The sequence below is a fragment of the Syngnathus acus genome, chromosome 3 (assembly GCF_901709675.1).
Source record: "Syngnathus acus chromosome 3, fSynAcu1.2, whole genome shotgun sequence".
Lineage (NCBI taxonomy): Eukaryota > Metazoa > Chordata > Actinopteri > Syngnathiformes > Syngnathidae > Syngnathus > Syngnathus acus.
Window position 1 is genome coordinate 16,908,090 of NC_051089.1, and position 253,882 is coordinate 17,161,971.

Sequence of the window (253,882 nt, forward strand, 5' to 3'; positions counted from 1 at the left end):
ACAGAACAGAAGGAACGCGTCATTCAACCCGCCCCAGCATCACTAAAAGCCATAATTTGGGTGCTACATTAATGGTTCAGAAATCTTCAAAATATATCAATGGTATTTAAAATGATACAGTATTGAATTGTTATTGAATAGTTTACATTGTTAAGATTATTTTACTTAAGGCAGTGCCTGATGTTCTTTCTTCCTTTTGGAAGGTGAAGTTTGACTTTGTGCAATTAAGGATATTGAGGTTATTTGACTGCTGGGATAGGTTCCAGCGCGGTATAGAAAATGAATGGATGAGCAAAATGCACTTTGTTCTTTATTCTTCCACACAGCTATGATTGTTACTTAATTTGTATTTACAGAACCTGAAAGACTTGTTTAAAAATAGTCTGTTCCATGCATTTTATTTTCATCATTTCACTGGCATAATTCTGACAAAAAATAAAAGACCATTGAAATGCAACAATAATTTCAGAATCGAAAATCGTTTTTGAATCATATCGTGACCCTGAAAGTCGGAATCGAATAAATTCGCCAGACACTTAGAGATTCGCACCCTAACAGATTGTTAAACTGTCAAAACAATTGCCATGGCAGTCACAATGGGAATGAGAAATCTAATTGGCTGTAGTGAAACGCGGTGAATGTATCACAACCTGATAGCACATCGTAGGAGGTATCAAAACTCGGAGGGAGGCATTCTGTGGTGAGAAGTGAAGCATGTTATGCCTGGCATCTCATGATCCTATTAAGTTGTGTCCCATTTTGCCACGGGTCTCACACCAAGCCAGGGTTTATAACAGCCGTTGCGTCGTGTTCAATCACATGTGTGACGATTAACGGGCCTGCGCATTGTGTTTTCTTACGATCTGCGAGAGAGCACTATTCTGGCAATGCTGCTCCGTGGGCTGTGGATAGCAGAAGGATGGAGATAGTACACGAGAAGAAAACCTAATATAACATTTATTGTTATTGAGCTGCAGTGTATGACAAACCCCCACCCGCCCCTTACCACGGCAATATAGAAAAAAATATATAAAAACTCAAAATGTACATCCCTCATATTTGTTTCAGGGCTACAACTTACTACCTTGCAGACCGCAGGTATGACATGTTACCAGCAATTCTCAGTGCAGATCTCTGCTCTCTGTTGGGAGGAGTCGACAGGTTGGTGAAGTTTTTTTTTAATTGATTTTGATTTACAGTGAAGCCCCATTTTTGTTGTTGGATTACATTTCAAGAGACCGAGAGAGGGGGACTGTGTGAGATACAGTCTTATATATTCAGACTTTCCTCAATACTTTGAACACCAACAAAACCAATTACCGTAATTTTCGGACTATAAGTCGCGGTTTTTTTCATAGTTTGGGTGGGGGGGGCGACTTATACTCAGGAGCGACTTATATACATATATATGTTTTTTTCACTTTTTTGGGCATTTTATGGCTGGTGCGACTTATACTCCGGTGCGACTTATAGTCCGAAAATTACGGTAGTTAAAAATGTGCATTTTAGCCAGGGTTCACTGCACAAATTTGAAGTATAATGTATATAATACATGCTTCTACAATCTTACAATCTAGGTATGCAATGAGCGTGCTGTGGGAGCTGGACGCGCACACCCTCGCCGTCAACAAAGTGTGGTACGGTCGCACCGTCATCCGCTCTTCCTACCAGCTCCACTATGAGCTCGCGCAGGCCCTTCTCAATGGCGAACAGGACGAGGTCCCGGAGCTGACCCAACTTATCTCCTCGGAGAAGGACGCCAAATTAGCTCAGCTCAAGCAGGCTCTGGAGATGCTCACCCATGTGGCACGACATCTTCGGGCGCAGCGAGATCAAGGCGGTGCGTTGGAACTGGAGGGTGTCGAGGTATGATTTTTGAATGTGAAGCACTTAGGAGCAAAGTTTTCACTACTATTTACTTGAAAACAGCAGTACACATAAATAGTCACTCCACAAGCACATAGAGAACTTCCTTGTCTTATTACTTTCTCATGTCAATGTTTTGGTCCTAGGTACGCGCACAGCTAGACAATGAAAAAAACATCACAGCTCTGGTCCCACGCCAACCCCTAGAGATCCATGAGACAGTGGCCGAGTGCATGATCTACGCCAACCACTGGGTGGCGCGCATGATCCAGGAGGTCTTTCCTCATCAGGCTCTACTTCGCCAACACCCGCCACCACGACAGGAGTTCTTCAGCCAACTGGTGGAAAGCGCCAAGTCCAAGGGTTTCACCATCGATACCAGGTTTGTCAAACAATTTCTCATATACGATAGTGTTTCTTTTCATCTGTCAGTTGTGAGTGTTATGATGAGAATATTCGCAAATTTTGAATTTCCATGACGTCAACGTCCAGAGCTATTTATTGTAGCTCTTTGATATTTCCCTCCTATTCTGTGAAGGTCCAATAAGGCTTTAGCTGACTCTCTGGACAAGGCTGTGGATCCACAGGACTCACTGCTAAACAGGCTGCTCAGAATGATGGCCACCCAAGCCATGTCTCAGGCAATGTATTTCTCGACTGGTGCCATTCCGCAAGACCAGTACTACCATTATGGTATGCAAAACAATACACTACAGGACTGTCTCAGAAAATTAGAATATTGTGATAAAGTTCTTTATTTTCTGTAATGCAAAAAATTACAGATTTGAGATAGGATATTTGAGTTTTCTTAAGCTTTAAGCCATAATCAGCAATATTAAAATAATAAAAGGCTTGCAATATTTCAGTTGATTTGTAATGAATCCAGAATGTATGACATTTTTGTTTTTTTAATTGCATTACAGAAAATAAAGAACTTTATCACAATATTGAAATTTTCTGAGACAGTCCTGTATATTTGAAGTAACCATTGGCTTTTGAAATGCAATGACACATTAAGTTAGTCATTCTAACACACTGCCTGTGACGAAATAACACTTTTCAGGTTTGGCTCTGGATCGCTACACACATTTCACATCACCCATTCGTCGCTATGCCGACATTGTGGTGCACCGCCTTCTGGCAGCAGCCATTGAGGTGGAGAGTGGGCGGAGTCCTGCTAAAGCGCTAGCAAGTAGCAAGGAACTAGACGAGTTGGCTCATCATATCAACAAGAAAAATAGGGTCAGTTATTTTTTGTTTTGCTTCTATGATTGGTATTTACCCCATGAGATAGTACTTAAATCTATTTAGTTGTATACCTCTGGGAACTGACTGCCATGTGACATTTGCAGGCAGCCCAACAGGTGCAGAAGGTCTCCACTGAGTTATTTCAGTGTCTGTATTTCAAAGAGAGGGACCCTCACAAGGATCAGTGCTGTGTGGCCAATGCTGTCATTTACGCCATCCGAGACAATGGCGTGTTGGCGTTTGTGCCACTGTAAGTTTTCAACTTGGTTGTTTTGTTGTCACATTTACCAAGCAGAACAGTTTGGCTCAAATCGCTAATGTACTGTTTGATACAGCTACTGGGTTGGCCGTACCATACAATATGTAAGAAATTAAGTTTGCCTGGCACAATGTATTCATCACTTTAAGAAAACATTTCTAATCATTCTTACTGATTTCTGTAGTCCAACATTAGAAAAAATTCTGATGCTATGCTGCTCAGTATCATGGCCCCTGGTTAAACAGTAAAATATTTTAATTATTCAGTTAATCCTTGCAAAACACTTTAAAAACCCTAAATACCGTACATAAAAGTTATTGTTTACTTTTTTTGTTTACATCCTAAATGCTTTGCTGTAGGTATGGCATGAAGGGGCCCGCGTACCTGAAAAACCGAGAAGGTCAGGTGCTCTCCGCGGGACAGGATGGCCACTGCGAGTGGCAGAGCGGTTCTGTGCGCCGTTATTCTGACTGCATCACAACCACGTCGTCCATTGGAACCACCACCTTCACACTATTCTGCCACATCACTGTAAGTCTCCAAAAAGCTTGGATATTTTGAGGCACAACCCAGTTTTACTGTACCGCATTGGTGATTTTCAATAGATGAACATGCTTCGCTGCTTTAGTCACTCAATTTGGATGGTAAAACTAATAAGTTATTTTCCAAGTAGACAGGTTTAAAGTGCACTTGTCAAGTAGTGCATTTGTTTGTTGAAAATGTAATTCCTCAGAATTGTCTTTTGTGTACAATTCACATTATGAAAAAATGTTTGCATCCCTAACACAACATGTTCAAAACCACAGCAATTTCCTCCTATCAGTTACACAACAGAGGTTGACTATTCTACCTTCTTCCCGAGCTTTTTTTTCAGTGGAATAAGTGAGATGTGATGTAATCCAACTTGAGTTTTCTTTTTCCTTCAGGTTCGTATTTCTGTACAGTCATCGCGTTGTCACGCTGACAGTGTCAACCTTGAAGTTGTCAGCAACAGGCCGCACCGGAGTGTGACACTCCACCAGACAGAGTCACATAGCCGGAGCCAGCTGGTTCAGGAAGTGGTGCGCTTAGCCGAAGAGGCGTCCCAGCAGGCTCAGGGGAAGGCGACACGGCTGTCCAAACTATCCAAAGAGGAGCAAGAGTTTTGCCAAAGCAAAAGCCCAAACCTCTACTTACTCTTGGAGGAGATTCGAGAGCTTTCACTGATGGACCCAGCAATGTGTAACCACAGCCTCAAGATAGTAATGGGCTCTAAATAAATACACTGTTTTCAGACTTTTTTTTTTTTTTTTTTTAAAGCTACAAAAAAAAAAAAACGTTTTTTCTTTTAAATATATCTCTACTTTTAGGTATAGTATGTACATGTCAGTGACCAAACCTCTTTTGCTCGGTCGGACATGTCCACTTTTTAACACCCTGTCCAGGAGGGTTCTATAAATTGATGAGAATATCCTTCTTTAATTAGTAGTTTACACGTGCATTTATATGACTCAAGTTTTGCGCGATAAATGAGAGGCATAGTTTTTTTCCCTATTATTTAATGTGGGTTGAGGTGCTCCATTACCGAGATGTGTCAAACTGGTGGGAATGAAACACGAGTCGAATAAGCAAGCAATTCGACATCACATTCCATTCATTCCAGGGCTGTGGACTCGGTTCGGACTCGGGGACTCGGACTCGGTCATTTTTGCAATGCACCCCCCTGGTCTTTGAATGCACCCCGCTTCAATGGCAGAACGCGGATGAATTTAAAGACATCAAATGAGAATAATCCTTTATAAAAATTAAAATTGACTGACGCAAACGTGAGTTCTTCATGTTTTTATTGAAAACAACATAGTGCTGACGCCGTACGACGGGTTTTTCGCTTTCCAAATAAGGGGTCGTCACTAATTATTTGTGTTTAGATAAATGTCTGAGCTATAATGGTGTAATTAATGATTAAAACTTGAAAGTATCTGTTTATTGTATTCGTTTATATGTTTAATAAAGACAAAGCCATCACAAAACTGTTGTAATTATTTAGATTTTGATCTAAATTAGCCTTGAATAAAGACTAAGCAGTCACATGAATTAACAGAAAAAATGGACAGCCGGACTCGGACTCATGGTCAAGAGGCCGGACTCGGACTCGGTGCAAAAATCCGACCGAGTCCACAGCCCTAATTCATTCGTCTGTGTTTTACTGTTATTGTTGAGTGGACAGAGAGGTGCGTTACGATCACCGGTTAAACAGGCCAAAACTGCAGTTGGTTTGCCCCTGACTATGTCAGAGTTGAGGACAGCGGTGACACACGAACATGTTTCAATGTCTATTAAAGGTGCTGGTCGGAGATCTCGAAAGCTTATATGGAGACATAAACACCAAAAAATCTGCAAAGTTAATCTGCAACATTGACTGAGTTCCTTAGTTGTAAGTTGACCACATGATGGAGAAGAATGTATGTCATCTCGAGGCCAGGCCAAGTGTCCTCTTTTTTTGGAAAATACAAATGTGGTCACCCTATACATATGTGATACATTGACCAGGTTTCGTAGTACAATATGTATTATATACAGATAAATTAACCATTGAAGTGTTTTTATTAATAAGGTAAGAGAATGTACAATAATGAAAATATTTACTACTTAATGTGTGTTATTTTAGTGTGGAAACAAGTATTGTACACCTAACCTCAGCTCAAATATGTCAATTAGGTAATTTTCTTTAGGGTACAAGTAGTATGCAGCATAATGCTTGCTACTCAGCTATTAGCTAAGGGATTCTCACCCTAAATGAACCAAGGCACATATTTTAAGTGTGAAAAATCTCATGACACTACCAAATAAAAAAGTCACAAAAAGTGTGTACACATGTCAATTATATACTTTCTAACATCCAATAGATTGTTTATTCTTTTTGTCTCTAAGTCGCTGGCATAGCTGGATAGGCAAAGATGCATTATTTGTTGTACTTTTTTTTTTTTTTTAACAGTTTAGTGATCATTTCCTGTGGCTCTCTTTAAGAGCTCCTACAACACACTGGTTGAGATCAGAGCTAAACAAACTTGAAGTTGGTCATTTGAAATTGCTAACCAGTGGCACTATGTGCAATATTGCTTCAACTAATTTATTAATTTCATTCAGTTACACTCTTCTGAATATAGAAACTGGATATTTGCTTTTATTGTTATCTTTAAAGTAATTACAACAGATTTACATAATGAAACATCACTTTTAATTACAACATGTATGGTCTGTCTGCATAGATTGAAAGTGTCATGAGTGTTATACAAAAAATCTATATCTATCTATCTATATATATAGATATATACATATATGCTAAATTGAGTAAAGTACTGAGCATTATTCAGCATTTATCTGCATCCTCACTACTGTTGCTGGCTGGAGGGGTGGGCTCTGTCACAATGTTCTTGCACAAAGAGAATGACTCTGAGGCCTTGATTGACAGCTGAGGGGGGCTGCTTCTGCCTGGCTCATCCTCCTTACAATCTTGTCCTTGGGAATAGTTGACAGCATGTTCTGCGGTGTTCACCGAGGGCTCGTCTGCTTGCAATGATGAGTCAAGTGGTTGAGAGTCTGGAGGATCACATATAAACATCATGACACATTATTCACATTTGTTTAATCTGTAGTCTCATTTTACAGTGGATATAATAAGTCTACACAATCCTGTTCAAATGCCAGAATTTTCAGATATGAAAACAATTTTACAACTTAGAATTTTGACCTAAAACTGGAAGAGTTCTAACACTTACCATATGTAGGCTAGGCTTACCGTATTTTCCGCACCATAAGGCGCACTTAAAAGCATTTCATTTTCTCAAAAAACGAAGGTGTGCCTTTCAATAAGGTGCGCCTTTTGTGTGGACCAAATTCCAAAATCTTTAAAGTTGTTTTGTGTGACTTCCGTAATATACAGGTGTAATGTGTAGACCCGATGAACCAATCAGAGGACATTACGTTTTACGTAGATCGGGGCAGTAAACCAATAAGGCCTGTACGTAACACGTAGAGTACATATGTACCTCTGCCGCCATTGATAAATAAATACTCTCGTTTTTGCAAATCTGTAATGTTTTGTGTGGCTCCTACCACACAGATAGGTAATATACAGGCGTAATATGTAGACCCGATGAACCAATCAGAGCATATTATGTTTTACGTAGCTCGGGGCTGTAAACCAATCAGAGGACTGTACGTAACATGTAGAGTACATACCACCGCCGCTATTGATAAATTAATACTATCGTTTGTGCAAAGAAAACAGCATTAGATTAAAGTTAAAGATTAAAGTTAAAGATTAAAGTCCCAATGATCGTCACACACACACCTGGGTGTGGTGAAATTTGTCCTCTGCATTTAACCCATCCCCGTGTGATTTTAATCCATCCCCTGGGGGAGAGGGGAGCAGTGAGCAGCAGCGGTGCCGCGCTCGGGAATCAGTTGGTGATCTAACCCCCCAATTCCAACCCTTAATGCTGAGTGCCAAGCAGGGAGGCAATGGGTCCCATTTTTATAGTCTTTGGTATGACCCGGCCGGGGCTTGAACCCACAACCTTCCAGTCTCAGGGCGGACACTCTACCACTAGGCCACTGAGCTGGTTAGGACCATCAAAAATGGCATAGACAACGAGACATGCTTACGAAGCACAATTAGAGCTTTCTGGAAAGCCAGGATCATTGCAGAAGAGATATGTGACAACGACGAGAAGAAACTTAGCATGTTTAATGGTGAACTTGCCCAACTGTTTAATTTGGATACAGAAGATGAGAACTTGGACGATTTGCGTATGAATATCAATTAATAATAATGTGAGTACAGAAGAGTACATGGTTAAACAGTAGAATAAAGTACAACCGAACTCACTGTCTTGCTCTCGTGACGTTTTTTTTGTTTACCGTGAGTCATGGCATGCATACGCCCTACAATGCGGTGCGCCCTATGTTTGGATTAAATACAAAATAGACCCCACAATTGAGTTTGCGCCTTTTAACCCGAAACGCCTTATAGTGCGGAAAATACGGTTGTTATTTTTTTTATCTTTGCTTGATTTGTTTTGGGATCAATGTACAACACATATTTACCCATTAGCTGCTGCTGGCGAGCCATCTTCCTCTCCAGGGCCCGCTGTCTGTTTAGCTCCATGCGTTGGCGCTGATCTTCTGTGAGAGAGGGGGCAGGCGGACCAGCAGGCGCTGGGGTAGAGTGGATTGGCCCCTGCGGATCGCTGGGGAACCTCTGACTGCTAAATGGATCGGAATCTTCCAAGATGTCGTGTTCAAGAGGAGCATCATCTTCACCTGAAAACAGAAAAATGCTATCTGAAACCAAGACTGTTTCACACAGGGGGAATCCTTAAAAGCGCTTACCGGTAAAATCTTCGTGTGTCAGTGGCATGTCCAACCGTATCCTTTTGAGACATGTCTGCCACAGAACCAACATATCAGCCAACTACAAATGCTGCAAGTGTAGGAAACAAGATGGTTCAAGCATTCCTCCGCCTGTCCTACCTGCACCTCCTTCTTGGCGCCCAGCTTCTCCACTCTGTCCATGAAATCTTCAAACTGAAGTTTGGGGTACAACCTGTGAGCCCAGTTCTCCATCTTCTGCATCAGCAGTCGCACATCCTCCGCCTGGATAGAGGAATACCACATGCATCATGAAGCTCACAACCTTTCTGTTCAGAGCTGCTATGTCTAGTCTTACCTCATGGCCTTTTCCTTTAAAATGGACATTGTCAAAAAGTGTTCGCAGAGCTGGAAGTCCTTTTTCAGATATCAGCCTGATGAGAAAACATTTAACACTGAATCCTTTGTGACCAGCAGTATGTCATAATTATGTATATAGGTAGGAATATATCGAGCCAGAAGAAAAAAGTCCTACAAAAAACTCTCTTTTTTTTTAAAAAAGCATTTATTATAAAAAGATAACTTCATCCATCCATCAATTTTTTTTTATACTGCTTGTCTCCACAGGGGTCGCGGGCGTGCTGGAGCCTATCCCAGCAGTCATTGGGCAGTAGGCGGGCGACACCCTGAATCGGTTGCCAGCCAATCGCTGGGCACACAGAGACGAACAACCATCCGCACTTGAACTCACGGGCAATTTGGAGTGCTCAATCGGCCTACCAAGCATGTTTTTGGGTTGTGGGAGAAGCCCGGAGTGCCCGGAGAAAACAATGAGGGCACGGGGAGAACATGCAAACTCCACACAGGGAGGGTCGGAGGTGGAATCGAACCCACACCCTCCTTACTGCGAGGCGGACGTGCTCACCACTGTCACACCGTGCCGAAAACGTATCATTTGAAAGACTAAAGTATTTGGCAACTTTAGTGGTCTTTCATAAATGTAATTAGTAAACTAGTAGTAAACTACCAGAGAACGTAATTATTGCATTACTTTTCCGAAGATCCTTAAAATGTGTCAAAGAACAACTGGGCAGTTGCATAGGCGTACCGGTCTATTCATTTATTTTAACTTGATAGTTAGTGGGCCTCACACCACAAACCACTGGAAATACTGTAGATCAAGCTCCAAACACGGTGCCCCCAAGGACCACATAGGTAGTCCGTGGGCTAGTTCTAAAAATATCTCACTAGTGATGGGACATTGTGATTTCTTAGAATTGTTAAAAAAAAAGTCATTTGAAAAGGCAAATGCTGCTTCTTGATATATCTTTTCAAATTAATATTTGCTCCTGACCTTGTTAAATCACTGTTGAAGATCACTGTGGGGAATCTTTAACATGATCTGCATTGGGGCCGTGCAAGGGGGGTATGGCCACAGACTTATCACAGCCATTGGCACACGCTATACTTCAAAGTTTTTTCAAGTACATGCGGGGAAACAACAACCTCTGGGAGTCCAGCTTGGGCTGTGGTCTCCTAACTACTCTCCTTTTGGCCGCAGGAACCTCAGCAAGCTTGGACAGCTCGGCAGCTTCCTCATCTGCGACAGCAACACAGAAATTGAGGATTTATCACTCAGGCAAGGGTGCATCTATTCTTTGTATAATTGTCACAAATTGGATACACATGAAAGGCAGCTTGCGTGTTACTTCTCACCATTCCCAAAAGCGTCTCCTGGCTGGCCCGGGGACAGAGGCGGAGGGAGGGGAGAGAAAGTCTCGAAGCTATCGTTTCCAAGTGTTTTCACCATGATGTCTACCCCCTGTAGAAAATGTTAAATGTGTGTGAGCTACATTTTTTTTTCTAGTCAAAGTAATATTTTCCACCCCCTCCCCCACAAAAAACTTATTGTAAATGGCACTCTCTTTAAGATTACACATACAACAAAGTGAGCAGTTCTCATGGCTCTTCAAGCTAGGATGTTAGCATTAAAAACTAAATAACTGAAAAATAAATTAATAAAATCAGAAAATTAAAATGAAATTGCTTTAAAAAAATACAGAAAATCTTACATTGATAAATCTGAGAAAAACTAGAATTACAGTAAAGCAAAAACAGCCTTTTGTTTTCATCTTTATTTTTTTACATGGATTTTAGTATTGCTGTGTACCTCTCTGTACAGAAAGGTCAGACAGTCATTTGAGAATTCTTGTTTATTTTACAACACAATACTTTAGCAATGTTTTATGTTGTACTTGACAAATACTCAATTTTTAATTTTTTTGTAAAAACCTAAAACTAATAAAAACAGGCATTCCACCTCTAAATAACGATCGAAACTGAGTTTTAAAACAAAAGTCAAAACAAATGAAAAATTGACATGAAAAATTCCATGCTATTCGAAGCTCACTCCAAGTGTAACAATAACAGACAAGTGTTTATTAATTAATGATACAGTATCCATGTTATGTGTTTGTGTTGTACAGTATACTGTATGGGTGGAAGAGTTGGGGTGGGCAATAAGAATGGTACAGTATCCATGTTATGTGTTTGTGGATTTGGGGGTGGGCGATAAGAGTGGAAATGATGCATATACAGTGTTATCTGTATGTATTTCAGTGTGTGTCACACACACACCACACACACACACACACACGTATATGTATAGTATATTTAAAAAATGCTGAATCCTGTTAAGTTACTGGTGCGGTTTGTAACATTTCAGAAAATAAGATAAAATTTAGACTGTTTTTTCCAACATAAAAGCAGATGTCTACAGCAAGGAGAGAATATTTACTGTTGAGAGGCTGAAAATGTTTACTATTTTAAGTCCAACGGTGACTCATTGACTGATCAAAATCGTTCATTAATTTGAAAAATGATTAATCGATTCATTTTGACACCTCTACTGCGTACCGTTCTTTCTAGCACTAGTTCCACACTTAGAGAATGACTGGATATAAAGCTTGGTACTTGGTCACATGTAAAATACATGCGTGCATTGTACAAATCCAAGATAGAAGAACACAAAACACTAGCATCACAAATATAGTAGTTACAATACAAAACAATACATTAACCAAGCTCTCACGGAAGCCACACTACGAAAACATGACTATCATTTTGAGTTGTACTTTTTTTTTTTTAATCACAGCTGTTCCAGATATCTTGCTGATAGGAGGTTTGCAAGCTGTTGTTGGTTTGGCAGATCAGGCTGGTAATCCCTGCATGTGTGGTTCTGCAGATGCTACAGAATTCTCCAATGCCCTTGGACAGTATGTGGGATTCAGACCAGTCCGTGGTTGAACCACGAGACTTAGGTTACTTCCCGTGCATCGGGTCAATCAAACAAGGCTGACTGGTCCTCTGGAATGCGGATCTGTAGGATCTCATTCAAGTATGGAGCAGGATCATGGCACACCATATTAAAAATGAGATCGAAGAGTTTCTCAACATAATCTGAAAAGCAGAAAAGTTAAACAGATTTGAAAGTGTATTAACCCAGTAGTGTCACAGGTCTGCAGATTTCTCACTCATTGTTTGAATTATTGACAAGAATTGTATAAAAAGACAATTTGTCTTCAAGGCTACTTGAACACAATCATTAATATTTTTTTATTTTATTTTTATGGTAGCAGTTCGATGTTTTTTAAGGAGTGACCCACACACCAAATGTAAACAGCTTCAACTTGGGTAAGGTTGGCTCTGTTTTACCTGATTCAGGTGTGCATTGACCTTCCTTAAAAGCTGAAGTTGCTTGGGGGCAACCAGCCTTTTCATTGAAGTGCAATGCTGCCAAATAGAGTCTTAGAAAGACAACAAAAACATCATTAGCCAAGATGAAAATTGTGATCACAATTGTCTTTGTAGCTATAAATACCGTGTTTACAAGTCGATAAATACCGGAGTACAAGTTGCACCAGCCATAAAATACATAAAGTAGGAAAATACATATGTCGCACTGGAGTATAAGTCGCATTTTGGGGGATATTTATTTGATAAAATCCAACAGCAAGAATAGACATGTCATCTTGAAAGGCAATTTAAAATAAAAATAGAAGAGGCAACAACAGGCTGAATAATTGTACGGTATGGTAACGTTACCTGACACAAACAACGAACTGAGAACGTGCATCCTCTGTGTCACTTTTAAACAACTCCGCTAACTCCAGAGGGAGAAGATGCGGCGCTTCCTCTTCTACGTTGCTTACGTCAGACTCATCAACACAATTATCAACACAGACCTTGAGCACCCTCTTGCGGTTGAGTGTAAAAATAATATGTGAAATGATATAATAATGTGTTAATAATTTCACACATAAGTTGCTCCAGAGTATAAGTTACACCCCCGGCCAAACTATGACAAAAACTAACCCCGGAAAATACAGCACATCTGCGTATACTGTATACTATATGTGCAAGTGAATCTCAATTTACAAGGTTGTAGAAAATGATTCATTTCAATGTTTAAATTTGAGTGGAATTCAAAATGTTTTTCAGAAGACTATACGCTAACCAATTTCTGTTATAAAAATCATTTTGAATGTTTATTTTGTAATCTTAAACTATCTTGACATAGTGAAATTGGGGATTTCAAATGTATTTTCAAAATAATAATAGAAACTAAACAGTTTACTCTGTCAGTGGTTCTTAACCTTGTTGGAGGTACCGAACACCACCAGTTTCATATGCGCATTCAACGAACCCCTCTTTAGAAAAAAGTAAATAAATGTTTTTTTTTTCAAATTCAAGACGTAGATGTTTTTTACTGGTGCACAAAATGAGCCGTGCATGATCACCTTGTTCAAAGAACAAAACCAACACAATGCATGAACTCACAACAAATTACACACCTGCGAATCAGTGTGACTTCTGCTGTTGCCTTTGCGAGATCAGTTCAGATATACGTCATCACGAATTTACACGATAAATCAGGTGTGTTTCGCCCTCCGCAGTGGAGGCTCTACCGAACCCCTGAGCCCGACTCACCGAACCCCTAGGGTTTGATCGAACCCAGGTTAAGAACCACTGCTCTAGACTGCCCTGCCTGCGCTCCAGGCAAGTTGTACTAACACTCAAAAATCTCTTTGCAGTCCACACTTATGCAAAACTAAATGTATAACCTTCAACAGAACCCTCCCACAAACAGAAACATAGATTTTTTTCCCCCCTCTTTATGGCTCTGCTGTTCAATTGGCCACATACTACAAACTGAGGAATCTGGCGTGACAGTTCGCTTGCCTTTGAGAGAAACAGTCTCTTCTCTTGGAAGTTAAAAGCAGATTAGGCTCTCTCCCAAAATAAATCCTCACTAACACATTCTGCTAAATTGCACATAAAACCATCCTTCCATTCCTAGATTACAAAGATGTACTATACACAGTAGATCAGCTTCAAAACCTTTCTCCAAAAACTAGACACCATGCAGTATACCACAACGCCATTTGCTTTTGCAAGGTTCACAACACTCAGCACCATTAACTGTACTTCCTGGTTAACGGGTAATCTTTTCACTCAAAACACATTCATTTGTTTAAGTTTAGCTATAAGACACTCAAGAAACCATCATCCTGCATCTCCAATCTCTGCTCGCCATGCATACCACGACCCACACTGTCCATTCCAGCAGTTTTAATAACCCCTTCCCTCCAAAAATCCACACGACGTTTGGTTAATTGTCTTCAATTTCTTTGCCACTAAAGACTGGAACACTTAGTAAAATATTAAATAAAACTCATTCCTTCCAAAATGCGTTAAAAGTTTAATGAGGGATACTGTGCATGATCCTGTTTTTAGCTTTGATGAAACCTTTATTAAGCATGTGATTTATTATTCAAATACGTAACCTACTTGTATTTGCTTTACTTTTGTTACTCAGATGTCTGCAGCCAGGTTGGCATTGCAAATGAGAATCAGTTTTTAACTGCCTTATTTGCATAAATAAAAGTAAAAAAAAAAAAAAAAGACAGCACTAGTGTTTGTTCACTACTTTATAGTGATGTCTCACAGCATTTTAAAACTGCAATACAAAATGGCAAACTCACAAATCACTCAAGGAGTGATTGCAAACACAGCCAAAGTCTTTATCCATTACCTTTTTAAATTTGAAGAAAGATGAACCTGTAGTATACATGGCAGCTGAAAGCTGGAGGTTTCCCACTGGTGTGTCTCCAATTATTGGTTGACTGTTCCATTGTCAGTATTGAAAGGAATGTGCCTCTGCTTCTTGTCTTCACATCAGTAACCCGCCGACACACAGGCCTAACCACAAATAGCTTCAGTAGGCAACTTTCATGGACAATATACCGTATTTTTCGGACTTTAAGTCGTGTTTTCTTTTCATAGTTTGGGGGGGGGGGGGGGGTCGACTTATACTGAGGAGCGACTTATGTGAATTCTTTCACAAATTTTCAAAATTAAAAAAAAAAAAAAAAGTGAAACCGCGATAAACGAACCGCGATGTGGCAAGGGATTACTGTAATTTGAATTTAAAGTGACGCCAGCGGCGCGGCGGTTGTTTATATAAACGACAAAGATTCGATCACGGGATGACGAAGAGCCCCACGTACTACCGGCATTATTAGCAGCTTTGTTTGTGACACGGAGGACAAAGAGTTTGAAGAATTTAATGATTTGGAGTGACACAGAAGGTTTGAAAAACTATCATGGCTTTTACGCACGCCCGGTCCTACTCTACAGAGCTCTCTTTCACCTCCGTGGATGGAAGTCGGGGGCCGGCGCTCGGCCGGGTGGCTGGGGCTCAGACATGGCTTTTACGCACGCCCGGTCCTATTCTATGGAGCTCTCTTCCACCTCCGTGGCTGGAAGTGCCACCTTTGGGGATGGAAGTCCACGCCGTCACACGCCTGGAAGTCGACGGCGGTGCTTGGGGCCGTGTGGCGGTGAACTATATATGTGATAGTTATGTGATATATTTTATTTCGTGTAGCAACTTGTATCTGTTTTTATCGTTACAGTTCAGTAGTTGTTGGCTCGTTGAACTCTTGTTTTGTTAAATAAAGAGCCGTTTACCAAACCCACGTCTTTCCTTGTACTTTGTTAACGCTACAATATAGTTATATACTAGATCTGTGGAATAACGACAAGGCTGACGTCAGGGCGCACGCGCGGCGTTGTTGACAAAGAACGAGGAATTTGATCGATGGATTTAATGATTTGGAGTGACACAGGTGGTTTGATAATATTATTAATAGTTATTTGATATATAATTTATATATCGTTATATGGGCCTGTGGAATATTTTGAAGTGCAAGCGCCGTCAGCGTCAACATTGTCAACATTGTCAACACAAAGGACGATCGATGGATTTAATGAATTGGAGTGACACAGATGGTTTTATAAACGTGTTATTCATGTAATAGTTATTTGAATAACTCTGAATGTTAAGTCAGGCCTGTTCTCAGCTCTTAGTTTGTGTTTATGTCACGTTAGCATACCTATCGTTTAGCCTGTTGTTGCTCGTTCATGTCTGTTCTTGGTGTTGGATTTTGTCGAATAAATTTCCCCCAAAATGCGACTTATACTCCGGAGCGACTTATATGTTTTTTTTCACGTTATTGTGCATTTTATGGCTAATGCGACCTATATTCCGGAGTGACTTTTAGTCCGAAAAATACGGTATGCTGCCATCTTATTAACAGGACCAGAAGATACAAGCCTATGAAAACGACAAAGTTTTGAAATGGGGGAAAAAAATAAAAAATAAAAAAAGAGTAACTGCTAGAGCTTGAATCAAGAAACAAAATAATGGCGTTATAGTAAACCCACGTTGCATTTGCTGACCCAAAACTATGCCAGGGTCCTCATTGGTGGGATCCAGTGGGTCTTTAATGTCCATAGAAGAGCTGCCCTCTGATACGTTCCCCGCATCTTCCTCCAGTTTTCAGTGAGGTAGTTTACATGGACTAGTGGAATCAAAAGTTGAGCTTCTAGCACCTACTTCTATGCAGGACGGTGATTCAAGTGAGCCGTTGAAGGGTGCCTAAAAAAAGGGAAGACTAGATTAATTCATTCTAATGGTTCAAAGAGCTTACTTTCGTCCTCGACATTAAAGAATTATTTTATTTTGTAACGGCGTGCGGATATGTGTTCGTGGGAATTTCGACCCGTCTGTGGCTGTGCGGGTGAGTGGCTGAAAGAGGGTAGAGGTGAAGGATTTCTTACCCCTGAGACTGAGATTGGGTCAGTTACCAATGTGGACATTTTGCTCATCTAGGCTATATCATATGGTGCAAAGTGAAGTTCTGATTTTGTCAATACACATATTCCACAGGTTTATTACACCTTCTGTGTTTGAGACCAGCTCGGAATTGTTATTCCTGTCACTAATATATCACTGGCATGGATTAACAAAGATACATTTGTAATCATTACTTTTCCTCATTAAGTAATTTCCTGCGGCAGCGCTGATGAGCTCTCACAGCACATTAAATATTCAATATTTGTGTATATGCTCTTTTTATGTATGCCTTCATGCATTTTGAGAAGGAATCATTTGAGGGATGGCAGACCACAACTTGATGGCTTGTTGGCAACTTGGCAGTTTACGCTGCCTCTGTGGTCAGGATTATCTTTGTAGTAATGCAGGTGATTATTGTGATTGTGTGCTTCCATTAGTCTGGCCAAATTCACAAAAAGAGTAAATTGTAGATAGTAGACATAAACAATCAGCACACAAACATCATGTCAACAAACCTGTACTTTTGAAGTTCCGTTGGAGTGTTTGCATAGACAGCTGCGTGCCAACTCTGCGTGTGACCGTCCCTCTAGCAGGCCACATGATGTACCACAGCCGCCAGTGCAGACTTGGTAGTCTACACAATGACAGTAACTATTTTTGAATCGTTTTTCCATGTCAATATGGCTCTAATTATCAGTCTCCAGAACTCTGTCACACAAAGCATTTTATTGATTTGTTCCAATCTTGTCAACCAAAAATGACTAGTATTAGGTATGCACAATAAATATCGACCCTATGATTATCAGATAGTAGGAATCACGTCATCCTACCTACAAATTCAATAACAAAAATATAGCTACATTTTTTTTAACCCACAAAAGATGAGATTTGTCCTACGTATTGTTAGGTTATACAAATCATGTGTTCCATTAAACTGAACTCTCCTCCATTGAGTCTATATAACATTAAACCTATTTACTCAATTTAATTATATAAAGTACCACAAGATTGATGAAATTACACTCACACATTACAAACTACTGTACTTGCATTAACAGGTTTGTAAATAATATTGTACCGTTGACAAATGAATCCTTATGTCCAGTCTTAGCTAAGGTAAACGTCTGAAGTAGAGAAACATTTGTTTAAATACTTACAGTTCCCTCATCTGTGTCTTTGCCACGGACAGTTGGTATTGATCCATCATTTATGAACGGTCTCATCGCCAGTACAACTTTACACTGATCGAGGTTGCCAAAGCAGTCAAACGCAAAGTGGTGGGCACAGACAAGATTTTTGCTGACAGAAGGCCGGATGTTTCCATTGTAAATAAAATGAATCCACTTTTTCCTGAAGTCCTCTTTGGCTGGGAGGCACTGATGTGTGACGATCTAAGCATCCAACAACGTGGCGAGTCTGTTTAGCTTTTTACTTCGAAATAATAGCAATTCTATGTAGTCAGTCACTCGCCTGCGAGGGAAAATGGTGGATCTTCACCAAGGTTTATGCCAAGTCATGGGTGGAGAAACTTGGTATGAGGGTGGTTTTATTTAAATAAGACCAACTGTTACACACTGCAGGGCCAAAAACCGGAACATTAAGCAACACTTGCTTAATGATACTTTTGCTGACAAAAGCATCTAATAAAAAGGCAATGTAATTTGCATCTGTTTTCCAATGTTAAAAAACAAAAAACAAATAAAATCACACAATGATGACTGCAGTCTGGGTTGACACCAGGCCATCAAGGCAGTGTTTTACTGATACAGCATTCACTGTGAGACGTAATTTCAAGTCATTGACTCACTAAAGACAGTCGAATAGCTATTTTATTTTTTGTTTGAATATTGTTCAAAGAATACTGCGAATGACCTTGAGTTAAATGTTTAATACTGTATTTATTTGTAATGGACAATTGGCAGGTTTCTAGGTTTGGAATTGTAGACAAGTTATGGAACTCTTCAAAATCAAAATACAATGGGGAAAAAAGATAATCGTGATCCTCCCACATGGTGGTCTCCAGATGTGCGTGACATCACGGGAAAATTATCAATGAGCACATGTTTTGTCCCCTAGTTGCTCTTTGCAATGCAGAGAAACGTGATAACAAATGTTATATTCTTGCTTTCTTTTGTAATACATGACGGACATAATAGCATTTTCAGTTGAATTTAATTATGGGAATGTGGGTCATTCCATCTGTTTTAAAAGAAGTACGTAGCTACAAAGTAAATATAATAGTAAGATATCAAATTAAATTGTAGCACTTGTGAAGTGACGAGAGATGAAATTGAAATAGAGATAACTTTGATAACAATGTTCGAACAGTACAATATTACTTGATTCTAAAGAAAAAAATGACTAAATGAACAAAAAATAAAACAAAAACCCTTTCATAACGGATGCGCAGTCGTAGCTGGACGATGATTTGACGCCACTTCCGCCCCAGCATTATGGCGGGAACCAACCCGGAATACGAAGCAAAAGACTGAAACTATTTTGCTGTTTATATGACACTATGACTTCCATCTGTCAGTTTGTCCTACTCTACTGTTCAAACTTACTTTGTTATCGCAATACGACTCTTGAGAGTAAACACGCTAAATTTGTCAAATACCGTTACGTTCGAATTAAACGCATGTTGAGGAAACCAAATATCGCGTTTCGGCATGCATTCACTGAAACTAAAAGCATTCGTCATAATATACATTTACATCACTCATATTCACAGCGCAAATTAGGTCAAGATATTCCTTACCAATCAGCTCGTCCACTGAATTCAGCGAGTAACGCAAAGGAACACACGGACAATTCAGGTAACGACTTCCGGTACGAACACATTTTTCATAGATATGTATGGAAGCGGAATCGTACGTAGACATCACCGCCATATTGGATGTGGAAAAAGCGGCACGAATGTTGACATGCATCGTTCATTTGCTGATTTGGAAATGTAGTTTCACAGTCAAAGTCCCCCGCCCCTTTATGCCATTAATTTACGAATATAATTTGCTGACTTTGTGTTAATAGGATTTTTTTTGCACACGTGATTATCATTATACTGTAAATTTGTAACTTAACTGTACATATATATTAAACCCAAGAAGCTTTAGCAAACATGATGCTGATTTGACCACATGTGCATTGCACGTGTGACTTTGGTGCTCCACAATAAAAGGCCCCTTTTAAAATGTGCAATTTATTATTTAGTGGGGTCTGTGTGCAACTTCAGCTTGATATGCCACACCTCTGAGGTGAATGGGTTTTTTTTTTTAAGCAAAGAAAAATAGCTTACTAGCATACATTTAGGCCCGAGACAATTTTGTTAATATTTGAGTAAAAGTAGATCTTGGAGTTCTGCTCATGAATGAAGCAAAAACAGAAGTACTGTTTTGTTCAGCACGCGTATTCGTTATAGGCTTTGTATAAGTGATGGCAGTTGTTTCAGTTCATGACAAATAAAAACAATCAAACTAGAGTGTCATCAAATTATATTAATTATATGATATCATATCACAACACACCACCCCACACCACATCAAGCACATTTCATCATATCATCACATTATGTGTTTTAATTGACTGTTTTCACTATCTTTGTAGTTGTATCATTATTTTTAATCCATCTCTCTTTATTTGTGATATTCATTGAACAAGTTGTTTAGTTTGCTTAACTTGTGTGACCATATAACCAAAATGTTTCAAAATTGATTTGGCACAATAATTCACAGGGGTCAACTTTTATTTCCCATGGTTTGAAATTTGACCAAGGGGGGAAATCAAAGTCAAATAGCAAACTGTAATCCATTCTTCCAAAGTATGACAAGTAGAGGCTATTCTGATATTCTGCTTACAGTCTGAAGCGTTTATTTAAAATATCATGAAACACCATTTCAATAAATTCTATTGACTTTGTACGTGTAAATGAATCTGTCACTCTCATATTGACCTGATTAATTTGTAGCTGACCACTGAGGTATGATTAGGTGTCTTTTTATCTCACAAGCGTCTTTGCAGCAAGAACATGAGGAAGACTGCACTGAGGAGGATGCATAGTGTACACACAGTGGGAACCACAATCTCTGTCACCATCTCCATGTGGCCTATCAGTGGATCTGAAACACATAGGAGAGGGACTGAAACATCTGTGAAATTTGTGCGAGTTGATGTAATCCTCTTCATTATTATCTTAATTAAAAAAGATTGGATGAGATGAACAACTACGATTTTTATTTAATTGAACCAGCAACCCCACGACCCCCGTGGGGACTAAGCGGTTCAGAAAATGGATGGATGGATGAACTGTTGCTCATTGTATTTCACCAAACAATATTACCTGCACGTGTGGTTATATCAGGTGGACTTCACACTAGAAATATCTCTTTAGTAATGTGGCAATACAGCAAATTTCAAACATAGTAATGAATATAATTTTCTTCAATACCTCTGTCAGAGAGTCAATCAAAACTGAACATGATCTTTTTTGATAACACTCAATTGCATAACAGGTGCAGATGTACCTTAAGTATCTGTAATCTTTTGACTCACTGATTAGAAAGCGTTGCTCATGATATTGAATGAGAAGGTACAGTATGTCGAAACATTTGACTGGTACTGCGCATTTAAAGTACTGTAAAAGTTCAAGGCCCATTCGTTGTCTACGTCTTATATTTTGGTTTATAAAATGTAAGATTTTGTATTGCATGTACTAGTATTTTATATGTTTAAAGACAAAGTAATTCAACAGGAATAAATATAGATATTTATCAAATGCTTTTTGAATATCATTATGACTCTATGGAAGAGGATTAGGGCCAGTGAAAAATTCCGACTTTAATGTCAGAAAGCGAGAAAGTGAGGATTCTACATTAAAGTCACAATTCTCACTTTAAAGTCAGAATTCTGAGATTAAAGTCACAATTCTCACTTTCTGAGAATAAAATCAGGATCCCACTTACCTTTTTTTCTTCATTGGCCCTAATCCTCTTGATTCCTATCCATGTTTCATGTTAATATTGAAATATAATATGATATTTTATATAGAGTGGTGAGCAAATCAAATAATTCTGCTGCGAGAATCGAGTGGATCTGCGATTTCAACACTTGTACCTAAACTTCATCATGAACTGGCCAAGTCTTTTGCTTTCCTGAATGTGCCTAACCTCCCTGGGATTTTCTTCTAGCTGGGGGGGCAAAGCAAAGAAAATCCCCATAAAATAGTGAAGAAACAAGCTTGTGTTTGGTTCCATTTGGCTTATCAGTCCCTGCTGTAAAAGTGCTGTATTGTGCTTACCTGCTGCCAGCAGCTGGTTACTAGAAGAACACGTCTCTATTGCTTTCCTCTTCCAACCCTCCACCTGTATGAACCACAAAATCTCACTTAATGCTGCATGATCTCCAGCGGAAATGTGCTTAAGTGTGCTATTGCAGTTTACCTCTCTCTGATTGGGAAAGCCATTAGAGCTGATGATGCGTTTATAGTAATGGACTGAAGCCTTTGGGTACCGTGGTTTGTTTTTGTTCCTGAAGTCGACATAGTAGAGGCCAAATCTTTCGGAGTAGCCTTCATTCCACTCAAAGTTATCCAGGAGGGACCAGGCAGTGTAGCCCTTGACATTTACCCCATCCTTGACAGCTATAATACAAATCAGTAGAAAACGTTGACAGAAATATTGTGTAACTTTAAATCGCTTCGGTATAGTGGACTCACCTTTGAGCATCTCATTGATGTAATCTTTGTAGTATTGCATCCTCCAGTCATCACAGAGGTCAGTGCACAGTGTCTTCTCTGATACGCCGTTTTCTGTCACATAGATCATTGGGTTCCTGTACTGAGTCTATAGGAAATATTTTCAAATATGGCAAACATTAATCAACCCTTTTGTATTCATGTAACTGTATGAAGCATGTGTCCTTAACATGGCTTTAATATTTCACTTTTCGTTTTCTGGGTAATGTTTTTGTCTAATGATACAGTGGCTTACTTTATTCAGTGTCATCGTAAAGACTGTTCAAATTTGAGTTGCTTAAAATGCCGTACATTCATTAAAGCATCTACAATGCAGTTCAATGCAAATTTTGTGTACCTTGACAAAGTTCAACAAGCGTCTGAAGCCCCAGGGCACAGAATAGAGCCATTCAGAGCCAGGGTCAGGCCACTGTGGGTCAACCAACTCCGCCAGGTCTCGATCTGCAAAGTAGCTGTCTCCAATGCTCGATGGATAACTTTTTTGGGTGACATAACGAGTTGTGAAGTGGCCGAGGCCCAGGAAGTCACAGGTACCCTTGATGTAACTCTTTTCCTGTGCTGAGAATACCGGCAGCCGCGAAGCTCCAAGGCCCTGTTGGCCACTCTTCCTGCCTAATGGTGGGAAGATATATAGAGTTAGTTCCAATAGTATTTGGACAGGGACAGAAAGCTTTTTATGTTTGCTTGTTTTTTTACTCTTTACCCCACCACAGTGATTGAATAAAAGGAATTAAATAATAGACTCTCAAATACAAACCCTAATACCAATGAAATTGAGACATTGTGTAAACAGAATACAATGATTTGGTCAACCTATTTTCAACTGAATACTACAAATATGTAGGGAACTATTTTGGTAGACTAGCATATTTGGGGCCATTTTGCGCCCATATGTCTTGCGGGTTGTGTTGCACGGGTTATATCTATCCATCCATCCATCCATCCATCCATCCATCCATCCATCCATCCATCCATCCATCCATCTATCCATCTATCCATCTATCCATCTATCTATCCATCCATCCATCCATCTATTCATCCATCCATCCATCCATCCATCCATCCATCCATCCATCCATCCATCCATCCATCCATCCATCCATCCATCCATCCATCTATCTATCTATCTATCTATCTATCTATCTATCTATCTATCTATCTATCTATCTATCTATCTATCTATCTAAGAAAGAAAGTAAATAATGTCTGTCGCTGACCAAACACTTAACCTAATTGTATAAAGGTCAAATAAATACTTAAAATATTATTATTATTATTATTATTATTATTATTATTATTATTATTATTATTATTGTTATTATTATTAGTAGTAGTAGTAGTAGTATTAGTATTATTATTATTATTATCAGTAAATAGATTGTAATATGTGATTAAGACATACCAATGTATTCTTTCATAATCTGAGGGTAGTCTCCATTGAAGATGGGTGTGGCAAACCATCCCAGGTAGAATTGGATGTATCGCTCTGCCGCTTCAATGTCTTTCTGGTTGCTGGTGTCTACTGGTTCACCCCAGTCAGCTGTCAGCGAGATGCCAACTAAACCTGAATGCACACGGGTTTTTTTTGGTTTCATCATATTGTCAGGTGGAATCCATCTACCTCCCAAACCATCACTTTCCAGCAAACCAGAAAGGAGGTGTTTTGCTGAGCCATTAACATTGCATTGTCAAAGAGAGGAAGCCATTTTCAATGCTTTAATTATCAGTAATTTATAAATGAACACACCCACGAAGTAAGTATTTAGTATCACTTTATGAAAAAAGACATTGACCATGCATTGTTTATGCCCTGCAGTGACAATGATCTGACCATCATGAATCATCTGTTTTCCTTTCCTTCATACCTTTCTGTTTCCTCCTCCATCCCTTGTCGTATGTGTGCCAAACCTTAGCATGTGCCTGTGGTAAAACAAATAGAAATGATGTTCAGATCCCGTGTGCAACAATTAAGTCATACACCCTAAAAACCGCTGGGTTTAAAAGTGAACCGAACCAGGAGGTTGGGACAATTTCACCCAACTTTGGAGTTGTTTTACAAAAAAAAAGGCATTTCAATAGCCACTATTTGCAGGCCAGCCTGGTCCCTATCCCCTGCAAATAGGGTCAACTGGACTGCCTCCTTCTTATCAGAGTGCATCCTGGTGAGTCCAGAAACAGCCATATTGATTACAAAATTAATCCATCAAAATAAGGAATAAAATATGGTCCCGGCCAAAGGCAGGGACCTTGGCGGTCCGATCCCCGGCTGCAAAAGCTGGCTCTTGGTACATGGAATGTCACCTCTCTGGCTGGAAAGGAGCCCGAGCTGGTGTGCGAGGCAGAAAAGTTCCGACTAGACATAGTCGGACTTGCCTCCACACACATTTTGGGTTCCGGTACAAGCCCTCTCGAGAGGGGCTGGACTCTCTTCCACTCTGGAGTTGCCCACGGTGAGAGGCGTCGAGCAGGTGTGGGTATACTTATTGCTCCCCGGCTGGGCACCTGCACATTGGGGTTCACCCCGGTGAACGAGAGGGTAGCCTCCCTCCGCCTTCGGGTGGGGGGGACGGGTCCTGACTGTTGTTTGCGTCTCTGCACCAAACGGCAGCTCAGAGTACCCACCCTTTTTGGAGTCCTTGGAAGAAATGCTGGAGAGCGCTCCTTCTGGGGACTCCATCATTCTACTGGGTGACTTCAATGCTCACGTGGGCAATGACAGTGAGACCTGGAAGGGCGTGATTGGGAGGAACGCCCCCCCCCCAATCTGAACCCGAGCAGACTACTGTGCTTGACACGGATTGTCAATAATGAACACCATGTTCAAACATAAGTGTGTCCATGTGTGCGCTTGGCACCAGGACACCCTAGGCCGCAATTCGATGATCGACTTTATAGTTGTTTCATCGGATTTGCGGCCGCATGTTTTGGACACTCGGGTGAAGAGAGGGGCGGACCTGTCAACTGATTACCATCTGGTGGTGGGTTGGCTCCGATGTTGGGGAAAGATGCCGGTCCGACCTGGCAGGCCCAAACGTATTGTGAGGGTCTGCTGGGAACGCCTGGCAGAATCCCCTGTCAGGAAGAGCTTCAACTCCCCCCTCCGGCAGAGCTTTTCACACGTTCCGGAGGAGGCGGGGGACATTGAGTCCGAGTGGACCATGTTCCGTGCCTCTATTGTTGAGGCAGCCGACCGGAGCTGTGACCGTAAGGTGGTTGGTGCCTGTCGTGGCGACAATCCCCGAACCCGCTGGTGGGCACCCGCGGTAAGGGATGCCGTCAAGCTGAAGAAGGAGTCCTATCGGGCCGTTTTGGCCTGCGGGACTCCGAAGGCAGCTGACAGGTACCGGATGGCCAAGCGGAACGTGGCTTCGGCGGTTGCTGAGGCAAAAACCCGGGCGTGGGAGGAGTTTGGCGAGGCCATGGAGAACAACTTCCGGACGGCTTCGAGGAAATTCTGGTCCACTATCCGGCGTCTCAGGAGGGGGAAGCATTGCACCGTCAACACTGTTTACAGTGGAGATGGCATGCTGCTGACCTCGACTCGGGACGTCGTGAGTCAGTGGGGAGAGTACTTCGAAGAGCTCTTCAATTCCACCGACCAGCTCTACACCCTCGGCAGGATCCTCGAGGGGGCATGGGAGTTCGCTCAACCAGTCCACATGTGTTTTGTGGACTTGGAGAAGGTGTTCGACCGTGTCCCTTGGGAAGTTCTGTGGAGGGTGCTTCAGGAGTACGGGGTGCCGAGCCAACTGATAAGGGCGGTTCAGTCCCTGTATTACCGATGCCAGAGTTTGGTCCGCATTTCCGGCAGTAAGTCGGATTCATTCCCAGTGAGGGTTGGACTCCGCCAGGCTGCCCTTTGTCACCGATTCTGTTCATAACTTTTATGGACAGAATTTCTAGGCGCAGCCGAGGCGTTGAGGGTGTCCGGTTTGGGGACCTCAGCATTGCGTCTCTGCTTTTTGTAGACGACGTGGTGCTGTTGGCTTCTTCAAGCCGTGATCTCCAGCTTTCACTGGGGCGGTTCGCAGCCGAGTGTGAAGCGGTCAGGATGAGGGTTAGCACCTCCAAATCCGAGGCCATGGTCCTCGGTCGGAAAAGGGTGGAATGCCCTCTCCGGATCGGGGATGAGATCCTGCCCCAAGTGGAGGAGTTCAAGTATCTTGGGGTCTTGTTCACGAGTGAGGGCAGGATGGAGCGCGAGATCGACAGGCGGATCGGTGCAGCGTCAGCGGTAATGCGGACTCTGTACCGGTCCGTCGTGGTGAAGAGAGAGCTGAGCCAAAAGGCAAAGCTCTCAATTTACCGGTCGATCTACGCTCCTACTCTCACCTATGGGTCGTGACCGAAAGAACGAGATCCCGGATACAAGTGGCCGAAATGAGTTTCCTCCGCAGGGTGTCCGGGCTCTCCCTTAGAGATAAGGTGAGAAGCTCGGTAATCCGGGAGGGACTCAGAGTAGAGCCGCTGCTCCTCCACGTTGAGAGGAGCCAGATGAGGTGGCTTGGGCATCTCATCAGGATGCCTCATGGACGCCTCCCTGGGGAGGTGTTCTGGGCATGTCCCACCGGTAGGACACCTCGCGGACGACCCAGGACGCGCTGGAGAGACTATGTCTCTCGGCTGGCCTGGGAACGCCTTGGCCTTCCCCCGGGATGAGCTGGATGAAGTGGCTGGGGAGAGGGAAGTCTGGGAGTCCCTCCTAAAGCTGCTGCCCCTGCGCCCCGACCCCGGATAAGCGGAAGAGGATGGATGGATGGATGGATGGATGGATGGATGGATGGATGGATGGATGGATGGATGGATGAATCCATCAAAATAATTTGACAATTAATCGATTAATTTGAATTGAAATTTATTTTTATTTCCATCCCTCTGTTCAAAAACAACGCATTATTTCAAATTATAGACATAAAATGAATGATTCAATATGTTAGGGTTTGCAGAATATCTTCATCGTATGATTATGTTGGAATGTAACCTGTAATAATTTACCTAGCCTGTCCTGTCTTACCAAAAGTAGTAGACCAAAGTGCTAAGCTCTTTTCACCTGATTGACTAGCTGCAGAGGAAGCAATCAGAGTTGCTTTGTTTCCACAAAGTCGTAAAAGGCCCCCTGCTATGCTTTGATCAGCAGGGGAGCGTCTTCACCCCATCCTGGGTCCTCACACCCCCACTTTCAACCCCACTGTGTTTCTTCTCAATAAATATGCACCCGATGAGGCCTGACGTCAGACTTCATTCGACCATCGCTGTAAGCACAGCGACGAGTGAACTCTCCGCCTGCAGGTGTCTGAAACGACTAACTTGTCTCCAGTGTGGTTCTTGCAAAATAAGTTAGAGTGAACACTACCCTAACATTTTGGTGCCGAAACCCGGGACCCTCATACCCGCCATCTGGCTGACGGAGGACGACGCGCTGTACACCGTCGACGGGCCAGCGTCCATTAGGAGGACCTGGTAAAGAAAGACCTGGGAAGGAAATCCTTCGCTGGGCCAGCGTCTTAGGTCTGCCTTCGTCTGACAGAGGTGGATTGACGGGACCCGGCAGTGCAACGAACCAGGGGACAAGTAAGTTAACGCCCTAAAGTTGTGTGATTGTGTTGTTGTGAAACGCGTAAAAAGGTAGAGGTGCACGGAATATAGCTTGGGTTCGAGTCCCAGGGGAAGTAACAGACTAAGAAAAGCAGAGCTTCTTTTTCGTTCATCGAAGAAGTGCGTAGATTCTTCTTTGTCTGTTCTTCCAAGCTGAGGGATCTGGCTTGGGTTAGAGTCCCAGTGGAAGGAACGTGCTAAGAAACACGGAGCTTCTTTTTTGTTAATCAAAGAAGGGTGTAGATATTTCTTTGTACGTTTCTCCGGCCAAAGAACAGCTTGGGTTCAAGTCCCAGTGGAAGGAACGGGCTAAGAAAGAACAGAGTTTCTTTTTCCTAATTGAAGAAGGGCGTAGATTCTTTTTTCTGTCCGTTCCTCCAAGCTGTGTTGGAGGGTTTTACACCCATCCTGGATAGGCCTAAAAATAAAAAGCGCTGGTGTTTGTGTGGTTGAGAGTGCGACTGGTAGGATAAATTGACCGCAAAGAGAATTTGGCGGAAGGTCAATTTAAACCTGCATTGAGGATCCTCAAAGAAAATAAAAATAAAAAAAATTGTATAAACCTAAAATACCAAATTAAGATGGGAAACAAAACCGGTAAATCCCTAGCTCTTGAAGGAGATGAGAAGTACATGGCGAGTAAATTTCTTAATTGTATGCAATACATGCCAAAGTGGAAGAAAAAGTATGGAGTAGAAGGGAAGTTGAAAGTTGAAGTGTGGAAGATAGTGGTTGATGTTTTGGAGGAGAGTGTGACTAGGAAGTCAAAGGGACTGAAAAAGAAAAGTAAAGAGAAAGAATTGATTTGTGCTAGAATGTGGTTGAATGCTTCACAAGAGAAAAGAGAACAAATTCAGGAGACAAAACCTGGAAAGATAAAAAGTGATGAGACCGCCATTCAATTAAGATTTGAAAAAGAATTCTGGGTGCACAGTGGCACCCCATTCGATGATGCGGCTGAGAGTGCTTATCAGCAACGTCTTAAAAACGCGCTCATCACTGTTTCCCCCCCCGACTTCGGCAACTGGGTGAGGAAACATTTGGTGGAAGTAGATATTGCAAGTGTGACAACAACTACGCAATGGGCCAAAAGTTCTGATGTATTTCATCTAGGCGATGATGATGATGTTGACCTAGATGAAGATACAACAGTCTTCTTTCATGGGTCCCAGCAGGCCAGAGGAAGAGGTAGAGGCCAACAAGGTCGCAGGCCGCAATATAATTCAAAACCCCCATCAGATTCTGACAACTGTTGGGACTGTGGGAGACGGGGACACTTCGCAAGAGAGTGTCGTCAGGCAAAACGACACCTATCAAAGGGTGGAGGAAGGGGCAGAGGAAAAGCCAAATTGTCAGCGTGACTAGATTCCTCCCCTGTGATCTCTTGTGCTCCTACAGAGGAGAAATAACAGATGTCCATATGAAAGCAAGACATGTCATTGTCAGATTATTAGAACGTTTTTAGATTGTTAGAGCTCCTGTCCATGCAAGGAGTATGACAATGCTGTTGTATGCCCAATGACAAATGACCAGAGATCAAATTGTGTATGTACACTAAAGTTAAAATTTGCAAATCTAGTGGTAAATGAATGCAACTGGCTTCTAGAAGATAAATAAAACTTAGAATGTGCTGTCCTCGTGTGCGTGGGAGGGACCAGCTCATGATCGACCACAGGAAATGGCCAGCCTGTGACGAATCATTGGTGCTGGGATCTACCTTACGCGCGCGAGAGCTGTGCATGCGTGTTAAAATTATGAAAATTGGCTAAACTTTTAGTGCACAGAAATTTGCTAGACTGTGGTCTATCCAATTTGCACCGCAGAACAGAAACGCTTTTGAAAGATAAAAATGAGAGGAAAAGAGAGAAATCTGTTTGCGAGCAGAAACTGATCCACACTAGTGCATGTTAAGTAAGAAACGACAGAACATGCTTTCAGGAATTGGAAGAATCAAAATTGTGAAGGAAAACTTCTGATTGATTTGCCAGCAGTTTTTTTGCGTGTTGAGTTTTTTTTGGATTGGTGGATTGTTCTATCAAGAACCTTGAGATGGAAACGGTATGTGAATGTTGTGTGGTGAGCTTGGATGTATTGGGACCGATGTGATAGAAAGTCTCCTTCTTGGAGACTGCGTGTGAGATGCAAATGAGCATTGATGACTGATTGCCTGAATGAAGGGAAAATACAGGTTGAATGGTTGGCGTTGTTGGACACTTCTATCCAAAATTAGTAGAGCGACTTTGAAGAAAGAGTGATTTTGAGTACGTTAAATGCTAAGGAAGAAATAAATATATAAAGGGAACAATCAAAGTGGGTATGCAATTGTGAAATTGCCATACCAGATCGCTGAAGCAGAGGAGCTTCCATACAGCAGGTCGGCGCAGGCTGCTGAGCTAATTGCACTAACAAGAGCTTGTGAATTGGCGGAAGATAAGGAAGTCACTGTATACACAGACAGTCAGTATGCGTTTTCTACTCTGTTCTATTTTGCAAAACAATGGGAGCGCAGGGGGTTGACAACATCAACTGGTAAGCCAGTTACCCACGCCTCCTTGTTGAAAGACTTGTTGCAGGCCATTCATTTACCTGCTAAACTGGCTGTGTGTAAATGTGCTGCTCACACCACAGGCACAGACGAAGCCTCGAATGGAAACAGACTAGCGGACAGAATTGCTAAAGAAGCGGCAGCAGGGAAACATGGCCATGAATTTTTTTTAATAGATTCAGAGGACACGCAACTCATAGATAAGACTATACTGACAGATATGCAGGGCAATGCTCCAATGGTGGAAAAACGAATGTGGACGACAAAAGGAGCAATAGCGGACACAGATAATATCCTCCGCGTCGATGACAAACCTGTTTTGCCTAAGTCACTCTTTAAAGCAGCGGCAATTGCGACGCATGGGCCTTGCCATGTGTCGACAGGGGGGATGAGGTCCATCATACATCAACAATTCACTACCTTTGGTTTGGATGTTTACTTAAAAAATTTTTGTAAAGCATGTCCCGTTTGTGTGAAACATAATCCACAAGGAAACATGAGACCTAAGAGAGGCTCATTTCCAAAACCGTCTTACCCATTTCAAATCATGCACATGGATTTTATTGAGCTCACACAAAGTGGACCTCACAAATACTGCCTAGTGATGATTGATGCATTTTCCAAATGGGTGGAAATAGTTCCGTCTAAACGTGCGGATGCCTTAACAGTGGCAAAAGCCATTTGCAAAGCCATCATACCGACTCATGGCATCCCCCAAACCATTTACAGTGACAATGGTCCACAGATGAAGAACAGTCTTTGGCAGACTGCATGATTAGAACGCTCAGACTGACAGAGGTGTCAAATGCAAATTTACTGCCGCCTGATCTTTCATCCTCACAGGTCGACAACCCCATCAAGCCAGGAGACTGGGTCTACATCAAAGTCATCAAAAGAAAGAACTGGGCCAGCCCACGGTGGGAGGGACCATTCCAAGTCCTGCTGACTACCCCCACCGCAGTAAAGATAGCTGAACGGCCCAGCTGGATTCACCTCAGCCACTGCAAGTTGCAGAGAGTGCTGGACCCCTAATTCGGAGTGGTGGGGAAGGCTAACTTCAAAGGAGTCCTATCGTTTAGGGTGGGACGTCTCAATGTTGGTGAAGAAAACAACGATCCCCACTCCGCTAGGCGAGGGGATGTCCCGGTGTCTCTGCCATCCTAGTAGCAACGGGGCTCCATATGCCAGATGGATCCTCTGCTGCGTTGTGGTTGGAGCGTGCTATGGTCTATGGACTCAACTGAACAGACCAAGTGACAATGTTGACCGTGGAAAACGATGGTCACACGATGAGAACTTTGAGGACTGGTCATGGGACCCCAGAAACCCATACGAAACCAACACTTGGTACCGCTACGTCAAATTCACTGTGAGATCGCACACACAGGAGGGCTGCTATGTGTGTTCCAAACTCCCGCCGTCCTCCACACAAGTTCACTTGGAGGCCAGAGCAATGAATGTCACTGAAGCGAAATGCATGGCATCCATGGGAGGAGTTGGATATCAACACCGTGCTGTCACAGTCAGTGATGCCGACCCGTCCCGCCCTGGACTTGCGGAAGGTACCTGTGATCAGCTTTTCTGGACAAATCTCAATGTGACTGTTAAAGGACGGACACTGCCGCAGGTGGCCTTCACAGACCGGCCACCTGGAGTGAACTATACGTGTTACATCCAAGGAAGTGAGACCCACAAATGCATTGACAGAGACTGCTCTCCAGGAGGGAACTGGATGGGAGCTTTGGACATCGCCACTGAGTGTCAAGATAAGAGAGCCATTTCAGGTGGTGAGGGCTCTCCGACCAACATGGCTGCACCATCAAACGGAACATACTTCATACAGAACGGCTGGTGGCTTTGTGGTCACAAGGTTTATCCGATGCTGCCCGCCAACTGGACAGGAGTGTGTGCACCAGTGTGGGTGACAGACCACACCTACAGGATTCAACATCGTCAGCTGACGACAGCACACAACTCTTCTGGACGTCGCCGCAGGGCGATTACAACCTTTGACCCCCATGACCCTGTCTGGGGTGCAAATGTTCCGGACGACCATAAAATATGGCCTGTCGGAAACAAAGTTGTTCATGCGCTTTTTCCTTGGATCGGAGTTGGAAAACAATCTCTCTTCATCGAGACACTGAACTATCGTTTTCAATCCTTTGTGAACCTCTCACTGCAAGTCGATGATGGACAAAATAGAGAGATCCAGGCTATTAGACTAATGGTCTTGCAAAACAGGATGGTTCTGGACTTGTTGACGGCAGCACAAGGTGGTGTGTGCCACATCATTGGGACTTCCTGTTGCACATACATTCCAGGAGATAACGACACGCACATCAAGGAAGCCATGAACTCACTGAGGAATTTACAGCAGGCCATGTCGGAGGATAACATCCCACATCAATGGGATTTCTTTTCATGGCTATTCTCTGGCGCGTGGTGGCAGTTGCTGTTGAAACTTGTGACTCCTGTGCTTGCTGTGCTGGTATTGTTGTGCTTGTTTACGACCTGTGTTATCCCGTGTTTGAAGTCTGCTGTGACAAGGTTTGTGTCTTCTACCGTGGCACAAGTGCATATACAACTTCTTAGAGATGACGGATGTGATGACTGTGATGTGCTGCGAGACGTGGATTGCGTAGATGCTGTTTAGCTCAGCATTCTTTTACAGAAACTTGATGATTTGACCATCGAAAATGCCTTGCAAGTGATGGGTACAATGATGTACTGTTTCTGTGTTTTTCTTTTTCTTTTTTTATTGATAACATTCTGGTCGCCTAAGGCAGAGGGGCCGTGTAACTCTTTTCCTGCATTTAATCTGGCCGCAGGTTTTTCAGTTGCACACAAAATTTGGACTGGAGCATTGAGGGAAATGCCTCGTCTTCACTGGAAATTATTGCTGTCATTGTATTTTCTTTCTTATGTTTGATTGATCGGGTTTGACATACTCATATGATAAAACAGGGGGGATATGTTAGGGTTTGCAGAATATCTTCATCGTATGATTATGTTGGAATGTAACCTGTAATAATTTACCTAGCCTGTCCTGTCTTACCAAAAGTAGTAGACCAAAGTGCTAAGCTCTTTTCACCTGATTGACTAGCTGCAGAGGAAGCAATCAGAGTTGCTTTGTTTCCACAAAGTCGTAAAAGGCCCCCTGCTATGCTTTGATCAGCAGGGGAGCGTCTTCACCCCATCCTGGGTCCTCACACCCCCACTTTCAACCCCACTGTGTTTCTTCTCAATAAATATGCACCCGATGAGGCCTGACGTCAGACTTCATTCGACCATCGCTGTAAGCACAGCGACGAGTGAACTCTCCGCCTGCAGGTGTCTGAAACGACTAACTTGTCTCCAGTGTGGTTCTTGCAAAATAAGTTAGAGTGAACACTACCCTAACACAGTTACTGCTTTGGGCTGTAACATGTTGACGAAGTTCCACAAATAATGATCAGCCAAAACTGTATCTCCAAAATAAAAGCAGAGGTTTGCAAATGTCTCAACACAAATAAAATAAATGCGCTGTTAGAGGTGACTAGATAACGTTTCGAATATTTACTGTCAGAAGGCGGAAATTCATTCAACATGTGTCTCCAAATGTGTCTCGTTCAAATACACCAATATCATGATTATACCACCCGCACTGCAAACTAGACACTCTTTTAGCCCGTCTAAAATTGAGTCTACTTTTTGTAACCAACCAAATTTGCAGATTGAGGCAGAAATGCCCAGTGAGGCATAGCACATCTACCCATTTTACAAACACTGAACTAGACCACCGTATGTGCATGAAAATGACAATGTGCCCGTTTCTACGGGTCTGAGGTGAGGTAACTCTGTTTGCTAGTACCCCCAGATGGGCACGACACAAATGAAAGGTTACACCCATTTTTACACCAAGTTTGCCAGGTTACCAAATTAAGTCATTGTGATTACCTTGATAATATGATGTGCAGCTCTATAAGCGCCAGTTCCTTTCATCTTCAAACCTGGTGCATGTTCCCCTGTTTCATATCCTTCTACAGCAATCGACTAGAAACACAAGCGCTTCACAACAATTCAATTTTCACGACAGTGAAGGAAGTATAAAATCTGTGACTTTACATACCCAGGGATTGTTGAATGTGATCCAATACCTCACGCGGCTGCCGAACCTTTCAAAGCATAAATTGGCAAAGTCATTGAAGTAGTTGACCATGCTGACGTTCTGCCAGCCACCATATTTCTCCTGTAACACCTGGGAGGTCGGACGATAAAACCATTTTTTTTTTTTTTTTGAGGTTGTAATCCATTTGACCAAAATTAAAAAATCAAATTCAATAATTTTGTGTTCACCTGTGGTAAATCCCAGTGATATAAAGTAACAACTGGAATGATCTTATTTTCCAGCAACATGTTGATCAGGTCATTGTAATATTTAATTCCTTTTTCATTGATGTATTCACCTAAAACAGATTAAGTGTATCACATGAATTAAGATACTTACATATATTCCAAACAAAAACAATCATTTGCAATACTATGTACATTATTTTGATTGCCCGTTCAACACACAAATTGTTGGTTTATCCATCTACACCTTAATTATTTTCCAAAAAAACAAATATGACTACGTACTGTGTAGCTAATCTCATTCGTGGAATAATTTCTGTATGTTTTGCAAATCCCTCCGGCCAAATTAATGTGTGCATTACCTTTGAGTCCGCTTGGTAAAATTCTTGGCCAGGAGATGGAGAAACGATAATGATTGAGCTTCATCTCTTTCATTAGGTTAATGTCATCCTTAAAAGCAAACAGAACACAATATTCACATGTCATCAATATTCACATTGTTGCTCTGTTCCATCCCCTTAAATAAAAGAAGACGTGGTGTCCAAACTCCTAATCACAGCCAATCTCTCTTCGTAAAAATAATTAATTTTAAGACACAATAACTGTTTTCCACTACTCTTTGCTTAGTTTCTATTCATTTATTTATTCATTTGTTAGATAGGCGTCAAATGCTGATCTCTAAAATAATTTAAAAAAATACTCCATTATACAAATTTAGATTAAAAAGTAATGTTCTGTACTTGAGTATGGGTTTTAATAAGGAATGATTTAAGGGCTCCAAAGTGTGTCAAACTGTGGCGATTTGTCTCTGACCACAAACTTTTTTGCATGCTCCCCTTTTTGGAGATGAAATTATTTTCAGATTTTCTCGCTATTTAGAAGGATATAGATGCTTCATTGTTCCTTGTATGACACGGCATTGTTCCGACATTTACAATCAGCACAAAGAAGGAACAAAATTGTACTGCTATAGACGTACGTAAACATAAGGTGAGTTACAGTGTAACTCTGGGTTTTCTCACCTTAAATTTGTAAAAACCATTACACGAGGAATCTCCTGTTTGATTTTGGAATATTTTTCCCTTTTTATGGGAAAAAGCATCCCAGATGCTCATTCCTTTGCCATCAACATTCCAGGCTCCCTCGGTCTGATAAGCAGAACTGCCAGCCCCCCAGGTGAAACCTGAAGAGAAAATCAATGTCACTCGAATTACTCTTTTGCATCATTTTTCATCAAAGGGAATAATTGTCAATGTATTGTGCTGTTTTATTGTATTGTTGTAGCTTGCAGTGGTGCTTCCAATATTTTTGTTTGTTGTATTTAGCCAACTCCACAGGATTTGGCCACTTTTATTTACGCCTCGAATGAAAGATTGAGTAATAGTGACTGGAATTATTGTTGCACATACATGCTATAAAGTTAATGCAGATTTGATATGATGCAACCTCAAACTTAGATTGCAAAGGTGGGGCTGAAAAATTAAATGTTTTTGTGTTGTTTGTGAACAATTGAAATACCACTAAACAACACAATAAATAAATACAATTTACTGCAGTACAGTTTGGTCGCTCTTTTTGGACTCTTACCTGTCGGAAAGGTCCCAAAATAGAAAGATGTTTTTTCAGTTTTTGTCCAGTCAAAGTCCTCCCCTGCCGACATACACAGCATCATGGCAAACGCATGGTACAACCTGACGAAACACCACCGCATTGTGATGGTTGGATCGGAGCCTTCTGTCTTTGATCACACCTATAGTAGAGAACAATCACATTAACACACTGCGCGTGACCCTAAAAAGGCTCAAATGGGGACATGAAAATTAAACTCACAAGTCTCAGATGATGTCCAGGTGTTGAATAAGCATTTTATCAAACCCTAAACCTTGGAATCATAATTTAGAGAAGATTCTTGGCTTTGAGTCAAGATTCATTTGAGCCAACTGTAAGACAAAACCCGATGAGAGACAGAAAATATGACAGCTTGTCCAACACTGCCAAGACAAGAGACATATCTTGTGGCTGTAGCTGGAAAATGTCCAAATCTAGCTGAAAATGGAAGCTAGGTAAGGTTCCCTGTGAGTCCACCTGCTATTGGCTATCGTATATCTCTCCCTACACCGAGCTGGTACGCCTACATTCACAAGCACATATACGTGTCTGACCTGCTGCTGGTCTCGCATTGGACACTGCTGGAAAGTGCTCCAAAGCAAAGGAAACGTCTTCTGGGCTGGTTGAATGGGTACCACTGTCACTGGCGAGCAGTGACAAAGCACGGGAAGCATCCAGGACATTTACTGCTTTCATCAGCTCACATACAGCAAGTCCACAAGCACACACGCGCACACACACACACACGAACACACACTTCCATTTAAAATCAATGAAGTGTGAACATTTGCTGTGGCCAACATATCTTTTGGGGGCAAGTAGATTTTGCCACTGCAAGCAAAGTTAATGCATGTCTTGATTCTTGATTTAACTGCAAAACAGATCAGGGTCATTGCCATCTTAAAGTTTAGTGTTGATTCCAACTGTGAAAGAATAGTAGAAAAAAAGCAGAATGCATCTTTTTAGTACACTTCACTTTTATTAAGTAAATAAATAAATAAATAAATAAATAAATAAATGAATGAATGAATGAATGAATGAATGAATGAATGAATCTACCTTCTAGGGTTTTTTGTTTTTGCCTAATCAAATTCGACGGGTTCTGACGTCATGTTTTGAATGTTTCTTTAAACAATAAAAAAACCCTGGGGATTGCTGATGGTGTAGTGCATAGGTGTCAAACTCAAGGCCCGGGGACCAGATGCTGCCCGCCACATCATTTCATGTGGCCCGCGAAGACAAATTGCGCAACGACTTCATGTGTCAATACTAAAATTATAAATTGTTTTCACTTTTAAAAAATTGCTGGGAATTATCAGTACCATTCATCTTTTTAAAATATTTAAAAAAAAGTTTTTACTGCTTTTACTCTTACTGTAGATAAGTAAAGGCTTTGACAGTCATGGCCTTCTGCAGGAAACTATGACTACGATGCGGCCCGTGACAAAAATGAGTTTGACTCCCCTGGTGTAGTGGTACACTCGCCTGTCACCATGAGTTCGATTCCCGCATTGACGGCGTGTGTGTGTGTGTGTGTGTGTGTGTGTGTGTGTGTGTGTGTGTGTGTGTGTGTGTGTGTGTGTGTGTGTGTGTGTGTGTGTGCGTGTGCGTGTGACAAAAACATGAAAACAAAGCAATAAAAAAAAAAAAGCCACACGATCTTCCTTTATGGATGCATCCATGTCAATTTTTAATTCACCCTTCATTTTACCGTCTATTTTCCACCCGTAGATTTGCGGACGAAGGATGAGAAGTTTTTCAAAAAGGACGGATTGTTTGTCTGCTGGGGGTGGAGGGAGTGCCTTCAGTTTGCTTCAAGCAAACAAGACGAGGAGCACTTCAAAAAAGTTTACATATTGCCATTCAATCTGGTGACCGACGGTGGTTGCATTCGCAGTAAAATGCTATCTTGGGTGACGCTTGATCAGTTGGAAACTTCAATCCTCACAATATTCTCTCTACAGTAATACATTACCGGGAAAACACGTCCTCCTGATTGATTGGCTCACTTGGGCCGAGCTGAGATTATATAGGGTATACGATTAAATGAGATAAAATATTTCCTTGAATCTTGGTGTGCTTTGAATGAACGCCATGTTGAAATCAACGATCTTTGTGTCTGGGGAATCTGGACAACCTGGCAAATTAAAAGAGAGGGGATAAAAAAGGTAAAGACCCAATGATTGTCACACACACATCTGGGTGGTGAAATTTGTCTCTGCATTTAAGAGCATACTAATAGTTAAAAATGATTTGAAACTTCAGTAATAGCTAACATCTTGAAAGGTAAAGGTTTGTTTTTCTAGATGGCTAAGATCGCTAGCCACATAGTAACTACAGGCCTCAAGATCAAAATATCGAGACTGAGAAAAAAAAATTTTTTTTTTTTTAATTGTATCATGAATTGAAGAGTCAGTGTTAAACCACTGTCCTGTGCCTCCACAGTCTGTGTTTGAAAAACCACCACATCATATGACTGAAAAAATCAAATGTTCTTACTTCTGGGTGGGCCCAGGATGATGGGTTCGTTGAAGTTCAGACATGCCGCCTGCTGCTTAAACTCTTCAAGCTCATCACTCGTCAAACTTGGTCTCTTGGCTGGTAAACACAAGCAAAGGTTCTGCAGTCATCATGAACTTTCACCACTTTTCGTACATGTTACTAAATAGATTTCCTCCACGAGGTGTACTTTTGACAGCTTTAAACAGGGCAATAAGTATATTTTCATAGATTAAGCGAGATAAACATGCATGTCGGCCATATTTGTGGAATGTATCGTTGACCATTTTGCTGTGTAAATGTGAAAATGCCACAGTAGAATCAAGGTATGCAAATTAGGCAGGGTTCACTAATAGATAAGATAGGTAAGATAGCCACCGGTGGCTTCACCTTTCCCAACTAAGTGACATTGTTGTCTTATGACACCAAAATAAATACATATAAGACTAACCCCTAAGACTCATGTATGAAACAATGAAAAACGAAGGACAGTTTACTTATACAGTCATTTTGTTGGTTTTGTAAACGTAAAAAGTAGTTTTGTTTCGTTTTCCTTATTTTGAAAACATTCTCACTTTTATTTCATCAACAGAAAAGCTGTCCAACTTTAGTTTTAGTTACTACTTTGTTAGTTTTCATTATGACCTTGCCTGTGGATGACAGCAAAGGCAGCGGAACCTGGAGGGAACAAACCTGCACCCCAACATTTCAACTTGCCTTGACTCTGCAGTTTTGCTCCTATTTGTTTGCACAGCCCTTATTTATTGCCGTTGGTGGTGCCAGTTGTCCAGCCGCCTCTGGTCGGCTGTTAAAAACTACTCTACTAACCCCGCATGTTGTGAGACAGCTTTCGGCCGCATCGGTCAGTGTGTGTCAGGCCTAGGTGAACAGTCCATCAAGAGATGTTGTAAGTCTTACTCAGAATCTGCAAGAAACGGTATGTGTGTTCTCCAATGGTAGTGTTGGAGAGAAATAGGATGCAGTCAGGGCAGCTGGTCTTCAAGAGAACCTCTGTAGCAGAGAGGGGATGCTCTGTTGCAAACACACAAAGGAAACAACATTCATTTGGCCTTTTTTGTTAGCGCAAAGTCCAAAAAATGACTGATGTGAATGTTTACCGCTCACCCATGTGGACAGTGTTGTTGACCAAGGTCAACTTGGAAGTGATACTGTAGCAATATGTGTCGGTCCTTTACAAAAACACAACAGAACGGATTGACATTTGATGTAGGTCATTCAAGATGTGAACCCAAACACCAGTTGTATAATTATTGTACATTCTGAAGACTTGAAAGGCATAGAAGTGGTCACTCTGATTGGATGGGTAGACTCTCCCCCACAACTTTCTCACAAAAATCTTCCCCAGGTCATGCGTTCCTTTAATGTCACTACTTTCCGCCCCAAACGTCCACGTGCCAAAGAACTGTAGCACACAGCAGAAGCATTAGCTGCATGCAATTTATCATATGCATTGACTCAACCAGGGAAGCGTATTACCTGTTCACGACTTTGGATTTGAACCTGCTGGGTCAACGTGTCACAGTCAGTCAGAGGAGCCGAGAGGCCCGCGAGCAGAAGCACGGCGGTGAGAATTATCAACAACATCGCGCCTGAATCAACACGTTGATTTGCGTGGTGATCTTGCAGCTGCTCTATTCAGAATGATCACTCCACCTGCTTAAATCTCAGTCGAGTGCGTATCAACGTATCAAAGTTCAGCCACTTATTTACACACATTTTGTCATTTGTTTTGAGAAGAGGGCAAAGTTTAGCCTTAATTCTTCACTTCTTAACCATTCAGGCGTTGGGATTTAGTATAATAGTGTATGAAATTGAGATTGTCCACCTTCACTTTTTGTTTTTCATTACGAGCAATTTAAGGTGGCCAAGGGTAGGCAAGTATAACACGTGGTTTGCTAATAAACAATATACAATCCAGCCCACTCACTCAAAGAGTCCTGTAATATTCATTGCATTGATTTAGAAGATGTTTCAAACAAAAATGTGTTGAATGGTTGTAATTCTGTGATACCTAGTAAAATTTTAAATTGAGCCTGAATTCTAATTTTATTACATGACATTAACAGTTTCTACATTAGAGGCACAAATATTACTATTGTGACAAAACCAGAAAGCAAGTACCAGAAAGCAAAGTACAGTGGAGCCTCGGTTTTCGAACGTCCCGGTTCTCGAACAAATCGGCATTCGAACAAAAAATTCGAGATTTTTTTGCTTCGGATGTCGGACGAAATTCGGTTGTCGAACCTCGCGAGGTGAGCCGAGAGGACCCGCATGCCAACTGACTCTGTGGATTGCATCAACTCTAATCATACCTCCAAAGGAAGCAAGTGGGAGCAGTAAAGCCATCCTAAAACACAAAGATGCTCCATAAGCAATGCGACACTGAGCGCCCGGCGCGCTGCGGTTGCGCGATCGGACCAAATTAAGCTCCCTGCGCACTGAGGTCCACTTAAATTTTGGAAAGTACATTAGGACTTTAAAAACATTTTCTAAATTTCAGCGACGGCTCTGTCACAATAATGCGACCAGCGAGGTGCGGTTGCGCGGTCGGCGACGCGCTACGGTTGCGTGTACGGCGGTGCACTGCAGTTGCTCGATTGGACAAAAATGCGCAAATGAAAAAATGCTTAAAAAAGGCGTTTTTTGGGGGGGGGCTTGTAACGGATTAATTTTTGTTCCATTATTTGTAATGGGAAAATATGATTCGGAATTCGAACAATTCACTTCTCGAACAGCCTTCTGGAACGGATTGTGTTCGAAGACCGAGGCTCCACTGTACAGTCGAACCTCGGTTTTCGAACGTCCCGGTTATCGAACAAATCGGAATTCGAACAAAAAAATCGAGATTTTTTTTTCTTCGGTTGTCAAACAAAATTCGGAAGTCGAACATCGCGAGATGAGCCAGGAGGACCCGAGGAAACCCGACCGCGCGGCCTGGATGCCGACTGACTCCGTTGTTATTGTATTTTCGTTACTTTGAGGATTGTATTAACCCCTAATCATGCCTCCAAAGAAAGCAAGTGGGAGCAGTAAAGCCATCCTAAAACACAAAGACGCTCCATAAGCAATGCGACAGTGAGCGCCCAGCGTGCTGCTGTTGCGCGATCGGACTAAATTAAGCTTCCTGCGCACTGAGGTCCACTTAAATTTTGGAAAGTACATCTGGACTTTAAAAATATTTTCTAAATTTCAGCGACAATAATGCGATCAGCTCGGAACAGTTGCGCGGTCGACGACGCGCTACGGTTGCCCGTTCGGCGGTGCGCTGCAGTTGCGCGATCGGACAAAAATGAAAAAATGCTTAAAAAAGTCTTGGAACGGATTATATATGTTTCCATTATTTGTATTGGGAAAAATAGATTCAGAATTCGACCGATTCGCTTCTCGAACCGCCTTCTGGAACGGATTGTGGTCGAAAACCGAGGCTTGACTGTAATACATTTCTATAGGTAAGAGCACCTCTTGGGGTCATGGCCTTTTAGTGAACACAGTGGCCACTGGCCACACAAAGCCTGAATACAGTCATTCTCACGGGTTGCATTGTTTACATGCACTTCTACAAAATGCTGAATTGTTCAAAGCTAAAACAGCTAGCACGACAGTTTTCTGTGCACACGTGAACATGTCAGAATGTCAGATGCTTCTCTCACCTTGTTGCATTTGCAATTCTATGACCTGATGTGTTCATGTCGACAGAGAAGACTATTGGCCTTGTGTGTTTTAGCATATCTATAGCCCTGACGACTGTTAAGAGAACCACTGTGAGGTTTCTGGTAGCCGTCAGCTCAACCCAACCTAACATGCTCTATTTAAGGAGCGTTCTTGTGGCCTCACTGAGCTGACATGAACATCTTTACCAAAGTCCCAGGATTAGTTCAACCAACCAGGTATGTTGACAGTGATGTGCGACACAGGCAAGCGCTCTGTACAGGTCAGTATACTTTAAGTGGATAGGCTCTTGGATCTGTTATCCACCACTGCTGAATCTCAATGACAACTCCGACACAAGGTTTTCCCCAAGTCATCTAAAGATGGCTGAGGAGATGTACCCATGGTGTGCCTATAATTTCATTGCTTGAAGCAGACTTTTTTTTCTTACTCAATTTAGTATGATTTATGCTAAAACTGAATGAGATTGATGATATTCTTGGATTAGACAATCATTCATTACTGATGAAAGAATGTCTATATCGACAGCAAGCTGGGGTCTGTGCTCCAACGTGCCTTCTACGGGTCCAGTGGGAGGGTAAGTCGCTGGATATCTTTAGTGCTTGGTCAAATTACAAAACTTGTTCTGGCAGACCCTTTCTACTGTAGGTGCTTTCAACTGCTAAGTTAACAGAAATTTGGTGTTTAATTTGGTGTTCCTTAGGTGTGCCTGATCCAGTCATGACAGCCAGCTCAACTATTGTCTTTATTTTCTTCTTAGGTGACCCTATATGAGCAACGTAACTTTGCAGGCAGACATCTGGACCTGACTTCTGACTGTGCAAGGCTCAGTGACAAGAACTTCCCAGAGAGATGCAACTCTGTGCAGGTGGAGAGCGGAGCGTAAGTGCACACTGCAATGTACAGGTGAAAAGAGGACACTGCAGTACTCCATTGCGTGGCTGCCCCAGTTAATAGAAATCGGTGCCAGTTTTACCTCCTCTCATTAAAATTCTAATCGGTTAAAAAAAAAAGACAATATGCCACCATAATATCAGTCGAACGGCACTTTTCAGTTAGTATGTAATAAATTAGTACGAAGTAGTAAAAAAATTGAACTTGAAAGTAGAAAATATTTTTATGAACATCAAACAATTATGTAATCTCTTCATCACTCCAGACTTCACATATTTCTTACTCATATTTCTATGAACATCAAACAATTATGTAATCTCTTCATCACTCCAGACTTCACATATTTCTTACAATTAGAGTACAGTATACCTAAGTTGTCTCATTTGGTTATTGTAGTCTGTAAAGAATAATTCATAATGCATGAATATAGACATAGTACACCAACCTTTTTGAGTGAGAGCAACTTCTTGGCTACTGATTTGTTGGGTTGCTAATTTGATAAACACTTCTGAAATACTGGTAACTCACTGGTGAGTGATTTTTAGAACAGCGTAGTGGACTACTTATGTGGTCCTCGTGGGCTACCTGGTGTGGAGCCAGGAATTTTTTTTTGGGTGGGCCATGGGGTGGCCAAGGAAATCTCAAGGGCAAAACCCTTTTTTTTTTTTTTTTTTACGAAACCCTCTAATCCTTCAGAAAATCCCTAGGGGCACAGGTAGAAATGTGGAAAAAATTCCTGTAAACAAATCAGAAAAAGACAGTTTTCTGGCCTGGTAGTTTGGGGTTCCAAGCATATTTCCTAGGGGGGCACTGCCCCCATGCCCACCCCTCCCAGCTCTGCCAGTGTCCCGTGAGCACCACATTGGTGACCCAGGCACACACCTGATTAAGGCGGAAGGACTTCTGACCGCTAATAAAGGGCCTTTGTAGCACTGACAAGATAAAGAGGGTGCTTTATTTCTGTTCTTTAACTTGTAAATGCAAGAATTTATCCAAAAATAATAAAAATATATTGTGCACCAAACTAAAATTAGGTTTCGATAGATAGAATCAAAATTGTTTCATTAATTAATGTTTGCAAGCATTATAGTCCATCATTCCATTCATTTTCTATAATACTTGTCCAGGACCATGATGGAGTCCATCTCAGCTGACAAACGTTCAGTGTTCACCTATCAATTCCATATCATACACAAGCATTCACACTTACATCTACAGCTTTTGTCAATCAATCTTACAATGGTGCCATTACCCCTGATTTACCCCTGAATGATCGTTGACCACCCTTTTCGGATTTTCATTTTGAAATGTATTTTTCATCATCCATCCACCCATTCATTTCATGACCATTTATAGTCAGAGCCACAGGGAATTGGAGCCTAGACTTTGGAAGAAATGTGTCCAATTAATGTCATATTAAAAGTATTTTTTTTGGTCAGCTAAATTGACCAATGGTTAGATTATTAGAATTGCCATCGGAGACACAGCCCTGGTTCGGACAAAACCCCAATTTGCAGTTAGTAACATGAACAGGTAAGCTTGGAGGACACAGTTGATTTACAGTGTGATAAGAGGTGACTCACTTGAATATTGGGATGGGCTGAAGACTTTGACTCTTTTAGCAACATAAGCTCAGTTTTGAGAATTGATAGTGATAATGCAGCTCATCATCTCTCTTCACTCACTCCAGATGGATCGGCTATGAACATGACAACTTCCGAGGTCGCCAGTACCTGTGGGACATGTCTGACCGTGGAGAGTACAACTGCTATGACAAGTGGTGTGCACAGGCGGATCACATCTCCTCCGTGCGAGCTGTCAAGCAGGTGCACATATACAAACACTGTGGCAGGTGTCGGCAAAAGATGTCATGTTGCAGGTTTCGTGAAGAATCTGTTCTTGTGGACTGACACCACAGTCAATGAGACTGATATTTATCATGGAAAAATCAGTCCACTAAATAACATGCATTTGGATAATGTTGCTTTGTAGGACAACAACCCTGCAAAAGCTCAGCTGTTTGAGCGTGCCGGGTTCTCCGGTAAGAAGATGGAGATCCAGGATGACATTCCTAACCTGATGAGCCGCTACAGCCTCAACAGAGTAGCCTCCATACGTGTGCTCGGAGGAGCGTAAGTAAAACCATTTTTCCTCAGCTCTACTTTTTTTTTTTAACCAGATGTACTATGAGAAAAATGCAATGTTTTTGAACGACACAAATTTTGTACCTCCTTATGCAATTCTAACAAACTGGCAATGGTTCTTGGGTGGTGAGGGAGGATTCCTGATGTCTACTTTTGACTTTGGTGTTGTATTGGGAGCTTAGTTTGAAATCTGTCATGGCTGGTAGCCTAAGCAAACCAGACAGTGAACATAGCATAGATATTTATGATAGAATAACCTTGACCTAATTTGGTCTTGGCACTACTTTTCACCAGGACCGCTTTCTCTTCTTTAAGTAGTTTTAGCGTTGGAGGTGCTATGAAGCAATATCTGCTATCTGGTGGTGAATATTTTTCTTACACCTTAAAATCCATGTTTTTATCTTCTTAACTTATTTATCTTCCACCTGCAGCTTAAAACATATCTGATGCAACAGGACAATGACCCAAAGGACTTGGGTATATCAACCAAGTACTTTAAACAAAATTGACTTTCACCTTAAAAATATAGATGTTGCAACAGGACAATGACCCAAAGGACTTGGGTATATCAACCAAGTACTTGAAAGAAAATATGCTTTCAGGAGTTTCCCACAATTCTGAACACAACCTGATAGAGATGCTGTGACAAGGCCTCAAGAGTAGCAATTTGCACAAGACATTGCATGCCTTTTCACAATACTGTATGACAACCCGCGACAAAATGTCAACTTTGGTTTCAAGGGGTTGTTCTGTCACATGAATTAGATTTTATTTTGCCTTCTGTGTGTCTGTACTGTAGGTGGGTTGTGTATCAGGAGCCAAACTACAGAGGGACTCATTACATCCTGGAGAAACGAGACTTCAACAACTTCTCAGATTGGGGCAGCCAGAGCAACACTGTGGGCTCAATGAGAAGAGTCCGCTTCAATTAATTCAGATTATCTACAGACTGTCTCGTTCATTTCGACCGAACTATATTTACCAGAATCACTTTAATAAACTGATTATATTTTTCAAATCACTTCATTCAAAAAAAGTGCAGAAAATGTCAATGAAACAGTCAGTTTACAACAGCATGCAGTGAAAACAACTCTACCAGACATTAGCTCAAGAACAAACAAAGAATTCAAAATTAGTTGTTGAAATCAAACTGAAAGTTGATTTCAATTTATAATCTGTAACTTTTTAAGACCTCCAGAAAAAAATTTATATTCAGCTTTTCACAATGTGGACAAACAAGGCATTTAGGACAAATAAAATCCAAACATTCACTATGTCGCTGAGCTTTGTTGTGAGACTTTCCCCAAACAAAAAAATTGTATTGACCTGACATTCTGAAAAGAATAATCTTAAGGGAGTTTGTTTCAAGCAATAAGCATAAGCATACCAGGACAGACTAGAAATTTCCCCAACAGGGAAAAGATTTTAAGCAATAAAGTTTCAGCTTATTAATAACCAATTTTGGAATAAAACATACACAAGAAATTCTCAGCCTAGAACCAGTAATCTAAAATCAAGTGCAGAAGTGGAAGATTGGAAAAAAAAAAAATGCTGAGTTTAAGGAGCAGTGAGAGCAGCTGCCATGTTGCTGATTAGTGATGACTTGAGCTGCGGAATGAGGCTGATCTTCATCAACTTGCTGCTTGAATACTTGTTCCTGACAGCCTGTAAAGAGAGAAGCACTTTGTAAACTGTGCTTCTTCTGTTGATGTCATTGTGCTCACCAGCCACTCACTCACCTTGAACTTAGTTTTGCCGCCATTTACCTTCACAACATTTTTGGCCATGTGCTGCATGATGGGCTTCAGGTGGGCCTCGTCATACGTCGAGTAGTGTTCTTGTGTGGGTGACTGACAAGAAGACAAAAATACTTTTGACAAACAATTCCATTCAAATCAAGTGAGCCTGTATACCTACACGACTCAGGCCCTCTACTCTTATGAGCAATATTGCAGAGTCCCATGAGGCTCACCCAAGGCAGTCCATTCAGCAGCAGCTGAGAGAGGCACAGAGCCGCAGCAGCAATCTCAGATGGGCGATAATGCACCATTTCGTAATCAATGAGGGTCAGCTCCATCAGATATTTGGCCAGCATGTGCCTTTCCGTGTCACACTGGGTGGTGACGAGTGCCCAAGGACGCATCAAAGCATGTGGACACTTCTTAGTTAGCTGTTCTTAATGCAGTTTGGACAAGACAATTAAGCAAAGTAGTAAATTCAAATCTCACATTAGCCAGTTTTGAAGCTCTCCTGAGGAAGTGTAATGGAAGAGGACGACCGAGTTGAAAGTTAAGAGTCTTCAGAACCAGTTGCTCCATCTCCAAAATCTGAGCATTGGTGAACGCGCTGTCCGTGATGTAGGCAAAGTCTCCCACGATCGGAGGAGACAACTCCTCATACTTTGAGGCAACCAGCATTGCAGTCACACCGACAAGTTGCAGCTTTTGACGAGAAACTGGCTGGACCTGCGGCGCAGCAGGATGTCCCGTTAGATTAGGTGGAAAAAGTGACTAAAAGCTCAATAACACATCTATAATAAATTCTTGTACGGCCCGACCAATCTGTATTTTTTTAGGCCGATGCTTGACAGAAGAGAAATACTAATTAATCTAATTAATTAAAAGACAAAATGCATATAATATTTGTTTTTTCTGAGTGCACTTCAGTGGGGGGCAGTTATATGTGGAGTTTTGCTATTCACCTGTCAACCGTAAATATATATAAAAAAATAACTTTCCTTTTTTGTTCATAGTATGTATTACATGGGGCAATGTAATTAATTAAGTCAAAATCCTTGTTATATGTGCATTTGTGTTAACCAGGAGTTGAATGTATGTTGACTTCGGGCAGTAGGCGGGGGACACCCTGAACTGGTTGACAAACAACCATTCGCCCTCTCACTTACAGACAATTTGGAATGCTCAGACAAATAATGGAAAAAGTATAGTATTTCTTTAACAAAAGTCCATATAAGTTCATGAATCCAATAAAATTGAGATGGTTCCTACCTGGAGAAACCGGTCAAGGACGGCAACAGAGAGATACAAGGTTTCTTGCAGCAGATTGAATGTGGAATGAACCTGGACCATCCAGTCGATGAGAAGCGCTCGCATGCGGGCATTGATTTCATAACCCTGCATGTAATTGCCACGTATGGGCTGCTCTACCTATGCAAAGAAGCAACGAGACACAGAGTTCCATTGTGTAATAAGGCACGTGAGTGAAGCAAGATTACCTCCAATTGGTGCAGATATTTGTAGATGTCCTTCACAAATCCCGAGCACAGCAGGGGCATGTCATCATATTCCTCATCTACATCCTTGACTGAGAGCTGTGCGTTGGCGAAAACCTGGCACAGTCGCACCTCCTCGTTCTCCTTCATGGACCTATCAGCTGATGCCTCTGACAGCAGAGAAAATGGACTTGCTGCTTCTTGGCCTTTGACCAAAGGCAGCTGCTGGACCAGTTTAACAGCTTTGCCTTGTTCCCTCCTCTGGAAAACACATTGCTATCGTTAAGGTAGCTTTTCTCATTCCTTTGAATTGTGTGACATCATTCAAGTAGTGTTGTATAGCAGCTATATTTTAAGGACCAGTGTCAGACAGTGAGTATTATCACCACTGATGACAAAGCATGGAAATCTCATATGTAGAAGGGTGTTATGAATATTTTGCAACCCAGAAGGACGAAAAGTTGCATATGTGCAGTAGCTCCTTTTCAATACGAGAGCTACAAACTTAATCGCCGCTCTCATATGGTATTTAGATTTTTTATTGGTAGGCCTGTCACAATAAAACCAAAAACATCCAGATGATATATTCACCTGGAAACTGTCATGATAAATGATAGTATCATTTGTTTGTTTGTTTTCTTAAATGTCCGATTGGAGTGGGGACCCGAAATCACAATCAGACAAGTAAAATATGAATGAAAGAAGCCTAAGGTGGATGCTCAATTTTATTGCCTACACGGTAAAAAGGTTTTACTTCATGACACTTAACATTGTAATGGAACATTGATTTTAGGGTCAGATTCCAACAATTCCAAGCCACTGCCTGTATTAAAACGCGTGTGAAGCATCAGAAACTGACTATAGTGTCAGCTTGCCACCAAAAAGAGGGTGCTAATAGACTGTGAAAAGGTCATGATTAACAGGTCAGTAATTCGCTTTGTGAGCTGGTAAAAAAATATTTTGGTAATTTAAACCGATGTAGGCCGTACAAATGAATGTACTGAAAGCAGTAACATTGTGAGAGTGTAATACATGTTACCTTTGTGACAAGTGATGCGCCCAGCACAGTTGATAATCTCTCCTAGAGCACACCCAGACGTCCGTGCCATCTCGAATTTACTTTTGACGAGATTCTAGTTGACTGAAAGTGCCTGAAAAACAGAAAATACAAATAAAGCAAACGCAGCCACATGTTGCTTTACTGATCCGTGTCTTAGGAACATGATTGTTACAACACAGACATCAGTGGCACCCCCCCAAATAATGTTTTTTTTTTTTTAAATCGAAGGAGCTCTATTTAAAGAACAATTACAACATTGCAACTTTGATTTGTCCTGTGCAAGTATATATTATAATTAATCGAGCTTTTCATGCAAGACATCCTTTGCTAGTATTTGCTCATTTGTAGTAGGTTTACTACAGTATGCTCCATACGAACCACAATTCCGATGTCTTACTGTGAACAAATGTCTCCGTTATTGTATATAGAAATGACGCTCGAGAGAGACTTCCTTCGAACCTTTCTTTCCTCAACTCGCACCAGAAGACCACTTACGTCATACGTCCAACACGCCATCTGATTGGCTAAGACATCAACATAAACTTTTCTAATAGGTTAGATTAACCCTTATACTTCCCCCTTATAAGTAAGAAACGTCATTATTTCACTTCAAAGCTTTCGAAACTTTTTTTTAAGCGTAACAAGATAAGATTCGATTTTGTTGATTATGGCGACATCATATGGACAAAAGCGGTAGTGTTCTGCCAGAAGACGACCACATTTCCCATAAGTGCCAGAGCGCAGTGTCGTGAAATCTTTAGCCCTCGGTCACCTGCAGTAGGACTGGATTATTTTAATGTTTACATAAGTGGCTGTGTGAAGGATGCATGCAATAGCACGGAGGTGATGAATATAATTGTGTTTAAACAATATTGTATTTCCATCCATCCATCCATCCATCCATCCATCCATCCATCCATCCATCCATCCATCCATCCATCCATCCATCTTCTTCCGCTTATCCGGGTTCGGGTCGCGGGGGAAGCAGCTTTAGGAGGGACTCGCAGACTTCTCTCTCCCCAGCCACTTCGTCGAGTTCATCCCGGGGGATCCCAAGGCGTTCCCAGGCCAGCTGAGAGACATAGTCTCTTCAGCGCATCCTGGGTCGTCCACGGGGTCTCCTGCCGGTAGGACATGCCCGGAACACCTCCCCAGGGAAGCGTCCAGGAGGTATCCTGGTGAGATGCCCGAGCCACCTCATCTGGCTCCTCTCAATGTGGAGGAGCAGTGGCTCTACTCCGAGTCTTGCCTGATTGAGAGCTTTGCCTTTTGGCTCAGCTCTCTCTTCACCACGACGGACCGGTACAGAGTCCGCATTACAGCCGACGCTGCACCGATCCACCTGTCGATCTCACACTCCATCCTGACCTCACTCGTGAACAAGACCCCAAGATACTTGAACTCCTCCACTTGGGGTAGGATCCCCGATACAAAGAGGACATTCTACCCTTTTCCGACTGAGGACCATGGACTCAGATTTGGAGGTGCTGATCCTCATCCCGACCGCTTCACACTCGGCTGCGAACCGCTCCAGTGAGAGCTGGAGATCACGGCTTGAAGAAGCCAACAGCACCACGTTGTATGCAAAAAGCAGAGATGCAATGCTGAGGTCCCCAAACAGGACACTCTCAACACCTCGGCTGCGCCTAGAAATTCTGTCCATAAAAGTTATGAACAGAATTGGTGACAAAGGGCAGCCTTGGCGGAGTCCAACCCTCACTGGGAATGAATCCGACTTACTGCCAGAAAAGCGGACCAAGCTCTGGCATCGATGATACAGGGACTGAACCGCCCTTATCACTTGGTTCGGCATCCCGTACTCCCGAAGCACCCTCCACAGAATTTCCCAAGGGACACTGTCGAACGCCTTCTCCAAGTCCACAAAACACATGTGGACTGGTTGAGCTAATCCCATGCACCCTCGATGATCCTGCCGAGGGTATAGAGCTAGTCCACTGTTCCACGGCCAGGACGAAAACCGCACTGCTCCTCCTGAATCCGAGATTTGACCTCCCGATGGACCCTCCTCTCCAGCACCCCTGAATAGACCTTACCAGGGAGGCTGAGGAGTGTGATTCCTCTGTAGTTGGAACACAGCCTCCGGTCCCCCTTCTTGAAGAGGGGAACCACCACCCCAGTCTGCCAATCCAGCAGCATCGTCCCCAATGTCCATGCAATGCTGTAGAGGCATGTCAGCCATGACAGCCCCACAACATCCAGAGCCTTTAAAAACTCCGGGCGGATCTCATGCACCCCTGGGGCCTTGCACCCGAGGAGTTTTTTAACTACCTCATTGACTTCGACCCCAGAGATTGGAGAGTCCACCTCAGAGTCTCCAGGCCCTGCTTCCACAATGGAAGGCATGTCGGTGGAATTGAGGAGGTCTTCGAAGTATTCTGGCCACCGACTCGCGACGTCCCGAGTCAAGGTCAGCAGCACGCCATCTCCACTGTAAACAGTGTTGACAGTGCACTGCTTCCCCCGCTTGAGACGTCGGATGGTGGACCAGAATTTCCTCGAAGCCGTCCGGAAGTCATTCTCCATGGCCTCGCCAAACTCCTCCCACGCCCGGGTTTTTGCCTCAGCAACCGCCGAAGCCACGTTCCCCTTGGTCATCCCGTACCTGTCGGCTGCCTCTGGAGTCCCACAGGCCAAAATGGCCCGATAGGACTCCTTCTTCAGCTTGACGTCATCCCTTACCACCTGTGTCCACCAGCGGGTTCGGGGGTTGCCGCCACGACAGGCACCGACCACCTTACGGCCACAGCTCTGGTCGGCTGCCTCAACAATGGAGGCACGGAACATGGTCCACTCGAACTCAATGACCCCCGCCTCCACCGGGACATGGGAAAAGCTCTGCCGGAGGTGGGAGTTGAAGCTCTTCCTGACAGGGGATTTTGCCAGACATTCCCAGCAGACCCTCACAGTACATTTGGGTCTGCTAGGTCGAACCGGCATCTTTTCCCACTATCGGAGCCAACCCACCACCAGGCGGTGATCAGTTGACAGCTCCGCACCTCTCTTCACCCGAGTGTCCAAAACATGTAGCCGCAAATCCGATGACACGACTACAAAGTCGATCATCGAACTGCGGCCTAGGGTGTCCTGGTGCCAAGTGCACACAAGGACACCCTTATGTTTGAACATGGTGTTCAGTATTGACAATCCGTGTCGAGCACAGAAGTGTGTAGTAGGGTCACCCATGGCAAAAGGGTCCTAGGTGAGGGGCCAGATAAAGCACGGCTCACAAAAACCCCTAATGATGAGAAACAAGATTGGATTTGGTTTTCCCTCGCCCGGACGCGGATCACCGGGGCCCCCCTCAATCCGTATTTGAGACTCACAATGGCTTGATCCTTCAAAAATCTCTTCAGAAAAATTTTACAGTGAACTCAATCTTAAAAATATAATATATTTATAAAATTTTAATATTTTTATTTTTTAATCCATTATAGAATATATTAGACTCATCTTTAAGATGGGAGCTTAAGATCAGGGGATGCTTTGAGAATAATTGTCAATTTGTTTTGTATGTGTGAAGCCCTTTGAGACAGCTTGTGATTTAGGGCTATATAAATAAACTTGACTTGACTTAATTGTTAGATCAGGGACTAGTTGTTTTTGAAACCATAGCATATGATAGCATCCAGGTTAGTGCTGCCCGACTGAGCTTTGATCATAAAGTAATGAAGCCTGGAACCGAATGCTTGTTTGCTCATTGTTTCCTATTGTTAATCAGCCTCCAAACTTCTTTCAAGTGTTACTCTTTATTGTGGCGTTCAGACTGTCTACACGTCGATCGTTGCACATAGAAGTTGACGCATCGTCAATTACGTTTCACATGGAATATGTGTGCCTTCTTTCACCGGTCTCCTCATGAGAGACTGGAGCCTTAATTCAGTGCTTTAAACCGCTCGGCCACACTACCTAGAATCCTCAACTTCAATTTAAGATGCAGATGCCAAGTGCCTGCTGCGGCCCTGAAACAAGATTTGCAAGCGTTTGTGTCTCACTTGGTTCAGGACTCTCAATATTTAACAATCAAATCAGGGAGAGCGCGGACGCAGTTCCCCACTCTCAAAAATTACGCAGTCGAGATTCCCGCATTTGGAGAATTCGCAGGGGTCAATGTGACCGTCAGTGCAATGGGCACATTTCACCCTGGGTGAACCACCTTCGTGATCACAGTGTCACTCCTGCCAGGTTAGGCACACGACCACTTATTTTACATCCTCTCTGTTACATGACGGTGCCATTTGTAAACAAGCGAATGATGTGATTGATGGTACTAGTGGATTAAAAATGTGTGTGTGTGTGTGTGTGTGTGTTTGTGTGCGTGTGTGTGCGTGCGTGCGCGTATGTACTACTCACTGGGCATAAGAGGTCACAGGTGCAACGGTGGAGCATGCAACCGCCGAATAAGCTAATGCGACAAGCCTCTGGTGATGGTCGCAACCTGGGTTTGACTCACTGGAACTCGTGAGCAGTAGAGCAGATGTTTGTCAGCCAAATGTCCGTCTGGCTGACCTGAACGCCTTGTTTTCTTCTCCCAAGCCCGCCATGAAAAATTGAGCAGTGCTCATGAGTCAAAGAGCATCCGAATGGTCCTAGCTGCGTTTTATTGAATTTGCATTTCAATTGACCAACATAGGAAGGTGCACCAGTCCCTGATATACTGAATTACGGGGCTGATGCACAGAGTGGGCAGAGCAAGCACTGAATCCCATCTCCCTGTTCCAAAAAGCAATTTAATATGAAGTCCCTCAAAGGGGACATATCAGATATTAAACTGATAAGAACAGATACTACACTTGATCTTAGCCAAAAGGCCAAGAAGTGATGGAGTATCCGAGTGACGGACTCGCTTACAGGCTTCCCTGCCTACCCATTCTCACCGACAGGTACAGTACGGCACAGAGTGCTACTCTTCTGGGCATTGGTATATCGGCAAAATTTGTCTGCTCACTTATTTGTTCACTCTTCTTCACCCGCAGTCATGCATATAGTTCACGAGGCATATACGTATATACCTCATTTCAGCAGTCTCTATCCAAATACACAGTGTAGGTACCTATTAAATGGGTTGTCCAGATGAACATGAAAGGCAAAGATTGATATTTTGCAAAGCACTTTCCAAGGTCATCATACCTAACAACTACACTGACCTTAGTTAGACCAGAAGAATAGAGCGGGCCTGATGCCAAAGGGGCAGTGGTGGGTTTTGACCTGACACCTCAGGAGAGACTAGAGCAGGGGTGGCCAACCAGTCAGAGACTAAGAGCCACATTTTTTTACTGTGTACCGCAAAGAGACCCCCCCCCTCCCCGAATGGGTTTGCCCCTCCTCCTTTGCGGGATTTCACCTCATGCGCATGCGCGTTTGACGGAAATACCATATTGAACTCAAGCGAAGCGAACACGCAGCGTTTGACGAAAATATCATATTGAACTCAAGCGAAGCGAACACGCACAAATACAAACAAATAACCCCACAAATGTTGATATGAACGTAAAGGAGCCGCATGAAACCCGGCAAGGAGCCGCATGCGGCTCGCGAGCCGAACGTAAAGGAGCCGCATGAAACCCGGCAAAGAGCCGCATGCGGCTCGCGAGTCGCGGGTTGGCCACCCCTGGACTAGAGCCTTAACCCAGCATTTTAGACCGCTCTGCCATACTACCGATCACCTACGTTTTCTACATTGAATTTAGTTGACAATTAGAATAGATATTGCCACGTGCAACGAAATTTAAAAGTGCCAACCGATCAGTGCATCTGCTAAAATAAAACAATAAAAAAATACAAGCTAAAAGTCTTTACAAACTAAAAACCACACAAAAAAATATACACAAACAAGTGACATGTAACTGCACACCCCCATAGTTGTGTTAAAAAATGATTCTATTTAAAGCGGGAAATTGGAGGATAAATTGTTTCTCCACCAGCATCCAGGTTAGTGCTGCCCTACTGAGCTTTGTTCATAATGTAATGAAGCCTGAACACAACTGAGGCGAAACAATATGAGTGACAATCAGAATCCAGTTGCGAGATGGAACCGAATGCTCGTTTGCCGATTAGAGGACATCATGAATGACTAGGGCTGAGCAGCAGAGTGGCGCAGCGGGAGCATGCTGGGCCCATAACCCAGAGGTCGATGGATCGAAACCATCCTCTGCTATTTGGAACTTGTGGTGTTTGGAAAGCATTTATCTGCGAAAATAAAAGAATAAAAAAATACAAGCTAAAAGTCTTTACAAACTAAAACCCACACAGAAGAACATACACAAACGAGTGCCATGTAATTGCACACCCCCATAGTTTTGTTAAAAAATAATTTTATTTAAAGCGTGAAATTGGAGGATAAATTGTTTGTCCACCAGCATCCAGGTTAGTGCTGCCCTACTGAGCTTTGTTCATAATGTAATGAAGCCTGAACACAACTGAGGCGAAACAATATGAGTGACAGTCAGAATCCAGTTGCGAATTGGAACCAAATGCTCGTTTGCCGATTAGAGGACATCATGAATGACTAGTGCTGAGCAGCAGAGTGGCGCAGCGGAAGCGTGCTGGGCCCATAACCCAGAGGTCGATGGATCGAAACCATCCTCTGCTATTTGAAACTTGTGGCGTTTGGAAAGCTTTTATCTGCTAAAATAAAACGATACAAAAATACAAGCTAAAAGCTTTACAAACTAAAAACCACACTAAAGAACATACACAAACAAGTGACATGTAATTGCGCACCCCCATAGTTTTGTTAAAAAATAATTCTATTTAAAGCTTGAAATTGGAGGATAAATTGTTTGTCCACCAGCATCCAGGTTAGTGCTGCCCTACTGAGCTTTGTTCTTAATGTAATGAAGCCTGAACACAACTGAGGCGAAACAATATGAGTGACAATCAGAATCCAGTTGCGAATTGGAACCAAATGCTCGTTTGCCGATTAGAGGACATCATGAATGACTAGTGCTGAGCAGCAGAGTGGCGCAGCGGAAGCGTGCTGGGCCCATAACCCAGAGGTCGATGGATCGAAACCATCCTCTGCTATTTGGAACTTGTGGTGTTTGGAAAGCTTTTATCTGCGAAAATTAAAGAATAAAAAAATACAAGCTAAAAGTCTTTACAAACTAAAACCCACACAGAAGAACATACACAAACGAGTGACATGTAATTGCACACCCCCATAGTTTTGTTAAAAAATAATTTTATTTAAAGCGTGAAATTGGAGGATAAATTGTTTGTCCACCAGCATCCAGGTTAGTGCTGCCCTACTGAGCTTTGTTCATAATGTAATGAAGCCTGAACACAACTGAGGCGAAACAATATGAGTGACAATCAGAATCCAGTTGCGAATTGGAACCAAATGCTCGTTTGCCGATTAGAGGACATCATGAATGACTAGTGCTGAGCAGCAGAGTGGCGCAGCGGAAGCGTGCTGGGCCCATAACCCAGAGGTCGATGGATCGAAACCATCCTCTGCTATTTGAAACTTGTGGCGTTTGGAAAGCTTTTATCGGCTAAAATAAAACAATACAAAAATACAAGCTAAAAGCTTTACAAACTAAAAACCACACTAAAGAACATACACAAACAAGTGACATGTAATTGCACACCCCCATAGTTTTGTTAAAAAATAATTCTATTTAAAGCTTGAAATTGGAGGATAGATTGTTTGTCCACCAGCATCCAGGTTAGTGCTGCCCTACTGAGCTTTGTTCTTAATGTAATGAAGCCTGAACACAACTGAGGCGAAACAACATGAGTGACAATCAGAATCGTTGCGAATTGGAACCAAATGCTCGTTTGCCGATTAGAGGACATCATGAATGACCCGTTCTATCCAGCAGAGTGGCGCAGCGGAAGCGTGCTGGGCCCATAACCCAGAGGTCGATGGATCGAAACCATCCTCTGCTATTTGGAACTTAGTGGCGTTTGCAAAGCTTTGGACCTTCTTTTAAGTCATGATTTTGAGAAGAAATGCTGCGCGGATAATATTTTCCACACGTTGGCTGTGAGGTTGACCCATCCTCAATGCATACAGATTGCGAGGCATGTATGTGCCTTCTTTCACCATTCTCAGTCCAAATACACAATGTCGTTACCTATTACAGTGATCCCTCGCTACTTCGCATTTCGTTTATCGCGGCTTCACTACATCGCGGAGTTTTTTTCCAAGTTAAAAAATAATTTAAAAGTCAAAATAAAACTTCTAAATTGAGGAAACGTGTTTAACCTTTAGGACAATGTAGTATTGCTCCAAATGTTCGTTTACATTCCTTTAGAAGTCCGTTTTCACGTGTTAACACGATCGCGAATTAGCATCTTACCGCTAACTCGTTAGTCGGTTGGTGACCGCACTTAGCGAATTTCACTTATCGCGGGTGGTTTTTGGAACCAATTATCCGCGATAAACAAGGGATTACTGTAAATGGGTACTCAAGGTTAGAATGAAAGGCAAAGATTGATATTTCGCAAAGACCTTTTCAGAGTCCTGATACTTTACGCAGCTGCACTGACAGGAGTTGGGCAAGAAGAAAACACCTGAATTGATGCACAAGTGGCAGTGGTGGGATTTGAACCCACGCCTCAGGAGAGACTGGAGCCTAAATCCAGCGCCTTAGACCGCTCGGCCACACTACCGACCTTCTGGAGTTTCTACATTTGTTGATGATTCTATTAAGACGTGAAATTGGAGGATTACCTAGTTGGTTTCTTCACCAGCATCCAGGTTAGTGCTGCCCGACGGAGCTTTGTTCATAATGTAATGAAGCCTGTACACAAGAGATGCGAAACAATATGAGTGACTATAGTATAGTGACTATTCCTCCAAACACCCAGGCAGCAATCCGGCACTCCAGAGCCGATCATGCTGCTCAAACAGGAACTAACCGATACCACGCCTGGACTACTCTGGACTTAAGCAGGTCCGCGTCTGCCAGTAGCTCGTGCCGCCCCTCCCTCCCCCCCAAAAAATAAAATAGATGAAAATAAATGGCGAGTTCAATCCTCAAGCCTGGTGATCATGGCCAAGAGTCCTTGAGCAAGACACTGAAATATGTATTTCTCCCAGTAGGGCCTGGCAGCACCATTCATGGCAGGATCAATTTACTTTTTCTGTCTTCTTCGGCTGTTTTCACCAAGTGTAACAAATTTGAACAGGTCCCCCCCTCCCCAAGCAGCCCAATAAATCAACCCGCAAGAATAAGTACCACGTTCCCATTTTAAAACGGTGAACCCTAGACATCAACTGACTTTTTCTGTGTCTTCCTGGGGGTGTTTTCACCAAGTGTAGCAAATTTGAATAGGTTCCCCCTTACCCCAAGCAAAGTTACAAGGGGCTACAAATTCTAACAGCCAGCCCTATTAGCATAAGTCAACCCGTGAGATGAAGTACCACCTCCCATTTTCACATTCCTAGCCACCAACTGTTTCTAGCCAACGGTGATTCCTATTGACTCTCGCCTCTTTCACAGCGTGGCTCGGTTACAGAGTGATGGACTTCAACCTTGAAGGTGCCTGGTCCAATCCTCAAGCTCAGTGATCACGTCAAAGTGTCCTTGAGCAAGACACTGAGCTTAATTTTGTCAGTTACTTTTCTGCCTTCCTTTATGCTTGCTCTGCTTATAGGCTGCAATTTATCATTCGGTCTGAACTCGACATGCATGAGAAATAATTTTAAGATTATAAGATTGTGTTTTGCAACAAGACTGTTACAAGTTCAGTACAAGTTCCTACTAATTTCGCTTCGGTTAACGTTGGCCCATAATTAGCTAACAGAATGTTCATACCTGAACCTCATTTCATAGACGATCATTGTAAGCTGTAAGCTCTAACCAGGCTTTATCTCAATCTCCTGCCACGTATCCACTCCTCCATTTTGTTTGTGTCAGCAGATTCAGCAGCATCTGTGATTCGCACTTCGTTTTGTTGTCACAAACAAGGTAGGACAACCAAATGCAACACGGGCTCTTTATTTGGGGAAAGTTGAAAGAAAACAAGGAGGGCTGGAATGCCAGCAGAGAGGACTATGAGGCAAGCTGACGAGCCAGTCAGCGAGCTCGTGTCGTGCGTCATCGAAGCATAAGGGCATAGCAAGCTTTTTAAAGTTATTTAAAAAGTATTTAAATATACAATAAAGTGTTTAAAAGTATAATAAAGTTTTTAAAAATAAAATTATAAAAGTCTTGTGCGGATGCCCTCGCGCTGGGCTGCAGGGGTGCGTCAGCCAGTCAGCATGGCAAGAGCGGAGCCGTGACACGTTACCAGTTAAAAATGTTTAAATATTTAAGAATACAATAAAATGTTTAAAAATAAAATTATAAAAGTCTTGTGCGGATGCCCTCGCGCTGGGCCGCGGGGTCGCATCAGCCGGCCAACACGACGAGAGCAGAGCGGAGCCGTGACACGTTTACACTTTAAAATGTTTTAAAAAGTGTTTAAAATACAATAAAGTATTTAAAAGTACAATGCAGATCAACCGGCCAGCATGCAAGTGCAGACACGTTTACACTTCATAAAAGGTTCATAAAAGTCTGTGTGGATATTGTAATAATATATTTACTCTTATTCATTTTATTTATTTAAATCAATAAGAAAGTTTCTGAAAGTCAGTTTGATGTTTTCAAAAGGGTTTAGAAATAAAAAGAAGTGTTTAAGAAAACAATAAAGTGTATAAAACCACAATAAAGGTTCATAAAAGTCTTTTGTGGCTATTGTAACAATATATTTTCTCTACATCGCGGATTTCCACATATCGCGAATGGTCTTGGAACCAATTATCCGTGATAAACAGGATTACTGTATTTTGTACATTATATTTACATTAATGAGGATGATGCAGGATCCTGGAGGGTGCATGGGAGTCAACATGTGTTTTGTGGACTTGGGGAAGGCGTTCAACCGTGTCCCTCGGGGAGTTCTGTGGAGGGTGCTCCGGGTGTACGAGGTACCAAACGCACTGATAAGGGCGATTCGGTCCCTGTACCACTGATGCCAGAGTTTGGTCCGCATTTCCGGCAGTAAGTCGGATTCGTTTCCAAGGCTGCCCTTTGTTACAGATTCTGTTCATAACTTGTATGGACAGAATTTCTAGGCGCAGCCGAGGCGGTAAGGGGTCCGGATTGGCGGCCTCAGGATCACATCTCTGCTTTTTGCTTTTTGTCTCTGACTCTGACAATCTTATGTCTATTTGTGACTCATGTAATTCTAAATGTGTCCCAAAACATGTCGAGGAATTTCAAATTAATCAAATCAATTGGTGACCTTAACCTACATGCTGTGGGCACCCTACTGTCGTGACATATTAAAAAGTCTTCATAACGTCATTCCATAGTCGGTGTATTACAAATATGATATCCCAGGCTTGCCTTTAGATAAAATTCTGAGCAATAATTAATTTGCAGCAAAGCCTTTGAATTCATGAAATCAACTTGGCTGTGATCAAAACAAATTGACACAACTTTTAGTCAAACTTCCAGTTTATTCGCTTTTGCTGTATTCGAATAAAACGTTATCTTGGTCAAACCTCTGCTTCTTATTCAAATGTTCAGTTCAACTCTTATTACTGTCTTCAAATCATTGTACAAGTCAAATTCAGTTTTCTTTTGTTTCTCCCTTTTCATGGTTATGGCACTGTAGTAATAATGTAAATTATGTGTCTGGCAGTGAACCTTGGTTGTAATCGGGACGGGACCAGGGATAAGCAGAATTGCTTCCCTTTTCGACAAGTCATGTAAAACATAAGGTGAAATGAAGATGTAAATATTTTATCGTTTACGTACTTGCTGAAATAAACAAATCAAATCAAAATTCTTCATATGCCCATCTACTATAATATTCAATAAATTACATTGAAATACATTAAATTTTGAGTGATTTGCAGTGGCACACAATATAAATGTGACTGTTAGCTTCTTCAGATTTCTGAAACTGAATGGATCTGAAAATAGATTTAAGAACGCCGAGGATAACGGGTTAATAACTGAATATAGCATGTGATTGGTCCACAGTAAAGATTTGGGAGAAGGCTACAAATGCCTCCATCCCCATTTAACAGCTGGGTTCACTTATGAGCAGAGTTGATTATTTTCCAGTGTTTGTCAAAAATTCTTCAGAGCCGATCATCTCAAGCATTTACACTGTTTTCTGGATTCTCATAAATATTTGGCTTTTAAGCAGTGACGTGCAGTGAAGGTCAGATTTTCACAATTCTGAGCCAAACAGAGTGCCAGTATTTTAGTAGCGTGACTTTAAAAATCTTATCTTGTATATTTAACTTGATGTTTGAAGATCTTTCAAATGGTATTGGTAATTAACCAATCAATTGATTGTTATTTGTAATTAATTTATTATTGGTAATGGTAAGATTTTTTTTATAGATAAAAAAAAAAAAAAAAAAAAAACGTTTTGACTATGAAACTATAGACATTATCGGTTTGAAAAAACACTAAACAGACCATTGAACTGAACTTTCTGAAAATAATTTTATTTAGTTTATTTTTGCCTCCCCTGACTGCACGCCCATGCTCAAAAGATACTCTTTATGTATCTTTTGTTGATTTTCATAAAGCTTGCGCAGTTTCTTTTCTTGTCCTTTGCTGAGTTCCTTCCCTTCAGCATCATGCGTGGGAAAACCCTGCGGACAGATGAAGAATTGACATGACGAGACCTGTACATAGTATGTGAGAATTAATTGGTTCATATGGCTCATAAAAAGGTCAGGAACATCAACTTTTCCATTCTAACAACTGGAGATTGGCTATTTATATGTGCTGACTCACCAGCCTCACATATTATTGGTAAAATTGTCAGACATGGGCAAGATATTCCTTGCTTTTCATTGCAGGGTTCACAGGCACACTGGATTATAGATAATGCTTGCATTTTGCTGATATTTCTTTTTTTTTTTTTCCAGGTGACAGTTGTAATTTGAAAACCTGTGTAACATGTTACCATTTCATCAAATTTGGAATATTTGTCTGTGTCTGCAAGGAACATCTCAAATGGAGGAATCTTCATTTTAGCAAGCTTAGCCATCTGAAACACAAAAGCCATGAACAAACAAATCAGGAAACATTATAGTTTGATTAATCGTAACGTATATTTTCACGAGCCGAAGAGGTCAAAACAAACCTCTTGTTCTTCTTTCTTCCTGGCAGCCTCCTCTTTTTTCCTCTGCTTCTCTTCCTCCATCTATGAACAAAATAGTTCACATTTAAGTATTGTATTCACATACTGTATATTCAAAATTGGAATGGAAGAAATGACTGGCTAATCTGAGTTCCCTGCTCTTTCTTTTGTGTTAAAGTTATACTACTTTACTTACTTACATTATTATGAAGTGACACATATCAAATTTGAGAAAACCCTGTCACTGGCAAAGAAACCTTTGTTCTCACTCACACTGCAATGTAGTACATGGTACCACTGCCTCTCTTTACCTTGATCTTTTCATTGCGTTCCTTCAACAAAATCTCCTTGTCCACCAGTTTCACCACAGTTGGCAGTCCTGCAACCAAGTCACACTGCATAACTACATCATGAATAAAGCCTCTTAATAATACTGAATTTGGCCTTAGCTGTGGTGTTTACGAAAATAAAAACTTTTGTGGGTAATAGTTTGACAAGCAAATATTCACAGCGCTCCTCCTACTTTGCTTCTCTAAAGACAGGAGTGCCGAACCGGTCGAGAGCACTTGACCCGTGGTCACCAGTCAGCTAGCAATCAGAGTAGTTGAGTTGTTTGTATTTTTTTGTCTAGTCTTATTTCAAGCTTGTTTGTTTGATCTGCAATGCGGCGATGGCATTGGCAAAAACAGGGAAACTTGAGGACCAGAGCGGCATTTTAAAACTCATCATCATCATCGGTTTAAAGTCCGCTTCCGTTTAAAGTGGCACGATCACTCTTATACGTTGTTCAACATGGTATGCATGTTTTTATGCATGCGGGCATGTGCGTACGTGTGGGTATGCAAGTGCGCGTGCATGTGCATGCTTACGCGTGTACACGTGTATGTGTGCATACATGTGCGTTAATGAGTCAATTACGGGAGACTGACTGCATGAAAAGTGGACCTTTGGTCAAAAAAGGTTGGTCACCCCTCAGGATTTTCCTTCTCCTTTTGCTCACAATTCATCTGTGCTATTTCATCCATCCCTCCTCCATTAAGACGAGAGAGAGCAAGAGCAAGAGCGAGAGAAGAGAGACGAAGAGAGAGAGAAAGAGAGAGAGCGATATAGATATTACTACAGCGCATACAGTATTGTACTGTCAATTCATATCCACACACTAATGGCACACAATACTTACTTACAATTATACAAAACAGGATGTTATGTTACCTTCATGATCTTCGAGTCGGACACCCAGCTCCGGTAATGTAACATCACGGACATCGTCACAAAGCACCAGCAACTCCATGACTGGTAGAAAAAAATATATAAAACCAAATACTTACACTGCTAGTGGGAAAAAAAACAAATTACTTTTGCTTACTGTTTTTTTGCGCAACACTTGAAATGTTACAAGTCAAATCAAAGCAGAGCAGAAATCTACAGGTCTTACCATTCTGCTGTCTGGCAATTGTTCGTACTTGCTCTCGGAAAGTAGACAGAACTGAAAGGTAAGGCATCACTGTGCTCTCCAGCTAAAAAAGACAACATAAAAACTATTAATATTTATATTAAAACAGCCACATGAAAGACTGTATTTGTTGTCTTAACACATTTTATATTTATAATTTTATATATAAATTCTACTTATGCTATCGCAAAATAAGTGGTGTCCAGCAAATATTAGAAATGACTGGTGATAGAAAAATGGCTCTGTCTTACGTCAACGCTCTGTTCTTGTCCTCCAACTGGGAAACCAATGGGCTCTGAACCTTCAATTGCACCAAATATCTAGAAGACATCAATAACTTTTTTTATGAGAAGCTCTGACATGAATACACAGACCAAATAAAGCTTTCACATTGTTATAATTTGAAAGTAGTTAATCAGGATGCATCAGAGGGCTTTTTTGTTTTTCTTTTCTCACCTTGAGCATTTTGGTGAGATACACGGCAATACTTTCCATCAGCATGCGGTTGGGTCTCAGCTTAGCACCTTTCTTGCTGGCGATGTAGCTGTTGCTCTGATTAACCAGCTGCCTCATCTCCTCCATGGCTGTGCGGGTGTCAATGTTGTCACACAGAGCCACGTGGATGGCCGCCTTCTTGTCGTAAAAACTAGAGGACACAGATGATACACCTACCTATTAGGCATTACACTGAAAGACTTGAGGAAATAACTTCTGACATACTTTGTTACTAATAATACATGTTACTAATGATGTAATCAAAAACAGTACAGTTATCATTTTTAGTCCCAAAACAATTATAAGGCCTAAGATGTACTTTTATTGTAACCAAAACAGAGGGTTCTGGAGGGGTTCTGCTGTGCATGAGGGGATACCAAGAGGGGCCGGGCTGGCTGTGCATTTGGGATTAAATACACAAGTGATGCTTTTACACTGGTGGGGAGAGTGAGGTGGTGGCCAGTAAATTTATAAGGGTGGCCGTGGCCATCCCCTTGTGGCGCCATTGAAGCAATTGTTGCTCCTTGGTGCTGGATGAAGACAAGTCTGTCCTGAGTAAAGCTTCTCCAAAACAGGACAGATAGTATTCAATAAACTACCCAAAGCAGAGGTACTTTTTTTTCACAGTTTTTCTGATTGCTAGTCGTAACAATACAAAAGTTACCTGGAGTGTTTTTTTTTTTTTCCAGGCTTTTTTGTTTTACATGTTTTAATTTCTATTTTGTTGTGTTTTGGTGTTGATTCAATTAAAATTAGTTAAGCTGAAAAATGTAAAAAGCTTAGCCTATTGAAATTATTAGTTTTTTTTGGCCTTTAAATTTTGTGTAGCTCTATGCAGAGAAAATACATAAAATTGATTAAAAATTACATTACAGCTGAGCCTTTTGTTTTGTATTTAACAATTTTGCTTTTACTTCATAAATCCTAAATTGTAGAAGGGTGGAGCAGACAACAACAGAACCACATTTTTGTCCGTTTATTTGTAACTTTTTATTATGACGACTGACCAGAGAAGATATCAACTCCAATATGCGACGCCGCATTTCTTTTCCTCTTACCTTTTGTTAAGTGCCACCTCTGCTACATCCCACTTTTCAAACTGCCCTGTGATGTCAGTAGGTGCACGCAGAATGTCCTTCACATTCAAGAAAAACTCCTGTTCACAAAAGGAAAGAAAAGAACACAACATATTAATTATGAAATTTTTTAGGATAAACAGATTTTTTTTGAGAGAGAGATTTATTTGGCCAGTATCACATACATTCAGGAACTTCTCATACTGGACAACTAACTCCATAGTGTTGGGGGAGTAATCCAAGGTATCTTTCCACGAATGCATCAAGAAAGCAAGACGGAGCTGGCGGGCTGCAATAACAAACAGGAACACAGACTTATTATTTCAAATGTGAAAAGAAAAAGACAAATTACGTGTTAAAACAGACATTTGATGTGTGGATTTGCTCACTTTTAAAAAAGGAACGCTTCACAGGAGCTTTACTATCAAATACTACTTTATAAAATTGACATCTTTGAGCTGCACAAATTTATTTCCCTTTTGATCTAATAATGACCTGTTCTGGCATCATCTTCTTCTCTTGGGAATTGATGTATAGTTTGTGTTGCCAATCTTTTGGCCATTGACTGGCACACAGAAAGGCAGCTTTGACGTTTGATCAATGAGCATACAGTACGTAATTAGGAATTTCAATTCTAAATGAAAAGGTTGGCTGCGTTAATGTAACTTTTAAAAATTCTACTAGGGTCAAATTAGGATCTTAAAATCTGGTTTCAATTGACATCATGTACTATTTTATTCACGTTCATTTATACAGCTACAAAATACCCCAGTTTTTGTGTTGTTTTTATCATTCATGAGGAGCGTTACCATAGTGACCATATTAAAGGGTTGTTGTTTTCCTGGTGATGGGTTGCCAATCCGCCAAAGTTATAGACTTTTATGAATCGGTCTGTGGTGGAAATAAGTTGGGGACGACAGCTGTACAGTACATCTTGGCTTCAAGTGTCCTCACAAATTATGTCTGCCTCTAACAAATCCAAGCATATAAAAGTTTTATCTTGCATGACATTGGTGTTTACACAAAGTTTCTGGTCCATAAATACAAATTGGCCATTTCCTTTACTGTGTAAAACCAGGAACAAATCAAGTGTGATTGGTGTTGTCAACCCCTTTCACTCAAATTCATTGAGCACAACATTTTATTTTTCATGCTCAGGCAGTCAGTTAAGAGTATAAGGGAAAAAAAGATAACTAAAAAACCTGTATTTTTTGCCAAGGCTTCCTTAATGGTAATAAAATTCTTCAAAGATTTGGACATCTTGCATCCTGCAATTGTCAGGTGACCAGTGTGTAAGAAGTAACGGACCCAATGATCGTTCTCAAAGAAAGCCTACGAAGAACAAAGCACAAAACATAGTTGGTCTCGGTAATGATCAGAAGCTGCCAATGTTTCACATAACATTAATGATAAAAAATCTTTTGTTACTTTTGTACCTCAGACTGAGCCAGCTCATTGTCATGATGGGGGAATCTGAGATCAAACCCACCACCATGAATATCCATCGACTCCCCCAAGATGGAGCCGGCCATGGCCGAGCACTCAATATGCCAGCCAGGCCTTCCCTATTAACACATTAAAAAAAAATCAAATGTTTTTCAAACTTTTAGCAATTGTACATAAAGGTCTCTTAAACGGAAAGCAAAAGGAAACTCATCTTACTTTTCCCCAAGGAGAGTCCCATGAAGGCTCTCCGGCTTAGATGCCTCCACAAGGCAAAATCATTGGGTGATTTTTTCTCACTTAACTGGTCGGCAGAAATGCTGAGGTCACCTAAAAATTTTTTTTTTTAAAATACACGCGACAAACAATTATAGAGTCTATGGGTGGTACTTTTAAGTTTGAAGTAGGCATTTTAGGATTGAACATGGTGCCCCAAAAATATATAAACAAGCTAGCATCATGGTTATCATTCCAAACATGGTATCCATGTACCTTCTCCCTCTTGTAAAGCCTTCTGATCTCCAACTGCCTCTGGCACAAGTTTGGCATACGAGTGTTTTGGACAGGCATCAAACTTTGCAGTGTTAAAGTAAACAGAGCTATTCGATTCATACCTGAAAACAACATTTTACTCATTAGCATTTATACTGAATGATAAATATTGTGTTACACTCTACTTTACCCATAGCCATTTGTGACAATCTTCTTCACAAACTCCACAATTTCTGGTACATATTCACTGACACGGGTAAGGACATCAGGAGGAAGAACCTAGAAAACAAAGATAATCTTGGGACAAGTGCAGTCTTCACTCACAGATTTAAATGAGCTTCTTTAAATTTTTGAAAATATTTTGGAGATGTTTTATTTTGCTCCCTATCATCTTTGTGAATGTGATGCAGTCTAAAATTTGGGTGCATCCGAGTTTAGCGCTGGTGCAACCAAGAAAAAAACATTAGGTGCATCAGTGCAACCTGTGCTAAAAGTTCATCTGGAGCCCTATTCATCACAGCAGATATAGTAACTTTTGTGACAAGCCTAAATACAATGATAATCATATTAAGCCAAATACAGAGTACAAAACTCAGATGTTGCCATTTTTTTAGCTTACCAATATCTATTTTATTTTTAAAGCAGCACATTGATTCAATACCACCATTTCTCTTTGGTAACCAACAAGACAGATGTTCATTGAGCAGTTTATGACACTGTTGTTACCTTTCGTATTAAACTGCACCGTGTTACTTACATTCAAGGCGTCCATGTCTTTATGGTACTCTCCCTCCCAAAATGTAGGCAGAATTGCAAAGATTGAGTTGTCTGTGACTTCACTTCCAAACTGACCGTCCAGCCAGTCAGACAGCATGTCCTTGGAATTTGCCAGCAGTGCCTAGAAGAAAGACAACATTTTATAATAGAACTGTATTTTAATGTTAAACAAATTGCTAGAATACTGAAAATATATATTAAAAGATAAAGCCAAAATGTAAACAGTTATTTGTCCAAATACTAAATATAAAATAAAACAAAGTTGTTGCCTTGTGAAGGAAATACATTTGTGGTTGTAATTAAGGTTAAGTCTTACCTGGGCCAGAGGTTGCACGATGTCATCTGCAGCTTTACTCTCCAATGCTGCCTGCAGAGGCTGCAGAGCACTGGTGATGGCAGCATCAAGCCTTTCAAGCATCTGTTTTTTATCTGCGTCAGTAGTTGAGGCCAAGCGAGCCTTAAAGGGCTGAGGATAACAAGTAAGCAAGTTCAAATCACAGATCCACTGATAACCTATTGTAAAATTTCCATAGTTAAAATCTGATGGTACTTGTTTGGACACACAAACTTAGGGCTGACAATGACATCAAAGTTTATTTTTGTAACTTCTCACCACTCGGGCAGTCATCACATCCTTCAGTATTTGAGCAGCTTGTGGTTGCTTCTCCTTGTACTGGTCCATTAGGTAGTTCTGACGTGCCCTTTTAATTATCTGACAGACAAATGGTTACAAATCAGTTTCTCGATCGACTGCTTAAAACATGAAGTATAATAAGCATCACAGTGCCTTAATTTCCCTCAGTGGAAAAATAAAATCTCTTTTAAAATGGTAAAAAACACTCATCAGGGCTCTGTGGTCATCTCAAGGTCTGTTCACCAAGTGTTGGTTAATATTCTTTAAGTTAGCATTACAAAGTTGAGGACTCTATGAGTCATGAACAAGAAGAATATCCTCTGTGTAAGAATAGCAACAGAAAGTTTTGACCATCTGACTGGTGAGTCAACTTATATATTTTAAACCAGTACTACTATCAGTACGCAAGTCAGTGGAGGTTCTAGCATGAATGTGCGAGACACCCCTTTGGTCACACGTGCAGTTTTCTTTACGATTCCGAGGTGCGCGTTTCCTACTTATGAGTCAGAGGCCAGATGTTCTTCAAACACGAGTGACCTCAGGTAGGTTTTTATCAACGCATAAGTACTCTGCTTGAGCAAGTTAAAAGATTCCACAAGGGGGCACAATTTAGTGTCCCTCCTTGTTTGCCATTCTCTGAATGTGAGCAGCATAATACCCAACTTTGAGCATACTTGTTTGACTATTGCATTTACAAATGGCTACTTTATAGCTTGTACATACTTTGTCATCGATGTCTGTGATGTTCATGCAGTAAAAAACATCATACTTGAAGTAGTCCTTCAGTACTCTTCGCAGAATATCAAAAGAGATGTATGATCTGAAAAGACATCCGGAATGAGAACTTATTTGTACTTTAGTGTGGTGGCGACAGGTGGAATGCTTTTCACTGTGTCCCGTTTACCTGGCATGTCCCATGTGGGAGGCATCGTACACTGTTGGACCACAGCTGTACCATGTGACCTTGTTTCCATTCTGAGGAACAAAGCGTTCCTGAAATAGTTCACAGAAAGCAAGTTAATAGCTGCAGATTACATGTTTTGTTGAAAACACTTCCTGGACCCTTATTTTTGCGGGCCATTAGAGCTGCACGTGTCAATAGACATGTCAAATAGAAATCTATAACGCATTGGTATTTACAAGCCTATGTGACCTATGTGAAAATGTCACTCAAAACATTAACTGTAAAGTATTTTCAAGATGGCAACATGTAGTAATTCCATTTCTTCACTCATAAACAACAAACAAATTGAAAATCCAATATGTTGCGTTCAAATGGTAATGATCCATTTTCTTTGTTCTTTCTACATGTATGACAATGAGAACTACGTAAAAAAAGCAGGCCTTTTATAGAAGACATTTTACGAACCGCACTAATGTGCACGGTCAGTCTGTCTTGATGTTTGCATTTAATTTAAGCATTTATTTAACTGAGGTTCATTGAGCTTCAATTTTGGGAAGTTTTTTTCAACACCAAAAACAATGATACATTTTATTTAATAAATATCTTCACTACCTTTGCTCTGGTGAGACTATTATAGAGTCGGAGTTGGGGAACATCTGTTCCAGCTGGTGGAGACCACTGAGGCTGTACCCTCTTTCCTTTCCCTGAAATCAGATTGTCAAATGTATTAAACAGGGCCAAAACATACTTCATTTGGCGAACGTCAATACATTCCATGCAACCATTGGACCTTCTACAAACAAGGATACTAGATGAATTGGGTCCACATTTAGTTATAAGGCAATCCATGAAAGCACAAGTCCCACCCCTCTATTGGACCACAATATCCAAGTGTCCATGCATTACAAGATACAATTTGGTAGGTCACTAATTTTTTTTCCACAAATGCAACTTCACATTTTGATCGCTCGCTCTCGGGTATGCATATTTGTAACATGATCCATCCAATTTGGAAGGTCACTAATTCTTTTTCCACAAATGTGACTTCACATTTTGATCACTTGCTCTTGTGTATGCATATTTGTAACATGATTCATAACATCCATCACATGACTGCTCATAATCTCTCCTAGTGACTGATAATGACTAGTACTCAAAGCAGTTGGTCCTGCTGTCACACTGGCCTGCGCAGCAACAAAACGGCAAAACTAACAGCAAGTGTTAGCGCTAGTGTTTATATTGGGGCGACTAACCACTTTCCCTGCCTGAGGATGTCAATGTCCTAGCTGGTTCCACAGACAAGTCTAGCCTGCTGAGGTCTTCAACTGTCTACTCACTGCTGCTGTCTGGGCTCAGGTCTTGCTGGAGGCATGTTATGTGTCTGTACCAACGCAGAGCGTGGACATGTTGTGGGTCTGGGGGCCTGTGGAGAAGCTTAAATGCCTGCTGGTCAGCCTGAGAAGGGCTGAAACCAGCCAGGTAGCTGCGAGTTGTTAGGTAGTCATTCAGTGCTGCTGCCAGTGCAGCATCCTCTTTTATTTGGAGCAAGAAGCCATACTCAAAGGCTGCAAAATAGAAAGAAAGCAAATAGTTGCAGATAAGACTAGGCTGCACCAGCCTGAAACAATCAGTAACAGGTTTCCCCCCGGGCAGCTGCGATTAGTTTCACCAGTGAAAGGACAGAGCAAGGAAGGAAATTAGCAAAAAGCTCATGAAACATTTGCAGCAACTCACACTCCAGTTTGTCATCTATTGTATTTTGATTTCGTCTTTGATAATGCCGTGCATGACTGTTGCCAAGTGTCATTTTCTCCTCGTTTTAGTGCATAAATGACAGAATGTACCACTGAATGTGATGCACCTTTCATCTTACAGAAATGAAAAGTTTAAAAAAGAAACAAAGAAAAGCAATGCTTTCTGAGCTATCAGAGCAATCGCAATATTCTGATTTGGCTATAAACTCTTGATGTAAAAAGTCCAAGTTCTAATGTTTTTGTGATATACAAAATGAGACCAAGATCTTGGTCATGCATTGAAAGAAACATCATCCATCCATCCATCCATTTTCTGAACCGCTTAGTCCCCACGGGGGTCGTGGGTGTGCTGGAGCCTATCCCAGCCGTCATCGGGCAGTAGGCGGGGGACACCCTGAACCGGTTGCCAGCCAATCGCAGGGCACACAGAGACAAACAACCATTTGCACTCGCACTCACACCTAGGGACAATTTGGAGTCTTCAATCGGCCTATCAAGCATGTTTTAGGGACGTGGGAGGAAACCGGAGTGCCCGGAGAAAACCCACACGGGCCCGGGGAGAACATGCAAACTCCACACAGGGAGGGCTGGAGGTGGAATCGAACCCGCACCCTCCTAACTGTGAGGCGGACGTGCTACCCAGCGCGCCACCGAGCCGCCTAGAAACATCATTATCCACAAAAATTAGGTCATAGTTATGAATATGATCAATCTTAAACCATGGGTGTATTAATCCATCAACAGATAAAAACAAATGAAAGATGACCAATTATTTGGATCCTTTGGGGGGAAAAAGCACGGGAAATTTCTGCTCTATTTTGTAAACTAAAAGTGAAACCGAACGTTTTCCTTTAAGCATCCTCCAATGACTAAGAATGAAAATGAAGCAAAGTCAAAACGAAACCGAAAAGATCCTACTGACGACGTGGGGGGGGGTCTCCTAAACCCCCGTACAGAAAATACTGTTACATTTTAATCAATTCGTGCGCACGACCATAACCATAACTCATTTTAAATTCAACTTGAAGATTTAAATCGAATTGTAGTAGTCTAACTACAAGACATAGTATATTGGAAAACGGGTGACAGCTTAATAAAAAAATGAAAAAGCCTTTGTGCAGTATTTCCTGTACACTATGGTTTCATAAATGAAAATATTACATCAGACACAAAGTTTTGAAAAAAAAATACACACACACACCAGGTATCTGAAATTTTATCCATGTGGTCAGAACATGTCAAGGTTCAAAATTGCAATGTAGTGGTATTTCTAAGTTAATTAATTTCGTGTTACATTGTTTAAACACCCGATTAGTTACAGATACGCTTCCAAAGTTTATGAATCTATACTTGCAAATTGTCTATTTCATCACATAAAATGAGAAACCTTCAGAATAATAATTATGATGATGATAATAATAACAATAAAAATCATTGTGCACATTATTCCAAAGTACCAAATGGCCAGTTTTTTCCAGCGAGCGCAGCAACGACTGTCACGCAGCTAAGCATGCCCACATTTTACAATCAGAAAGCTAGGTTACGTGTTATATAAGTGACAGTTCAACGACATTTTAAAACCAGACTACAAGAAGATAAATTAGGAAAAATTACCTTGTTCTCCTGTGATCGACATTTCTACGGCGCGAAGCTACTGGGTGCTGATGCAACAATAGTGTGCGAGGCAGGACTCAGGAAGAAACGGGGCTTTTAAATACTCATGGTCGGAACCAATGCACTCCAAGTCACTTGAAAGGCGGAAATAAAAAATATGTAGGACCACTACTCCGGAAGTTTGTCCTGCAAGCGGAAACGCCTGTGTTTACAATATTCTCAGCTATATTCTATATGCAATATTCTAAAAATAATGGCGTGTAGAACACCAATTAAATGTAGAGTGTAGATTTTCAGTTTGCGCTACAAAATGTCTCTCTTCAAGGGGCACATTGATAAATTGACTCGGGTTTACGAGCGTTATACAGAGTATGTTAGAAGGAACCCAACTGCAACGGCACAGGTGGAGAGCACAGTTCGGACTATTTCTTACCTAATCGCAGGTGAGTGACTTCCCAGAATATTTAAGGCGCTTAAAACGGTCATGAGAAAAACAATTAGTAATAATAATACGGCGGTTCACATGAAGAAACCATCATTAAACACTGATTCTTTTTTGCAGGAAGATTTGCAGATTCCCATGAACTATCTGAACTTGGTAAGAAAAAAAAAAAAGTCTATGCACAGTCGCTTACTGATTTAACAGAAAGATACATCTCTGTGACATTTGGCTATGTTTCGTAATGCTCCATAAATTGATTACTAGTTAGCCAAGTTAGTTACTAGGGAACTAGAATACATTTTATTTATTACACATCCCAATGCTGTAATAAGTGTGTTGTACTTGCCGAAATAAGCAAACAAACAAACAAACAAACAAACTCAGATCAAATCCCAACAAGAAATCTAGAAAGGACTAAAACATATGGTACAACAAACAAATCACCGTTCTAATACAAACACTCGAATTTGATTTCTGTACAGACAGAATGAGTGCTTCCATTTACAGTAGCTATGGTGTGAATGTGAGTGTGATTTTTTTCCTGTCATTATAATAAGTACCATGCGATGGAATGGAGATCAATCCAGGTTGTACTCTGTCTTTTGCCCCAAGCTGGGACAGATGCCAGATGCCTGAACTGGATAACTAGTGTACAAAAAAGTTGGACGGATGGATTAACATGATTCCACTACACATAAATCCCCTCAATATGTATTTAGTATGCCCCGGCTATTGAATCGATTGCAACTGGAGTGTTCTTTTTGTCTTTTGTGGATTTACATTTAACAATTTTCACAGTCTTGGACTGAAAACTGAAAGTCCAAATAAAGTTTTAAACTTTTACTGGGGTCACAGATGGCTTTTTTTTTTTTTTTTTAAAGTGAATAAGTTAGTAAATGAAAAGAGTTTCTGAACCACACCTACATCAATGACCTTCAAATAGAATTACCATCCTGAATGAGACAGAATGAAACTGAAAGCATGTCAAAAGGAAACTGAAAGAATCAAGACTGATGCAACATATGGAAAGGGGATTATATAAACAGTTTCTTTAAAATCACCTTAAACTATGAATCGGGAAAGTGTTAACGGTTGCCCAAAATACACAATTCAGAATCTGCACTTCACCCAACATGTTTCTGGAATGTGGAAGGAGACTCCTGTGCGTTGTGATAAGAATTTTATTTGTTGAGTGACCAAACTTCTTAAATCATCATTGAAATGAATAGAAATTGCATTGGAACACAAATTACGAAAAAGCATAAAGGGTGTTGATTTTTTTTTTTTTTATTGTCTCTTTTAATGTCGAATAGTGGACTTTTCACACAAGAGAATTATTTAAGAATTAGTAAAGTAATATATGTAAAAGTGCTGCACCAAAGCTGCTATATTATTCAGACTGAATCGCACATTCCCATATTGCAAGTGGAATTTTATTTAATTCATGAATAGAATTTCATTTTATATAAGAGGTCATGCTTAGAATTTCTTTTAGGTTTTAATACATGCATACCTGCAGAATAGAATTCTATTATTTTTTGTAATTGAAATCATGTTCAGTATGTGTCCAGAATCAGCAAAATGGGCCGTGTTGTTACTGTGCAACAGAGATACTATAAAAGTATAAATCATCTCGAAGGAAACCCAACAGTTTCCTGTCTTCAACCAATATGACTAAACATGAAAGTGAAACCTAGTCAGAAGGAAACAGAAAGAAAATAGTACATGATGCAATGGATGCTAGGAATGTCAAATTCTCTTTGACTTCATTACAAGTTTTTACGGCAACACATATTTATAAAGAATCTCTTTCAATTAGCAAATTAAAATACAAATATTCTGCTGTGTTGTGTCATAGCATCATCCCACAGTAGGAATAGAATAGAGTGTTAGTCATCTAAAATGTTGTATATGCTTGGAAAGAAACATAAAAATGGGTTCTTCTTTTTAACTGTAGATATACTGAGGAAGATGTCCTTATTTCCCCCAACTCACAATTTGCCACAATAGGGTTAGGATTGAAATGTGCAAAAGTTTATGGGATTCATTGTGTGACTTTGTGTGTTTTTCAGTGTATTCTGCTTCCAATCTCCTGGTGCTTTTCAATGACAGCATTCTGCGCAGAGGCCTGAAATGTGCCTTAACTGTGGTGAGCACTCTTAAAGGGATGGTCCAGTTTTTTCACCTTGTAAACTCAATTGAGATATTCTTTGATCAGGAAAAGGAAAACAGTTGTACAGCGAGTTGTTTGTTTGTTGGTTATGTATTTAATTGAAATCTCTAAGGGTTCATTTGACTCACATTTCTCTTGAAGTCCACCTACTGTACTTCCTCTGCTGCCTATCTGAAAAGAAGGTGCTTTAAGCGGACACACTTGGCTGAATGGTCGGCCTCCAGTGGTTCCAATCTTTTCAAATCCAACGTTTACATTTCGACAGGCCGAATTCTGATGGTTGTTCAAGCGCCATCAAAGATGAATTTTGTTTGGAGAGACTGTCTTTAGATCCCAAAACATCCGCTGGGACGATACCCGGGAGTGTTTGACTCGCGAAAACAGGATCAATTATTCTACTTTTCATAATCCTTACACAAATCAAGTGGATTATGTGCACATGTAGAAAAAAATCTGTTTGTGTCATAGCCATCATCTTCAAATTTGTTTTCTGTTGTCCAGTCCATCTCACAACAGAGAATACTCACCTGGCTTTCTGTGTTGGAGTATGTGGAGGTGTTCCTGGAGATGGGTGCCCAAAAGGTGTGCGGTGAAGTTGGCTGCTGGCTCGTCATCGGACTCATTCAAATTTTTAAGTAAATTACTTTTAATCGAATTTTGAGTCCTGTCAACATGGCAGTTTTTACATTAATGGCTGCGTGATGAGTTGCTGCTCCTCATCGGACTGAATTCTCCTCTCCCATTAATCCCAAAGGGCAGTTTTTCGCCTTGTGCTTCTTTTGCGGTACAAATCGGGCATCCAGACTTCACCGCCGATTATCCCCCTTGACAGAGGTGCAGAGCTAGGTGACAAAGGTAAGTTGATGTCAACTCTGCTCTTTTGTGCTTGACATTTTGACGACATTTATAACCCCCACACCCCCTTGAAAAATATGGTAACATGCATCCGTCACACTTACATACAAGCCAATAGGAGGTGACCCAGCGAGATGTCAAAGACAGTTCCTTTTGTGCACAGATGATGGAAGTGTGGAGCAGCAAGACAACAGCTGCTTTGTGGGCCAGAGGACAGGCCGTGTCATCAGATCACTGGGCAGCGGTGAGCAGTGGTGAAACTTCAAAGACAAAATTGTGTGTCATAAACAGCAAGTAGTTTGCGATATGAAGACTAGTTTAGTTTAGTTAGTGTCAAAATTCTTGTCGACAGAGGAGCATATATCAATTTTTGTGTAGTAGCATCAGAGGTTGTTGCTTGGTGCTCACTATTTTCCCAACCTGTTGACCTTACTGGCAGTAGCAATTAAGAAGTGCGATGAAAAGGGGAAACGCTACAGGGCTGGCAACATGTGTCATGCTTCATTATATGATTGTTTACTTGATTTTTACAATTAGCTTTATAATTGGATTTACAATTTGCTTTATAATTGGATTTGCATGAAATGAAAAGAACATTTGAATGAGAAGAATAAATCAGATTCTTTCTGCCACCGTTAAGACGCGATACTGTATGTAGGGGACAATGGAAAGGCAATTTCCAGTCACCTCAGAGGCTGAATGCGGGGACTCCGTTACCTTGCTCGTCCACGTCACCACTGTCTTCATCAATCCCAAAGAGGCTGATTGTCGTTTCCTTTGCCATCGAAAGCCAACTTGATAAATACATGTTCGACATGCACATGCTCCATTAGTGGATTCCTAAGCGATTATCCGCGTGTGCGGTCAGCAAAAAGTAGGCTTTTCCTCGTTCACCCCCTAACCCCTAATTTATCAAGTGAACATCCTGTGCTTATTTACCTACACGAACGTCTATATTGGGAACTGCTCTTGTCCGTTGAAATCATTCTGAGGCTAATTTTCCACTTTGATACTTTTTTATGATGTGGTAGCTCCCTCCGCACAGCCTCTGCAGTGGGGAGCAGCAGCCAGTGAGAAAAAGAGAAGTCGCAACTTGAAGGAAGAGAAGCTCCACAGCAAACCAACACCCTTGAGGCTACAGGAGACCGTCGCTGAAACTGTGTACATCAGTCGACCTCTTGTGCACTGTATCCTTCCCAGCTTTGTAATTTGGTTTTGATTTGAATTATTTTTTTTTTTCGGGTGGGGGGGGGGGGTATGCTTGGGGGTTCTCTGTTTGGTGTGCAACACAAATATACAGTGCAGTATGAGTTGGTGGCATATGGCGCCTAGGCATTGAGTTTGACAGCCCAAATTTTAATTGACCTTAGTAGATGAGTACGAATGACCATCTGTCCAAATTGAGTGCCTGACGACCAGTCGGTGATGATAGGCTTCAGCTCATTCGTGCTGCTATTGAGAAGAAGCGCTATAGAAAATGATTTCCCACCATTCCGTTTACCTGCTTATTCCCTAACCCGAGCATTAATTGTGTTGACCACTTGGTGGCAACAAACTGCAAGCCCACTTGTTAAAGGAATAAAATATTTGTTTGTCAGAACAGTAAAAATGTGGAATGCAGAAATGATGACGTCAGTGTGCTGGCCTTATATCTTTACATTTGCTGTTAAATCCAGATTAACAGTGAAGATGCGCTAAATTTTGGAGAAAAGATGTCTTATCCTTGTGTAATTTGGGGTCCTTCAAAAAAATAAAAAAAGATAGTGGGGTCCTTCACTGAAGATTTGATACATTTGGACAAAAAGGACACCAAAGCTCATCATTTAGAACACATTTGATTGTCTTATTGAAGCTCTAATTAGATGGTTCCCCTTAACGTGCACTTTTTGACTGCAGTGCTCAGCCTTGGACTGTGTGGAAAGCAGTCCTGGAAGCCATGGCTTGTCTCTGCAGGTCTGGAGCTTTCCAGGTTTGTAAAATGACTCTGATGTACTATGGTGTTATTTTTAGAGCTGGTGTCAGGTATGATGATCTGAGGTTGATTTGGGAACAGAGAGGCGTGTATAGAGTAAACAGATTTTACATACAGCATGTTTTGTTTTTTCTCGCTCTTTTAACATCTTTAGAACAGTACACAGAAAATGTATTGCCTCTTTTTTTTGTCAATTTTCCTGTCTAGCTTTGCAGTTCTCCGTGGGAGAATTTTTGATAACAGATGGGAGAGGGAAGAGATGAGGAGAAGAACCTTTCTTTTACTCTACTACCTTGTCCGTTCCCCATTTTATGACCGATATTCAGAGTGAGTATGTTCGAAGGCCACCAAGCACATGTTCTTTTCTTCCGAATCGTATCAGATATTGGTAATTTAAATTGCCACACAAACGTAAATGCAACAATCTGAGACCATTCTGTCTTGAGAGAGACCTGTGATGTAATAATTGTGTACCATCATGTAATATTTAAAAATATTGTACTTTTGTTTTCATTTATAAAAAACGCATATTGTACAACCAAATCACATTTAAGTGTTCGTTCTGATTAAGCTGATGTGTGACAACAGATTCATTTGGATTTCATTGGGAAACTTAACTAGTGTCGGAGAAATTTGCCAAAATTCCTGCCAATATTGATTTGAACTACTTTGATGGTATGAGTTTATGCTTGGAAAAAGTGCAATTTGTTACTAATATCACTTTGCAACTATTGGGCTTTTTCCATCTATCAGCTCCTGAATGTATACTTAAGTCAGATACACTAATTGGTTATGACTGTCCTCAGTGATAAAGTCCCAGTTGAATTATATGTTTGGAGTAAAATCATTTTACATTTTTGCAGAGAAAAGATTCTTTTCTTGCTGGGACTTCTGGCCAAGCATGTTCCAGGAATAGGCCTCATAGCACGTAAGTACTCCTGACTAAGGTGTTAAACTTTTAAATCATTTCCTATTTTGGTTGTACGGTCATTATTTGCAGAGGTGGGCATCATACTCCATCCCTGAGTTTCCCTCCCTATTTCAGCTTTGCCCAGTCGGCTGGAAACTCACCTCTGGTTATTTGAAAGAAAAAAAAAAACTAATTCTAAACGAATGGTCACCAGGTCTAGTAACTTAGTTAACAATGTTAAGATTGTTTTTTAAGTCAATGTTCTGGTTGTTTTAATTTTTGTCATATTGTCCCACAAATTGTTTTTTCAGGGCCACTCATGGATTATTTGCCCAGCTGGCAGAAGATCTACTTCTACAATTGGGGCTGAAACAGAAAAACTGATTGTAGTTGGAAGGAGCCATAAATCTGGGCTGTACAGTAGTAGTTGCCACAGCCCCGTAGGGAGAAGTCCATCTAAAATAAACATTTTGTAACATGTCAGTTTCTCGTCTAGCTACTTGTCATGTGATATTTGCAGTCAAGCATAGAAGGCACTTGAGTGAGAAACACTTGAAAAACCAAAAGAAATCTCCCTTTGTTAAAATTTTACAATCACAAACTGATTTGATGCAGGGGAGATGTGTTGTATGGCGGCGGTTGATGTAACCAGAAGGTGCATATCAGTTTCAAAAGTGGATTTGGAGCTGGTATACTGTCAAAAACTGCCTATTTCCTAATTCTTTAGTTCATACCTTGTGAAGCAATCTAATGACCTCATTGTACCAGTCTGTTCACTAGCTCTGAAAGTACACCCATTTGAAACATTTCTCGCGATCAGTTACTAAGACGTTTTGTGAATAAAGTTTTATGATCCAAGATTCTTTGCAGCTCAACAAATAACAAAAAAAAAGAGGATATCAGACTTTTAATGATCAGACAGAAATGTACAAGTCCAAGCTCATAGATTCTGGAGATAGGCGGCATTCAGTGCTTTGTGAAAATGACAAACACTTTGCCTGAACACTGAACATTGTTGAATTCAATGTGATGCTAAAAATATACCGTTGCACCTTTTATTTAGTATCACAATGACAAAATAAGACAAAACATAGATGTATTTGATAATATTAATCAGAAACCAAAGAAAATATAGAATTAACTGACAAATATTGAAAATCTAAGACTCAAAAATGTTCAACTGTAGATACAACTCTTGCTTCAGATACACTACAACCACACATGGTTTTCTTTATGGAAATATTAACTCAAATGTTGAGAGAGCAAATTACTGACTCACTCCAACAACAGTCTCTCAACAGGTAGGGAGTGAGAAGGAAGATTTTCTTTCTTCATGCAATGCTTTCAGCTTCACTTCTCTCTCTCTCGTTTCCTCTAGGGATGGGTACCGCACATTGTACTTTTTTTTTTTTTGGGAGGGTATGGATTATTTTGCGTCAGTACTATCGAGCACCGATTCATATGAAATCCAACGGTAGCAATTTAGTTATAATTGTAGGGGAGTAGAAGAGTTGGCGATTTTTCCATGGCACAACTGAACGCAGAAGTGTACCAACACCAGCGTAATGACGTCACCCACTCACACAGGATTTCCACGGACTAATATATTAATGGACTAACGTGACGTTTACTTGCCATCGAGAGAGGTTTAGCCACCAGTTGCCATCTTACACTGCCAATCGCTATTTTAGGTTATTTTCTGTCTGTATGGTTAATTGGTTGTATCTATGGGAGAAGTGCTACATGTACATTTCACCTGTAAAAATGTAATTGTACAATTTTTCTTAAGGTATATCGTTCTACTCAAAGGTTTCTCGGCATGCTGTCAGAATCTTCAACACTGAAATGAAGGTAAAGCCCATCAGGACAAAATTTGCAGAGAAATGTAATCATACAGTCAGTCACAATTCATGATTCTGAGGTATCCAATGGCCGATGCAAACATTTGAGATTCTTTTTTTCCCCATAAAAAGATCCTAGCATAAAACTGACATTGTCAGTAACAGTGGGGCTGGGAATGTAAGATGGCTGTCCTCTGGGGCCTATTGATAGTCCATTCATATACAAGTCTAGGAGGATTTCACACACGCTAAAAATACCTTTCTGGGTTTGGAAGCGAGCGGGACCCCTACTCCTCTTTGATCTCCCATCCTTTTCCAACTGTCATTTTTTTGGCTCTATTTCAGTTAAACAACTGCACAAGAAACAAAGATAACACTAATACAATTATTTGTTTCAGTCCTTGTTTAAATTGCTTCCTTGTATTGTTTATTGTAAAGAACTTTGCTTCACACTATATTTTGTGATATCAATTTGTGCATTTTATGATCTCACTTGTTTTTATTATTTACACTAAATGTTATCTCTTTACTGTTACTTCATCTTCTTTGGCTCATCTGTTTTAAATTCCTATTTTATGTGTCAAATTTTATATTGATTTTTTAAAAATCTGACGTCATTCACCAGGTACCAAGAACCTGAACAAAACCTGTTCAAATATGAACGGTACCCATCCCTAGTTTCATCCCTGGCCAAATGCACCTGTCAAACGGGGCCAGTTGTCTGCCTTGTAGTTCTTGCTGCCCCCAGCTGCCAGTCTCTTCAGGCTGCTTAGTAGGAACCATAGCGATCCTGATCTCACACAAAAATTGCACAGACATGAGTGAACATTCATTCAAGTGGGGAGTTCCTGAAGAAGTCTCACCTGAATGGTATTCATGACCCCGTTGGCAAGGACGGCCATCTTGCCTGCTACAGTCTTCACTCCTTGCTTGAACTGGGTGATGTCTGGACCGGCAGGAAGGACGCTGTCAAAGCCCGATGAGCGCCCTGAGGCAGGATTGTGACAACGTGAATGAAACGGAATGTCTGTCTGTGCCTTGACTGAGAAGCAACAACAGAAACTTTGAAGAGGTGACGCATGGTACCTTTATAGTCACTGTCATCTCCAAACAGGTCTGCTGAACTGATGGCCGTGCTTCCAGACATGCCCTCCAGTCGGCTCTTTGCTTCATACTGACATGAAGGGACGAGAGTTAACACTTCACAACTCGAGAGGTCACCCGAGCAGTCTGTAATTGTTAAGCAAAGTTCACCTCAGCACTGCTTTCACGACCAAAGAACATGTCTGAAGAGATTGCCTTTGCATTTGCAAACTTCTGCCTGGCCTCACTCGACTCCGACACTGGGGTGGACACCTCGGCTTTTCTTCGACTGGGAAGTCTTGAATGGATACGAGAGCATAATTAACTTGTTCATACTAGGATGAGAAGCACAATACACAAGAAATGCTAAATACCTCTCTCCAATTGGCTGAATACTTGAGATGGTGACTTCCTCTTTAGGTTCTTCTTTCTCCAGAGCCCACGAGGTACTAAAAGAAGCGGTCCCTCCGTCGGTATCCCAGCGTGATCCAAAACTGTCACCCACCAAGAACGGGTTATCCTTATATCTGGAATGGTGAAGAAAACAAAGCCTCTTGTTTAAGTTTTACTTTCTAGAAATCAAAAGGAGAAAAGCAAAGAAGTCACATGTACTTAGGGGGTCCAGAGGTGAAACCGGGTTCCTCAAACATATCAAGTTTGGAACGAGTCGAAGTCTTTGCTCCCACTGGGGTTTCCTGCTCAATCACCTGCATCTCAGACATCACTGAATGTGACACAGCACTGGGGGGGGGGGGGGGGAGAGAAACATTACACAAGCTCTAATCCCACTAGTTTACACACGCGCGCGCGCGCAAACATGCTTACACTAATTTGTTTGATTCTCAATCAGAGATTGGACACCAAAGTCAGACGTACAAATCAAATTCAACTACAAATTATGCTGTCAATACCACATGCGCACAGTGTGAAATCTGAAAAAACCCAATTTAAGACCCGATCAAAACAAACTGTACATTTTAAGTAGTATATAAAGTGTATAACCTAAACTTTGTACATTGTAGCTTCTACAAGTATTTATCAGTAATAGTCAAAATGGAGGGAAATGTGAATATTTACTTGAATCAATTGACCATGTCCGCTCTTAATTTTTCTTCCAGTGCTCCTAAAAATTTGTATTAGGAACTATACAGTGCTTCTAGTACAAATGTTTGTCCAGAGCCCTGTAAAATAACCCGTCAAACAGCATTGCTTATCTCGTCCATCTGTCTGTTGTCAAAAAGTGACAGATGGACGAGATATCATATTTTCATTGGCTAAATATTGCGTCAAGCTCTGCAAGGTCACAAAGGCAAGTATGAAACAAAGAATGTGTACGTGATGATGTCACCTCCTGTTCCCAAAGCCCATGCCCAGTCTCTCGGCTTGCTCCCGCTTCTTGCCCTCCAGGTTGTTCAGCTTCTTTTCCTCAAGCTTTCTGTCGATCTCCAGCTCTTTGTAGGCCAAACGCATGGAAGCCACACTGAAAATGCCAAAATAAGGGTCAGATTGAAAGGAAAGGATAGGCTACAAATGCTTGAGTTTCAGTTCAAGAGCTCAATCATTCTCATACGAGGTTCATGAAGAGACTCACATGGACTCCTCTGCTTGTTTTTTTGCCTCGGCTGCCTGCTCCTCCCGTATCTTCTCGGCCACTTGAGCTTGTTTCTCCACCTCTGAAAAACTCTTGCTGCTCACCTTCTGGGCACCGAGGCCCTTCTTTGCCCCCAGCTGCATTGTGAGAATGAAGTGAACACCGTTTGCGTGTTAGTTAAATGCATCCATGACCATCCAAATGAGTTATTTAACAGAAACGATAGCAACGCTCATACTGTTGAAATATCTAAATTGCTTACCCCTTTTTTGGCAGTCATTGGCTTCTTCCCAATTATGGTTGGCTTTACCCCTGTAAAGTTAAGTACAACCTCTAATTAACTAATGCACATTATCTGAAGCATGAAAGAAATGGTGTTAGGAACACTAGACCACAAACCACAGCGTTGTTAACATATTGCCAACATCCCCAATAAGTCATTTGCTAGAGCACAGGTGTCAAACTCAAGGCCCGGGGTCCAGATACGGCCCGCCACATCATTTTATGTGGCCCGCAAAGACAAATTGTGCATCAAATTCGTGTCATTACTAGAATTACAAATTGTCTTCACTTTTAATATCTTTTTTGTTTTTAATATTTGACCAGTTTTTACTCGTCTGATTTGAAAACGAGTTATTTGTCAGTTTGTTTTGTAGCTTTTACTGTATATAATATGAGGTGCTCATACATTTATTTGGGTTGAGTCATAATGGCCCTCCGAAAGAAGCAATGACTACAATGTGGCCCGCCAAAAAAATGAGTTTGACACCCCTGCGCTAGAGCATAACATGAGCAAAAATGAGCCAAGTAACTCACAGCCATGCTTGGCCCCTGAAGTAAATTTAGCATGAGAAAGTGTATTTTAAGAGAACTGTCAAAGACGGAAGAGAATCTATTCATTTTCTGCATGCCAAACTGAGTTATGAGCAGTCTTGTAAGTCTGTGGTTCCATTTGTGCTATTGCGTATTAAACGCTGGCAGCAAAATAGTCGTCATACCAAGAAGCTAGCGCGTTGAAATGATTGACATGGGCCCACAGCTTCTTTCTTCCTGGCTGACAATGTTGCTTGTCAAAGTAACTGATGCGCTTTATGTGAACATTTGCCGCATATTTACAAACAGCAAAGTGAGTCACTATCTGGTAAGATGACAAGTGAAGCACCCAAGAGAAGTTAGACAAAAACAAGAGCCACAATTGAATCACCTCTGGATTTCCATTGCTCTCGTGACAATAGCATGGAATCTAGTGAATGGGATAGGACAAACCCACAATCAGCTTGGAAAATGCCATGAGAATGAGCTACAGTCAATTTTTACGCAAGTAAAATGCGTAGCATAACATGACACCTCCATTTAAAGGCTTTAGCTGTATAATTATTAGGTGATGAGTTATTACTTGACTGATTGAAATGTAAAGACAGCAGTAAAGCCATCAATGCTGTGTTATTACATGGACTGACTGAGAACTGAATTTAGGTTGTTTGTGTGGCTTTAGAAGCTCTGGGAAAAAAGGGCGTGTGCGTGGCTGTGTCTGAACAGAAAAATCAAACACACGTCATGGTTAAGGAACCTAAGAGAATGTTGTAGCCATAATCTAGAATATGTCATGTGGTGTTTGGTTACTGCGGGAATTTGCAGGATGCTTGGGTTGCGATAACAGTGTAGCTACTTTTTAAAAAACACTTTTACCATGTATAATTTTGTTTAATTTATTTCAACCCCTTTTTTTTTGTCTTTTAAATGTCTGACTCATGTCAAGTAGTTACCTGAAATGGGAGGTCTGATATGTCATATGTTTTTATGAATAAAAAAAATAAATAAATAAAATTGGCAGAACGGTTTTGGTTTGAAATATACCAGATCTACCTCATATGCCGATCCGACTTCCTGTCTGACTCGTGTCATTTCTTCATGAAAATACGCATGCGGCATCCAGAGAAACTAGAAACCTTACGCATACCGTCCGCATATGCTGCAACACACCGCATCAGGTGTCATTTGACACGCAGACTCCCAGTATTTTAGTCCATACGGAGGCCACATTGTATCCGTTCCACGTTAATGTGCTCACCCAGAGTAACTTTCGGTGATGTGCTCAAACCATCGATGCTCGGTCCTTCCTCTGGCTCTGGATAAAGAAAGGTTTTAAAAATAAACAGCCATCAAATCACTGGATGTTTCACAGTATTATCAATGACTTGCTGCAGATTATTGCAAATAGGAGTTATTCTAACGATTTTTGAATGAAAAAAAAAGCATTGAATTTATTTTTGATATTCTTTTTTTTTTTTTTTTACATGTACCAATATAATATTGACTGCTGCGCTGAACTGGCTACGTTACGTATAAAACCTGCCAAATGATTCTGCCAGTGCGAGTTCTACTCACGGTTGTCATCTTGGCTTTTGGCCATGGTCTCCCTCAGCTGCACAACAGTGGCTCCATTCTGCTCTGATTCTGAGGCTGGCTTCATGCTCCAGTCATTACGAGACTGAAAACGTTCAAACAATTAAAAATAAAACAAAAACATTTTTAAAGCACTCAGTGTAAATATGTCTAACTTTGCCATCTGTGACATCATGTTTGACAATCATGACAACTAAGTTTTACTGGGATTGTGCATTTGTGCAAACGATCAACTTATATTTGAGAATACAAATTTTCATTTTGTTCAGACGCTGGTGTCTTTGTCTAAATTCAACAGATTGTAAATGTTTGCTATTTGTAAGATCTTATCACAATGTGCTCGCTTAGATCAGTGGTGTCTAAATTACGTCCCATTTGCCCATCACTGGGAGATGTGACTGATGGAGACTTTCCACTATTAAAGTGAGATGTGAATTCACTTGGACAGAATGTTGATGGATAAACCCCAGTTTTATGGCTAAGACCAACTGTTAGTCATTAGCGTACTGGCGCTACTTCACTGTAATGTAGCTGCGCAAAAGGGAACGTCTGGAGCTCTTTCCATTGGTGTGCGTTATACACAGGATTTTATCATACTTGATTTCACTGAGGTCTTTTCCCACTTACTCTTGGGACTGGCCATTTATTTATGGCATTTCTGTCACGCTGCGCAGTGCAATAATCAAAATAAATTACTGAGATTGGATAGTAGGGTCCAAATTTCTGCCTTTAGGCAAATTCATACAGTAAATTGAATATACGGTCTAGACCGCGCACTTAAAGAACACTTAAAGCTATTGCTATAGGCTACAAAGTTAAAACCACACTAATTATTGGTAATATTATAACGTATACATTATAGCAGTATCATTAGTAATAAATTCTAGAATTTCCATTCCAGTGAGGTACGTGGGTCAGGAATAAAATGAGCAACAATCAACAACCTCTGGTGCTTCTTTGAGAACCAAATGAAAATTGTTCTGTGCACCATGTCACGAAAAAAAGAATGGCTGTAAATGACATGTATTCCATGTCATAAAGCTTTTAAACTACATATACTTGTCGCAAAATGATGCAACATCAGAGGTTCTAGGGAGGGAACAAGTTCTCTTTGAGGCTTTGGAAAGAAGGACAATGAGAGCGCATAAGCACCGAATATCAAGACAAAGTCCAGGACATATCAAGGTTTCGAAAAGAATGATCTTGGTCTTTGGGCAATAGGCAAGGTCTGGGTTGATTAGAAAGTTCATTCTGACAACAATGCAAAACTCCTGTGGTCAGTATCATGTCTGTGTTTCCTGACTCGAAACCTTCAGGTAGGAAAGTTACCAATTGATCAACAGAGCTAAGCCATCCATAAGGCATGAATTACATCTTATAGTGCTTTGATTTTGGAGGTATAAACGCTCTTGTTTAAAGCAATGTTGGCACTTTTTCATGATTTTTAATTTTCTTTTAGGGGGGATGCATTTCAAACCATAGTGAATTTTCATGCACATTTAATGACTTCAAAAACGGTGCGCTGCCATATTTAATCGAACCAGTGATAGGATATATTGGATGATAGGTGTTGGAATTAGAGATGCACCGATCCGATATCTGGATCGGATATCGGCCCCGATATCAACAAAATTGATGGATCGGGTATCGGAAAATGCAGCCGATCTGTGAGCCGATCCTTTCCTTATTGGGACGCGGGTCATACGTCAGCAGCACGTGTGCCGCGGGACGCGGCTACGTCATACGTCAGCAGCACGTGTGCCGCATGCCACGAGAGTTTTCTAAACAAACGCAAACATGGAGCGAACGAAAGAGTCAGCTGTGTGGAGGTACTTTAAACTGAACACGCCAACTAGCTCGACGGCAGTTTGTAATGTCCGCAAAGCTAATGTTGCCAGGGGTGGTGGTAGTACTGCCAGTTATAGTACTAGTACTAAGCGGAGCTTGTTTTCAGGGAGCACTTCTCGTTGCTGCTTAAATGAGCATTTAGAGCATCAACAGGTCATGAGTGATGTGGAACGGCACCTAATGTTTACATGTTTACTATTTATTTTAATATTTGGTTACTGTGTGCTTGATCACCCTTTCTATATTTGCCCAGTGCAGTTTCAGCTGCAACATTTGTATTTTTTTTTTTTTAAAGAAGTTTGTATCCTAATTTACTTGAATTTAAATGCTGATACACTTTATTGCTGCTGTTGCACAATTTTTGTTACAAATAAATAGTTCATTGCATGAATCTGCTTTATCTTGTTACATTTTGTCTTAGGAATGAACTGTGTAGTCATGCCTGATGCCATTGCCTTTAGTCTTTTCTGTTCCACATGTAGAGGTATGTAGCTTGTTAAGTCAACCATAATATCGGATCGGTATCGGGTATCGACCGATACGCAAAGCCACGGCATCGGTATCGGTATCGAAACTGAAAAAGTCGGATCGGTGCATCTCTAGTTGGAATGCTTATAAATGCTTCTAGCGTTAATCCTGAAAATATTAAGCCACATAATTGCTATGTTAAATGAATCAATAAATACAGCGCATGCAGTGGAACTGTGATTGTAGCCTTCCCATGCCTACCTTCAGATTCATTTGGGGCTTTAGTCTTTTGATACGTGCATCCATGATTGTCAACAAACACCAGTATAAATTTGACAGCAGTGATATCTCTGTTTAAAAAAATTTGCTGACCAGCAAGACAAAATAGTCATAACGTCACTTACTGACCAAATATGGATGCTGCCATTCGATGGAAAATTTTGTTGTAAAGGGCAATAAAATAAATGTATTTTTCATCTTTTATGCACTTCTTCCATCCATTATCTGAACTGCTTATCTAAACTAATTATTACCAATCAAGCCATACATGTTAATTTTGACAGTGTCCCTTTAATTTGAAACATTACTATGAGGATGTGCGGCAGCCATAATCGAAAAATCCACATTTCAAATGAGTGATTTCTAACGTCAGTTGAGTGATTGTGAAAAGTGAATGGTACTTTCACCAATTACTGTTGCGCAAATCTGCCAGACCTGGTGTGGGAATTTTGTGAGATTTCAATTTTCTTAACCCACCTCTGTGTGTTCTGCAAAGAAGTCTTGTTCTTTTTTCTCAGGAGCTGCTGCAGTGATTCCCCCAGACGAGTCAATCCATAGCTGCAATTCAAATAGCAAGGATGGGCACAAACACATGGTCATTGGATAGCACATTGATAGCATACATTGACAGCGTTATTCATTTGGATAGAGTTATTATCATACACCCTGTGGACTCTGAACAAGGCCAAAAATGTGGCTTACATGCTGATAATTACTTCACTCTGTTATCTCTCCAACTTCTTATACTAGACAGACTGATGTACCTCTAGTCAGATTCGTAATGATGCCTGTCAGCATACATAATAGAACAAACTACTATGTAGTGGCAACTTCTAAATAGTCTAAAAGGCCATCCTTCCCAACTGGTTCGTCTTGACTTCTACTCACTTCTGTTCCATACTTGGAGAGTGCAGCGTTTGCTTGCTGTCGAATCTTCTCCCTGTACATTTGTGATGCTCGGCTGTTATACTTGGCATTGGTGTCATTTGTGGTGCAGCCATGCTGGCGGAAAAATGCAGTCTTCAAACGGAAAGAGAGATTGAGTTGTTTTAAGCATGTCAAGACCAGTCAACGTTGCACTTGGAAAAGTATTCATTTTTTAAATTCCACTTTTCGTACACCAAACTTGCATAGTATTTGTCAAGCCAGTGTGAACTTACTGCATTGGCATTGCCTCCAACCTGCATACATCTAAGCTGAAACCAGTTCCAATTGGAATCTAATTCGGTGGATCTGCCATAAGCAAAAGGAGTAGAGGTTTCTCAGTGAGAGGAACAAATCCAAACTATTTACAGTAAAGAGTAAACGACAGCAACAAGATTCCTACAGACTTAAAATTCCATATTTTTCCATTAAAAACATTCTTATGAGTGATATTTGCCCAGGACTGTTCCCTCTGTAGGAAGTCAAACTGCACTTGTCATGAACTTGCACAGTTGACAATGATGAACCACCTGATGAAGCTGAGGTGCACTCCGAGGGAACGGTGAATTCCAGAGCAGTCAATGCACAAGAAGACGCCATATGAAATGCTCGCCCAACTAGGGTTTTTTGCAGAGCAATCAAAACACACCTGTAGAAGAACAGTCCATAAGCATTTTAGTTTAAACATATGCAGCTCTCCAGTAGGTACAAATATTTCTTACATTTTCTTCATTTCTCACATCAACTTGTGGTTGGTTGACCGTTGACAATTAGCCATAGCATTGTATACACACTGGATAATGTTGTTCATCGTGATCACACAATCTATGAGACCCCATAGAAAAACTGTAATCGTGTTATGTCCTAAACATTGAGATGGTCAATATAAACGTTTTTATTACTATGGGACGAAGTGGTGCATAAGTGTAGTGTATCACTATCATTACTTGTCATTTTGAATCAGAAGGTAACGAGGCAGGAGCGAGAACAGTAGTGTCCATCTTAACGTAATCAAAAGACTCAATCGTCCATCTTAACGTTATCGAAAGACTCAATCTAATTTACACTTTAGAGTGAATGAGTACAGTAAGTGGAAAGAATATACTTCAAGTCATAGTACAGCAGACTTACAATCAATACTACGGTGGGACGTGATATGAAGTCAACCACGCTACAGTACACCTGTGAAATGACTTTCATACTGCACCACTTCACTGTAAACTGTGCTTGCGATTTATAATACTGCGATGTACTACTGCGAGTGTGGATCGGTTTTTAATACATGGAAACATTTTCGATGTTGCGTGTACGCCATATGCGATTCGCTTCCAACGGCCAACATAAAACGTATACGTGGCCCTTATGTTTGCTGCTTCACCGGCAGGCTAGCAGCTGTTAGCCACAGCTAGCTTCGACCGAGCAGCTGGGCCTCTCTTCATAAGACACGGAACGAATCAATGACTATCAATCAAAGACGCATCGACCACGAGGTACACGTACACTAAATGTGGCGCACTGAATTACCTTGTTGGTAGGAATAGACCTCAGTCGTTTGAAAATCGTAAGAATTTCATTCTTGTTTGGTTCGGTAGCCATCTTGCCACTCGACAGTTTCCACACGATGACGTAACTACGGGAAATCATGTGCCTCAAACGGGACGAAGCGATAGTTACCGTAAAACTGCCTCAAGAGCAATGACGTGTAGCCCTAAGGCTATTTTCGGCCAATTTTCCAACGATGGAGCACTACCATGGCTTTGGGGCGGCATTAAACACTTTGGACATGAGCAAACTTGGATATCAGTAATACCTGTCAAGTCATTATTTGGTTTACAATCATTAGATGTGTTATGTGTTTCACAATTAGCATAGAGCCCTTATTAAAATTGCACACTCATTTAGCTAAATCTGTGAGGAAATTAAGGCTGTAAACAATTCAGTGATATGGTCAAATGACTTCAGATATAAAGGTTCATTCCAAACATATTCAACAGGATTCTCACTTCATTTATTATTTAAAAATAGATGCGTATATCAATATGATCACAGATTGTTTGGGATTTTGTATAATAGTGAAGATCTCTGCCGTGAGGTTGTTTGATGCTTAAAGTCGTCATCCTGCCACAATCGGAGTGCTGGAGGCATATTGCAGAGCACCTTTGTTATGCATATTACTTACAAACTTATCATGTAATTGCCAACAGAAAATCAGTTGCTCCTAAAGGGAAATGTGCTTTCGGCAGTTTGCTAACATATTTGATTGAGGCTGCGTTAGACTTATATATAATCACATCAATATAATTTTCAGTAGTAGTGAAGCTCGTGTAGTCGCATGATGGGCGGTAAGGAATGTGCAGGCACCTGCATGAACTTATTTGCTACAAAGTATTGTGGAACAGGATGTCCAGACAGGGAGGACATCTCGAGAGGAACGCGAATAACAACTCGGCTTGGTGGTCCAGACCCAACCGCCCACAACTGAGACCAGACACCTGCGCTGAGCAGCGGAAAAACACCCAAACGAGGAGGAGATGACCATCGACCAATCACCACACAATATTTTGCACACTTGAATATTCATATTGTGTTTCCTTAAAACTGGGCAACCCGGAAGAATATGTTGTCTCTTGATGGTCACAAGAACACACGAGCTTTAGTGTGTGAGGGACCCGGGGGACCCAGGCGCCTATATTAGCTTGCTTTGTCAGGATTAAACAATTGGTGAATTTGGCCTAATTGATCTACTGGTCTTCTCTTTGACAGAACGAACTCGCAAAATTGTTAGGTGTACCAGTGTGTGGATTAGGACATAACGACTCATGTGTTAAGTGTTGATCGTAATTTGGAGTCAGATCAATAACTAAAATCCGTAGCCTAACACTCCTCATTTGTATAAATGTCTGAAACATTCAACTTCAAAATGTATTTCACATGCTAGTGCTAACATGGGTTTAGCATCCATCCTTCATCTTTCTAGAGAATGAAACAATAAATTGGCTAAGTAGACTCATACTCCAGGTCAATTCATGTTACTATTGCTTCCTGCACACCTGAACCAAAGTTCAGGTTAGAATTCCAAAACGGGATTAAGAATGGCATGTTAGGGGAGATGGAAAAAACATTTCAATTGGTATCTGGTTCAACCTGTTGGGTGGATTCCAAAGGAAACGCCTCTTCAGAGCTTTTAAACTGACTGAGCAAGCTTTGAACTGATTCTTCGCATCATGGCAGTGGGTGTCCTACTCCTGATGCTAATAGTAGGACTGGGGTTAACTTTATCTGAAGATTTTCTTGGGGATAGCATTAGTTTTATTGAGCCACACAAGGACCCTGATGGAAATATTAAGGTAATGTACTCCACTTTATGCTAATGTTATGGTTCATGTCTTCTGATTTAAGGTTGTGTGACATGTGGTAATTGATAAATAGCGCCGTTTTGGTAAATCAGGAGTTCAGTTATGTTGCTAAGATAAACTAAGCTTTGTGAGTTTAAGGCAACAATGGGCAATAAATGGGCAAGTCTGAGTGAGCAATTTCTCCTAGTGTTTTTTTGGGTTCTCTCCGAGTATTCCTGCCACCCCTAAGATTTCAACAATGCCGATGTAAAGTTGATCTATTCTTAATATCCCATACAGTGGATATATGTAATAAGACACACACCTGCTCAAATGACAGGTATGTGTGGTTTAAAAAGAGACCTGGATGAATTATTTAAACCTTTTTGATATGCCATCCCATGATTATATTGTATTTTAATTTAGAAAAATGAATAATCTTACATGGATTTCATTTAACATAAATGAGCAGCTTTTTTTTAAAAAAAGGACATTCGAGGCAAGGCAAGGCAACTTTAGTTACAAAGCACATTTCATACACAAGGCAATTCAGTGTGCTTCACACAAGCAGACACTGCTGCAAGCATTTACAAACAACAGTTAACAACATTCAGAAGGAAAGAATAAATAAGTAGCAGCTTACAAAAAATATTAAAAGGGCATATATTAACAACATTAAAATACATTAACAAGAACATTTAAAAACAAAAAGAGTAGGTTTCTAAAATAAAAATAAATATTAAAAGATGTTTAGAAGGCAATCAAATGTATGAGGGAACAAGTTAATTTTTAGCCTAGATTGAAAAACATTTACTTTCAGAGCTGACTTCACTTCTGATGGCAACTTGTTCCATTTGCATGCAGCTTATTCCATTTGTGTACAACATAACTAAATGCAGCTTCATGTTTCATGTCAAGATTTTATCACAAGTACTACTTTTAAATGTACTGCTTATTGATCTAGTGCCTTGACGGTATTTTTACTGGTATATTTTTGTTTATAAAAACACCAAAACAAAAATATTAGAACTCACACTGCTCAGAATGCAACTACAACATTAATGTAAAATAAATAAAAAACAATCATTGGAGAAAATAAACTATGTTAATACTGCAGCGCTATTTTCAATCGGCATTTCTTTAAGGATTAAAGATGGGAAAATTTTATCACAACTACTACTTTTAAATGTACTGCTTATCGATCTAGTGCCTTGACGGTATTTTTACTGGTATATTTTTGTTTATAAAAACATCAAACACTGCTTTTTTTTTTTTAATAAATGCAAATACAACATTAATGTAATTTGTAAAATAAATAAACAATAATTGAGATAAAAATAAACTATTTGAACGAATTAGTCTGATACATTCATTAATTACTACATTAATCACTCTGATTATGCAACTGCAACATTAATGTAAAATAAAGAACAATCATTGAGAGAAAAAAACTATTTCAACAAATTACTCTGATACATTACTACATTAGCCACAGATTATATAAACAATTATTTAGGACATCAGCATCAAGCCTGAAACATACTGTTGGACTGCAAAAAACACTGTGAGGTGAAATGCACATTTTGTCTGTTTCTTAATTGCACTCCTCCCTGACATTTTCATGACTGACTGCATTCGTGACAACATGAATTGAGTAGCGACAGTTGCAACGTCATCCTTTGGCCTGTGTCCAAATTCACAGGCTGGTGTCCCCTGAAGGCTGGCTGCATTTTTGTCTGCAAGGCGTCACTTCCAGTGAAACTCGATCATAATTGGTTTTCAAATACACACAACCTGTCCAAATTAGCCAGGATTTTTGCAGTTGCGCTGGAACTGACGTCACACAGCCAAAAATGTGGCAGAAATGCTTTTTCAACTGCATTGAACAGACTACATTGTTGGTAAAAATGTTTTTGAGAATTTTTTTTATCTTGGTCTCTTTTTATTTCACAAGAACGGGGCATTTAAGCTGGGATGGTGGAGTGTAGACATTTTATATCTACTGTAGGTCTGCATACGAGAGCGTGACTCCATATGTCAGTCCTGTGACTGTGAGACAATAAATCAAGTGTGTACAGTACTTCTTACCTCAAGTCAGGTAGGATAGTGTGCAGCGTTCATGTTACCCAGACCAGGATAAGCACTAAAGATGGATAAATGGAAGAATTGAGCAATTTATCAGTACCAAATCTAGTCCATATTCAAGTTTTCGTTAAGGCTCGACAAACAGAACCTGACAAAAATTGTGTACAAACAGCAACAGGCTTAAGTTCTAACATTCATGCTGTCACTCTAGGTGGCCTTCCATCACAGACAGAATGGCAAAAACAACTGTGTTCAACCATCAACATTTACATGTGAGGTGTGTGCAAGCGTCATCAACAGTCTTGTCATGCAAACAGACCAGGACAACACAGGCCGGGGCAGGTGGTGTCAGTCTGACAGACTTGTATTGGCAAACGTCTTATTGAATGCTTCCCATATTTCACTGAGGTACATGCCCCAAGGCTTTCAGATTCGTGATCATTTGTGATGGCCTGTCAGCCCCCTCCCCCATTTTACATTGACATAAATTACATGAAATATCTTAAATCAGGGGTTTTCAACTGGTTTTGTCCAAGGGACCACCATTACAATCAAGAAGCCACTCGGGGACCACTGCTTTGGCGTAATATTATTTTGCACCGAAGAAGAATAGATCTGGGGTGGCTCGGTGGCGCACTGGTTAGCACGTCCGCAGTCACGGTTTGGAGGTTGTGGGTTCGATTCCACCTCTGGCCCTCCCTGTGTGGAGTTTGCATATTCTCCTGTGTGGGTTTTCTCCCACATCACAAAAACATGCTTGGTAGGCCGATTGAGCACTCCAAATTGCCCCTAGGTGTGAGTCTGAGTGGGATGGCTGTTCGTCTCTTTTGTGCCCTGTGATTGACTGGCAACTGGTTCAGGGTGTCCCCCGCCTACTGCTCGATGACTCCTGGGATTGGCTCCAACACGCCCGCAAACCCCGTGTGGACAAGCGGTACAGAAAATGGATGGCTGTCGGATAGATCTATTACAGGCTATTTATTTGCATCTGTATGTCAATTTTGGGAATACAGGCTATTTATTTGCATCTGCATGTCAATTTTGGGAATCTCAGCTACATTTGACATAATTTGGATAGAAAAATGAGTCACACAATTAGCTGGAAAGTAAATCATGTGTAAATAATAAATCAATTTTATTTGAAAAAAAATGTACACTCATTTTTTATTTCCAATTTCGCGGACCCCGTGCAATGCCGTCACGGACGACTGGAGGGCCACGGACCACTGGTTGAAAATCCCTGTCTTAAATGAAAACCTATTTGTTATATTTTATATATATATACTACTTCAATTTTATATTTTCTGTATTTGTATGGGGGCTTACCAGGTTTATATTCATTTTATGTAAGATTACGTGCTATATAACAGCTTTAATACAGAAAATTGTACAATAATTACAATTTAAAGCCTTTGATTTAACATATCATAGCCTGTCCAATTATTCGCTGTAAAAGCAATTGTCATAATTATATCAACATAGCACGTGACAAAAATGACAATTACCTATTTGTATGTTAACCTGCTGTGCGTTGCTGTGCACAAATAATTTTGGACCAACCTTTATTGGACTTATACTTTTTTCACTTTGTGTGTAACAGGTTTGCTAACAGTATAAATTGAGGCAGCTTTTAATTTGATTGCTGGGTGACATTCAAATCATATCTGGTCATTTTGGATTGTCATTCTCTTTCATTTGAGTCACCGTCATCAGAGGTGGGCAGCGTCCTCCTTTCCTGAATTTCCCTCCCTATATCAGTCTCGTCCAGTCAGTCCGAGTCAGCCAAACGCAGTTGAGAACGTATTTACTGTCACACACAGGACACGCAGCCAAATCGTATACACTTTAGTCCCACGATCGTCAATGACATTGTTTTGACACCGATCACCACTGTGGGTGTTGTTTTTATTTTATTTTTTTCTTAATTTGGCTGCGTGGTTGCATGTGCGGCGCCTGCGTGTGATGTGTTAGAGGAACGGGCTCGGCCCACATGGGTCAGGGATGAAAACTGAGGGATGGACGGACGATGGCCACTTCTGACCGTCATCGGTCTCGCAATACAATAGCACCATGTTGAAAATGTGCTGTTTAATCACAATGCTTATTTACAGTAACACAGGTTGCTGCTGGGCAACAAACAATGACATGAAAACTAATTGGACAGCCCATGCACATTTGGACCTTAGAACACGATCGGACACTGAAGCCCTTAACAACTGTCCCGTAACTACTACAGTGTCATCACTAAGGTAAAGACATGGTTCCTAAGGCATTAGTTGTCAGGGGACGGACGGATGGATGAATTATGTTTGTCTTTATGCAGGGTGCCCCAGAACTGTTTTTCAAATATTCATCTTTTAGCATATGATCCAGATGGAGATCATGTGAAGTGTCACTTGACAGCAGATACGGCAGTTCATAACATTTCTCTAAATGAGGTAATTCCTGAATACTGTTACTCATCTGTGAATTTATGAATCTGCGTGTGCCAAACCTCTAGTATGTGGGGGTCGACTGTAGATCTCTAAATTCAGAATACAAAGAATTATATAACATGCCTCGTTATGATCTCCACTGTTTCACTTTTTGTTTACCCAGAATACTTGCACACTAGAAAAGACAGGGCATGTCAGGGATGGTGTCTACGTATTTGAAATAATGCTTATGGATTTCCCCACACAAAGAATCAGTTTGTCCTATGCAAATGGAACATCGACATACTGGGAGAAGGCAGATGAAAACGCATCACCTCTTTGCAAGCTAAAACTGCAGTTCTTACTAGAAAGTAAGTGATTTTTTTATATTCTACAATTGTTAAGTGTTTACATATGATGCACAAAGGACAGCTGGACAGAGAGCTAATTTTATGAAGTTCTTCAGTTTAAAAACACAAATTCTGACTTGAAGGAGCCATAATCATGCTAAATCAACTTTTTGAAGCTTTTAGTCACGTTAAAATGCTAATTGCTCACCATAACACCCATTTTCTGCTACCAATCTTGGAGCATTTCCTGCTCATTCCTCCTATCCAATTAACAGCCCTGACCTAATCAAGAAAATGAACGGCACAGATTTGAATAGGAAAGGCCTGATGGCTTAAGGCGGCGGTGTCAGTGTAGCTACTGGTCACCGGCCATCTTAGAAAAGAGGACTGCTCTGGTGCGCTTTGCTGTAGTCGGCAGTAAATTGGATGACTTGTAACTGAATTCTTGACAAATTGGTTTATTACAAATCTTAGTAACGTGGCTATGAATCAGACGGAATATTTCACTCCCAATTAAAAAAGAAAAAAACGGAAATCGGTTGTGTTGAGCATTCTAGAGTTATTTTTAAAGCCTGTGCACAATTGAATGTTATGAATGATCGACTAGCCCTGTCTCAAAATGGCTGCCCTTCCAACGTCGCTTCAGATTGGCTCACAGCGCGCATAGGCCCTCGCTACTTCGCGTTTCGTTTATCGTGGCTTCACTACATCGCGGATTTTTTTTCCAAATTAAAAAAAACATTTAAAAGTCAAAATGAAACTTCTAAATTGAGGAAACGTGTATAACCTTTAGGACAGGGGTGGCCAAACTTTTTGACTTGCGGGCCGAATTGGGTTCTAAATTTTGACCGGGGGGCCGAACCAGGAGCAGATGGATGTAGTGTTTGTGTGAAGTAATATAAATGACATGTAAAGGTCATTGCATAAAAGGTTTTTACTTTTAGTAGATACGAAAGCATGGATATTAAAAAAAAGCTTTTTGAAAACAAATGCATTTATTAACAGCATTAAAAAAATATTTCACCAAAAAACTACTATCAGTGATTCTTATTAAATACGACACTTTTATGATGAATAGCATTTTCCATCACTTCAGCGCCTGCAGGTTAGATTTATGAAATATGTTTATCTAATGAGGCGAAATCACATCCAATGGCAAACATTCTGACCAAATTCATCATCTTGAAGAATCAGTGAAAGAATACATCTAAATAAAGTAATAAAGAAATCAATAGTATTGTTGGTTTCCCTTTTTTGCTAGTGCATCATGGTCTGGAGTAAAATTTGTTGTGGTAATTCTTAGGATAGAGCCGAGGTGTCGGTCCGTTAACCTAGATCTGTGACGGGCTTTGTTGACATTCATGTGGCTGAACGTCTTCTCACACACGTAGGTCGAGCCAAATTGTCCACTCTTTTTTAACATTCGGCACTCAGTATCCACCTTTCTTTTCTTCGAGCCACTCATTTTAATGGAAGGATTCCAGGGGAAGGTTTGTGGGTGGCATTAGCGTAAAACTGTATCTGAAAACTCAGCGCGCGAATTACGAGAATATTGACGTCACAGCCGACACTCGAAATTCGGCACTGATAGATGAGATTACTACGTACTACTGAGTACGCACACGCACTTGTGAGTGTGCACCGAGCTTTCTGACACGGCTCCCGGGAGTAAATGCGCGGACATTATACTCTTTCATCACAGCAACATCTTCAGTACAAATCAAACAGACACACTTTCTGTTGATTTCTTTGAAGAAATACTCATTTTCCCGTGTTTAAAATATTCTACACTCACTTGCTATTTTGCGTTTCTTCGGTGCAGTCATTTCTGGGGACTCGCGGTAAAAGTTTTTCTTCGCTTGATTTCATTTGTGTGGCCGGCTCCATCTAGTGTTGAAACCGAGAAGTGCAACAGAGTTGAGCTCAACTTCTTGTGGGGGCCATATTCAATTATGTTTTCAGAATTTGCTGCGGGCCAATAAAAACTGGACCGCGGGCCGCAGTTGGCCCGCGGGCCGTAGTTTGGACACCCCTGCTTTAGGACAATGGAGTATTGCTCTAAATGTTCGTTTACATTCCTTTAGAAGTCCATTTTCGCGTGTTAGCACGATCGTGAATTATCATCTTTCCGCTAACTTGTTAGCCTGCCCAGTACTAATTGTTGGTGACCGTACTTCGCGGATTTCATTTATCGCGGGTGGTTTTTGGAACCAATTATCCGCGATAAACAAGGGATTACTGTATCTACAATGACCAGTTCCTCACATTGTGACATCACACCGCGCCTGCAGAACCACACACACCAGATTCTCAAAGCTGTCTCCGCAACTTGTGTTCATATACGTACAGCTGTTCTGATGTTGATGCGTCAAATAAATAATGAAAATATTCACATTTAGTTTCACATTTGCAACTTAAAACAAACTTAAAAAAGTTTTTCAGTTTAAAATGGTTTATGGGTTTAACCAGGATTCCGAGCGGGTGTAACTAGGAGCCAGCCCACTCTGCATTGTAGTGTCTGAATGTATGTGTATTGCCAGATTACACAGCGCGTTTCTGTTTCTTATACGATTATGCAGATGAACAAAAGCCTACTTGCATCCAAGCTTAGTCCATCGTTTTTCTTTTTTTTTAAACTCTCATTCTTGGGTATCCGTCACTGCCAGACAGATGGAGAATTCTGTCCATGGGATGGAACACCCACCTCTGGTAACATCCAATGTTTTCAGTTTTAACTTAATGTTCACTTGTGGTGCTCTCCCAAAATGACTGGCTGCATTTTTGGAAAGTGTTGGGTGTCATCTATTGATAAATTAGCATCCAGTAATTTATTGTTTTTCTGTGTCTCAGCAATTCTGTCTTTGTTTCAGTCCTCCCATCACTGCCAAATTGTGAACTTGGTCATGTGCAACCCAAGTTCTTGGACCCAACACCCAAACATGGTTATGTGTTTCATGCCACAGTTGGTGACAAACTGATTCTTTATGCCAAAGCACAGGCCTATCGTGCAACGTAGGTCTTTCTTCCATTTATCACTAATTATCTCCAAAACATTTCTGACATAACTGAGATATACACCTAAGCTTCCAACACATTCAGAGATAATTCCCGTTTTTTTTTTTTTGTTCCTGTCTGTTTTCTCGAAGTATAAATGGCTTTCAGGTCAGTGGCCCCCACAACATGAAAAAAGAGTTCAGTGATGATGAATATGGAAAAGCTGAGCTGACCTTAACCTGGACACCACAGTATAGTGATGAGTACAGAGTTTCGCCAATCTGCTTCACTGCAGAAACAAATGAATGGTGAGTTTTGTGATATTGATGAGGTTTGATTATTTTGTTGTTGTTGATAAGAATCTGTTTTGTATTTCAGCCAATCAGAGATGAGGTGTGTTGTTGTCATGGTGAGCAAGCCAAAGTCCTTCAATGGTTTGTTCATCCTAATTATTGCATTTTTATATATTTTATTGTTGTATTATGCTTAACAAAAATTAAGGAAATAACGAACTAAACCTGAAAATCATTACCATTAATGAAATTAAATAAAACCAAGACAACTTTAAAAAAACAAAAACTTACAAACTACAGTTTACTTTCATTAAACTAGCTAAAACTAAATACAATTAAAGCTAAAATATACTTTCAGGGATTATTTTAAATGTTTTTAATTTGGTATGACTCTCTCACTCTCTTCAGTTGTAGTTGCAGTCCAGTCTGCATGCTAGTTGTTCCACTCATACATAATGCTAAAAATGTGCCCCCCCATCCCCAAAATATGTGATTGAAAGAAGCCCCACAACATAATCCAGTTAATAGCATATTTAAAGTCTGTGTCTCACACCCTTATTTTTTACAGCACATCAGATTTGTTAATAATACTGTATATTTTTCAGACTTTTCTCACAGCAAGGATGAGGCATCGACATCATTCACGCCCACGGGTACAGTTTTCATTTAAACCTTCGTTTGTTTTTTGAAATACTCAAGTTGTCCGAGAATGCAAACATGGGGACCATATGCAAACTCCACACAGGAGGCAGATTGTGAAGCAAATGTGCACGGCGCACCACAATTTTAACATAAACATTTAAACTTAAGAATCACTGACGGTTTACTAGTTAACCCATTTGTTAGGGTGCAGACAGTGTGGGTTTAAGTCCATCGCTGTGCTGGTGTAAATGCGAGTGTGAATGATCTCTATATTGGCCCCATGATTAACTGGCGACCAGAACAGGTTGTAGTCCATGCGACCCTGAATAAGACGAGCATTGTGGATTCAATTTTTAACATGGTAAAGGTAGGATGTTTGATATCCTAATCATAAAGAATATTTGTTGTGAAGAATAGTCTACTTTCTGTTACAGTATACAATACCTGGACACATTAGGAGTTGTAATGGAGGTCAAACAAATTTAGTAATCATGATATCATGATTCAAATCGATATCAGCAACACATTGATATCAGCAAGGTTGAATTCACTGGCATTGGACCCAAAAATTGCACATTTGTTGAGCCATTAACAGTGCATACTTTATGGGATACTTTACTTATTTAGAGATTTTCAGCTGTGAAAAGATCATATTTAATTGGATAACTTCATTATATATATAACACCTGTAAAACATATTTTGTCACTTGCTGTCTACTGGAAACAACATCATTTGCTCTCGGCTTGAGTAAAACCAATCACAGCGCATGTGATGGTTGCAAGCTAAGTCTGTAGAACTGTTTCCTTTTAAATATTTAGGTAAAAAATATCTATATTTTGTGTTTGATTGAATCCTTATTTAAGTGAATGTTTTATTTTCCTATATTTGAGCAAAATGGTAATGTCCAAACTGTTCCAGTGACTTACAATAATATCAAATGAAACATCTACCTCATCTTTGATGAATATTTGTGACTATCACGCTTCTGTATTTCAATGCTGGTCATGAATCATAATGGTGGTACTTACAGAGCCTCTTTTTTTTTTTTAGATGGTTTTTAGTATAAAGAGTTTTGAGAACCTCAGGTTGAGCTGGATAAATAATTTGAAAATGAATAAATAAATAAATAAATAATTGCGCTATGTGGAGATTGACCAAAACTTCTATTAGTTGATAGAAAGATAAACAGAAAAATACAAAGTACTTTGTACTTGGCTGTAGTTATTTAACAAAAAGGCAGCAGTGAGTGTAGCTGGTTGTGTTTAACTCACTTTCATTGGACATTGTGTGCGGTGTTCCCAAGGTTCAGCATTGGGGCCAAAATTGATCCAACCATCCATTTCTGAACCACTTAATCCTCACGGGTTGCGGGTGTGCTGGAGTCCATCCAGCTGACTCCGGGTTGTAGGCGGGATATACCCTAAACGGGTCGCCAACAATCATTCACAGTCACACCTATGGACAATTTATAGTGTCTGTCTATCTGTTTGTCCGGCCGTCAATACACATAGTACCACAGACTTTTGAATACTCCTCTACAGTTTGAAGTGATCTTTTATTTATTGGTTTATTTTGTTATGAAATGTGATAACAGGTAAAACAGTTGTGACATGCACAGCCAACCAAATGATGGTTGCTATTGAGAGATCGACATTGCCTGGTGTGGATGTGAACTCTCTCTCTTTGAACGACCCGTCATGCTTGGTCACTTATAATGCCACTCACATCATTGGCTCAGTGTTGTTCAGCAACTGTGGCACAACAATTGAGGTAATTACTTTTTTTTCCCCGACATATTTTTCCATTGATTATTTTTGCAACGATAGCACATGTGAATTGTTGCCTGTTTTTTCTCATCTGTCAGTTTGACATCTGTTCATTTTCTCTTTAAAACAGGATAAAGAAAACTATATTTTTTTCAAGAATCAGATCCAAGCCGTACATGATCCATTGAAAATTGTAATCCGAAGAAAGGCGGTGAAGATTTGGTTCTCTTGCCAGTTCCCCAAAAGAGCCAGCATCTCCTCAAATTATAATGTTGAAAAGTCGGATTATATTTTCAGCGACTCCAGATTCGACAGTTTTAGCTATTCATTTGATGTTTATACAGATGGCAACTTCACAAATCAGGTGCAGCCTACTGCTTATCCAGTACAGGTCGAGTTTCTTCAAAACATTTATTTGGGCCTTAAGGCAGAAACAGAACTAGCAAATGTAAGTTTGTTCCTGGACTCATGTACAGCCACGCCGGATAACCGCCCTGACAATGATGACCTCTATGACCTCATCAAGGACGGGTGAGTCCTGACATAATCTCCTGAAAACAGAAAGAATCGCAGATGTTGTACATCAATTCTGGTGTAGACCATTTTTCTAAACGCAGCATCAGACATGTTTGATATTTGTTTTTCTCACAGGTGTGTTAAGGATCAGTCATTAAGAGTCACAATGGTTGATAATTTGTCATACCACTTGGATTTTCAAGCTTTCAGATTTGACGGCGACCATGATCAGGTGACCAAACTATATATTTCTTCCTATCGCTCATTTAACTGCTTTTCCTGCTACATATACAATGCAATTTCCACAATCAGAATATCAATAATTCATTGGCATTTTTATTTGATGCTATCATGCTGGTTCAGTATAAATCTGTTAACAGGTTAGTTGGACACATATTTGCATAATGCACTTCTGATTCAGACATACTAGCATGTGTCTGTTTTTTAATGGTGGCATATTCCTCTGTTTGTGGGTCTGATTGAATGCTAAAATACTATAGTATCTATTAAATGCTACGTCCTTATAAGATCTGTTGTATTCTACATTGCGATTTTATTATTTCATATACCGTATTGGCCCGAATATAAGACGGTGTTTTTTGCATTGAAATAAGAAGTGAAAAAAGTGGGGGTCGTCTTACATTTGGGGTCTAAACATTATACCCATTCACAACGCTAGATGGCGCCAGATATCTTTAAAGCGAATGCTGAACTTAACTCCCCAGGTCACGAAGAAGAGAGATCTCAGCTACTCTCAAGTTTAAACCAGTTTGCATTATTTTATTGCAATGTTTTTCCTTATTCAGATTTGTTTCAAGACTACAGTTACAGTTAGACTTCACGTTTATGGTTAATACATTTATTGCAATTTTGTTGTTTTATCACAGTAGATTGGTTTATTTACATTTCAAAAACCAGAAGCCATTCGTTTACAATTGGTTTATTTACATTTCAAAAACCAGAAGCCATTCATTTACAAATGTGATTGCACTTAGTTTACATATTTAAATGTTCAGATATTAAGATGTGATGGACAGTTTTTGCATGATTTGAATGAGGCAAAATAACATGCTTTTTCTCTCAAATATATTGTTATAATCATTTAAGATGTACTGTAATTATTTTCTGTATAAAAATTAAATTTGGTGTTCAAAAAGTATTTTTTCAAACTTGAGTCTTGAAAAAGAGGGTGTCGGCTTATAATCAGGGTCATCTTATATTCGGGCCAATACGGTAGTTGTTAAAAAAATACATTTAAAATGATAAATGTGTATGTTTCACTGATTGTTTTTTATAACAATATTTATGATATATCAATCAACTAATATAACTGAGAACTGGATAAAACCACATAGTAACCAACCAGTTTTAGGGAAAACTGAATTAATGCAACACACATTCCAGGACTTTTGACAATGTAAAAGCTCAGTGTGTTGGATTGAAAATTTGAGCAGACTGTATGTGACCCGTGGGACATACTTTGTCAGTGTACTGCATTAAAGAGATCTGTGTCTAATATTTAGGTTACCTTAATTCATTACATGAGTCAATGTTATTGTCACTGTCCAGCGGAAACCTCTTATGCCCAAATATGCTCAACCCCCCCACCTTCTTACAGGTCTACATCACCTGCAAGGTCCTCATGTGCGACGTGAACGATCCCCTCTCCAGATGTGCCATGGGTTGTCTGAACGAGCAGTTTCGCAGGCGCAGAAGAGCAGTGGGCATGCAGACCTCCACCCAGTCCCTGACTCAGGGTCCTTTTCAGTTTGTCAGTAAGGCAGTTCCCAGTGGAACTGTACACCACGATAACAGTGAGATGAAGAAAGCTGAGATTATTCAAGTGGATGTGAGAAAGAATGACGACATGGACTATGTAGATAATATGAAAAAGAGTGATGCTCCTATGCCAGGTGCCAACATATATTGTAGAACCCACTTTTGTTCCTAGCTTATTACAGAATGATCTAACATCTGCATTCATGTCTTCTACCAGTTTCTGGCGGGACCAAATTATGCAGAGTATGGATGGAAATCAAGGAGATGCTCAGCACCAACATCAGCACTCTGGTACTTGGTAGTGCGTACTTGTCTGTGGTAGTGTCGGCTGTGGTGGTTGCCTATTACATAGAAAAGCGCAATAGAGAGGACCAGAAGCTTCTTCTGGTTTCTTAATGTACTAACTAACCAACCTTTTAAATTGATACAAATCTTTATAAGTGGGCTATAACTCAAATCATGTGCCTCTATTTTTAATAGATCCTGTTGCTTAACTTTATGCCTGCTTTGTATTTAAAAAAAAAAGCCAAATGAAGAAAATGTAAATATAGAGCACAGTGAAAGGATTTAAAGAGTTCATTTGATTATTTCTGTGTGGAAAAGAAAGATGTCAAACGTCATACATCAGCAACTTAATTCTGCTTGCTTACTGCTGCCAAATATGTTGGAGAAGTCAAACGTCAAGTGTATGCATTAAAAAAAAAAAAAAGCAGATGTAAATTGTGGACACACCATGTAAGAATTAGGCATGGCAAAAAGTGGAGCCTAATGCAGTACTAATGCCGAACAGATGGTGGGGCACTGGTTAGCACGTCCGTCTCACAGTTCAGAGGTGCGGGTTTGATTCCGGCTTTCCATTGTGGAGTTTGCATGTTCTCCCCATGCCTACGTGGGTTTTCTCCGGGTGCTCTGGTTACCTCCCACATTCCAAAAACATGCATAGGCTGATTGACCACTCCAAATTGCCCGTAGGTGTGAGTGAGGATTGTTTTGTCTGTGTTCCCTGTGATTGGCCGGCGACTAGTTCAGGGTGTACCCCGCCTACCGTCCAAAAGCCGCTGGGATAGGCTCCAGTAGACCTGCGATCCGAGTATTCAGAAAATTGATTATTTTTGTGTGTAAAAGATGAAGCACTAAACAAAGCTGCATGTGAACATAAATCATCTTGACTGCATACAGATTAAAACTGACAATGATACACAAAAACAAAATTTTGTTTCAGTGTGCTTTTCCCTTTCTTTCTTTTTTAATACCACTATTCACGTCAACCATGTGAGTTCTCAGTTGCTAACATGAAGCGTTTGCTTGATTTGTGAGGTCATGTTCACACAATCAAGCCTACGCAAATATTGGATATTATTTAAATCACAAAACTGGACATTTATGGATCGGTTCTGATTCATCCATGTTTGAATCGTGATGCATCTAATCAAAAATGTGTGTGTCAATAACAAGCGGGTTTTTTTAAAACAACAATTTGGCGCCCTCTCCAGCAGTTGATGCCCCGGGCGACGCCAGATTTGCCTATGCTAAGTGCCAGCCCTGATTGTATGGTGCAGAAGGAAAACAAAGTGGTTCTGATTGGAGCTGAAACATATCTTGGCAATGGCAGATGTAATGCATATATCGCTTCTAATTTTCAAAAATTTGATTGTAGCAGCTAACATGCTACAATCTTTAATCTATCTGTGGGGTCATTTAAACTAAGTTTAGATATTGTCTATTAAAAGCACATTTTATTAAAAGAGGTGTGCATTGCTTTGTGTCGTATAGCCATGTTTATTGTCGTAGTATATAGCATTAAAAGGTTTGTGTACATTGCAGTTCGTTCAATAGAAGGGCCATTTGTCACAGAGCATTGCATGGACCAAGGAAGAATGAAACTTGGTTGTGAGACTTAAAATACTATGGTGTTCTACTCGATAAACAAAATGTAACCCCCACTGTTTTCTTGAGAACAAGAGGGGGTTGGGGCTAAGGTCTTACAGATAAACCCTTAAGTTTTTGCTCATGTCAATGCCAAGATGAAATACAAGTTCCAAATTAAGGTTTTGTCTATCTGAAAAAGAAAATCTGTTTCAGTATTTTATTGAAAGTAAGCAATAAATAATACTGTGATAAAAATAGTTTATAAGTACTCAGACTGTACATTGTTACATCATCAGACAATTCAAATAACAGGACTAATAATAGCAACATGATTTCCACAGGGCATGAGAGAAATTACAAAAATGAAAACAGAATTTGGAATTGAGAGACTACACTAAGTGTTAAAGAAAGCTGGTTTCTTTCAATTTGTCATGGAGATTAATGTGAAACCATTGTTGTGAAAGCAGACAAGACCTAGAGGAGAAAATAAACTACAGCTTAAGCTATGATAGTGAAGAGAACAAAAATGAGTAATAATAAATAAGAACGCAGAAGACGGTCTAATCAATAAACAATAAGGCTTCATATAACGTCTTTGTAAAAAGTGTTTTTTTAAGATTCAAACTAGTGATGGGAAAACGACGCTTCAAGACCCTTTGTGAACCAGTTGTTGTGTTAAGCCCCATAAATGGCACTTTCTGTTCGACACTGGGCTGAAAGTACACTGACCCCGTTTCTTCACACCAACAGTGCCATCTAGAGCAGTTACAAATAATACAACTGGTTTAAGAAGCAAATTTTACGCTTCATTTTCCCATTACTAGTTTGAGCCTGTCTACTTGCAGTAGGGATTAACAGAGGCTTCAGTGAAATTGGTCCGCTCAGGCATATAGTCTTTTCAGTTCTTCTGTATGTTAAACCCCCTCCTTTGCAGATAGGTCTCTCCATAGTTGAGGGGTTAAAGGACAGGCAAAGTTGGCAGGGACGGGAAAGCGAGTGTCCTTGCATGCAAGGTGAAACACAAAGAACATTGCATTTAACTTTCACTCACATTTAAAGTGGCCCTCGCTTTATTTTCCTGTAACTGATGTATGGCTTTAGTTTCTTGAATTTAAAACATTTGGTGTGTGTGTGTGTGTCTGCGTGCGTGCGTGCGTGCGTGCGTTGAGAGGTCCTGGGTTACACGTGATAAGTGTTCTCAACATCACCTGGCTTACCAGCAGCAGTTATTTGAATGGTGATGGTCACAGTGTTGAGCAGTTTGCAAAATGGTCTCCAGCAGTTTGATATTCACACACACACACATTGACCTACATAACAGCTGCATTTACATTGTCAAACATAATAAGCAAGAAACATTTTAACAGATAAAAGAGGGGGTAACGATATAGAATTAAATTATATCACAAGTCACTTAACCATTGATTATATTTCAAATCAACAAGGAAAAAACATACATCTGGTCAAATGAAGATTATAAAAAGATTAGATAAAACTTCTGTTGGTAGAAATATACAAACTCCAGACATTTGAAACATTCAGTTACCTACATCTGAGAGCTGATGAGCACAGTGAAGAAATGTAAAAAGTTTAAAGGGATTGAGGCAAAACGATTACATTATATTCTAAAATCACATAACTGTCCCATTGGTTTACATAAATATAAGAAATGTGGACACAGTTTCCTCTAGGGACACTGAGATTGGTGAGAGATCTTTCTCTGTGATACTGTGTCATATTTTTAGTAAAAATCTGTTAGTTCATCATCCTGGTCTTGAAAGCAGGGAATTCCCCTTCATCTTCTGACCAGCGGTTACCTATAGAAATAATGAGGATAAACTGAGATGGGGGGAAAAAGGGAGATGAGCAGACACATAGGTGGAAGGAAGCAGGACAGAGGACAGGGTTGGATGGGAGAGAAACAAAAAGAAGAAAGGGTGTGAAAGTGCGTCACTAAAGCTGAAAAGGTCAACAAAGCTACGCTCTGCTTGCAAAGAGGTCTGCTTCTTGAGATGCCTGCATTTTGAGATCTTACCGTTGTGTGAGGTTTATGTTAACAAGAGTAGGTCCTGACAGTAGCAGTGTCCAGCCTCTGTATAGACTGACTTCCTGTGTGTGCATATTGGCAAAAATCACATGCAAAGACATGCCGTTAGTCACAGCATCACATACTGCGCACAGCAGACAAGCCATTCAAGAAGAATTCAAAGTAAGACATTCTCAAAGCTTATCATGGCACACTAACAAGGCATTTCAAGCTCAAACGCATGCATTGACAACTTTAACGTACCGTCCATTGGGCTCCTCTTTGGCTGGGTGGAGGGAGATGATGCGTTGCTGGTCACTCTGAAGTTGGCAGGCAGAGTGTCTGATGCACCCAAAGGCATCCCCCTCATGTCTTTGGGCCTGAACTTCTTTCGCCATGAGGGAGCTCGCCGGAAGTTCTTGTCCTCATCCTAGAACATAGAAGATTTCAAGAGGGGAAAAGTTGGCTTCATCATGCAGCAAACATGATATGTCCATCACCTCTTCCATCCTTCTGTCGATACCAATGGCCAGCAAACTGTTGTACTCCCGCTCAAGAGTTGCTCGTGCCTACAAGAGCATTGGGAGAGAAGAGAAATTAGTGGCAGTATCTTTTTTTCTTTTAAACATAGTAAATACCAGACATTCACCCATCACCATGCTGCACAATATCAACTCAGAATCCCAGCTCAAATGTTCATCTGACACATTTGAATAGCCACATTATTTACACAGTAATGTAGCAATTACATTGCACTGGCCAACAGACAATTTTAATCAGGGATGGTTCTATGTGTGCCTAAAGGTAATTTTGAAAGTGATTTAAAAACAAAACGTCACAGCAGATCAGGGTTTTTGAGAGCTTTTCGTTTGTTAATTTTTAGATTGACAGATAAAAGCTTACGACATACAGATTTTACAATGCGTTGTAATTCATAACGAAGTTGCAGAAAAACATTCCACCTGTTTCTGAACTTCACCTGTAATTCATAAATATGACATAATATATAGCTCAACGCTATATATATTTTAAGTTAGTTTTTTTTAAATTTCATTTTGACTTTTTTTTTTTTTTAAATTAAGGTAGTTTTAAAAAGTTTGTTTTTTTCATTTCATTCTGACTTTTTTAATTAAGTTTAAAAGTGGGTTTGTTAGTTTTTATTTTTTCAAAATTGTTTTACTTCAGCGGTTTTTTACATGGAGTATTTTTAAGACTATTAAAGAAAGATACAATTCCTATACGACTGTTACGCTGGCTTCATCTGTGCAGCCCATACATAGATACAGAAACGTATAGGTACATTTAAATTCTACCCAGAAGTTCATATATGAAATTAAAAAGGATTCTCACTATAATTGAATGTTATTATTCAATGTTATAAACATAAATTGTTTTAATTATCATTTTGACCCGCATTTTGATCTCAATTCATTAATTAAGATAGAGGATTAGGAAATATTTAATTTAGAATCAGTTCCTGAAAAAGGATTGTAGTTTTAATTTTTTGTATCCCAACAGGGTTGCCTACATTCACAAGACCCACAAGAAACAGCAGCGGCAGTAGGCACTCATTACAATGCATTGCCGCCACCTGCAGGACTGCAGATGAACTAAGCATTTTTAATTCAATAAGTGAGATGCAGGACCACAGTGGTATTCATTTTTAGTCCTAGAATTTCAGGGCGGCCCAGTTTAGCTCACAACGTTTTACTGATATCCAACTTTACTATCAATTTAAAATGGTACAGTATTTGCTCCAACGATATGAATATTGTATTTAACAGGGATGAGAATGGCAAATGTGAACAAATACTGAAAAGTAGCCGGGCGTCTGGGGGGGCCGATGACGGGAGTCTGGGGGGTTAGGGTTATCATCATGGAAGATTTATTCTTTAACGATATCATGACAATAGCCTAACATTAGCTTACATGTAAGATCATGTTACTTTCTAAACCCACATCCTTGTAAAAAAAAAAAAAAAAAAAAAAAGTACCTTTGTGTGTTTTTGTTTCGATGTGCTCCTTAATGTTCCGAGCGCCGCTACCTCCATAACTGATCATATCTTGACAGAGAATACACAAAACCTTCCCCGGGACATCTACTTTACGGATATGTTCCATCAGACACGTGGTTACGGACTGTGTTCCGAGTTGTAAGATGGCGCTGCTCTCGGGCCATGCCCATCTGAAGCAGTTCTTGATTCCGTTCGACTTGTCTATTTCCCTGGCACGATCCTCGTCTTTTTCCCCCAAATCTTTAGCCATGCTGGCGAAAACATTTGCTGAGGCCCTAGATCACAGGTGTCAAACGCAAGGCCCGGGGGCCAGATACGGTCCGCCACATCATTTTATGTGGCCCGCGAAGACAAATTGTGCATCAAATTCGTGTGTCATTACTAGAATAGCAAATTGTCTTCACTTTTAATAATATATATATATTTTTTAAATATTTGACCAGTTTATACTCGTCTATGAGTTATTTGTCAGTTTGTTTTGTAGCTTTTACTGTATATAATATGAGGTGCTCATACATTTACCGTTTTTTTCCGTGTATAATACGCAAAATGTAACTAATTTATTGTCCTAAAATCTGGGGTGCGCATTATACATGGGAACAAATTTTTTTACATTTTAAAAAAAAATTTTTTTTTTTTTTTTTTTTTTAAGAAATTCATGGTACAACCAAACCAACAACAGGACTGACCGACAAAGACGTGGAACAAAAAGACAGGGTGACATTACCAAAGACAGGAACAGAAACCAAACAGACATCATGACAGTAACACATGCAATGATCCGACGGTGAGCGAGGGGCAGACAGGACTTAAATACAAAACACGTTACAAGAACAATAGTGTGTTTGTACTGTGCTCTGGTCATTTCGTCAAAGAAGGGATAATAGTCCTCTTCTCTTCTTGACTGACAATGAATGTGATAGTTTAATACAATCAGCAAATAACAAAATGCGTATTACAGGTAATATTTTATTTCACAACACTTTGCCTTGTTCCTTTCGTCTCTGCTGTTCACTTCAAACACGCTCCATACGAACGCAATGCTCTCGTATCAGACGCTTGCTCGATCACCTGCTCGTTTGCTGTCACAATGTACCCTACACAAATCCGAAACATTTGTTGCGGCTCCGAGTCACGACGAGGGGCAAGTTTTGATTTCCAAGGGTGCTTTTATTCCTCTTCAACGTCTCTCCCATACAGAGCCGCCTTTTTCACATGACCGCACGTCACTTTCCTCTCTTTTCATCTGATCGCGGTGGTGCCTTTATGGGCAGTCGGAGAAATCAACGCCAACAAAAAAAAATACATCTAGCCTAGTTAAGACCATACCAAAGACTATAAAAATGGGACCCATTGCCTCCCTGCGTGTGTGACGATCATTGGGACTTAAAAAAAAAAAAAATAAAAAAATTGGGTGCGTATTATACATGGGTACAGGCTTTTTTCCAGCATCAACATGCCATTTTTAGGGTGCGTATTATACATGGGGGCGCATTATACACGGAAAAAAACGGTATTTGGGTTGACATAATGGCACTCCGAAAGAAGCTATGACTACAATGCGGCCCGCGAAAAAAACAAGTTTGACACCCATGCCCTAGATCAGCGGTGGCCAACCCGCGGCTCGCGAGCCGCATGCGGCTCTTTGGCTAGTTTCATGCGGCTCTTTTACGTTCATATCAACATTTGTGTTTATTTTTCGTGCGTATTTGCTTCGCTTGAGTTCAATATGGTATTTTGGTCAAACGCGCATGCGCGTTAGGTGAAATCCCGCAAAGGAGGAGGGACAAACAGAGCGATTGGTTTTGCCCGCTTTTTTTATGAATGGCGACTGTGACTACGGGGGCCCATTAGGTCCAGAAAAGCTGACAAGACGCTTGCCAAAATGGCAAGGAAAAAATGCACAGCTAAACGAATATATGACGATGAACACAGGACGTTTTTAACAGAGTTAAAGTTGTTTTTTGTTGAACGCTATGGCAAGCCATTCTGCCTGATATGTCGGACGTCATTGGCGCATTTAAAAGCTTCAAATGGTCAGCGCCACTTCAGCTCACTTCATGCCAATATCGATCAGGACTTTGCAAAAGGGACTGAATTTCGCAAGCACAAGTTTGGAGACTTTGAAAAGTCAGGCAGAAAAATAGGTACAGTTTTTCAAAAAAATTACGAAGCACTCAGAGACTGTCACACTTGCATTGTTTCAACTGGCTTGGAACATTGCACGGGCTAAAAAGCCATACAATGAAGTGGAGTTCGTTAAAATATGCCTCAGTGACGTTATTGAAATCTTGTCTCCTGAAAACGACGAACTCAAACGAATGGTCTGTCCCGCCACACATAGTAAGTGAAAAAACCTATTATGGTTTTGTTTGTGGAATTTGTTGAACTGAGAGTTTGTCTGTGTGAGACAATGCACACAATGTTCATTGTTGAAAATGTGGTCTTTGGTCTGTGGTTTTAGTACTGTAGGAGTCAATTTGTCATTATCATGTTGGTGCGTGACATAATAATGTCACACAATAAATTTGGCTGAGCAGAGGGGCGCGCGTGTGTGCGCGTGCGTGTTTGTGTGCGTGTGTGTGTGTGGGGGGGGGTGTTCATGTGTGCTCATGTGTATGATGTGGCTCTTTGCGATGACAGTAAAAAATGTGGCTCTTAGTCTCTGACTGGTTGGCCACGCCTGCCCTAGATCTATCTACATAACTAAATAACTAATCTACAAGTGATGAAAGCCCAATCGCAAATTCACATTTTGGCGGTGTAAAAACACTTAGTTCTCCGCGTAAATTAAGTTAACAAGTGGAAATGATGTGACGAAAGTAGCGCCAAAATGCTGCCAAAAATAAGGCAGATGTCGCATCACTGCTGCCAGTGAGTTAGGTTTACAGAGGCAAGCAGATTTCTGTACTCACAGCTTAACTAATTTTGCCTTGAGATGTGCCAAAAGATGCAGTCGCGGCGGGCGGGCGAATGCTAGCGAGTCGCCGAGGCTCCGGCACTCCATTGTGCGACCACAGAGACGGCGATCGGTAAAGGCTGTTTGATCTTTATGACTGCTTATGCTAATAGGATAGGACGTCCTACATGATCGCTACCCCGATTGGTAATATAATAATTTTTTAATAATTATATCGTAATCATTTTCACCCAGAACAATTATGTTATCCCTCAAATGCAACCATGTGTATCAGTAGGTATTTCCCTACTGCAATTTCCCGCTACACTCGTATGCATGGCTCTGATTTTATTACACTTGCAAGACTTTCTAAATAACACGCTTTTGGGGTTAACGTGATTCCCAAATTCTGTACCCCAAAGTCTACATAAAATCGAGGCTTAGCTGTAGGTGGACTTGCATGTTTTGAAGTAGTGGCCTTGAGCAACGTATACAGCACTCCGGGCCTGGTCAGATGCGTAATAATAATACCGTATTTTCCGCCCTAAAAGGCGCACCTAAAAACCTAAAATTTTCTCAAAAGCCGACAGTGCGCCTTATAGTCCAGTGCGCCTTATATATGGATCAACTGATGAATTTGTTGATCCATACTGGTTGTACACAGTGCTCTGCCAAAATGTTTCAGTACGTTTTAGTACGACTAGTAAATTACAAGGTCGCATCGCTTCCCAACATTACGGCAACTGTAGTCAGGGGGCGTCACCGAATAGCTGTTGTACCCGCGAGGCTATTTCATTTCAAAATAGGCTGCTCCGTTAATGTTTCGAGTAAATTTACGGATTGATATGGAAGGGAAACATAGGTAAGCAGTACCAATGTGTTAGATTGAACTTTAGTCAGTTCCGATCATTTTATAGGAGATCGTTTGAGAAACGCGATTGTTTACACTTTGCTGAGGCTCATGGGAGATTGCGAGCTGAGGCTCATGGGACTTTGCGGATGGCTAATGCTATAACGATAGCTGCTATACGTACCAGGCTATTTCATGTCAAAATAGGCTGCTCTGTTAATGTTTCGAGTAAACCTACGGATCGATATGGAAGGGAAACATAGGTAAGTAGTACCAATGCGTTAGATCGAACTTTAATCAGTTCCGATCATTTTATAGGAGATCGTTTGAGAAACGCGATTGTTTACACTTTGCTCAGGCTCATGGGAGATTGCGAGCTGAGGCTCATGGGACTTTGCGGATGGCTAATGCTATAACGATAGCTGCTATACGTACCAGGCTATTTCATGTCAAAATAGGCTGCTCTGTTAATGTTTCGAGTAAATCTACGGATCGATATGGAAGGGAAACATAGGTAAGTAGTACCAATGCGTTAGATCGAACTTTAGTCAGTTCCGATCATTTTATAGGAGATCGTTTGAGAAACGCGATTGTTTACACTTTGCTGAGGCTCATGGGAGATTGCGAGCTGAGGCTCGTGGGACTTGCGGATGGCTAATGCTATAACGATAGCTGCTATACGTACCAGGCTATTTCATGTCAAAATAGGCTGCTCTGTTAATGTTTCGAGTAAATCTACGGATCGATATGGAAGGGTAACATAGGTAAGTAGTACCAATGCGTTAGATCGAACTTTAGTCAGTTCCGATCATTTTATAGGAGATCGTTTGAGAAACGCGATTGTTTACAGAGGGCTCGTTGGTTATTGGCTAGTGGATGCATACCGCAACCCTAGTCAACCTCAGTTTGTTGCAGTATAGCTTCTATTTTATGCGCCTTATAATCCGGTGCGCCTTATATATGGACAAAGTTTTAAAATGGGCCGTTCATTGAAGGTGCGCCTTATAATCCGGTGCGCCTTTTAGGGCGGAAAATACGGTAATATTAATAATAATAATGATTTATATGGCTATTCTTTTGCTGGTTTCGAGATCTGGGTAGTACAGTGGTGGTATGCTACTGTACCTGAGTGTTCTGTGTGGGAATCTGCAGCAGGAGTGCCAGGGTGTTGTGATCAAAGGTTTCATCCAGAGAAAGCAGAGCCCCATGAACACCACTTTCATAGAGATTGGCACTGTACTCTTTCAGCCCAATAGCCTGAATCCAATTTATCAAACGCTCATTACTCCACACCAGCACATCTGGAAACAGGAATAGGCAACTTTCTACGTACTCTCTTTTTGCATAATTCTGTCACAAGTATTGAATGCACACGTATTTTACTGCTTTTGTTACCATTGAACTCCAGCTGACACTCTTCCCTTCTCCTCTCCAGCTCTTTCCGGTCATAGTTGAGCCTCCTTAAGCACATTACTCCGCACTGAAAACTGTTCCTATTGACAAGAAATTGACCATTGTTGATCAGTTATTTGCAGCCATTTTCTATACCAATGCGTATAGAGGGCTGGATTAAAACTAGACAATGGAGACACTATTGCTCGCCATATGTGCATTCATTACCTGTGGAAACTGTCAACCATCTTCAGCTGTCCCCGGAGGTCTTTCTTGGTCAGGTGATCGAGCATGCGGGCGTCCACCAGGGACTCCATGAAATATGAGCGGTACTGTGGTAGACCCAAGCTGGGTAACCACTCATTACCAATCCATTCATGATTCATGTCTCCATATGCCAATGTCTATAATAAAATATGAGAGAGAGTGAGACAGAGAGAGAGACGGAGAGAGAGACAAAGAAACATTCTTAAATATGGGGGCAGCACTAACTTTGTAAATTAAAATACGAAACACTGAAAACGTAGCATACATAAAATGAAAATTTGTATGAAATACGAGAGGAAATGTTGAAGCTAATTCTTTTTCATGATCTGCCACAAGGATCGTCCCTTAATGCAAGTTCAGAAGCCTATTAAATTTTGTACAAAAAAGAGCCCTTGATTAATATTATCAGAATTATTGTTATAGTTAATAATATCAGCAGCATTATTAGGGCTAATCAATAAAGGAGTATAGGTATCAGAATTAACTTTTTTTTCTCCTATGTTTTAATATTTGCAGTTTAGATCTATATTTGTTATTGCCAGTAATCATTGTACAGTGGACCCCCACCCAAATAGTTAAGATCAATTATTAAAAAAAACAACATTAGTTTGACCGCCTGAAACTCCTCTGGGATATAGTACTGTCAAAAAGTGTTTTTCATGAAAAAAGAGGGCCGGGGGACGTGGTGTAAAAATACTCAAGTAGACAGCTACTTGTGTGTATGTTATATGCATGTACAAACACAATCACTGTAATGTTAGTTTTAAATGGTGTGTAATATTGTAAAGTCACTGTGGAAAAGTATTTGCAACAATCCACTTTTCCATATTATTAAATGTTTCACCTCATTCCCAAACAATACAATAGCCTCCCCACCCATTCCCCCGAAAAAAACCAAAAGAAAACAATCACAACAACCCCCAATGACAATGAAAATGTTTAGGAACTCGTTGCAACAACAAATAAATAAATACACAAATAAATTCATCGACAAATAAATACATGTGAAAAATAAACTAACAAATGACTAAAATAACGCCGTTCACTGTTTTTGCTCAATAATGTTGATATTGTTGATGCACCTTGGCACCATGACTGCAAGTCTTTTTGAATATGAGAAAGTACTACAAGCTCTTGGCAATTTTACCCATTCTTCTCAAACTTCCTTGATTTGGCTGGAATGAGTCAGCACACACCCATTACTGATCTATGATGTCAAATTAGATTCAAGTGCGGGCCACTCATTTGATATCTTAGCTTGAATTTAGTGTCGTTGCCCTGCTAAAAGATGAGTTGTCCCAGGATTTTGAGGTCTGCTGAAAACCATCCCTTATTCATAATTATTCCACCACAATGTTGCGACTACCAGCGAGGTGAAGTGACGAGCAGTTTTTCCAACAAGGTAGCCAAAACGCTCCCAAACTGCTGAAATCAACGATCTTGGAGGGTTTGCAATTTCAGGGTTATTAGTCATAATAGTTGCTCTCTTTCAGTTGCGGCAATTGGACAGAACTACATAATATTAGTGGTTGCTTAGGTTTTGCTCACTTCGGTCACTGGAAAAAGTAGTCACATGACACACAGTTGGAGAAGGCTCACTGAAGAAAATCATCCTCAACCTAGACTAATGTTCTAAATGACCTTAAAATAATATTATTATTAGGTTTTATATCACTGTGAGCTCATATGGCTGTTGGATGGCTGTCTGGATTGGAGGCATACATTTTGTTGGGTATTGGAAGGGATAAAGAGAGACAGTTTAGTGTATTAAGAGGATCGCAATTTTGGTTCTGATTGTGACAGGCTAAAGTTCTTGAGCGAGGAGAAATTGAAAGGGTGACATGTATACGTTCAAACCTGGGCCCAGCTACTTTCGTCGTCCTCCTGGTGTTAGCATGGTTAGTGAGCATGGTGACGAGAAAAGAAAGGCTGCGTTAGTGAGTCTGCAGTGCTGGGTTAGAAGAGTTGAAAGTAAAATTTAGAGTAAAAATCAAAGTGAAGGAAAATGACAAAACCCATTCTGAGCAGACATACACGTCACACCACACTCCTTCCTATATGCCACCACAAATGCATTCCAGGAAAACTTGGGGAAGACTACTTGGATAAGACAGTGTTCCAAGTGGTTAATAATGATTATTTTTCATTTTTAATTCCAATGAAGCTGGAAGATTCTCATCAATTTGCAGATAGTGATATTCGACCAACTTGGAACAGGCCCAATAGTCAGCCAATGCTATGAAAAACAAACCAGTGTTCAGCCAATCTGAAAAGACTAACCGTAGGAGGTGTGGCTGCCAAACTTTCCATTTCTTCATGTGTGACCCAAACGTTTCCTGTCGTCTGATCATTTGACACCCCCCATCACAAGTGAGTGAAGTGTGCAGAGAAAGGACAGTGATGCAGGACAGAAGAGAAAAGACCAGGAAGCGTTGGTTGTTACAAAAAAAACGCTTAAAATGTTAACCCGTGAGAGTACTATTCTAAGTCAGATAAAGAAATGTGTGCGAAACAGTGTGTTAATTATGTATGAGACAAATACCGTTCTTGAGGTGGGAGGGGCAGAAGGACTGGTGAGCGACATGATTTCCTGGATGGCAAGACGAAGTTTCAGACGATGCAAAGGGTTGCTGATGCCAATCTCCCTCTGGATTTCAGTGTCGGAAAGTGCTGACATAATGGCTCCACTCTTTACGTTTGCGCGACAGGCAGCTACATACCAAGCAGGCATGCCCACCCACAGCTGGCCAAAGGACAAAAGATAGGTCAGAAACTCATTACATAAAAAAAAAAAACAATACTGGTGTTCTAATAATTTTCCAGATCAATGCTGTACCTCAAGCCAAACGACAACAGTTGGTCCATCCCATTGGGCAAAAGGCAGGCCCTGCCTGCGCGCCTCATCTAACAGTTCGTGCCTGACACACAAAATATTATTTAAAACAATACAGTCAATTGAACTAAACCCAATTTAAGCACACGGCCGCATCCCACCCAAGCACATTCAGTATCATAGCAAGCAAAAACAAAGAGAAAAGCAGTGCAAGAAAACAGGACATTCTTGTCTGGAAAAACATGAAAAACCACTGATGTCTTTGAAAACCAGAAGTGTGTCAAAACCTCTTAAGCCCTTTCAATGTCCTGACTATGCAGGTTCAATCAGATTGGTCTTTAGTTAAGTATCTGAAAGATAATTGGTAGTCAGCGACTGTTTACTTTGGGTACGTACTTGTACTACTATAATCAAAATAACAGTTCTAAGACACTTCCTCTTAAATAGAAAAGTGGCACAGCATGCATTCAGAGAGGTATTAAGGAGAGGAATACCTTTACAATCATGCACAGCCTTGGTTTACTATCAAGGGGCAATACCGTTGTCAAGTATTGAGAAAATGAGAAGGCATATTGGAGGGTTCTGAGGGGGAATTCATTCAAACTGTGTGGAAAGGCGTCGTCATTATTGCTGAATCTGGAGTCGGCCACCAGATAGCGCAGTTCATTATTAAACATGCACACGGCCAACAAATAAGTAAAAATATGTTCTTAGGAGAGTTTCCTGCAAAAGGCATTTTCAACAACTGCCAGATTATGCATTCTGCTGCATGTTTATAAAGAAAAGTATTTAGAAACAATTTTACTCTTGCGCACAACTTCATGCTTTGGAGCAAAATACTGAAGTCAAAATCAGCATACACATTCACGTTAGGTAAAAGAGCAGTACGGAAAAGTGATCAAACATTCAAAAGGACAGCAGCAATGAGGACCCAAGTACTATGTGAAGAAAAAGCAATTATGAATCAACTTACCCTGTCTTTGGACTACATAGAGAATGAGAATGAGGAGGATAAAAAACAGAGGGAGATTGGCAAAATAACAACAAAAAACATGAAGTGATACTTAAAGTGGCTACTTAGTCATAGCTGGTTTAGAGATCAAGCTAAAGAAATAATAAAAGAAGACAACATGGGGTGGGAGATGACTGCTACAGAAAAGCCTGTGTGGAATGGAAAGTATTGCATATAATAATAATAAACTGATGACGTGAGTGAGCAGGAGGGAGCCAGGTGAGCAAGCAGTGTGTGCGTGCATATGTGAACCAGCATGGAAATGTAGCATGAGTGCAAGCCTAGTTGCACAAGGCTACAATGAACACTATTACATGTAGGTAACCCACTCTTTATTGAGTGACACCTACTTCTTCTGCAGTTTTCTGTTTTTTTCTGCAGGGCCTCCTAGGGTGCCCATTCCCAAGCCGTCCTTAGGTGAGTTCTCTGCTTCAGGAGTGCCACCTAAGAACAATAACAAAATGTGATATAACCAAAAGCAAGAATTTCATCAGTTACCCACACTAGTACCTCACCTTGACTGGGAGAGTCCTTTCCAGGAAGACTCGGCCGGCCTTTTCTCCTTCTTCCCAAAAAGGCGTCCAATGGAAAGACTTAATGCTTTTTTTCTTGGCTGCCTTGTTCAGAGAGTCCGGCTGCTGTTACTGCTGCTGGGGTTGCTACCCTGCCCATCTTGTATGCCAAGACTGTAAATGAAATAAAAAAACTTTTACCAAGCATTTGGGGATAAATACCACTTGATTTCCTTATTTTATGTCAAGCCATGGATATAACATTTGTTTTAAGTGACAAGGAGAAGGCTTACCCTCGAATGTCTCTTATGTCCTCGTGGCTGGCAGCATAACCTGCTTCCCTGTTTAGGCGCATAGAGCGAGGAGTGGTGGGGGGTGACGTCTCACACTGGATAGTGGTTTTGTCATCCTGAGCTGACTGTACACAGTAGAAAAACAATGGATGACATCCAGCACTCAGATTTTCGCCGTATCAAGGCCATTAAACAGAACATCGTACAAAAAATAAGGAACTTAGTCACCTAAAAATTGTATATAAATATGGCATAAGTTGCATTTTTCCTAAAATGTACTGTTTACTACAAATGAAAAATATAATTTTAGATCAAATCATTCAATCAATCATATTTTTGAAAGATAAGTTAATAAGGTGCTATTTGTTTCCTTTGACCAATCCATGCGTTGACAAAAATGACTCATGGTAGAAAAAAAATACACTACTGAATGCAAACAGACATGTTGATTATTTTCTTTTGACAAATACGTCTGGATGACATATTAGATGACAAATGTATCCAGTGGACCACCACTATTTGTAGGAAATAAGAAACGAGCCTGATCATTAATAGGTTTGAATAACTGACGCTCGCCTAAAAGTGATTGAATTAGTAAAAATAAATATCAAACAAACTATCATATAGTCCCCAAACCATTTTATAGCCTCTTGAACACTCTCAACCATGTTCAATATTGCTGTATGCTTCAAAATACAGCATAGTAAATATCTTAAAGCTAAGCACGCAGACACATAATGCACTAGGGCTGCAATTACCGTAATTTTCAGACTATAAGTCGCTCCGGAGTATAAGTCGCACCAGCCATAAAATGCCCAAAAATGTGAAAAAAAACATATATAAGTCGCTCCGGAGTACAAGTCGCATTTTGGGGGGCAATTTATTCGACAAAATCCAACACCAAGAACAGACATAAACGAGCAACAACAGGCTAAACGATACGGTATGCTAACGTGACAAACACAAACGAGGAGCTGAGAACGGGCCTGACGTAACATTCAGTTATTTAAAAAAAACGATTACATAAATAACACGTTTATAAAACCATCTGTGTCACTCCAATTCATCAAATCCATCGATCGTCCTTTGTCAACAATGCCGTGTGCCGCGCCTCAGTTCAAATTATTCCACAGGCCCATACAACGATATATAACTATATTTTAAATAACTATCACATAAACAACAATATTATCAAACCATTTGTGTCACTCCAAATCATTAAATCCATCGATCAAATTTCTCGTCTTTTATCGATCGTCCTTTGTCAACAATGCCGTGTGCCGCGCCGCAGTTCAATTATTCCACAGGCCCATACAACGATATATAAACTATATTTTAAATAACTATCACATAAACAACACTATTATCAAACCATTTGTGTCACTCCAAATCATTAATCCATCGATTCAAATTTCTCGTCCTTTATGTCATCCTGGTGACAGAGGACATGTCCAGAGGATATGGCGCTTTAAAGTGTTAATTACTTTATTTGATTTTTTTCTCTCTATTTTTCATGTTTTGAATATGTTCAAGATAAAGATATCAAAGCATGTGAAGTGATCAACTATACTAAAAATAACATGTGAAGTGGTCAACTATACTTGTAAGTAAGTGATGTGTTAATGATCAAGTAAAGATTTGTGAAAAAAAACATATATAAGTCGCTCCTGAGTATAAGTCGCCCCCCCACCCAAACTATGAAAAAACCCGCGACTTATAGTCCGAAAATTACGGTAACAATAATTGGAATACCGTTTTTACCATGTATAATGCGCAAGATTTAACTAATTTATTGTCCTAAAATCTGGGGTGCGCATTATACATGGGTAAAATTATTATTATTATTTTTTTTTAATCCGGATATCATACGGAGGCCGCCATTACAGATGCGCTTTCTTCTCTGCTGTTCACTTCAAACACGCTCCATACGAACACAATGCTCTCGTATCAGACGCTTGCTCGATCACCTGCTCGTTTGCTGTCACAATGTACCCTACACAAATCCGAAACATTTCTTCGCTATCGAGTTTGCTAGCGCATGCGCAGTGATACTGACCGGCAGAATAACATCCGATTGTTCCCAAAGATGATCTTTTTTCTGAAATAATTTTACGTTTACGGACTTAAGTAGGAGTCAAAATCTGGGTGCGTATTATACATGGGTACAGGCTTTTTTCCAGCATCAACATGCCATTTTTAGGGTGCGTATTATACATGGGGGCGCATTATACATGGAAAAAAACGGTAATCGATTAATCAGTCAATTATTTCGTCCATTAATCGATGAATCAGAATTTTGAAAATATTAAATTTCCATCTCTTCATTCCAAGCAGGACATTACCGTATTTTCCGGCTATAAGTCGCAGTTTTTAATATAGTTTGGCCGGGGATGCGACTTATAATCAGGGGCGACTTATTTGTGAAATTATTAACACGTTATTACTTGATCATTAACACATACACACACTTACTATATATAGTATAGTTGATCACTTCACGTGTTATTTTCAATTTAAGCCACATGAGGGCGCACTAGGCCTGTGGAATTATTGGAACCGCAACTGACAATGAGTCAAACCTCAGCGCCGCATGTACTTACTTCCGGAGTCAGCAGCGGCGTTGTGTATAAGTGACACGGAGGACAAATATTTCAATGGATTTAATGATTTGGAGTGACACGGATGGTTCGATAAAATTGTTAATTATGTTGTAGTTATTTGATATATAGTTTATATATCGTTATATAGGCCTGTGGAATATTTGGAACCGCAACTGACGATGAGTCTGACATCAGCGCCGCATGCACTTCCGGAGTCAGCAGCGGCGTTGTTTACACAGAGGATGACGACTTCGATGGATTTAATGATTTGGAGTGACATGGATGGTTTTGATAAACGTGTTATTTCTGTTACAGTTATTTGAATAACTGTAATATGTTACGTCAGGCACGTTCTGAGTTCCTCGTTTGTTTATGTATCGTTAGCATACCGTATCGTTTAGCCTGTTGTTGCCTATTCATGTCTGTTCTTGGTGTTGAATTTTGTCAAATAAAGACCCCCCAAAAATACGACTTGTACTCCGGTGCGACTTATGTTTTTTTCTTCTTTATTATGCATTTTATGGCTGGTGCGCCCCTCCGTGAGTCGTCACCTTATCGTGGTGGAGGGGTTTGCATGCCCCTATGATCCTAGGAGCCATGTTGTCTGGGGCTTCATGCCCCTGGTAGGGTCACCCATGGCAAACGGGTCCTAGGTGAGGGGCCAGACAAAGCACGGCTCATCAGCCCCTTATGGTGAAAAAAATTAATGGATCACGTTTTCCCTCGCCCGGACGCGGGTCACCGGGGCCCCCCTCTGGAGCCAGGCCTGGAGGCGGGGCTCGAAGGCGAGGCGTCGGTGGCCGGGCCTTCGCCATGGGGCCCCGGCCGGGCTCAGCCCGAAAAGGAAACGTGGGTCCCCCTTCCCATGGGCTCACCACCTGTGGGAGGGGCCAAAGGGGTCGGGTGCATTGCAAGCTGGGCGGCGGCCAAAGGCAGGGACCTTGGCGGTCTGATCCCCGGCTGCAGAACCTGGCTCTTGGGACATGGAATGTCACCTCTCTGGCTGGAAAGGAGCCCGAGCTGGTGTGCGAGGCAGAAAAGTTTCCGACTAGATATAGTCGGACTTGCCTCACGCACAGTTTGGGTTCCGGTACAAGCCCTCTCGAGAGGGGCTGGACTCTCTTCCACTCTGGAGTTGCCACGGTGAGAGGCGTCGAGCAGGTGTGGGTATACTTATTGCCCCCCGGTCTGGTGCGCCTGAACATTGGGGTTCACCCCGGTGAACGAAGAGGGTAGCCTCCCTCCGCCTTCGGGTGGGGGGACGGGTCCTGACTGTTGTTTGTGTCTATGCACCAAACGGCAGCTCAGAGTACCCACCCTTTTTGGGGTCCCTGGAGGAAGTGCTGGAGGGCGCTCCTTTGCTGGGGACTCCATCGTTCTACTGGGTGACTTCAATGCTCACGTGGGGCAATGACAGTGAGACCTGGAAGGGCTGTGATTGGAGGAACGGCCCCCCGATCTGACCCGAGCGGTGTTCTATTATTGGACTTCTGTGCTCGACACGGATTTTCTATAATGAACACCCATGTTCAACATAAGGGTGTCCATGTGTGCACTTTGGCACCAGGACACCCTAGGGCCGCAGTCGATGATCGACTTTTGTAGTCGTTGTCATCGGATTTGCCTGGCCGCATGTTTTGGACACTCGGGCGAAGAGAGGGGCGGAGCTGTAAACTGATCACCACCTGGTGGGGGTTGGCTCCGATGGTGGGGGAAGATGCCGGTCCGCCCTGGCAAGACCCAAACGTTCTCTGTGAGGGTACTGCTGGAACGTTCGGCGGAATCCCTGTCAGGAAGAGCTTCAACGCCCACCTCCGGCAGAGCTTTTCCCACGTCCCGGGGGAGGCGGGGGACATTGAGGTCCCGAAGGTGGACCTTGTTCCGCGCCTCCATTGTTGAGGCGTCCGAGCCCGAAGCTGTGCCGTAAGGTCATTGGTGCCCCTGTCGTGGCGGCAATCCCCGAACCCGCTGGTGGGACACCGGCGGTAAGGGATGCCGTCAAGCTGAGAAGGAGTCCTATCGGCGTTTTGGCCTGCAGGACTACGGAGGCCAGTGAAAGGTACCGGATGGCCAAGCGGAACGCGGTTGCTGAGGCAAAACCCGGGCGTGGGAGGAGTTTGGCGAGGCCATGGAGAATGACTTCCGGACGGCTCTTCGAGGAATTCTGGTCCACCATCCGGCGTCTCAGGAGGGGGAAGCAGTGCCAAACGTCAACACTGTTTACAGTGGAGATGCGTGCTGCTGACCTCGACTCGGGACGTCGTGGGGGAGAGTACTTCGAAGACCTCCTCAATTCCACCATTCCATTGTGAAGCAGGGCCTGGGACTCTGAGGCGGACTCTCCAATCTCTGGGGTTGAAGTCACTGAGGTAGTTAAAAAACTCCTCGGTGGCAAGGCCCGGGGGTGGATGAGATCCGCCGGATTTCTTAAGGGTCTCTGGATGTTGTGGGGCTGTCATTGGCTGACACCGTCTCTACAGCATCGCGTGGACATCGGGGACAGTGCCTCTGGATTGGCAGACTGGGGTGGTGTGTTCCCCTCTTAAGAAGCCTCCCTGGTAAGGTCTATTCAGGGGGTGCTGGAGAGGAGGGTCCGTCGGGAGGTCGAACCTCGGATTCAAGAGGAACAGTGTGGCTTTCGTCCTGGCCGTGGAACAGTGGACCAGCTCTTCACCCTCAACAGGATCCTTGAGGGTGCATGGGAGTTCGCCCAACCAGTCCACATGTGTTTTGTGGACTTGGAGAAGGCGTTCGACCGTGTCCCTCGGGAGGTTCTGTGGGGGGTGCTTCGGGAGTACGGGGTACCGAGCCAACTGATAAGGGCGGTTCGGTCCCTGTATCACCGATGCCAGAGTTTGGTCCGCATTTCCGGCAGTAAGTCGGATTCGTTCCCAGTGAGGGTTGGACTCCGCCAAGGCTGCCCTTTGTCACCGATTCTGTTCATAATTCTTATGGACAGAATTTCTAGGTGCAGCCGAGGCGTTGAGGGTGTCCGGTTTGGGGACCTCAGCATCGCGTCTCTGCTTTTTGCAGACGACGTTGTGCTGTTGGCTTCTTCAGGCCGTGATCTCCAGCTCTCACTGGAGCAGTTCGCAGCAGAGTGTGAAGCGGTCGGGATGAGGGTCAGCACCTCCAAATCCGAGTCCATGGTCCTCGATCGGAAAAGGGTGGAATGCCCTCTCCGGATCGGGGATGAGATCCTGCCCCAAGTGGAGGAGTTCAAGTATCTTGGGGTCTTGTTCACGAGTGAGGGGAGGATGGAGCGCGAGATCGACAGGCGGATCGGTGCAGCGTCGGCAGTAATGCGGACTCTGTACCGGTCCGTCGTGGTAAAGAGAGAGCTGAGCCAAAAGGCAAAGCTCTCAATTTACCGGTCGATTTACGCTCCTACCCTCACCTATGGTCACGAGCTATGGGTCGTGACCGAAAGAACGAGATCCCGGATACAAGCGGCCGAAATGAGTTTTCTCCGCAGGATGTCCGGGCTCTCCCTTAGAGATAGGGTGAGAAGTTCGGTCATCCGGGAGAGACTCGGAGTAGAGTCGCTACTCCTCCATGTTGAGAGGAGCCAGATGAGGTGGCTCGGGCATCTCATCAGGATGCCTCCTGGACGCCTCCCTGGGGAGGTGTTCCGGGCATGTCCCACCGGTAGGAGACCCCGGGGACGACCCAGGACGCGCTGGAGAGACTATGTCTCTCGGCTGGCCTGGGAACGCCTTGGGATCCCCCGGGATGAGCTAGATGAAGTGGCTGGGGAGAGAGAAGTCTGGGAGTCACTCCTGAAGCAGCTGCCCCCGCGACCCGACCCCGGATAAGCGGAAGAAGATGGATGGATGGATGGCTGGTGCGACTTGTACTCAGGAGCGACTTATAGTCTGGAAAATACGGTAATTTATACTTTCTGCACTAACAATTAGAAATAATTACAATTCAGTAAAGTTACTGTTTTGGTTCGTAATATGTTGGAAAGTAAGCAAAAATGACGATGATTGCTTTAGATTCGCTTGAAAAGAAAGTGCCCAAAAACAAATATGTGGGGTCCACTGTACATCACTGCAGAAGAATGGGAGAAACAAAAGCTAAACACATTTGGGACAAGAGGTGAGCGAAGGTACTGAAAGCTGACACATTCAGTGAAGCAGGCCTCTAGTTTACCTTCCTGCGGTGCTTGCGCAGGTCACTAGGCTGAAGCATGGTAAAAAAAGAGAGAGAGAGACAGGAGAAAAGCAGTTAGTGAGAAGCAAGACCGAACGCCAGTGGAATCAAGCCATGCACAAACAAACCAAGAGGAACGTATTGGTAGTAGTAACTGTTTTTGTTGACAAACCAAACACATGTAAAGTGGACAGTCAATGACTGATATTATAAATTGTAAAGTCACAAGTTCTTGGAGCGGTCAAGCACACAACACAAGTGAGTAAAGAATAGCAACCCAGCAAACAACCAAGCTGGGAGTTGCAGAGAGTCAAACCAATTGGATAGGTGCAGCCAAGCTCAAATGCCTATCAGGCAAACAATTTTTGGTGGATTAAACTTTCACATACTTAAAAACTAATAAGATAAAATACATTTAAGAAATGGATGGCTAGAAGGCTGCTATACGTGATATTACACAGGGCCAAAAGCTTCTTACAGATGTACATGCCGAGAAGTTCACTAAGGCTTTCATTGTCTGCCTTGAATGGGGGCAGCACCCCCCTCCCTCTGCATTCCACAGAGGCCTGGCATCAGCAAGCAAATAAACCATCAGCCTGCCACATTTCTATGGAAGTTTGTTTTGCCCACAGAGCAAATACCGAATCATTCATTTCCTTTTCTCTACGGACATTGTGAGGTCGGGCATGGAAGAGATCTAGTGAGGCTATAAATGGAAACAGGAAGCGGAATTGTTGGGGAGAGCGAAAAAGTAAATCTGATCAGTTATAATGTTGCTCTGATAGCTCTTTGTTTTAAATAAAGCGCATTCAAAACTGCACAACGCACTCAGTATACATTGCTGGAAAATAATTCCTTAGAGTTCTCAAAAAGCCACTAAAGCCAAAGACCAGACCTCAAGTCTTTTTTCTCTATAACTGACTTCTCTCCCTTCACACTAATAAAGGATTGACTCGGAATGTTACAAAAACGAAGGAACTGCAAAACTGAGTAAGGGTCACGGAGTTCTACATGAGCAGCGGCTTGATGGTGCAGGGTCAGTATTTCACTGTTTAGGATCACCTAAAGTTCACTGATTAACTCAATTGGGCCAGTACAAATTTTCATTAATAAATACAATGAAAGCAACATGTCCTTCCATGTACTTTAATATCTAATAGTCAATATTTTGAGTTTTAGCCACTTAAATTGAGTGATCATCATTGATCTTTTTGCGGAACTGTGCACGTTTTTTTACGAGTCAAGTTAAATCCTTCCAGAAGCCATGGCTTGAACAAAACACACAGTATAAAGCCTGGAAAATGTCAAATTTAAAATATTAAGTAGATTTTATATGGATTAAAAACTAAAGTAAATACACCAAAGTAAGCTTGCCTAAAGGGTTGATATGATTCATATACAGGGTAAGTGTTAGTTCTTTGGTGTTGCCATATTCCTAATTTAACACTGCTCATAAAGGCCGAGTATTTTTTATGCCTTATTGCCCGATTGCTGTTCATTACAAACAGCACTGAAACAACATGGTTGAAATCCAGCTGGGAATTTTCCACTTGGGCAGTAATGTCAGAGGTGTTACGATGCTTGAAATGAGGATACATGAGCCCAAAAAAATAAAAAGTTGTTTCAAACTAATAGCTAGGACTGCACCTGTCATAGAATAGAAGGGAAACAAAGAGATTGCGGGATACCTGAAAATATGGTACATAGCTATAGACTTGAGGATGAGCAATGAAGCCAGTTGCTCCAAAAGGTAGGCAAGTTACTGTCTGCTGGGAGAGGAGCTCTGGATGATGTAGGGATCAACACAATAATGCTACAGTTTGGGGAGGGGGCAGTCACATGTTATACACTTGTATACACACGACATGTTAGTATGCACTCATAGGAGAAATGAAGGGACACTTTGGATAAGCAAAACAAAAAGCGAACAATAAACCAAATAGAAATCTATGACGTAGTATGATGCCATTTTCAAAGATACAGTGGGGCAAAAAAGTATTTAGTCAGCCACCAATAGTGCAAGTCCTCCAACTTAAAAGATGAGCTGCCTGTAGTTTCATCCTAAATACACTTCAAGTATGAGAGACAAAATAAAAAAATAAATCCAGAAAATCACATTGTCTTATTTTAAAGAATTTATTTGCAAACTATGGCGGAAAATAAGTATTTGGTCAATAACAAAAGTTCATATCAATACTTTGTTATATACCCTTTGTGGAAATGACAGAGGGTCAAACGTTTTCTGTAAGTCTTCACAAGGTTTTCACACACTGTTGCTGGTATTTTGGATTATTCCTCCATGCAGATTGAGCAGTGATGTTTTGGGGTTGTCGCTGGGCAACACGGACTTTCAACTCCCTCCAAAGATTTTCTATGGGGTTGAGATCTGGAGACTGGCGAGGCCACTCCAAGACCTTGAAATGCTTCTTACGAAGCCACTCCTTTGTTGCCCGGGCGGTGTGTTTGGGATCATTGGCATGCTGAAAGACTCAGCCACTCTTCATCTTCAATGCCCTTGATGATGGAAGGAGGTTTTCACTCAAAATCTCACGATACATGACCCCATTCATTCTTTCCTTTACACGGATCAGTCGTCCTGGTCCTCTTGCAGAAAAACAGCCCCAAAGCATGATGTTTCCACCCCCATGCTTCACAGTAGGTATGGTGTTCTTTGAATGCAACTCTGCATTCTTCTCCTCCAAACACGACGAGTTGAGTTGTTGTTACCAGAGAGTTCTATTTTAGTTTCATCAGACCATATGACATTCTCCCAATCCTCTTCTGGATCAAATGCTCTCTAGAAAACTTCAGACGGGTCTGGACATGTAAAGGCTTAAGCAGGGGGACACGTCTGGCACTGCAGGATTTGAGTCCCTGGCGACGCAGTGTGTTACTGATGGTAGTCTTCGTCCCAGCTCTCTGCAGGTCATTCACTAGGTCCCCGTGTGTATCTGGGATTTTTGCACACGTTCTTGTGATCATTTTGACCCCCAGGGTGATATCTTGTGTGGAGCCCCAGATTGAGGGAGATTATCAGTGGTTTTGTATGTCTTCCATTTTCTAATAATTGCACCCACAGTAGATTTTTTCGCACCGAGCTGCTTGCCTATTGCAGATTTAGTCTTCCCTGACTGGTGCAGGTCTACAATTTTTTTTCTGGTGTCCTTGACAGCTCTCTGGTCTTGGCCATTGCAGAGTTTGGTGTCTTTTATACTGATGAGTTCAAACAGGTGCCACTAATATAGGTAACGTTGGAGGACAGGTGAGCACCAGAAATCTGGCTTGTTTGTCGGTGACCAAATACTTATTTTACCGAAGAATTTACCAATTAATTCATTAAAAATCCTACAATGTGATTTCCTGGATTCATTCCCCCCTTTCTGTCTCTCATAGTTGAAGTGTACCTATGATGAAAACTACAGCCATCTCTGATCTTGTAAGTGGGAGAATTTGCACAATTGGTGGGTGGCTAAATACTTTTTTGCCCCACTGTAGTACTAGTACGTGGGTAAAAAAATAGAGACTAGGGGCTCCAACTCTGTCTCTCTTTGTTAAGATAGGGCTGGCATGCAGCGCATTGGTCATTACGCACAAGTCGGAAGCCTGGTGTCAGGTGAAATTCTTCCCATGTAAAATACCTATCCGAATCTGAATATGTTTTCTGCCACGATAATGGCCGTCTAACTTAACCTGCATTATTTGTTTTTTTTTTATGGACTTAGGAGGGTGCGTGCACTTTGAGCCAGCCATCCTTGCTTGCTCCCATTCACTCGCGTCAAGACTCTCTGTGCGTTTTGGCAACGGAGACTACGCGCTTATCTATCCATATCCAATGAGGAATTATAAATACTGTATTGTTAGAAACTGAAAACACAGTATCTAAAGTCAGGTTCACAACTATTTGAACATTGATAGATTTTTCAGCATTCCAGCTCTGTACAACCGTTGTACAGTCCTGGGTATATATGATATTATTGGCAGTTTTATGTTCAAAGTTTTTTCTTCAATTGTTCCAAATGTTGAAATGTTCGTAATATGTTTTATTGTGTAAAAGCCTTACAGTAATTGTTTTAAGTAATAAAAATTAAAACAATTCTAAGTTGTTTTGCTGTCAACAATTATTTTACTGCTATTTTAGCATTTTAAGTGTTTGCTGAGGTATATTATTTCAGTAAAAAAATAGAAGAATTTTATGCGGCTATAGTATCAAAGTCAAAATTTTGGTATCACGACAACACGAGTCTCTCGTGAGGGTCAGATAAACGATGAATGTTTATTTGATCAAGTGGATGCACCCAGCCATGAATTGAGACAAGGAGTCTACTCGAGGCCATTAATTGAAGCAATACTGGTGCATCGGCAGATTTCTAATAAACTGAAAAAGCCTGTTAGTTCAGCACACCATGTCGCATCACAAGTCAGTCAACCATTTTCATGTTGTTACTTCCTCATCGATGCAAAAAACACATTTGAAAAATATAATTTCAGGGGTTCAAATGCTGTGATTAAGCATCAATCAAAGTACAGTACATGTATATATGCCAGATGCCCAGCATTGAGTAAAGCCAAGGGCGCTAATAATATAAATTCAAAATTGATACATATGATAATGCAGGGCTCCAAATGAATTATAATTGCTGTAATTAATATTTTGGTTAAACCCCACAGCTGTTACATCTTTAGAATTACATGTTAAAAAAAAGAAAAAAAATCAAGAGAAGTCTTACCAGGGTCATGACACCCATCCGGTCTAATTCTCTATGGGGACTGTGAGGAATACGTCTTGGTGTGGAGTGGCCAGAGCCTGGAGGAGAGTTGCTGCCCATAGGAGAGCCGGCAGATAGTGAAGGCTGTAAGGAGCTTATTGAACGGAAACGTCCTCCAAGGCTGTCGCCACTGCCCACCCTGTACTCAATTTCCTCAGCTCGGATGGCTGTGTTTTCCTTCTCTTCTTGAATCATTCTAAAAGAATAAAAAAGCAGTGAAATGTTTGTAAATTACACGGCAACACAATAATCAAATTTGTGGTGGTTGTTTCTGCCTCTGCTGGAGTACCTGATTTCATTGTTGATCGCATCAAGTTGCTCCTGCAGCATTAAGGCCAGAGTCTGTGCATCTGCCTGACCACCAGGGGACAAAAGATCGACAGAGCTGAAGATAGTCTCTCGATCCTCCTCCAGGTCCGAGGCATCCATATCACTCTCGAAAGCCTGGGCCACATTAGCAAGTACATTGGCCTGTTGGACACGCTCCCACTCCTGTTCATTAAGAGTCTGCACCTGAAATGAAAAACAAATATTGTAAACAAGAATGACAGAAGAGATTCAGAAGCCACCTGGATACTTAGTCATTAATAAACAACAGACAAGTGGACGTCAGTATATATTTTTTGCTCCTTTATGGTGACTTACTTGACGCTGAAGTCCAAAGGCAAGCAAACATAAAGACAAAGCAGATTTTTAAAACCAACTTCAACCACACAATAGAAAGGACATTAAATAGGATACAGTGCGTAGTACCCAAAAATAATTCAAATAAACAAATCAAAACATCCTCAGTAAATGTTAATACAGTGGAGCCTCGGTTTCGAACGTCTCGTGTCTCGAACAAATCGGTATTCGAACAAAAAATTCGAGATTTTTTGCTTCGGATGTCGGACAAAATTCGGTTGTCGAACCACGCGAGATGAGCCGAGAGGACCCGCATGTCAATTGACTCCGTTCGTTATTACATTCTCGTTACTCTGAGGATTGCATCAACTCTAATCATGCCTCCAAAGGAAGCAAGTGGGAGCAGTAAAGCCATCCTAAAACACAAAGACGCTCCTAAAGCAATGCGACAGTGAGCCCCCGGCGCGCTGCGGTTGCGCGATCGGACCAAATTAAGCTCCCTGCGCACTGAGGACCACTTAAAATTTTGGAAAGTACATCAGGACTTTAAAAATATTTTCTAAATTTTAGCGACCGCTCTGGTCAGCCAATAATGCGACTACGCGGTGCAGTTGCGCGGTCCGCGGCACGCTACGGTTGCGCGTTCGGCGGTGCGCTGCAGTTGCGCGATCGGACAAAATTAAGCTCCCTGCGCACTGAGGTCCACTTAAATTTTGGAAAGTACATCAGGACTTTAAAAATATTTTCTAAATTTCAGCGACGGCTCTGTCACAATAGTGCGACCAGCACGGTGCAGTTGCGTGGTCGGCGACGCGCTACGGTTGCGCGTTCGGCGGTGCGCTGCAGTTGCGCGATCGAACAAAAATGCGCAAATGAAAAAATGCTTAAAAAATGTGTTTTTTGTTTTGCTTAGAACAGATTAAATTATTTTCCATTATTTGTAATGGGAAAACGTGATTCGGAATTCGAACGATTCACTTCTCGAACAGCCTTTTGGAACGGATTGTGGTCGAAAACCGAGGCTCCACTGTATTTCAGAAAAAAACCCTTTGTTCATCAAGACCCCACAAAGTCATTTAATTAATTTGATTATCAATATATTAAATAAGTTTGAAATTAAACACTGAAAACATGTGCAAAGACGGAACAATTTAGAACTGAATGGTTGAAATAAGCCTTAAACTCGTTTTTCACTTGCTAAATTGTCTGGATAGTTTGGTTAAAATGGGGCCCAGTCACACACAGGGAGACCCTGGGATTAGTCGGACATCCCCATGATGTAACTGAGTTACTCAGTAATAAATAATTGTCCCATTTCTTCCATTACAGCAGTGGTTTTCAAACTGTGAGGCGGCCCAAAATAAAACCAATGTGGGACAACAATATCATTGTGGTCTTTGGGACAGAGAGACATAAACCACAGCTAGCTCCCTTGCAGGACTGAGACATAAAAGGAGCAGTAGGCTTGGAAACATGAAAGCAAGAAGGTTGTGGGTTGAGTAAATTATTTACAATTGTTTAACTCTCACCCAACATAGCATTTAGCAGCCAACACAACCACCGTCGGTCACCAAATTGCCTGGAGACCTGTGAACTTGTGACTCCCTGTTGGAGGAGTCCGCTAGAAGCAACTCACAGTATGTTGTCATCCACGCACACAGACATGTAGTTTAAAAAAAAAAATGTTTGTATGTGACAGAGCGCTCAAAATCATTTTACCTCCAAAAGGGGGGCACTGCAAAAAATATTTGAGAACCACTGCACTAAAGTATGTACTTTGCTAGTTAGCTATGATTGAAAGAAAAAAAAAAAGTGTTATTTGAAGGGTTGTCATGATACCAACATTTTGGTATAGGTACCGGTGTCCTGCTAAAATGTCCGACCTGTGCGAAACGTTCTACCGGCGCTGATTTGACAGCCCAAGTACTACAGTGCGCTTTCATATTGTTTTGTTGAGATGCATTCAGTTGGAAATAGAAAAGAAGCCCTCGAGAAATTACACCTAAGCTTCGATTTTACACGTTTTGATTCTACGTGATTTTCTGTCTAACGCGGTTTGGTCATGGACCCCAATTCTTTTTTTGTTGTATTTTAAATGGATGATATTGTAGAAATTACAGTGCGGAAAAACAAGAGGCAGTTTTTTACTTTCGACTACACAACGGCGTGTTGTTGATTCTTTTTCTCCTTCCGGGTTGTATGTAATTAGCACAATGGAACGAACCCACTGGCAGTAAGCAGAGGCAGAGTAACCACACAACAAAAACTACATAGTGAATTATATCGTATTAATTTTCACCCAGAACAATAATTCCCTAAATGCAAACACATGTATCTTAGGACATATTTCCCTCAACATTTCGAAGCCTGATTACAGTCGTACTTGGCATATTATAGGGCTTGTTAACACATTCTTCAATTTGCTGTGTCCAATGAATACATTTACATCAATTCACAGGAACTTTAAAAGCGGTACACATCATTTAACAAAGAGTGAGTGTAACATTCTTCATCATGTTTCATCTTGTAATGTGTTTATATGTTCAATCGATCGAGCGATCAATCAATCAATCAAAGTGTTTCATCATATATCAAATAATCCAAAATGTTCAGCAAATAGGACAGCTCACCTTGGATGGTTCATCTCTAAGGGCTGCTACTCTTCCTTTTTGGGGCCGCCTTAACACAAGAGCACCACCATAATGGTCTGAGTTACTGTCCATCATTGAGGAAGCAGACACCGGATACCTGAAGTCTGGGGTGCTTCCCAGCTGCGATCGACTAGCATAACACACCAGAACAGTGTAAGATTATATTAATATTATTGTGTTTATCAATGTTCAATGCTTACTTTTACTCACAAAAATCAGAGATCACAGAGAGAGGTTGAACACAAACACACTTACCCATGTAATAACGAGTTGCTTCTGCTCCTACCCTGCTCATTTTCGGCCCTCAACGTTTCAATCTGAATCAAAAGCTGCTCCTATAATACAGGACATGATGAAATCTTAAGAGAGTGAAACCTTTTAACTTTAAAGGCATAGTATTTTACCTTTTCATGGTGAGACTCCTCTATCAGTTTCTTAGTGTGCTCAAGTTCCCTGATGAGCGCGTTCTGAAGAGACAGAAAATTAGGACACAGAATGACTGATGTGTATCATGACTTGTCACTACCAAAAAGTAATGTGGGCTGCACAGCGTAACTGCAATAGGAACAGCAATGATTTTCACTCCTGTGAGTCTCTAGAATCCATTCATTCAGTTGATAACCCAATTTGAGTTATAAAGTGGCGGCACGGTGGAGCACTGGTCTGCCTCACAGTTCTGCCTCACAGTTCAAAGAGTGCGGGTTCGATTCCACCTCCGGCCTCCTTGTGTGGAGTTTGCATGTTCTCCATGTGGCTGAGTGGGGTTTCCCCGAGAACGCCGGTTTCTTCCCCCATCCCAAAAACACGCTTGGCCGATTGAGCAGTCCAAAATGCCCCTAGGTGTGAGTGCGGATGATTGTTCGTTTCTGTGTGCCCTGCAATTGGCTGGCAACCGGGTGTCCCTGCTTACTGCCCGATGACGGCCGGGATAGGCTCCAGCACACCCGCGACCCCCGTGGGGACAAGTGGTACACATAATGGATGGAGTTATAAACTGGAGCAACAAAGGAGGTTGGGGTAAATTTAATATCACTCAACTTCCTTTGTTTTGTGCAAAACAACGCAAAGTTGTTTTTTTTAAAAGGGTGTTCATTCACTTGGGCATCAACAGCTGGTCCTCGCTGCAGAATTTGCCCAAGAACCATGAACGAGTCACATTGCGGTAGTTGCACTCCTGGCCAGCATACTTCAATGGGAAGCCATCCTTTATAAAGCAAATAGTTCTAGTTAAGTTAGATGGCTGTTAACATGTGCAGTAAATATTTAAAATGATGTGTGTCGCAAACGGGCCCCACCTTGCGTGCGGTGTGTGTCTGTGTTTGCGTGTGTGTATAACAAATAAAGATGATTCTTCTTCAGTACATAAACTGGTGCACTGGAGTTAGGCTATGACATAAACTGGTGCACTGGAATTAGGCTATGACTAAATGAGAACTGCCAACACAAATGGACAAGTACCTTGTCCTCCAGAGCAGACATCCTCTCTTTAAGGTGAAGCTGGAGTCTCTCGTTGGACTCAGACAGGAGCTTGTCCACTGTCTCAGAGAGGCGCTTGTTGTGCTCCTCATTCATCTTCTCTCTTTGCCTTGCCTGAAAGAGAAGGAAAAAATGCAAATGTTTATCAATTCAACTGGAGATTGGTCCAATTTAATAACTTTCAGTTTGCTCCTTTCTTACCCTGAGCAGTTCCTGGTGCTTCTCCTCCAACTGGGACTCCAGCTGCCTCAATCTCTCTTCCACGTTACCGTGTCGTTCCTCTGCCTGAACAAGACAAGACAACAACAAAAGTACTCTTAGTACTTTGCTTGCTCAGTGGCTTTCCATATTCAATTTTCTCCGAAGTAATGGCTCTACAGCTAGGGGCATCAGTTTATCTTGCAGTCATCCTTGAGAAGGTTAAGGAACAAAGCGGAAATCCTTCAAAGGGATGAAGCCATCTACTTCCACAGACAAAAGATCTAGCATCTGGTGTGTTTCTACATAAACAAGAGCTACCAGCAGTGACGATGCACAACAAGGCAAAGCTAACAAAAACACAAAAAGTAGAAATACTGCTCATTTCATCACATATTAAGACAACATCTATATATACATTGGCGCTATCAAAGCATCTGTAGTGACGTTTCAATTGCTTTCAAATCTCGCTTTCATATGTGGCAGGCCCTTTCGGATTCTTTTGCCATGTCTTTGGGAAGCATCTTTGGTCTATAAGCAATCCAACTGGCACTTCCTGTTTGTGTTAGCAGTGTGTGTTTGAGAAAAAGCGTGGCGGTACCAGCCGCAGTGCACTCAAGTACATAGAACAGCACTACAGACAAGAAGGGTAAATTAGGGCTTGAACTTCAGCTACATAAGAACATTTTAAATCTAGTCTGATACGTCACCTAACCAAGCACTTTTTCGAAAATTCAATGCCTTTTTGTTAGTCCTTTAGTTTTTGGGCTCTATAGTAATACTGTTTGTACAGTGCCATAAAAAAGTATTTGCCTTCATTGCAAATTATATACATAGGTATATATATTTGCATAATTTAGCCACTTTCATGTTTAGTATCAAACAAATGAGGCGTTAAGACAAATATATCCTCAAGTAAACAATGAGGAAAACAAAATAAAAACTTTTAACAAAATAAAAGTAAAAATTACAAAAACAAGTTTTAGTTAGTAAATGCACTGTATGTATTAAAGGGGAAAACATTCAAAGCTAACTGGCATTTTGTTACTAAGTGCTTTCCTCCTAATCCTAATATCAGCAGCAACAACTGAAATGAAGCATGGCAATGACTCTTTCATATCTCTGTGGAGGTATGTTGGCCCACACTTTCATAAACAATTGCTTTAATTCAACAACACTGGAGGGTTTCTGTTCATGAATGTCTTTTTAAGGTCATGCTAAAGCATTCCAGTCAGACTCAAGCCTGGACTTTGACTAGGCCACTCTCCAACCTTTTGTTTTTTTCTGTAAACCATTCAGAAGTGACTTGCTGACACATTTTGGATCATTGTCGTGGTGAAGAACCCAAGTGCACTTCTGCTTGATGTTGGAACTTGATGGCTGAACATTCTGCCTGAGGACTTCATGGTAAACAGCAAATTCTCTGGTCCCGATCACACCAAGTCGTCCAGGTCCTTAAGTACCATTACCATGTTACATTGGTACATTGGTATGATGTTCTTTTTCGAAAATGCTGTGTTACATTTAAATAAGACAAAAAGCTCGACTTTCTTTTCCCGGTGCATAGCATTTCCTTTCAAACGTTTTTCAGTCATAGTTTTTTTTGTTTTTTTTAATTGTTGTTCCAAAGTAAGACAAGCCTCTGCTCTTTTTGGTCAGCAGTGGGTTTTGCCTTGGAACTTTGGCATGAATGTCTTTTCGGAGAAGTCTTTTCCTTATTGTTGAGTCATGAACACTGACCTCACTTAACTAAGGCGAGGGAGGACTGCAGTTGTTTAGACGTTGTCCTGCGTGCCTTGTGCAATATTTGTAGGCTGGCTGGACACCACTGATTTGTATTTTCTCTATTTGTGGATAAGAACCCTCACTGTGGTTCACGGTGAGTCCGAAAGCTTTAGGAATGGCTTTGCGATGGTTTGCCAGACTGACAGAGGTCAATTACTTTGTTTCTCATCTGCTCTTGAATTTTTTGGGATTGCGGCATTTTGATGAAGATTTTTGGGATCTTTTAGTTGACTTCATTTTGTCAGACACGTTCTACTCCAGTGATTTCTTGATTGAACAGGTCTGGAGGAAATCAGGGCTGGATATGCAGCATGAAAATAAACTTAGCCCTACTTAATATATAATTTGACAGGGGGAGAGGGATATTTTTTACACACAGAACCAGATAGCTTTGAATATATTTTTTTGATGAAGTAAATCACCATTTGAAATTGCATTTTATGTTCACTTGGATTATCATTGTCTGATTTTTTATTTGTTTGATGATCTTAAAACATAAAGTGTGAAACTATGCAAAAAAGTAAGGATTTGAGAACGCCAAATACTTTTTCACAGTATGGTATTTCTACAGATTAGTTATTATTGTATGGCTATAGAAATTTGCCTGGTTAAATTCAGTAACAGAAAAAAAATTGAGTGCATGGATCCAGAAATAGATTTTGCCCTTCTGAAAAAGGTGTTCTACCTTTTGAGTCTTAGAGCCTTTAAAGCCGCATGGAACGCACTAAGGGTATAAGAAGGAAGTGGTGAAGGAAAAGGCAAGAAGACCACAAAAAAATGAAATGTTACAGCAAGAGTAAAATGTAGAAATTTTAAGCACAATTTGATGAAATAGCTGCTAATTTAGCACAGACTGATGACAATATTCTAGTCATTACTTTCTCTCTAAATTCAGGATACCTACTGTACATGACAAATAAAATATGAAGGCCAATATAAATTCATGTGGTAGATGCTGATTTTTGGCAGAAAAAAAAACATGAATCGCCTTATTAAGAAAATAATAAATAAAAGTAACGCATAAAATATTTCCCCCATAATTCATTTCAATGGGCAACAATTATACAAAAATTATACAACTTACGTTGCTCACCTGAACTTTACTTGCAAAAATTAAAATGGTTTTGTTTTGAATGACTGGTTAATAGAATGACCATATCAACAAATTTCACTGTATATATTCAAGGATACAAGTTCTGATTTCAATTTATGTGTAATAAATATTGAGACTGGAGTTACAACTGCTGGAACTGCTGAATTAATGTACATAAAGGTAGGAAAAAAAAAAATAATTCTGCAAACATTGGACATTTGGCCAATTATTTTGGCTGATATTTGAAAAGTCAAACTGTGGGACGAGTAATTGATTGGGCCCTAGAAAATATCATAACCATAAGAAAATAATGTAACAGTATTTATTGGAAACAAGTCTCCAATGTTTAGACCACAAAACAATGGTTGCTCATCCACATTCCACAGAAAGTTCCTACCTAAAGGTTCCTACCATATTTTTTTTGTCAAAAATTAAATGGGGCCTTTGAAAGTGTAGCAGTAGACATGCACGGCAAATAATTAAATACATGTAAAATTCAGCAAATAATAAGAGAGAAATTCTAAGCGACAGGGCCAGATGGCAGTACCTTTGTGAGGGCAGCTACCCGTTGTGCTAGCTCGGCTTCCACCTCTGGCAGAGTCTCTGCTTTGCGGATAGTCTGCTGCAGCTTCTGCTCTGCTAGTTCCAGTTTCTCTTGAAGCTGCCGGTTTCTGTCTTCAGTCTGTGTAAGAAGGAAAAACATCACAGCGGTAAAGATGAGAAGCTTCGTCGGTAAATCCAAGCCAGTGGCTTTATATTCTAACCAAAAACAAACAACAACAAAAAACGAACTTGACTGAAAATGTTGGTGTGCAAAGTTGACAATGACATTTTGAGTTCATTCTTAGTGTGACAGAAAACCCAAGTTTTCAAAAGAAAGGATGACGGTAAAGATTATTCCCAATCAAGCTTACTGACCAAATGTTTGTTTAATTTCTGAATGTTATTGATGTGCTTGAGTATCAGGTCTCTTTTGTGCGATCTTTAACTGACATAATGAATTATCAACTCTAATAACACGACTTTAAAGTTAACATTAAATCCAACCACCGACGGGATCCAACCTGACACCGACAAACGAAGAAAAAAAACATGGAAACAAAACACAGTTCGAGGCTTGTCATTGGACAATAACTAACTACATCATGCATGTCAGACCACCAGCATAACGGCTCGCTGGGTTTGCTGGACCATTGATGTCTAAAAAATGTGCAAGTCTGCAAGAGATACGAGTGCCAAATACTTTTGTTTCATTTCAAAATGATGAAGATGTTAACAAAAAAAACACAGACTTTCTTGGCATTGAGAAAAGAGCTCAGTTAAAATGCTCCAGCCTACACCAATATGGTTGGCTCACTTACTTGTCTAAACAGGGACTCCTTGTTAGCGACTTCATTCTCCAGCTTGTCATTGAGGTCGTGGACGGACGTCGCCTCCCGCTGAGCTGCCAGGTAGCGCTTCTCTAGAGTGGTGATCCTCTCTTCCATATCCTCCTTCTGAGCCATAGACTATACACAACACGCACAATTACATGCATTATTGCCAGCATTTTTAATGATAAAACGAAAATATAACCCTGATCTCTGTCATTTTCAGTGGACTTGTGATGACAAACCTATGAAACAAGTCTAATTTGCAATGTTAACACAGATAAAACTGCCCAGGACAAACTTTTGAATTGCAAAAAGGTATGGTAATGCTAAAATATTTGCCACTATGAACAGTATATTCTAAGGATGGAACAAGGTTTCGCCATGAAATTTCCCGTCCTTGCGCAGCACTAGATCTATTTTGTTTTGGCCGTCTTTTTTGGCTTACACGCTTTATGAGACTCGCACCAGGGTGAATATAGCAGATGTCTGAAAGGGACTCAATCTCATGAGGCATCTCGTCTCGTGGGGTTTGTGTCTTGTCCCATCCCCACTGAAAACTAAGGATTAAAACTGCCACTACAACATTGCACTTACTTCTCTGAGGTCTCTCTGTAATCGTGTATTCATGTCTTCAGATTTGATGAGGTCTTTTCTCGCAGTGTCCACATCTTCCTCCAGCTCACTGATTCGAGATGCCATCGCAGCCATGCGCTCCTTCATCTGGCCCAGATCAGCGGTTTGACGGTCCACAACACCCTGGAGTTCCCCAACCTTGCCGAAACCAGAACCACACTCATCTTCCTGACTGAGTGATCCATCAGATGACCGCTGTGGTTATATAAATAATACAATATAATATTAGAAGTCTATTTTCCATCCGTCCATCCGTCCGTCCGTCCGTCCATCCGTCCATCCGTCCGTCCGTCCGTCCGTCCGTCCATCCATCCATCCATCCATCCATCCATCCATCCATCCATCCATCCATCCATCCATCCATCCATCCATCCATCCATCCATCCATCCATCCTAAAGCGAATGAGTCGTGATTTGTTCACTCGTTCGATTAGACATGGCATATGGAATCTTGATTCAGAATTTTGAAGACTCTGGTGCATGTATGACATCACCGGAGCGCCTATTTTGTTTACATGGTAACCAATTAAAGAGCTCGTCATCTGTTGTGTGGGAAATGACAGCTGGGGTAAAAACCTGCTTCCTTCTAACATATCATGATTTCTACGAGCGAGGAGGAAGATGAGCTGTTGCCGCTAGAGCCAGCCAAGGACACAAGCTCTGGTTAGCTTTGCGCTAACCAGCATATAGAATGCCACAGATTAGTTTAAAATTGGACCAACCCAACACAGGAAATTAATTGATGGTTTGGACTGTCATGGCATCTGCCGTTGGCAAGTGTATATTCCAAGGGATCATTGACATTTTAAGTAAGTTATTTCAACTTAAAAACAACCCGTATGATTCAGACAGGCGACCACTAGCCACCGGTATTTGGCATCAATACCAACATCCTTTTCTGTGATGGTCTCATTGTTAAAGCCCCAATCATAAAATGACACATCACACATATCATAGCTGCATGTCTGCTGTTTCTAACAACTCATCCTGCATCAAAATTGCTAAAGAATTCAATGACTTATAATGAAAGGAGCAACTGGCTCTCACGAAGCACTTGAGCTAACCAATCCAGCATTTGCTGCAAGGACCTTTATCACTACTATCATCGCGAACTGTCACTATCCGGTGCATTAAATGACCCAGATTTGACCATTGGCCACAATGCAATGTGAGATTGTACTTTAGGGAAGCCGTTTGGAACAAAAAAAAACCACAACAATTTCAGTTAGAACAAAATGGCAGCAATGCGTATGTTTAATACATTTTCAAATAAAAGAATATCTGTCTTTTAAAAATGTATGTGTGCCCTGCGATTGGCTGGCAACCAGTTCAGGGTGTCCTCCTCTTATTGCCTGAAGTCAGCTGGGATAGGCCCCATCGCGCCTATGATCGTTGCGAGGATGAGCGGTTCAGATAATGGATGGATGATAAAGCGCCAGTCTTATGAAATCACTGCATTTCCACTGGATTTCTTTTTTAACTTACTTTCCAGGAAATACGTGTTCACTGTTTAGACTGTCAGAGCACATAGAACATATTGAAAAGAAAATGTTTGACATGACTTCTGCTTCATTGTATTTTTTACTCGTATGCATTCTTTTTACACTACGTTTTAAAAACATTACTGTTATAACTTTTAATTTAGTGAAAAATGAAGTATTAACTCCATCGTATAAATGAAGTATTTTTAAAACCCAATATTTGCACTTCTACTTGAGTAACGAACATAAATACTATTGACACTTCTGGCTGTAATAATTGAACTCGCAATGTTTTAATTAAATTAACCAAGCAGGTGGCAGACCGGCTTTCTCACAGACTTGCCCACCAAAAGCTAATAAGTAACCTCACCTTCCCATTCGTGCTTGGTGTATTTTCAGAGTTGTGGTTGACCTCACTGGTTCCATCAGCCAATCCCCTTTTCTGGCAGCCCTGCTCCCTGAGGTAAGCCAACTACAGAGATAGTTTGTTAACACAGAATTAAGTCATTGATTTACAAGCAGTACAACACGGGAACCTTTTTTTCTATTTGTCATGCGTAATGCAAAAAATATATATACAGTATATTACCCCCGGGCTTTTAGGTCATGCCTCAGCAACAAAAGATGACTGTAGCATTAAGTGCTTCATCATAGGGCATAGATAAAATCTAGGACAGTTCACCATCCTCTAGGGCTTTTGTCAATCTTAATCCCATTCAACAGGGAGATTTCAAGACTTGTCTGCCCTTTAAAGGGATGTGCACACAGAGGGGTAGATTCAGTTCCTATTTCTCAGATTCAGAATGGATATAGAATAATAAGTAAGGAATTAAAACAGAAAAGTCCCGGGAGCAGCTGAACATATTAAGTACAGTAAAAGCAATATTTCATTATTGAAACAATGTGTGTCAACGGGCGTTAGCATGCTGACTGGGGTTTTTATGAATTTAGCCAGGGTCTGACATTAAAGTTTGAGCCAAGTTGTGGTGGTCCTGTCAGAACCAGTACTGGACGATAAATACAATTTCAATGATTATTTTATACTTAGCGTCTTTTGACACAGTACAACTGGATTACTGGCTATAACTGTACTGATCTTATGAAAATAAGAGCACTACAATTGCACAATATATACACATGGACAAAATTATTGGTGGCCATTTTTTCATGAAAGACGAACAAAAACTAAAGGAAAAAAGCATTAATAAATCAACCAAAGAAATTTTTTAATTGTGGTTGAAGAGAATTACTTTTAAAAACAAATTCAGGCCTTGACAAAAATGATGTAAACCTTTGAGGCAATTACTGCAACCAATCCATTTGTGTAATTTTCAATCAGACTTGCACCTCTCAGCAGATGTTTTGGTGCACTCTTTATGAGCAAACTGCCCCTGTTGTTTCAGGGTTGATGGGTGCTTTCTCCAGATAGCAGGACAATTATGGGTATTGCAGACTCTTCACAGATGTATGTTCTCTAGTATGCATTGATAGTCTTGAAATTACATTGTGGACTGCACAAATTCAAGACACCCTGTGCCAGATGCGGCAACGTTGCCCCAGAACATAACCTTCGTGTTTTTCACACACAGTAGGGACAGTTCATTTCTCGATATTATGACTAGCCAATTGTAGGCAAGCTCGCTCTCTGTGAACTGATGAAATAACGATGGAAAAACGTTCCGAAGAACGGCAGTTCATTATTTAAAGCGTACTGACAAACAGAAATGTTCTCACCTCTTTGTGTGACAGGGTTAACTGTTCCTCCAAAACACTACATCTTTCCAAGGCGACTCGCAGTCTCTCCCTTACCTAAAAAAAAGTGAAAGAAATTCCGACGCAATCATACATTTTAACGGTCTGAAAGTATATGCATACAATGGTACTTTATAGTAAACTTGGCATAATAAGTCCTACCTTCTCATCAAGGGCTTTATGGTGTTCAAAAAGTGACTTAAGGGCTTTGAGGACTTCCACTTCACTTGAGACTCCAGCAGGAGACTGAGCTTGTCGTTTCACGACTGTCATCCTCAGACTCCGCTCATGACGAGAAACCAGGCACTCCAAATGCTCCAAGAGGAGCTGAACAAACAACCAATATGAGAAAATGAGATAAATTGCGAGGCATTACACAGGTAAAATTTTCATTAATAATTACCAACACGATTATTGCAAGTAGCCTACAATTCACAACACAATTGTTTCCATTGTAGGTGATTTGAAAACATATGTGATGCTGACTTTATGACAGAAGGCTCTACATTTTTTTGTTTTTAGATTTTTTGTGGAGCAGTTTTGACTTCATTTAAGGAGCGACATTTCAATTTTGAGTAGCAATTTTTTGTGCAGGTTAAACCCAGGGCCCTGAGTAAAAATGTGACTACTAAGAATTAATAATAGTTTTTTACGTAATCAACTGTTATTTCTTAATTCACATTGTGTAAAGTGGCAAACTATATTTTCGTGTCAAGAACAATTTTCAGTGGGGCAATTTCAAACAGATTGAAAATTTTGAACTGAGTATAGGCAGAGCTAAATTGATAAAAAAAAAATACTCTCATCTGATTTGGAGAACATTTATTGTGCAGACTTGTTTTAATGTAAAAATATTAAAGAGGAAGTCAACCCCAAATTTTTCATACAATGTGTTGTATGTGCAGCCCAACTAGTCAAAAATGTTCTGGTTAATGTTTTGTTTGTGGAATGTGAATTAAGCAACAAAATTCCCTTGTTTTTATTCATCTCAGGGGGCAGCCATTTTGCCACTTGCTGTCGACCGGAAACGACATCACAGTTGCCAGATCACAACCAATCGTGACTCACCAGTTTTGTGAAGCTGAGCTATGATTGGTTGTGACCCGAGACCTGGCACCTGTATGGCAAATGTAATTTTTAGTCGATAGCCAGTGGCAAAATGGCCCCTGTGATGGATAAAAACAGGTGGATTTTGCCTGTTTAATTCATGTTCCACAAACAAAACATTAATCAGAACACTACGCGTTGACCAGTTGAGCTGCACAGAACATATAACAAATAAATAGCAACTTTATAACTACGTGTTTTATTAATAACATTTTTTACAATTATGCCAATTTTGAAATTGTGGGGTCTAATAATCTTAATCCTAATTGAATTTCAATTAGTTGTACAGCCCTAGTCTAACGTAGAAGATGGTAAAGACAATCTCTAATTTCTTAAGAATTCAAACCACCACGTTTTGAAGCATAACATTTCAACTAACCCGTGTGTTGTTTCTCTCAGCTTTCAGTTCTGCAATCTCTTCCTCCTTTTCCAGCAGTTGTTCCCGGCACATATTCACCTCTTTTGTTAGTGCTGCAAACTCCTACAACAAAACAAATAAAATTTTACTATGTCTTCCGACCAAGCTCACTTTGGAGCGTTAAACGCGATAGGCCAGGGTTTTCTCATTTACCGTATTGGCCCGAATATAAGACGACCTTGATTATAAGACGACCCCCTCTTTTTCAAGACTCAAGTTTGAAAAAAGACTTTTTGAACACCAAATTTAATTTTTATACAGAAAATAATTACAGTACATCTTAAACAAATGATTATAACAATATATTCGAGAGAAAAAGCATGTTATTTTGCCTCATTCAAATCATACAAAAACTGTCTATCACATCTTAATATCTGAACATTTAAATATGTAAACTAAAGTGCAATCACATTTGTAAATGAATGGCTTCTTGTTTTTGAAATGTAAATAAACCTACTGTTTCTTCATTATCTGTTATCTCTTCTCTTATTTTCTTCTCTTTTCTTTCTTACCGCTATTTTTTGTTTTTCTTCTTCATGCTACCGCTATTTTTATTTTTATTCTTCGTGACAGGGGTTCGCTTTGGCCTGGGGAGTTAAGTTCAGCATTCACTTTAAAGATATCCGGCGCCATCTAGTGTTGTGAATGGGTATAATGTCTAGACCCCAAATGTAAGACGACCCTCACTTTTTCAGTCTTATTTCAATGCAAAAAACACCGTCTTATATTCGGGCCATTACGGTACTTCACTGAGACATGTAGAAGTGTAATTTGCTGGTTTGTACAATCGAAAATCACCAACTGTAACCTAGTGTTGTGCAAATGCAACTGTTAACAGGGCTCTACTAAGTTTTGCACTGGTACACACAGATTTGCTGATGTACAGTTGTCTCATTCGGCATGCAGTAGTTTTGTATGAATATGTTTAGAACAACCAGTAGCTGCTAAAACAAGTATGTTAATTTATATAACCAAAAGGATATATAAGATATATAAGACCAAAAAAGGGGCGGGGAGGATACCACAGCAAAAACAACATCAGTGAAAGGTTGCGGATAGCTGAGCATTAAACAACTTAAAATGTTTTATTTGTAATAGTTCAACAAAATACTACAAATATACAAATTTGAATGCTTCCAATAACATAACAAAAACATATTAGAACAACAGAACATGAAAAACATTTACTCTAAGATTTCTTTACACATTACTGGTACTTTGTAATTTTCTATTTGTTTATTATTTGAGCCTTTGGATTGTATAAAATTTCATTTAATATTTCCCGTTTGATATTCCAACCATTAGACTTTGAAGTCATGTTCTCGTTATGAGCCTATTTGTTTCAACAGCAAAATGTGAATGTATTACAAACGACAATACAAATATTCAATCACCATTACATGGCACCAGTATCAGGCCGTAACACATGCATCAAATCAGTTTCCATGTTTTAAGCCAGTGACCTCTTGATACAAATTTATGGTTCGAGACCCAACAGTAGCACATCCAACAGTATTTCTAATTCTACATGCAGCACTAAAAATAGGCAAGAGCACACTCTTGCCAAAATGTGCAGCGGGTTGTGAGCGCCTCAGTGAATGGGAGTGTCCTTTATAAAGCCGTCCTTTATAAAGAAAATAGTAGTACTAGTTATGTTAGATGGCTGGTAACGTGATAATAGAAACTAATGGAACCGTCTTTTCATTTATCCCCCAAAGTATTCTTTTTTTTTTCTTCAGACTGAGCTTCAGAATCTGGCCAATATTCTCTTTCAGGAGTGTGGGACTGCTATTGCCTATCAAGATCTGCCTTCTGCCAGCCAATGATACGCCACAGGAGGCTGGCCTTTGGGTAATTACAGAGTAGCTCACTTCCTACATTCCAGAGCACAAGCAAAGGTTGTGTAGTACCAGTACCAGCGCCCTTTAACATTCTAAATTCACTCCTTCGTTCAGCCTTTAGCCCCGGTTTTCTCAACTGATTTTCTTGGTCAAGACAAATAGGCGTATTTTATTTTAAATCCCTGAAAGTTAGACGAAGCCTATTAATGTAAAGACGTAAGCTGCAGTAAATTGACAAGAAAAAAATTGCATTTTCAAAAGTTCTAAGTGACAAGGCAAGCTGACTCAATCCTCTGTAGAAAGAATGTCTCAATCGGTATTCTGTTTACGTGACATAACAGCAGCCAAGTAACTTCTCCGTCTCTGAAGTATTGTGGGTAACCACAGTACACAGCTATTTGTAATTCAAAATATATTTTTATGTGATTATTTCAACATATCCTCCAAGACAAGCGGACTCAATCCTCTGTAAAAATAATGTCTCAATCGGTATTCTGTTTGCGTGACATAACACAGCAGACAAGTAACTTCTCTGTCTCTGAACTATTGTGGGTCACCACAGTACACAGCTATTTGTAATTCAAAATACCTTTTTATGTTATTATTTCAACATATCCTTCAAATTTTTCTAATTCGGGTGGATTAAGAAACCAAAAAAATCACTCGTTACAACACAAATTATCTAAACATCGACTACAACTACTAACTGCTACTTCTACTACCACTATTATTATTATTACTATTAATACTATTATTATTATTATAGTTTCCATGATAGCAAAAGTTGTGAAAATGGTGTGAGACACTATACGGTATCAGTACACGTATTGTATATAAGAACATTACATGAACATATTTATAATGTCATAATTATTAGTAGTCTGGGCATCCCTACTGAAACTGCTGCCCCTGTGACCCAATTCCGGATAAGTGATAGAAAATGGATGCGAAGGGTAAAATATACAAGCAGTCCGTGCTTCGCCAGTCCATTTACCTGCACTTGCCACATTTTGTCTTAATATTTTGCTTTATCTTTAAAAAAAAAAAAAGCTTAGATTTCACTGAACCCATATTACCATCATTATCAAAAATATCAAGATATGAAATTCTGTCCATAATGCACATTATTGCATATATTATTACCGTTTTTTTCCGTGTATAATGCGCAAAATTTAACTAATTTATTGTCCTAAAATCTGGGGTGCGCATTATACATGGGTACAAATTTTTTTTAATTTTTTTTTTTTAATTTTTTTTTTTTTTTTTTTTTTTTTTTTTTTTAAGAAAATCATGGTACAACAAAACCAACAACAGGACTGACCGACAATAGTGTGTTTGTACTGTGCTCTGGTCATTTCGTCAAAGAAGGGATAATAGTCCTCTTCTCTTCTTGACTGACAATGAATGTGATAGTTTAATACAATCAGCAAATAACAAAATGCGTATTACAGGTAATATTTTATTTCACAACACTTTGCCATGTTCCTTTCGTCTCTGCTGTTCACTTCAAACACGCTCCATACGAACGCAATGCTCTCGTATCAGACGCTTGCTCGATCACCTGCTCGTTTGCTGTCACAATGTACCCTACACAAATCCGAAACATTTGTTGCGGCTCCGAGTCACGACGAGGGGCAAGTTTTGGTTTCCAAGGGTGTTTTTATTCCTCTTCAACGTCTCTCCCATACAGAGCCGCCTTTTTCACATGTCCGCACGTCACTTTCCTCTCTTTTCATCTGATCGCGGTGGTGCCTTTACGGGCAGTCGGAGAAATCAACGCCAACAAAAAAAAAATACATCCAGCCTAGTTAAGACCATACCAAAGACTATAAAAATGGGACCCATTGCCTCCCTGCGTGTGTGACGATCATTGGGACTTAAAAAAAAAAAAAAAAAAAAAAAAAGCAAAAAAAAAAAAAAAAAAAAAAATTGGGTGCGTATTATACATGGGTACAGGCTTTTTTCCAGCATCAACATGCCATTTTTAGGGTGCGTATTATACATGGGGGCGCATTATACACGGAAAAAAACGGTATATATAATATATTACATATTATAATTTTACATGATTTATGTTTATGCCATTTTTTGTGGTGAATGCTTTAAAAAGACTGCAAGTCCAAGTGCTTTTGTAAATTAGTAAGTACTAGTATAGAGGTACATATATCTTGACTTGTGTATCGGGGTACGTATCCTATCGTAAGGTTAACAAAGTTACCCAGCCATAAATCACAATTGCAAAATATAACTGTTAATTTTCCTCAGCGATGACTGAAAACTGATCTGTCTTATGAATGACTGCATTGGCTCTAAACAATTCATTAACGCATCAAACAGATGGACAATGAGCTGGTCTTTGTGTTGAGTGTCAAGCCAGGTAATAAGATCATGTACGCATACTTGTCACGCTACTCCAATGAAAGGCATCTGATACTGCTGCATGGAAACATCAAGGCTTCAAACATCCATCATTATATGTTAAAACTGCCCATGGCATTCAATTTTGCAGTGCAGGTTTTGTTTTTCCCTCTGAGCAACATTACACATGTAAAATAATTTCACAGCATTCACAAAAGCCAATCATAGCACGCTCAGCTAACAATGTGCTATAGATGCCAGGCTATTACTTCCTAGTAGATATTACTGTAGAGGACAAAACTAAAACCAAAATAAAAGATTACTTTATTCCTTATATTCTATCCTTATTGCACATTTTTCTGTCACCAAATATAATTTGCGTGAACTGTATTTTTTTAATATTGTGAAATGTTTGAATAAGATCTACAAATTCATTTTGTAATGAATAACTTCCCTTGACGCGCTTCTTGCGAGTCATATTGATAACTCAGGGAATTCCAACTCTTCAAACTCATTCATTCTTTAGCTTTGGGTTTTGAGAACCACTAAGGGTATGTTACAATTGTCATGAGTTTACAGTGCGTTTTGCCAATCTATTTACACAGCCTGCACTGTGGTTGGAATTTATAGAAATTTCTATCACTGTTCTGCTCTGGTCATGTTTAATAACATACATGATTACTAGGGGTGCAACAGTACAGATAACCCACAGTACGGTCCGTACTTCAGTTTTTGCACCACAGTTATCCGTGCAGTTTTGGTACACCTTTTTGTGCATGCAGAAAACCCTTTTTTTGTCTGCTGAAATATTGCTTTATTTTGTTTTTCAGCAGCACTTTTTTAAAATCTGGGATGAATGTAATTAATAATGATTTTGACACTTCAAAAGGAAAATAAAAAAATGTGCAACCCTCCTGTAGCTGGTGAAGTTAACTTGTAATGAGGATCTTTACCTATATAGTGTTAAAGCACAATTTAGAGTTCTTTTAGTTGTGATTCTCTTTACTACATGGAGACGAAGGTTCGAGTTAAGGCGCAAATGAAAAAGATAAACAACTACAATGGATTTATTTGATAGGTGTAATGTTATGTAGTTTGTCCAACTGGAGTGCCCGTGTCATCGCGTGTCTTTCACTCAGCTTAAATTTTGAATATGTTTTTTATTTTTATTTCATGAAACCATGACTGTGATTGGTCGCAGAAACAATTACTTCTCTATGAGATTTTGGAACTTTGATAAGGCTCTATCGATTCTGTAAATGTGAAAGACAAAGGGGCAAGCTCCTAGTCTCTCCTGAGCAGAAGAAGTCCAAAATAGCAGCTGCACTTTTGGAAAAGCAAATGAAAATCTTAACTTATGACTGCCAACATTTACAAGTGATTTTTCTAAACAAGAACCCCAAAGCAACCGATGAAACTCAGACCTGGCAACCATGGATGAATGGACCTGCCACCAGTTCAAGAGCGTGGGTGCCAGCCCAAGCCCAGCAGGGATTGGACATGACATCATGGAGAAAGGGCTTTTTACCAGCTCGGACGGGCACATAGATGGTGCCCTGTAAATACTTCAGTGTAAAATGAACACAAAAGATTAGGTAAGAGAAAAATTGATTCAGAATGCAGAGCATTTAACCTGCAGTGGATAAACGATTATTTTTTTGTTCAATGCAAAGAAAAGACTGTCATGTCAAGAGGCGGTGGCGGTATTCAAAGAATACAATCTGCGGCGACAATATGAATCCCGTCGCAAAGACAAGTATGATAGCTTGCAAGGCCAAATGCGAGCAGAGAAACTCAAAGCTCAAAAGTGGACTGTTAGCTCAGCAGAATACTACATTTGTGCGCCAAGCTCAGTAATCTGGCAGATGCAGGCCCACAATGTGAACTGATGAACGTACAAAGGTAAGCTCACTTTTCTGATTTGAATGAGTCATTCTGAGTATAAAAAATCTAATCATAATAAAATATACTGGGATAAAATCCATTTCCACAACCATACAGGTTGTGGTACTGGTTGTGCTGTGTCGGTGCTGTATCTGTTCAGTTTCTCAGCCTGCTTGCTTTGTGGTTTTCACAGGCAAGTTGATGAGAGAGAGAGAGCTGCAGACAGCGATGTCTACAAGCCTACTGGAAAAGGATTATAAGGAAGGAAACAAGAACTTTGAGAGCCTGCTCATTTAAGTAAGAGATTCTGCTCTGTCAACTAAACTGAATTTAGACCTGTTAAGATTGTGCACGGCACAACAGAAAGTTTATGTTCCATGGACTTTTTTTCTGTGAAGAACCCAGAGAGGGTTATTTGGTAATGATTTATTTCATAAACAGTGTTGTTTGTTTCCTGGATTTTTTTCTGTGAAGAACCCAGAGAAGGTTATTTGGTTATTATTTATTTCATGAATAGTGTTATTATTTATTTCCCGACTTTTGTTCTGTGAAGAATCCAGAAAGGGTTATTTGCTTGTGCTTTCTGGAAAACAATACATTTTACGATTAGGCACTCCTGCAATCGTCACACTTTTTTTGTTACAAACCACCATCAGAGAAGGGAAAGGTTATGTGGCCCTCACAGGAAAAAGTTTGGGGTGTCACACGTAAGGCCCGGGGGCCAGATACGGCCCGATACATAATTTTATGTGGCCCGCAAAGACCAATTTTGTATCGACTTTGTGTCATTAGTAAAATTAAAAATTGTCTTCACTTTTTAAAAACAAAGATATTGCTAGTAATTTTTATCACCATTCATCTTTTTAAACTAAACAGTATTTACTAGTCCCTGATTTCAAAACTAGTTATTCATCAGTTTGTTGTGTAGCCTATATTGTATGTATATAGAGGCTTTGCAGTCACGTGGTTTTATCACGTGATTTTGTGTTATGCCGCCATCTTGGCGGTCAACTAGTCAGCTCGTTCCTACGTGTTTGTATGGATTGTCTGATTTCTGCGCTACGTTTTCACCGATTTCTTCCGAATTATGGCTGATTTGCTATCCAACGAAGTTAGGCATTTGGATGAAGACTCCAAGAATCGTCACAGAGAGAAGTTGAAACTTGTTGGCACAACGGATCCGTACCTTTTACCGAGAAGCATGCTAAAATCGCCCGAGCATTTTGCAACAGCCGACCTGCCTGAACGCTCATATCCAGATATTTATAATTACCTCGTCGATTTGTTTTGTAATGGCATTTCATAACTTGACATATTAAAAAACTGAATAGAGTGAAATCATTCAGATACTGTACCTGTCTGTTCAAGTTGCTACCATTTTTATTATTTGTTTATTTTTGCATGATGCCACATCTGATTGGCTTGAAAACTTAACCAATAAATATAATTCAATATTTACATTGATAACGTTTTCAAGCATCATGAAAAAATAAACACAAAATAAAAACGGGGGGGGGTGAACTGAAGAAATCATCCCATTCCCTGCCTTGCTGCTCTTGCTGCCTTTCTAAAAATGCACCCAGCATTTTCAACAATCATATTTGTATCATCCCATATTGTATTATTTCACATTTTGTGAAACAAATCAGGGGTGAATAGTTTGTTTACATACCTGATATGAAGTCCTCATTGCATATCCTTGTGTAAATCGTAGGTTTCCATCGTTCACGACGAATATCCGCGATCCATTTATCACGTTTTTTCATGTTCGCCGGAAATCTATAGAAGCTAAGATTTGGTTTATCGCCTCGTCTATTGCTACATCCAACAGCACAGCAGGTATCCGGCATTTTTAAGCTCAAATAGCAGCAGATATAACAAGAAAGCGTGTGTGAGTCGTTGACCGGCACTGAAAAGTTGACCGCCATGATGGCCGCCAAGCTAATGTGGGTAGCTTGATGACGTCAGCTGCAAAGCCTCTATAGAAGGTGTTGACAGTCATAATGGCCCTCCGAAGGAAACTTTGACAACAATGTGGCCCACAACAAAAATGAGTGACAACCCTGCAGTGTAGAGGTGGAAATTGGGGAAGTTATTATCGAAACACCACAGGTGAATTGACGGCATTTAAATTGCAGGGAGAGGCGGTTCACATTAATCCTTAAAATATTTAAATGAAATAATATACATACAAACTGAGCGAAACTGGAAAAGAAAAAATTACAGATATAGCGGTTACAGTTTTAACATGCTATGTGTGGTGAGCAGCCACACGGCAAAATCACATCACACACAGAGGGATTTCATCAATCAATATTCCTTTTCGATGGGAAATCTCTCAAAACATCCCAGGATTAAATGTGATACTGGAGTAAACAAAAGTGGCGGATCAAGTAGTGATAGTATTTTGTTCGTTTTTAACAGAAAAAGAGTGTAAAGAAAAAAAACTAGTGGAGACAGGGTGAGCACCGACTTTCTGTTGCGCCATGGCGGTTTTCATTTTGGATTTCCCACCGCGCTTCCACACCTCCTCGCCACCTTGTTTTCTGATTGGCTGCATGTCACTGACAATCGGTTGCATGCTCGTTTGTTCTTGAAGAGCAACACACGTTGTGAAGTCGGGCCAAAACAATCCAAAATGAATACCCCACTATTTGAGGTGGGACGTCTTCCCGAGCAGTCAAGATCAGTCAGAGCACACCACACGCGGCAAGATAAGTCTCCACCTAAGCTTGTATTTGGACATGGATGGTTTTCACTTTACAGCAACTACACAGTTGCAAATTGTTTAAAATCAAACTATTTGACTGAATAAGTGATTCCCTCAAAATTGTGAACTTTCTCACGGTCTGATAAATGTAGAATGATTTTTTTCTACCTCTTAAAGATCGAACTTTTTTGGAAAAGGACTTAACTATTACTCTGACAGGCAAATTCTGGATCTGGCCCCCCATAAAAGTCCATACGTCATAGTTACAGTACAGCACGCTTGGTAATTCATCACCAGCAAGAAAAAGATAGAAGACCTACTATGTCCTTGTTCTCTCTCACCTGTGGCAAAGCAGTGTTGAGTTGTCTCTGGAGGGAGTCCCTTTCGTGGACGACCTCATGCAGCTTACCCTGAGCCAAACTCAGATTTTCTTGGGTCTCCCTCAGAGTCTCAAGAAGACGATCCCTCTCCTCTAACATGGACACCATCAGTGATTCAAAATGACCTTCAGAGTCCGACTGTAATGGGGAGCCGGACCCTCGATGACCTGTGCCACCTCCTCCATTAGGCCCTTCTGTCTCACTGATGGTGGGCATCACTTCACACATCATCTGTAATCATGAATTGGAAGAGACATTAGGACATGAGCAGGAAAGGAATCAGAACAATACTGAAGCATAACAATAAAAGATCAATGCTGGCTTTTACAGGCAGTGCAAAGGAGGCTATGGTTGACTACAATTAGTTTGACTATAGGCTATATATGTTCTGTAGGGTTCTCTCAGTAACCTACCAGATACAGCCAGGCCTATTTACAATAGTGGGCTGAATCTGTCTGTACAAGAACCTACCCTCCAGTTTGCAGCAACAAGTACAAATCGAGAGTTTTTTCTTAACTCATTTATAAATTGTTTCATTTGCATTTTAGTTAAATAATTTCCCAAAGGTTTAATATTTTTATTTACTGATTCTTTTATTTGTTTTGTTCATAAATTTCTCTCTGTTTCAAAATACTGAAGGGCAAAGTATTGTAAAACATTTTATCTTTAATTCATATATTTGTTGGACGTAATGAAAAATGCTAAGTTAATATATTCGGTATGTATATACTTAGAATTAATCCCCCGATTAATCTAATTTTTTCCCCCTTTCAAATATCGGCATCGGCCTCAAAACATTCTGATCGATCGGGCCCTGTTTAGCGCACCGTATGAAAAACACAGCTAGAAAGATTCAGTAGATTACAGACAGTAGTTATTCTTCCTCATATGTAACCAAAATGTATGTCAGAAAACACCTATGTAAGCAAACAGAAGAATCTGACTCCCTAAGTTATTTGACAATATTAGAATTGGAGGCAAGTCATTTTGATATCAAGTCTTGGCTGAAAGAAATATGTTACTAAACACTGCACAGATTCAAGACAGCCAATGGTCATAATATCAAAAATGCATTTGCTGTGACAGCCAACACACTCAAGAGTCAACAAAGCATATTGCTAAATCTTATTCAACAAACAAATCAGCTGAAAGTGCTTACTGTTAAATTGTTGCAGCAATAAGCTGTTGTTCTGTTCAAAGATCAACAGTAGCCCCTGTTCAACCATAGGAAACTAAGAAAACTGCATTTTTTTAAGAATATGGTTAAAGGTTACAATGACAATTTAGTAAGAATCACAACCAGTCTCTAAACGTGGAAGTTCACATCCCTCAGACAGATTGCTAGACAACTGCCTGAAATCATGTGAATTGGATTTTGCATTCCAACAAAGGAACAAATTGAAGCAGGAATAAGGTAGTAGAAAACACTAGTTCGATGGCCTCACATGCTAACAACAAGCGTTTACCTTTTATGGACTCCTGGTTGTTTAACTGCATAATCTGATAAATGTGAGTAAAAGATGGAATATACTTACAATGAAACCTTTACAAAATGCCTTCACTTCTGTCTAGCCTTCAACTTTGCTGAGAACAAAAACAAAACAAAAGTGGCTGGCTGCATGGTGCCTGTGTGCAAGGGCATTACATGCTGACAACCAATTCCCTCACACTGCTGCACTCAAAGTACTTTTAAAAATGTCACCCAGAAGCTGTTGTGGGATGCCGTGTTCTGTGTGAAAGGCAAATAAATGCCAGACCTACGCTAGTAGCTATTTTTGCAGAATATCTGCGTCGAACTGGTCATGAGTTCATGTGATGGTGGTTGAGGTGGTTTGGGTTAAGCATCTGTGTAGTGTGAAGTGACAGATGGTCGGTGCAAATGCATCATGGACATCATGTACACCAAAAGACCAAGTAGAAATAAATGGAACAATATTTTAAACTTATTCTTGGTCAACATTATCTCTGTACAAGACCCAGCTGCAGGACTAGCTTTGATATTCAATGGGCTTTAAATGAGTTGACTAAAGAAATATTTCTGGTTATCTCTACAACTTAACACATTTTTATACATTGCATTTTAGTCATGTAATAGCATGCTTTTAATAGATAAAAAAAAAAAAAAAAAAAACACAACTCGTCAGTACATGTATAGAAGTTGGACGTCTGCCTGTGTAACACAACGCACTTATCACACATACCTACTGTAAATTGTTACGATAGAGCCCGACAACGTATGTTGTGTTTGTAATTGTTTTGTACTGGACTTTATTATTTAAGTGCCAAATACTGTACCTTGAAAATCAACAATATTTCCCACTGGCAGGTAAACGACGTCCAGGTGCTCCTATCAGTTCGTGAAGAAGACTACCAAAAATCCAAACATTAAAATATGAACTCCACTCAGAAGCTGGGAAACTGTATTAAGGCTTTGGATATGTTTCCACAGTAGACAAGGCCTCAAAGCAAGCCCATTGAGCAGGGGGCAGGATTCCAACTTCGGCCGGCTAACTCGGTCAGAGCTAGCTAGCATTAGGCAAGTAAACCGGTGATTGATTCAGTCATTTGCATATCTAGAAGTGTTTTCTTTACGTTTCAAACCAACAACGACTTTAAAAAAGTAAAGCGCTTCCGGGTGGATTTATCACTTTAAAACAAGTAGACAGCAAACCGTACCGCAAGTACGCTGACGTGGAAACAGCTGTGCGCTTACTAGCCTTGGCTTAATTTAAAGCTAAATTCTTTGGCTTTAAATCCGTTTGGAGTCAACAGTTAGCCAACGTTAGCTACTAGCCAGCTAGGTGGCTAACGCTCGCTAGTTAGAAAGACTAACTTCGCCAAGATAACGACGACGACGAGTTGTCGAAAAGTTGATCAAATGCCAACATCTCTGGAGTCTATGTGCCTGACATCGTCTCGAGTGTCGATACGGTTTTACACGCCAAGTTAAGACGATAAATTTGACAAAAACAATTAATAGCGCAAGTAGCGTTAGCGCGTCGGCTAACATTAGCTTCCCGTCGACTCTGAGCTGTAGCGTCACCACATCGGGATCAACTCTGAAACTTCCAGACAACGCTTGAACATTAGTTATCGTCAACCTGGGGAATCCACAATTAGCATAAAAATCCCATTGTTCGAGTTTCCAATGTTATATCCTTAGTTTCTGGTATTTCCACGTTAGCGTCTGTCAGTCCAGTCTTTCCCTGACGCCACTGCCTGCCAGCTTGGGCAGTCGGGACAGCCAATGGTGGGCTTTCAGTCGCAAGCTCCTTTCACGAACCTGGTAGTCCGCGGCAGGGGAGCCCTTCCCGGCTTGGCAACAGCAGGGGAGGGGGAAAGCTGCCACGCTCTGCTTCATAACAGCAACTCACTAGAATAGATTAAAAATAAGAATAACACAAATATTTCAAATATTTGCACGCTGTTCAACGGTGCGAGCAACCCTCACCAGGTTGTTTATTAGTCAAGTAGCGGTAACAGCTTGGTCGGCATAATTAATTATTTGCAAATTGTTATCAGCAATGTAAGGCTAAACCTAATAGTGCAATGTGACCTACTGTATATACAAATATTATACAAATGCAATATCCAAATTATATAGGCCCAATTTTTATTCCACCCTTTTTTAATTAATTTTTTCACTCTTCCGTAGCTGCAATTAAGAAGCATTAAAATGCATTTATTCTAAACAACGAATTCGATTTCACCGACATAAACATGTGAGGGATTATTATTAGTATAAATACTGTCCAGTGCAGTACTACTGTACACAAACATCATTTGTGTGACCTACATTCTTGGTTGAACGGCCAATAAATCAGTTGCGCCATCTTGTGGTAAATCTTTGTGGAGGTTTCAACCCATTGATGAGCACGTACGTATCTGATAGCTGAGGTTTGCATTCTATCGTTTGAAATCGGATTATTATTTCATATTCCAAGTATACTTTAAATATCTTGTTTGTCATTACCACTGATAATTATTCCAACGTTTGTGCCAGTGTGATTATTTGTTGAAAGTCATTACTTAAGCAGTGAGTGAGTGGCCAAATACGTTTGTATCTTTGTTATTTTGTCACACTAGGTAACTGCTGATAACTAATAGAATAGAATAGATCTTTATTGTACGGAAGAGGATTAGGGCCAGTGAAGAAGAAAAAAACGAGGGGTGACAGAATTCTGACTTTAAAGTCAGAATTCTGACTTTATTCTCAGAATTCTGACTTTAAAGTGGGAATTCCGACTTTAAAGTCAGAATTCTGAGAATAAAGTCAGAATTCTGACTTTATGGCGTGGGGTGGCGGAGGGAGAGTCAGTGTGGTGTGGTTTTGACCAGAGAGGACATTATGTCGTCAACGAATGACTTTTGCGTGCCAGAGGATTGCCGGAGGACATCATTTCACACTTGGAGGAGCAGGGGGTGAGTAAATAAAGCATTGTGTTCATTTTGGTGACTGTTGCGTATATAACTGGCTCCGTGTAGCATGTAGCTCCGTTGCTAATTGATAGCTCTTGACGGGACGCGCCGCATTTACACGTAAAGAAGCATATGCGTATTTTTGTTCATTCAGTAGTCAGTTTCATTAAACCGATGACGTAATGCACGATTATAAATATATATACACGTCACGGCAACGTCACAAAGCGTCGGTAAAACCCCTTATGCCTTGCTGACTCTCCATACCACAATCCAACGCTAGATCATTTTAAGTGTTTACACACTCACATTAAGTCAACTGATGATTGAAATAGTGTATAAAATGAAATAAAAAACACATAGACTTCAGGTATAAATGTGGCTTAATAAATTCTTAAAGATTAAACAGTTGCAACATGTTTGTCGTGTGGATTTGATTTACAATAAGTATTATATTTGTGCTTCATTCTTTCAAATTAAGTGATTGTGTGTGACCGATTTTTTTTTCTGTCATCGTGCAGATTGACAGTGATGTCATCGCACTGATGGACGATGCCGCTCTTGCCAATTACATCCCTCGCTATGGAGACCGCATTGCACTCTTTAATTTTTGCAAGACGAAACAGCCTACATCCAAAAGAAAAAACGGACTTTTAGAAAAACTACGTGAAAAAATGAAACTCAGGAAAGACAGTGACAAAGAGGACCCCACCTCAAAGACACAACCACAAGAGACAAAGAAGCAGAAAACAACAAGAAATATTGCGATCGGATGGTTACACAGTGATGGAAAGATGACCAAACAGGTGAGGGAGAAGCAGGGAGGGGGTACCAGAAAACTTCAAATGTCCACAGAAGCTGGGTTGAAAGACATTCTCAAGGAAGGAAAAAAACTATTTTTCCCAGATGGAATTTCTCCCAAAGGATCACAATTGGACTTTGAGTTTGAGGTTTGGGATTTCAAACAAAACTGCCTCACTGATGACACCTGCCATTCCATCGGCTATATGTACGAGGCTGCAAAGCTAACATTGTTGCGTTTTTACATTGCAACAAGGCCAAAAGACAACCAAGATGATGTCCACACACACGAGGAAGTTACGTCAGACAATGGCAGTGAATACAATGCCGCAGAAAGTGACGAGGTCTCTGTTTATTCAAATGAAGTCTACCAGCCATTCAACATTTCTGTTGATTCAGAAATTACCTTTGGTCCCACATATGACACACAGGAAGATACAGAAGTCACAATGATCTACGATGGTCCTGCTATGCCCCTCAATCCACCTGATCCACAAGATGTGTTGACTATAACTGTCCACTCCACTGACACATTGAATGATATGATAAGACATCGTCCACCCATGAGCTCGCATCTTTTATTCATCAAAGCTTGGAGGAGATGCATCCTGTGGCCCGCACGCTGCCCGCGGGGCTACATGTATAACATGTAGCATACATGTGAGGAGTCTTCTCAAGGACGAGTCATGACTAAGTGAGCCTCCGTGGAAGGTCTCGAGCATTCTTTGTTATTGGCGTCCAAACGGAATCCGCCGACTCGCGTTATTTATTCGTAGGAGCTGAACGTTGGTCAGAGTGCAAGCTGCTAATTGACCCAGGACGCTGGCTAATTAGCATTGACAAAGACGAGCTGTCACTACTTCGGGTGACCGAATTGTTTTGATAACTGAACTTTATAGAGCCTAACTTTTTCGAACTTTACGCTATGCCGCCCTCCAAAAAAAATGAGGGTTACGATGAACTTAAATCATCCATTGACCTGATACGGCAAGACATTACCACACTTTTAGAGCAGCAAGCCACCCTGCTCCAGCTAACGTCTGAGCTAACGGAGCTTAAGAACTTATCGAAGGAGAAAGACGAGAAAATCCTGTCGCTTGAACGGAGAGTAGATGCACTGGAGCAGTACTCCCGACAAGAAGACCTCATAATCACGGGTCTAAAAACATCTCACCGCTCCTACGCCAGGGCGGCGGGTCCTTCGGATCCCTCGACAGATGACTCTCCATCGGACGAGCTGTCAACGCTCGAAAATCAGGTAGTACAGTTTTTCGAGAGTAAGCACATGGAACTCCAGAAAGGAAACATTGCCGCTTGTCACACACTCCCAAGAAACCGAAAACGACCACTGGATCCTCCGAAAATTATCATTCGGTTCGCAAATAGGAAACATAAAGTGGATCTTTTGAAGCAAGGGAGGAAGCTACAAGGAACGGGTGTTTACCTAAATGAGCACCTCACTAAGAAGAATGCTGAGATAGCCTGGAACGCACGCAAACTGAAGAAGGAAAACAAGATTCTCGCAACGTGGGTCAGGAACTGTAAAATATGGATTAAAACAAACGGAGCAACACCAGAAGATGTCAAAACTCTCGTTGTGAGTGAACTGGAGGAACTGAAGAAATGTGGCCTGGTGGTGGGGGAACCAAACATTTACAATGGCTGAACTAATGACCATTAACTGGTACCTATGGACCCTCCGGACGAAAATAATGGATTACAGCGAAGTACAACAAGGCAAACAGAGACTGGCAGGGAGGACATCCATCTCAGGTAGACAGTTCCCCTACACTTTTCATGCCATCCAGTGACATTCTCACAAATGCAGGAATTTCTGTCCCACCGAATCTTGACTCTTTACTATTTAATTCATTTGACCTAGAGAATGCTAATGCTGGTATCTATGAGTCCTTCCTTAACCCAGATACAAATTACACTCCCTTAAAATCTGTTGAAATGTCATGTGAATATTTTTCTGAAGATATGTTTAACAAACTGTGCAATACTCCTCCTGGCCACTGCCAAACAAATGTATTCTCCACTGTCCACTTCAATGTACGGAGTATCTCTAAAAATTATGATGGTCTAAAAACCTATTTATCAACCTTAACACATTCTTTTTCAGTAATAGCTCTTACTGAAACTTGGATGGTTGATAATACATCTAGCTATCCTCTCTCTCACTACACTCCTATACATTCCTGTAGACCAAACAAGCAAGGTGGAGGAGTCTCACTGTATGTGATTGATAACTTAAATTTCTCTCCCAGAAAGGATTTAAGTGTCAATTTTGACATGACTGTAGTAGAATCTGTGTTTATAGAACTCTCCTCTTGCTCACTTATAAACAACAAAAATGTGATAATTGGATGTATATATAGACCACCAGACTCTGATAAAATCACCTTCAATGAAGCCCTCGACTCTACTCTAGAAATTATAAACAAAGAAACAAATTATGTGTCTTACTTGGTGACTATAATATTAATTTGCTTGAATCTAAGCAGTCACATACAGCAGACTTCCTTAATACATTATATTCCAGAAACTTTTTCCCTCTTATCAACAAACCCTCCAGGATCACAAGCTCAACGGCCACTCTCATAGACAATATCCTATTTAATTCTCTAGACTACAAGATAACATCTGGCCTTTTGATCTGTGATGTATCCGACCATCTACCTGTCTTCCATCTCATCCACAATGATAGTAGTCCTGAAATCAAAGATCATATTGGAGATCAAATGAAATTCCGCAAATTTACTGAGAAAAACATGGTATCTTTTATATCTATCATCAGCTCTGTGTCATGGGATGAGGTTATCCTGTTGCAAGATGTCAACAAAGCCTATCACTCCCTTCTAACAATACTCACAAATGCATTAGAGTTCTCCTTTCCTTAACTTCTAGTCGTAAAAATAACTCTAAGGGGAAACCATGGATAACGGATGAACTAAAAAAATCTTCACGTAAAAAAAATAAACTATATAGAAAATCTATTGCAAATCCCATCCCTATAAATATAGAAACATACAAGAAATATAAAAACAGATTTACAGCTTTACTAAGGAAAACCAAACAAACTTACTATGCTGATAAATTTACACAAGCCTCCGGTGACATCAAAACAACGTGGAATCTTATCAACCATTTATTACATCGCAAGAAATCAAAAACATCTACCCCAAGTGAGATGCTGGGGAAGAATAGAGCTCATTCAAACCCAATAGATATTTCTAATGGTTTCAATGATTTCTTTGTAAATGTTGGCGCTACCTTGGCATCTAGCTTCTCAACCTCTGATACAAGCCCCTGTTGCCTTATTAAAGGGCAGTTTCCTTCACTCGCCATTCTTGACCCTCCTAGTGTTGAGGAAGTTTACAACATCGTCATGAGCTTGAAAAACTCGGCCCCTGGCCATGATGAGATCAGAAGCATACTTATTAAGAAAATCATTCATTCAATAATAATTCCACTAACACACATTTTCTCCTTATCTTTAAAATTTGGCATTGTACCCCAAGAATTAAAAATTGCTAAAGTCATTCCTATCTTCAAAGCTGGTGAGACTAATGAATATGGTAATTATCGACCTATATCCGTATTTCCTTGCTTCTCCAAGATTCTAGAAAAACTGGTTTACTCAAGATTGGCAAAGCACCTAGAAACAAACAATATTCTCTATAAACATCAATACGGTTTCCGCAAAAAGTTTTCTACTGAGCATGCACTGCTTCAGCTTGCCAACCACATCTCAACGGCTCTTGACAATAAGAAATTCGCTCTTGGTGTCTTTCTAGATTTAAGCAAAGCATTTGATACTGTCGACCATAAGATCCTCATCGCTAAGCTAGAGAGATATGGAGTGAACGATTCTGCCCTGAAATGGTTCACTAACTATCTCGCCAACAGAGAACAATATGTATATATAAATGGTTGTTCTTCCAACAGATCTAAAATACTATTTGGGGTCCCGCAGGGCTCAATATTGGGTCCTCTATTATTTTTGGTGTACATAAATGATTTTTCCATGTCTTGTTCAAATTTTCTTCCTTTGTTATTTGCGGATGATACCAATCTCATTGCCACCCACGAGGATTTTAATTTCCTCATTGCACGTGTGAATACTGAGTTGCACGCTGTTACAAAATGGTTCAAAATAAATAAGTTGTCACTCAATACAAACAAATGTAACTTCATGATCTTCTGCAATATAAATAAATCTTACCCCAAAGAACAGGCCAAAATTTACATAAATAATAACGAAATCCATCAAGTTACTAGCACTAAATTCCTAGGAGTTATAGTAGATAAACACTTAAACTGGTCTGAACACATTGATTTGGTTTGCAAAAGATCCATGAAAACGCTAGGTATCTTACGAAAAGTTTGTCCCTTGGTCCATCCGTCTGCTCATCTCACTCTGTATTATAGTTTCCTCTTTCCTTTACTCAATTACTGCAACATAGTCTGGGCAGCTACATATCCAACATACCTCAGCAAATTACTCATCATACAAAAGAAGTTCCTAAAAATGATCTCTTTTTCAAATAGATATGAACCATCGGCACCATTGTTTAGAAACTATTCATTACTGCCAATTGATAAAGTAAATATTCATCAAACCTGTCTACTCACCCATAAATATATATACAGGAAACACTGTCTTCCAGCCACTTTTCATAATTTCTTCGCATTTGTATCGGAATTACATTCTTATCCTACAAGACAGGGGGACAATCTCCACCCACCGTCCTGTCGAACATCACGCCATCAATACAATATCTATTTTAGAGGGCCCTCACTCTGGAATGAGCTACCAATCCATATTCGATCCATATCTTCACAGGTTGCTTTTAGAAAGCACCTGAAACACCACCTTCTCCACTCATGATCCTACCAGTCCAAAATTACTCCACCGCACTCAGCTGATCCATACTAAGAACATCAACTTAAACCACTATTTATACCCTGATTCTTCCTTGTTTTGTTATTTTCTGTTTGCAGTTCTTCTGCTTCCGCTCAGCTATTTTCTTACCTGGTGTTTTTTTGATTGTTTCAACATCACTAAAGTGTCAAATTTTGTTTCTCTTGTTTCTCATTTTGTATAGTGTATTTGTTTATGTATGTATACGTTCACTTTCGTATATATGCATATATAAATATGACGATTTAATATTTAGCTAGTTATGCTTGTGTTTATTCATTGATGTTTATTCATTTATATATATATATATATTATTATTATTATTTTATTTTTATTTTTTTTTCTTTCTTAAACACTTGAATAATATTTGATGTCACAGCACTTTGTTTGTTGTGCACTTTGATTATACAGGAGTGGAGCTCCTTACAAGCCCTAGGCTTCGTCTCCCTCCCTGCACTGTTATTTGTTATAATAATATGTGCTAAACAATAAACTAAACTAAACTAAAAGAGCATTCTGTAAAGAAGAAATACTGAACAAACCACTCAGTGTGAAACGCATACTCCCAGGTGATAGAGAAGAAGCAGGTGTTGGGTCTGGAGTACTGAGAGATGTTCTCACCTGTTTCTGGCAGGAATTCTATGACCGATGCACCCTTGGTACATCAATTAAGGTGCCATTTATCCGTCATGATTTTTCTGCAGCAAAGTGGGAAGCAGTTGGGAGAATACTTATAAAAGGTTACCAAGAGTGTTGCTATTTCCCAAACAAACTTGCGTTTCCTTTCCTCGAGCAAGTGCTTTTCAACTGTGTCTACAGTGATCCAAGGGCCCACTTTCTGCAGTTTGTGAGCAGCCAGGAGCGTGACGTTTTGATGGACGCAATGAAGGACTTTTCAGAAGTGGACCAAGATGATCTTGTGGAAGTTCTTGACAGCTATGGGTGTAGAAAGAGAATCACACCTGAAACCTTTCCCACAATACTGCAGGAAATAGCGCACAAAGAGCTTGTCCAAAAGCCCATGTTTGTTATTGACTGCTGGAGAGAGGTTACTTTTCACCATGACTTCATAAGTCCTGATGCCCTTAACAAGTTGTGCTCTGACTTGCAACCTACTTCCAAAAAGGTCTGCCAACTGCTGAAATTTCCAAATGATTTAACCTCAAAGCAGAAGGAAGTGGTAAATCATCTGAAAAGGTTCATCAGAGAGTTGGATGAACTCAAGCTTCAGAAATTTCTCCGGTTTTGCACTGGATCTGATCTTATTGTCACCGACACCATCCTTGTGGAGTTTCAACAAATGACAGAGTTTAGTAGAAGACCAGTGGGGCACACGTGTGGAAAGGTTTTGTACATTGCTGACAGCTATGAAAATTTTCCAGACTTCCGATCAGAATTCAATGCCGTTCTCGAAAGCAATATCTGGGTCATGGATATTGTTTAATTCTGTCAATAACCATAACTCCGTTAATTATCCGTTGTAAGTTGCATCAACACAACATATTTTGTTCACTGTTCTTATTGGTCAAATAGAAACAAACTTCGTATTCGTTCCTTCACTGTTTTTAGAATTTTATAGAAACAGCTTGCATTTGGCATTATGTTCCAGTTATATAAAAGTTCTAGGGCTTTATTAAAATGACCCAAGATGTTATGCATAACCATTGGATGGTTGTTTTCAGCAGCTACATAGTATTAAGTGAATGCTTCTGTAATGAAGAGTAGTAATATTTTATTGCATTCAATAAACTCACTCTTCATCCACTATGTATTTCCTGACTGCACCTGAATGTTGGTATATAAAAATAAAGTATTATGTTGTACAGATGCCTTCTATGAAAAGACACAATTTCTAATATACAAGTAATACATTAATACTTAATACATATTTAAGCAGTCAAGTTCAGGACATTTCAAGCAAAATGTAACATCTTTGTTTTTGTTAGTCACAAATGGAAAAGAATAACCATAGATCAGGTAAACATAGTTAAAAAAATTTCAATTTTGCAATGAATTATTCTGGAAAATTTGGGTCATTAAGGAATATTTAAAGGTCAAGAAGGCATTGTAAGACTAAAAAAACATAGTAACTGAGTATACAGACTACTGATTAAATTATTTTCTGAGTAGTTTATATGTATTACATCAATACGCTTGTCAAACAATCTTCAGTAATTCCTCTCTCAACATAAGATACAAGTCACTTGCATGCAATGGATCTGATGGAGCGTGCCATTCATTTTCCTCCATTAGCAGACAACACAGTTCAAATACAGTTTCATCGCAAGGAAACTGGCATTTTGGAGTGCACTCTTCCATACACGCAGTGATATCTTGCATTCCAGTGGGTTTCAGTCGATCCTCGGCACTGTGCATGGCAGGGAATGAATACATGACGACTGGCCGGCCTGAAGCTGTATCACCGTTCGACCTTGGTCTTATTTTGTGCGAGTTCCATGTGTTCACAACTTCATCCAGCTCATCCTGCACAAGAGCAGCATAGTTAAGTATTTAAGTACATTGTTCTTTTTTACTACTCAATTTATTCATTTCAACTTCAAAAACATGATGGGAGAGACAAAATATTTTACCTGCACAAGATTAAGAAAGCAGAACTGGATAAGACTTTTATCCAGAAAATCTCCTGTGTAGTGACCATCCTCCTGAAGAGTTTGAAATAAATTAATCCAGAACTGTGCGCTCTGTTTGCGAAGGATGGACCACCACCCTTCAATGCGCTGATTGGCAGTACTTCTCCCGTAAAGAAAACTTTTCTCCCCAGCAAAATTGTCAGAGTGGTTTTGTCGCAAACACAATTGCATCTGTTCAACACAACCATTTTCTGTGCCCCCGTCTGCACGGATCCTCTCTGGACATCCACCAATGCGCGAAACTGTTTTGATAAAATAACTTGCAATCACCTTGGGATCATTGTTTGTGGTATAGGCCTCTGCCCATAACACATACCGGCTAAACCCATCAATACAACCATGGATGCAAATCCCATAGGGTTTTAATTTATCATAGCCATCCATGTGCCAAAGAGCATTTGGGCCTCTGCAGCTGTACTGGCGTCTTCTAAGGCGTCGTGCTCTTCTTAATTCCACGCCGACCGGGTCAACCAATTTTATAATATGTCTTATTGTATCTTGTGAGACAACAAATCCTTTTTGAATCGCACGTAGATGAAGCCAGCGATAACCTTGCATCTGGCCACAAGTCAGGATTTCATGCTGGACAAAAGCCAACACATCTCCCAGGTCCGACTGATTCTTTCTTCGGAACAGACCAAGTCTTTTACAAGTTCTCTTCAGAGTCCGAATACTTATAATAGTCTGAGCATTATGTGCTAAAACTGCAAGTATTTCCTTGTTGCTGAATGCAAGTCTAAAGCATAGCTTGATTAAGTCATCCAAATCCGGCTTTTCAGGCACTGGTTGAGTTGCACCCTCCATCAGTCACTTTATCTGCACAACAAAGTAAAAACAATTACAATTTGTCAAACAAAACAGTGGGCATTTTGAAAACATGACTTTATGACAGTATGCTTATTGTATAAAGTTGTTTTTAATACTAATACTCCTGGTACGATGTCAGGTGTAACATCACTAAACAAGTCTCATCCAGTGAGTAAATAAAGACGTGCGTGTGTGCATGATTATACTTCAAATGATGTAACCTTGAATTGTGGCACGTAGAATCAACACTCTTAAACAACAGTGTGATCAGTGTATTGAGTTAAATTTAAGGTGCAATGATATTGCAGCCGGTCACAATCAGCAAGGCATAGTTTATGCCGCGAGTCGCGGTGTTTTACCGACGCTTTGTGACGTTGCCGTGACGTGTATATATATTTATAATCGTGCATTACGTCATCGGTTTAATGAAACTGACTACTGAATGAACAAAAATACGCATATGCTTCTTTACGTGTAAATGCGGCGCGTCCCGTCAAGAGCTATCAATTAGCAACGGAGCTACATGCTACACGGAGCCAGTTATATACGCAACAGTCACCAAAATGAACACAATGCTTTATTTACTCACCCCCTGCTCCTCCAAGTGTGAAATGATGTCCTCCGGCAATCCTCTGGCACGCAAAAAGTCACTCGTTGACGACGTAATGTCCTCTCTGGTCAAAACCACACCACACTGACTCTCCCTCCGCCACCCCACGCCATAAAGTCAGAATTCTGAGAATAAAGTCAGAATTCCGACTTTAAAGTCAGAATTCTGAGAATAAAGTCAGAATTCTGAGAATAAAGTCAGAATTCTGACTTTAAAGTCAGAATTCCCCATTTCTGACTTTAAAGTCAGAATTCTGACTTTAAAGTGGGAATTCTGACTTTAAAGTCAGAATTCTGAGAATAAAGTCAGAATTCTGAGAATAAAGTCACCCCTCGTTTTTTTCTTCTTCACTGGCCCTAATCCTCTTCCGTATTATTGTCATTGTCACATGTACAACGAAATTTAAAAAGTGCCAACCGATCCGCGCATGCGATAAAAAATATATAGAATAAATAGAATAAAAAGATTAAAAAAACAAGCTAAAAACCCACAGAAGAACATACACAGACATAATCATTTACGTTTAGCTGCATTCAATGTGACTACCGCTGTAGGATAAAAACTGTTGGCGAATCTGCTAGTCCTCGACCTAATTAATCTGTAGCGTCTGCCTGATGGCAACAGTTCGAAAAGGGAGTGGCCAGGGTGGGAAGTGTCCTTCAGAATGTTCTGTGTTTTTTTGGAGACAGCGGGTTCTGTGTAGGTCTTCCAGTGTGGGGAGAGGGCAGCCAATGATCTTCTGTGCTGTGTTGATGACCCCTTGGAGCTTTTTCCTCAGAGCAGCAGTGCAGCTGGAGTACCAAACACATATACAGTACGTTAAAGTACTTTCTATGGAGCAGCGATAGAAGGACACCAGCAGTCTCCGTGTAATGCTGTGCCTCCTCAGCACCCTTAAAAAGTAGAGTCTCTGTTGGGCCTTTTTAAGCAGCTCAGAGGTGTTCACGCCCCAGGTGAAGTCCTCCTCGATGTGGACTCCCAGGTAGCGGAAGGAGGACACCCTCTTCACACAGATCCCGTCGATGATGAGTGGTGGAATGTCCGTTTTATTTTTCCTCCTAAAATCAATGACCAGTTCTTGGGTTTTAGCCGTGTTTAGGAGCAGATTGTTCTCTCCGCACCACACCGATAGCTGGACCACTTCGTCCCTGTAGGCAGACTCATCCCCCTTTGAGATGAGCCCCACCACGGTTGTGTCATCCGCAAATTTCACGATGGTGTTGCTGCGGTGGGCGGGGGTGCATGCATGTGTGTAGAGCGTGTAAAGCAGTGGGCTCAGTACGCAGCCCTGTGGGGAGCCGGTACCAAGACTGAGAGGTGTGGATGTATGACGGCCCACTTTCACCCTCTGGCTGAAATAGCAGGGCTATTGCGCTAAAGTTTATCTGTCGTGTAACTATTGTGTACGGTACTGGTGAAATGTGAGCACACAAAATAAAATACAACTGAAATGAGGTCAATTGTTTGTATCCAAGCTCTGGCCTTCCTGTGTGGGATTTACACCCGCCCCCCCTGCTTCTGTTGATTTTCTGTGGATGCTCCATCTTCTTTCTTATTTCTTCAAGGTCACACCTTATACATATTTGAACAAAAATGAACATATTGGATATTGTATGACAGTGTTTTTATTGTTGTCAAGCAGGGGTTTCAATGAACTTCCATCAAATACAGAAAAATTCTCCTTGACTTGCCCTCCCTTGTGGTAGGATCACAGCACAGATTTATTGCTGTAATTTTTAATATCACAAACATAACACCGGCAACACTGGATGATTGTATTTTTCTGTGTAGATTGATTTAAAAAAAGAACATGTAAGTTACTCTGAATGTTTTCAGCAAGCACAACACTTAGCTCGTATACATGCAATTATGGTTGTTGTTACAGTTACACTCAATTACATAATTCAATATCATTAAGATTTGGCAATGAAAGGCATTGATCGGCATATACCAGTCACATTCTTGTCCACGGAAATTGGACGATCGCGACTGGTGACTGATTGATTAGAACCCCACTAGAAACTATACTTATTTTCTAAACAATAACAAATATGTCTGAATATATGCACCCCCAACCATTATTTTGCAGACCCAAATTTAGATGTTCAAACAAGCTCAAAATGCAATTTTGTATGTCAATAATGTAGTTTTTTTACATACTGTCTGCAGGTGTTTAGCTTTCATTAGTTGGCAAACGCTCATACCTAGCCTTTGACATTTTGGCTTTGTACATGGCAACAGCGCTGATCATGCCAACAACTGCTAGAAGACATCCAACGATGAATACGAGGTTCATATTCAAATTCATTGCTAGAGAGAAAAAGAGACAAAATTTTTTAGACAGAAAAACAATGTATATGTGCTGTTGAAAAAAAAATGAAGTCATACTTCACATCATCCTACCTGTGCTTTCATTACTTTCTGGTGACCTTTTAAGGCGCAATGGCCCTTGAGAAACAAAATGGTTGGCACTCTGGATGACAGCCTCTCTCTTTACATGATGCTGGTTACCATCTGTCCGTTGAGTATTGATGCATCCATGTGAGCACCTGGTGTTCGGATTCCCCGCCTCACACATCAAGACTGAACAGCTGATGTACACCTGAATAAAATACAAAAGGGATTGTTATTATATTTATCTATGTATGTATGTATGTATGTATGTATGTATGTATGTATCTATCTATCTATCTATCTATCTATCTATCTATCTATCTATCTATCTATCTATCTATCTATCTATCTATCTATCTATCTATCTATCACAGATTTCTTCTCAAAAGCATAACTTGAAAGAAGGTCCAAAGCACCACAAGTTCCAAATAGCAGAGGATGGTTTCGATCCATCGACCTCTGGGTTATGGGCCCAGCATGCTGCCACTGTGGTACTCTGCTGCTCACTCCAAGCCACTCATGGTTGGTAGGTAGGTAGGTAGGTAGATAGGTAGGTAGGTAGGTAGGTAGGTAGGTAGGTAGGTAGGTAGGTAGGTAGGTAGGTAGGGCGAGACAGACAGACGGACGGATAGACGGACGGACGGACGGACGGACGGACGGACGGACGGACGGACGGACGGACGGACGGACGGACGGACGGACAGATAGATAGATAGATAGATAGATAGATAGATAGATAGATAGATAGATAGATAGATAGATAGATAGATAGATAGATAGATACTCACACGATCATGCAGTCCAATGAACTGGAATGCCTCCATGCTGAACCTGAATTCATGTGCATGAGGAGGAGCGTAGATCTGAACTGTTTGATCCACTGTACATCTAATTAGAGCACAAAAAAGGACATACATTCTGACATCATTACATTGGACATAAATTTGTCGATTTATTTCTTGTCGACACTGTATGTAATTCCGTTCAGTAACCTTCAAGTACAATACTTGAACTAAAGCCTGGATTGCACTGGCAACCATGCAACTAAAGAGTTGTAAGTTTACCCATTTTCAATGATAGAGTAAGTTGGCTGAAAGTTGGGGTTGTCATATGGAGCAGCTCTGCAGGACTCCACAAAAAGTTCTGTGTTGTTGAGTGAAGAGGAGGCCTCTATCTTCATGTAAATCCTGCTTCCTAGTTGATACTCCAGAGGGTATGAGGTTGGACTAATCATGGTTTGGAATGTGTCATTTGGGTAGAACTCAAACTGGTACGTGAACATGCCAAAACCCTTTTCCCAAACCGTGATAGTCTTTCTGTGTGCATTGAAACTCAGAGTAACATTTCCTCGCTTGCGATACTGGCAGTGGAAGTCCACTTCCAGCCTGTGTTTCCTGGTGATGATATTTTGAGGATTGTCCACAGTTGTTATTTCATTTTTGAAAATGAGATCTTCATCATCCTCCTGAAAGGAAAATGTTGCTGATTCAGTTCTTAAATCAAAGACAAAGTTCACTAGGGGAACATAAGAGGATATTATATACAGTTGATTTTACTCGGTTACCTCCAGCTGAGTGCCACAAGAGTTAAGGGGGATGACAGCAACCACATGCGTGCTGTTGGAATGTCTTTGCAGACTACATTCAATGTTGCTGGGATCGTTGAGACGTAGGTGATCCAAATGGATCCCGTGGAGTGAAGATTTTTCAACTGCTACGGTCATACTGGACTCAGCGCAGGTCACCTTAGCTTTAACTGAAAAGGAATAGACACGTTTTGAACCAATTGACAATTTGAGCTGGAAACTTTTTTTTTTTTTTTTATATTTCCTCAATTCATGTGTCTATTCTGTACAGCATTACTTAAAACTAACTACTGGCACTAATTCCTGACTCACCGGTCTCCTTCTGAACATCAAGTAGAACGCATGTCATTTCAGATTGATAGACAGCTAAACTGGACCTGCATAGAATTGGTGAAATCAGTATTATGATGAGTAAAATAATAAACAAAACAATGACAAAAAAAAAAAGTAATTTACTTTTAATGCATTAATGTCAAATCCGGGTCCAGAAGGTAAAAACCATGCCACAGCTTTTATGTGTTGCTATAACATATTACTGCTAATTCTAAAGAAAAACTTTCAAACAAAGACTGACCTTGATTGGACAGATTCAACAGCAAAGCAGAGTGGGTAATGTCCACCCTCATCACCGGGCTTGGGTGTCCACCTTATGACAAACTCGCCGCGTGTAGTTTTGTGCTTATTGCTATTCATTGGCCCACTCATAATGATGTCATGTATCCTGGATCATTAAAAAAAGGCATTGTTAATCAATGCTGGAGAAATTCCCATTGGTGGTCTCTACTCAATGCTTTTGTTCTACTGGTGTGGCTCATACGGTGTCCGTATGTCTGTCAATGACTGAACCTGCTTGAATAATGACACTGGCATGATTTGGGTTGTTGTTGACCTTTTGTATTATGTTTGTGTGTGATTGCTTTAGTTTTATTTCATGTAATCTGGAGTATTCTTGTTCCCTTTTCGTTCCCAATTTTGTACACTCTGGGTCGTTATCCAGTCGTGTGTCGTTGCCTTTTGTCTCTGACGAGTCTGTTTCTGGCATTTCTTTGTTCACTTTTGGTTTAAATTTTCTCTTTCTTTTTCTCTTACCTGCCTTTTTTGTTGTTGCTTTTTTCCACCATAACAATTGCTCTTCACTTACTGTGCATATATAGCTTGTGCTTTGACTCTGATCTCCACTTCTTTATTGACCTCTGCATAAATACGTTGTCCATTTTGGGGTGTTGGATATACAAGCTTTGGTATGTAATGTCCCTCTTGACAGGAAGGAATAGAGGGGTCCACTGAAAATCAGAAATTGATTTTAATGTTGTGAGGCAGAGTACCTGACATTCTGGTTAGTGTTGCATTCTTTTTCTATAGAATAGGCCTGTTAAATTGTTCGTTGCCACAGCTGGAACACAATAAAATTATCATGTAGTCAAGTGATTCACTATACCATGGTCATATATTTTCTTAGTACAATAAGACCATGCTTACCCAGTAATGAGAATTGAAAGGGTAGTTTGCTGAGAGATGGAGTTTGGGTTACTGGTTGTCTTGTGGTGGCTCCAAAATTCTGTGTGTTATGATACCACACCCATGGGGTTGCAACTGCCACTGTATGAGGTTGACCAGGTCTTGTTTGATGTCGCCACGATGGGTGTCTTGTTGTAGGTTTCCACCCTGACCAGGTGGGTGGTGCTGGCGTGACCAAAAACATTGTAGAAGGTGCAGAAGTAGGTGTAGAAGTAGGTGTAGAAGTAGTCGTAGTTTGGCTTTGCCACCATGGGGCCGGGGTTATTGTAGGCCAACTTGACCAAGGGTATGCAGTTGTAGAACTCCAAGTTTGCCAGTTCCCGACATATGGATTGACTTGCCTCTTTTTCCTGGCCATCAGTGGAGACCTGGAGGAATGGGAGCCATCACTGTAGGACAGTGTGATGGGCAGTCGTGGAAAGTCCTCCACCACCAACTCAAATCCATTAACTCTGGAATCATTTAAGGCGCTCTTGTAGTACAAAGTGCAAGAGTCCTGGTGGATTTTGAAAACAATTTATACATTTCAAGTAAACAAGGACATTTTAATTCCATGCTATAATCAGACTTTCAACAAACCTGATCCAAGGAAAATCCTACAGGTTGACTGCATGAGCCGCATTCTACATTCGCAACTTTTCCATATCTGCATCGTACTCTGTCACCATCCGCATCAAAGGCCATTAGCTTGTAGGCCCTCGGGCAGTTTTGAGGGACTCTTCAGAAAACAAATGAAATAATCCATCATATTACATTTCACAGGTCTGCAAATGTAAACTATATTGCAATTTTATTAATGTAGCTTTTCATTGATAATCAGGAACAGTAATGCAACTCTCGCAATCATGGCATTCATTTTACACCAAAACAACAGTTCCTTCCTTATATTCCATAATTGGAGTGTTTTGCTCCTTTGATTTTACCGAACAAAAGGTAGCATGCCAGTCACTGGTGAATTGTTTGGCTTTCCTGTGTCACCTCTTGTCCCCAAATCCACAGTGGTCAGTAGTCTCCAATTATTGATGTGGTTCCTTGATGGAATCCAGCAACAGCTTGCTGACCTGGGAGATTTGGAAACAGAACTCCTGAAATACTGATATTCTACTAAATATGCATTGCATAATGCAATATGAGCGAGTACTGGAATTACTGTATGTAAGACAATGTTTGCAGATTTTAAAGAACCACAATAAAGAAAAATCTTACCGCATAGAGAAAGGTTTGTTTGATGGGACACGTCTTGTGATTAATGTCTCTGTTTCACACCATTGTCTGTTATGTTGCGGTGAATTGGTGCTGTTGTCAAGTACGACTCTGTGCCGACTGACCTCATATCCACAGTTATTGGAATAACAATGCATGCTTAGAGAGTGGTAACACCCATCAAAGGTTCCCTTCAAGCTAAAGTTGACCTGTGAAAAAGGGTCTTAATAAGGGATAGTGTTTTCATGTTTGACAAAATCTGTTTTATGACAGAGTTTAAAAATACAGTCGACCCTCGCATACTCCAGATTTGCGTGTTTCATTTTTTATTGATTTTTCAATATTTTTAAAAATGTTTTTGTGTGTGTGTGTGTGTGGGGGGGGGGGGGGGGGGGCGTGTTGTTTTCTCTCATTTTTCTCGCATTTTTTTCCAATGCATTCCAGCGCACGACAATTCTACGCAGATTTTCGCTATTCATGAGTCAACTCGGTCATCAAGTGTTTGTCATTGCCGTTGCATTTGAAGATGAAATAAAGTATAAGGTCAAGTGATATGACAAAATTCACCAATATAAGTATTTAGAGTACAAAGGATATGTTTGTGGGATTGAGAAAATACAATCATTAAAAACACACACACACAATACCACAACGATAAATGTGTCTGACAAATATGTCTCATCCCTTGGGAAAATACCATAATTCTTGATGATCACATAATTATATTCAATCACCTACTGTAAATGTTCCATCGGAGTTTATTCCGCCTCGGTAGGTGCATAGTCCTCCAAAGTAGTGGGATGCAGACACCAATGAGACCAGGAGCAGCTGCAGCAAGAGCACTGATGTCGAAGCCATCATGGTGTTCCAAACTCCTAGCTTGCCCCAGAATTGTGGTCTATTTATACATATACACACAATACCAGACCTGCCATAGACCATAAGAAAACAAATTCACAGGTTTGTCCAGTATGGTTAATAACAAAGGGCTAAAACCGGTTTCAGTGAACCAGCATACAAGGTTACATTTGTTAGGTTAGGTGCAATCCTTTGTGGACAATTTATAGCTACAAGGAAATGTGCCCAGTGAAAATATATTTAAACAAATAGAGCTGCATATCAGTGAAGTTGTACTGTATGAACGTTATGGAGCCTGATAAATTATTTATTATTTTAAATATAAAATTGAACTGGACTTTGCCTGTAATCTGTCATTATTCCACCAAAGAGTCACCTAAATTGATGTTCTCAGCTTTTTCTCGTAATCATCTCTAAGTAGGTCTAGATTTGTAGCATTAAAATTAATATCTGGAGTCTTCCTTTCAATTGAATTTTGCTTCAGTACATTTGTTGTACAGATCTTTAAAACAAACAAAGCTCATTTTCGTGTTGCACACTATACTGTAGTATACATATTCATAATTGGTAAATGTAATTGCAAAGCAAAAGGCATTACTTATGATGTAGTATATATAGTACATCCTTCACACATATTAATGTATTAATATGATATAAAAATTGCACTTAAATGCAGTTTCTCCTAGAACCCATACAGTACAAACAAGTGAAGAGTCTGCTTTCCTTTGTTTTTATAGAACAAGCATCAAGTTGTGAAAGCGCTATATAAATAAAGAAGTATTCCATTGTATTGAGGTGGCATAGTAGTGTGTCACGAACGGAGAGGAATGGAGCAGGGCGACCAAATGCAGCTTGGACCAGGGTTTATTGCAGCAAACTCAAAAGACAGGAACCAAACAACCTCGTGGCAGTGACACATGCATTGTCCACAATGCATGTGGCAGTGACACATGCATTGTCCACAATGCTCCGACATAGAGTGGCACACAAACAGAACTTAAATACAACACAGGCAACAAGAGGCAGGTGAGTGTGATTACACTAATCAAGGGCACACAGGAAGGGAGGGGCGAGCACACAGACACACAGAAACGATGACAACCTATACACATCACAAAACTGGGGACGAGACATGACAGTAGTGCACTGGTTAGCACGTCCGCCTCAAAGTTCAGCGGGTGTGGGTTCGATTACAACTCCCTGTGTGGAGTTTGCGTGTTCTCCCCGTGCCTGTGTGAGTTTTCCCACATCTTAAAAAACATGCATGGTGGGCTTATTGAGCACTCCAAATTGCCTATGAGTCAGAGTGCAGATGGTTGTTTGTCTCTGTGTGCCCTGCGATTGACTGGCGACCGGTTCAGGGTGTTCGCCGCCTGCTGCCCGATGAATGCTGGGATAAGGTCCAGCACGCCCGCGATCCCCGTGGGGTCAAGCGATACAGAAGATGGATGGATGTACACTGTACATCTATGGTCACGCCCCAATATCAATTTCAAGAGTGCTGCATCCGTTGACAATGTTTGACCTTTCAGAGCCAGTTAAATCTCGTTTTTGCCCCATTTTGCCCGAGGAATACTAGCTGCCCAATAATTATGCACAATGTGATAGTGAAGAAATGGGGTCGAAATACAAAAAGTCCTGCCTAGCTACAAAAACAGATATGCTCAAACCTCATTGAATAAAGTACATAAACAGACAAGTATATTCACATATTAAATCAATAAAAGAAACATTTTAAGCATATAATTATACCTACACACCAAATCAATAAAGAAGACATAACTAGAATAGCTTAATTACCCTTAAGGAACTGTTTAATGCACAGGTGTCAAACACAAGGCCCCGGGGCCAGATACGGCCCGCCACATCATTTTATGAGGCCCGCGAAGACAAATTGTGCATCAAATTCGTGTCATTACTAGAATTGCAAATTGTCTACACTTTTAACAATATATTTTTCTTTAAATATTTGACCAGTTTTTACTCGTCTGATTTGAAAATGAGTTATTTGTCAGTTTGTTTTGTAGCTTTTACTGTATATAATCTGAGGTGCTCATACATTTATTTGGGTTGACAGTCATAATGGCCCTCCGAAAGAAGCTATGACTACAATGCGGCCCGCAAAAAAAATGAGTTTGACACCCCTGGTTTAATGCATGCCTGATGATTTTCTAAAACACGGACACTGCCAAAGTCGTCTAAAAATGTTCAGTACTTGATTATATCTTATGTTTTGATTAATGCTAGACACCAGCTTTGGATTACTACTGAACGTTCTGGACAGAGGAAAATGTTTTGCCTTACAATGAAAAGATATGTGTCAAAAGATAGTGTCAAAAGAACAAACAAACAAATGCATGGTAAGTGGTGAGTAAGAACTTTGCATAGTCAGGGAACATTAACAAATTGATGATGTCACAGCCAAATTTCACATAATTCCGTACAAAATGACAAAATTGAAAGAATGATAAATGGGCGGTGTGCGACAGTGGGCGAAGTGGATGTATGTGCAAGAATGGTTTACAGGAAGGACACTTGAAGATAAAACCAGTAGAGGTGGCAGAGGAAGAGCGGCAGGAGGAAAACAACCAAGAACCCAGCCAAAGGTGATCACCAAGGCTGAAAGACGGGATGGGAAATAACAGCCCCCACACACACCGAATCGCCCATAATCAGCACCCACCCCCAGAGGAACCAGCTCTCACCGAACCAGCACCCACTCCCATGGAATCAAACTCTCCTGCGACTCATCACCCATCAAACTCGGCCCACACTGGCATGTGCAACTGAATATAAGCTGACCAAAGAACCTTGAACGTTGCCTTTTCTGAATGGAGACTTTCTGCTCTTGAGCATGGTCGCACGAAAGGCCCAGCGCTGTATTGTACTTTCCTGAAAACAGAGCTTTCTTAGCAAGAATTGTGATTGCACTCAACCAACCTGTGTAAGTCTAAATTTTGTTTTGGTATCTTAGCCTTTGCCCTCCGTGAGTCGTCACCTTCCCGTGGTGGAGGGGTTTGCGTGTCCCAATGATCCTAGGAGCCCATGTTGTCTGGGGCTTCATGCCCCTGGTAGGGTCACCCATGGCAAAAGGGTCCTAGGTGAGGGGCCAGACAAAGCACGGTTCAAAAACCCCCTTAAGACCTTAAAACATATATGGACTCAGATTTCCCTCGCCCGGACGTGGGTCACCGGGGTCCCCCTCTGGAGCCAGGCCTGGAGGTGGGGATCGAAGGCGAGCGTCTGGTGGCCGGGCCTTCGCCCATGGGGCCTGGCCGGGCACAGCCCGAAAAGGAAATGTGGGTCCCCCTTTCCATGGGCTCATCACCTGTGGTAGGGGCCAAAGAGGTCGGGTGCATTGTGAGTTGGGCGGCGGCCAAAGGCAGGGACCTTGGCGGTCCGATCCCCTGCTGCAGAAGCTGGCTCTTGGGACATGGAATGTCACCTCTCTGGCTGGAAAGGAGCCCGAACTGGTGTGCGAGGCAGAAAAGTTCAGACGAGACATAGACAGTTTGGGTTCCGGTACTAGCCCTCTCGAGAGGGGCTGGACTCTCTTCCACTCTGGAGTTGCCCACGGTGAGAGGCGTTGAGCAGGTGTGGGTATACTTATTGCCCCCCAGCTGGGCGCCTGCACATTGGGGTTCACCCCGGTGAATGAGAGGGTAGCCTCCCTCCGCCTTCGGGTGGGGGGGACGGTTCCTGACTGTTGTTTGTGTCTATGCACCAAACAGCAGCTCAGAGTACCCACCGTTCTTGGGGTCCCTGGAGGAAGTGCTAGAGAGCGCTCCTTCTGGGGACTCCATCGTTCTACTGGGTGACTTCAATGCTCACGTGGGCAATGACAGTGAGACCTGGAAGGGCATGATTGGGAGGAACGGCCCCCCCGATCTGAACCCGAGCGGTGTTCTATTATTGGACTTCTGTGCTCGACACGGATTTTCTATAATGAACACCATGTTCAAACATAAGGGTGTCCATGTGTGCACTTGGCACCAGGACACCCTAGGCCGCAGTTCGATGATGGACTTTGTAGTCGTGTCATCGGATTTGCGGCCGCATGTTTTGGACACTCGGGCGAAGAGAGGGGCGGAGCTGTCAACTGATCACCAGCTGGTGGTGGGTTGGCTCCGATGGTGGGGGAAGATGCCGGTCCGACCTGGCAGACCCAAATGCTCTGTGAGGGTCTGCTGGGAACGTCTGGCAAAATCCCCTGTCAGGAAGAGCTTCAACTCCCACCTCCGGCAGAGCTTTTCCCACGTCCCGGGGGAGGCGGGGGACATTGAGTCCGAGTGGACCATGTTCCGCGGCTCCATTGTTGAGGCGGCCGACTGGAGCTGTGGCCGTAAGGTCGTTGTTGCCTGTCGTGGCGGCAATCCCCGAACCCGCTGGTGGACACCGGCGGTAAGGGATGCCATCAAACTGAAGAAGGAGTCCTATCGGGCCTTTTGGGACTCCGGAGGCAGCTGACAGATACCGGATGTCCAAGCGGAACGCGGCTTCGGCGATTGCTGAGGCAAAAACCCGGGCGTGGGAGTAATTTGGCGAGACCATGGAGAATGACTTCCGGACGGCTTCGAGGAAATTCTGGTCCACCATCCGGCGTCTCAGGAGGGGGAAGCAGTGCAACGTCAACACTGTTTACAGTGGGGATGGCGTGCTGCTGACCTCGACTCGGGACGTCGTGAGTCGGTGGGGAGAATACTTCGAAGACCTCCTCAATTCCACCTTCACGCCTTCCATTGTGGAAGCAGGGCCTGGAGACTCTGAGGCGGACTCTCCAATCTCTAGGGTCGAAGTCACTGAGGTAGTTAAAAAACTCCTCGGTGGCAAGGCCCCGGGGGTGGATGAGATCCACTCGGAGTTCTTAAAGGCTCTGGATGTTGTCGCGCTGTCATGGCTGACACGCCTCTACAACATTGCGTGGACATCGGGGACAGTGACTCACCAAGGCTGCCCTTTGTCACCGATTCTGTTCATAATTTTGATGGACAGAATTTCTAGGCGGAGCCGAGGCATTGAAGGGGTCCAGTTTGGGGATCTCAGCATCGCGTCTCTGCTTTTTGCAGACGGCGTGGTGCTGTTCGCTTCTTCAGGCCGTGATCTCCAGCTCTCACTGAAGCGGTTCGCAGCCGAGTGTGAAGCGGTCGGGATGAGGGTCAGCACCTCCAAATCCGAGTCCATGGTCCTCGGTCGGAAAAGGGTGGAATGCCCTCTTCGGATCGGGGATGAGATCTTGCCCCAAGTGGAGCAGTTCAGGTATCTTAGGGTCTTGTTCACGAGTGAGGGGAGGATGGAGCGCGAAATCGACAAGCGGATCGGTGCAGTGTCGGCTTTAATGCGGACTCTGTACCGGTCCGTCGTGGTAAAGAGAGAGCTGAGCCAAAAGGCAAAGCTCTCAATTTAGCGGTCGATTTACGCTCCTACCCTCACCTATGGTCACGAGCTATGGGTCGTGACCGAAAGAACGAGATCCCGGATACAAGCGGCCAAAACGAGTTTTGTCCGCTGGATGTCCAGGCTCTCCCTTAGAGATAGGGTGAGAAGCTCGGTCATCCGGGAGAGACTCGGAGTAGAGTCGCTACTCCTCCACGTTGAGAGGAGCCAGATGAGGTGGCTCAGGCATCTCATCAGGATGCCTCCTGGACGCCTCCCTGGGGAGGTGTTCCGGGCATGTCCCACCGGTAGGAGACCCCGGGGATGTCGCTCAGCTGGCCTGGCAACGCCTTGGGATCCCCCTTGGGATCCCCCTTGGGATCCCCCGGGATGAGCTGGATGAAGTGGCTGGGGAGAGGGTAGTCTGGGAGTCCCTCCTAAAGCTGCTGCCCCCGCGACCCGACCCCGGATAAGCGGAAGAAGACGGACAGACGGACGGATCTTAGCCTTTTCCTAAAACTGAAGAAATTAAACGAGCATGCAGTGAGTAAATTGGATAACAGGTGATTGGCTATGGCTTTTGCCGTGAGGCGCGGATAGCGCACTTCCCAAATATAGTGTGTTGATCTGCTGAGGCCTCACCATCCCTCATAACACAAATACACATCACTTGATATGCTTGTATTGAGTACGCATTCAAGCTTATACAGCATGGAGTTGGAAAATATGCATAAAAATGACCATACGGTAAAAATGCGCACTTGCCTAGTAATTCTGCACACAGTGTACTATTTTTTTGTTTTCAAAGTCAAAGTCAAAGTCTGCTTTATTGTTAATTTCTTCACATGTCAAGACATACAAAGAGATCGAAATTACGTTTCCTACTATCCCACGGTGACAAGACATATTACACATTCAAGTAAACAATACAAAAAGTAAAAATGAGAAGGCACAAATAATGAATACATAAGAGCAATGAATAAATAAGAGCAACTTGGTGGAAATGGTGCAATTGTGCATACAGCAGACAGTCAGTATAATAGCGCAAAAGTACAGGAGGAGTAGTGCAAGTGGAGTAGTGCAAGGCAGCCATCGTGGCCCAAAAGGCCAGGACGTCATGTAGCCGAGGGTGGAGGGGGGAGAGGGGGGAGAGAGTTCAGGATCAAACAAAGTGTGAGCGGGGTGACTCACATCACTCACAATCGTGGTCGCCTTGCGGGTTAGATGGGAGGTGTAAATGTCCTTCAGGGAGGGGAGTGAAGCACCAATAATCCTACCAGCTGTGTTCACTATGCGCTGCAGGGCCTTCCTGTTGTATTCGGTGCAGCTTCCACCCCACACAGCGACACAGCTGGAGAGGACGCTCTCAATGGTGCCTCGATAGAATGTGGTCATGATGGCTGGTGGAGCACTTGCTCGCCTGAGTTTCCGCAGGAAGTACAGGTGGCGCTGAGTGTTCTTCGCCAGTGATGCAGTGTTGGTGGTCCAGGAGAGGTCTTCACTGATGTGCACCCCAAGGAATCTGGTGCTGCTCACTCTCTCCACCACAGCACCGTCTATGGTCAGTGGCAGGTGATGGGTGTGACCCTTCCGGAAGTCAACAACAATCTCCTTGGTCTTGACGACGTTCAGCAGGAGGTTGTTGTCCCTGCACCACGTGGTCAGAAGGTCGACCTTCAACCTGTATTGAGTCTCGCTGCCCTTGGTGCTGAGACCCACCAGAGCAGATTGCATCCTCAGAGGACCGTTTGGCTCGGTATGCAAACTGGAAGGGGTCAAGGGCGGGGGGCGAGAATGGATCTGATGTGTGTCATGATAAGCTGCTCAAAGCACTTCATGATGATGGGTGTCAGTGCCACGGGGCGGTAGTCATTGAAGCAGGATGGGGCAGTTTTCTTCGGCACAGGTATGACAGTGGCAACCTTGAAACATGATGGGACGATGGCTTGCTGCAGGGAAGTGTTAAAGATGTCTGTGAAGACACCCTTAAGCTCCTCAGCGCAGTCCTTCAGCGCTCGACTTGGGATGTTGTCTGGGCCTGCTGCCTTACGGTATAGGTAGACTTTAGAAAACCAAGGAGCATCTAAAAAACGGAACTATTTTACACTTTATACTCTTTATTGCTGACATACCTGATTTATTGTGTGGTGAAATGGGGAAACAGAAATTCAGAATAGACTCACCACAAGGAAGTAATCTTAAATAAATAACAGGCTTCTCAAAAACAGAAACAAAACTATCATCTGACATGCGAATGCTGATATGCTGACGCCAAAAAGGCTTAACTGGATTCTCTTGGGTGAAGCTATTTGTATGGTCCAATTCATTTTAAATATCTAGTTTCACTCTCTGTGACGAAAACAGGCTTTTGATATGTGCATCGCAGGTATGAAGGTCAAAAAGGAGGAATGTAGTCCTGTAAACTCGAACAAGAACAAATATCCAAGTGAGGTAGGAGGCACGTCTTTGGTTTACGAATTACCTTTGGAAAAATTATTTGGGGGCTGCGCAAGGTAAACGTGCTGATTGGAAATAGTACTACTGCAATGCACTTGACATTGCTAGACACGCCCACCGGACTCGTGGTATTGGTATTCGAATTAGTATTCGGCATTGAAGGACGTAGCCTGTTACCGTATTTTTCGGGCTAAAAGTCGCTCGGAATATAGTAGGTTGCATTAGCCATAAAATGCACAATAACGTGAACAAAAACATATACGTATCAGTCGCTCCGGAGTGTAAGTCGCATTTTGGGGGAAATTTATTCGACAAAATCCAACACCAAGAACAGACATGAACGAGCAACAACAGGCTAAACGATAGGTATGCTAACGTGACATAAACAGAAACGAAGAGCTGAGAACGGGCCTGACGTAACATTCAGAGTTATTCAAATGACTATTACATAAATAACACGTTTATAATACCATCTGTGTCACTCCAATTCATTAAATCCATCGATTGTCCTTTATGTCAACAATGGGTGCGCGCTGGTGTCGGCGCTTGCAATTCAAAATATTCCACAGGCCCATATAACGATATATAAATTATATATCAAATAACTATTACATAAGCAATAATATTATCAAACCATCTGTGTCACTCCAAATCATTAAATCCATCAATCAAATTCCTCGTCCTTTGTCAACACGCCGCGCGTGCGCCCTGACGTCAGCATCGTCGTTATTCAAGATTCAAGAGTTTTTTATTCGCCATGTTTGAGCGTGCCAAACAAGGAATTTGACTTCGGTAAATCACAGCCTCTGTTCAACATTTAGGTGACTAACAACACTCAGGACATGTGAAAAATGGCAAATATTCTCAAACATCCCCTGATCTTAAACTCCCAAGAGGGCAAGGAAAAACTCAAAACTCCAGCTAGGGGAAATGAGAAACCTTGAGAAGAGACCACAGATGGGAGGGTCCCTCTTCCAGGATGACCAGGCTGCAATGGATGCAGAGAGGACACATAGTACAAACAGTGTAGACCAGGGGTCTCAAACTCCAGTCCTCAGGGGCCGCATTCCTACATGTTTTCCAAGTTTCCCTCATTAAACACACCTGATTCAATTATCAGGCTCCTGCAGAACGTGAGGATGAACTTATCATTTGAATCAGGTGCGTTTTAACGAGGGAAACTTGGAAAACATGTAGGAATGCGGCCCCCGAGGACTGGAGTTTGAGACCCCTGGTGGAGACAATTCAAAAAAGGTGTGGAGAGCAGGATGTTATTGCACAGTAATGACTCTGAGACTCTAAGAGTGGTGTGAGTTCATCAGAGCAACAGCCTGGGGGAAGAAGCTGTCTCTGTGTCTGCTGGTTTTGGCGTACAGAGCTCTATAACGCCGTCCGGAGGGGAGTAGTTCAAACAGACTGCAACGTGGGTGAGAAAGGTCTGTAGAGATGTTCCTTGCACTTTTCCTGGTCCTGGACAGGTACAAGTCTTGGATAGATGGGAGGTTGATTCCAATTATCTTTTCTGCAGTCCTGATTGTCCGTTGCAGTCTGTGCTTGTCTTGTTTGGAGGCCGATCCAAACCAGACAGTGATGGAGGTGCAGAGGACAGACTGGATGATGGCAGTGTAGAAGGTCTTCAGAAGCTCTCGCGGCAGGTTGAACTTCTTGAGCTGTCTCAGGAAGTACAGGCTCTGCGGGGCCTTCTTCCGGACAGAGTCTATGTGGCCGGTCCATTTCAGGTCCCGAGAGATTGTGGTTCCCAGGAACTTGAAGGTGTCTGTGGAGAGGATAGTATTACTGCGGATAGTGAGGGGTAAAGGTGGTGAAGGGTCTCGCCTGAAGTCCACTGTCATCTCCACGGTCTTGAGCGGGTTCAGCTCCAGGTGGTTTTGGCTGCACCAGTGGACCAGCCGCTCCACCTCCTGTCTGTACGCAGTCTCATCATCGTCCTGGATCAGTCCGATGAGAGCGGTGTCGTCTGCATACTTCAGGAGCTTCACAGGAGAGTCACCTGAGGAGAAATCGTTGGTGTAGCGCGAGAAGAGCAGTGGGGAGAGAACGCACCCCTGAGGGGCTCCAGTATTGGTGGTCCGGGTGTCAGATGTGATGCCCCCCAGCCTCACACGCTGTCTCCTGTTGGTCAGGAAGCTGGTGATCCACTGACAGGTGGAGGCAGGCACCGCAAGCTGGATGAGCTTCTGTTGGAGGATGTCAGGAGCGATGGTGTTGAACGCCGAGCTGAAGTCCACAAACAGGATCCTGGCGTACGTTCCTGGGGTGTCCAGGTGGTGCAGGATGTAGTGCAGTCCCATGTTGACCGCATCATCCACCGACCTGTTTGCCCGGTAGGCAAACTGGAGGGGGTCAAGCAGGGGGCCCGTGACATCCTTCAGGTGGTTCAGCACTAACCTCTCGAAAGATTTCATGACCACAGATGTCAGTGCGACAGGTCTATAGTCATTCAAACCTGTGATGGCGGGCTTCTTGGCCACTGGAACGATGGTGGCGCTCTTGAAGCACGAGGGCACCTCACACAGCTCCAGGGAACGGTTGAAGATCCGTGAAATGGTGGGCGCCAGCTGCTCAGCGCAGACTTTCAAGCAGGAAGGTGACACGCTGTCTGGGCCCGGTGCCTTCCTGATCTTTTGTCTCCGGAACATCTGGCGCACTTCCTCCTCGCGGATCTGGAGTGCGGGCGCGGCCTCTGCAAGAGAGAGAGTGGGTGACAACGTTGATAGAGGTGTGCACAGAGCAGTTGTGGGGGGAGGTGAGTATGTAGATTGTGCTGCAGGAAGTCCCGTTGTGTGGGAGGACCGATCAAACCTGCAGTAGAACCTGTTTAGCTGGTTAGCAAGCCTTGGGCTCTCCACAGGACGGGGGGTTCGTTTCTTGAAGCCCGTGATGCTCTGCAGACCTTTCCACACTGTTGAGGGATCAGGATTGGCAGAGAGGTGTCTCTCCAGGCTCTCCCCGTAACACCTCCTGGCATTCCTGACCTCTCGGTTCAGTGTGTTTCTGGTCTGCTTGAACAGGTCGTGGTCCTGTAGGCCTCCTCCTTGACTTTGCGCAGCCTCCTGAGGTTCGGTGTAAACCAAGGTTTGTCGTTGTTGTACGTGCAGAAGGTCTTAGTCTGCACACACAGATCCTCACAAAAACTGATGTATGATGTGACAGTGTCAGTGAGTTCATGCAGGTCTGAAGTTGCAGCTTCAAAAACTCCCCAATCGGTGCAGTCAAAGCAGGCTTGGAGGTCCTGCCTTGGCTCCACTGTCCACTTCCTCACAGTCCTCACCACAGGCTTAGAAGTTTTTAGTTTCTGCCTGTAGGCCGGGATCAGATGAACTAGACAGTGGTCCGAGAGTCCTAAAGCTGCACGAGCCACAGAGTGGTATGCATCCTTAATCACGGTGTAGCAGTGGTCCAGAGTCTGTGCCCCTCTGGTGGGACACGTTATGTACTGTCTGTATCTGGGGAGTTCGTGTGCGAGGTTCCCCCTTTTAAGATCACCCAGAACAATGATTAGTGAATTTGGTAGAAGTTTCTCCATGTCTGTCACCTGGTCAGCCAGCATCTGCGTGGCTTCACTCGCACGTGCGTGTGGTGGAACGTAAACAGCCGCCATGACGATCGAGGAGAACTCCCGTGGTGAATAGAACGGCCGGCAGTTTATGAAAAATGTTTCTAGGAGAGGGCTGCAAAACTCTTTCAACACCGTGACATCAGTACACCAACGTTCATTAATATAGAAACAGAGAACACCTCCCTTTGATTTTCCGGAGAGCTCCGCGCTGCGATCTGCACGCGTTAGCCGAAACCCAGCTAACTCCACGGCGTGGTGGGGGGTTCGTTCGCTAAGCCACGTTTCAACAAAACACAGCGCGGCGGATCTGCTGAAGTCCGTGTTCCTTGAAGTGAGGAGCAGCAGTTCGTCCATCTTGTTTGCCAGGGAGCGGACATTCGCCAGATGAATTGACGGTAGGGCAGAACGGAACCCTCTCTGCCTCAGCTTTACGAGGGCTCCGGCTCGTTTTCCGCGTCGCCGTCGTCGCGCTAGCTTGTATAGCACCGCCGCTCCGGCTAAAATCTCCAACAAACAGTCTGAATCAGAGAGAACAGGAGAGAAAATACCAGAAGAAGACTGTCCGATGTTTAACAGCGCTTCTCTGGTAAAAGTGATCCGGGATGGACAGCAGAGGACACAGAAAACACACAAAATAAGACAAAGAAACAGAGCGCGACTCACCGTGGCGGCCATCCGCGGCGCCATCATGACGTCACAGATCTAGTATATAACTATATTGTAGCGTTAACAAAGTACAAGGAAAGACGTGGGTTTGGTAAACGGCTCTTTATTTAACAAAACAAACTTCCAGGCGTGTGGCGGCGTGGAATCCCCCGAGGTGGCACTTCCAGCCACGGAGGTGGAAGAGAGCTCCATAGAATAGGACCGGGCGTGCGTAAAAGCCATGTCCGAGCCCCATCCACCGTCCCCGGACAGCCACCCGGCCGAGCACCGGACCCCGACTTCAATCCACAAAGGTGAAAGAGAGCTCCGTAGAGTAGGACCGGGTGTGCGTGAAAGCCATAATAGTTTTTCAAACCTTCTGTGTCACTCCAAATCCTTAAATCCTTCAAACTCTTCGTCCTCCGTGTCACTTAGAAACAAAGCCGCTAATGATGCCGGTAGTACGTGGGGCCCTTCGTCATCTTCGTCATCCCGTGATCGAATCTTTGTCCTTTATGTAAACAACTGCCGTGCCGCGCTGCTGACGTCACTTGAAATTCAAATTACAGCAATCCCTGGCTACATCGCGGTTTGTTTATCGCGGTTTCACTTTTTTTTTATTCATTTTTTTATTTTGAAAATTTGTGAAATAATTTACATATAAGTCGCTCCTCTGTATAAGTCGCCCCCCCACCCAAACTATGAAAAAAAAAACCGACTTATAGTCCGAAAATTACAGTAATTTGTTTCCCCCTGTCCAAATTTGACACGGTTTATACTGTCCATGGAGGCTACCTGAGGAAGAACCAGCACTCAAACTGGCCCTGGAGGACCCAGCCTCTGAATTTGAAAACAGCCTATGTATTGATTGATTGATTGATTGATATATCTTTATTTAGAATATATTTAAAACATGCAAAATGGGGAAAAAATGAATAAAACAATTAGTAACACTTTAAAGTGCCATATCTAAGTCCATGAAACAAACAAACTGTCACGAATGGCCGCGGGTCCGGCGTCGCGGCAGTGGAGTGTGGAAATGGAGCAGGGCGACCAAGTGCAGCTTGGACCAGGGTTTATTGAAGCAAACTCAAAACACAGACTTGGTAGACTGACATAACTTACTGACAAAATCAACAACAGGAACCGAACAGAGACGTGAGGCAAAACAGACAGGGTGGCCTTCCATGACAGCAGCAAATGCATGCAGGCAATGCTCCGACAGGGAGTGACACACAAACAGAACTGAATTACAACACAGGTAACAAGAGGCAGGTGAGTACGATTACACTAATCACGGGCACACAGGAAGGGAGGGGCGAGCACACACACACGATGACAATCTACACACATAACCAAAATGGGGACGAGACATGACACAAACAAAAAAACAACAAACTGGAGGACCCAGCCTAAAAAAAAAAAAAAACTGAAAAAAAAATACACAACAAAGAATGCTCGTAAAGGAGTAGGAGGAAGCATACATCAGAAAAACAGAACTTAATATTTGGTGCAGAAACCTTTGTTTGCAATTACAGAGATCAGACGTTTCCTGTAGTTCTTGACCAGGTTTGCACACACTGCAGCAGGGATTTTGGCCCACTCCTCCATACAGATCTCCTCCAGAGCCTTCAGGTTTCGGGGCTGTCACTGGGACTTTAAACTCCCTCCAATGATTCTCTATTGGATTCAGTTCTGGAGACTGGCTAGGCCACTCCAGGACCTTGAGATGTTTCCTACGGAGCCACTCCTTAGTTGCCCTGGCTGTGTGACTGTCTAACTCAATTCCTTTTGAGCTGAGAAAGTCGATCACCTGGAGTTCAACAGATGTCGCGTCCTCCTCACTCGGCTCCTCTTGGTTCCACTGCTCGTGCATATGAACGGGGTTATGTTTCAAAGCCGGTGATAAGGATGTCGTTCATTCTGGTCTATTGCTCCAGATCGGCTACCTGATTCTCCAGCAAGTTAATCCGATGATTTGTAGTCTCAAGGCTTTTACTTCCTCCACCAGGCTCCTGATGGTTTTCTGCTGTTGTCTAACAGCAGAAACTTCTTCCGTTAGCATATCCAGCGCTCTTTTAATATCATCAATCTCCTCCATCTGTGCCGTGTTCTTTTTTGGTGGCATGGCGTCCCGCTTGATTTGTGTGTTTGGCGGAGAACAAATCAGGAAGGGAAATTACACTTCTGTCCACGCTTGCTCAATGTACGCGTACCCACCACGTTGGCGTACGTGGCAGTATGACCTGTTGTAGACTTAGCAGAGTTCAAGAGGGCCAGAGAATGAGTGACTTACCTGCTGAGCAATTAGAGCCGCTGTTTTGGGACTCGTGTCTTACAGGAGGAAAGAAACAATAAAACCAACTTTTATTCACTTGCTTTTGATCTCACACCAATAACATTTAGTAGCTGTTGGAGAAAATGTCCACAAATAAATTCATGAATGCAATGCATTTAGGTGTTTCATTGCTCTATTAGAGGTGCAGACCGCCAAATTCGTTGTAACCAGGGAACCGTTTGTTGCTGCGCAAAATTTTAAGTAAAGGAAGTAAACACCCACTCCATATTTGCCACAGAGTGGGAACACCAATTGAAGACAGTCTGAAGTGTACAGTTTTTAATACCAGTCACTAGTCCATGGTAGACTCAAGAATGCTGCTTTAAGGACTTTGTCATAAATATAATATAATATAATGGTTTTTATTATTCTATGAAGCCATGGGCGTCATGGTCGCCCGCTGACCGTAGATACAAAATGACTTCAGCAAACCTGATGGTTTTGAGCCATTTTCTCTTAACCATCTTCTGCATCTGAAATCCGCTACAAAACACAGACATAGCGTTGTGTAGTTTTGTCTGGGCACCAGTGGTGGTTCAACACTGAATTACTCCCTGGGCGAGGCTACTTCCGAATCGCAAGGAATCACCATTGGCTAGAAACAGTTGATGGCTAGTAATTTGAAAATGCAAGGGGGTACTTATTCTCACGGGTTGGCATGGTGTAATAGGGCTGCTGTTGCTGTTGCATGGCCCAGAGATTGATTGATAGCATTTTCTGCTATCTGGAGCTCATTGTTTCCTATTGTTCATCAGCCTCCAAACTTCTTTCAAGTGTTACTCTTTATTGTGGCGTTCAGACTGTCTACACGTCGATCGTTGCACATAGAAGTTGACGCATCGTCAATTACGTTTCACATGGAATATGTGTGCCTTCTTTCACCGGTCTCCTCATGAGAGACTGGAGCCTTAATTCAGTGCTTTAAACCGCTCGGCCACACTACCTAGAATCCTCAACTTCAATTTAAGATGCAGATGCCAAGTGCCTGTTGCGGCCCTGAAACAAGATTTGCAAGCGTTTGTGTCTCACTTGGTTCAGGACTCTCAATATTTAACAATCAAATCAGGGAGAGCGCGGACGCAGTTCCCCACTCTCAAACATTACGCAGTCGAGATTCCCGCATTTGGAGAATTCGCAGGGGTCAATGTGACCGTCAGTGCAATGGGCACATTTCACCCTGGGTGAACCACCTTCGTGATCACAGTGTCACTCCTGCCAGGTTAGGCACACGACCACTTATTTTACATCCTCTCTGTTACATGACGGTGCCATTTGTAAACTAGCGAATGATGTGAGTGATGGTACTAGTGGATTAAAAATGTGTGTGTGTGTGTGTGTTTGTGTGCGTGTGTGTGCGTGCGTGCGCGTGTGTACTACTCACTGGGCATAAGAGGTCACAGGCGCAACGGTGGAGCATGCAACCGCCGAATAAGCTAATGCGACAAGCCTCTGGTGATGGTCGCAACCTGGGTTTGACTCACTGGAACTCGTGAGCAGTAGAGCAGATGTTTGTCAGCCAAATGTCCGTCTGGCTGACCTGAACGCCTTGTTTTCTTCTCCCAAGCCCGCCATGAAAAATTGAGCAGTGCTCATGAGTCAAAGAGCATCCAAATGGTCCTAGCTGCGTTTTATTGAATTTGCATTTCAATTGACCAACATAGGAAGGTGCACCAGTCCCTGATATACTGAATTACGAGGCTGATGCACAGAGTGGGCAGAGCAAGCACTGAATCCCATCTCCCTGTTCCAAAAAGCAATTTAATATGAAGTCCCTCAAAGGGGACATATCAGATATTAAACTGATAAGAACAGATACTACACTTGATCTTAGCCAAAAGGCCAAGAAGTGATGGAGTATCCGAGTGACGGACTCGCTTACAGGCTTCCCTGCCTACCCATTCTCACCGACAGGTACAGTACGGCACAGAGTGCTACTCTTCTGGGCATTGGTATATCGGCAAAATTTGTCTGCTCACTTATTTGTTCACTCTTCTTCACCCGCAGTCATGCATATAGTTCACGAGGCATATACGTATATACCTCATTTCAGCAGTCTCTATCCAAATACACAGTGTAGGTACCTATTAAATGGGTTGTCCAGATGAACATGAAAGGCAAAGATTGATATTTCGCAAAGCACTTTCCAAGGTCATCATACCTAACAACTACACTGACCTTAGTTAGACCAGAAGAATAGAGCGGGCCTGATGCCAAAGGGGCAGTGGTGGGTTTTGACCTGACACCTCAGGAGAGACTAGAGCAGGGGTGGCCAACCAGTCAGAGACTAAGAGCCACATTTTTTTACTGTGTACCGCAAAGAGCCACCCCCCCCCCCTCCCCGAATGGGTTTGCCCCTCCTCCTTTGCGGGATTTCACCTAATGCGCATGCGCGTTTGACGGAAATACCATATTGAACTCAAGCGAAGCGAACACGCAGCGTTTGACGAAAATACCATATTGAACTCAAGCGAAGCGAACACGCACAAATACAAACAAATAAACCCACAAATGTTGATATGAACGTAAAGGAGCCGCATGAAACCCGGCAAGGAGCCGCATGCGGCTCGCGAGCCGAACGTAAAGGAGCCGCATGAAACCCGGCAAAGTCGCGGGTTGGCCACCCCTGGACTAGAGCCTTAACCCAGCATTTTAGACCGCTCTGCCATACTACCGATCACCTACGTTTTCTACATTGAATTTAGTTGACAATTAGAATAGATATTGCCACGTACAACGAAATTTAAAAGTGCCAACCGATCAGTGCATCTGCTAAAATAAAACAATAAAAAAATACAAGCTAAAAGTCTTTACAAACTAAAAACCACACAAAAAAATATACACAAACAAGTGACATGTAACTGCACACCCCCATAGTTTTGTTAAAAAATGATTCTATTTAAAGCGGGAAATTGGAGGATAAATTGTTTCTCCACCAGCATCCAGGTTAGTGCTGCCCTACTGAGCTTTGTTCATAATGTAATGAAGCCTGAACACAACTGAGGCGAAACAATATGAGTGACAATCAGAATCCAGTTGCGAATTGGAACCAAATGCTCGTTTGCCGATTAGAGGACATCATGAATGACTAGTGCTGAGCAGCAGAGTGGCGCAGCGGAAGCGTGCTGGGCCCATAACCCAGAGGTCGATGGATCGAAACCATCCTCTGCTATTTGGAACTTGTGGCGTTTGGAAAGCTTTTATCTGCTAAAATAAAACAATACAAAAATACAAGCTAAAAGCTTTACAAACTAAAGAACATACACAAACAAGTGACATGTAATTTCACACCCCCATAGTTTTGTTAAAAAATAATTCTATTTAAAGCTTGAAATTGGAGGATAAATTGTTTGTCCACCAGCATCCAGGTTAGTGCTGCCCTACTGAGCTTTGTTAATAATGTAATGAAGCCTGAACACAACTGAGGCGAAACAATATGAGTGACAATCAGAATCCAGTTGCGAGTTGGAACCGAATGCTCGTTTGCCGATTAGAGGACATCATGAATGACTAGTGCTGAGCAGCAGAGTGGCGCAGCGGGAGCGTGCTGGGCCCATAACCCAGAGGTCGATGGATCGAAACCATCCTCTGCTATTTGGAACTTGTGGCGTTTGGAAAGCTTTTATCTGCGAAAATAAAAGAATAAAAAAATACAAGCTAAAAGTCTTTACAAACTAAAACCCACACAGAAGAACATACACAAACGAGTGACATGTAATTGCACACCCCCATAGTTTTGTTAAAAAATAATTTTATTTAAAGCGTGAAATTGGAGGATAAATTGTTTGTCCACCAGCATCCAGGTTAGTGCTGCCCTACTGAGCTTTGTTCATAATGTAATGAAGCCTGAACACAACTGAGGCGAAACAATATGAGTGACAATCAGAATCCAGTTGCGGATTGGAACCGAATGCTCGTTCGCCGATTAGAGGACATCATGAATGACTAGTGCTGAGCAGCAGAGTGGCGCAGCGGAAGCGTGCTGGGCCCATAACCCAGAGGTCGATGGATCGAAACCATCCTCTGCTATTTGAAACTTGTGGCGTTTGGAAAGCTTTTATCTGCTAAAATAAAACAATACAAAAATACAAGCTAAAAGCTTTACAAACTAAAAACCACACTAAAGAACATACACAAACAAGTGACATGTAATTGCACACCCCCATAGTTTTGTTAAAAAATAATTCTATTTAAAGCTTGAAATTGGAGGATAGATTGTTTGTCCACCAGCATCCAGGTTAGTGCTGCCCTACTGAGCTTTGTTCTTAATGTAATGAAGCCTGAACACAACTGAGGCGAAACAATATGAGTGACAATCAGAATCCAGTTGCGAATTGGAACCAAATGCTCGTTTGCCGATTAGAGGACATCATGAATGACTAGTGCTGAGCAGCAGAGTGGCGCAGCGGGAGCGTGCTGGGCCCATAACCCAGAGGTCGATGGATCGAAACCATCCTCTGCTATTTGGAACTTGTGGCGTTTGGAAAGCTTTTATCTGCGAAAATTAAAGAATAAAAAAATACAAGCTAAAAGTCTTTACAAACTAAAACCCACACAGAAGAACATACACAAACGAGTGACATGTAATTGCACACCCCCATAGTTTTGTTAAAAAATAATTTTATTTAAAGCGTGAAATTGGAGGATAAATTGTTTGTCCACCAGCATCCAGGTTAGTGCTGCCCTACTGAGCTTTGTTCATAATGTAATGAAGCCTGAACACAACTGAGGCGAAACAATATGAGTGACAATCAGAATCCAGTTGCGAATTGGAACCAAATGCTCGTTTGCCGATTAGAGGACATCATGAATGACTAGTGCTGAGCAGCAGAGTGGCGCAGCGGAAGCGTGCTGGGCCCATAACCCAGAGGTCGATGGATCGAAACCATCCTCTGCTATTTGAAACTTGTGGTGTTTGGAATGCTTTTATCGGCTAAAATAAAACAATACCAAAATACAAGCTAAAAGCTTTACAAACTAAAAACCACACTAAAGAACATACACAAACAAGTGACACTCAAAGCAGTCCTGGAGTGCCTCCATGGCCCCCTCAGACCACACCCTCACCTGCTTCACTGTGGGTTCTGCTGATCAGAGCAAAACCCACAGTGAAGCAGGTGAGGGTGTGGTCTGAGGGGGCCATGGAGGCACTTCAGGACTGCTTTGAGTGCTCTGACTGGGACATGTTCAAATCAGCAGCAACATATGACAATCAGATCGACATTGATGAGTACGCCATGACTGTGTCAGCCTACATCAACAAATGCTCCGAGGACGTCAGCACCACTAAGAACATCATCACCCGAGCCAACCAACGACCCTGGATGACTGAGGATGTACGTCATACGCTACGAGCACGGAACTCAGCCTTCAAGTCTGGCGACAAGGAGGCACTGAGGACAGCGAGAGCCAACTTGAACCGTGCCATCAGGCTAGCGAAGCGAAGCCACAGTCGAAAAATTCAGGATTTTTTCCACGACGCCAATAACACCAGGAGTATGTGGCAAGGCATACGGGCGATCACGGACTACAACTTACCCTCCCCCCCGGTGGGTGAGGTTGATGCTGACTTCCTAAATGGTCTAAATAACTTCTTTGGGCGTTTTGAGGCCCTAAACAGCACTCCTGCAGTTAAACCTGTTCCCCACCAGGAAGAGGAGGCCCTCTGCCTTGACTCAGCCGACGTGTGGAAGACTCTGAGAAGAGTCAACCCACGTAAGGCCCCAGGCCCCGACAACATACCTGGGCGGGTGTTCAAGGAATGTGCAGGCCAGCTGGCTGGTGTCATCACAGACATTTTTAACATCTCGCTGGACCAAGCCAAAGTGCCAGTGTGCTTCAAGGCTGCCTCCATCATTCCGGTGCCGAAGAAACCTCAAATCACCTCATGGAATGACTACAGGCCTGTGGCACTGACTCCCATCATGATGAAGTGCTTCGAAAGGCTGCTCAAAGATCACATCGTCTCCAGACTCCCCCCAACATTCGATCCGTTCCAGTTTGCCTACCGGCAGAACCGCTCTACTGAGGATGCCATCTCCTCCGTTCTTCACCTGAGCCTGGCTCACCTGGAGGAGAGGAACACCCACGTGCGGTTGCTGTTCCTGGACTTCAGCTCAGCGTTTAACACCATCATTCCACAACATCTGGTGGAAAAACTGGAACACCTGGGCTTCAGCACCCCCCTTCGGAACTGGCTGCTAGACTTCCTCACCAACAGACCTCAGTCAGTCCGGGTCGGACAGAACACCTCAGATGTCATCACCCTCAGCACAGGCTCCCCTCAGGGCTGCGTCCTGAGCCCCCTGCTGTTCACCCTGATGACACACGACTGCGCCCCCAGGTTCACCACCAATCACATCGTGAAGTTTGCAGACGACACAACGGTGGTGGGCCTCATCAGGGACAACAACGACCTGGACTACAGAGAGGAGGTGGAGCAGTTGGTGGGCTGCTGCAGAGAAAATAGCCTGATCCTGAATGTGGAGAAGACGAAGGAGATCATCGTCGACTTCAGGAAGAACCAGCCTCACCACGCTCCACTGATCATCAACAGCTCAGCTGTGGAGGTGGTCAGCAGCACTAAATTCCTGGGAGTCCACATCACAGACGACCTCACCTGGACTGTGAACACCACAACACTGGTCAAGAGGGCACAGAAGCGCTTGTACTTCCTGCGGAGGATGAGGAGAGCCCACCTGCCCCCACCCATCATGAGGACGTTCTACCGAAGCACCATAGAGAGCATTCTGACAAGCTGTCTCTCGGTGTGGTGTGGAGGTTGCAGCGCCTCCGATTGGAAGAACCTGAGGAGAGTGGTGAGGACAGCAGAGAGGATCATCGGGGCTCCTCTTCCCTCCATTCAGGACTTGTCATCCCAGCGCTGCGTGTCCCGAGCCCGTAATATTATCAGTGACCCATCACACCCCCACCATGGACTGTTCTCCCTGCTGCCCTCTGGGAAGAGGTTTCGCAGCATCCGCTGCAGGTCCACCAGGTTCTGCAATAGTTTTTTCCCTGCTGTCGTCAGACTGTTGAACATTCAAACGTAGCATTCCTCTGCACACTTGTAAATACTGCTTTTGTCTCCTGCACTGTTTACATACTTTATCACTGCTGCACTTTGTACTTTATAATTATCTTATTTCATATTTTTATATAGTGTCACTTTTTAACCAGCCGAAATACCACTACATTGTTGAAAGCCGTATGCAACGAAATTTCGTTTTGTACACACCTAGTGTTGACAAAATGACAATAAAGTTCTGTCTAAGTCTCTAAGTCTAAGACATGTAATTGCACACCCCCATAGTTTTGTTAAAAAATAATTCTATTTAAAGCTTGAAATTGGAGGATAGATTGTTTGTCCACCAGCATCCAGGTTAGTGCTGCCCTACTGAGCTTTGTTCTTAATGTAATGAAGCCTGAACACAACTGAGGCGAAACAATATGAGTGACAATCAGAATCCAGTTGCGAATTGGAACCAAATGCTCGTTTGCCGATTAGAGGACCTCATGAATGACTAGTGCTGAGCAGCAGAGTGGCGCAGCGGAAGCGTGCTGGGCCCATAACCCAGAGGTCGATGGATCGAAACCATCCTCTGCTATTTGGAACTTGTGGCGTTTGGAAAGCTTTTATCTGCTAAAATAAAACAATACGAAAATACAAGCTAAAAGCTTTACAAACTAAAGAACATACACAAACAAGTGACATGTAATTGCACACCCCCATAGTTTTGTTAAAAAATAATTCTATTTAAAGCTTGAAATTGGAGGATAAATTGTTTGTCCACCAGCATCCAGGTTAGTGCTGCCCTACTGAGCTTTGTTCATAATGTAATGAAGCCTGAACACAACTGAGGCGAAACAATATGAGTGACAATCAGAATCCAGTTGCGAGTTGGAACCGAATGCTCGTTTGCCGATTAGAGGACATCATGAATGCCTAGTGCTGAGCAGCAGAGTGGCGCAGCGGGAGCGTGCTGGGCCCATAACCCAGAGGTCGATGGATCGAAACCATCCTCTGCTATTTGGAACTTGTGGCGTTTGGAAAGCTTTTATCTGCTAAAATAAAACAATACAAAAATACAAGCTAAAAGCTTTACAAACTAAAACCCACACAGAAGAACATACACAAACAAGTGACATGTAATTGCACACCCCCGTAGTTTTGTTAAAAAATAATTTTATTTAAAGCGTGAAATTGGAGGATAAATTGTTTGTCCACCAGCATCCAGGTTAGTGCTGCCCTACTGAGCTTTGTTCATAATGTAATGAAGCCTGAACACAACTGAGGCGAAACAATATGAGTGACAATCAGAATCCAGTTGCGAATTGGAACCAAATGCTCGTTTGCCGATTAGAGGACCTCATGAATGACTAGTGCTGAGCAGCAGAGTGGCGCAGCGGAAGCGTGCTGGGCCCATAACCCAGAGGTCGATGGATCGAAACCATCCTCTGCTATTTGGAACTTGTGGCGTTTGGAAAGCTTTTATCTGCTAAAATAAAACAATACGAAAATACAAGCTAAAAGCTTTACAAACTAAAGAACATACACAAACAAGTGACATGTAATTGCACACCCCCATAGTTTTGTTAAAAAATAATTCTATTTAAAGCTTGAAATTGGAGGATAAATTGTTTGTCCACCAGCATCCAGGTTAGTGCTGCCCTACTGAGCTTTGTTCTTAATGTAATGAAGCCTGAACACAACTGAGGCGAAACAATATGAGTGACAATCAGAATCCAGTTGCGAATTGGAACCAAATGCTCGTTTGCCGATTAGAGGACATCATGAATGACTAGTGCTGAGCAGCAGAGTGGCGCAGCGGGAGCGTGCTGGGCCCATAACCCAGAGGTCGCTGGATCGAAACCATCCTCTGCTATTTGGAACTTGTGGCGTTTGGAAAGCTTTTATCTGCGAAAATTAAAGAATAAAAAAATACAAGCTAAAAGTCTTTACAAACTAAAACCCACACAGAAGAACATACACAAACGAGTGACATGTAATTGCACACCCCCGTAGTTTTGTTAAAAAATAATTTTATTTAAAGCGTGAAATTGGAGGATAAATTGTTTGTCCACCAGCATCCAGGTTAGTGCTGCCCTACTGAGCTTTGTTCATAATGTAATGAAGCCTGAACACAACTGAGGCGAAACAATATGAGTGACAATCAGAATCCAGTTGCGAATTGGAACCAAATGCTCGTTTGCCGATTAGAGGACATCATGAATGACTAGTGCTGAGCAGCAGAGTGGCGCAGCGGAAGCGTGCTGGGCCCATAACCCAGAGGTCGATGGATCGAAACCATCCTCTGCTATTTGAAACTTGTGGTGTTTGGAAAGCTTTTATCGGCTAAAACAATACAAAAATACAAGCTAAAAGCTTTACAAACTAAAAACCACACTAAAGAACATACACAAACAAGTGACATGTAATTGCACACCCCCATAGTTTTGTTAAAAAATAATTCTATTTAAAGCTTGAAATTGGAGGATAGATTGTTTGTCCACCAGCATCCAGGTTAGTGCTGCCCTACTGAGCTTTGTTCTTAATGTAATGAAGCCTGAACACAACTGAGGCGAAACAATATGAGTGACAATCAGAAACCAGTTGCGAATTGGAACCAAATGCTCGTTTGCCGATTAGAGGACATCATGAATGACTAGTGCTGAGCAGCAGAGTGGCGCAGCGGGAGCGTGCTGGGCCCATAACCCAGAGGTCGATGGATCGAAACCATCCTCTGCTATTTGGAACTTGTGGCGTTTGGAAAGCTTTTATCTGCGAAAATTAAAGAATAAAAAAATACAAGCTAAAAGTCTTTACAAACTAAAACCCACACAGAAGAACATACACAAACGAGTGACATGTAATTGCACACCCCCATAGTTTTGTTAAAAAATAATTTTATTTACAGCGTGAAATTGGAGGATAAATTGTTTGTCCACCAGCATCCAGGTTAGTGCTGCCCTACTGAGCTTTGTTCATAATGTAATGAAGCCTGAACACAACTGAGGCGAAACAATATGAGTGACAATCAGAATCCAGTTGCGAATTGGAACCAAATGCTCGTTTGCCGATTAGAGGACATCATGAATGACTAGTGCTGAGCAGCAGAGTGGCGCAGCGGAAGCGTGCTGGGCCCATAACCCAGAGGTCGATGGATCGAAACCATCCTCTGCTATTTGAAACTTGTGGCGTTTGGAAAGCTTTTATCTGCTAAAATAAAACAATACAAAAATACAAGCTAAAAGCTTTACAAACTAAAGAACATACACAAACAAGTGACATGTAATTGCACACCCCCATAGTTTTGTTAAAAAATAATTCTATTTAAAGCTTGAAATTGGAGGATAGATTGTTTGTCCACCAGCATCCAGGTTAGTGCTGCCCTACTGAGCTTTGTTCTTAATGTAATGAAGCCTGAACACAACTGAGGCGAAACAATATGAGTGACAATCAGAATCCAGTTGCGAATTGGAACCAAATGCTCGTTTGCCGATTAGAGGACATCATGAATGACTAGTGCTGAGCAGCAGAGTGGCGCAGCGGAAGCGTGCTGGGCCCATAACCCAGAGGTCGATAGATCGAAACCATTCTCTGCTATTTGGAACTTGTGGCGTTTGGAAAGCTTTTATCTGCTAAAATAAAACAATACAAAAATACAAGCTAAAAGCTTTACAAACTAAAAACCACACTAAAGAACATACACAAACAAGTGACATGTAATTGCACACCCCCATAGTTTTGTTAAAAAATAATTCTATTTAAAGCTTGAAATTGGAGGATAAATTGTTTGTCCACCAGCATCCAGGTTAGTGCTGCCCTACTGAGCTTTGTTCATAATGTAATGAAGCCTGAACACAACTGAGGCGAAACGATGTGAGTGACAATCAGAATCCAGTTGTTGGAACCGAATGCTCGTTTGCCGATTAGATGACATCATGAATAACTAGTGCTGAGCAGCAGAGTGGCGCAGCAGGAGCGTGCTGGGCCCATAACCCAGAGGTCTGATGGATCGAAACTGTCCTCTGCTATTTGGAACTTGTGGCGTTTGGAAACCGTTTATCAAGTCATACTTTTGAGACGAAATGTTGTGCGGATAATATTTTCCCCACGTTGGCTGTGCTGCATGGAAGTTGACCCATCCTCAATGCATCCAGTTCACAGGGCATACATGCGCCTTCTCTCACCATTCTCAGTCCAAATACAGTGTAGTTACCTATTAAATGGGTACTCCAGGTTAGAATGAAAGGCAAAGAATGATATTTCGCAATGACTTTTGAAGGGTCCTGATACTTTATGGCTGCACTGACAGCAGTTGGGCAAGAATAAAAGACCTGAATTAATGCAGAAGTGGCAGGACTTGAACTCACCAAGATTGGAGCCTTAAGCTAGCACACTGGACCACTCAGCCACCCCACCTATGTTGAATTTTTGTTGGTAATGTCATTACGCATTGTGACCTCCCTCGCACACACGGCAGTTTTCAACTCTGAGTCTGATCCTCTTGTCCAATTGCCGCGTGCTTCCTCCAGGATTCAGTCCATCGGTACATGTTGGCTGGAATCAAAGTCAAAGTCACAGTCTGCTTTATTGTCAATTTCTTCACGTCAAGACACACAAAGAGATCGGAATTACGTTCCCACTATCCCACGGTGACAAGACATAGCACACAATATACGTACATACAAGTAAACAACACAAAAAGTAAAAACAAGAAGGCACAAACAATGAATAAATAAGAGTGATGAATAAATAATAAATAAACAAATAACATAAAAAATGACAATCCTTTCATTTTTCATCAATAGTACAGCTGCAACAAGCAGGTCGGGGATCCTGCCAATAGAATAGAAAAAAATAGAATAGAATAGAATGCCTTTATTGTCATTGTACAACAGGTATACACTGAAATTACGAGCACTGCTCCATAGAGAATAAGGACATAGTATAAGTCAAAGGTCAAAGTCTGCTTTATTGTCAATTTCCTCACGTCAAGGCACACAAAGTGATCGAAATTGCGTTTCCTACTATCCGACGGTGACAAGACATATTACATATTATATATATACCGTATATATATATCATCGTCATCATCATCATCATCATCATCATCATCGGTTTAAAATCCGCTTTCCAGGCGCCGCTGGGTTGGACTGGATTCTCGATATGGCTTTCTTCCACCGGGAACGGTCCATGGCCATCTCGTGGTTGATGCCGAGTGCCTTCATGTCGGCTGCCACGGTCGTCTGCCAGCTCTCATTTCTGCTCTGTTTAGTTTGTCTTCATGTTCTGTTTTCAGGGCCCATGCCTCACTTCCGTACGTCATACCACTTCTGATGCAGGCTGAGTACACTTGGCCTCTCATCTTCAGGGATGGGGCCTGAGATGTTAAGAAGGGCATGAGTTCCCTGAATTTCTTCCACCCGCTTCTCACCCTTGTGGTCACTGCTAGGGCCACCCCCCCATCAGTGTTAAGCATGTCTCCAAGGTAGCAGAAGCTGTCCACCACCTCGTACATCTCCCCATCTACTACGAGACCCTCTTGCTCAGCTGGGTCTGCTTGGGCGACTTCTCCCTTGCACCGCTTGCATTGGAAGGTCTCACTTGCAGCTATTAGGCTGCCTTTTACTCCGCTGCATCTCCGGTGTACCCATCTCTGACAACCCTTGCACCGACAACATACCTGGGCGGATGTTCAGGGAATGTGCAGGTCAGCTGGTCGGTGTCATCACAGACATTTTTAACACCTCGCTGGGCCAAGCCACAGTGCCAGCATGCTTCAAGACTGCCTCCATCATTCCGGTGCCGAAGAAACCTCAAATCACCTCATTTAATGACTACCGGCCTGTTGCACTGACTCCCATCATGATGAAGTGCTTCGAAAGGCTGCTTAAAGATCACATCGTCTCCAGACTCCCCCCAACATTCGACCCGTTCCAGTTTGCCTACCGGCAGAACCGCTCCACTGAAGATGCCATCTCCTCCGCTTTTCACCTGAGCCTGGCTCACCTGGAGGAGAAGAACACCCATGTGCGGATGCTGTTCCTGGACTTCAGTTCAGCGTTTAACACCATCATCCGACGGCATCTGGTAGGAAAACTGGAACACCTGGGCTTCAGCACCCCCCTTCGCAACTGGCTGCTAGACTTCCTCACCAACAGACCTCAGTCAGTCCGGGTCGGACAGAACACCTCCGATGTCATCACCCTCAGCACAGGCTCCCCTCAGGGCTGCGTCCTGAGCCCCCTGCTGTTCACCCTGATGACACACGACTGCGTCCCCAGGTTCACCACCAATCACATCGTGAAGTTTGCAGACGACACAACGGTGGTGGGCCTCATCAGAGACAACAACGACCTGGACTACAGAGAGGAGGTGGAGCAGTTGGTGGGCTGGTGCAGAGACAACAGCCTGATCCTGAATGTGGAGAAGACGAAGGAGATCATCGTCGACTTCAGGAAAAACCAGCCTCACCACGCTCCACTGATCATCAACAGCTCAGCTGTGGAGGTGGTCAGCAGCACCAAATTCCTGGGGGTCCACATCACAGACGACCTCACCTGGACTGTGAACACCACGGCACTGGTCAAGAGGGCACAGAAGATTCAAGATTCAGATTCAAGAGTTTTTATTCGCCATGTTTGAGCGTGCCAAACAAGGAATTTGACTTCGGTAAATCACACCCTCTTTTCAACATTTAGGTGACTAACAACACTCAGGACACGTGAAAAATGGCAAATATTCTCAAACATCCCCTGATCTTAAACTCCCAAAAGGGCAAGGAAAAACTCAAAACTCCAGCTAGGGGAAATGAGAAACCTTGAGAAGAGACCACAGCTCTATAACGCCGTCCGGAGGGGAGTAGTTCAAACAGACTGAAACCTGGGTGAGAAGGGTCTGTAGAGATGTTCCTTGCACGTTTCCTGGTCCTGGACAGGTACAAGTCTTGGATAGATGGGAGGTTGATTCCAATGATTTTTTCAGCAGTCCTGATTGTCCGTTGCAGTCTGTGCTTGTCTTGTTTGGAGGCCGATCCAAACCAGACAGTGATGGAGGTGCAGAGGACAGACTGGATGATGGCAGTGTAGAAGGTCTTCAGAAGCTCTCGCGGCAGGTTGAACTTCTTGAGCTGTCTCAGGAAGTACAGCCTCTGCTGGGCCTTCTTCCGGACAGAGTCTATGTGGCCAGTCCATTTCAGGTCCCGAGAGATTGTGGTTCCCAGGAACTTGAAGGTGTCTGTGGAGAGAATAGTATTACTGCGGATAGTGAGGGGTAAAAGTGGTGAAGGGTCTCGCCTGAAATCCACTGTCATCTCCATGGTCTTGAGCGAGTTCAGCTCCAGGTGGTTTTGGCTGCACCAGTGGACCAGCCGCTCCACCTCCTGTCTGTACGCAGTCTCATCACCGTCCTGGATCAGTCCGATGAGAGTGGTGTCGTCTGCATACTTCAGGAGCTTCACAGGAGAGTCACCTGAGGAGAAATCGTTGGTGTAGCGCGAGAAGAGCAGTGGGGAGAGAACGCACCCCTGAGGGGCTCCAGTATTGGTGGTCCGGGTGTCAGATGTGATGCCCCCCAGCCTCACACGCTGTCTCCTGTTGGTCAGGAAGCTGGTGATCCACTGACAGGTGGAGGCAGGCACCGCAAGCTGGATGAGCTTCTGTTGGAGGATGTCAGGAGCGATGGTGTTGAACGCCGAGCTGAAGTCCACGAACAGGATCCTGGCGTACGTTCCTGGGGTGTCCAGGTGGTGCAGGATGTAGTGCAGTCCCATGTTGACCGCATCATCCACTGACCTGTTTGCCCGGTAGGCAAACTGGAGGGGGTCAAGCAGGGGGCCCGTGACATCCTTCAGGTGGTTCAGCACTAACCTCTCAAAAGATTTCATGACCACAGATGTCAGTGCGACAGGTCTATAGTCATTCAAACCTGTGATGGCGGGCTTCTTGGCCACTGGAACGATGGTGGAGCTCTTGAAGCACGAGGGCACCTCACACAGCTCCAGAGAACGGTTGAAGATCCGTGCAAAGGTGGGCGCTTGTACTTCCTGCGGAGGATGAGGAGAGCCCACCTGCCCCCACCCATCATGAGGACGTTCTACCGAAGCACCATAGAGAGCATTCTGACAAGCTGTCTCTCTGTGTGGTGTGGAGGCTGCAGCGCCTCCGATTGGAAGAACGTGAGGAGAGTGGTGAGGACAGCAGAGAGGATCATCGGGGCTCCTCTTCCCCACATTTCATCTCAGCGCTGCGTGTCCCGAGCCCGTAACATCATCAGTGACCCATCACACCCCCACCATGGACTGTTCTCCCTGCTGCCCTCTGGGAAGAGGTTTCGCAGCATCCGCTGCAGGTCCACCACGTTCTGCAACAGCTTTTTCCCTGCTGTCATCAGACTGTTGAACATTTGAACTGTTGAACTCTAAACTGGACTCTGCATCACACATACACAGAACTGAACATTATGACCCTACGAACAACTATCTTGCACTGCCAACTTTGCTGAACTTTTATAATCCATGTAAATTTAAAAGTACGCAACCTGGTTTAGCATTCCTCTGCACACTTTTTAAATACTCTTTTGTTTCCTTGCACTATTACATATTTATCACTGCTGCACTTTATACTTATTTTATTTTAGTTTATATATTTTTTTATATAGTATGTTGTTTTTATTCAACCGCAATATCACTGCATTGTTGTAAGCTGTATGCAACAGAATTTCGTTTTGTATGCACCCTTTGCAGACAAAATGACAATATCGTTTGTCTAAGTCTAAGTCTAAGGATAGAGTTAGCTTGCACTCCCTTCCCGCAAACTCCACATGGCCATGCTCCTGACTGCAGTATCACTCCCAGGACAGCACCACCGACCATGACCTTTGATTTTGCCGCATTCACCTTCATTCCTTTCACTTCCAGGCATGTCTTCCAGGCCGCTAGCTTCCTAGCTAGGTCTCGACTGTGAGCCATCAATACCATGTCATCCGCGTAGAGCAGCTCCCATGGTAGTCTACCCCTCACTTCCCTCGATACCACATCCATCACGATAGCAAACAGTAATGGGCTGAGCACTGATCCCTGGTGCACCCCTACCCTTACTTCAAACCCATTACTGTCGCCAACTCCTGTTCTAATAGCTGTGCATGCTCTGCAGTGGAGAGCCATCACAGCCTTAACCAGTCCCTCTTCCACGCCCGACTTCCTTCGGGCCCACCTCACCACCTCCCTTGGCACCCTGTCGAACGCTTTTTCCAGGTCAACAAAAGCGAAGTACAACCTCTTCCTCTTCTCCCGGTGTTTCTCTTGCATCTGTCGGGTGACAAAGATTGCGTCTGTTGTACCTTTACCAGGCATGAAGCCATACTGCATCTCGTCCACCTCTACCCGTGACCTCACCCTCCTTTCCAACACCCTCTCTAACAGCTTCATTCCATGCTCCAGCAGCTTTATTGCCCTGTATGACCCGCATGCGAGTGGGTCCCCCTTCCCTTTGAATAGAGGCACCAGGACGCTTTTTGTCCAGTCCTCCGGAATGTGCCCCTCAGCGATGACACTGTTACACAGGTCAGTCATCCACTGCACACCGACGTCTCCCGCTGCCTTTCGCATCTCTGCCACCACTCCAGATGGTCCAGCTGCTTTTCCATCCTTCATGGTCTTCATGGCTTTCCCCATTTCTGTTCGCGTGATCGGGCAACATTCACCCTCCACTTCGTCGCATCCCACCTCTCCATCCCTGTCATTCTCCACATTCAGCAGCTTCTCCATGTACCTTCGCCATACTTCCTTCACTCCTCTGTTGTCTGTCACGATGTTTAGTTTATTGTTTAGCACATATTATTATAACAAATAACAGTGCAGGGAGGGAGACGAAGCCTAGGGCTTGTAAGGAGCTCCACTCCTGTATAAACAAAGTGCACAACAAACAAAGTGCTGTGTCATCAAATATCATTCAAGTGTTTAAGAAAAAAAAAAAAATATATATATATATATATAAATGAATAAACATAAATGAATAAACACAAGCATAACTAGCTAAATATTAAATCGTCATATTTATATATGCATATATACGAATGTGAACGTATACATACATAAACAAATACACTATACAAAATGAGAAACAAGAGAAACAAAATTTGACACTTTAGTGATGTTGAAGCAATCAAAAAACACCAGGTAAGAAATAGCTAAGAGGAAGCAGAAGAACTGCAAACAGAAAATAACAAAACAAGGAAGAATCAGGGTATAAATAGTGGTTTAAGTTGATGTTCTTAGTATGGATCAGCTGAGTGCGGTGGAGTAATTTTGGACTGGTAGGATCATGAGTGGAGAAGGTGGTGTTTCAGGTGCTTTCTAAAAGCAACCTGTGAAGATATGGATCGGATATGGATTGGTAGCTCATTCCAGAGTGAGGGCCCTCTAAAATGGATATTATATTGATGGCGTGATGTTCAACAGGACGGTGGGTGGAGATTGTCCCCCTGTCTTGTAGGATAAGAATGAAAATCAGATACAAATGCGAAGAAATTATGAAAAGTGGCTGGAAGACAGTGTTTCCTATATATATATTTATGGGTGAGTAGACAGGTTTGATGAATATTTACTTTATCAATTGGCAGTAATGAATAATTTCTAAACAATGGTGCCGATGGTTCATATCTATTTGAAAAAGAGATCATTTTTAGGAACTTCTTTTGTATGATGAGTAATTTGCTGAGGTATGTTGGATATGTAGCTGCCCAGACTATGTTGCAGTAATTGAGTAAAGGAAAGAGGAAACTATAATACAGAGTGAGATGAGCAGACGGATGGACCAAGGGACAAACTTTTCGTAAAATACCTAGCGTTTTCATGGATCTTTTGCAAACCAAATCAATGTGTTCAGACCAGTTTAAGTGTTTATCTACTATAACTCCTAGGAATTTAGTGCTAGTAACTTGATGGATTTCGTTATTATTTATGTAAATTTTGGTCTGTTCTTTGGGGTAAGATTTATTTATATTGCAGAAGATCATGAAGTTACATTTTTTTATATTGAGTGACAACTTATTTATTTTGAACCATTTTGTAACAGCGTGCAACTCAGTATTCACACGTGCAATGAGGAAATTAAAATCCTCGTGGGTGGCAATGAGATTGGTATCATCCGCAAATAACAAAGGAAGAAAATTTGAACAAGACATGGAAAAATCATTTATGTACACCAAAAATAATAGAGGACCCAATATTGAGCCCTGCGGGACCCCAAATAGTATTTTAGATCTGTTGGAAGAACAACCATTTATATATACATATTGTTCTCTGTTGGCGAGATAGTTTGTGAACCATTTCAGGGCAGAATCGTTCACTCCATATCTCTCTAGCTTAGCGATAAGGATCTTATGGTCGACAGTATCAAATGCTTTGCTTAAATCTAGAAAGACACCAAGAGCGAATTTCTTATTGTCAAGAGCCGTTGAGATGTGGTTGGCAAGCTGAAGCAGTGCATGCTCAGTAGAAAACTTTTTGCGGAAACCGTATTGATGTTTATAGAGAATATTGTTTGTTTCTAGGTGCTTTGCCAATCTTGAGTAAACCAGTTTTTCTAGAATCTTGGAGAAGCAAGGAAGTACGGATATAGGTCGATAATTACCATATTCATTAGTCTCACCAGCTTTGAAGATAGGAATGACTTTAGCAATTTTTAATTCTTGGGGTACAATGCCAAATTTTAAAGATAAGGAGAAAATGTGTGTTAGTGGAATTATTATTGAATGAATGATTTTCTTAATAAGTATGCTTCTGATCTCATCATGGCCAGGGGCCGAGTTTTTCAAGCTCATGACGATGTTGTAAACTTCCTCAACACCAGGAGGGTCAAGAATGGAGAGTGAAGGAAACTGCCCTTTAATAAGGCAACAGGGGCTTGTATCAGAGGTTGAGAAGCTAGATGCCAAGGTAGCGCCAACATTTACAAAGAAATCATTGAAACCATTAGAAATATCTATTGGGTTTGAATGAGCTCTATTCTTCCCCAGCATCTCACTTGGGGTAGATGTTTTTGATTTCTTGCGATGTAATAAATGGTTGATAAGATTCCACGTTGTTTTGATGTCACCGGAGGCTTGTGTAAATTTATCAGCATAGTAAGTTTGTTTGGTTTTCCTTAGTAATGCTGTAAATCTGTTTTTATATTTCTTGTATGTTTCTATATTTATAGGGATGGGATTTGCAATAGATTTTCTATATAGTTTATTTTTTTTACGTGAAGATTTTTTTAGTTCATCCGTTATCCATGGTTTCCCCTTAGAGTTATTTTTACGACTAGAAGTTAAAGGAAAGGAGGACTCTAATGCATTTGTGAGTATTGTTAGAAAGGAGTGATAGGCTTTGTTGACATCTTGCAACAGGATAACCTCATCCCATGACACAGAGCTGATGATAGATATAAAAGATACCATGTTTTTCTCAGTAAATTTGCGGAATTTCATTTGATCACCAATATGATCTTTGATTTCAGGACTACTATCATTGTAGATGAGATGGAAGACAGGTAGATGGTCGGATACATCACAGATCAAAAGGCCAGATGTTATCTTGTAGTCTAGAGAATTAAATAGGATATTGTCTATGAGAGTGGCCGTTGAGCTTGTGATCCTGGAGGGTTTGTTGATAAGAGGGAAAAAGTTACTGGAATATAATGTATTAAGGAAGTCTGCTGTATGTGACTGCTTAGATTCAAGCAAATTAATATTATAGTCACCAAGTAAGACACATAATTTGTTTTCTTTGTTTATGATTTCTAGAGTAGAGTCGAGGGCTTCATTGAAGGTGATTTTATCAGAGTCTGGTGGTCTATATATACATCCAATTATCACATTTTTGTTGTTTATAAGTGAGCAAGATGAGAGTTCTATAAACACAGATTCTGCTACAGTCATGTCAAAGTTGACACTTAGATCCTTTCTGGGAGAGAAATTTAAGTTATCAATCACATACAGTGAGACTCCTCCACCTTGCTTGTTTGGTCTACAGGAATGTATAGGAGTGTAGTGAGAGAGAGGGTAGCTAGATGTATTATCAACCATCCAAGTTTCAGTAAGAGCTATTACTGAAAAAGAATGTGTTAAGGTTGATAAATAGGTTTTTAGACCATCATAATTTTTAGAGATACTCCGTACATTGAAGTGGACAGTGGAGAATACATTTGTTTGGCAGTGGCCAGGAGGAGTATTGCACAGTTTGTTAAACATATCTTCAGAAAAATATTCACATGACATTTCAACAGATTTTAAGGGAGTGTAATTTGTATCTGGGTTAAGGAAGGACTCATAGATACCAGCATTAGCATTCTCTAGGTCAAATGAATTAAATAGTAAAGAGTCTAGATTCGGTGGGACAGAAATTCCTGCATTTGTGAGAATGTCACTGGATGGCATGAAAGGTGTAAGGGAACTGTCTACCTGAGATGGATATCCTCCCTGCCAGTCTCTGTTTGCCTTGTTTTACTTCGCTGTAATCCACTATTTTCGTCCGGAGGGTCCATAGGTACCAGTTAATGGTCATTAGTTCAGCCATTGTAAATGTTTGGTTCCCCCACCACCAGGCCACATTTCTTCAGTTCCTCCAGTTCACTCACAACGAGAGTTTTGACATCTTCTGGTGTTGCTCCGTTTGTTTTAATCCATATTTTACAGTTTCTGACCCATGTTGCGAGAATCTTGTTTTCCTTCTTCAGTTTGCGTGCGTTCCAGGCTATCTCAGCATTCTTCTTAGTGAGGTGCTCATTTAGGTAAACACCCGTTCCTTGTAGCTTCCTCCCTTGCTTCAAAAGATCCACTTTATGTTTCCTATTGACGAACCGAATGATAATTTTCGGAGGATCTTTTGGTCGTTTTCGGTTTCTTGGGAGTGTGTGACAAGCGGCAATGTTTCCTTTCTGGAGTTCCATGTGCTTACTCTCGAAAAACTGTACTACCTGATTTTCGAGCGTTGACAGCTCGTCCGATGGAGAGTCATCTGTCGAGGGATCCGAAGGACCCGCCGCCCTGGCATAGGAGCGGTGAGATGTTTTTAGACCCGTGATTATGAGGTCTTCTTGTCGGGAGTACTGCTCCAGTGCATCTACTCTCCGTTCAAGCGACAGGATTTTCTCGTCTTTCTCCTTCGATAAGTTCTTAAGCTCCGTTAGCTCAGACGTTAGCTGGAGCAGGGTGGCTTGCTGCTCTAAGAGTGTGGTAATGTCTTGCCGTATCAGGTCAATGGATGATTTAAGTTCATCGTAGCCCTCATTTTTTTTGGAGGGCGGCATAGCGTAAAGTTCGAAAAAGTTAGGCTCTATAAAGTTCAGTTATCAAAAACAATTCGGTCACGAAAAAAGCCACCGCGGCAGCCAGGTTTTGTTTGGATGCTGCTAGGTGTGCCGTCGGCATTTCCCTATGTTGCCATCCTCATCCTTCACACAGTTTGCACCGGTCACATCCCTTGGTGAGTCTGGTGGTGCGGGAGCGCAGGCCTCTCTACCTCTTCCCAGAGGGCAGTAGATCAAACAAAGTGTGAGCGGGGTGACTCGCATCACTCACAATCGTGGTCGCCTTGCGGGTGAGATGGGAGGTGTAAATGTCCTACAGGGAGGGGAGTGAAGCACCAATAATCCTACCAGCTGTGTTCACTATGCGCTGCAGAGCCTTCATGTTGTATTCGGTGCAGTTTCCACCCCACACAGCGATACATCTGGAGAGGACGCTCTCAATGGTGCCACGGTAGAATGTGGTCATGATGGCTGGTGGAGCACTTGCTCGCCTGAGTTTCTGCAGGAAGTACAGGTGGCGCTGAGTGTTCTTCGCCAGTGATGCAGTGTTGGTGGTCCAGGAGAGGTCTTCACTGATGTGCACCCCCAGGAATCTGGTGCTGCTCAATCTCTCCACCACAGCACTGTCTCTGATCAGTGGCAGGTGTTGGGTGTGACCTTCCGGAAGTCAACAACAATCGGCAGAGAGGCACAGGGGCTGCTCGTGTGGAGGGGGAGGGGTCTTCAGCGGGCAAGTGCTGTTCTGAGCGTCGAAGCGACCATAGAAGTGGTTCAGATCGTTGAGCAGAGGGATGTTGCCCTCAACGCTCCTAGTCCGTGATGGTCTAAATGCCTTGCCATAGGCTTCGTGCGTTCCTGCTGTCTTTGAAGTGGGCGGTAATCTTGCAAGTGAATGCTTTTTTCGCATCCTTGAGGCTACGGGACAGGTTGGCCCTCGCTGTTCTCATGCCAGCTTCATCCCCAGCTCTGTAGGCTTTGTCTCTGGCCCTCAGCAGCCTGAGGACAGCCCCTGTCAGCCATGGCTTCCAGTTAGCCCGAGTGATGATGTATTTTGTGTGGGTCACATAATCAATGCACTTTGTGATGTAAGAGGTTACAGAGTCTGTATACTCCTGTATGTCTGTCTGATTGTTGTAAGGGGCTGCCTGGTTAAACATTTCCCAGTCCGTTGTGTCAAAGCAGTCTCGAAGAGCATCAGAGGCTCCCTCAGGCCACACTGACCCGCTTGCAAACCGGCCCGGATGCTTTCACTCTTTGTCTGTATGCGGGCATTAGCATAACAGTGATATGGTCAGAAAGTCCAATGTGGGGGAAGGGGGTGGCTTTGAAAGCTCCTTTATGTGTAGTGTAAGGATATAAGGAGGACAGTGTATAATGTAACTTTGTCCATTGGTGTAGGATTGGAGTATTGGAGTACAGCGGCACCCTACAGAAATCTCGAAGGTGGCCTTTATGATATCATACCTGACCGGAAAAGCAAAAAAATGGGCCATCTCTGAGTGGGAACGACGGATGCCTTGTTGCTCTACCTCACAGGCGTTCCGCGAAGCCCTTCTCACTGTGTTCAGTCCCTCCTCACATTATCCATCCATCCATTTTCTGTACCGCTTTATCCCCACGGGGGTCGCGGGCTTGCCGGAGCCTATCCCAGCTGCCATCGGGCAGTAGGCGGGGGACACCCTGAACTGGTTGCCAGCCAATCGCAGGGCACACAGAGACAAACAACCATCCGCACACGCACTCACACCTAGGGGCAATTTGGAGTCCTCAATCGGCCTACCAAGCATGTTTTTGAGGATGTGGGAGGAAACCGGAGTGCCCAGAGAAAAGCCACGCGGACACGGGGAGAACATGCAAACCCCACACAGGGAGGGCCGGAGGTGGAATCGAACCCGCACCCTCCTTACTGTGAGGCGGACGTGCTAGCCAGTGCGCCACCGAGCCGCCCCTCACATTATTATTATTTATTGTTTTAAATATAAAATTGAACTGGACTTCGCCTGTAATCTCTCATTATTCCACCGTGTTGAGTAACAGAGTCACCTAAATTGAGGTTCTCAGCTTTTTTCGTAATCATCTCTAAGTAGGTCTAGATTTGCAGCTGTCAGTGTCTGTGCTCGTCCCTCCCTTCCTGTGTCCACTCTCAATCTATGTACTAATCACAGTCACCTGCTTCTCGTTACCTGTCGCGTATATAAGTCCTGTCTGCGTGTCACACCCTGGTCGGATTGTTCTCGCCTCTCGTCTCGTCTTTCGTCGTTGTTCCTGTCTTTATCTTGTCTTTATCTTGTCTTTTTGTTCAGTTAGTCTTGTCCCTAGTCGAGCTTCTTATAGTCTGTCTTTGAGTTCTCCAATAAACCCTGGTCCAAGCTGCATTTGGTCACCCTGCTCCATTCCTTCCATGACAGAACAATCCGACCACTTCAGCAACCAGCGCTTGGACCTTCCTCCATCAGCTCCCGCTGCAACGCCCGATCCACGTCCGTCGTCCGAGCTTGTTCCAGCGGCATGGGCTCCGCGGCCGCCATCGGACTTCGCATCCGCGACGCCGGACCCGCGGCCGCCATCGGAGTTCCTTCCGGCGCCATCAGGACTCGCGGTCAACCATCGGGCCCTACCCCAGTGTCGCCGGACACGCGACCGTCACCAGATTTCAAGCCAGCTGCGCCGGACCGGCGATCGTCCCTGGCCCCACTCCCGCTGCTGCGGCGCGTGATGGCTCTTGCCGCTGCGCACAGCCCCGCTTTCCGAATGCCGCCGATTGTGGTAAGGACTTCAAGAGTTGCCGCCGATTGCGGTACGGACTTCCAGAGTTGCCGCCGATTGCGGTACGGACTTTCAGAGTTGCCACCGATTGCGGTACGGACTTCCAGAGTTGCCGCCGATTGCGGTTTGTGTTCCAGAGTTGCCACCGATTGCGGTTTGTGTTCCAGAGTTGCCGCCGATTGTGGTTCGTGTTCCAGAGTTGCTGCCGATTGTGGTTCGTGTCCCCCGAGTAGCCGCCGATTGCGGTCCGTGTCCCCCGAGTAGCCGCCGATTGCGGTTCGTGTCCCCCGAGTAGCTGCCGATTGCGGTTAGTGTCCCCCGAGTAGCCGCCAATTGCGGTTCGTGTCCCCCGAGTAGCCGCCGATTGCGGTTCATGTCCCCAGAATTGCCGCCGAGCACAGTTAGGACTTTGCCATAGGCCAGTGAGGTCGTTTGGATTGGTGCGCTTCCCCCCCGCCCCTCCGCTTGCCGCGTCGTGGTTTCGGTTTTTCGGGATGTCGGAAGCCGTCCCTTGTAAGGGGGGTACTATCAGTGTCTGTGCTCGCCCCTCCCTTCCTGTGTCTACTCTCAATCTATGTACTAATCACAGTCACCTGCCTCTAGTTACCTGTCGCGTATATACTAAGTCCTGTCTGCGTGTCACACCCTGGTCGGATTGTTCTCGTCTCTCGTCTGTCGTCGTCGTTCCTGTCTTTATCTTGCGTTTTTGTCGAGTTAGTTTTGTCCCTAGTCGAGCTTCTTATAGTCTGTCTTTGAGTTCCCCAATAAACCCTGGTCCAAGCTGCATTTGGTCGCCCTGCTCCATTCCGATCCGTGACAGTAGCATTAAAATTAATATCTGCAGTCTTCCTTCCAATTGAATTTTGCTTCAGTACATTTGTTGTACGGATCTTTAAAAGCTCATTTTCGTGTTGCACACTATACTGTAGTATACATATTCATAACTGATAAAGGCATCACTTATGATGTCGTATACATACATCCTTCACACATATTCATGTATTAATACGCAGATATTAAGACTGTACTTAAATGCAGTTTCTCCTACAACCCATACAGTACAAACAAGTGAAGAGTCTGCTTTACTTTGTTTTTATAGAACAAGCATCAAGTTGTGAAAGCGCTATACAAATAAAGAAGTATTCTATTGTATTGAGGTGGCATGGTAGTGCACTGGTTAGCACGTCCGCCTCAAAATCCAGAGGGTGTGGATTCGATTCCAACTCCCTGTGTGGAGTTTGCGTGTTCTCCCCGTGCCTGTGTGAGTTTTCCCACATCTTAAAAAACATGCATGGTGGGCTTATTGAGCACTCCAAATTGCCTATGAGTCCGGGTACAGATGGTTGTTTGTCTCTGTGTGCTCTGCGATTGACTGGCGACCGGTTCAGGGTGTCCGGCGCCTACTGCCCCATGAATGCTGGGATAAGGTCCTGTACGCCCGCGATCCCCGTGGGGACAAGCAGTACAGAAGATGGATGGATGTACACTGTACATCTATGGTCACGCCCCAATATCAATTTCAAGAGTGCTGCAACCATTTACAATCTTTGACCTTTCAGAGTCAGTTAAATCTCTTTTTTGCCCTATTTTGCCCGAGGAATACAAGCTGCCCAATAATTATGCACAATGTGATAGTGAAGTAATGGGTTCGAAATACAAAAAGTCCTGCCTAGCTACAAAAACAGATATGCTCAAACCTCATTGAATAAAGTACATAAGCAGACAAGTATATTCACACATTAAATCAATAAAAAAACCAGCTTAAGCATATACCATGATTTCCCATGCATAATGCGCAAAATTTAACTAATTGATTGTCCTAAAATCTGGGGTGCGCATTATGCATGGTTACAAGAATTTTTGAAGAAAATCTCCCTCGAAATAAAACTTGAAATCACCTTTCTTCTTGTTTGTTGTCAATCGCGCATCGCATTCAGCCATCCTGCCCAACACACTTAGTCAGTAAAATTCATAATTGACGACACATCGTTTGATGCGATTGTGCAATCCTTGATGGTGTGTTATTGTCAAATATTGTTTGTTTTTTAATCTCCATCGCAGACTGGATATCATACGGAGGCCGCCATGACAGTATGCGCAGAACGGATGCGCAAGACACGTCAATCGCGCATCGCATTCAGCCATCCTGCCCAACACACTTAGTCAGTAAAATTCATAATTGACGACACATCGTTTGATGCGATGGTGCAATCCTTGATGGTGTGTTATTGTCAAATATTGTTTGTTTTTTAATCTCCATCGCAGACCGGATATCATACGGAGGCCGCCATGACAGTATGCGCAGAACGGATGCGCAAGACACGTCAGCTATATAAAGAGCGAGAGTTCAGTTCTCTACCTATTAGTTTCAATTCACAGTTTAATTAGCAGTTTCAATCAGCAAATAACAAAATGCGTATTACAGGTAATATTTTATTTCACAACACTTTGCCTTGTTCCTTTCTTCTCTGCTGTTGTTCCCAAAGATGATCTTTTTTCTGAAATAATTTTACGTTTACGGACTTAAGTAAGAGTCAGAATTTGGGTGCGTACTATACATGGGTACAGGCTTTTTTCCAGCATCGACATGCCATTTTTAGGGTGCGTATTATGCATGGGGGCGTTTTATACATGGAAATTTACGGTAATTATACCTACACACCAAATCAATAAAGAAGACATAACTGGACATTTGATAGGTGATGACAAAGATTTTTATAACTTTATGATCTGATATGTATTTCTGTGCACTTTGAAATAACAAATGTTTTTTGATATATTGCCTGAATAGCTTAATGACCCTTAAGGAACTGTTTAATGCATGCCTGTGTCAGGGTCCGGGGTGGTGTACCTCCTTTTTCCACAGGGAGCAACCGTGAGCAGAGTGGCAGAGGGCCCAGGTGCGGCTCATTGTTAGAGGAGGGCTCTTAAGGAGCACGCTGTCAACCGCTCGTCGCCTGAGTGTCCTACCTGTTGTGATCACCTCCACGGTTGTGCCTCTAGCTCCTCGATACCCTCTTGCTCATCGACGCCACGTTCTCCTGATCCTCCGATTCCCTCCACGGCTCACCGCCAAGATCCACCCCGTCTGGCTGAACTCCACACGCTCCGCCGTTGCTGCTCCCGCTCTTTGCTCCTGGCTCAGGTCCTCCCGCTCAGCCTCCACCGCATCTCCTCCAATAAACACTCATCACTCATTCTGAACTTCTGAGTTGGTTTCCTGCATGTGGGTCAAATCAATCGCAAAGACGATGACAGCCTGATGATTTTCTAAATCACGGACACTGCCAAAGTCATCTAAAAATGTTCAGTACTTGATTATAGCTTATGTTTTGATTAATGCTCTGGATTACTACTGAACGTTCTAGACCAGGGGTGGGCAAACCTTTTGACTGGCGGGCCGAATTTGGTTCTAAATTTTGATCGGGGGGCCGAACCAGGAGCAGATGGATGTCGTGTTTGTGTGAAGTAATAGAAATGACATGTAAAGGTCATTGCATAAAAGGTTTGTACTTTTAGTAGGTAGTAAAGCATGGATATTCAAAAAAAGCTTTTTGAAATCCAATCCATTTATCAACAGGATTAAAAAAATATTTCACCAAAAAACTACTATCAGTGATTCTCATTAAATACGACACTGTTCTTATGAATAATAGTTTCCATCACTTCAGCGCCTGCAGGTCAGATTTATGAAATATCAAAGTCAAAAGTCAAAGTCAGCTTTATTGTCAATCTCTTCACATGCCAAGACACACAAAGAAACCGAAATTACGTTTCCACTATCCCACGGTGACGAGACATAGTACACGACAGACATACAAGCAAACGACAAAATAAAAACAAGAAGGCACAAACAATAAATAAAAAGAGTGATGAATAAATAATAAATAAACAAATAACACAATAAATAAGAGGAGCAAAACAGAGCAAGTGTGCATACAGCAGACAGTAAGCATAGCGCAAAAGTACAGGACGCTACGCAGGAAGGGGGAGAGAGTTCAGGATCCTAACAGCCTGGAGTATGAAGCTGTTGGTGAGTCTGGTGGTGCGGGAGCGCAGGCTCCTGTACCTCTTCCCAGAGGGCAGAAGATCGAACAAAGAGTGAGCGGGGTGACTCACATCACTCACAATCGCAGTCGCCTTGCGGGTGAGATGGGAGGTGTAAATGTCCTTCAAGGAGGGGAGTGAAGCACCAATAATCTTACCAGCCGTGTTCACTATGCGCTGCAGGGCCTTCAAGTTGTAGTCAGTGCAGCTACCACCCCAAACAGCAATACAGCTGGAGAGGACGCTCTCAATGGTGCCACGGTAAAATGTAGTCATGACGGCCGGAGGAGCGCTCGCCCGCCTGAGTTTCCGCAAGAAGTACAGGCGACGCTGGGCCTTCTTCGCCAGTGATGCGGTGTTGGTGGACCAGGAGAGATCCTCACTGATGTGCACCCCCAGGAACCTGGCGCTGCTCACTCTCCCCACCACAGCACCGTCGATGGTCAGCGGCAGGTGTTGGGTGTGACCCTTCCGGAAGTCAACAACAATCTCCTTGGTCTTGTCGACGTTCAGCAGGAGGTTGTTGTCCCTGCACCACGTGGTCAGAAGGTCAACCTCCAACCTGTATTGAGTCTTGTCTCCCTTGGTGATGAGACCCACCAGAGTCGTGTCGTCAGCAAACTTCACCATATATGTTTATCTAATGAGGCGAAATCACCTCAAACTGCAAACATTCTGACCAAATACATCATCTTGAAGAATCAGTGAAAGAATATTACTTCTAAATAAAGTAATAAAGAAATAGTATTGTTGGTCTCCCTTTATTGCTAGTGCATCATGGTCTGGAGTAAAATTTGTTGTGGTAATTCTTAGGATAGAGCCGAGGTGTCGGTCCGTTAACCTAGAGCTGTGACGGGCTTTGTTGACGTTCATGTGGCTGAACGTCTGCTCACACACGTAGGTCGAGCCAAATTGTCCTCTCTTTTTTTTTTAAACACTCGGCACTCAGTGTCCACCTTTCTTTTCCTCGGGCCACTCATTTTAATGGAAGGATTCCAGGGGAAGGTTTGTGGATGGCATTAGCGTAAAACTGTATCTGAAAGCTCAGCACGCGAATTACGAGAATGCTGACGTCACAGCCCACACTCGAAATTCGGCACTGATGGAAATAGAGCACGGAGTGCGCCGGGTCCGTACTACTTAATACGTACATGCACTTGTGAGTGTGCACCGAGCTTTCTGACACGGCTTCCGGGAGTAAATGCGCGGGCGGGCGCTTCCCCATCTATTGGGGAAACATACTAATTGCAGGGAAAATGACCCCAAAAAAAGTTCAATAATACAATTTATACAGGTTTGGCGGGCCGGATTAAACAGCCCCGTGGGCCGGATGTGGCCCGCGGGCCGTAGTCTGCCCATGTCTGTTCTAGACAGAGGGAAATGTTTTGCCTAACAATGAAAAGATATGTGTCAAACGATAGTGTCAAAAGAACAAACAAACAAATGCATGGTAAGTGGTGAGTAAGAACTTTGCATAGTCAGGGAACATTAACAAATTGATGATGTCACAACCAAAAGTTCACATAATTCCGTACAAAATGACAAAATTGAAAGAATGATAAATGGGCGGTGTGCGAGGAAAACAACCAAGAACCCAGCCAAAGGTGATCGCCAAGGCCGAAAGACGGGATGGAAAACAACAGCCCACACACACCGAATTGCCCATAATCAGCACCCACCCCCACGGAACCAGCTCTCACCGATCCAGCACCCACTCCCATGGAATCAAACTCTCCTGCGACTCATCACCCATCAAACTCGGCCCACACTGGCATGTGCAACTGAATATAAGCTGACCAAAGAACCTTGAACGTTGCCTTTTCTGAATGGAGACTTTCTGCTCTTGAGCATGGTCGCACGAAAGGCCCAGCGCTGTATTGTACTTTCCTGACAACAGAGCTTTCTTAACAAGAATTGTGATTGAACTCAACCAACCTGTGTAAGTCTAAATTTTGTTTCGGTATCTTAGCCTTTTCCTAAAACTGAAGAAATAAAATGAGTGAGTAAATTGGATAACAGGTGATTGGCTATGGCTTTTGCCGTGAGGCGCGGATAGCGCGTTTCTCAAATTGTGGCCCAAATCCAACAATATAGTGTGTTGATCTGCTGAGGCCCCACCATCCCTCATAACACAAATACACATCATTTGATATGCTTGTATTGAGTAAGCATTCAAGCCTATACAGCATGGAGTTGGAAAATATGCATAAAAATGACCATACGGTCAAAATGCGCACTTGCCTAATAATTCTGCACACAGTGTACTATGCATAGTCTCAAGTGGCATGGTGGTACAAGATGGTGTAAAATTGGGTATCGAATTTGGCCCAGTCACATTGGCTATCCCAAAACATGTAGTAGTTCCAAAATTTCACCCGGAGATGGTGTTAAAGCTTGACATGGGGGTGACCTGATGGAAACTAACAAATCTAATAAATTAAATTGTTAGCAATTGGGAGGGCACGGCCTGTTCAAACACGTAGCAACGCACAATTTTGGAATATGAGTTTGCTATGCCATAATTTTAAGATGTAACAGCTTGAGCAATATCAATATATATGTTTAAGTTAGAAGAACCCATTATTATGGTTAAGTATGATTATGTGTTAAGATTGATCTTTACTAGACAAGATATATGTTATTAATGTTGCAATGTTTTGTCCAACCAGTATTTAACATTGGTGTTCCATCCATACCTGAATGTATTAAGTTGAGAGGAGACATCAAGGGCTAATAGTGAAAGAACGAGCAAAACAGGAAACAGCTGCATCCGGTGGTAGACTGCAGTCATGCGCAGTGGTTGCTGCTTTAAGCAAGGTTGCCAAGACAACCAGTGGTGCAGGGATTCTGACCTTTCACCTACATATTCCGATGAGGTAATGCCAGAAGCCTATAAATATGTTGCCCGGACACAGAGCGGGGCGCTTCTTCCAAGTCAGGGCGATGGCCGTTACGCTGCCCGGAGTAAAAGAACGTCGTTTAGACGAAGATGGATGTTTCATTCTTTTTGAGATTGAACCAAAATCTACTAAAATGAATTTCCAGAGTCTTCGAATTGGACTTTGTCAAATTTTAAGCTTCGAGGAAGGCAGAGGAGACAGCCGCTCCGGGCAGAAAGGGGAAGACGTCAATTTTACTTTTTTGGCTACGCTCCCCACGGCCAGACCTTTCCTCTTTTTTAAACAGAATTCAGATTTTGGAACAAAGGAGAGACGATCACTCGACTTGTTCAACCAAATAGGATTTTAGACCTTTAGTCTCCTCTTTTGTTCTGAGTGGGTGAGTGTTGTTGTTTTTTTCGACTTGTAATTCTTTTTCTTGCTTATTCATTAAATCTCTTCTTAATCCTTAATTCGGTTATCGATTATTTCGTATTAACTATGTTGAGCATGGTTTTATATGCAGCAATTAGAACTTTAAAATGTCTTTATTTCCCAATCATAGTCATTCTTTAAATCCGTTCAATTCTTTTTAAAGTGAAGACAGCTTTAATCCTTAACATCAGGAATTGTCAGATCTGGTTCGAAGTAGTTATCTTGAGCTCAGCTAGGGCGAGTGCGCTCTAGTAAATTAACGAATCCTTGAGGTCTTAACAAAAACATCTAAAAATATCCGTAACATAACAAAAGCATCAAACAACCGAAGGGAGCCATCATTATGGCGTGGTTATTCTGACGACGTGCCTCAAATTTGAGTTACTCAGCACGAGCGTCGTTTGACTTGAGAGGGATTGGCGTCATAAAGAGATTATATTGATTATTTTAGAATTAATTTAACTCGGGTGGTCAGAGACAGACGAATCCCTTCACCCCGGCTTATCGAACCCTTTAACCCTTTAAGCCGGTCACTTTCATAAAAAGTGCAGGTTTGACATTTTGGCGCCCAACGTTTTTGAGGGGAGTTGTGATTTAAAATTTGGTAACAAATATTTACTCGCAGCTCCAAAACGAACCTGTGTGGATTTATTTCAGTTTTCTCTTCCCGAAAACTGTCATAATGCCGCTCACTGATAAAAAACAAATGTCAGAACGGCCTTGAGTGACATAACAGTCTCTTTAAGGAATAGAGTTTCCTAGAAAAGAACCTTTTGTACCACGGAAGGATTAGAACTTTGTGTCATCGTAACGGTGGCCAGTGCCCCTCGCCTCGAAGCTTTCGAGTGAGAATGCAAGAGAGATTGCTTTTGCTAGAGGGGTTGGTAATTGGGCACGTATCTTGTGTGGCGATACATTGCAACGCAGGAAGTGCATCCCGCCGTTGAGAGCATCAATTAGCGAGGCAGGAGTTCTCGAATTGGTGTTCTGTTGAGTGTAGAGGCGACGCGAAAGGCGCCGTTGAGTAACTAAGAGCTGTATCGTCCCTATTGTGTGCACGGACAGGCTTCGAAAGGAGACAGCTCGAACCTACAACTAAAAATACTGCTATTCATTGAAGAAATGGCTAGCGGTGGAAGAAGAACAGACCCCGAACCTGGTCATCCTACAGTAGGAACCAGACAGGAGGGGTCTAACCCAGACCCTCTAGGAAGACATGAAGAACCAGTATGCGTGATACTTTTTGGAGGCGGCTTGTGAAGCGAAGCTGGCCTCCAGAGTTTGCTAAATACGTAGTAGAGCTAGCATGGGAGAGGCGCCTCGCTGTATCGTGTGTGCGCTTTTTGAGGCAGGAATAATAGAGAATGAAGAAAAAAGAAAAAGGCTAAAGAGGAAGAGCATAGCAGGCCGTTTGCTCGCTGGGGGTTGAGTGAATAATGATAGAATGATAGAATAAGTCCTGATTCTATAATGTTGAAAGAGTTAGGAATGACAACTTCCTCCTTTTCAAATTGTAAACGTCTCTGTCAGGGTTTTCCAAACTATCTTGATCGTATGATTATGTTGGAATGTATGTAACCAGTAATAAATAACCTAGCTAGATTAGTTTTATGCTTATGTTGGTGTGTAACCAGTAATAAATAACCTAGCTTGTCCCATCCTACACAATGTCGTAAAACATCCCCTGCTATGCTTTGACTAGAGGTCAAGGGTTTTCTCTTCCCTATCCAGTCCACTGTCACCCCCACCCTGTTTCTCTTAATAAAAATGCTCATGCAGGAGGAGAGAGTCAGACGTCATTCGATCATCGCTGTATGCACAGCGACGAATTGACTCTCCGCCTGCAGGTGCCCAAAAAGACTTAATTGTCTCCCATGTGGTTCTTGCAAAATAAGTTAGAGTGAGCACCACTCTAACATTTTGGTGCCGAAACCCGGGACCTCTCTTACCCGCCATCTGGCTGACGGAGGACGACACGCTGCACACCGTCGACGGGCCAGCGTCCATTTAGCCGGACCTGGTAAAGAAAGACCTGGGAAGGAAATTCTTCGCTGGGCCAGCATCCTAGGTCTGCCTTCGTCTGACAGAGGTGGATTGACGGGACCCGGCAGTGCAACGAACCAGGGGACAAGTAAGTTAAAGTCCTAAAGTTGTGTGGTTGTGTTGTTGTGAAACGCGTAAAAGTAAAAGTGCACAAGGAAAAATAGGCAGGACAGAAGATTTTAAGTCTTGTGGAAGGAAGGGGTGTTGTAGAGTCCCCCATCCGGATGAAGCAGCTCTTTTTTTTAAAAGAGGACTTCGCGTAGGCAGGGATAAGAGTTTGTGTGGTTGAGAGTGTGTCTGGTAGGATAAATTGACTAGAAAGAGAATTTGTTGAAAGGTCAATTTAAACCTGCATTGAGGATCCTCAAAGAAAGAGTATAAATTTTTGAAACAAAATTGTATAAACCTAAAATACCAAGTTAAGATGGGAAATAAAAACGGTAAATCCCTAGCTCTTGACGGAGATGAGAAGTACATGGCGAGTAAATTTGTTAATTGTATGCAATACATGCCGAAGTGGAAGAAAAAGTATGGAGTAGAAGGGAAGTTGAAAGTTGAAGTGTGGAAGATAGTGGTTGATGTTTTGGAGGAGAGTGTGAATAGGAAGTCAAAGGGACTGAAAAAGAAAAGAGAGAATTGATTTGTGCTAGAATGTGGTTGAATGCTTCACAAGAGAGAAGAGAACAAATCCAAAAGACAAAAGATAGAAAGATGAAAAGTGATGAGGCTGCGACTATGTTTATCAGGCCGGAAGACAATGAGGCCACAGTGCGCAGGCGCACTGTCCCAGGTGCACCTCAAGCAGAGGAGCAAGAGGGGCATTCCGCTCGTGCGCAAAACTTGTATCCAAGCTTAACAGACCTGCACCCTCCCCCATATAACAGCAAAAAAGGTCAGGGTCAAATTATTAGAAGCCCTGTACAAACAAGAAGTTTGACCACTGCTGCTAGATTTTCCCAAAATTTAGACAATGTTGATGTGTGCCCAATGATACAAGTGCCAAACCCTATTGTAGGGGAAGGCCAACCTCCACATACATATGTTTTTCGGCCATGGACTTTGGAAGAGGCAAGGAAAGCAGTTGAAGGGGTTACCCCTGTTGCTGAAGACCCAGAAAAATGGGCAGAAGACATGGCTGGAATCATACATTCCTATAGACTAAATGGGCATGAGGCAGGAGAAGCTGCAATGTCATCCTTGGGAAAAGACTGGGCAAAGGTTAGAGGAAATTATACAGGTAGAAATAATCAAGGGCCTTTTCCCTATCCCGTTGAGGGAAATCAATTGGGAGGGGAGTATGCAGCACAATGGAATGATCTTGTGCAAAGAGTGCGAACTATATTTCAAAGACGAGCGAATTATGGTCATTTGGCAGGAATAAAACAGAAGCCTGGGGAAGATACTGATGATTTTCGCTTGAGATTTGAAAAAGAATTCAGGGTGCATAGTGGCATCCCATTCAATGATGCAGCTGAGAGTGCTTATCAGCAACAGCTTAAAAATGCGCTCCTTACAAATTTCCGCCCTGAAATAGGCAACTGGGTGAGGAAACATTTGGTGGAAGTAGATATTGCAAGTGTGACAACAACTATGCAATGGGCCAGACATGCTGAAAAAGTGATCAAAAAAGGCAAAAGTTCTGATGTATTTCATCTAGACGATGATGACCTAGATGAAGATACAACAGTCTTCTTCCAAGGGTCCCAGCGAGGCAGAGGAGGTAGAGGCCAACAAGGTCGAAGGCCACCATACAATTCAAAACCCCCACCAGATTCTGACAACTGTTGGAACTGTGGGAAACGTGGACACTGGTCAAAAGAGTGTTTTAGAAAAAAACAAAACCAATCAAGGGGTGGAGGAAGAGGCAGAGGGAGAGCCAAATTCTCAGCATGACTAGATTCCTCCCCTATGACCTCTTGTGCTCCTACTGAGGAAGAAATAGTAGATGTCCATACAGCATGGGACATTCTGAGTGCATTAAAAGAAAAACCATATGTTACCTTAAACATTGGAGGAAGTGAAGTAGAGTTTTTGTGTGATACCGGAGCTTGTAAAACCGTAATAAAAACTAAAGTCCCTAATCTAAAGGCCTCCCAAAATACAATTTGGGTGAAATCTGCTGATGGGCAGGTACACAAGGAGAGTATCTCCAATCCAGTTGTAGTGAGAGATGATGAAACAGGAGTCATAGCTTCAGTCTCGATTGTTCTATCCCCAAAATGTCCCATAAACCTGCTGGGACGAGATCTGATGACTCGGTTTGGAATTGCAATAATTCCAGTAAAGGATGGCATGCGAGCATGTAGAGTGAGAGATGTAGACTCATATGCTGCACAAGCAGGTGAACAGATTTGCTGCTCCTATGACATCACTCCTGAACGGAATCCCAAGCTACCAAGCAGATTGCTGAGTAAAGCTCGAAAACAATTGTCCCGACCTGAATCAGAAATGACTTGTAATCAATTACATGTCACCATGAATATTCTCACTGATCCACATGATGACTATATTGAAAGTTTTCTCAGTGACACAGAAGTAACTTTAACAATCACTGCTCTGTACACAGACCGCAGGTCATTTGCAGCTGCTGCTGTGCTCCTGCCCGCTCCTCAGAAAGACAAATACAAGTTGTCGGCTGTACCCCACATTTCATTGTTCAAACCTCACAGTGTAACATGGGCAGATGTGGGTTGCCGAATTAAACTTGCTGGATCTGTCACTGATTATGAGGACAAAGGTGATGGGTGGAGCTACAGTACCAGTTGTGACATGTGGAAGCAAACAGTGTGTGAAGTAGCTGTTGGAAGGGCATGCGCTTGTGCGCTTCCCTGACTAGTTGACATTTGTTTGAATGAAAAGGAGGAGGGGGAATTGGCTGGGCTTCCTGAAGAACTGTGGACAAAGGGGCCATCTGATGTAGGACTTTTAACGTCCATTCCACCAGTACAGATCAAACCAAGATCAGAGTGGCGTCCAAGAGTTAAGCAATATCCTTTAAAACATGAGGCAATAAATGGGATTGCCCTTGTTATAAATGATCTTTTGACAGGAGGAATCATTAGGAAGTGCTCGGATTCTCCTTGCAACACTCCTATTTTTCCAGTCCAAAAGGCCAATAAAATTGATTGGCGAATGATACAAGATTTACGAGCAGTGAATGATGCAGTGCAGACAAGAGCACCTAATGTGCCTGACCCACACACACTTCTGAACACTTTGAAACCTAACCAGAAGTTTTTCACAGTAATTGATCTTAGCAATGCATTTTTCTCAGTGCCAATTCACCCAGACTCACAGTTTTGGTTTGCGTTTACCTTTAAAGGACAAAGCTATACGTACACCAGATTGCCACAGGGATTTGCTGATAGTCCAACTATTTTCATTCAAGCCATCATGGCCTGTTTGGCTGATTTTCAGATGTCAAACAAAAGCCAACTTCTAGTTTATGTAGATGATCTCCTGGTGGCCTCTGAAACTGAAGCTGCTTGCAAGGAAGACTCCTTAGCATTGTTACACTTTCTCTGCAAAACGGGGAATAAAGTGAGCAAGAACAAGCTACAATGGGTCAGACAGGAAGTGAACTATTTAGGTCACACTTTGTCAGCTTCTGGAAGACAGATACAGAGAACCAGAAAGCAGATCATTGCAGATGCACCGAAACCTGAAACAAAAAAACAAATGATGTCATTTTTGGGGCTCTGCAATTACTGCAGAGCATGGATCCCCCATTATGCGGAAAAGACACAACCGCTGCTGAATATTGTGCATGGAGTCCCCATGGCGATGACAGAAAAAATAATGTGGACACTAGTAGCAGATGATGCTTTTGTAGTGCTGAAACAGGCTCTGATGGAAACTACAACTCTTATCTTGCCAGACTACAATAAAACCTTTGTGCAAACAGCAGACTGCAGGAATGGTTTTATGACCTCAGTGTTGCTGCAGAGTCATGGCAGCAAACTAAGACCAATTGCATTTTATTCCAAAAAATTGGATCCAGTGGCTCAATCTTTGCCAGACTGTGTCCAAGCAGTATGCGCGGCAGCGCTTGCAGTGAGACAAGCTGCAGATGTGGTGCTCTTTCACAAAATGGAGCTGCTAGTTCCACATGCTGTAGATGTGTTGCTACTACAAAGTAAAATGAACTTTTTGTCGCCAGCCAGACACCTGTCTTACACTGCTACACTTCTGTCACAACCACACATTGTGATAAAGAGGTGCACAGTCCTTAACCCAGCAACGTTGATCCCGTTGCCAGGGGATGGTACCCCACATAACTGTTTGGATGCCACAGAACATCTACAGCTGCCCAGAGAAGATTTACGTGACACGCCACTTGACAAAGGGGAAAAGTGGTTTGTGGATGGATCATGTTCAAAGGATCCTAAAGGAAACAATCAAAGTGGTTATGCAATTGTGAAATTGCCAAACCAGATTGTTGAAGCAGAGAAGCTTCCATACAACAGGTCAGCGCAGGCTGCTGAGCTAATTGCGCTAACAAGAGCTTGTCAATTAGCGGAAGATAAGGAAGTCACTGTATACACGGACAGTCAGTATGCGTTTTCTACTCTGTTCTATTTTGCGAAACAATGGGAGCGCAGAGGGATGACAACATCAACCGGTAAGCCGGTTACCCATGCCTCCTTGTTAAAAGACTTGTTGCAGGCCATTCATTTACCTGCTAAACTAGCTGTGTGTAAATGTGCTGCTCACACCACAGGCACAGATGAAGCCTCAAATGGAAACAGATTAGCAGACAGAATTGCTAAAGAAGCAGCAGCAGGGAAACATGGCCATGAATTTTTTTTAATGGATTCAGAGGACACGCAACTCATAGATAAGACTATACTGACAGATATGCAGGGCAATGCTCCAATGGTGGAAAAACGAATGTGGACGACAAAAGGTGCAATAGTGGATACAGATAATATCCACCGCATCGATGACAAACCTGTTTTACCAAAATCACTTTTTAAGGCAGCGGCTATTGCGACACATGGGCCTTGCCATGTGTCGACAGGAGGGATGAAGTCCATCATACATCAACAATTCACTACCTTTGGTTTAGATGCTTACTTAAAAAATTTTTGTAAAGCATGTCCTGTTTGTGTGAAACATAATCCACAAGGAAATATGAGACCTAAGAGAGGCTCATTTCCAAAACCGTCTTACCCATTTCAAATCATGCACATGGATTTTATTGAGCTCACACAAAGTGGACCTCACAAATACTGCTTAGTGATGATTGATGCATTTTCCAAATGGGTGGAAATAGTTCCATCTAAACGAGCAGATGCCTTAACAGTGGCAAAAGCCATCTGCAAAGCCATCATACCGACTCATGGCATCCCCCAAACCATTTACAGTGACAATGGTCCACACTTTGTGAACCAAGTTGTACAGAACATGGCTGTACACCTTGGGATAACATTAAAAAACCACTGCGCTTGGCATCCTGCGAGCGCTGGCCTGGTTGAACGAGCAAACTCCACTATCAAAAGCAGGTTGAAAAAATGCATGGAAACAACAGGCAGATCTTGGCCAGAGTGCCTAGACTTAGTGAAGCTCTATATGAGAATTACTCCCACTTCAGAAGGGCTAACACCTTTTGAAATCGTCCATGGGAGACCATATAGACTACCTGTGTTCCCTGCAGATTTGCAAAAAGCAGATGAAGAACAGTCCTTGGCAGACTATATGATAAGGACGCTCAAACTGAAAGATGTGTCAAATGCAAATTTACTGCCGCCTGATCTTTCCTCCTCACAGGTCGACAACCCCATCAATCCAGGAGACTGGGTCTACATCAAGGTCATTAAAAGAAAGAACTGGGTCAGCCCACGGTGGGAGGGACCATTCCAAGTCTTGCTGACTACCCCCACCGCAGTGAAGATCGCTGAACGGCCCAGCTGGATTTACCTCAGCCACTGCAAGTTGCAGAGAGTGCTGGACCCCTAATTCGGAGTGGTGGGGAAGGCTAACTTCAAAGGGGTCCTATCGTTTAGGGTAGGACGTCTCAATGTTGGTGAAGAAAACAACGATCCCCACTCCGCTAGGCGAGGGGATGTCCCGGTGTCTCTGCCATCCTAGTAGCAACGGGGCTCCATATGCCAGATGGATCCTCTGCTGCGTTGTGGTTGGAGCGTGCTATGGTCTATGGACTCATTTGAACAGACCAAGTGACAATGTAGACCGTGGAAAACGATGGTCACACGATGAGAACTTGGAGGACTGGTCATGGGACCCCAGAAACCCATACGAAACCAACACGTGGTACCGGTACGTCAAGTTCACTGTGAGAGCCCACACACAGGAGGGGTGTTATGTGTGTTCAAAACTCCCCCCTTCCTCCACGCAAGTTCACTTGGAGGCCAGGGCAATGAATGTCACTGAAGCGAAATGTATGGCATCCATGGGAGGAGTTGGATATCAACACCGTGCTGTCAAAGTGAGTGATGACGACCCTTCCCGCCCTGGACTTGCGGAAGGTACCTGTGATCAGCTTTTTTGGACAAATCTCAATGTGACTGTTAAAGGACAAACATTGCCGCAAGTTGCCTACACAGAGCGGCGACCTGGAGTGAACTATACGTGTTACATCCAAGGAAGTAAGACCCACAAATGCATTAACGACGACTGCTCTCCAGGAGGAAACTGGATGGGAGCTTTGGACATCGCCGCTGAGTGTCAGGATAGGAGAGCCATTTCAGTTGGGGAGGGCTCTCCGACTAACATGTCTGCACCATCGAACGGAACATACTTCATACAGAATGGCTGGTGGCTTTGTGGTCACAAGGTTTATCCGATGCTGCCCGCCAACTGGACAGGAGTGTGTGCACCAGTGTGGGTGACAGACCACACCTACAGGATACGACATCGTCAGCTGACGGCAGCACACAACTCTACTGGACGTCAACGCAGGGCGGTTGCGACCTTTGACCCTCATGACCCTGTCTGGGGTGCGAATGTTCCAGACGACCATAAAATATGGTCCGTTGGAGACAAAGTTGTTCATGCGCTTTTTCCCTCGGTCGGAGTTGGAAAACATTCGCTCTTCATCGAAACACTGAACTATCGTTTTCAATCCTTTGTGAATCTCTCACTGCAAGTCAACGATGGACAAAATAGAGAGATTCAGGCTATTAGGCTGATGGTCTTGCAAAACAGGATGGTTCTGGACTTGTTGACGGCAGCACAAGGTGGTGTGTGCCACATCATTGGGACTTCCTGTTGCACATACATTCCGGGAGAAAATGACACACACATCTACGACGCCATGGCTTCACTGAAGAACTTACAGCAGGCCATGTCGAATGACAAAGTTCCACAACAGTGGGGTTTCTTTTCATGGCTATTCTCTGGCAACTGGTGGCAACTGCTGTTGAAAATTGTGTCTCCTGTGCTTGTTGTGCTGGTGTTGTTGTGCTTGTTTACGACCTGTGTTATCCCATGTTTGAAGTCTGCTGTGACGAGGGTTGTCTCTTCTACCGTAGCACAAGTACATATACAACTTCTTAGTCGTGACGGATGTGATGACCATAATGAAACGTGAATTGCGTAGGTGCTGTTATACTTAGCATGTTTTACAGAAACTTGATGATTTGACCATCGAAAATGCTTCGCAAGTGATGGATACAATGATGTACTGTTTCTGTGTTTTTCTTTTTCTTTTTTATTGATAGCGTTGTGGTCGCCTAAGGCAGAGGGACCGTGTGAGACTTTTCCTGCGATTTAACATCGGCCGGCAGGTTTTTAGATCACACACTAAGTTTGAACTGGAGTATTGAGGAAATACCTCATCTTCACTGGAAGTTATTGCTATCATTGTTTATTATTTTTACTATTCTTCTTTATATTTTCTTGCTTGTGTTTGTGGATCGGGTTGACATAATCATATGATAAAACAGGAGGGATATGTCAGGGTTTTCCAAACTATCTTGATCGTATGATTATGTTGGAATGTATGTAACCAGTAATAAATAACCTAGCTAGATTAGTTTTATGCTTATGTTGGTGTGTAACCAGTAATAAATAACCTAGCTTGTCCCATCCTACACAATGTCGTAAAACATCCCCTGCTATGCTTTGACTAGAGGTCAAGGGTTTTCTCTTCCCTATCCAGTCCACTGTCACCCCCACCCTGTTTCTCTTAATAAAAATGCTCATGCAGGAGGAGAGAGTCAGACGTCATTCGATCATCGCTGTATGCACAGCGACAAATTGACTCTCCGCCTGCAGGTGCCCAAAAAGACTTAATTGTCTCCCATGTGGTTCTTGCAAAATAAGTTAGAGTGAGCACCACTCTAACAGTCTCCTTAACAGGGCTCCAAAAAGCCTGTCTAGAAAGGCATAAGAGAGTGTCAAAAAGTATCCATCCATCCATCCATTTTCTGAACCGCTTAGTCCCCACGGGGGTCGCGGGCGTGCTGGAGCCTATCCCAACCGTCATCGGGCAGTAGGCAGGGGACACCCTGAACCGGTTGCCAGCCAATCGCAGGGCACACAGAGACAAACAACCATTTGCACTCGCGCTCACACCTAGGGACAATTTTGAGTCTTCAATCGGCCTACCAAGCATGTTTTTGGGATGTGGGAGGAAACCGGAGTGCCCGGAGAAAACCCACGCGGGCCCGGGGAGAACATGCAAAGTCCGCACAGGGAGGTGGAATCGAACCCGCACCCTCCTAACTGTGAGGCGGACGTGCTACCCAGTGCGTCACCGAGCCGCGTCAAAAAGTATTTGATAGAATAAGTCCTGATTCTATAATGTTGAAAGAGTTAGTAATGACAACTTCCTCCTTTTCAAATTGTAAACAAAACTTAACAGGGCACCAAAAAGCCTGTCTAGGAAGGCATTTGTCAGAGAGTGTCAAAGTGTAATGTTGAAAGGTTTTGTAAGAGCAACTTCCATTTTATTTTTGTGTTTTATTTTGGAAACAAATGTGAGCGATAAACACCTGCCGGCCAGTCCCTCTGCAATGCGGAGGGATTGACCGTTCTATGTTCTAAAATTGTGCGTCTATGTGTTTTCGACAAATACGTGTTTTGAATGCACCCAGGTGCATTCTTAGTAGATTGAATCTGTCAAAATTCGCCTGGACGGTCGGAAGGGCGGTTGTGGGGAGCTGTGGCTTTCCCACATCCCGGCCGTCCTTAAATGGCTTGACTCTGATGTCAAGCAAGGAGAGCAGGCTGAGTGGAGCGCCTTAGATGGGGTGGCTACTCTGACCTGATGACTTCAGCAACGCAACTCGAGACGTCCCATGGCCCACCGAGACCATGGGTTGTCCTCGTTTTGAGACAGTGATATCCTGTCGCACCATCTGGCCTCTGGTTCACATGGCTTGGCGCCACCTGGACGGATCACGATGCTTCATGTCCCACTGGCGGTGTGGCCGGTGTGTGGCTGTTAGCCTGGCTCATCGTCCCGTGTCCAAAGACTTCTACACCCGAGTAGAGGGACCCGATGCTGCTCCTGTCGTGGCTGTGCGACCCTCCCCTCGGCGCGGAGGACCTTGCCTTGGACATTGGTCCGGTGACGGCTTCTTCTTCAAGCCATCACTGAGGGGGCCGACAACGTCAACGACAACGTCAACGACAACGTCAACGACAACTTCAACGACAACGTCAACGACAACGTCAACGTCAACGACAACTACAACGACAACGTCAACGACAACGACAACGTCAACGACAGCGTCAACGACAACATCGACAACAATTTGGCCCAGGCACATTGGCTATCCAGAAACATGTAGTAGTTCCAAAATTTCACCAGGAGATGGTGTTAAAGCTTGACATGGGGGTGACCTGATGGAAACTAACAAATCTAATAAATTAAATTGTTAGCAATTGGGAGGACACGACCTGTTCAAACACGTAGCAACGCACAATTTTGGAATATGAGTTTGCTATGCCATAATTTTAAGATGTAACAGCTTGAGCAATATCAACATATATGTTTAAGTTAGAAGAACCCATTATTATGGTTAAGTATGATTATGTGTTATGATTGATCTTTACTAGACAAGATATATGTTATTAATGTTGCAATGTTTTGTCCAACCTGTATTTAACATTGGTGTTCCATCCATACCTGAATGTATTACCGTTTTTTTCCGTGTATAATACGCAAAATTTAACTAATTTATTGTCCTAAAATCTGGGGTGCGCATTATACATGGGTACAATTTTTTTTAAATTTTTTTTTTTTTAATTAATTTTTTTTTTTTTTTTTTTTTTTTTTAAGAAAATCATGGTACTGGTACGAGTATTGATTTATGTATTGTTCTCTTCTTGTCATGTTGTGAAAGAATGTGGGTTGAATAAATACCGAAAGAACAATAGTGTGTTTGTACTGTGCTCTGGTCATTTCGTCAAAGAAGGGATAATAGTCCTCTTCTCTTCTTGACTGACAATGAATGTGATAGTTTAATACAATCAGCAAATAACAAAATGCGTATTATAGGTAATATTTTATTTCACAACACTTTGCCTTGTTCCTTTCGTCTCTGCTGTTCACTTCAAACACGCTCCATACGAACGCAATGCTCTCGTATCAGACGCTTGCTCGATCACCTGCTCGTTTGCTGTCACAATGTACCCTACACAAATCCGAAACATTTGTTGCGGCTCCGAGTCAGGACGAGGGGCAAGTTTTGGTTTCCAAGGGTGTTATTATTCCTCTTCAACGTCTCTCCCATACAGAGCCGCCTTTTTCACATGTCCGCACGTCACTTTCCTCTCTTTTCATCTGATCGCGGTGGTGCCTTTAGGGGCAGTCGGAGAAATCAACGCCAACAAAAAAAATACATCCAGCCTAGTTAAGACCATACCAAAGACTATAAAAATGGGACCCATTGCCTCCCTGCGTGTGTGACGATCATTGGGACTTAAAAAAAAAAAGGAAAAAAAAAAAAAAAAAAAAAAATTGGGTGCGTATTATACATGGGTACAGGCTTTTTTCCAGCATCAACATGCCATTGTTAGGGTGCGTATTATACATGGGGGCGTATTATACACGGAAAAAAACGGTAAGTTGAGAGGAGACATCAAGGGCTAATAGTGAAAGAACGAGCAAAACAGGAAACAGCTGCATCCGGTGGTAGACAGTGGTTGCCGCTTTCAGCAAGGTTGCCAAGACAACCAGTGGTGCAGGGATTCTGACCTTTCACCTACATGTTCCGAAGAGGTAATGCCAGAAGCCTATAAATATGTTGCCTGGACACAGAGCGGGGCGCTTCTTCCTTGTCAGGGCGATGGCCGTGACACTGCCCGGAGTAAAAGAACGTCGTTTAGACGAAGATGGATGTTTCATTCTTTTTGAGATTGAACCAAAATCTACTAAGATGAATTTCCAGAGTCTTCGAATTGGACTTTGTCAAATTTTAAGCTTCGAGGAAGGCAGAGGAGACAGCCGCTCCAGGCAGAAAGGGGAAGACGCCAATTTTACTTTTTTGGCTACGCTCCTCACGGCCAGACCTTTCCTCTTTTTTAAACAGAATTCAGATTTTGGAACAAAGGAGAGCCGATCACTCGACTTGTTCAACCAAATAGGATTTTAGACCTTTAGTCTCCTCTTTTGTTCTGAGTGGGTGTTGTTTTTTTCGACTTGTAATTCTTTTTCTTGCTTATTCATTAAGTCTCTTCTTAATCCTTAATTCGGTTATCAATTATTTCGTATTAACTATGTTGAGCATGGTTTTATATGCAGCAATTAGAACTTTAAAATGTCTTTATTTCCCTATCATAGTCATTCTTGTACTGTACCCAGCCACCGGATGCAGCTGTTTCCTGTTTTGCTCGTTCTTTCACTATTAGCCCTTGTTGTCTCCTCTCAATTTAATACATCCAGGTATGGATGGAACACCAATGTTAAGTACAGGTTGGACAAAACATTGCAACATTAATAACATATATCTTGTCTAGTAAAGATCAATCTTAACACATAATCATACTTAACCATAATAATGGGCTATTCCAGCGGTGGGCAAACTACGGCCCGCGGGCCACATCCGGCCCACGGGACCGTTTAATCCGGCCCGCCAACCCTGAATTAATTGTATTATTAAACTTTTTTTTTTGTCATTTTGCCTGCAATGACTGCGTTTCCCCAGTAGATGGGGAACCGCTCGCCTGCGCATTTACTACCGGAAGCCGTGTCAGAAAGCTCGGTGCACACTCACAAGTGCGTGTACGTACGTACTCAGTAGTACGGACATGGCGCACTCGCGCTCTATTTGTATCAGTCCCGAATTTAGAGCGTGGGCTGTGACGACAGCATTCTTGTAATTCGCTCGCTGAGCTTTCAGATACAGTTTTACGCTAAAGCCACCCACAAACCTTCCCCTGGAATCCTTCCATTAAAATGAGTGGCCCGAAGAAAAGAAGTGAGTGCCGAATGTTAAAAGAGTGGCCAATTTGGCTCGACGTACGCGACGTGACGTTCAGCCACATCAACCCGTCACAGATCGAGGTAAACGGATCTCTCCTGAGAATTGCCACAACAAATTTTACTCCAGACTATGATGCACTAGCAATAAAGGGAGACCAACAACACTGTTCCCACTGAAAATGAAGGGGAGGCTCTCAAGTTTGTTGTAAAAAAATGCATTTTGAATATGATTTGTACACATAGCAGGGATTGAAACTAGCGACCATTCTCATTTTCAAACAATGCAGGATGCTGTTTGCGACTAATCTTAACCTGTAAAGTTCTTAAGGCTTACTTTAAGGAAGTGTTTCCCGTTTCCTCACCTCTGTTACCAGGTGTTTGTGAGTTAAAACTCTGCTCTGATGTTCAGATACCCCTCACCGTGTTGCCGTTTTGATTACTTTATTTGGATGTATGCTTTCACCGATTCTTCAAGATGATATATTTGGTCAGAATGTTTGCTGTTTGATGTGATCTCATAAGATAAACATTTTTCATTAATCTGACCTGCAGGCACTGAAGTGATGGAGACTGTTATTCATAATAATAGTGTCGTATTTTATGAGAATCACTGATAGCAGTTTTTTAGTGATTTTTTTTTTTTTAATGCTGTTAATAAATGCATTTGTTTTCAAAAAACTTGTTTGGAATATCCATGCTTTACTACCTACAAAAGGCCAAAATCTTTTATGCAATGACCTTTACAGGTCGCTTATATTACTTCACACAAACACTACGTCCATCTGCTCCTGGTTCGGCCCTCCGGTCCAAATTTAGAACCCAGTTCGGCCCGCGAGTCAAAAGGTTTGCCCACCCCTGGGCTATTCTAACTTAAACATATATATTGATATTGCTCAAGGTGTTACATCTTAAAATTATGGCATAGCAAACTCATATTCCGAAATTGTGCGTTGCTACGTGTTTGAACAGGTCGTGTTCTCCCAATTGCTAACAATTTAATTGATTAGATTTGTTAGTTTCCATCAAGTCACCCTATGTCAAGCTTTAACACCATGTCCTGGTGAAATTTTTGAACTACTACATGTTTTGGGATAGCCAATGTGCCTGGGCCAAATTCGATACCCAATTTTACACCATCTTGTACCACCATGCCACTTGACAACCTTTAGAAAACCAAGGAGCATCTAAAAAACAGAACTATTTTACACTTTATACTCTTCTTTATTGCTGACATACCTGATTTATTGTGTGGTGAAATGGGGAAACTGAAATTTTATTAAAACTTTACAGTGGGTATTAGACTGCTGTACATACATTATTATTGTCTCTTGCAGTGTTTAGGTTTCATCTTAATTTATGACTACTACTCTTAGTTTTGTAATTTCTTTGAACTGAAAGTGGTGGTGTGTTAAATACAAATGTATTCAGAGTAGATTCACCACAAGGAAGTAATGTTAAATAAATAACAGGCTTCTCAAAAACAGAAACAAAAGTATCATCTGATATGCGAATGCTGATATGCTGACGCCAAAAAGGCTAAACTGGATTTTCTTGGGCGAAGCTATTTGTATGGTCCAATGCATTTTAAATATCTAGTTTCACTTTCTGTGACAAAAATAGGCTTTTGATATGTGCATCGCAGGTGTGAAGGTGAAAAAGGAGGAATGTAGTCCGGTAAACTTGAACGAGAACAAATATCCAAGTGAGGTAGTAGGCACGTCTTTGGTTTATGAATTACCTTTGCAAAAATTATTTGGGGGGCTGTGCAAGGTAAACGTGCAGATTGGAAATAGTACTAGAGTAATGCACTTGACATTGCTCGACACGCCCACCGGACTCGTGGTATTGGTATTCGTATTAGTATTCGGTAGGGGTGTAAATCGCGGGTTTTGTCACGATACGATATCATATCGATACAAAGAACCACGATACGATATTTGCCGATATCTTAAAGCCTGCTGTGATTCATTCACGATACATCACGATATAGTGCTCCACGATCGATATATATATATATTTTTTTAAATAAAAAATATAGAACAATATCCTGATTTATAACAATTCATACTTAAAATCAACAAGGTACTGCAAACTCTTTATTTAGGAAATTACAAGAGTATTGTAGTATACAAAGTGCTTATTTTAACACTGAACTTTATCAAATTCCTATATCTTTTCTCATATAAGTAAAGAAAAATGAATATTCTTTCTTTTTTTGTAATACCATTAACTTTAAAGTGCATTACTGAACTATTTATTTACAATAATTTTAATTGTCCGTTGAGGCATCTTTTCTTTGGAATCCAAAGTGCTTCCAAACGAATGACTTGAAGCCCAAAGGGGAGCGAATTTCCTCGTCTTCTTGGACACTAGCCATAGCACCAGCCCAGGAGCCGCGTAGTTGTCGGCTCCCCTTTCACGTGCCTGCTCTGCTCACAACACAACACGCCGCGTACTGCTCCCGGAAAGAGGAAGCAAGCAACAATGAACTGGATTTCAAAATAAAGTCGCGTCTAATGTCCGAGGTCAAACACGGCGATATAAATCGATGTTTACGTTTAGCATCGATGCCAATAAATCGTAGAGCATTATATCGATTAATCGATGTGTATCGATGAATCGTTACACCCCTAGTATTCGGCATTGAAGGACGTAGCCTATTAATTTGTTTCCCCCTGTCCAAATTTGACACAGTTTATACTGTCCATGGAGGCTACCTGAGGAAGAACCAGCACTCAAACCGGTCCTGGAGGACCCAGCCTAAAAAAAAAAAAACTGAAAAGAGAATTCACAACAAAGAATGCTCGGAAAGGAGTAGGAGGAAGCATACATCAGAAAAACAGAACTTAATATTTGGTGCAGAAACTTTTGTTTGCAATTACAGAGATCAGACGTTTCCTGTAGTTCTTGACCAGGTTTGCACACACTGCAGCAGGGATTTTGGCCCACTCCTCCATACAGATCTCCTCCAGAGCCTTCAGGTTTTGGGGCTGTCGCTGGGCCACACGGACTTTAAACTCCCTCCAATGATTCTCTATTGGATTCAGTTCTGGAGACTGGCTAGGCCACTCCAGGACCATGAGATGTTTCCTACGGAGCCACTCCTTAGTTGCCCTGGGTGTGTGACTGTCTAACTCAATTCCTTTTGAGCTGAGAAAGTCAATCACCTGGAGTTCAACAGATGTCGCGTCCTCCTCACTCGGCTCCTCTTGGTTCCACTGCTCGTGCATATGAACGGGGTTATGTTTCAAAGCCGGTGATAATGATGTCGTTCATTCTGGTGTATTGCTCCAGATCGGCCACCTGATTCTCCTGCAAGTTAATGCAAGTTTCCTGTTTTGCTCGTTCTTTCACTATTAGCCCTTGTTGTCTCCTCTCAACTTAATACATTCAGGTATGGATGGAACACCAATGTTAAATACATGTTGGACAAAACATTGCAACATTAATAACATATATCTTGTCTAGTAAAGATTAATCTCAACACATAATCATACTTAACCATAATAATGGGTTCTTCTAACTTAAACATATATATTGATATTGCTCAAGCTGTTACATCTTACAATTATGGCATAGCAAACTCATATTCCAAAATTGTGCATTGCTACGTGTTTGAACAGGTCGTGGTCTCCCAATTGCTAACAATTTAATTTATTAGATTTGTTAGTTTCCATCAGGTCACCCTATGTCAAGCTTTAACACCATGTCCTGGTGAAATATTCGAACTACTACATGTTTTGGGATAACCAATGTGCCTGGGCCAAATTCGATACCCAATTTTACACCATCTTGTACCACCATGCCACTTGACAACCTTTAGAAAACCAAGGAGTATCTAAAAAACAGAACTATTTTACACTTTATACTCTTCTTTATTGCTGACATACCTGATTTATTGTGTGGTGAAATGGGGAAACTGAAATTTTATTAAAACTTTACAGTGGGTATTAGACTGCTGTACATACATTATTATTGTCTCTTGCAGTGTTTAGGTTTCATATTAATTTATGACTACTACTCTTAGTTTTGTAATTTCTTTTAACTGAAAGTGGTGGTTTGTTAAATACAAATGTATTCAGAGTAGACTCACCACAAGGAAGTAATGTTAAATAAATAACAGGCTTCTCAAAAACAGAAACAAAAGTATCATCTGATATGCGAATGCTGATATGCTGACGCCAAAAAGGCTAAACTGGATTTTCTTGGGCGAAGCTATTTGTATGGTCCAATGCATTTTAAATATCTAGTTTCACTTTCTGTGACAAAAATAGGCTTTTGATATGTGCATCGCAGGTGTGAAGGTGAAAAAGGAGGAATGTAGTCCGGTAAACTTGAACGAGAACAAATATCCAAGTGAGGTAGTAGGCACGTCTTTGGTTTATGAATTACCTTTGCAAAAATTATTTGGGGGGCTGTGCAAGGTAAACGTGCAGATTGGAAATAGTACTAGAGTAATGCACTTGACATTACTCGACACGCCCACCGGACTCGTGGTATTGGTATTCGTATTAGTATTCGGCATTGAAGGACGTAGCCTATTAATTTGTTTCCCCCTGTCCAAATTTGACACGGTTTATACTCTCCATGGAGGCTACCTGAGGAAGAACCAGCACTCAAACTGGCCCTGGAGGACCGAGCCTCAAAAAAAAAAAAAACCTGAAAAAAAAAATACACAACAAAGAATGCTCGTAAAGGAGTAGGAGGAAGCATACATCAGAAAAACAGAGCTTAATATTTGGTGCAGAAACCTACCCTAACCCTACGGAGCCACTCCTTAGTTGCCCTGGCTGTGTGACTGTCTAACTCAATTCCTTTTGAGCTGAGAAAGTCGATCACCTGGAGTTCAACAAATGTCGCGTCCTCCTCACTGGGCTCCTTTTGGTTCCACTGCTCGTGCATATGTACGGGATTATGTTTCAAAGCCGGTGATAATGATGTTGTTCATTCTGGTGTATTGCTCCAGATCGGCCACCTGATTCTCCTGCAAGTTAATCCGATGATTTGTAGTCTCAAGGCTTTTATTTCCTCCACCAGCCTCATGATGGTTTTCTGCTGTTGTCTAACAACAGAAACTTCTTCCGTTAGCATATCCAGCGCTCTTTTAATATCATCAATCTCCTCCATCTGTGCCGTGTTCTTTTTTGGTGGCATGGCGTCCCGCTTGATTTGTGTGTTTGGCGGAGAACAAATCAGGAAGGGAAATTACACCTCTGTCCACGCTTGCTCAATGTACGCGTACCCACCACGTTGGCGTACGTGGCAGTATGACCTGTTGTAGACTTAGCAGAGTTCAAGAGGGCCAGAGAATGAGTGACTTACCTGCTGAGCAATTAGAGCCGCTGTTTTGGGACTCGTGTCTTACAGGAGGAAAGAAACAATAAAACCAACTTTTGTTCACTTGCTTTTGATCTCACACCAATAACATTTAGCTGTTGGAGAAAATGTCCACAATTAAATTCATGAATGCAATGCTTTTAGGTGTTTCATTGCTCTATTAGAGGTGCAGACCGCCAAATTCGTTGTAACCAGGGAACCGTTTGTTGCTGCGTAAAATTTTAAGTAAAGGAAGTAAACACCCACTCCATATTTGCCACAGAGTGGGAACACCAATTGAAGACAGTCTGAAGTGTACAGTTTTTAATACCAGTCACGAGTCCATGGTAGACTCAAGAATGCTGCTTTAAGGACTTTGTCATAAATATAATATAATATAATAGTTTTTATTATTCTATGAAGCCATGGCCGTCATGGTTGCCCGCTGACCGTAGATACAAAATGACTTCAGCAAACCTGATGGTTTTGAGCCATTCTCTCTTAACCATCTTCTGCATCTGAAATCCGCTACAAAACACAGACATGGCGTTGTGTAGTTTTGTCTGGGCACCAGTGGTGGTTCAACACTGAATTACTCCCTGGGAGAGGCTACTTCCGAATCGCAAGGAATCACCATTGGCTAGAAACAGTTGATGTCTAGTAATTTGAAAATGCGAGGGGGTACTTATTCTCACGGGTTGGCATGGTGTAATAGGGCTGCTGTTGCTGTTGCATGGCCCAGAGATTGATTGATAGCATTTTCTGCTATCTGGAGCTCATTGTTTCCTATTGTTCATCAGCCTCCAAACTTCTTTCAAGTGTTACTCTTTATTGTGGCGTTCAGACTGTCTACACGTCGATCGTTGCACATAGAAGTTGACGCATCGTCAATTACGTTTCACATTGAATATGTGTGCCTTCTTTCACCGGTCTCCTCATGAGAGACTGGAGCCTTAATTCAGTGCTTTAAACCGCTCTGCCACACTACCTAGAATCCTCAACTTCAATTTAAGATGCAGATGCCAAGTGCCTGCTACGGCCCTGAAACAAGATTTGCAAGCGTTTGTGTCTCACTTGGTTCAGGACTCTCAATATTTAACAATCAAATCAGGGAGAGCGCGGACGCAGTTCCCCACTCTCAAAAATTACGCAGTCGAGATTCCCGCATTTGGAGAATTCGCAGGGGTCAATGTGACCGTCAGTGCAATGGGCACATTTCACCCTGGGTGAACCACCTTCGTGATCACAGTGTCACTCCTGCCAGGTTAGGTCTTATGCCTGGGCACACGACCACTTATTTTACATCCTCTCTGTTACATGACAGTGACATTTGTAAACTAGCGAATGATGTGAGTGATGGTACTAGTGGATTAAAAATGTGTGTGTGTGTGTGTGTTTGTGTGCGTGTGTGTGCGTGCGTGCGCGTGTGTACTACTCACTGGGCATAAGAGGTCACAGGCGCAACGGTGGAGCATGCAACCGCCGAATAAGCTAATGCGACAAGCCTCTGGTGATGGTCGCAACCTGGGTTTGACTCACTGGAACTCGTGAGCAGTAGAGCAGATGTTTGTCAGCCAAATGTCCGTCTGGCTGACCTGAACGCCTTGTTTTCTTCTCCCAAGCCCGCCATGAAAAATTGAGCAGTGCTCATGAGTCAAAGAGCATCCGAATGGTCCTAGCTGCGTTTTATTGAATTTGCATTTCAATTGACCAACATAGGAAGGTGCACAAGTCCCTGATATACTGAATTACTGGGTTGATGCACAGAGTGGGCAGAGCAAGCACTGAATCCCATCTCCCTGTTCCAAAAAGCAATTTAATATTTGACCTGACACCTCAGGAGAGACTAGAGCCTTAACCCAGCATTTTAGACCGCTCTGCCATACTACCGATCACCTACGTTTTCTACATTGAATTTAGTTGACAATTAGAATAGATATTGCCACGTACAACGAAATTTAAAAGTGCCAACCGATCAGTGCATCTGCTAAAATAAAACAATAAAAAAATACAAGCTAAAAGTCTTTACAAACTAAAAACCACACAAAAAAACATACACAAACAAGTGACATGTAACTGCACACCCCCATAGTTTTGTTAAAAAATGATTCTATTTAAAGCGTGAAATTGGAGGATAAATTGTTTGTCCACCAGCATCCAGGTTAGTGCTGCCCTACTGAGCTTTGTTCATAATGTAATGAAGCCTGAACACAACTGAGGCGAAACAATATAAGTGACAATCAGAATCCAGTTGCGAATTGGAACCGAATGCTCGTTTGCCGATTAGAGGACATCATGAATGACTAGTGCTGAGCAGCAGAGTGGCGCAGCGGAAGCGTGCTGGACCCATAACCCAGAGGTCGATGGATCGAAACCATCCTCTGCTATTTGAAACTTGTGGCGTTTGGAAAGCTTTTATCTGCTAAAATAAAACAATACAAAAATACAAGCTAAAAGCTTTACAAACTAAAAACCACACTAAAGAACATACACAAACAAGTGACATGTAATTGCACCCCCCCATAGTTTTGTTAAAAAATAATTCCATTTAAAGCTTGAAATTGGAGGATAAATTGTTTGTCCACCAGCATCCAGGTTAGTGCTGCCCTACTGAGCTTTGTTCATAATGTAATGAAGCCTGAACACAACTGAGGCGAAACAATATGAGTGACAATCAGAATCCAGTTGGGAGTTGGAACCGAATGCTCGTTTGCCGATTAGAGGACATCATGAATGACTAGTGCTGAGCAGCAGAGTGGCGCAGCGGGAGCGTGCTGGGCCCATAACCCAGAGGTCGATGGATCGAAACCATCCTCTGCTATTTGGAACTTGTGGCGTTTGGAAAGCTTTTATCTGCGAAAATAAAAGAATAAAAAAATACAAGCTAAAAGTCTTTACAAACTAAAACCCACACAGAAGAACATACACAAACGAGTGACATGTAATTGCACACCCCCATAGTTTTGTTAAAAAATAATTTTATTTAAAGCGTGAAATTGGAGGATAAATTGTTTGTCCACCAGCATCCAGGTTAGTGCTGCCCTACTGAGCTTTGTTCATAATGTAATGAAGCCTGAACACAACTGAGGCGAAACAATATGAGTGACAATCAGAATCCAGTTGCGAATTGGAACCAAATGCTCGTTTGCCGATTAGAGGACATCATGAATGACTAGTGCTGAGCAGCAGAGTGGCGCAGCGGAAGCGTGCTGGGCCCATAACCCAGAGGTCGATGGATCGAAACCATCCTCTGCTATTTGAAACTTGTGGCGTTTGGAAAGCTTTTATCGGCTAAAATAAAACGATACAAAAATACAAGCTAAAAGCTTTACAAACTAAAAACCACATTAAAGAACATACACAAACAAGTGACATGTAATTGCACACCCCCATAGTTTTGTTAAAAAATAATTCTATTTAAAGCTTGAAATTGGAGGATAAATTGTTTGTCCACCAGCATCCAGGTTAGTGCTGCCCTACTGAGCTTTGTTCATAATTTAATGAAGCCTGAACACAACTGAGGCGAAACGATGTGAGTGACAATCAGAATCCAGTTGTTGGAACCGAATGCTCGTTTGCCGATTAGAGGACATCATGAATGACTAGTGCTGAGCAGCAGAGTGGCGCAGCGGGAGCGTGCTGGGCCCATAACCCAGAGGTCGGTGGATCGAAACCATCCTCTGCTATTTGGAACTTGTGGCGTTTGGAAAGCTTTTATCTGCGAAAATTAAAGAATAAAAAAATACAAGCTAAAAGTCTTTACAAACTAAAACCCACACAGAAGAACATACACAAACGAGTGACATGTAATTGCACACCCCCAAAGTTTTGTTAAAAAATAATTTTATTTAAAGCGTGAAATTGGAGGATAAATTGTTTGTCCACCAGCATCCAGGTTAGTGCTGCCCTACTGAGCTTTGTTCATAATGTAATGAAGCCTGAACACAACTGAGGCGAAACAATATGAGTGACAATCAGAATCCAGTTGCAAATTGGAACCAAATGCTCGTTTGCCGATTAGAGGACATCATGAATGACTAGTGCTGAGCAGCAGAGTGGCGCAGCGGAAGCGTGCTGGGCCCATAACCCAGAGGTCGATGGATCGAAACCATCCTCTGCTATTTGAAACTTGTGGCGTTTGGAAAGCTTTTATCGGCTAAAATAAAACAATACAAAAATACAAGCTAAAAGCTTTACAAACTAAAGAACATACACAAACAAGTGACATGTAATTGCACACCCCCATAATTTTGTTAAAAAATAATTCTATTTAAAGCTTGAAATTGGAGGATAAATTGTTTGTCCACCAGCATCCAGGTTAGTGCTGCCCTACTGAGCTTTGTTCATAATGTAATGAAGCCTGAACACAACTGAGGCGAAACAATACGAGTGACAATCAGAATCCAGTTGCGAGTTGGAACCGAATGCTCGTTTGCCGATTAGAGGACATCATGAATGACTTGTGCTGCGCAGCAGAGTGGCGCAGCGGCAGCGTGCTGGGCCCATAACCCAGAGGTCGATGGATCGAAACCATCCTCTGCTATTTGGAACTTGTGGCGTTTGGAAAGCTTTTATCTGATACAAAAATACAAGCTAAAAGCTTTACAAACTAAAGAACATACACAAACAAGTGACATGTAATTGCACACCCCCATAGTTTTGTTAAAAAATGATTCTATTTAAAGCTTGAAATTGGAGGATAAATTGTTTGTCCACCAGCATCCAGGTGAGTGCTGCCCTACTGAGCTTTGTTCATAATGTAATGAAGCCTGAACACAACTGAGGCGAAACAATATGAGTGACAATCAGAATCCAGTTGAGTTGGAACCGAATGCTCGTTTGCCGATTAGAGGACATCATGAATGACTAGTGCTGCGCAGCAGAGTGGCGCAGCGGGAGAGTGCTGGCCCCATAACCCAGAGGTCGATGGATCAAAACCATCCTCTGCTGTTTGGAACTTGTGGCGTTTGGAAAGCTTTTATCTGCGAAAATAAAAGAATAAAAAAATACAAGCTAAAAGTCTTTACAAACTAAAACCCACACAGAAGAACATACACAAACGAGTGACATGTAATTGCACACCCCCATAGTTTTGTTAAAAAATAATTTTATTTAAAGCGTGAAATTGGAGGATAAATTGTTTGTCCACCAGCATCCAGGTTAGTGCTGCCCTACTGAGCTTTGTTCATAATGTAATGAAGCCAGAACACAACTGAGGCGAAACAATATGAGTGACAATCAGAATCCAGTTGCGAATTGGAACCAAATGCTCGTTTGCCGATTAGAGGACATCATGAATGACTAGTGCTGAGCAGCAGAGTGGCGCAGCGGAAGCGTGCTGGGCCCATAACCCAGAGGTCGATGGATCGAAACCATCCTCTGCTATTTGAAACTTGTGGCGTTTGGAAAGCTTTTATCTGCTAAAATAAAACAATACAAAAATACAAGCTAAAAGCTTTACAAACTAAAAACCACACTAAAGAACATACACAAACTAGAATGTGCAATTTCTGGAGAAATTGCGTGTGAAGGCGAAATGTATGAATAACTTCTTCGGGGAATGCTGCCGAATGACGTTGAAACGTGTTGAATTACTTGAGAAATGTAGAAATTTTGGAGAATTTGTGTTGAATTTCAAAATAAAAGATGTGAAGTTTTTGGTAAGTGGGAAGTTGTGGAATAGGTAGGCAAAAGATGAACAGTTGAAAGTTGGAATGGGTTGAATCAGTTGAAAAATGTAGAAATGAGAAGGGAAAAAGGAATTGGGTGTGAATTTCAAAATAAAAGATGTGAGGTTTTTGGGAAGTTGTGGAATAGGTAGAAAAATGATGAACAGTTGAAAGTTGGAATGGGTTGAATCGGTTGAAAAATGTAGAAATGAGAAGGGAAAAAGGAATTGGGTGTGAATTTCAAAATAAAAGATGTGAAGTTTTTGGGAAGTTGTGGAATAGGTAGAAAAATGATGAACAGTTGAAAGTTGGAATGGGTTGAATCGGTTGAAAAATGTAGAAATGAGATGGGGAAAAGGAATTGGGTGTGAATTTCAAAATAAAAGATTTGAAGTTTTTGGTAAGTGGGAAGTTGTGGAATAGGTAGAAAAATGATGAACAGTTGAAAGTTGGAATGGGTTGAATCGTTTGAAAAATGTAGAAATGAGAAGGGAAAAATGAATTGGGTGTGAATTTCAAAATAAAAGATGTGAAGTTTTTGGGAAGTGGGAAGTTGTGGAATAGGTAGAAAAATGATGAACAGTTGAAAGTTGGAATGGGTTGAATCGGTTGAAAAATGTAGAAATGAGAAGGGAAAAAGGAATTGGGTGTGAATTTCAAAATAAAAGATGTGAAGTTTTTGGGAAGTTGTGGAATAGGTAGAAAAATGATGAACAGTTGAAAGTTGGAATGGGTTGAATCGGTTGAAAAATGTAGAAATGAGAAGGGAAAAAGGAATTGGGTGTGAATTTCAAAATAAAAGATGTGAAGTTTTTGGGAAGTTGTGGAATAGGTAGAAAAATGATGAACAGTTGAAAGTTGGAATGGGTTGAATCGGTTGAAAAATGTAGAAATGAGATGGGGAAAAGGAATTGGGTGTGAATTTCAAAATAAAAGATTTGAAGTTTTTGGTAAGTGGGAAGTTGTGGAATAGGTAGAAAAATGATGAACAGTTGAAAGTTGGAATGGGTTGAATCGGTTGAAAAATGTAGAAATGAGAAGGGAAAAATGAATTGGGTGTGAATTTCAAAATAAAAGATGTGAAGTTTTTGGGAAGTGGGAAGTTGTGGAATAGGTAGAAAAATGATGAACAGTTGAAAGTTGGAATGGGTTGAATCGGTTGAAAAATGTAGAAATGAGAAGGGAAAAAGGAATTGGGTGTGAATTTCAAAATAAAAGATGTGAAGTTTTTGGGAAGTTGTGGAATAGGTAGAAAAATGATGAACAGTTGAAAGTTGGAATGGGTTGAATCGGTTGAAAAATGTAGAAATGAGAAGGGAAAAAGGAATTGGGTGTGAATTTCAAAATAAAAGATGTGAAGTTTTTGGGAAGTTGTGGAATAGGTAGAAAAATGATGAACAGTTGAAAGTTGGAATGGGTTGAATCGGTTGAAAAATGTAGAAATGAGATGGGGAAAAGGAATTGGGTGTGAATTTCAAAATAAAAGATTTGAAGTTTTTGGTAAGTGGGAAGTTGTGGAATAGGTAGAAAAATGATGAACAGTTGAAAGTTGGAATGGGTTGAATCGTTTGAAAAATGTAGAAATGAGAAGGGAAAAATGAATTGGGTGTGAATTTCAAAATAAAAGATGTGAAGTTTTTGGGAAGTGGGAAGTTGTGGAATAGGTAGAAAAATGATGAACAGTTGAAAGTTGGAATGGGTTGAATCGGTTGAAAAATGTAGAAATGAGAAGGGAAAAAGGAATTGGGTGTGAATTTCAAAATAAAAGATGTGAAGTTTTTGGGAAGTTGTGGAATAGGTAGAAAAATGATGAACAGTTGAAAGTTGGAATGGGTTGAATCGGTTGAAAAATGTAGAAATGAGAAGGGAAAAAGGAAATATTGGAGAATTGGGTGTGAATTTCAAAATAAAAGATGTGAAGTTTTTGGTAAGTGGGAAGTTGTGGAATAGGTAGGCAAAAGATGAACAGTTGAAAGTTGGAATGGGTTGAATCGGTTGAAAAATGTAGAAATGAGATGGGGAAAAGGAATTGGGTGTGAATTTCAAAATAAAAGATTTGAAGTTTTTGGTAAGTGGGAAGTTGTGGAATAGGTAGAAAAATGATGAACAGTTGAAAGTTGGAATGGGTTGAATCGTTTGAAAAATGTAGAAATGAGAAGGGAAAAAGGAATTGGGTGTGAATTTCAAAATAAAAGATGTGAAGTTTTTGGGAAGTTGTGGAATAGGTAGAAAAATGATGAACAGTTGAAAGTTGGAATGGGTTGAATCGGTTGAAAAATGTAGAAATGAGAAGGGAAAAAGGAAATATTGGAGAATTGGGTGTGAATTTCAAAATAAAAGATGTGAAGTTTTTGGTAAGTGGGAAGTTGTGGAATAGGTAGGCAAAAGATGAACAGTTGAAAGTTGGAATGGGTTGAATCGGTTGAAAAATGTAGAAATGAGAGGTGAAAAATGTGAAATGTCGAATGTCCCATTAAGAATGAATGGGGAAAATTTGTCGGAATTTTGGGAATTCTGCGAAAACGGAAAATTTTCGGAACGAGAAAAATGGAAGCCACCCTTTCCTGAATATTTGGAATACGTGAAAAGTGGAATGGAGTGAATCGGATGAAT

At 41.9% G+C, this 253,882-nt stretch overlaps 13 protein-coding genes, 1 long non-coding RNA gene and 6 other non-coding genes across 37 annotated transcripts in view; 4 read left to right on the forward strand and 16 right to left on the reverse strand.

Moving 5' to 3' along the window:
* dis3l (DIS3 like exosome 3'-5' exoribonuclease) overlaps positions 1-4,980 on the forward strand; it is an 18,844-nt gene extending 13,864 nt beyond the window's left edge. For both annotated transcript variants that reach the window (XM_037247275.1, XM_037247276.1), the window contains exons 11-18: positions 1,069-1,161; positions 1,578-1,866; positions 2,013-2,248; positions 2,405-2,559; positions 2,930-3,108; positions 3,219-3,364; positions 3,733-3,904; positions 4,300-4,980. In XM_037247275.1, the coding sequence (XP_037103170.1) occupies positions 1,069-1,161; positions 1,578-1,866; positions 2,013-2,248; positions 2,405-2,559; positions 2,930-3,108; positions 3,219-3,364; positions 3,733-3,904; positions 4,300-4,632 (1,603 nt within the window). In that variant the 3' untranslated portion in view covers positions 4,633-4,980. The remainder of the gene's footprint in view (positions 1-1,068; positions 1,162-1,577; positions 1,867-2,012; positions 2,249-2,404; positions 2,560-2,929; positions 3,109-3,218; positions 3,365-3,732; positions 3,905-4,299) is intronic.
* Positions 4,699-19,769, reverse strand: tipin (timeless interacting protein). 6 transcript variants are annotated; one of them, XM_037247279.1, is made up of 10 exons: positions 19,684-19,733; positions 18,083-18,166; positions 17,441-17,559; positions 10,442-10,547; positions 10,232-10,325; positions 9,084-9,159; positions 8,888-9,010; positions 8,747-8,801; positions 8,462-8,677; positions 6,239-6,952 (listed from the first exon to the last, which is right to left on the reverse strand). In XM_037247279.1, the coding sequence occupies exons 4-10, from the start codon at positions 10,533-10,535 to the stop codon at positions 6,723-6,725; spliced, it is 888 nt and encodes a 295-aa protein (XP_037103174.1). In that variant the 5' UTR covers positions 10,536-10,547; positions 17,441-17,559; positions 18,083-18,166; positions 19,684-19,733; the 3' UTR covers positions 6,239-6,722. The 6 variants fall into 6 exon arrangements, 5 of the variants coding, with proteins under 5 accessions (XP_037103174.1, XP_037103176.1, XP_037103172.1 ...); XR_005097506.1 differs by lacking the exon at positions 19,684-19,733 and adding an exon at positions 4,699-4,751 and having other exon boundaries at positions 5,737-6,952; positions 17,441-18,634; XM_037247281.1 differs by lacking the exon at positions 18,083-18,166 and having other exon boundaries at positions 19,684-19,752.
* Positions 19,770-20,553: 784 nt separating this feature from the next.
* lctla (lactase-like a) lies at positions 20,554-37,745 on the reverse strand. 4 transcript variants are annotated; one of them, XM_037247520.1, is made up of 14 exons: positions 37,309-37,745; positions 36,734-36,837; positions 36,169-36,329; positions 35,509-35,596; positions 35,150-35,259; positions 34,923-35,051; positions 34,751-34,846; positions 24,540-24,594; positions 24,077-24,238; positions 23,012-23,286; positions 22,636-22,762; positions 22,361-22,560; positions 22,219-22,282; positions 20,554-21,040 (listed from the first exon to the last, which is right to left on the reverse strand). In XM_037247520.1, the coding sequence occupies exons 2-14, from the start codon at positions 36,816-36,818 to the stop codon at positions 20,925-20,927; spliced, it is 1,668 nt and encodes a 555-aa protein (XP_037103415.1). In that variant the 5' UTR covers positions 36,819-36,837; positions 37,309-37,745; the 3' UTR covers positions 20,554-20,924. The 4 variants fall into 4 exon arrangements, with proteins under 4 accessions (XP_037103415.1, XP_037103414.1, XP_037103413.1 ...); XM_037247519.1 differs by having other exon boundaries at positions 20,555-21,040; positions 36,734-36,896; XM_037247518.1 differs by having other exon boundaries at positions 20,556-21,040; positions 36,734-36,896; positions 36,977-37,745.
* A 670-nt stretch (positions 37,746-38,415) lies between these two features.
* On the reverse strand, positions 38,416-41,490 carry LOC119120543. Its single transcript, XM_037247528.1, has 6 exons — positions 40,751-41,490; positions 40,531-40,676; positions 40,379-40,443; positions 40,172-40,285; positions 39,254-39,352; positions 38,416-38,891 (listed from the first exon to the last, which is right to left on the reverse strand). The coding sequence occupies exons 1-6, from the start codon at positions 40,856-40,858 to the stop codon at positions 38,797-38,799; spliced, it is 627 nt and encodes a 208-aa protein (XP_037103423.1). The 5' UTR covers positions 40,859-41,490; the 3' UTR covers positions 38,416-38,796.
* Positions 41,491-43,045: 1,555 nt separating this feature from the next.
* On the forward strand, positions 43,046-47,005 carry crybgx (crystallin beta gamma X). The gene is made up of 6 exons (XM_037247529.1): positions 43,046-43,161; positions 43,472-43,520; positions 43,704-43,825; positions 45,528-45,663; positions 45,830-45,969; positions 46,781-47,005. The coding sequence occupies exons 1-6, from the start codon at positions 43,118-43,120 to the stop codon at positions 46,911-46,913; spliced, it is 624 nt and encodes a 207-aa protein (XP_037103424.1). The 5' UTR covers positions 43,046-43,117; the 3' UTR covers positions 46,914-47,005.
* LOC119120542 (G2/mitotic-specific cyclin-B2-like) lies at positions 46,896-50,892 on the reverse strand. Of its 5 annotated transcripts, none has more exons than XM_037247526.1 (8): positions 50,769-50,892; positions 50,253-50,364; positions 49,217-49,474; positions 48,990-49,148; positions 48,210-48,446; positions 47,954-48,094; positions 47,721-47,831; positions 46,896-47,646 (listed from the first exon to the last, which is right to left on the reverse strand). In XM_037247526.1, exons 3-8 carry the CDS (start codon positions 49,361-49,363, stop codon positions 47,539-47,541), a joined length of 903 nt encoding a protein of 300 aa, XP_037103421.1. In that variant the 5' UTR covers positions 49,364-49,474; positions 50,253-50,364; positions 50,769-50,892; the 3' UTR covers positions 46,896-47,538. The 5 variants fall into 5 exon arrangements, with proteins under 5 accessions (XP_037103421.1, XP_037103417.1, XP_037103419.1 ...); XM_037247522.1 differs by having other exon boundaries at positions 47,954-48,121; XM_037247524.1 differs by lacking the exon at positions 50,769-50,892 and adding an exon at positions 50,671-50,730 and having other exon boundaries at positions 47,954-48,121.
* Positions 50,893-54,319: 3,427 nt separating this feature from the next.
* Positions 54,320-54,484, reverse strand: LOC119121149. The gene has a single exon (XR_005097635.1). It is a non-coding gene; the product is annotated as a U1 spliceosomal RNA (small nuclear RNA).
* A 439-nt stretch (positions 54,485-54,923) lies between these two features.
* LOC119121132 lies at positions 54,924-55,114 on the reverse strand. The gene has a single exon (XR_005097622.1). It is a non-coding gene; the product is annotated as a U2 spliceosomal RNA (small nuclear RNA).
* Positions 55,115-58,828: 3,714 nt separating this feature from the next.
* On the reverse strand, positions 58,829-58,910 carry trnal-uag. Its single transcript has one exon. It is a non-coding gene; the product is annotated as a tRNA-Leu (tRNA).
* A 3,823-nt stretch (positions 58,911-62,733) lies between these two features.
* On the reverse strand, positions 62,734-74,166 carry cars1 (cysteinyl-tRNA synthetase 1). The gene is given in 24 exon segments (XM_037248344.1): positions 62,734-62,904; positions 63,222-63,305; positions 63,402-63,461; positions 63,710-63,777; positions 64,611-64,691; positions 64,834-64,915; positions 65,103-65,171; positions 65,308-65,497; positions 66,405-66,502; positions 66,608-66,711; positions 67,625-67,754; positions 67,859-67,987; positions 68,085-68,118; positions 68,120-68,195; positions 68,358-68,479; positions 68,548-68,636; positions 69,115-69,255; positions 69,451-69,600; positions 69,748-69,846; positions 70,492-70,588; positions 70,673-70,761; positions 71,285-71,376; positions 72,010-72,237; positions 74,041-74,166. Coding segments are annotated over 24 exon segments (2,481 nt in total). The 5' UTR covers positions 74,063-74,166; the 3' UTR covers positions 62,734-62,757.
* Positions 74,167-74,200: 34 nt separating this feature from the next.
* Positions 74,201-82,598, forward strand: pex16 (peroxisomal biogenesis factor 16). Its single transcript, XM_037248348.1, has 11 exons — positions 74,201-74,483; positions 74,603-74,638; positions 76,555-76,631; positions 77,157-77,290; positions 77,410-77,510; positions 77,674-77,754; positions 78,542-78,697; positions 79,407-79,479; positions 79,690-79,809; positions 80,346-80,410; positions 80,704-82,598. The coding sequence occupies exons 1-11, from the start codon at positions 74,351-74,353 to the stop codon at positions 80,760-80,762; spliced, it is 1,035 nt and encodes a 344-aa protein (XP_037104243.1). The 5' UTR covers positions 74,201-74,350; the 3' UTR covers positions 80,763-82,598.
* LOC119121013 lies at positions 75,759-78,275 on the reverse strand. Its single transcript, XR_005097607.1, has 2 exons — positions 78,198-78,275; positions 75,759-77,770 (listed from the first exon to the last, which is right to left on the reverse strand). It is a non-coding gene; the product is annotated as an uncharacterized LOC119121013 (long non-coding RNA).
* Positions 82,599-82,964: 366 nt separating the features above from the next.
* arfgap2 (ADP-ribosylation factor GTPase activating protein 2) lies at positions 82,965-92,505 on the reverse strand. Of its 3 annotated transcripts, XM_037248345.1 has the most exons (17): positions 92,357-92,505; positions 91,363-91,481; positions 91,069-91,141; positions 90,797-90,928; positions 90,386-90,466; positions 87,296-87,398; positions 86,979-87,035; positions 86,112-86,150; positions 85,170-85,219; positions 84,908-85,044; positions 84,665-84,796; positions 83,929-84,057; positions 83,691-83,843; positions 83,488-83,614; positions 83,320-83,407; positions 83,097-83,221; positions 82,965-83,023 (listed from the first exon to the last, which is right to left on the reverse strand). In XM_037248345.1, exons 1-17 carry the CDS (start codon positions 92,474-92,476, stop codon positions 83,003-83,005), a joined length of 1,686 nt encoding a protein of 561 aa, XP_037104240.1. In that variant the 5' UTR covers positions 92,477-92,505; the 3' UTR covers positions 82,965-83,002. The 3 variants fall into 3 exon arrangements, with proteins under 3 accessions (XP_037104240.1, XP_037104241.1, XP_037104242.1); XM_037248346.1 differs by lacking the exon at positions 86,112-86,150; XM_037248347.1 differs by lacking the exons at positions 90,797-90,928; positions 91,069-91,141; positions 91,363-91,481 and having other exon boundaries at positions 92,357-92,472.
* Positions 92,506-94,012: 1,507 nt separating this feature from the next.
* On the forward strand, positions 94,013-108,207 carry LOC119120711 (CUB and zona pellucida-like domain-containing protein 1). Of its 3 annotated transcripts, none has more exons than XM_037247855.1 (14): positions 94,013-94,179; positions 96,464-96,660; positions 98,364-98,501; positions 98,576-98,690; positions 98,851-99,037; positions 101,887-102,028; positions 102,163-102,318; positions 102,389-102,444; positions 102,909-102,956; positions 104,541-104,716; positions 104,843-105,243; positions 105,364-105,460; positions 106,847-107,141; positions 107,225-108,207. In XM_037247855.1, the coding sequence occupies exons 1-14, from the start codon at positions 94,057-94,059 to the stop codon at positions 107,401-107,403; spliced, it is 2,310 nt and encodes a 769-aa protein (XP_037103750.1). In that variant the 5' UTR covers positions 94,013-94,056; the 3' UTR covers positions 107,404-108,207. The 3 variants fall into 3 exon arrangements, with proteins under 3 accessions (XP_037103750.1, XP_037103751.1, XP_037103754.1); XM_037247856.1 differs by having other exon boundaries at positions 94,029-94,089; XM_037247859.1 differs by lacking the exon at positions 96,464-96,660 and having other exon boundaries at positions 94,030-94,179.
* Positions 108,208-108,728: 521 nt separating this feature from the next.
* Positions 108,729-161,600, reverse strand: ppfia1 (PTPRF interacting protein alpha 1). Its single transcript, XM_037247861.1, is given in 32 exon segments — positions 108,729-110,715; positions 110,912-110,985; positions 111,167-111,332; positions 111,403-111,471; positions 117,792-117,967; positions 118,062-118,159; positions 118,287-118,462; positions 120,183-120,209; positions 120,606-120,668; positions 120,868-121,068; positions 121,162-121,243; positions 122,521-122,614; positions 122,686-122,728; positions 122,730-122,856; positions 122,976-123,100; positions 129,731-129,760; positions 134,458-134,692; positions 134,786-135,009; positions 137,751-137,901; positions 138,027-138,106; positions 138,176-138,238; positions 139,230-139,361; positions 139,449-139,532; positions 142,871-143,005; positions 143,685-143,831; positions 144,291-144,524; positions 146,181-146,282; positions 147,545-147,619; positions 147,725-147,889; positions 149,049-149,150; positions 158,222-158,491; positions 160,556-161,600. Coding segments are annotated over 30 exon segments (3,732 nt in total). The 5' UTR covers positions 160,556-161,600; the 3' UTR covers positions 108,729-110,715; positions 110,912-110,929.
* An 8,809-nt stretch (positions 161,601-170,409) lies between these two features.
* Positions 170,410-172,609, reverse strand: LOC119120712. Its single transcript, XM_037247860.1, has 3 exons — positions 172,455-172,609; positions 170,999-171,874; positions 170,410-170,891 (listed from the first exon to the last, which is right to left on the reverse strand). The coding sequence occupies exons 2-3, from the start codon at positions 171,860-171,862 to the stop codon at positions 170,565-170,567; spliced, it is 1,191 nt and encodes a 396-aa protein (XP_037103755.1). The 5' UTR covers positions 171,863-171,874; positions 172,455-172,609; the 3' UTR covers positions 170,410-170,564.
* Positions 172,610-174,259: 1,650 nt separating this feature from the next.
* Positions 174,260-180,073, reverse strand: LOC119120710. The gene is made up of 13 exons (XM_037247854.1): positions 179,914-180,073; positions 179,179-179,384; positions 178,896-179,033; positions 178,552-178,690; positions 177,934-178,468; positions 177,596-177,737; positions 177,029-177,175; positions 176,767-176,831; positions 176,434-176,624; positions 175,934-176,334; positions 175,658-175,757; positions 174,879-175,077; positions 174,260-174,785 (listed from the first exon to the last, which is right to left on the reverse strand). The coding sequence occupies exons 1-13, from the start codon at positions 180,034-180,036 to the stop codon at positions 174,649-174,651; spliced, it is 2,523 nt and encodes an 840-aa protein (XP_037103749.1). The 5' UTR covers positions 180,037-180,073; the 3' UTR covers positions 174,260-174,648.
* Positions 180,074-195,488: 15,415 nt separating this feature from the next.
* On the reverse strand, positions 195,489-195,653 carry LOC119121130. The gene has a single exon (XR_005097621.1). It is a non-coding gene; the product is annotated as a U1 spliceosomal RNA (small nuclear RNA).
* A 433-nt stretch (positions 195,654-196,086) lies between these two features.
* LOC119121134 lies at positions 196,087-196,277 on the reverse strand. The gene has a single exon (XR_005097624.1). It is a non-coding gene; the product is annotated as a U2 spliceosomal RNA (small nuclear RNA).
* A 50,430-nt stretch (positions 196,278-246,707) lies between these two features.
* Positions 246,708-246,872, reverse strand: LOC119121150. The gene has a single exon (XR_005097636.1). It is a non-coding gene; the product is annotated as a U1 spliceosomal RNA (small nuclear RNA).
* Between the last annotated feature and the right edge of the window lie 7,010 nt (positions 246,873-253,882).

Coding starts and splice junctions, on each gene's coding strand:
- LOC119120712 (XM_037247860.1), bottom strand. CDS start 171,862: ATGGAGGGTGCAACTCAACCAGTGCCTGAAAAGCCGGATTTGGATGAC. Junction 170,892..170,998: donor GCTTTCTTAATCTTGTGCAG/GTAAAATATTTT, acceptor GCTCTTGTGCAG/GATGAGCTGGATGAAGTTGT.
- LOC119120543 (XM_037247528.1), bottom strand. CDS start 40,858: ATGTTGTTGATAATTCTCACCGCCGTGCTTCTGCTCGCGGGCCTCTCG. Junction 39,353..40,171: donor CCGTTTCTTGCAGATTCTGA/GTAAGACTTACA, acceptor TGTGTTTACCAG/CCAAGAGACCAAGTTTGACG. Junction 38,892..39,253: donor CATCCTGGGCCCACCCAGAA/GTAAGAACATTT, acceptor TTAATTTGCCAG/GTTGTCCAGATTCCCCAGAC.
- pex16 (XM_037248348.1), top strand. CDS start 74,351: ATGTCTCTCTTCAAGGGGCACATTGATAAATTGACTCGGGTTTACGAG. Junction 74,484..74,602: donor TATTTCTTACCTAATCGCAG/GTGAGTGACTTC, acceptor TCTTTTTTGCAG/GAAGATTTGCAGATTCCCAT. Junction 79,480..79,689: donor GCAGGTCTGGAGCTTTCCAG/GTTTGTAAAATG, acceptor TTTCCTGTCTAG/CTTTGCAGTTCTCCGTGGGA.
- LOC119120711 (XM_037247855.1), top strand. CDS start 94,057: ATGGCAGTGGGTGTCCTACTCCTGATGCTAATAGTAGGACTGGGGTTA. Junction 102,319..102,388: donor ACTGCAGAAACAAATGAATG/GTGAGTTTTGTG, acceptor TTTGTATTTCAG/CCAATCAGAGATGAGGTGTG. Junction 105,461..106,846: donor TTGACGGCGACCATGATCAG/GTGACCAAACTA, acceptor ACCTTCTTACAG/GTCTACATCACCTGCAAGGT.
- tipin (XM_037247277.1), bottom strand. CDS start 17,599: ATGGAAAAACGATTCAAAAATAGTTACTGTCATTGTGTAGACTACCAA. Junction 9,160..10,231: donor CCCAAGCTGGACTCCCAGAG/GTTGTTGTTTCC, acceptor TTTTCTCATCAG/GCTGATATCTGAAAAAGGAC. Junction 6,953..8,461: donor TCGCCAGCAGCAGCTAATGG/GTAAATATGTGT, acceptor GTGATCCTCCAG/ACTCTCAACCACTTGACTCA.
- lctla (XM_037247519.1), bottom strand. CDS start 36,857: ATGCGGTGGTGTTTCGTCAGGTTGTACCATGCGTTTGCCATGATGCTG. Junction 35,260..35,508: donor TTTACCAAGCGGACTCAAAG/GTAATGCACACA, acceptor AATCTGTTTTAG/GTGAATACATCAATGAAAAA. Junction 22,763..23,011: donor GCTTGTTGAACTTTGTCAAG/GTACACAAAATT, acceptor TATTTCCTATAG/ACTCAGTACAGGAACCCAAT.
- arfgap2 (XM_037248345.1), bottom strand. CDS start 92,476: ATGATTTCCCGTAGTTACGTCATCGTGTGGAAACTGTCGAGTGGCAAG. Junction 91,142..91,362: donor GTGCACCTCAGCTTCATCAG/GTGGTTCATCAT, acceptor TGCTTATGGCAG/ATCCACCGAATTAGATTCCA. Junction 85,045..85,169: donor CAATGACTGCCAAAAAAGGG/GTAAGCAATTTA, acceptor CTCACAATGCAG/CTGGGGGCAAAGAAGGGCCT.
- crybgx (XM_037247529.1), top strand. CDS start 43,118: ATGAACATCTTTACCAAAGTCCCAGGATTAGTTCAACCAACCAG. Junction 43,521..43,703: donor TCTACGGGTCCAGTGGGAGG/GTAAGTCGCTGG, acceptor TTTTCTTCTTAG/GTGACCCTATATGAGCAACG. Junction 45,664..45,829: donor CCGTGCGAGCTGTCAAGCAG/GTGCACATATAC, acceptor GTTGCTTTGTAG/GACAACAACCCTGCAAAAGC.
- LOC119120542 (XM_037247522.1), bottom strand. CDS start 49,363: ATGAAGGAGAACGAGGAGGTGCGACTGTGCCAGGTTTTCGCCAACGCA. Junction 47,832..47,953: donor TGCTGAATGGACTGCCTTGG/GTGAGCCTCATG, acceptor TCTTCTTGTCAG/TCACCCACACAAGAACACTA. Junction 47,647..47,720: donor GCGGCAAAACTAAGTTCAAG/GTGAGTGAGTGG, acceptor CTCTCTTTACAG/GCTGTCAGGAACAAGTATTC.
- LOC119120710 (XM_037247854.1), bottom strand. CDS start 180,036: ATGATGGCTTCGACATCAGTGCTCTTGCTGCAGCTGCTCCTGGTCTCA. Junction 179,385..179,913: donor ACTCCGATGGAACATTTACA/GTAGGTGATTGA, acceptor CCTTTTTCACAG/GTCAACTTTAGCTTGAAGGG. Junction 176,625..176,766: donor TGATGTTCAGAAGGAGACCG/GTGAGTCAGGAA, acceptor ATTCCTTTTCAG/TTAAAGCTAAGGTGACCTGC.